At 43.2% G+C, this 288358-nt stretch overlaps 1 protein-coding gene across 4 annotated transcripts; it reads left to right on the forward strand.

Annotated features, from left to right (window-relative positions):
• Nucleotides 1-16335: 16335 nt before the first annotated feature.
• GBF1 (golgi brefeldin A resistant guanine nucleotide exchange factor 1) lies at nt 16336-226070 on the forward strand. 4 transcript variants are annotated; one of them, XM_063133220.1, is made up of 42 exons: nt 16336-16410; nt 19516-19621; nt 22300-22366; nt 93588-93719; nt 96725-96843; nt 97332-97440; nt 97864-97924; nt 107255-107309; nt 114574-114672; nt 125980-126106; nt 128583-128800; nt 130678-130846; nt 136669-136880; nt 137920-138018; nt 139904-140098; nt 141145-141331; nt 143882-144019; nt 145075-145163; nt 148282-148484; nt 151803-151926; nt 152278-152403; nt 152817-152899; nt 154377-154613; nt 155347-155440; nt 159476-159652; nt 165856-165920; nt 166181-166304; nt 168860-168931; nt 169681-169775; nt 190487-190640; nt 191478-191700; nt 192463-192617; nt 194840-195086; nt 204479-204681; nt 206285-206435; nt 207342-207472; nt 210678-210779; nt 211922-212035; nt 212340-212517; nt 222433-222570; nt 224678-224838; nt 225926-226070. In XM_063133220.1, the coding sequence occupies exons 1-42, from the start codon at nt 16337-16339 to the stop codon at nt 225941-225943; spliced, it is 5631 nt and encodes a 1876-aa protein (XP_062989290.1). In that variant the 5' UTR covers nt 16336; the 3' UTR covers nt 225944-226070. The 4 variants fall into 4 exon arrangements, with proteins under 4 accessions (XP_062989290.1, XP_062989288.1, XP_062989289.1 ...); XM_063133218.1 differs by having other exon boundaries at nt 145078-145163; nt 224678-226070; XM_063133219.1 differs by lacking the exon at nt 114574-114672 and having other exon boundaries at nt 224678-226070.
• Nucleotides 226071-288358: the final 62288 nt, after the last annotated feature.

Genomic DNA, 288358 nt, shown 5'->3' on the forward strand with positions numbered 1-288358 from the left:
TGTGGATATGAGTCATTTTACTTCACTAGGGGTTACATCTGGACATAAATCTGTCTCCTGCATATTTAAATAAGGCAATTGTATGTTACCAAATAATCCCTTTGGGTTAAATTTTTTTATATAATATTCCTCCCATTGCCTGCTCGGTATTGGGACTGCCGGGACATATATTGGTTCCTGTGATTTACATGCTACCAATTGCCAAAACTTAGATAAATTTCGTTCTTTGGCAGCTTGTTCAATATCGACCCATAACTTAGTTATAAATGCTGTTTGCTTGCTTTTAAGAAGTTTTCTATAACTACGTCATTTCGTAACCATATCTATTAGGATCTGCGGCTGTTCCCCACGTTTGTATTGTCTACTCATAGCATTAAGCTCTCATCTGCTGTGTCTGCACTCTGCATCAAACCATTGTTCCGGGTGGGGTCTATGCTTGATTGGTGCAGAGGTTGAACACATTAAACCTATTTTTTCAATCATAGTTTGAAAGTTTGCTATGATGTTTTGTGGCGATAATTTAAGATAATCTGATCTTGCGGAAATCCATTCCCAACTATGGAGTGTATCCCTGACCTTTTCTTGTATAGTAACGTCCCATCTTATTCTACGTTTGCCCTGTTGAATATAGGACCCTTGTTGCTTGTCTTCACGTTTCAGGTCCATAAGGCCTGATATTTCTGTTATTACTGGTTGGTGATCACTTGCCAGCTGGTTCCCTATTGCAAATTTCTTTACATGAGGGGCAAGCTGAATATTCGCCATCAGGTAATCTATAACACTTCCTCCATTCTTATTTGCAAAGGTATAATTAGCCGTAGTATCATCTGCCCCGTACCGTTTAAGATATACAAATTGAATTTATACATTATTTTGAACAGTGTTGCTCCCTCATTATTGAACTTCAAATCCCTTGATTTCCTTAATGGTAAATGATTGATTTCCGCATTTGATAATGCAAATTTCTGTTGTGGACCAGTGTATCCATCTCCTATTCTTGCATTAAAGTCCCCCATTACTACCATCACACATTTAGGCATTGATTGGATAACTGAGTCCATCAGAGACTCCAGCATATCCCAACTGTCAGAATCGTACATTGCAGAACCTTTAGGTGTTATATAGACATTAATACATACTAGGGTCAGATCTTTATGTTTAGTTATTTGGACTGCCTGCAAATTCTGTGCTGGTGTATATATTTCTTTAACTTCAGTATTTAAACTTGCTGATATACACATGGCTAGGCCTCCTGAACACCTCCCTTTCTTAGACATCCATCTAGCGGGTTTAATAAACATTTGGTATCCCTGGAGTTCGATCTCATCTTGTGCCCATGTTTCCTGTAGGGCTATGATATCAAACTTATATAAATATTCTTTAAATCCTATGTCCATCATCTTGTTGTTCCAGCCAGAGATGTTCCAGGATACAAGTCTTATTGGAGATTGCGATCGAGCTTTAAGTAGTTCCCCAGTCTGTTGAGTGTGGCAGTGTCTATCTTCCCGATTATATGCTTTAATTGTCTGGTCACTCTATATTGGCCTTTAACTTTCTTGTGGTGGGGTGGTTTCTCTTTTCCTTGATTACTGGAGATTCAGTTATTGAGCAGAGTGTTAATTTCCCTGCAAAGACTGCTGGGTTATTAAGAGACTTATTGAGTATTTCTTCATCATCATCATCAGCAGTGTGTATCCTCGTATAACTAATCTGTCCTGTTTCTGAAGTAAACTTCTCTAATGGGCGGCCATCCAATGCCCTCTTAACCACACTTATATTTGGATATAGCGTATCAGTTTTGCCTCTATTCGCTGTTGTAATCAAGTCGTCTTTCTTAGATGAACCAATTGTGTCATCAATCACTCTCTGTGTGTTGTAAACATTTAGATTCCCTTTATCTTCTCCCTCTACGTCAGTTATTTGGTATTGACCTTCTTGGATAATACGACTTTTTCCCTCTCTTTCCATTTCATCTTTCTTACGTAGATTTTGCTCCTTACTTCTCTCTGTGTATTGTTCTTGTATTATTGGAATTTTTTGTTTGAGCAAGTCCAATAGAATTGTCAATCTGTCTGTTATCCAATATTGTTGTTTGTGATCTAAAATCACAAAATTTTCTATAAGTGATTTTTCCTCAGGGCAGAATAGCTCCATCTGAGCATTAATGTCCTCGGGACCTGGGCTCTTACCCAATTGCGTAATCAATGATTCAGAGAGGTCCTCTGACAGCAGATATTGCTTGTCTCTCCTGACATCACTTCCTATATAACTTTCATAAGATGTTTCCAGAGCCATTGGTTGTTGGGCTGAGGTAGCTATCAGGTCACTCTCTTGTAGATTAATAAGGTTCCCCACCTTCACATTCCCTTGCGCTGTATGCTTTATATGATCTTTTCATCTACTCCTGGGTGTCAGTAAAGGGCCGATAGAAATGTTTTTAAAATGTCTGTTTACTACCAGCCCCTTTCTCAAAAGAGTGCCCTTCAATTTGTATATCTTTGCTGCCTCATTAGGGTCATTAAAATTAACCACGGCTCGTGCCTTCCTGTAATTGTAAAACAGATATTCTATGCTTTGAATTATTTCATCATTGTTTCCAAATGAATGCCCTGTCCATGATTTCAGTAAGATAAAGAGATCATAGAATCATAGAATCATAGAATAGCAGAGTTGGAAGGGGCCTACAAGGCCATCGAGTCCAACCCCCTGCTCAATGCAGGAATCATAGAATCATAGAATCATAGAATAGCAGAGTTGGAAGGGGCCTACAAGGCCATCGAGTCCAACCCCCTGCTCAATGCAGGAATCCACCCTAAAGCATCCCTGACAGATGGTTGTCCAGCTGCCTCTTGAATGCCTCTAGTGTGGGAGAGCCCACAACCTCCCTAGGTAGCTGATTCCACTGTCGCACTGCTCTAATAGTCAGGAAGTTTTTCCTGATGTCCAGCCGGAATCTGGCTTCCTTTAACTTGAGCCCGTTATTCCGTGTCCTGCACTCTGGGAGAATCGAGAAGAGATCCTGGCCCTCCTCTGTGTGACAACCTTTTAAGTATTTGAAGAGTGCTATCATGTCTCCCCTCAATCTTCTCTTCTCCAGGCTAAACATGCCCAGTTCTTTCAGTCTCTCTTCATAGGGCTTTGTTTCTAGACCTCTGATCATCCTGGTTGCCCTCTTCTGAACACGCTCCAGCTTGTCTGCATCCTTCTTGAATTGTGGAGCCCAGAACTGGATGCAATACTCTAGATGAGGCCTAACCAGGGCCGAATAGAGAGGAACCAGTACCTCACGTGATTTGGAAGCTATACTTCTATTAATGCAGCCCAAAATAGCATTTGCCTTTCTTGCAGCCATATCGCACTGTTGGCTCATATTCAGCTTGTGATCTACAACAATTCCAAGATCTTTCTCGTTTGTAGTATTGCTGAGCCAAGTGTCCCCCATCTTGTAACTGTGCAATTGGTTTCTATTCCCTAAATGTAGAACTTGGCATTTATCCCTATTAAATTTCATTCTGTTGTTTTCAGCCCAGCACTCCAGCCTATCAAGATCACTTTGAAGTTTGTTTCTGTCTTCCAGGGTATTAGCTATCCCACCCAATTTGGTGTCATCTGCAAATTTGATCAGCGTTCCCTGCACCTCCTCGTCCAAATCATTAATAAAAATGTTGAAGAGCACTGGGCCCAGGACTGAGCCCTGCGGCACCCCACTCGTTGCCTCTCCCCAGTTTGAGAAGGTTCCATTGATAAGTACTCTTTGAGTCCGATTCTGTAGCCAACTGTGGATCCACCTAATAGTTGTTCCATCTAGCCCACTTTTAGCTAGTTTGTTAATCAGAATGTCATGTGGTACTTTGTCAAAAGCTTTGCTGAAGTCAAGATATATGACGTCCACAGCATTCCCACAGTCCACAAGGGAGGTTATCCTATCAAAAAATGAGATCAAATTAGTCTGAGAGGATTTGTTTGCTTTGCTGAAGTCAAGATATATGACGTCCAGAGTCTTGCTATTTACTGTTTTACTCTGTACAGCACCATGTACATTGATGGTGCTATATAAATAAATAAATAATAATAATAATAATAATAATAATAATAATAATAATAATTCCCACGGTCCACAAGGGAGGTTACCTTATCAAAAAATGAGATCAAATTTGTCTGACAGGACTTGTTCTTGACAAATCCATGTTGGCTTCTAGTGATCACCGCATTGATTTCAAGGTGTTTACAGATTGACTTCTTTATAATCTGCTCCAGAATTTTCCCAGGGATGGATGTCAGACTGACTGGTCTGTAGTTCCCAGGTTCCTCCTTTTTGCCCTTTTTGAAGATAGGGACAACGTTAGCCCTCCTCCAGTCGTCCGGCACCTCACCCGTCTTCCATGATTTTGCAAAGATAATAAACAAAGGTTCTGAGAGTTCTTCCGCTAGCTCCTTCATTACTCTAGGATGCAGTTCATCAGGCCCTGGAGATTTGAACTCATTCAAGGAAATTAGGTGTTCTTTGACCATTTGTTTATCAATCTCAAGCTGTAATCCTGCCCCCTCAACTTCTGCTTCACTTTTTCCAGGGGGGTCATAGACCCACTTTTGGGAGAAGACCGAGGCAAAGTAGGAATTGAGCACTTCAGCCTTTTCTTTGTCATCTGTTATCAATTTGCCATCCTCATTAAGCAGCTGAACCACCATTTCTTTCCTCTGTCTTTTACTACTCACGTATCTGAAGAAAGCCTTTTTATTGCTTTTAGCATCCCTCGCTAATCTCAGCTCATTCACAGCTTTAGCCTTCCTGACGCCATTTCGGCACTTCTGCGCCACTTGTCTGTACTCTTCTTTTGTAGCCTGGCCTTCCTTCCACTTCCTATATGTATCCCTTTTTGTTTTCAGTTCATCAATAAGCTTTTTGTGGAGCCACATTGGTTTCCTCTGTTGTCTTCTATCTTTTCTCCTTGTTGGAATTGTTTGTAACTGTGCCTTTAAAATTTCATTTTTTAGATACTCCCACCCATCCTGCACTCCTTTTCTCTTTAGGCTCCCTTGCCACGGGACCTTACTTATTATAGTTCTGAGTTTATTAAAATCAGCTTTCCTAAAATCCAGAGTACGTGTATGGCTACGCTCGACTTTTGTCTCCTTCATAATCAAGAATTCAAGTATGACGTGGTCACTTTCCCCCAGAGTTCCCGTAACTGCCACTTTATCCACTAAGTCATCCCTATTGGTCAATAACAAGTCAAGGATTGCCGATCCTCTAGTTCCTTCCACCACTTTCTGTAGGAGAAAGTTATCACCCATACATGTCAGGAATTTCTTGGAAGGGCCGCTTTTGGCAGTAATGGTCTCCCAACAGATATCAGGGTAATTGAAGTCCCTCATCACTACTACATCACACTTCCTTGAAACACTGGTAATTTGTTTCTCAAAAGTTTCGTCCTCGTCTTCTCCTTGATTGGGTGGTCGGTAGTAGACTCCGATTATCATATTCTTTTTATTCCTAGCCCCATTTATTTTAATCCAGACGCTCTCGACGGGGCTCCCAATCTCATCCGCCTGTATTTCTGTGCAGGGATAGGTATTTTAACATATAGTGCATGTTACCTTTCTCTCTTTTTGTGTTAGAATACCTCTGGGTTTTGGGTAATTGGATAGGACAAGTGAGCATTGATTTAGTTGGAGGTTCCATGGGACCTTGCCCCCCTTCGTCAGTTTAGATGTCTCCATAATGTCCTTGTCTTGTTTTATTTCAACAGGCCTAGCTAACAGATCCCATGGATCCTGTATTTCTAGTATTTTAGGAGGATTGGAACGGATCTCACTTTTCCCCCAATGTCAGACGAGTCTCATCTGAAGGGGATTTCTTATCGTTATTCCGTCTCATCTGGGTCAATTCCTGTTTTAAATTCCCCTTATCTTGGGTGTCCAGTATTTGGAACAACTTCTTAAAATTTATGTTTGAGTTTGTTTTGTTTTTTGACGGACATTTCATATTTTTAGTTTTCTTTCCCCTTGTTGTATTTGCTATATTCGTCTGCTTCTTCTGACTCGTCCATTTTTGCTTCTTACTATTTACAGATTTTTTTTGTTATTGTCACCATTATCATTATTAAGTTTTTTCTTCCTGTTTGAGGTATCATTTTCTATGCTGGAGTCTGTTTTTTCCCTTGCATCTAAAGCCTTTTTGTTTATCTCTGTAGTTTTTACCCTGGTACTTCGTTTTTCTTCCTGCATACATGTATTATCCTGATTTGTCCTAACTAAATTGGTGAGTGTAATTAATAGATCCTTACTTTCGAGTAAGTAATTCTTCATCAAAGCAATGTCCTCCTTCCAACATCCAAATAAGGCTTTAATCATTACGTGTTGTGTTGTTATCAAAGTATTTAATGTCTGAGACTCTTTATCTATGATTGTATTTGATGGTATGTTATTACAATCCTCCCGATATAAATTTGACATATTATAGTCCTGCTTAGATGGATTACTGTTCTTTAATTTGTGATCACTCACCGGGGATTTCGGAGATATAGATGATATCACCAAGTTGCCAATGCCTGTTGATGTATCCAAGTTACCAATGCCTGTTGATGTATCATTAGGATAGATTAATCTTTTTAGGTCTTCTTCCACTAAGAGAAGTTCATCAGCCAAGCAGATATTTACTAAAGGTTCCTTTCTCGTTGGTTTCATTATCAGATGTGGTCCCAAGGACCAGTCTAGAAGCTCTGTTGGTGCTTCTTTTGCTGCAAAGGAAAGGTTACTTTTATCCATTCCTATATCCACATCTGTGTCTATGTTTGTTATCTGTTTTGTCCTTGTTATTATTTTCGGTGAGTTCACTTGAAAAAAAACGTGTTATTTTCGGTTGGCTTTGTTTATTTTGCTTGTTTGTTTTTTTATAAGAAATCTGTTCTGTTACCAGGGGAATCCCCTGTTTCTTATACTCTTTCCTAGTTAGAACCATTATTCCTTCTATGCAATATTTATAGTATACTACTTAATTATCTTTCGAGTCTTTGGATCTTTTACAGACAACGGCAGGTGTTTATGCTATAATTCTACTTCTTTCAGTCTTTCAATCCCTCCTGCTTTTTGGCCTATCCAGCTTTAAGGAACCCACTCAGTTTCTCTTCTTTACATTCTTTTCAGTTATCTATGCAGTTAGTTAATTCTTTCACAGCTTTAACAGTCAGTGGTGATTAATAGTGGTTGATGGCAGTTAAAGGTGATTATTTCTTCTTTTATTTCACTGTGTCAGGTGTTTCCAATTACATCATAGTTTGTCTTTGGCTTATCTCTATTGCTTCTGTGCTGTTAATGCTGCTGCACTTAACTCTTAAAACTCTTAAAATTCCAAACCGCACCCTTAGTTACGAATTGAAGTTAAAATTGTATTTAAAAAATTGTATTAAAATTGTATTAAAATTGCATCAATTACTTATCACAACTTGCAATACTTATCAGGTTCTCGTCCGGTTACGTTTACGTTAGCTCTTCCACTCCTGTCCTCTTCACAGCTTTTATCTGTGTGTATTTTGTGCTTTATTCTTTGTTTATCCTGTTTTCTTCTCCACACTGCTTCTCTCACCACTTTATCTCAAGTTTTCTTTGTTTCCTTTACTTTGCTTTGCTTTGCCTTACTTATCTTTGCTTTGCTTTGTTTTGCTTTACTGGAGCTGGAGCAGAACACGTCCGTCCACCTTCTCCTTCCCAGTAAACTTTCTCTACCAAAATTAATAAGATTAATTGATACCTTTTGTCAAGGTTCCTCCTTTACCTGGACCCCTGGATCAGCTCTATTAAAGATGTTTGCCTCTTTAAGAGCCCTTCTTCTCATCCAATATCAAAGTTTTACTTTCCCCTCTTAGTAACGTGGGGTTTAGGCCTTAGGCATGGTGTCAATGACACTCCTGAACACCAGATTTTAACAACTATTTACTAGGTTGTATGATATAAGGCAAAGATACATAAACTTAAGGCATTTACTCAAATAGAGCTGTAAGTCTTTAAAAGGCATTTAAAATAGAAATAAAAGAAATAAAACAGTTTCCTCTAGCCTAGCTAGACTCTAGCCTTCGGCCTAGAGTCCCTTCCAGCCTTCTCTTGGCTGTTCTTCCTCAGAATCTCTCTCCTTGGCTCTCTCTGTAGTTCTTCCCCTCTCCCCTGTACTTCACCCCTTTTTATACCCTCCCCCAGAACTGAAACCATACAATCAGGTAACCTAAAACTGGGGAAATGAAACTTAGCTCCTTTAGGAGGGAAATGAAACTCAAGGACTGCCCCCTCCCATCAGGAGATTTTTGGGCCTTCAGGCTTAAACCCAACCCAAGCCTGTGTGGGCCTCAAACCTTCACCCCTTTGATAAACTTTCAGGTTATACATCAATTGGCTAAAATCTGAACAAATACCTGTAGGTAATATTAAGTCACCCAAAGTAATATCAAGTCCCATTTAGTAATGGCAATTCCATTAGTTTCCAGAAGGTATAATGGTGCCTAGAAGATTTCTCAAATGTTTAAGTTGAATTTCAGTATATTGCTAGCGGAAATATCTTTTGATTTGGAAAGATGGGCCAACATATTTAAGTTGAATGGGTGGCCACATGTAATTTAATTATTGTGTAATATTCCTTTGTATATTCCACAAATGTATTTTCAGATATTTCATGCAGCATTTTTGAAGTGCATTTGGGGGATGGGATTCTCTTCCCTGCTTTTCACTTAAGAGGAGGCAGTTGTCCATCAGGGAGGGAAGGTTTAATTTTCCAAACTTAGTTTATATCATAAGGTGTATCTGTAACTTATATAAATACCTGGAAGGTACCTTTTATGTTAATACTGCCCTGTGGGTTGTTCTGGAGTCAATGTATTTGATACTTCTTTCTAGCTGAATGGCATTTAATTGCTATTTCAACGGCGAGAGAATTACGTTGGATAATGTCTCATCAGCTGAAATTTTAATCATATTCTCATGCTTAATTAACTTTATGAGGGAATACCTTTTTTGTGTAGGTATCATATTGGTAGTGGAATTTATACTTTAGATCAATTAATAGGATTGAAAGAAGAGTTTTTATCATTTTCAGTATTGCAGATTAGATATCACTTTTCATCTAGCCCTTTGTGGCAATATATTCAACTACAGCGCCTTTTGATGTTTATATAGGGGCAATTGGCAATGAGTGCTTCAGCACCTCCTATATTGTTGAAGGAATTAACTGATTCTTTACAGAAAGCTAAGCCTACAATAGTTGTTTATAAATGTCTTTTGGAATGTAACAAAGTGGATGTTCAGAATGTTAGAGAGGAATAGAATAGGGAATTAAAGTGATCCACACAGCTTAATTAGTGGAAAGTCACCCTAGCGTCTACATGTACTAATTCTGTAAAATTGAGGCTGCTTCAACAAAAAATGATATATTGAACACTGAAGCAACCTGAAGCTGGCTAACTCCACTAGATGTTGGCAATCCAATGCAGACAAATCGTCTTATGGCATATGATGTGGGCTAGGGTGACCATATTTTAGAAACCAAAAAGGACAACATGGCTGCCCCCAAGGGGGTGTGCCCACCACATGTCCAGCCCCCAAAGGGGCATGCTTACCAACATGACCAGCCCCCAAGGGGGCATGCCCACCCAAGCATGGCCTTGGTCACCTGTTTGATTTCACAGCACACAATTAAGACAAATCTGTTCTACATAATATCTTAATGTTAAAATCACTGGAATAAAGAACAAGTGAGACATTCAATGTATCTGAAATTATCTTCACTCATTCCTACTTTTGTAGCTTTTGCTGTACTTTGAAGCTTTTGCTATACTCTCTCCCCTTCCCTCAAATGTATTTTCTGACTGCAAGTCCTTTACTGGATGGCTATAGTCTCACCTTTCCTAAAATTTAACACTCTTTCCCCATCACCTTTCTCATATCCATACTCACACATTCAGCAGAGTGCTACCACTGAACAAATGAAGCAGTTGACAAGTACAGAAAAATCTAGTACAACAAACAAGCAATCAAGCATTCAGAAAGAGTATAAACTACTATTACCCTGCAAACATTAGCCATGGAACAAAATGGAGTAAAAGCTAGCAACTCTTAGCTTGTTTCAACTTCAATCAAACATAACAGTCAAAAACAACCAAGAAAAACACACCTACCTCGTTGACATAGCAATACCTACTGATAAAAATCTTGCAAAAAGGAAGAGGACAAGAGAGAAAAATATACACCACTGGCTATGGAAGTTAAAGAACTATGGCAACAGGAAAAAGTTACAATTATTCGTTAGTCACATCAGTCACCAGCATCACATCATATTTTTTTATACAGAAAACCTTCAGAAATTAGGCCTCCCAAAATACATGCACGCCAACATCCAGAAAGCAGTCATACTTAAAACATGTTCAATACTCAGTAAATTTCTGAATCAGTAAAAGACAGCATGACTTGGCAAAGCCCATCATGTTCATCTAGAAAAAACACCACAAGCAAGAAAAGAGAGATAGATAATGATGATGAAAATAATAATTAAAAAATGGCAACCCTGTTAATTTTTTAAAGGTTTTTAAGAAGGATGAACAATTATCAGCCATTGTTACAAAATATACGTCATGCCAATTATATCAAACAAATTGGAAAGGAAAGTCTATGGGTCTAAATGCATTATTTAATAGGAATATCACCTCCAAATCATCCCCCAACTCACACACAGAAAACTACAGCCCTCCCCTCCCCCCACACACTGCAAACATGCACATGCATCCATTCATAATTAAACAACTGGGCATCCCATTCAGACATCAACACACACACACACACACACACACACTCAGGATCACCCAGTCCAAAACACACACACACACACATCCATTCACTCAACCACCCAATACACTCTCTCTCACACACCTCCCTCAGTCTTACCTCCTACTTGCTTCCTCTTCTTCTTCTTCCCTCCTCCTCCTCCTGGGCACTGGGGGGGGGAGCTGGAGGATGGAACGCATCCTCTACCCCCCCCCCCAGCCGATGCCTTTTTTAATGGTGTACTGCTTTTAATGATGCACTGGTTTTAAACGTTTGAATTAGTTGTATGTATTTTATGGTGTTTTTATTTGTATTGTACGACGCCTCGATCCAGAGGGAGAGGCGGGTAACAAATAAATATATTATATTATTATTATTATTATTTTCCTGGGCCGGTGCAATCACCACAACGCAGGAGAAGAGCAGCTAGATCGGCAGCGGGGGCTGGTGCACGCGTTCCTGGAAGTGCGGGAACACGTGCACCAGCCCCTGCCCCCCGTGATGCTCTAGCCTTCATGGAGGCTTCTTTTTGGTTGGAAAATAATGCTTGTATAAATTTTGTTCTTGGAAAATCCATGACAATTGCAGCTGTTCATATACTTTTAAATTATATTCCTGTGATATAGGGATCAACAGGCAGACAACAAAGTGGATTTACAGTTGCAAAGAGCCCTTTTAGTTGCAAAGAGCAACTCAAGAGCAAATAATACAGTCAGTGGGAAGCCAACATTCTTCCGAGGGGGACAGCATGCAGATGTTAGAGTACTCTGCAGACTAAAATAGGTGGAGGTAAAGGAAGGCGAGAGAAAGTTGGCCCAGCTGGCATCCCGTCAGAAGCTGCCTCAGAACTAGACTCTCTGAAGTTAACATATCTTGGGAAAGAGCTTTCCATTCTTCTTGAAAGGACAATTGTCTCACCTAGTTTGCATAGTTTTGCCTAGGCGAAAAGTTCCTAGAGATTAGACTCTCTTCAGGTGGGAAGAGAAGTTTATTGCTTGAATAAAGCTTTGTAGATTACTTAGCAGGCCTCGCTATTGTCTCCCAAGAAGGCAGGAGGTTTTGTGAAACACAACAACTATATAATTAACGACCATACACCAATAATATTTGACTCGTTACATTAAATTACATTTATGATGCTTTAACTCCTAAACATTAGAGAAGATGTGAAGAGATGAGAACTTACATTTACCTGTAGTGGAATTCACAGTGATGGAGAAATTATGGAGTAAGATATAGTAAATGTATTTATTTCTTTATGATATTTATATACTGTTCCACATGTAAATAAAGTAGTGAACTAACATATTTCAAGCAATGCAAAAATAGCCTTATAGCCTATTTTCAATGCACCAAGTGAAACACAACTCCATAAAGAATTGTTAACCATTATGTTTGTAGTTGTTAGGAAGGTAATTGCGAAATACTGGAAAATAAAGAAAGTTCTTTCAATAGATTCATGGTATAGTCATGAATGGACATCAACACACACACACACTCTCATGGTATAGTCATGAATGGACTGGCAGACAGATTAACTAAGCCATTAAGAATGACAAGAACACAAAATGACATAGATAACTTTTTTGAACAATGGTATAGGTTTTTTTAGTTATGTTAATAAAAAGGACAGCACAATAGCACCATCAAGCTTCCACAGTTCACTACAGAAAGACATGTGCAGATAATATGTCAACACTCACCCCAACAAACTCTCTGGATGTCATGCCAGGCCAGGATGACTCTTCAGATGAAGGCCCTGGCATTACAGAGCCTAAAGACCTTGTGGGAACCCCTGGTCCTAGTGATATCTCAGGCTTCTCTAGCATCAGCGGGAAAGCTATACTGGGCCCTTCAACAGCAATGGATCCTGAGAAACCCCCAAACAAGACCCCAAGGGCCATAGGTTCAGAGGAGTCCAAGCATCTGCCTTGCCTTAGAATGCATCAGCTCCAGAAGACAGAGGCACAGGTCACTACTTGGAGCCAAAGCGCATGCCTCAAGAATTGCAGCAACTGGGCTGCTCAGGAGTAAAGGATTCCTCATGAGAACACCTTCCAGAAGCCTCTGGTGTGTGACAGCTCAGTCCTGCATGGGGTTCTGGAACCTTCATTCCAGCTTCCAGTACCTTGAAACCTTGCTTCCTTCACCTTGCTATTCTTTGGACTGATTTTTCATGGTGCTGACTGATAAGACACTGCTTTTGAATTACCCTTTTGCTGGACTGATAAAACTGTCCCTTGAGCTTTTCTTTGCTAATTCTGCTACAAAGATTTGTCTTAGTTTGCCGTACGAGTGAACCCCTAAGCCAGCGATAGCAGATGTTGGTCTTCATTATTACATCACTCAGTGAATGCATTTGATTTAATATTGCATGAAATCTGTGTATTTTTTAATGTTCTGAAGTCTTATGGTCTCATTAGTTTATGAATATAAATCCACTCAACATGCAAATCATCAGAACTTTGGGTGTCCAGCATCCCCTCATGCCCCAGCTATGCTTCTGTACAATATTAAAAAGGTGGCATTTGAAATGTGTCATGTTGCATTTCATAAAAAGGGTTTGATACCAGTGTTGCACATTTATATCTATTGACAACCAGTTATCCAGCAATTTTACTAGCAAACAGAAAGTGCATTATTTAAGTTAAATGTAGCACATTAAGCATACCATTAAAGCTGTTAGCTGGATTTTGAGGTAAATGCCATATTTATTTATGTAACGTTAGTATATAGGCATTAATATATCTTAGACAGCAATCCTATGCTCTCTGAACAGAACCTCTGATACCAGATGCTCCACTCGTCTTATGTCCTGTCAGTAATAGCTTCAGAGGGGGACACCCACAGCATTCTATGGCCCCTAGGACACCCTCCATAGGACTGCAGCATTAGTTTTACCTTTATTATATACATTATTTATACTGCTGCTATTCATTATCATGTGATCTATATTGTGATTGGACAAGAAATACATTTAAAAATTTCCTGCTATAAACTTACTAAACATTTTATTTTTATTTTATTTTATTTATTTAAAACATTTTTGGCTGCCTTTCAGGGAGGAAGCCCTCACAAGGTGGCTTACTACAATAAAATACATAAAAACAGTTTAAAACATTAAAAGCAATAAAAAAACATACACAAGAAAATAGTAGTTAAAACAATAAAAGCTAACAAAAAAACCATAAAGAAACAATGGCAGTAGCAGCAAAACAGTACTCATCATGACAAGGCCACAGTAAAATAAAACATTTTAAAGGCCTTTTAGAAAGCCTGCAAGGATGGTGCACGGTGGACCTCTGATGAATGTTTGTTCCAGAGGTTTGGGGCCACTGCAGAGAAGGCCCTCTCTCATGTGGACACCCACCTAATTTCTCTCACAGGTGAGTAAATGAGAAGGGCCTCTCTTTCTGATCTTAAAGTGCAGGCAGGGTGATATGGGTGAAGGCAGACTTTCAAGTAACTTGGTCCTAAACCGTTTAGGGTTTTAAAGGTTAAAACCAGCACTTTCAGACTAACTGGTCTGTATTTTTTGAAGATAGGGACAACATCATCCATCATCCAGAACTTCACTACTCTTCCATGATTTTGCAAAGATAATAGATAGCGGTTCTGAGAGTTCTTCTGCCAGCACCTTTATTACTCTAGGTTGCAGTTCATCAGGCCCTGGAGATTTCAACTCATTCAAAGAAACTAGGTGTTCCTCGTCCATTGGTTTATCAATCTCAAACTGCAATCCTTCCCCTTCAGCTTGTACTTCACTTTTGCTAGGGGAGTCATAGACCTGCTTTTGGGAGAAGACTGAGGCAAAGTAAGAATTGAGCACTTGGCCTTTTCTTTGTCATCTGTTATCAATTTGCCATCCTCATTAATCAGTTGAACCACCATTTCTTTCCTTTGTGTTTTACTATGCACATAGCTGAAGAAAGCTTTTTTGTTGCTAGCTTCAGCTCATTCTCAGCTTTAGCCTTCTTGATGCCATTCCTGCACTTCTGTGCTACCTGTCTGTACTCTTCTTTTGTAGCTTGGCCTTCCTTCCTCTATGCATCCTTTTTTTGTTTTCAGGTCATCTCTAAGCATTTTGTGGAGCCACATTGGTTTCTTCTGTTGTCTTCTACCTTTTTTCCTTGTTGGAATTGATTGTAATTGTGGCTTTAAAATTTTGTTTTTTAAAAAAACTGCCACCCATCTTCGAATCCTTCTTAATAGGGTCACTTGCCATGGGACCTTACTTATTATAGTTCTGAGTTTATTAAAATTAGCTTTCCTAAAATCCAGAGTACGTGTATGCCTACACTCCACTTTTGCTTCCTTTATAATCAGGAAATCAAGTTACTAGGCTACTAGGAGGAGGGCTTTCTCTGTTGTGGCACCCAGGCTGTGGAAAAAGCTCCCCAGAGAGATCTGCCTGGCACCTACAATGTATTTTTTTCATCGCCAGCTGAAGACCTTTTTATTTTCTCAGTATTTTAACACCTACATTTAAACTTTGCCATTTTAATTATGTATTTTAATCCTATATCAATTTCTGCTGTGTGGTTTTATCCTGGTTGTGCTTTTTATATTGTATTTTGTATTTGGGTTGCTAGATTGTTGGATATTTTATTATGTTCTTAATGGTTTTAATTGTTGTGAACCACCCAGAGAGCTTTGGCTACTGGGCGGTATAAAAACAAAACAAATAAATAAATATGACGTGGTCACTTTCCCCCAGAGTTCCCCTAACTTCTACTTTATCCACTAAGTCCTCCCTATTGGCCAGGATCAAGTCAAGGATAGTGAATCCTCTAGTTCCTTCCTCTACCTTCTGTAGGAGAAAGTTATCACCCACAGGTCAGGAATTTCTTGCAAGGGTCGCTTTTGGCAGCGTTTGTCTCCCAACAGATATCGGGATAATTGAAGTCCCCCATCACTACTACATCAGACTTCCTTGAAACACTGGCGATTTGCTTCTCAAAATCCCGTCTTCTTCACAACCCTTAAAGCTGCAGGAGCCTTGCCCTCCTCTTCATAGGGTCACCCCGGCAAGAATGCGTCCCTTCCCTTTTCCCCTGCGGGAGGAGGGGCACTTAAAAACAGGAGCTACGGCGTTGGAGCATTGCTCGCACACGGGCTGCCGCGGCCAAACGGAGCCCCACAGTGCACAGCAGCCTGAGCTTTGCGGGTCAACCTCTCTTGACTCTCCGTTTCCGCCGCCTATCCGGAGGCGTTTGCCTATCTATCTATCTATTGGCCATTGGTGGTGCCAATTCATTAGCCTTTCGTTTTATTGGCTCTCTTGTTACACTTCCTTTAGAATCCCTAGTCTAGGGTCCGGCCTGGAGCGCGATGAACTTAATTCCATTGGATGACTGGGATTCTGTCATTTCAGAGGTGGGGCTTGATTGGCTGGCGTGCTTCTTCCTAGCAGCACGGTAGGGTGTGTTTTGTTTCCACGTCAGTGAGAGGAGAGAAGCCGGTTTCTGCCGTCCCCAAGACAGATCGGGTGGGCCTGCGGGGGTCGCCGCTGCCGCCGGTTCGGCTCCCCGGTATGCCGAGACGCCCGTCGACTCCGCAGCAGCTGCCCGCGAACGCCGGCGTTTCGGATGCCGGGTGGATGGAGGGGTGAGTGAGTGAGCGAGCGAGCGAGCGAGCGAGCGGGCGGGCGGACGGTCGCCCGCCCACCCGCCCGGCGTCGTCGAATGGGGTCTTTGCGGCGTTTCCCCCCGGGATGGGGGAGTCATTTCCTCTTCGCTGCGAGGAGGCTTGGGGTGGGCCTGGGTCTGGGCCTGGCGCACGCGCGCACGGCGGCGGCTCTTGAGGCAATGTTGTCGTAGGGCTCGGGAAGGTCCAAAGGTGGCGGCGGCGGAAGGCAGAGAAGGGCCGGACTAGGCAGGCAAGGCACGGAGGGAAGGCGAACCGCCATCCCCTGTGGCCAGCGTGGCACCGGGCCGTCTCTGGTGGCGCCACCTTCGTTGGGCGCTGCCAGGCTCCTCCGGTTCGCTCGGGCCGGACAAGCGCCGGTGTGGGCCTGCCCAAGTGGAACCGGGCCATGGCGTTGAAGCCCGCCTGGGTCTTAGTGCCCCGGCGGCAGCTGAGCGGTTCCCTGTGCCTCACAACGGGTTGTGTGTTCAGCGTGGTATAGAACGGGGGGAGCCTTGGCATGACAGGGCTTGCGGGAGGGAGAGTCGCGCGCTTTGCACGGTTCCAGCCCCTGGCTTCTCCGGTTAAAAGTGTCTCCGGTAGTTGGGCAGCGAAGATTTCGGCCTGAGAACCCAGGCCATTGGCTTGACGTTGGGACAGGCTCCAGGATTGGGAGGGAGTGGTTGAATCTGGATCACTCACCCGATGAGAGTCCCATGAGAGGTAGCCTAGATTTCTTTGAGCATTGCACAGGGTTTGGGGGGAGGGGGGAAGCAAAACCTTTCCATTTGTGCTGGGTGCCTGAAAAGGCCCAACATCCTGGGGCATTTTGTCTGAAATGAAAGAAACCAGACCTGTGAAGTACAGAGAATTTGGAGCAAGAAAGAGAATCACAATTTTTCTGATTTGCACTGGGGGCTGAAGCATTAGAGATTCAAATCTATCTCCAGTGTTCTCAGTAATTTGGCATGAGAGATGTCTTGGAATCTTCTAAGTATTCCAGAATTTTGGGTGTTGTTGTCTTGCAGGGGAGGGATGCCATCTGTCTCTATCAAAGCATTGCTTTGAGGCAGGCGGACCCTGCAGCACCCCCACCCCCATTCCCACTGGTGTGGAATATTTATTTATTTCTATAGCACCATCAATGTACATGGTGCTGTACATAGTAAAACAATAAACGGCAACACTCTGCCACATAGGCTTACATTTTGACTTGTTGATCTCAGTTTTTCCAGGTTTTGGTTCTGGGCTGATTCATATAAGACAGTTATATCTATTTACACACATTCAGGTATGGTTATAAATGCTGTCAAATCATAGGGCAAGAACAAATTCCTAAAGTGTCTGCTAGAGATCAAAGAAGTGAATTTGAGAATGCACTCTTGAGAGGAGGTTTGTTTAAATACCCTGTGCCCAGTGTTCACTGTTGTTGGCCATCTACCACCAGCTGCTCAGAAACTTCATGGCAAGATGCCAGCTGTCTATAAGGACTGAACACAATTTGTCGTTATTACTTTTTGTAGAAAGTCACAGGATACTGTAACCTGGAACAGAGTTTCCACAAACATGGTTTCTTGGGGGCTGTTGTATTTCTGAGTTTGGTAGGAGGAGGGATAACTTGGAGGAAATTGCAGCTTCGTGTTCCACACACATATGATTGTTGAATGCTGCATGGGGATGAATGCCTCAGTACCTATTTAGGTAAACTTCAAAAATATAGTGCACCATATCTGACCCCCTAAAGGTCATTACACAGTAGTAATGTGTGCTTTCCAGAAAATTTTGAATTAGGTAAATTGCATAAGGAAACTTGCATTGGAAAGAATTGTTGTCTTTTAAAATATTTCTGATGCCCTAACTGAATTTAGTGTGTTTATTTTACTTGTATTTAGTAAACACAACTATGTTTATCTTGTATTTAATAAACACAGCTAAAAAAAGTGCTCCATTGAAATACTGGATGAATCAAGTGGAGTTTTTGCATCTATCAATTTTGTACAAACCTGTTGATCTCCAATATTGGAAATATCCTTCAGACAGAAAGAAAACTTGGAATTGGGCCTGTTGTCTGTTTGACTTTCTGAAGGCAAATATACAGTGTGAGGGCCCAATCCCTGCTGTTCCTTTCTGTGTGGTAGGAAAAAGACATGCAAGGATTGTGTCTCATGCTAGGGGTATTTACGTGTTACACTGAACATGCATTCACGTTTTTTGTATGCTTATTAGGATGGACTGGAGAATGTTACTCTGTTAGGAGTGGGACAGGCTTACTAGCTCTGCTCCCTCCGTCATTGTTCTCACCACAGTTTACATGCGGAGGGTGAATATCTAAAGAGAACTGCCTCTATCTATGGAAGTTCTCCCTAAGATTATAGAATGTGCATGATGGCACAACCACATATTAAAATACATTATTCAATTTTATATATATAGTTTAATCTTTGTTTAAGTTGCCTGCTTATGTTAAGGCTATTTCATATTAGCTCAAGCTCCACAAAGACAGGAGATAGGAAGCTAAGGCTGATGGCTTAACAGGCATGACCCATGACAATGTCACAAATTGTGCTTGTTTACAACTTCACGTCCATGTGTCCACACTTTTCCATGATGTTTCAGGCCCAAATCCAGATGGGAAGAATGGGGTATCAGGGATCAGCAAAGATGTCCCATATTGTTCTGGCCTTGTATTCCCTTATGAAGCATTTGAGCCTTACTATATTGTTTGAGGAATCTTCTGGTCTTTAACTAGCAGGGGGTTTGGATAATTGAATACTGTATTTTAATCTGTAGTGGTTAGCTCTCTTAGGGACTGTTTTTGGAGGCTGCAGTGTGTGGTAGGAATGTTTATTTATTTATTTATTGCATTTCTATATTGCTTTATAGCCGAAGCTCTCTGGGCGGTTTACCAAAATTTGGCCTGTTTATATATTGTTCAATGTTTATATAAGAACATATAAAACAGACTTCCATCTTTATTATCCAAAATGAAGAATCTTGCGCATTCTTCCTAATTTATTTCCCTACTGTAGAATAATTAAAATGGTGTGTCTTTTTGTATGGAATGCTAATTTAGTTTCTCGATTCTAGGGCTATCAGGATTGTGGATAAGAACATTTACATTGTACAAGGTGAAATTAATACAGTAGTGGGAGCCATAAAACGTAGTGCAAGATGGAGTACTCATACACATTTGGTAAGTTATTGGAGAGTTGCCTGCAGTGAAAGTGAATCTCTAATAAAATTAATCTATCCTCTCAACATCAGGCATGCTAGAAGAACTGGATAACAAATTGCTTATTATACCATAGGCAACTTTTGTCTTTGAGCTGTGTAGGCACTTGTCTAAATATGGCTAACGAAATTATTTGAAGTGTGACATCTACTGCATAATGGACTGAAAAGTGACAAACTTGGAAATATGACTAAATTACCTGTTTTATCTTATCTGGAATATCTCCTGGTCACATCATGAATATATAGTTGAATTAATTAAATTAAATTGTTCATCCACCCTTCCACAAAGGAGCTCAGGGTGGTGTACATGGTTATCCTTTTTCATTTATTGAATTAGTGTGGACTTAGTCTTGGACGTAAGACTGGAAAGATGCAGGTTCAATTTCCCACTCAAGCCACAAGTTTACTGAGTGGCCCTGGGTCAGTCATTCTCTGTGAGCCTAGTTTAGCCTTTGTTAGGCTCAAATAGGAGTAAACTATTTACGTTACCCTGAGATCTATGGAGGAATACTTTGGTCTTGTGTGTGCTTGCTTAGTTTTAAGCAGGGTGGATAAAAATCAATGATTGTTAAAAATAAAAATAAAAAAAGATTTTTTAAAATTTAAATTGGATTTTTTTAAAATAAAATGCTTTTGAGGGAAAATATAGTTCTACCATTTTTCATCTTACATTTCTTTAAATTTAAAGAACGAAAAAATGAAAAATCTAGGCTGTTATACATGTGAATACACAGTCAGAATCATAGAATAGCAGAATTGGAAGGGGCCTCTAAGGCAATTGAGTCCAACCCCCTGCTAAGTGCAGGAATCCTCAATGCAGGAATCCTGTCCAGCAGCATCTTGAATGCCTCTATTGTTGGAGTACTGCTCTAACAGTCAGGAAGTTTTTCCTGATGTCCAGCCGGAATCCAGCTTCCCTTAACTTGAGCCCGTTATTCCGTGTCCTGCACTCTGGGATGATCGAAAAGAGATCCTGGCCCTCCTCTGTGTGACAACCTTTCAAGTACTTGAAGGGTGTGTTTGTGTCCACTGGAAAAAATGGAACTCTTCTAGTTCAAAAGCAGAAGCTGAAGTGGAAAATGACAAAAATGCATTAGTAAAAAGGTGTACCTGTAGTTGAATATTTGTGCAATGAACAGTAGGTAGTTGCAACATACTATGAATTAAAAAGACACTCTTAGGATCAAACTGTTTGGTTGCCTGCTATGAATAGGAATGCTCGGGAAAGAGCAGAATCCAGCAAGCCCTGTTGCATTTGCCCATTGAGGCTTGATAACTGTCTTGTTTTCTTTTTCTATGTCTGTCTTCCCCCCGCCCCCGTGTCTCCATTTATTTATTACATGGGGTTAACATGTCATATTTATTTATTTATTTATTTATTTATTACATTTTTATACCGCCCAATAGCCGAAGCTCTCTGGGCGGTTCACAAAAATTAAAACCATAATAAAACAACCAACAGGTTAAAAGCACAAATACAAAATACAATATAAAAAGCACAACCAGGATAAAACTATGCAGCAAAATTGATATAAGATTAAAATACAGAGTTAAAACAGTAAGATTTAAATTTAAGTTAAAATTAAGTGTTAAAATACTGAGAGAATAAAAAGGTCTTCAGCTGGCGACGGAAGGAGTACAGTGTAGGCGCCAGGCGGACCTCTCTGGGAAGCTCATTCCACAACCGGGGTGCCACAGCGGAGAAAGCCCTCCTCCTAGTAGCCACCTGCCTCACTTTGGCAGGGGCTCACGGAGAAGGGCCCCTGTAGATGATCTTAAGGTCAGGGCAGGTACATATGGGAGGAGGCGTTCCTTCAAATAACCTGGCCCCAAACCATTTAGGGCTTTAAATGTCAATACCAGCACTTTGAATTGGGCCTGGGCCCAGACAACTGTGTGAAATAGGTTATGCAGAGAATGAGAGGCCTATGGCCCATTGAGCTTCATGACTAAGCAGGGGTGTTTGACATTGAGCTGCCAACCATCTGTCCGATATACTACATTGGTTCACCAAAATGTTGACATTAATATTGTCGAAACATATTCTATCACTAACAACAGCTGCCCATCCTTATTCTCATTTATTCTTATTAGACAGTGTAAGGTGGGAAGATGGTGCTGAAGATACTGAAGCCTTATACTGAATGGCATTAGTACCTCTAGTTTAATATGTTTACTTCTGAGTAGCATTAGCTCTGCAAGATATTAAGTATAGGTCATTCCCATCCCTGTTACATAAGATCTTTAACAGAGGGTTCCAGGGTTTGAACCTGATATCTAATCAGTCTAACCCACATAGAGTTTAGCTTATAACTGTGAAGATAACCAGCAGTTCATGTGCATGCTAACAAAGTACAGAACGTACTTTGAGCTTTTAAAATGAAGTCAAAATAAGGTAACTTTTGTGTGATTGCACATGATTAGAAAAAAAATAGAAATCATGTAATAAATTTTTAATCAGAGAAAGGTGTTATCTAATTCTGTAAATTGCCAATAGGAAGAACTAATCCTGGAAAAACTTACCTAGTGGTCATGTCTTTGAATAATGTTCTGTTGATGAATATATATCTAAAAAAGGTTTTAAAAATCTTCTGAGGATCCTGTTTTGACTCAGCAATGACCTGTTCATTTGTTTAGGATGAAGAACGTGATCCCCTATTGCACAGCTTCGGTGTCTTGAAAGAAGTGCTGAATAACATAACTGGTAAGTTTAATTAATATTGGGTGTTAAGTGAATATTACATATATATATAATTCTTTTGCCTTTGACATATTGGGATATATGGTGTGCTAGTAGTAGAATAACAATGAATAATAACTGATGTCCAAATTGTAAAATAGTTTGTGTAATGGTCATAGTCTTGAGATGGAGTGGAGGAAGAGGTTCAGTTTTAAATGGATCAGGCTCTGCTAATGTCATGCAGTTTTTTTATGTTACACGTTGTTGGACAAACAAACACAAGTAATGGCTTATTCTTGATTTTTGGAAATATAAAATCCTATCTGGAGATTTTGAAAGCTTGCCTACAATTTTGTGCATTTTTGGTTGGCTGTACTAAAAGCATTACCCGATTGTGGATTTTAGTTCAGTGTTTCTTGAAATATATTCTGCTCAGATGTTTTGGATTTGTCTACGCAAAGGTCTGAAGAGGAGCCCACATGCACATGGATGTTGGGGCAGGGCTTGTCCTGTATGCAAAACATCAGAACTTCCTTTCCTACTTGCCATACTTTCTTTCAACAATATAGTGTCTGATAGCATATTACCACTTTTGATATTTCTTATTCTCGATTAATATATAATATGCTTCTAAATAGCTAAGATCTTGTCTATTACCCCCACCCCTTTGTGGTACTCAGAGATCCACCTGAGCTCTGCTCACTCATCCAAGTGCTTGCTACCTCCCTTGATCCTAGCTATGTATGCCGTTCCCTGTGAGGTTATCTGCATATATAAGAATCAATCCCCAGAGTGTAGCAAAGAGCTTTATCAAAGAACAGAGAATCCAAATGATATCCACACCCTATAAATGTATCAAGAGCTGACAAAAGACACTGGCACTGGACAGAGATTAGTGTAGGATATGTAAACTGATCAGTGGTAACTAATTAATGTCACCAAACAACCTGCTCTCTTCAGCTTCAGCTTTTGCCTACATTACTACCTTGCAGGCAGGAAACTGAAGTGCTTGCCTGTGATCACACAAGGACTGGGTTCACACAATTGGGGAAGGAAAACAAGCCGTCATAGCTTATTTTCCTGCCCCGCATGTATTTGTTTATTTTTATTTATTACATTTCTGTACCACCCAATAGCTGACGCCTATTGGCCAAGGTCACACGTCACACCATGTCATTGTTGTAATTACCCTCACAAACCTAGAACAAGTCATGGGCTTTGGCGTGGTTTACAACCCACCCTGCTGCCAAGGTGGATTTGATTAAAATCATGATTTAAATCACGATTTAAATCACTACTCAGAATGACTTGATTTATTCATGTGACTCAACCCCCCCCCCAAAAAAGTGCACTCTTCCTCGCTATATTTTACACAACTCAGAGTTAACAAAGACTAATTCTTGCTGGTATAATCTTAATATTTACAACCAGATGAAGGTTTCATTTTTAGAATAGCAACTTTTCATATTAGTTTTACAGTTATATCAAAAATACTGATTTGGTTATACTATTAGTATAACGTCATAGATAGATAATTATGAAATTATTGCGAGGTGAACTATCTCCAGTTTAATAGGTTAATCATTCATATTTGGACAACTTTTCTGCTGTACTTTGTTGGAAGGAGAAAAATAATCTTACAGAAACCTCTGGAAGAACATGACATCGTGAATGGATTAATGGAATTCATTTACCCAAAAATTTAAACAGCCTCATGCTACATAATTAAAAACTAATCCTTATTTCATGATGAATAACCTTTGGATTATAATGTATCTTAAATAGAAAACTATCTTTAGATAGATTTTTCCTCAAAAAGCATTTTATTAAAAAAATCTGATTTAAATAAAAAATATCCAATTTTTTTTATTTTTATTTTAAAAAATCATTGATTTTTATCTACCCTACCTGCTGCACACATTAGCCAGGTTCAGGCATTAGTATGCTTTTAGGATGTTTTTAGGATGTTTTAACAATGTATACTATGTTTTTAATCAGTATTTTATGTATTTTATACTTACTGTTGTGCCCTGCCTCTATCCAAATGGAGAGGCGGGTAAGAAATAAATTTATTATTATTATTACATGACAAACTATGCCCGGCAAGGGTAATTATGGTAATGATCTGGGGCATGATTGGCACCCACGAGGGGGTGGGGTGGGGAAAGTTACAATGGCTTATTTTTCTTCCCCAGTCATGCGATCCTGGTCATTGAGTCCATGACAGAGATGAACCACCAAAAAGCAAGTTTGGCATTCCTCACTAAATGGCACTGTAAGTGTAATAGCACTTTCAAAAGGGCCTCTCCTGCAAGTCTTAATACTCAGGCTTGTTCATAGCGAGACAGGTAGTCCCTTAGATATTTGCTAACTTTGAGTCCAAGAGAGGTAGAAAAGCGCAGAGCTTTGAGGAGCAGTTAGCTTTTGGGAATTTCAAAAAGATCCCCTTTTTCCAAGGCTTTCCATCCAGATTCTACTTTTTAACCAAATTGCAGTAGCTCCATGGTCCATAATAATGGCAATGCACAAAATTAGAGCAGGCAGTAGTTGATATGAATAACAGCAACCAACAAGTGCCAAAGGCACACAACTACTATAATATACAATATTCTAAATACTGTATTTCTTCGATTCTAAGATGCCATCGATTATAAGATGCACACTGATTTCATTACCACCAACAGAAAAAAAGCTTTGATTCTAAGAAATAATAAACGCACTCGCAATTCTAAGACGCACCCCGTTTTTAGAGATGTTTATATGGGGAAAAAATGCGTCTTAGAATCGAAGAAACATGGTACTAAATAATACTAAAAAATGGGTGATAGAAAATCTCAATAGTGTTTTTTTTTAAATTGACATAAACTTCTTTCAACCCCCTGCTCAATGCAGGAATCCACCCTAAAGGATCCCCGACAGATGCTTGTCCAGCTGCCTCTTGAAGGCTTCTAGTGTGGGAGAGCCCACAACCTCCTTAGGTAACTGATTCCATTGTCGCACTGCTCTAACAGTCAGGAAGTTTTTCCTGATGTCCAGCTGGAATCTGGCTTACTTTAACTTGAGCCCGTTATTCCGTGTCCTGCACTCTGGGAGGATCGAGAAGAGATCCTGGCCCTCCTCTGTGTGACAACCTTTTAAGTATTTGAAGAGTGCTATCATGTCTTCCCTCCATCTTCTCTTCTCCAGGCTAAACATGCCCAGTTCTTTCAGTCTCTCTTCGTAGGGCTTTGTTTCCAGACCCCTGATCATCCTAGTTGCCCTCCTCTGAACACGCTCCAGCTTGTCTGCGTCCTTCTTGAATTGTGGAGCCCAGAACTGGATGCAATACTCTAGATGAGGCCTAACCAGGGCTGAATAGAGAGGAACCAGAACCTCACATGATTAGGAAGCTATACTTCTATTAATGCAGCCCAAAATAGCATTTGTTTCTTGCAGCCATATCGCACTGTTGGCTCATATTCAGCTTGCAATCTACAACAATTCCAAGATCCTTCTTGTTTGTAGTATTGCTGAGCCAAGTATCCCCCATCTTGTAACTGTGCATTTGGTTTCTATTTCCTAAATGTAGAATTTATCCCTATTAAATTTCCTGCTGTTGTTTTCAGCCCAGCACTCCAGCCTGTAAAGATCACTTTGAAGTTTGTTTCTGTCTTCCAGGGTACTAGCTATCCCACCCAATTTTGTGTCATCTGCAAATTTGATAAGCGTTCCCTGCACCTCCTCGTCCAAATCATTAATAAAAATGTTGAAGAGCACTGGGCCAAGGACTGATCCCTGCGGTACCCCACTCGTTGCCTCTCCCCAGTTTGAGAAGGTTCCATTGATAAGTACTCTTTGAGTCCGATTCTGTAGCCAACTGTGAATCCACCTAATAGTTGTTCCATCTAGCCCACTTTTAGCTAGTTTGTTAATCAGAATATCATGTGGTACTTTGTCAAAAGCTTTGCTGAAGTCAAGATATATGACGTCCAGAGTCTTGCTATTTACTGTTTTACTCTGTACAGCACCATGTACATTGATGGTGCTATATAAATAAATAAATAATAATAATAATAATAATAATAATAATAATAATAATAATTCCCACGGTCCACAAGGGAGGTTACCTTATCAAAAAATGAGATCAAATTTGTCTGACAGGACTTGTTCTTGACAAATCCATGTTGGCTTCTAGTGATCACCGCATTGATTTCAAGGTGTTTACAGATTGACTTCTTTATAATCTGCTCCAGAATTTTCCCAGGGATGGATGTCAGACTGACTGGTCTGTAGTTCCCAGGTTCCTCCTTTTTGCCCTTTTTGAAGATAGGGACAACGTTAGCCCTCCTCCAGTCGTCCGGCACCTCACCCGTCTTCCATGATTTTGCAAAGATAATAAACAAAGGTTCTGAGAGTTCTTCCGCTAGCTCCTTCATTACTCTAGGATGCAGTTCATCAGGCCCTGGAGATTTGAACTCATTCAAGGAAATTAGGTGTTCTTTGACCATTTGTTTATCAATCTCAAGCTGTAATCCTGCCCCCTCAACTTCTGCTTCACTTTTTCCAGGGGGGTCATAGACCCACTTTTGGGAGAAGACCGAGGCAAAGTAGGAATTGAGCACTTCAGCCTTTTCTTTGTCATCTGTTATCAATTTGTCATCCTCATTAAGCAGTTGAACCACCATTTCTTTCCTCTGTCTTTTACTACTCACGTATCTGAAGAAAGCCTTTTTATTGCTTTTAGCATCCCTCGCTAATCTCAGCTCATTCTCAGCTTTAGTCTTCCTGACGCCATTTCGGCACTTCTGCGCCACTTGTCTGTACTCTTCTTTTGTAGCCTGGCCTTCCTTCCACTTCCTATATGTATCCCTTTTTGTTTTCAGGTCATCTCTAAGCTTTTTGTGGAGCCACATTGGTTTCCTCTGTTGTCTTCTATCTTTTCTCCTTGTTGGAATTGTCTGTAACTGTGCCTTTAAAATTTCCTTTTTTAAATACTCCCACCCATCCTGCACCCCTTTTCTCATTAGGCGGTCGGTAGTAGACTCCGATTATCATGTTCTTTTTATTCCTTGCCCCATTTATTTTAATCCAGATGCTCTCGATGGGGCTCCCAGTCTGATCCGCTTCTACAACCCGTTTCTACAATTGTAGAAACACAAAATTACAAAATCTCAACAATATTTTTTTTAATTAATATAAACTTTTTTCAGTAGGCTTTTAAACACGCTAGGTGTGAATTAATCCTATTTTCGCTGATTTGCTTCTTCAGAATTACACCAACCATAGGGATAATGCTGTAGCCAAAAAGGCAGGGATTCCAGACATCATTCTTGAATGCTCAAACAGATTTTTTCTTCTAACCATAATAATGGCTACATCTCCATTTGGTTTCCTTATTGCCACAAATTCTACTTGTCACAGAACCACTGCTGAATATATCAGCCTTTGGTTCTTTCTGGACAGCATAGTACTTAAGAGTGTACTAGGGTGACCATATGAAAAGGAGGACAGGGCTCCTGTATCTTTAACAGTTTCATAGAAAAGGGAATTTCAGCAGTTGTCATTTGTATATATGGAGAACCTGGTGAAATTCCTTCTTCATCACAACAGTTAAAGGTGCAGGAGCTATGCTAGAGTGATCAGATTTAAAAGAGGGCAGGGCACCTGCAGCTTTAACTGGTTTGATGAAGAGGAAATTTCACCAGGTTCTCCATATATACAAATGACACCTCCTGAAATTCCCTTTTCAATACAACTGTTAAAGATACAGGAGCCCTGTCCTCCTTTTCATATGGTCACCCTAGAGTGTACCCATGTTTGAATTTGGAATTAAAACTGAGAATCATGGAGGTGGTCTGTGCAGCCTACCAGGAAGTGGAAGTCATTTGAGTTCCTCCTTTTTCTGAAGCTAAATATTTATAGCCACTTACCCTATATTTCTCCCCCACCCCCAAATCACATGTGGGAAACCTCAGGCCTGGGGGGCAAATCCCTAGATGGCCCCACTGCCTCCTCTGGCCCTACTCCTTTCCTCTGACCTCCAATCATTTGGAGGTTTCCTGGATTTTGTGCCATTTCCCCCTCATCCTAAAAGGTTAAAATACCTTCTCCTAAAGTTTAGTTACTGCCAGTAAGCTCCAATGTGTTGGTGTTTTTTGTATTTTTGACCCCCACCCCTTTGGTCTTTGGCCCTGCCTACCACTGGAATACAGCCCCCAAGCAGCACTTCCCAGAAACTGAATTCAGCCCCCAGGCTGCAAGACCTCCCCAACTGTATCTTTAGTCTTTCAATTTCCACTCCTGTGGCACACCTTTATCACCATCACCCAAGGTCCTTTGATCCCATAGCCTCCCAATCCATTGTCTTGCCATTTCCATAGTGTCACCTTCTGCTCCTTATTTGGCAAATGTGAATTTCCCCAAACTTCCATCTTCTCTATCTCTTGGACCTATTAGCTCTAGTATACTGGTCCATGTGCTAGGGGGTTGGTATACTAACCAAGCTGTTTTTCTCTTTCTTCTTTTCCCTGAGTGCATGTGTTAAGAACAAAATCTATTAAAGATTCCATTGTTTTTTAATGAGCGTTTTTGCTTAGAGTGTTAAGAAGTAGGCACTCCCCATTTGGTTCAATCAATCAAGTTTATTACGGTAAATAACCAGCATCCCCATTTGGTTAGACTTGGCTTAGTGCATAAATGTGCAGTGTGAACACCGCACCTCCCTTAGACCTGTGTTGATTGTTGTACATCTATACACGGAGGTTCAAGTGAGTGTTTGAATGTGGATATATGGAAACACATCATGTCATCCTTGTTGTTTTTTATGTGTGGGTTAATACTGTCATATAGCATTGATTGAACATATTCCCTAGATGATCTTGAAGATAGAGATCAGAAGTGATTCTAGGCAGAGTATTGGTGAGCTCTGCTTGACAGTGTCCAGTTCTGTTCTCCGAGACCTCAAGTTTCAAGAGGCAACTTTGGGGCAGTGTTCAGCTCTTGCCTGTATTTCGCTTAAGCACTTCTTCAATTAAGTTATGGAAGCAATGACTTTCATATTCAAATTTATTCAAGCAGTAATCTTTGACATTTGCGTTAGCTTTTAGAACAGTTTTGCATTTATAGTAATATATATTCTGTATTTCCTCAGTCCCTACTGAATTTGTTTTAATCTGTTCTGGATGCAAATTTACAACTGCTTTGTCTCACTTCTCCTCTTGCTCCTCTTTCCCTCTCCCCTCTGTGGTCTCTGTTTGATCAGGTGTGGCAGGAATATCCTTTCTCAAGCTGCGCCCTTTATATTAGTCAATATTACTCTTCTCTCCCTCCCATTCTCTTCCATCTCCTCTGAGCTTTATCAGTTGACTTATAATTTTGGAATTCTCATTGGAGTCTGTAATACAGTTTGTTCATTATTTAAACAAAATCTGTTTAATGAGCAGAGAGGGGCAATGTAAATGTTAGGCATGTTGCAGTAGGATACCTTTTTCTCCTTGGAGTCTTTGCTTATTTAACTGGATAGGAATGATGTATGGGATGCCCAGTTTTGGGATAGAAAGGTGTATACCATAGGGCCAACCTGGGCTCTGAGAACAGGAGTGAGTATCCTTACTTACCCGTGGATTTATCACCTGGGGGCTTTGGAATTTTTTATCTCAGCTTTAGTTTCTCTATGTATAAATTAAGGGTGTAGGAAGATTTTTTTTTATGATACTGTTGGTCATGGGCTGTAGCTGTACCCCAACGCCTGTCATCAAAAAGCAAGGATGACAGTATTGGTTCATGGATTAAAAATTCTAAATTCCATGGCAGGAAAACCCAAAATCTTCTACTAGGCAATACCTTTGTTAGGACCAATAAAAAATGCCACAAAAGAGTATATAAATGTTCAAGTTATCCAGAATTCTTCATCCAGACCAGTTGGTATAAGAAGCAGGAGATGGCCGAATTTCCTGGCCGAAGACCTGGCCGAATTTTTGACTTTTTCTCCCATTTGGGGCACAGGATGACCACTAAAAATATTCAGGTGTGGTCTCTGAGTGGTTACTTAGTTAGCCTTGCAAATCATTTTGCTGGCCTACTGATACATAACATAAATGTAAAAACAAATAACTTCATTCCAATTCTAGGAAACATGGGATTAAAAAACTGGCTGTTAGGGGAGTTGCTTGAGGAGGAAGCTATAGCTTCATGGCTGTATACATGTTTTGCATGCAGAAGGTCCCTGGTTCGATCCCTGCCATCTCCAGATAGGGTTAAGAAAGGATTCTGCCTGAAACAGTATTGGCGTGATTCAGTATAAGACAGCTTCCTATGTTCAATACATTTTTTAAAAAAAATCAACACTTTAATGTAATGTCAAAAGAGCAAAAGGGAACATATTATAAAATCATGACCATGTTTACCTTAGAATCTTTTATTGCTAGTTCCCTTTCACAAATTTTAACTGACAAACAAAATTCCTGTTATCCAGACTGGCACCTATTTACAAGAAAACCTTGCAGGGCTTTGCAGATGATATGTTCTCTTTCCTTCTTTCCCTTTTAATTTTATTTAATTATTTATTTATTGCATTTTTATACCGCCCAATAGCCGAGGCTCTCTGGGCGGTTTACAAAAATTTGATCAGGTTTTGCTTCGATTGTTGGGGCAAGTACACGTAACTGAATAGACAATCTCTGAGAATTTGTAAAAAGTCTTGCTTATTCCTCAAATCCAGTTCAAAAGCCGCTGTAGCTTCTTCATAGAATTATAGAATAGCAGAGTTGGAAGGGGCCTACAAGGCCATCGAGTCCAACCCCCTGCCCAATGCAGGAATCCACTCTAAAGCATCCCTGACAGATCGTTGCCTTCAGCGAATGCGAACAGCTAATTAGACCTATTTTCACAGCTTCCCCTATGGCTGGGAATGAAGGTGACAAGAGCTCCTTCTAAGGTCCAACCCCACTGTCATAGCATAGACAGTCTACTGACAGGGCCAAAGGTATCACTCAGACATATGTAGATCTGTTCCCCCCTTTTATTTTACAAGTTTGTAATCTATAGAGGAAGACCAGTGAGGGAGGGGGGAGGAAGAACTATTCTTAACCCTTTCCCCTCTAATAAAATTGCCTTAAGTGTAGTAACGATTTGTAGTAAAGGTGTGCTTCAGATTTGGCTGAGTCCCAAATCAAATCTGTCTGATTCAAAAGATTTGGGAAATGTCCAAATTGTAGTCTGGCCCCTCAAAAGCGGACCAAATCTGAACTTGAACCAAATGTCCAAATTGTAGTCTGGCCCCTCAAAAGCGGACCAAATCTGAACTTGAACTCTCTCAATTCAAAGGTACCCCAAAATGATGCATTTCTCATTAAGCTTATCTCTATTAGGAAAATGCTAGGGAAGGAGAGGAGGATGTGTGTGTATTTTTGTGATGGTCAACTTTAACTTTTCATCCTAGTGAATGGTTTTACCAGAGAATTCCAATTCCAGTGCTTTGGGTCAGGGATGTTGGCAGAATATACCAATGTACAGTGCCTGCAGCAGGAATAAATCTGTTAAATATTTTGGTATTTATTTGCATATTTGTCATAAACTATTTAGCTTCTTTTATCATATCTAATGCTACAAATTAGGGGTGTGTGTGTACTGACCACAAAGTTTAGTTCAGACTCTGATATGGCAATTTGGAAAGCAGCCCTTTTAGTCTCAGACCAATTCTGAGGTTGATCGATTCAACTTACCGTATTTCTTCGATTGTAAGACGCCATCGATTGTAAGATGCACACTAATTTCAGTACCACCAACCGAAAAAAAAACCCTGAGACACACCCGCGATTCTAAGACGCACCCCATTTTTAGAGATGTTTATATGGGGGGAAAAGTGCGTCTTAGAATCGAAGAAATAGGGTAGTATCAAATTTGAATCTCAATTCAGAAATCCAAGGCTTCATGCCTTCCATTCACTATAAGTGGAAATCAACAAGTGACTATAACCCTTCTGCTATAGCCTCTTGTGCTCACTCTGAACTTCAGGTCACTATGAACAAGTTAAAAACCACTAGTCCCAATACATACCCTTGGGGGAACCAATGTTTACATCTCTCCATTAGAAGTTCTGTCCATTTATTCCTACTCTCTGCTTTCTGTTCTTTAATCAGTTACCAATCTGTAAGTGGACCTCAACCCTTATCCCATGACTGCTAAGTTTGCTCAGAAGTGGCTTTGTTGAAAGCATTTTGAAAGTCAAAGTAAACAATCACCCTATAAATAAATTCTTACAGAGGGAGAGAATTCATATAAAATAACCAAACTGAGAGAAAAGGCTGAGATTTACACTGGTGAAAAAATGATACAGACCCCAGTAGCAATGATAATAGGAAATTATAGCAGCAGGTGGTCCCCTTTGCAATCTATGCCTGATTTCTTTAGAAAACTTTGCTGGATTTTTTGAGCTGCTGCAGCCAAAGTTTCAAACTTGATTGTAATAGCTTTACTATAATCTGCTAACAGGTCACAGATAATATCAGCAGTAGGCCAACCAGCTCTTGCTCTCAGAAGATCTCCCAGAAAATCAATCCTTAATAACTTTGTACAAAGAGCAGTGCAACAAGCAGTGCACTACATCTTCCACCTCCCCCGCACCACAAATGCATGTCCTCTGAGCGCAGGGAATCCCTTTATACTTCTTCAGATAAGCTGGAGTTATTGATTGGAAACGGAGGGCAGTAAAGGCCTTTTTGAGAGCAAGGAAAGTCAGGTCTTGAAAATACTGTGGTAAGTATTGTTCTCTCTTAACATGGCTAAACCATGGGGGAAAGATCTGCAGCTGGCTAGTAAGTACATTGTCATAAAAATCTGCCTGAAAAGTTCTATTTCTGATTAAAAAAAAAATCCCTGTGGGCCAGAAGAATCTGAACATCCTCTAAACAAGAATGTCACAATGCCAATCAGTTGCAAGCCCATCCACCTTTTGGGAGCTGTTCTGTGAAACATTGTTTCGCCAAATTGCTTTCCTCAAAATGCATCAGTCTTTTTCCATAAAGTATGATTGCCTTGTGAATTCTTGCCTTAATAGAAGGCAAATCAACTTCCAGTCTTAGTAGAGGGGATGGTACTTCAGGGGGGAATGCCAGGAGTTCCTTCAAGTACTTATTTGGTATGATCTCAACTGTTGGGGCAAATCCCTGGCCCCATAACTCTATCACGGAGGGGAGTATTTTAGCTGTATATAGCTTCAGAATGGGGACTACTCTTTAGTAACACTTTGTAATTTACCTACAACAGATGTTAAGGTAACTTGTCTACAATTTCAGGATCTCCCCACACTATGGAACACAATAGGTCACAGCCCAAAGGGAGGAGCAGTAGTTCTGAATCTTATCTCTCAGGAGTGAGCAGAACCAGATCAGTACAATACTACTAATCCCCATCTCCTCAAGACAGCCCAGAAGCACACAATGGTTGGTAGTATCAAATGTACAGAGAGGCCTAGGAGAATCAGTAGGGTTTCACTCCTCCAGTCTATCTCCTGGAGCAAGTCATCCACTAGGGTGACCAAGGCAGTTTTGTGTTTTAAATTATTTTATTATTTCAAACATCATAGATATACATACCACAAAGTCATTACATAAATACAAACAAATACGAACATAAAATACACACAGAAATACAATAAAAACATCTAAGGTTAAGGTGTACTTTCGGCTTTCTTCATATCAGAAATGCTAACTGTGTTTTCTCACAACTTAATTACACTTAACACAGAATCAAATTCATTTCTTCTTTCTGTCTTAACTATATCTCATACATTGAATCCACAGCCAAATACATCATTTCTCTCTGTTTCTTACCAAAATTTTAAAAATAACATTTAACACAACAATCAGACTCATTTCTTTCTTCTATCTTAACTATATCTCATACATCAAATATATCATTTCCTCTCTGTTTCTTGCAAAAATTCTGTCAGAGGTTTCCATTCAGATATAAACATGGATATAGACCTTTCTCTCATTATCGATGTAAGTTTTGCCATCTCTGCCAATTCTCGCATCTTCAACATCCATTCGTCCATTGTTGGTGTTATTTCATTCTTTTTGTGCATACAACAGTCTCACTGCCATTGTCATATATAGAAATAAAGTCCCCCCTTCTCTTTTAACTGTTTATCCATTAGTTCCAGTAGGAAAGCTTGCAGTTTCATTTGTATATTAGTCTTTAGTATTTTTTGAATTAAAGAATGTATTTGAGTCCAAAATGCTTTGGCTTTTTTTACATTTCCAATAGTTTCCCAAGACACCCTTATACATTTTAGCTAACTTTACAGGAGACATATACCATCCGTACATCATCTTATAGAAATTCTCTTTAAGTCGCGAACATAATGTAAATTTTAAACCCTTCCCCCACATATTCTCCCACTGTTCCATTAAGATGTTGTATCCAAAGTTTTGAGCCCATTTTATCATACAATCTTTTACCTGCTCATCCTCCATCTTGTACTTTAATAAAAGTTTATACATCTTTGCGATAACATGTTCATCATTTGTATATAATGCCATTTCAAATTCAGATTTCAGTTGCTCAAACCCACAATTCTTTTTGCCTATTTTAAACCTTTCCATGATGTATGCATAAGAAAAGCATTGACATGTATAATTTATTTATTTATTTATTTATTTATTACATTTCTATACCGGCCAATAGCCGGAGCTCTCTGGGTGGTTCACAAAAATTAAAAACATTCGAAGTATAAAACAACAGTATAAAACCATAGTACAAAATACAATATGAAAGCTGTATAACCTTCTTCTACAGTTCCTCTCTTGATTTTAACTTACATTTATCTTGTGACATTTCTAATACATCATTATACGTCAACCATATATGCATATTTGTAAATTCTGTTCTATGAATAGTCTCCTGTGCCGATACCCAAAGCGGTATTTTCTGACAAAACCTTGGTTTATATTTATTCCATATTCTTAAGACAGCACGTCTCACATAATGATTATTAAATTCTGTCATCTTGGCCCTGTGGGGAAGAAGAAAGAACAAGGGGACAGGAGCAGGCAGAAGAAACATCATGGCCTGCTCCTGTTGGACTCTTCCCCCACCCCCACAGGGCAAACTGTCATCTTGGCCCTGGTCTGCTTCTGTTGGACACTCTCTCTCTCTCTCTCTCTCTCTCTCTCTCTCCTCCCCCCTCCCTCCTGAACTCCTGTTCCTTATGTGTCATGTTTTTATTAGACTGTAAGCCTGAGGGCAGGGACTGTCTTTTTTGCTAAGTGTAAGCCGCTCTGAGAGCCTTTTTTGGCTGAGGAGCGGGGTATAAATATGATAAATAAAATAAATAATAAATTAAATTCTATGTTAACCTTAGCTTTATCGTACCACTCCTGGAGCAAGTCATCCACTAGGGTGACCAAGGTAGTTTCCATTCCAAAAGCAATATGAAAAGGAGGCTGGAAAGAATCTAGTTAATCAGTTTCACCCAGGATCTGTGCCTTCTCTACTCATCCACATACTTTGCCCAGGAAAGGGGTATTTGCATGTGGATGATAGATATTCAGGTCTGAAGAATCCAAAGATTTATTTTTCAGCAGGGGCTGAACCACCACCTCTTTCAGAACCCTAAGTATGTGTTCACAATTCATGAGGGACAAAGGTTGAGTTCATAAGTGGTTGGCTCCACTTCTCCAAGGAGACAAAAGAGGAAAACTATCCAATAAAGCAGGACAAATTGAGTGCCTAGGCAGAACTGCCTCAGAACCATTATAAACTGGAGCTCAAGTCTTTGTGGATCTGGCTGAAAAAATTAATTAGGAAGCGATCTATCTATGACAAAGGGGGAGCACTTCTATGCCCTCAATCTCCAGATTACTTTTTCCTTGCCAAGAACAAAACATAAGGTCAAATGCATGTACTGCAACATGAATGGGTTCAATTACCAACTGGGACAGTTGCATGGATGTCATGGTAACCATGTAATTGTGATCCACACTTGACAAGCCTCTGTAGATGTTGACAATAAGTCCAGAGCCACCCCAGAGACCATCTCTGTCATATCAGGCAGGGACATGGATATGCAGTGGAGTGAATGATACACCAACAGAGTCTCCTATCTTGTCCTATATTTTTGAGTGCCAAAGTGACACCTAAGAACTATTCACAGCGAGGCTTTGCCGTTGATGTAGATTAGAATATTTCCCTTCTCCCCTCACTCTAGGACTGCAGATTTGCTTTTTAGTGCCAGTGCTAAGCTGGCAAATGATTAAAATAGCAAGACCATTGAGTATGGGGAAAGGGCCTTCCCTTGGACTATTGGACACTGTAGAAAAGTAATGAATAAATAAAATAAATACCAGTATGCTAAATAACTATAACCATCCTGTGCACTCTTGAACGGTGGTTCCCAAACCTTTTCAGGTCACCGCCCCCTTGGTTCCACAAACTCATGCCCAGTGCCCCCCTACCGTACCCTATAAAAATTATTATTCAGAATAGCGGTTTTCGACGACCCACTAAGGAAGATAATAACAATAAAATTCAAAACAGTAACAATTAATTGAATATTTATTCAAAATCTAATTACATTTTTTAGTTTATTTATTCAATTGAACATAATTGATGAACTTTATCCAGTGATATCATCTTTTCAAAGTCTGATAGTCATTTAGCAAGGATATTAGATACCACTTTTAGTAACTAGGGTAGAATACCTCACTATTCTGTAAATTCTTAATGTGATGGATGGGCTTGATGAAGTGATACCAGTTTCCCAATGTCTGGTTTGAAGTCACTTAACATGAGTCTTAAATCACCACGTTTAGTAATCTGGAGTCGATTTCTTTGCTTGGAAAGAAGTAGGCAGACCACGCTAAAACCGCGTTCCACCAAATAGGATGTTGGAAATGCAACCAGGAGCTTCTGAACCACTCTCCATAGTGCAGGATAGCGATCAGAAATGTCCTTCTGTAACCAAAACTCCTGGTACGATTTCTTAAACTTTGACTTCAGCTCAATGTCATTTTGTAGCTCAATTAGTTCTTCCTCCACTACTCCAACTTCCTCAATATCTGAAAATGGATTTATCACCCAGTCTGGAATTTCCATCATAAGAAGATCCTTGAATCGCTCAGACATATCTTCATGCAGCATATTTAAATGGTCACAATAAACATGCAGATCATCATCTTATATCCCGCCTTTCTGTTCTAGCTCAGACAAGCTTGGAAATTGGTATAGCTCACGACGGCCTATATTGCGCTTGAATAGAGTTAACTTTGCAATAAACGTAGATACGACGGATTTGGCCTTAATAAGATTGGTGTCATTTCCTTGCAACTGCAAATTCCTTGCATTGAACTTTGCAAATAGTTCAGACAAATAAGCAATGTCATGCCTGATTTCTTTGAGGTCATTACTGAGCAAAGCATTCATGCCTTCAAAAAACTCCACAACAGTGTCAAAAAGGTTGTAAAAGCGTTTCAAACAGTTTCCTTTTGATAGCCAACGAACTTCAGTATGAAGCACCAAACGTTCAAAGTCTTCATCATTCTCAGCACAGAGCACCCGGAATAGTCGATCATTGAGAGCATGGGCTTTAATTTTAGTCACTGCAGTAATGACAGTGTGTAATGAATTGTGTAGGCGACCACTGAGGTTTTTTGCAACCAGATGTTGGCGATGAATGACACAGTGAATAGTAAAGATATTTGGCACTGATTTTTTCAAGTAAGCAACACACCCACAGTAGTGACCAGTCATTGATGGTGCTCCATCAGTTGCCCAAGCAAGTATGTTATTAAGTGGAATTTCCTTTTCATTGAAGAACTCCTCAACCACACGAAATATTGACTCCCCTTTAGTATCGGTTTTTAGTTGCCTTGCAAATAACTCTTGAGCCAAACTCCCGTCTTTTATAAAACGCACATAAGCGAGAAGCAAAGATTCATTGCCTGGTAAAGTTGACTCATCCAGCTGTAATGCAAATTCTGTTGTCCTTAGTGTGTTGCACAGTGTATCTTCCACATTCTCAGCCATTTCATCGATGTGTCTTTGCACTGAATTGTTGCTGAGAGGAATCGTTTTAATTATATCATGTGGTGACTTCTGCAAAACAGTACTCAGAACCTCACTAACTGTTGGTAGGATGAGTTCTTCACAAATTGTATGTGGCTTTCCTGACTTAGCAATCAACAATGAGATGTTGTATGATGCACGCAAACCATCAGTTTGTTGTTGTGAAGCATTGTGAATCATGTTTAACAGTGTTGGCCGCTTTTGAAATTTGTCACGAAGTGATTGAAAAAAAGTTAAGTTCTTATCTGCCTTGTCAGGATGTGCCTTCTTTAAATGTTCTTGCAGTCTGGAAGGCTTCATTGCCTCATTAGAAAACACCTTTTCACACAACAGGCACGTTGGCAGCTGCTGGTTTGTTGGTGCTGGTATAAATCCATACTTAAGATATCCCAAGCTATATTGTCTACATTTCTTTTTTGATTTTCCTGCTTCTGTCATTTTTATTCTACTCTAAAACAAAGAATTTAATCATTAAATATTATTGGAATAATGTCAAAATAAGTGCATATGCTTAATTAAAATCACCAAAGTGTAAATAAAATGGGCAGAGCAGCTGAATTTCCTGCTCTTTCCTGCTCGGTCCCTGGGTTTTAGGTAGGGTGACCATATTTTGGAAACCAAAAAGGAGGACAACATAGCCGCCTCCAAGGAGGCACCCCCACCAACATGTCCAGCCCCCAAAGCTCACCAACGTGCCCACACAAACATAGCCTTGGTCACATGTCTGATTTCATAGTACACAATTAAGACAAACCTGTTCTACATAACATCTTAATGCCCATACTGAATTATCCATACAAATCCAATATACTCCAGAAAGCTTGGGCCAGCTTAATTGTTTGAGAGGTGGCATCCCAAAAATGGAACACCTACTCTAAAAGTACTACAGCTCCCAGGGGGATTAGAATACAGAATGCTGCAGACCTATCTATAATGTCATCAGTCAGCATTTGAATTCACTTTCAAGATCAGCTTTGCAGCTTTAAGAGCTATATTTATTTTATTTATAGTTTGTTTGTTTATTGTACTGATGCCCCATCTTTATCCCAGGGAGCTCAAGGCAACAGCTTTGAGGTTAACTGAAATGGGACGGAGGAGAACCACAACAACCCTGTGATGTAGGTTAGGCTGAGACATAGTCACTGCCCCAATGAGCTTTATGGCTGAGATGGAGGTTTGAACCTGGGTTCCTCCAGTCCTAGTTTGATACTCTAACCTAGACTCCACACTGTTTCTGTCTTTTGAGATGCTGCAAGCTAATTTCTGTGCTTGGGTGATGCAGTCACCAAATACACTTGACCCTTTTATTAAGAGCCATTTCCCCTGTTTTAAGTCCGTTATAGTAGGACATCTGCTGTATCTGGTATTTACACCTCAAACTGCTCCTAGAAAAGTTGTAGTGTGAGATATGCTCTCACAACAGCAAATAGGTGGTTTAGAACAGAGAGTACAAAATTAAAGAAGGCAGTAGTTGATAAGTTAATGACAACCAATGAGTGCAATGTTTTTTGAACTAACATAAATTTCTTTCAATAGGCTTCTTTAACATAAATTTCTTTCAATAGGCTTTTTTAACATAAAGAAGCCTATTGAAAAAAACCTATGCCTATTGAAAGTATGTTAGTGTATTGAAAGAAAATTATGTTTAAAAAGTCTAAGCTTATCGAAAGAAATCTATGTTAAAAAGCCTCTTGAAAGAAATCTATGTTAAAGAAGCCTATTGAAAAATATTTAGCCTATTGAAAGAAATGCATGTTAGCCTACTGAAAGAAAATTAGGTTTAAAAAAACTTTAAAAGCTTATCAAAAGAAATCTATGTAAAAAGCCTACTGAAAGAACTTTATGTTAAAAAAAGCCTACTGAAAGAACTTTATGTTAAAAAAAAGCCTATTGAAAGAACTTTATGTTTAAAAAAAAGCCTAGAAAGAACATTTGTTTTTTTAAAAAAAGCCTTCTGAAAGAACATTTCTGTTTAAAAAGCCTATTGAAATAAATTTATGTCAGTTCAAAAAACATTGTGACATTTTGTTATTCTGTGGAAAGAATTTTATGGCAAATTAAGAAACAAAAAGAAATTTTTTTATTGAGATTTCTCTCTCTCTCTCTCTCTCTCACACACACACACACACACTGTTGTTAATATTATTCAGTATATTGTACCTCATTGTAGTTGTGTGCCCTCAGCACCCATTGGTTGTCATTAGAACAGAGGGTAAACACTAATGTAAGTCTTAGAGTAGACCCATTTAAGTGACGGGGATTTAAGTTAATCCTGACTACTTTAAGTCACAAGAATTTCTTATCACTCACATTAAAAGCTCTTCCAATGCAAAGCTCCTCCTGCAGCAGCTTCAAAGCAGCCTTGCTTGCTGCAGCCCCCACCACCTCTCTGAAGCAACTTCCCAGTCACCGCCTCTTTGAAGCTGCCCTTTTTGAAGGTGCCTTCTCCTCTGTGACGCACGTGGCATAGGCTGGTCTGGTGCGAAAGCGCTCCCCCACCGCCTATCTCATAGACTCAAATCGCGCGAGACTTCATACTTCCTGGGGAAAACAAGCTTGAGCGAGGAACTAGGCTTCTGAGTTGGAAAAGCTGCAGGGGGTGTCCATTTCCTGGTAAGATTTAGAGAAGGTTTAGACGGACTTGAACAGGTTTAGAGATTTTCCCTGTGGGTCTCTAGTTACTCTATTTTAGTACCTTCTGGAGAGACCACCTCGAGCGCCCCCCTGCTGCCCCTTTGCCTGCCAGCGCCCCCCTGCCGTCCCTTTTCCTCTTAACGCCCCCCTATGCAATCCCACCGCCCCCAGGGGGGCGGTACCACCCCCTTTGGGAACCACTGCTCTAGAATAAGGAAACCAGAGAGATGCTGGGAATAAAGTATATACAGAAGCAATGATTTTTCTTTAAACAGAAATACCTGTGATTCCTTCTTCAAACACAAACAGCTTAAGATTCACTAACCTTTGCATTTCACTTCTCACCAAATCTTAATTATTTAGCCTTTGGGCAGGAAAAGTAAACAGGGGAAGATAATGCTAATGTTGACTCTGAGTCACTGTGGCAATTAGTAAGCCTCAATTAGTCACAAACAACCATACAAATGCTGCAATGTACTGTTACTGTATACAGTGGGACTGAAGGGTGGGATATAAATACTGTTTTAATAAATAAGTGAATAAACAGAGTGTGTGGTTTCTAATGTGAGTTGAAAGTACTAGCCACTGTATGCAGCATGTGCGATAGATATTTTTTAATCTTTAAATGACCAGTCTTACTGGGGCACAATTTCTACTTGACAAGGGTGATCAGGCAAACCTGAGCATCCAGATCTAGTTTGTTTAATGAAGGTTCATTCTTACCAGTGGTGAGAATATGGTCATTAAAAATACTTACAGCATGATTTCCTTACCTGCTGTATTTTTAATAGCTGTATTTGACATTTATTTATTTATTTATTTATTTATTACATTTTTATACCGCCCAATAGCCGAAGCTCTCTGGGCGGTTCACAAAAATTAAAACCATAATAAAACAACCAACAGGTTAAAAGCACAAATACAAAATACAGTACAAAAAACACAACCAGGATAAAACTATGCAGCAAAATTGATATAAGATTAAAATACATAGAACAGTAAGATTTAAATTTAAGTTAAAATTAAGTGTTAAAATACTGAGAGAATAAAAAGGTTTTCAGCTGGCGATGAAAGGAGTACAGTGTAGGCGCCAGGCGGACCTCTCTGGGAAGCTCATTCCACAACCGGGGTGCCACAGCGGAGAAAGCCCTCCTCCTAGTAGCCACCTGCCTCACTTTGGCAGGGGCTCACGGAGAAGGGCCCCTGAAGATGATCTTAAGGTCCAGACAGGTACATATGGGAGGAGGCGTTCCTTCAAATAACCTGGCCCCAAACCGTTTAGGGCTTTAAATGTCAATACCAGCACTTTGAATGGACATTGGGTGGAGATTCCTCTTTGGTGTGGCAGTTTGGGTCAGTTTGTGGATATAATATGCCTCAGGCACCTCAAGCTCTGTCCAGGCTACTCTGCTACGTTTTGAGAAGACCAAAGGCTTTCTCAGTTGGCATTAGACCGGCAGTTGTTTCTCTTTTTATCCCTTGCCAATTTAAATAATGACTTAAATCAATCCATCATGTAAGAAGTTGAGTCTAAGGATCTGAGACAAATTCCAAATCACATATTTGCCTCCAGAAAGCATAACAAAATACCCATTTCATGGAAGGCAAACTGGTGATGCTCAGAGAAATACACACAGGCGGAACTGGCAGCCACCCTCCCCTATGCCAAACACCACCCCCAACACAGCCAAAATCCATACCACCCTAAACTACACATACAACCCTCCAGACAAAACACGCTCAAGGAAAGCACATACCACACAGATAAAACCAGATGAAACACACTCCATACCAATACAAACTAGCTAATATATGCAAATGACACACACAAAAAGCAACAACCCCACCTTATCCCCACCTCTAGCCACCTGGGATGCTCCATACCACCTCCCAGCTTATCTTTCTTTCTTGCAATAAAGACTGATCTATCCAGTGCAATTTTAGAATGTTTTAAGGATCATGTATGCTATGTTTTTAATCAGTTTTTAATGTGTTTTATATTCATTGTTGTTCCCCACCTTGATCCAAGTGGAGAGGCGGGTAAGAAATAAATTATTATTATTATTAGTGGATGGGCATGCTTCAAAACAAAGCATTGGGCTGTAGCCGCACAACATTTTTATTTCCTAAGAATTTATCTGGGGCCTACGTGAGGCCCAGAGGCATTCTTAGGGGAAAAAAGATGCTGCTGGAGACTGGCACTTTGTTTTGCAGAATGCCAACTCCTTTTTTAAGTTGTTTTAATCATAAACCCTTTTAAAATCAAGAGGGGCAGGGATCCTTGTAGGTGTCACACTGGGGACAACAGTCATAGAGGCCCCAAAAGTGGGGTGTAAATTGAAAATGAATAAATAAATAGAGAACAAGCCTTTAAAACCACAATTTCTGAAACTGTTAGTGTGTGAATGAGGGGTGAGGGATGGATGAAGAGTGGTTATTGGAAGGTAGAAAGGATGGTCTCCCCTGCTTCCTATTAGAGTACGCACAGTGTGTGTTTGGAGGCTTTGTGTCCAAGTGTTCTGCTGAAACAGGAGTGGGCAACCTCTGGTCCTCCAGCTGTTTTGGTCTACAATTCTCCATCAGCTTTAGCTTGCATAAACAGTGGTGAGCGATAATGGGAGTTGTAGGCCAAAACATCTGGAGGGACACAAGTTGCTCACCCCTGTACTAAAACCTTTAGTATGCATAGCTATGCTTGGAAAGGGAAAGCCCGTGGTTGGCCTGCCCTGCTCCCTTGAAAAGTGTGGTGGCTTTTGCCAGAACAGAAATGCTTGTTGCTGCCCTGTGCTGTAAACACCCCATGGGCATTTCTGCCCCAACCCTGTTCCAGTAGTCGTTTTGGTGCAGCAGCTTTTCAAGCACCATCACATTTCAAATATAATTGCTCCATTGGGTCTGGGACTGTATAATAAATGATGATGATGAAATGTAATTGCTCCCCCCCTTTTCTATGTATGTGAAAAAAGGGGCTCACTTTGATACCCTGTTCTTTTATTTCTGCATGTACAAATGGATTCAACAATCCAAAATTGAAAGCTTTATGGCAAGAGATATAGGGCAAGGTCAAAGGGCTGAATAATAAAGACAAAAGTGATTTTTAAGGGAAATATTTGGGTTTAATTCAAAAGAAGTGTTGTAATATTACCATATATCTGTTTGTCCATAGAAAGAACTGAGTGCAGATTCAAGGATGGGCAATGCTCCATTGTGGCCAGTAGGAAGCAGAGTATTCCAAAGATATTTATTATATTTTTATTATTATTTATTATTATTATTATTATTTATTTATATAGCACCATCAATGTACATGGTGCTGTACAGATTACACAGTAAATAGCAAGACCCTGCCGCATAGGCTTACAATCTAATAAAGTTGTAGTAAACAATAAGGAGGGAAAGAGAATGCAAACAGGCACAGGATAGGGTAAACAGGCACCGGGTAGGGTGAAGCTACAGTATAGAGTCAGAACAAACTCAATATTTAAAAGCTATAGCGAAAAGAAAAGTTTTTAGCTGAGTTTTAAAAGCTGTGATTGAGTTTGTAGTTCTCAAGTGTTCTGGAAGAGCGTTCCAGGCGTAAGGGGCAGCAGAAGAAAAAGGACGAAGCCGAGTAAGGGAAGTGGAGGTCCTTGGGCAGGCGAGAAGCATGGCATCAGAGGAGCGGAGAGCACGAGCGCGGCAATAGTGTGAGATGAGAGAGGAGAGATAGGCAGGAGCTAGACTGTGAAAAGCTTTGAAGGTCAACAGGAGAAGTTTATATTGGATTCTGGAGTGAATTGGAAGCCAATGAAGAGATTTCAGAAGTGGAGTGACATGGTCAGAGCGGCAGGCCAAGAAGATGATCTTAGCGGCAGAGTGGTGGACAGAGACCAGCAGACTGATGTGAGATGAAGGAAGGCCAGAGAGAAGAAGGTTGCAGTAGTCCAACCGAGAGATAACCAGTGCGTGAACGAGAGTCTTGTTACACTTATTCTTATTGTTACACTTAGTCTTATTACACTTATATACCACCCCCATAGTCAGAGCTCTCTGGGCGGTTTACACCTCCCTTTATAGAGGTGTAAAAATTTTGGAAATTTTGAAGCCATGGGGGGAAAAAAACAGTTTTTTTCTGTGTGTTTTTCAGGGGAAAACGGAAATTTTTGGAAAAATTGAAAAAAAATGCAACGTTAGCAATTTTTACAGATTGAAAGTGACTTCGTTACTTTAGGATCATAAAATGTAATTATGTACAAGTTGGTTTGGAATAAAATTATTACATTTGGTATATTAAAAGTACAGTGTATTCAAACAATGTTTACAAATTGAATTTATTTTTTACTTTTTTTTTACTTTTTTGAGCTATAAGCTCCTGAACTGTAATGAACACCTGAACTGTATGGAACCTCTTTGATTTTGCCAGTTTATGAGGAGCAGGCAAAAAATAATTTAAAAAACTCAGAAGAAACCATCAACATTAGTAACAAAGAAAATTATTTATGTCTCCGCTAGTCCTCCACAGTGTCAAGCAGACATAAAGCACCCATTCCCATAAAAAGAAATGAGAAAAAGGTGGGGACCAAGATTCAATGAATATGCAAGAAATTTAATCAGACTCATTTTCTGAGCAAAAGCTCTCATTATGAGTTTCAGTCTCTGCTCCAATTGCAGTGCATTTGAGAGTTTTATTTATTTATGTATTTATTTATTACATTTATATACAGCCCCACAGCCGAAGCTCTCTGGGCGGTTTACAACAGTTATAGTCTCAGTTTGCAACCTATCACTTGCTTGTCCTCGGTGCACAAAAATAGTAATAATCTGATACTGTGCATAGTTTTTAGAAATCCTTTGGAGAAGTAAACATCTGAACACCTTATCTTAACCATTTTATTCATCCTGCTAAAATAAAACATTCCATAATCCATTTTTTCTTCATTTTTTCCAGTTTTTCCAATTTTTTGGAAAACCAAAAAAGGATTCGGAAAAAATGGGGAAAAAAATAGTTTCCCCTCAAATTCTTCCAGGGTTTTTTCCCAGGCCTTCACATTTCTATCCCTTTGGCAGTGCCACTCATTTATTTTGTTGCCTGCTTAGATATATAGTTTTTTAAACCCTCAGTGGAAGAGCATAGAGGCTGAACTTCTTGTCTTGCTCTTAGATGTGTCTCAGCCAGCGTTTCAGGCCTGAGGCAATGCAGAGAGTCCTGAGTGAGTGCTTGCTTTGTGATTTGCCCGGCAGCTACCATTTCCACCTAGGTAATGCAGGAGCTCAGCCACATTTTCATAGAACCATAGAGCTGGATGCTGGCATTTAGGCCGTCGACTTCAAAGCCCTGCTCAGTGTACGAATCCAGTTTAAAGCATCTCTGACAGATGACTGTCTGGTATCTGCTTGAATACCTACAGTGATGGAGAGCAAGGGAGTTGGCTCCACTGGCTTCTTGAGGGTTATATATTATTTATAAACCCTTTTGTTCACTATACCAGTGAACTAGCAGAATAGCAGCGGGTCTTAACTATGAAAGTCAGCAAAGACCAAATTAACTTCAAGACAGAGTCTGTTTTGTTTGGTACAAAAATAAAGTATTTTACTGATAGAAAATAACACAGTTTATGGCAATACAAATTTACACCAACATACTCACACACTTGGTCATACAGATTACAGCAGGGCTCACATCAGCAGAGAGGGAATATTTTAATCTGGTTACAAAGCTCCAAAACTCTCTTTATATACACTTCCCTGAACAAATGATGAAACCACTAATTGGCAATGGCAAGACAATTAGACTTTTGCATCATCCCAATAATTCAATAAAGTCCACTTGCAAACTTGACCTTTAAGCTGATTGACTGATGCTGAGTCTTCAGTTTCTTCCAGGTTTTGCAGGCTTGTACAAAGATATGGAAATCACAAAAAACCAGTCCTAATTCAGGACTCCCAACACCCCTTCTTTTTTGGGTTTTCTACTATTTCACCACGTTACAACATTTGTACAGTTAATCACATTTTTAGCTTTCTCTGAAACCTAACGTTTCACAAATCTCTCAATGTTTGATGGCTCCTAACGGTTTTGTAAAGACGTCTGCCAAATTATTCTGGGACTCACAGTAGACTATGTGTTTTAAACTTTAACAGTCACTGGCTTCACCACTGGGACCTTAAAGTCTTTTATTGCTGGATCAGTCAAGTAATTTTATTACTCACCAGCACCATACTTAGCCTTTTTGTAAATCGCCACACAACTCTTGCTTCTTGGAACTTCTATGATTTTGGCTTACTTCTAAACATCAACATTCTAACGTTGCTTTTTTATCATTTGCACAGCTAATGCCAATTTGAATCACAATAGCACAAAAATTCTCATCTGACCTCTGCAGAAAAATTTCTCTAGTGCTCTAAGGTTTGAGATACTTTAAGATTCCCTTAGACACTCCAGGCTGAATTTGTTTTACTACATAGAATAAGCACAAAGAGTAAAGCATATGATTTCACAGTAGAGAAAATGACGTTAAAGTCCCTCCCTATCCTGACTAAATTCTTTGGCGACTAGTTTCTAAGAAACTCTGTTTACAAGCAGCTTGCTGTTAAAAACTTCTCTTCAGTGGCAAGTTAAATACTTCTGTCCCGGAGGCAAAAAAACTTCTTCTCTAAAAACCTTGTTGACTCGAAGACTAAGAATTAGGCTCACATCTCACATTACAAGCGTGTATTCCAAGCTTATTGTCTTTGAGACCTGCGGGGGATATGCACCTCCTCCTCCTGTTGCTCTCTGTCTTCTGGCTCGGTCTGAGTTGCTACAGGCGTTTGCCTGCTAGAAGAATCTAAATCTAGTAAAACTGAGGGATTATCTCTTGAAGAAATATCTTCCTCTCCACCTTGGCTCTTGTCCAGGATAAACAAACCGTTTTTTAAACTGGCAGTCCCCTTCAGTTCTCCATGCCTGGAAATAAAACATTTCCCCTCCTCAAAGGAGACAGAGAACTTTTTCTCCATTAGATTTGACACACCTAAAAGAGAATGACTTAAGTTGGGAACAAAAATAGCATTAGCAAAGCTTTCGTTAAGGACAGGAATATGGCAAATTCCTTCTCCTTTCACTTCCTGCTTTGAGCCGTCAGCAAGGAAAATAAATCTGTTAGACGTGACTCTGAAGTCCAGGAAGCTTTCCATTCTAGTAGAAATAACGGAATTACAAGCTGAGTCTATCAGCCAGATAGCTGAGCTTCTGTTTCCTTCCTCCTTCGACATCTTGCTCACTCTGGCTGTAACGAGCTGTGCTGACTTCTTTGAACAAGAAGCATTTTTCCAGCGATGCTCAGAAACTTTCTCAGGTTGTAATCTCACTTTACAGTCAATCTTCTTATGTCCAATTTTGCCACACTGCCAGCAAACAATTGTTTTTTGTGGCTTGTGCTTTTTAGAAACTGAATAAGCAGATTCAGTCTCCTCCTTTTTCACAGTCCTGGTCTTAACCCCTTCAGAACCAGACCATTGTTGAAATGAGTCTGTCTTGCCGTTTGAGCTCACGGCTTCTCTCTTGGAATGTCTTTTCTGTTGTTCTTCTAATAATTTTCCGCACACATAATTCAGGGTTAAATTACGGACAGTCACTCCCTCTAGGGTAGTCACCAACACGTCCCAAGACGTTGGTAAGCTAGACAAAATAATATAAGACTTCATTTCCTCTGAAAGAGTCAAGCCAGCCGATGCTAAACTTTGGAATATTTCTCTCAGCTCCTGCAAATGTTTGCCAATATCTCCAGATTCTTTTAGCATCGTCCTATACATTCTGCGTGTTAAATTTATTCGAGAACCTGCTGTATCTCTTACATATACTTCACGCAATTTTGTCCAGATCACATGAACAGCATCCTCTCTATTAACATAGAATAGCTGATCATTCCTCATACAGAGGATTATATAGGTTTTAGCTTTCTCTGCATTTCGATTCCACTCTCTCAAATCAGCTGCACTTAAATCTTCACCGGGTGGGTCTGTAACTACTTCATACAGCCCTTGGTTCCTTAAACTCATTTCAATCTTAAATGACCAAGTAATATAATTTGTGTCTGTGAGTTGTTCCATTTGTGTATTCATTCCTATTTGAAGTGCCATAACTGCTAATTGGTTGTTTTTTCAATCCTTTTGTTATTTGAATTTCCTTTTTGGGAACTGACCGGCTTAACAACTTCAGAATCCCTTTTCAAATTCAAAAATAGCCTTCTATCAGACAGCGTGTGACTTTGCAAGACAAAAAGCTTTACAAAAAAGCCTCTTCCTTTGTCTAAATCCCAAAGTTCTTTTGAAAAAGCAACGCTCCAGGGCAATTAGTCAACGCACGGCTTCTCTGTCTTATCAGGTCCTACTGTTTCTCTGTTAAGAACTAAAATTATGTCCAGACTGTTACTGGGCCCATAACCTCTTGAGGGTTATATATTATTTATAAACCCTTTTGTTCACTATACCAGTGAACTAGCAGAATAGCAGCGGGTCTTAACTATGAAAGTCAGCAAAGACCAAATTAACTTCAAGACAGAGTCTGTTTTGTTTGGTACAAAAATAAAGTATTTTACTGATAGAAAATAACACAGTTTATGGCAATACAAATTTACACCAACATACTCACACACTTGGTCATACAGATTACAGCAGGGCTCACATCAGCAGAGAGGGAATATTTTAATCTGGTTACAAAGCTCCAAAACTCTCTTTATATACACTTCCCTGAACAAATGATGAAACCACTAATTGGCAATGGCAAGACAATTAGACTTTTGCATCATCCCAATAATTCAATAAAGTCCACTTGCAAACTTGACCTTTAAGCTGATTGACTGATGCTGAGTCTTCAGTTTCTTCCAGGTTTTGCAGGCTTGTACAAAGATATGGAAATCACAAAAAACCAGTCCTAATTCAGGACTCCCAACATGGCTGACTACTTCTTGATGTGCGACGGAAATCTGCCTTCCTGTAACTTAAGCATATTATTTCGTTTCCTACAGGTAGCAGCTCTTTTCTGTGTGACAGCCCTTTAGGTACTTGAAAAGTGCTACTGAATTTCACTTACAACATTTTTCAAGCTAGACTTTTTGTTTTCCAGGTTAAATTGTTGGTTGGCTTTAATTAAACCTATGGTAATAAATTTATTAATCTATAATTTCTAGAAGTTTTGAAGCATAAAGAGGCTTTTCTGGGAAGAAATTACATGTTGGAGAAAATTTGAAACATTGCAGTACTTTCTAAACCCAAATTTATACTTATTACTTTAAGAACATGAGCATATTGTGTTTAGTATGACAAATACAGTATATATATTGTAAGAGACGAAGCTGCAAGCTGCTATATCATCATTTCTCAAAGCATTGCTAAGGGTGCTGTATTGCCTGCAGAGATGTTCCATTGCACTTGCCAGGCTCTTTGCTGCCTTCTGCTTTGCACTAACAAATAAACAAATTTTAGTGTTGTAAAGAGGAGCACTGGGTGAAACATCAGCTGTTGCTGTTCATTCATCTTCAGTGCCTCTTTATTGGGGATAAAGAAGAGGATGCCGGCGGCAGCAAATTGGTGAATCTGAAATGCAGGTAGCACCAAGAACAGCTCAACTTGTGGCCTCTTTCAAGGTGGGCAAAGGCCACCTTTCTTTTCCCCACTTGTTCACTGAGGTAGTCAGATATGGCTGGGTGGGATGTCTCAACTTTGATCTGGGCAGGGGAAAATATCCTAGCTGGGTGGCTGGCAAGGTAGATGCGCTGCATCTGTGACCTTGTGGGTGACCTTAATGCTATGGAATTTTACTAAAGGAACAAAGCACGATCCCATGTGTCCAAATGTAGGAACATAGGAAGCTGTCTTATATGGAGTCAGACTATTGATCCATTTAGCCAGTCTTATTGATACTGACTGGCATTGGCAGCGGTTCTCCAGGGTTTCAGGCAGGAGCTTTTCCACCCCTAAGTTTAGATGCCAAGGTTGAACCTGGGACCTTCCTCATGCAAAGCATGCACCCTACCACTGACCTATGGCCACTCACATGATGTGAGAAGGGATGTCTTGGAAATTAGGTCTTACTATTTTTGATCAGCTCAGGATGCAAGCTGAGGCCATAACAAAGGGAGATCCAAACTTTCCAGAAGTTGGTTTGCCAAGAAGAAAAGAGTACAACTAGGAGTCTAGACTTGTGATTATTCTTTTGAGTCTATTTGTTTCTCTTTTCCTTACCATGGTTGTTTTCAGTAAAATCTGTTTTAGAGATTTAGAGATATAGCAATCTTCATATCCAACTTAAACATGATGTTGCATGGACATTAATAATTTCTGGTGCCTGGGGAGGTCTGGGGATCTTGAAACCTTGCACAAATTTTTGGTAAACTTTTGGTCGGCCTGATAGAGGTTATTACAGCAACATGGATTTTGAAGGGGAAAAACCCTTTAAATGTGATCTACACCTTAAAAGCCTCCTTCCCCTCACTCTAGGGTGCCAATCCAGCTTGGGGTTCTGCACCTACAATAGATTAAAAATGAAAAAAGACATAGCTGCTACACTCACATTTAAAGCAAGTTCTGTTTTCGCACCCAGGCTTTTTCAGTCAGTAAAATACCTGTGGGAGGGGAAATGTGAGGGGAATTGTTAAAACAGGAAGCCTTTTTAGTTAAAATGTTTTCTCTAGTTTTTTTCTAAGCTACCTTTAAACGTATGTTTCACCTGCAGTTGCTAAGCTTGTACTTCTGAGTGTACATTTCAACTTGGGAACATTCATTTGCAATGAAAGACAGACAGGGGACCATCTTTAGAGTATTTGCCATCTTAAAACCAGTAACTCGTTCTATTTTCATTTTCAGTGTTAATAATTGTTTTCATAATGGGTATGAAACATGCCCATCATAAACATGCCCATCAAATAAACCTTTTCCGTTTAAAAGTTTTATTATGAACTGAGAGGCCAGAATAAGTCTTATGCAGCACAATCCTATGCATATTTATTTGGAAGTAAGTCCCACTGTGTCCATTTGGGACTGTGTTTAGGATTGCAGCCTTGAACATTAAAAAGCGTGAAGCTGCAAGTCTTCTGTGGTAGCTTTACAGCTAGGGGAAGGAGAGAGCAAAGGAAAGGTTTTATTACAGGAAAGATTTTCTAGAAGCACATAGAGCATGGTGAGGAGGAAGAGCTTTCTATCTTGTTCTTGGACTGCTTTCTTCCCAAGCAGCTTGTGCCAAAATGGCTTAAGTAGGCCTGCTAAAATATGAAAATGGGTGGGTATATTTAATGCAATTTCAGACTAAGGGCTTGCATATTTTATATTAACATTGAAATGTTAGGGTAAAGGGCTACATGGATTATTTTTGGTAAGTGAAGTATCTGGATGTAGATGCTCTGTCTTGTATGTTGTAATTTGTTAAATGAGTAATAAAATTGTGTGTCATGTATTTGCATCTTTTATACTATTTGCTGCTTGTAGCAAGTTCTCCTGTTATAGTACTGTTGCCTAACTATAAAGCTTTGGCTATTGGGCAGTATAGAAATGCAATAAATAAATAAATTACCTGCAATGATACATAGAGCTGATGGAGTATTTGGATCTCAGATAGAAGCAGGGAAATGAAGAGAGCTGTATAGCTATAGCTGGATACATTTTTAAAAAATAAACAACAACCTTGGGTTTCAATCCTTACTTAAATGGGAGTAAATATCATTGAACTCAATAGAGCTTGCTTCTGAGTAGACCTGTATAGGAATGTGCTGTTTATGTTGTGGATGCTTCATCATGCTACTAACTTTTTTCCCAGAGTTGATCAACATTTGAAAGGATAATGAGGCTTGATGTAGAGACTCTTGAAACCCATAGGCCACAATGGATTAGTATTAGCAGAAGGAGCCAGTTTGGCATATTTCATGTATTTCATTCTTCAGCGTCTTGGTATTTGGCTGCCAACACAAACAGGTGTATCAGGTGAAAGGCTTCTAGAATCACACAACTGCTTCCCAAATAAATGGGAAGCTTCGCTCTCTCTTTGCCCACTCTTCTAAAGGTGAGCAAAGCAGGAAGCCTGAATGAAAAATACACCACCACCACCACCCCGGTTTTGTTACGCTTCAGTGTGTTGATGTTGATTGGCAGGAACATGTGTCTTAAGTACAGCTGGAAACATGCAACTGACCAAGTTTTGTTGGGTCAGTATAACAGGAGTGGGTGGCTGTCAGTGCAAGAGACAAATTGTTCTGGGAAAGGAAGCTTTGTCTTTTAACCGAGAAACAATTTCTTACCCTTCTGGGACTCTGAATATAGAAAACGATTGGCAAGAGGCTGTTGCATTTGCTGCAATCTATCTTTTCAATATTCTTTGTGTATGTGAGTAGGAAGTATAAACAATAGGATCACTATCGGCGTAGTAGAAATGTTTCCAAAGGAGGATAAGATTCCTAGTTCACTGCACACAGGCTATTTTGTTAGAAACTGATTCTGATTTGAATATCTTAATAACAGCTTGATGGAAAACCTAAGGAGAAGTAGGTATCTTGCTGGTTTTGCCTATGAAAACTGGAACATATCCAAAATCTTCCATGTTTGCTGATAATTCTTTTTAGTCCATGCTTTGAGGAGACTTTTTTAGTTTTTGCATCCTTTCTTTTTAATTGTTCTGGATCCTACTTTGTTACACTAAAATCCTCTTAAAATATAATTGTAAAATTCCCCTTTTGGCATCTTACTTACAAATGAGCTAAGGATGATTTATTTGCCAGATAATTATTTACTACCATTTCTCCAGTGGATGGAGTTTGAAATAGCAACTCTTCAGGCATATGAAAAAACACTTAAGTATTCCTAGTGGTAGAATATAAGGAGATAAAATTGAAGTGTGGAAGCACTTAGTACTTTTTTCTTTTCTTTTTTTAAAAAACAATTCTCAGCCTGGCTATGGGAGGCCCTGTGGTTGCCAGGCTCTTTGTGAGAGTTTCAAGTCCCTTCTCACTGTGGGGCGCAGATACATTATGAAACTCTGTAAAGTAACATGTATTAAAATAATAGCCTAATTATATGTTATTAACTATCCTGTAAACAAGGAGAATTTTTAAAAAAAACCTCTTAACACTTAATGACTGTTATCTAGTCTGTATAGGAAAAGCTTCTGAACATAATCTTGTGATTAAGTGAACAACAAAAATATCTAATGTTAGTGCGTATGTGAATTATACTTTTGTAGTGCAAGCCTAGCTGATAAGCAGGTCCCTCCCTTCTAGCTTCCCAAGTATATAGTTTACAGTCATCTTAAGCTTGATCAAAGGAGCAGAAATAATCCATCTAACCTGTTCCTTACCAGACTGTATGCATTAGAATGTAAGCCTATGTGGCAGGGTGTTGCTGTTTTATTCTTTTACTGTGTACATTGTACATTGATGGTGCTATATAATAATAATATCAGTGCTTTAAACATTGCATTGTCCGAATATGCTCATTGTTGCAAATGCTTTTTTATAACATAACAAGGAATCTCACGTTAGTTAATAAAAATATAAAAAATGAACCTTGGATGATTGGAGTTGTGAACGCTATCTTAGAGATTTGTTTAGTCAACTAGTATATGTATGGAAGGCTGACTGTAAGCAAAATGGATGCACTTTGTTCATATCCAAATAGGATTTTCTTATGTTGTTGTGGCCTGGAGGTTCATAATTTTCAAAGGTGACTTGTACATAAGGTACCTGCCACTTTAAAGCTTTAAATCCACCTCTTTACCCATTTTCTGTTGTAAAGGTCACTTTTTAACACCTGTGTGCAATAACAAGATTTAGTTAAATCCTTTCATTTTTATTCATACAAATACTGGTGTTTAGTGAGTGCAAATCACCTAGGTATTCAGAGGGAGGCAGAGCTCATTGCAAACCATGTAAAGCTAAATGCTCATTTTCACATTTGATATTCTTCAGAATTTTAATTTAAGTCAAGAGATAAGAACTTAAGAACACAGGAAGTTGCCTTATACTGAATCAGGCCATTGGTACATCTAGCCCAGTATTGTCGACACTGACTTACAGCAGCTCTCCAGGGTTTCAGTCAGGATTCTTCCTAGCCCTACCTAGAGATGCCAAGGTTTGAAACTGGGACTTTCTGCATGCACAGCATATGCTCTAAAACTGAGCTGCAGTCCTCCATTATGTTCTAGGGAATCCTAAAATGAACCAGCCTGATCAGTTACTCTAAAGTCAGAGTAAAATTAAGAACACAAGAAGTGCCCTGCAGGATGAGACCAAGGGTACATCTAGTCCAGCACTCTGTTCACGCAGTGGCCAACCAGCCAATGGCCAGGGACCAACAAGGCAGGTGCAACAGCACCCTTTTAAGCTTCAGATACTGTTTCTCTTGTGTTCTCACCAAGTGGGTCTTGCCAATGGAGGAATCTAAACAGAGGCAAGTCCTGGTTCATTAGCTGGGTTGCCTTTATCCTCTATATGTCAAATTTTGTGTTGAAAGTGCTAACTGTGAAGCATAAACTAAATCATGTATGTATGTTTACTAACTGGTATACAATAGCTCTGTTAATAGGCGTTCTTTGGAGACTGTTTTTAGTCTTGAAACAGTTTTCTTGACAAGAGAGCCGGTGCATAGTGGTTAGAGGGTTGGACATGGAGTGAATCCCAACCCAGATATGAAGCTCACTAGGTGATCACTCAGCTTAACGTACCTCACAGATTGGTTGTGAGTCTAAAAGCAGGAGAGAAATCATGTACGCTGCCTTGGGCTCCTTGGAAGAAAGGCAGGATATGAATGCAATAAATAAATAAAAATATTGTGGCCAGAGATAAATGAGGTTGGACATTTGAAAATGGAAGAATGGCCCATACATTATAGCTTTTACATTTAAATTTTACATTTTCTGCATTTTTAAAAAAGCTGCTAATGAGCAGTTTAATAGATGGCTAAACATGGGACCATCATCTTCAAGGGAATCGTTTGGCTTTATCTTCTCTGTAATTTATCATTCTCCTTTGTGGTCTCTGTGCATCACACATATGGGCTCTGTGCTTGTGCGGAGCCTCGTTTGGGAATTTTCCATGACAGAGGAAAACGTTTGGCGGGAATCCTCCCCCACCATGCTACTGAGCATGCCCAGTGGGTTTCCCACCTTCTCCTCAGTTCTCTTTCGACCGCCGCCTCAGTAGCTTCATCGGGAGTGTGTTCTGTGAGGGAAAAAAATAGAATCACGTTAGCTGAGGTTTTCGCTTTCCTTTATACTTTTTTCATTTATTTTACTGGGTTTTTTTTAAAAAAAGTATACTTAGCAATTTCTGTTAAACATCTGCCCATTCAGGGATTTTCAGTGTTTACTCACCCGTTGGTGAAAAGTTTTTTGAAGGGCCTTAAGACTTTGGCACCTCTACTTCGTTCTATTGTTCCTACTTGGAGCCTATCTGTTGTTTTAAAGGCTTTGACGTCCAAGCCTTTTGAACCACTGGCCTCTGCGGATGACAGGTTATTGACACTTAAAGTTGTGTTTTTAATGGCCATTGTGATAGCTTGGAGAGCTTCTGAATTGTGTGTACTGCGAGTTGACCTTTCACAAGGATAAAGCTATCTTACGTCCAGACTCATCATTCCTTCCTAATGTCGTGTCAAAGTTCCATCTTAATCAAGAAATTGTCTTGCCTAGTTTTTTTCAATCCACTTCCTCTGAAGTGGAATGCACACTCAATACCCAGAATATATGAAGGGTGCTTGCCTTTTACATCTCCAGGACTGAATAATTCAGGCAATCCCCACAATTCTTTGTTTGCTGTCCACATGTATCTCCCATTATCTTGATGTCAAGGCTCGAGAGGACTGTGCCTTTGGTCGTGCAGTCCTATCCGCGATCCTTCAGTGATTTTGGAGCGATATGGCCCACCTCCGGCAAGTGAGCTTGTTATTCACTCATATGTGTGATGCACAGAGACCACGAAGGAGAAATGCGTGTTGCTTACCTGTAACTGTTGTTCTCCAAGTGGTCACCTGTGCATTCACACAACCCACCCTCCGTCCCCTCTCAGTATCACTTTTTCATTGGTACTGAGGGAGTTGGGTGCAACTATATTTTCCCCTTAGTTCTGAGGCCGATTGCAGTCTCAAGGAACTGAGGGGAAGGTGGGAACCCCACTGGGCTTGCTCAGCAGCATTATGGGGGGAGGGTTCCTGCGAAAAACATTCCTCAGCTATGGCAAATTCCTGAACGAGGCTCCACGCAGGTGCAGAGCTCATATGTGTGAATGCACACCTGATGACCACTTGGAGAACTACAGTTGCAGGTAAGCAACCTGCATTTATCCCAGTCTTTCTAATGTATGTTAACTTCTTCCTGAGTTTTATTTTCTCTTTCTAATAGCTTCACGGACACTAATCTAATGTACTGATGTGATAAGTTAATATCTTATCATTAGTTTTTTTCTTGAACGTTCCTTGATAGAATCTTACTGTTGCTGCTGAGGTCTCATTGGAATTGGTCAGAAAGAGGTTCTGATGTTGCTTGAGGGGGTGGTATTAGGAATTTCTACCATGTATGTCATGATCATAGGTGCATGTAAACTATGCTTACAATCAGTCAATCAGTATAAATTCTGTGCTGTGAAAAGCTAAATTAGGCAAACTAATTTAAAATGAGGTAATGTCTATTTTTTTTGCTTGTTTTGCACAATTCTGCTTCTTTATAGTGTCTCTAAAACCTTGACTTATAAATCTGCCATTTTAGATCTGAGACATTACCATGCACCATCCACACTTTTTTAGAATAAGTTATCAGTTATTGCACTTAAGCAGAATTCTAGTTTACACACAGCCCTGGTAATGGACAGGATGACAACACATAGGGCTCTTTTCAATGGAGGAACCTGTTTTTCCTTTTGAACCTTAACTAAGGAATCTTAAATGTATGGGGAGACATGGGCTTCTTTGTATATTCATGTATATTGAGAGCCTGATTCCTATAATCCTTCTACCTTTTTTCAAAGCAGAACGATCATGAGAAGAAGCCACGCTGTGTGTTAATCCCCTTCTTTTAGTATATACTGTTTTAATACATTGGGGATTATGTGGTGGCCCTCAGCACATAGAGAGCAGGCTCAGTTTTCACCTTGGTTGACTGTATATCATAGCTAGTAGGAGGGGAAAAGCATGACTTGTGTGTGTAAAATAAAGTTGTAATGGATACCTTTCTATTTATGATAGATTTCCAAGGCGGTTTCAAAACTGCATGTTCATATCTCTCTTTGGGAGTGTTCGCGGGCTCCCCATTTTATCTAAATGTAACTTATTACCAATTCCCCTCCCTCCCCAATGTACAGTGTTGGTTCTAATTCCTCCTCTTTATTCTCTGGCTGTCAAACGTTCCTCCCCAAAATGAGGACTCTTCTAAGTAATAAAAACATTTAATTTACATTTAATCCTGAGGTTTGAGGAGGAAGTTCAGCAGTTTTACAGTTCTTCCCCACTTCCAAGCCCATGAAGCTTCTTTGAGCTTCTTATAAATCACTTTCAGCTGTGGTTAGACTTGGACCCAAAATAGACTTAAAAGTAAAAGTGCTTTCTGTACATGTGCAGAAGTTTTATTTTGCATTTATTCAGTGTATTTTGAATCCACCCACTAACTCAAGTTCTTTTGGTGATGTACAATACATTAAAAACATAAATACAAACATTAAAACAAGGAATAAAATCAGCACAGAATAAAACCAAGATAAAACCACCAGCAAAAGTAAAGCAAATAAAACAAATTAAAATTAGCAGCAGAATAAAGTGCGAAAAGCCCTAGAAAACAGTCCTTAATCTTAAAAAACAAACATTCAGAGCTGGAGAAGACCTTCTCAATGAAATGATGTTCAGTTTGTAAAACATGGACAAATACCATATTTTGAGCCAGGTAATTACAAAGTTTAAGAACACCCCTAATCTCATGCTTTGCTGAGAGCCAATACAATTTTTTATCATACGGAAAAGGATATGTAGTGTATTGCAAAAGCAACACTATGTGTGGACCAGTGCTGATTTAATTCCAGACTCTTTCATACCCCAAGATCCCCTGGTAGCCTGGGTATAAAAGGGCTGTTTCATTTGGAATGAAATCTAACCAGCATATCAAGAGTAAACTCAGAGCAGTTCTTAAAATTACAAGTGTTTATAGGAGCACTGAGAATGGTTTCGATATGCTTAAAACTCTTTAAATAATGTGTTATTTAAGAAAGGCAGAATCAATTTAAGAAAGGCAGTATCATAAAAAAGCCTGTTGAAAAAGAGGTGTCTTAAAAATCTGCTTAAAAGCAGACAGTACAAAGGGCAGACATACATCTTTTGGGAGGCAATTCCTGAAAGGTGTCATAGCCAAGACCTTATTTTTAGTACCCACTTGCCACATATCTGTCAGCAGGATAACAAGGAGAAGTTTGAGCAAAGTTCTTGGGTATGTTTTTATGGAAGGAGGTGGTTCCTGAAATACCATGGTCCCAGGCCATTTAGAGCTTTAAAGGTAAAAAAAAACAGCAGTTGAGTCTTCTAGCAGTTGAGTCTTCTAACATCACCTTCTAACCTGGTGAAGGAGTGGTAAAATGTGATGAAATGCTGACTCTAGACAAAACTCCAGGACAGCATTTTGAACCAATTTCCTGGATTGTCTTCAATGGGAGTGCCACATAAAGTACATTACAATAGTCCAACTTAGAAGTGATGACCAACCAGAGCATGACTGAGGCAAGTCAGATTTCTTCAGGAAAGAACACAGCTGGCATACTGGATGAAGTTGGTAAAAGACAATCCTGACTGCTGCTACCACCTCAGAAGGGGCTGGACACAACTCAGGAGTTAACCACAAGCAGTGAACCTGCTCCTTCCAAAGGAGTGTGAAACCATCAGGTATACCTCCACCTAGTTCTTCTTCGTGGTCTCTATGCATCACACATATGGGCTTTGCGCCTGCGCAGAGACCAGACCGGAACCTTCTATAGCTGAGTGGAACGTTTTTGGCGGGAACCCCTCCCCCCATGCTACCGCGCATGTCCATGGGGTTCCCGCCCTTACCTCAGTTCTTCATCGTCCGCCATTGTGCACAGACCTGTTACCAAACCTCTAGCGTTTTTTTCGTATAACTTCTCCCCCTTTACGATCTTTTTCTCTATTCAATCTTCTCTAATACTCCTTTACTACTCTTACTTCTTTCTTATATCTAAAAAAAAATAAAAATATTGTAGATAGTTTTCCTCAGCGACTTCAGTCGCGTGAGGCCTTTATGGCAGTTAAAGCCCCGTTTAGGAAGTGCGTTAAGTGTGGGGCTAAGCTCCCACCGACTGACGGACACTCCCTTTGTGTCGTGTGTTTGGGAGAGGGACACGTTGTTCAGGCCTGCCATCACTGCATGTCGTTTACAAAGCAGACTAGAAAAAACAGAGCAGACCGACTCCATTCTTTACTGTGGGAAAAGGCTCTCAGGGCCACGGAGGCCCCAACGATGGATAAAATGGCAGTTGATAAGTCCGTTACGGACAAAACGGCAGTCCGTAAGCCCGTTACCGAGAAACCAACAGACCACAGCACTGGAGTGCAGGCCAGAGCAACAAATAGGGCTCAGATACCCCTGACGCCTGGCCGGTCTTTATCGAGTTCTATGGCAAAGAAGATCTCTAAAAAAGCCAGAACTCCAAAACCTTCTTCCGAATTAGAGAAGAAGAAGAAGAAGAAGAAGAGGGACGCGGAGAGAACCTCCGTAGCGTCATGTCCGGGAAAGCTGCCAAATGGCTTGACAAAGACAGATTAGACCAGCGGGTAACTAAGCAACAGATGAGTTTATTGCAGTATGCAAACAGTTCAGGGAAGGCAGTGCAAACGGAGCTTTGAACGTAAAGGCAAAAGGACGTTGCAGATCAGGATTCAAGCTTACAGAGAAGTCAATGTCCAGTCCAAAGTCTAGGGAATTGGCAAAGCAGGTAGTCGAGAGTCCAGTCCAGGGTCAGCGCAGCCAGCATTCAGCAAAGTCCAAACAACAGTCCAAAAGTCCAGGGGGCAATAACAGGCAAGCGTAGTCACTAACCAGTCCGCGGTCAACCAGGAGTCCAGAGAAGCAAGGCGTGGTCACGGGGTCCAGGAGTCAATGCCGGAATCAGGAACCAGGAGTCAGGGAGCAAGGCACGAGGTCACGAGATGCAGGAACCGAGGCTTTCGCCAGAAAGCTCAGATAATCTCTGACAATTTGGCAGGGCTCCCGGCTGCTCTTTTATCCTCAGTCAGAGTGCTGAGTCAGCGTTCCGCAGCTGGTCTCTGATTGCTTGGCGTTTCTGTTGGAGACGGCTAGACCTGCGTCGGGTGGCCTTCTCCGCCCGGAACTGGCTGAAACCGGGCTTCTCCGTCTCCTCCTCAGATCCCTGCTGCTCTTCCAGAGTCTTTGCTGGCATCAGGCCCTCAGAGCTGGCAGAGGTTCCTGCTGGCCGTGGCTCCTCTCCCTGAGGCTCTGCCACAGCCTCTGCCAGTCCATTCTCCTCTCCTGAGCCAGGCCCCACTGTACTGGGTCCAGCCTCTGCCAACTCCCCCTCATCTCCCGACTCCGGTTCCATGCAGGGCATGACACGTCACCTCGTCCATTGGAGAAGGTCAGGAGCCAATCCACTCCTCCCGCCGCACCGACCGCTTCGATACCGAGACCACCCTCGGTATCGAGATCCCAGTCGGTACCGATGGCCACGGTACCGACATGCCCGCCTAGTCTATCCGAAGGCGAACTGAGGGATTCGGCTTCAGCGGCGTCTTTTCGGCAGCCTTCTCAGCCTCAGGAGCTTCAGTTACAACCATCTCCAAGGCTAACACCGCGCCGTGATTGGGATGGAGTTTCCAGATATTCTGAACCCCAGACAAGGTTCGATGACTACGAATGGGACAGATATCGCCCCCAACGATACTTTCAGGAACAACAGTATCCACAGGAAGGCTATTATGCACTCCCTCCACCTACAACAAGGGTGTGCCGCTTACCACCGCCTTCACCAGCTATCCAAAGGTCTACGGTGTCGACCCCTCAGCGGCTTCAGCAACCATCGGTGTCGGCCGTGCAAGTTCCCACGGTACCGACTGAGCAACTTCAGCTGCAGGTGGTTACCGTATCTTCACCTGAAGATAACTATCCGTCAGATTCAGAGTCGGGGGTGTCGGCTACTCCATCAATGCCGTCACCGGAAGATGAGGTCCATGATAGGGACCCTTCTTCCCCTTCTGACGATATGGTCAGATTTTCAGACCATATGTTACGGATGGCCCAAGCGCTAGGATTAGATATTCAGCAAACTGATGAGTCGGTGTTGGATCCAATTTATGATGTATTCCAGACCACGACCAACCAGCGGCTAGCCATTCCTCTTCCGCATGCGTTGAAGCAGACAGCCCAACTGTCATGGAAGGCACCGACTACGACTCAAGGAACATCTAAAAGATTAGAAACCCTTTATCGGATACAGGGGGAAGATGTGCAGTTTTTGGTGCAGCATCCTAAACCGAACTCAATAGTAGTGGAGTCGGCACAGGGCCAGTCCCAAAAGGCTCATTCTGCACCGGTGGATAGAGAGGGCAGGAAACTAGACCATACTGGTAGGAGGATCTACTCTTCGTCCTCTTTAGGTATCAGAGCTTCAGCTTATGAAGCTACTATGGCCCGTTACCAGCTCTTCCTCTGGGAGAAGATAGGTTCACTGTGTGAGCATCTCCCAGAGGACAAAAAAGAGCTGGCAAGAGTATTCCAAAATGAAGCATCAGCCATAGCAAGACAACAATTGTCCACCGCTCGACACCAGGTGGACTGCCACTCAAAGTCCATGATGGGGGCCATATCTTTGAGAAGGCATGCTTGGCTCAGATCCGCTAACTTGACGTATGAAACCAAGTCAAGAATAGAGAATATGCCATTCGATGGCGAAGGTCTATTTAATTCAAGGACCGATGAGACTCTAGACTCCATCTATAAGGCAAGAACAACAGCCAAAAAGATGGGGTTTACTGCTCCTCAGACTCAGTACAGACTAAAAAGATGGACAGGACCTCCGATGCAACAACAGCATCGACCCCAATACCAGCTTCAACCTCGACAGCGACAACACCAGCTTCAGAGGAAGAGGCCTTACCAAGGCAGATACCAACAGGATAAGCGGCAGCCCGCCTTCAGCAAGAAGCAGCGGGTTTGACTCTTCGGTCCCAGATCCACCTCCCTTTGCGAACCGCCTAGCACCCCATTACCATCAATGGGAGTCAATAACAACAGACTCCTGGGTGCTCACTATCATCAACTCGGGCTATGCCATCGAGCTCGATGTCCTTCCTCCTTTTTTGGGTGTGAAAGTAACGGCGTCATCCCCTCCTCTGCTGCTCGAGGTACAGACCTTGCTGTCGAAGGGAGCCATCTCTCCCGTACCTGCAGAGGAACTCAACCAGGGGTTTTTCTCCCGATACTTCACGGTCCCGAAGAAAGATGGAGGTCTTCGACCGATCATGGACTTAAGGCAATTGAACAAATTCATCACCCCGAGAAAGTTCCGTATGACAACGGTTACTTCGATTTTGCAACTCCTACACAAGGGGGTTTGGTTCGCAGTGGTGGATCTGAAGGATGCGTACTTCCATATCTCCATCAGGAAGTCGCATCAAGCTTACCTTCAGTTTTCGATCGGTGCATCCCAGTACCAATTCACCGTTCTTCCGTTTGGATTGGCCACGGCATCGAGAGTCTTCACCAAGGTCATGGCGGTGGTATGCGCCCACCTAAGACAGAAAAGCATTTACGTTTATCCATACCTGGACGATTGGCTTCTGGTAGCGGACAACAGTGACACGCTCCGGACAGATATTCTAACTACCCTCAACCTGTTGGACTCGTTGGGTCTGTGGGTCAACGAAGAAAAATCCATCTTGACCCCACAGCAGAGGTTGGACTTCATAGGGATAACCCTATCATCTCGAGACGGGAGAGCGTACTTACCCTCGGCCAGGGCGAGCACCCTTCAGCCATCGATACCGAGAGCCGCCGAAAAGTTTCGGCATGGACAATTCAGAGACTATTAGGTTTGATGGCAGCTACAACTGCAGTCATCAGATTTGCAAGACTCAGGATGAGGATATTGCAGGCATGGCTTTTGAGGACTTTCGATCTTCGGCACGATGCTTGACGAACTTACCTCTCGATACCGAAGCAAGTGAGGGCATCCCTGAAATGGTTCTCGATGTCGACACTCCTCCACTGCGTTCCATTCCAACAAGAGGCGCCCTCGGTAACGATCACAACAGATGCATCCCTAGAGGGATGGGGAGCCCATTGCAACTCCCTTGCCGCTCAAGGACGCTGGCCTCTATATCAAAGAGAACAACACATCAACCATCTGGAGCTCTTAGCTGTGGAAAATGCAATAAGGACCTTTTCACAAATGATCGAGGGTCGAAATGTCCTGATCGCAACAGACAACACCACTGTTGTGGCTTACATCAACAGGCAGGGTGGAACACGATCGCACCCTCTGAACCGCTCTGCACTCAGAATCTAGAACTGGTGCATAAAGAGAAATACTTACCTGACTGCCATCCATGTAGCAGGAAAGGAAAACATCATTGCAGACTCCCTCAGCAGGTCCTTCCATGTCGACCACGAGTGGGAGCTCGACGCCGATGTTCGAGACGATCTCTTTCAGTGCTGGGGCCTCCCTGCTGTCGACGTCTTCGCTACCGAAGAAAACGCAGCTTGTTCCAGGTTCTGCAGCAGAGCAGGAAGAGGAAAGCACTCTTTAGGAGATGCTTTCACCAGGACTTGGAAAGGAAATCTCCTTTACATCTTTCCACCCTTCCCGCTATTGACGAAGGTGTTAGCCAAGATCCAGATGGACAACTCCAATTGCATCTTGATCACACCATGGTGGCCTCGACAGACGTGGTTCTCACACGCCCTTCGACTATCGAACAGGGATTACATCAGGCTCCCGTCGATACCGAAGCTACTGTCTCGACACCAGGGCAGGGTTCGACACGCAGACCTGTCGACCCTCAAGATGACGGCGTGGAGGATAACAGCCAATTCTCCTCTCCTACCACAAATTTAACTGTAGACCATATTATTCTAGCAGCATTAAAGCCTTCAACTAGAAAGTCTTATGCAGCAAAGTGGCAAAGATTTCAGAACTTTGCATCAGAAAATGACCAAACACCAGAATTTTGCCACTTATTGTTGGTTCTCAATTATTTATTGACACTTTTCCAGCAGGGACTCAAACTCACTTCCATCAGAGTTCACTTAGCTGCTATTACATCATTTCACCGAGGTGTAGATGGTTTTACACCTTTTACTCATCCAACAACCAAAATTTTTTTAAAGGGTCTTAAGAATACGGTGCCGACTGTGAAGTGTATCGTGCCACCATGGAGCCTGTCAGTTGTGCTACAAGCACTGACGCGTAAACCCTTTGAGCCCATGGCTTCAACAGACCTTAGGCTTCTAACATTCAAGACTGTCTTTTTAGTAGCCATTACATCAGCAAGACGTGCAAGTGAGCTCAAAGCTCTCAAGATAGATGTACCATACACTATCTTCCATAAGGATAAGGTTGTGCTACGCACAGACCCGGCCTTCCTGCCTAAGGTAGTGTCATCTTTTCATCTGTCCCAGCATATTACTCTTCCTGCTTTCTTTCCTAATCCAACTACACCTCTTGAGTCTTCTTTGCATACTCTCGATGTAAGAAGAGCTCTTGCTTTTTACAAAGCCAGGACAGAGAATTTTAGGAAAGCAAAACAACTATTCATTTGTTATGGTGAGCGTTCTAAGGGACTCCCTGTCTCTTCTCAGCGACTGTCACGCTGGATAGAGGAGACGATTGAATTGGCCTACTCTATTTCTAAATTAGAGTTAGTAAAACCTGTGACAGCTCATTCTACTAGAGCCGTCTCAACGTCGGTGGCCTTCACCAGAGGTGTTCCATTGGCAGAAGTCTGTAGAGCAGCGACGTGGTCCACTCCGTCCACGTTTGTCAAGCACTACAGTTTGGACACACGTGCGAGGCAGGACTGCTCGTTTGGAAGGACAGTGCTCTCGGAGATCTTCAGATGATGCACCAACCCACCTCCAAAGGTATGTCAGCTTGCTACTCGCCCATATGTGTGATGCATAGAGACCACGAAGAAGAAATGCAGGTTGCTTACCTGTAACTGTAGTTCTTTGAGTGGTCATCTATGCATTCACACAACCCACCCACCATCCCCACTTGATGGTGTGAGACTTATAAATGACACTGTTATATTGTGGAATGTACTTTATTTTATTTACACTCATGTTTATGGGGGCACAATGTCGGACTCCTGTAAACTGAGGTAAGGGCGGGAACCCCATGGACATGCGCGGTAGCATGGGGGGAGGGGTTCCCGCCAAAAACGTTCCACTCAGCTATGGAAGGTTCCGGTCTGGTCTCTGCGCAGGCGCAAAGCCCATATGTGTGAATGCATAGATGACCACTCGAAGAACTACAGTTACAGGTAAGCAACCTGCATATCTTTGTACCCCCTGTTTATTCACACTCATCCAGTTCAAAACTGCCCCAATACATTGAATTTGATCTTCCACTATTCTCCATTATCAGATGGTGAAAAGAGAGCTAGGTGTCATCCACATACTGATTATATTTAATTATGTATGTATTTATTTTATTTAAAATATTTATATACTGCTCTCCATCCGAAGACCTCAGAGCGATGAACAATCAGGATAAAAGAGTAAAAATGGAATAAAAACATTAAAATTACATATTAAAAAGCAAGGTTCAGATAAAACCATGGCTAGTCATTCAGGGAAAGCTTCTTGGAACAAGAATGTTTTCAGGATGTACCGAAAGCAATGCGACATTTGCACCTGCCTGACATACAAAGGCAGGGAGTTCCATAGGAAGGGGGCCACCATACTGAAGGATCTTCTGGTGGACTCCAATTGGACCATACATCCATGTGGAACCACCAGGATTATGCCCTAAAATGACCTTAGTGACCGGGCAGGTTTATAGGGAAGAAGGCGTTCTCTCAGGTATCCTGGTCCCACTAGTAGTACAAGAACCTTAAACCTGGCTCGGTATCGAATAGGCAGCCAGTGCAGTTCCCTCAGCGAAGGAGTTGCATGCTGAAAAGGGGCAGCTCCCGACAACAGCTCAGCTGCTGCATTCTGCACTAACTCTAGCTTCCAGAGGAGCTTTAAGGGCAGCCCCATATAGAGCACATTGCAGTAATCCATCCTTGAAGTTACTAATGCCTGTACCACAGAGGCCAAGTTATCCCTGTCCAGGAGAGGCCATAGCTGTTGAACCAGGCGAAGCTGGTAAAAGGCATTCAGAGCTGCTGCACCCACTTGGGCCTCCAGCAATAGTGATGGATCTAAGAGTACCCCCCAAACTACAAACCTGATCTTTCAGAGGGAGTGCAGCCCCTCCAGAAGAGGTGATGAGCCTATACCCCGGGCTTGAGAACCACTCACCCACAGGGCTTCCTTTTTGCCATTACTCAATTTGTTTACTGGCCTTCATCCAGCCCATTACTGAGTCTAGGCACTGGTCCAGGACTTGCACAGGCTCACCTGATTCAGATGTCACAAGCAGAACAAGCTGTGTGTCATCAGCATACTGATGGCATTTGGCTCCAAATCCTGTAATGACTGCTTCCAGTGGTTACATATAGATGTTAAACAAAATTGGGGACAATGTGGTACCCTGCAGAACCCCTTAGCTCAATTGCCAGGGGGGTGTTACTCTCTGAAATTGGTCCTGTAGTTCAATTTTAATCTCCAGATGTTCTCACCCTATGGTTTCATGTAGGTATTTGAAGTGGATCAGCATGTTTCTATTACTGATGTGCCTAAAATGATCATAAAATTGCAGAAGCAGAAATGCTTTGGCTTTTTTCTATACATCTGACGTCCCATTGCATCTGATTAAATAAAATTGCTTTATCTCTTCCTCCATTTCAGTTTCTAAAGTTGGGAACAAAGCTACTTTGAATAAAGTTATCTCTTGTTAAGTTTAGTAAATTCCTAATGTATATGTATATTTATCTTTTTGTAAATGTCAGACAAGATCTCACTAATAGTGTTAATGTAAGTTAGCAGTAACATCCAACTTAAACCTTTTTTGCCCAGAAAATAGCTGTACATTATAAATGCTGATTAAACTAACCTTCAGGAACTGTTAGTAATCCAGTCATGTGATGTGTTGAATGGAATGTGGCAAATAACTAATGAGTTTATGTGAGGAGCCCTGAGCCTCCCAAAGTTAAACAAGCACGCGGTACCAGGCCTCTTTGTGTTTCTTTATTCTGATCAGGTGTCGGAAATGGTTAGGATCAACTATTTTCTTTTTTGTTTCATTTCATTGGCTGATATCCCATGGTGTACTTGAAGAGAGAGGAAAGGGGGCTAGGCTCAGCAGTTCTGCAGTGGTGTGGAGTGCATTAACTACTGTCTAACTGCAGATGGACAAAACTGCAACAAAACACTGATAGAAAATGTTTCTGGGTTTGGTGCCACGCTATTGGCACCCGTCATTTTGAAGCAGCTGAAAGTCCTTTGCAGAAACTAGCACCACACTGTTCAGTTTGTCTCTGCAACATATAGGGTATGTAAGTGCTTTTCCAACCCCTCACCTTGAGATACTTGGATTTCTGTTAGTGCTGAATTCTTGGGTTTCCCCAAGAACCTGGGCATTCTCAGTAATAATTCATGAAATAACAATCCAGGAGAATGTTGGACATAGCATATCTTTGCAGGTGTTCAGGAAGAGCTTTACAGTAACTATTTAGGAGGGCTTTGGTATAATCTGTACCTGATTTTATGCTCTTGTTCTCTTTTGGTATATTTGTTTTTGTTAGGGATCACACCCAACTGAAGATCTCTTACTTGATGGATTTTATGGTTTCAAATGGATTAAATATGCATAAGAAAAACAATAATTTTAAAGAAAAAGTGTCTTTTGCATTTTGGTGGTGCATGCATGCTGCAGCCAGCATCATTTTAGGAGAGACATTCCCCCCTTTCCTCTCACTCTCAGGTGCAAATGCTTCTTCTAAGATTGCATTTGGCATGTGAAATTTTAATAAGTACTTGTATTGGAAATAATGTTAAACACTAAAAATCCACCGCCTAATTAATTGAGGCATATTTTTATTTGATAAAAATGCTTTTAGTAGCTTAATTGAACCAATTAGCTGACTAGCGGAGCAATCCTATGGTCCCTGGGAGAGTATCCCTGAAATCATAGGATATATCAGAATTTCCCTCCTGAAGCTGTATTAACTTCTTTGTCTTCAGCAGGGGAATTCTGCATTCAGAACACTCCCCTCTCCATCTCCCACCCCAGTTCACCAATTTGTTGGTGAAAATGATATATTCAAGATGGTGTTCACCATACCTACCAAAACAGAAAAATAACCTAATATGTTCCTACAAGAGCCAGGACAGTATTTTCCCCCATACGAATGTAGGATTTGGAGTCTAGGGAGGCTGTTCTTGTAGCTTCTTAACATGCGTGAGAGAAAATAGGTCATCTAAGTAGATACATTGCTTTTTTATTGGTGGTAGAGTTCTAATATTTGATGTAGGCTATCATTCTCTGAGACCAGAGTTTTTCCCTGCTCAGCACTGAGAAAGGGAGCCTTTATGAAAAAAATGTCCGTCATCAGATCTGCATGGACACATTCACACAATGCATACATACACTCACATCATCCACACCATTCATTGACTCATACACACCCATTCGTACACATATATACACATACCCTTCGTAGACCTCTCCTCTTCATCTTATCTGCAAATGGTGTAGGAAATGGTGTACGTGTATGAATGAGTATATGTAAGTGAATAAATGGTGTGGATGGGATGAGTGTGCGTATGGATGAATGGGGTATGAGAGCGTGAGGTGGCTGTGTTTACTTTGGGTTTTGGCCACATCCATTGCTGGCATGCAGACCCTGGGAAGTTTCCCGTGTACCAGTCCTGCCCTTGGGTTGAAAAAGTTTCCCACCATTGGCTTAGGTGATCAGGAATCAGCCATGGTGAGTCTCTGGTTCATATAATACCTCTCCTCTCCTCTCCTGTCATTGCTTGTGAGAGGAAGAGAGTGAAAGTTTCTGATTTTAGTTTAGAAAAAAAAAGCAGTTCTGAATTGGATTGATTCACTTTTAATGCTAATCTCTGGCTTAGTACTATATAGAAGAGCCTGCCATGAGCCTAAGCGAAGCGTTGGGCTTGTATGCACCCCTCCTCTCCCCTCTCATGGAGCCAGTAGAAAGGACTTTGGGAGAGTTTAGTTTCACTTTTAAGGAATCTTAGTGTTGTGGTTGAACTAGGGATCCTGATTTTAAAACAAACTCATGGTTTAAAGTTGGTTTAAACCAAATCCCTGGTTCAAATGTAATGCTAAACTGGGATTCTTTAAAAGTATAATTACATCCTTCTCCCAGCCACACTGGAGTGTGAGGGAATGTGGGTGTCTCTGCTCCATTACTCAGGCTGATGCAAGCTTGTCCACGTAGTGCTAAACTATGGTAGAGCACCATAATTTATCAACTTGGGAAACTGTGATTGCTTCTAATCAGAATTCATTAACAAATCAGGATCTGAAAACACGGTTTGATCTTGATTTGTTAACTAATGCTGCTTAGGGCAAACCACAGTTCCCCAAGTTCTACAAAATGCAGAACTGTAGTTTATTGTAACAGGTGTGGGGAACTTCTTTCAGCCCCTCTGTAGAATTCTGTTTTGGAGAAGGTCTTGGAGGCTACATTCCAGTGGTGGGCAGGACTGAAGGTAAAAGGAGTGTAGCTAAAATACCAAAAAAGGACAAAACCTCGCAGCATATTATAGCATAAAGTTCTTACAGCCAGTAACTAGGGTTAGGGTTAAAGTTTAGGATAGGCATCTCAACTGCACAAAAGCCAGGAAACCACCAAATGATTGATGATTGGGAGAAAGGGGGTGGGAGAGGACCTAATCGGACATTGAGATCATTGTCTGAGACCATCCTGTGGGTGCCCCTGCCAAATGAGATGAAACAGGTGACTAAAAGAGAGAGGGCCTTTTCAGTGGTTTCACCCTGTTTGTGGAATGCTCTCTTCAGAGAGGCTTGCTTGGCAGCTACGCTTTGGTCTTTTTGGCATTTTAAGGATTGCTTTTAATGCTTTTAGTGCTCTAGCTGCTAGTTTTAATCTGGTTTTATGATATTGAAATGAGTTTATTCTTTGCTGGTATTTATCTTTGTTTTATGCTGTGCTGTTTTTATTTTTTGTTTAATTTTTTAAGTTTCACATACTTATATGAAGAAAATTGAAAACCAGTGCAGAGTACTCAGAGTTTTGTGAACCGCTCAGAGAGCTTCGGCTATTGGGCGGTATAAAAATGTAATAAATAAAATAGTTGTGGCCTCGTATAGCCACCGGTTTTCAATAGCGTATATTCTAGTAGTGCTAGTGTTATTTGTACCTGAGAATTGAAGTTTGGAGGGTTTCATATAGGTGCTATCATATAAGCAAAGTTATCATTTACTAGAAATAAGGACCTCTTTGCTCATAGCCATCCCCCTGGTTGTGGAATCCTTTCTCATATGAAACTTGCCAGATCCATGAATTTGCCAAGTCTTTGAGATTTGACTTCTAAGCTGTTGCCTTTTATGAATTGTGTCTTATCCTGTTGATAATATTATAACTGATTATTACTGAACTGTATTATGTTATATTAATGTTAATCACTTGGAGGACTGATGGTTGAAAAGTGGAACATAAATGGAATAATTTGGATAAAAGGCTACATTTCCAGATGTGTAATTAACTTCTGCTTCTAAGAGCTTGGATTCATGAAACCTGAAGGATTCATGGCAATATCTGTTATCAGATTGCTGACTGAAATAAAGGAAGATTTCAATATTAAGAAAACTGTATTTATAAATAATGAAATTTATATCCCACTCTTCTTAACATAAGTCAACTGAAGGTGGCTTACAACAATTCAAATTAAAAACAGCAACAGAAAAACATATAATTGAACAACAAGGCAAATAATATGAGAATTTGGGTGTGTGGCAAGATTTTAATCATGACACTTCTTAAACATGGAAATAAAATTCCATGTGGCTAAAATATGTTTTTTTGTCTCCTTATATTTCAGTACTGTTCTCTTCCACCATCCTTCTTTTGGAAGAGGGTAAGGGTGTATTTTTCCTTTGTCCTTCCTGAATTCACCCATGTCAGGTGGACTGTTACACTCACATTGGAAATGTTCCCTTCCAAGCTTCTGATCTTTCACTTCTTTTGATAAAATATGCAATTGAGTTTAATATTTTTTATGTGATTTCAGTTTGAGGTTTTTTTCTGTCTGCTATTCTGTGATTCCTGCATTCCTTGAAATGAACCTGTGGCAGAATGTCTGCAGTGAAGGGAGGCATTTTATGAAACATCTGCTTAATCTCTGAATGCTTCTACTGAATGAAAACAATTTTTCAAACAAGAGTGGACTCTACAGAGAGAACCTTGAAATGCAGATAGTTTTATAAATAGGAATTATTTTTAGGCATGTGAATTTGGGAAGTGTGTGAGGCCTGAAGGTTTTCCTCCTTGTTCTTGGGATTACACATACAAAATACAGAATTAGGCATACTCTTCATCAGCTTTGAAGTATTGTCTGTAAACAACTGTCAAAAGTCAAGTGTCTTTTGCTGGGTGGGTTATATGTTTCTGTTTATTGGAGGTGACATTAGCAGTGGAGCAATGGCAAAAAGGCCATGTTGCCATTGCTAAATATACATCTCTGGCAGCCTGATAATAGGTTCCAGGAAGTTCAGTGGAAAATTAAAACAAAGCAACATTTATAGCTGATTGAACTCGAAAAGCAGTTTTCATGCTGAATGGCAAATATGTGGACTTCAGCATTCCAGGAGTCTGATGCAATCCTGCTGGATGTGACTGACCTTGTGTGTACAGAATGGTTTGTGGACACAGCAGCATGCAAAACTGCTTCATCTCTAAAGTGCTTTATGGGAAGGCAATTTTTGCTCCATATACAGAAACAGTTCTATACATATCCTATATTATGCAGTACACAGGGTCTAAACTTTTCTTACTACCTCAGAAGGTAACATTCCTATGACTATCTGTTTTTCCTCCTGAAAATTAAAATTTACTTTCCCGTTATGCTTGTATGTTATGATAATGCAGTGACATCCAATCGTATACATATACATACCACTATGTTTTATTTTTTGTGAACCGCCCAGAGAGCTCCGGCTATTGGGCAGTATAGAAATGTAATAAAATAAATAAATAAATAAATAAATATGTTCAATAGGATTTACTCACAGTTGAATTTGAATTGGATTGCAGACTCAACTTGAGAAACTCATGTGCTAAAAGCATGCACAGCATTTTAAAAAATCAGATGTAAAAATGCTTATATATAGCTTGATATACTGATACATTGAGGAAGATATCAGTTCCTAATTCACATATTATTTTAATCATATTAACAATCTGTTTGCATATGAGCTGGACAAAAATATCAACAGAATGTAATTTGTGAGTTGACCCTTAAATTTGGGGAAATTAAAGTTATTCCTTATTAAGGAGAGTCTCAAATTACTAAACTTTGTGAACTATGTCATAGAAAATCTGAATCGTTTTTGTGATGGGGTTATGTTCTTAGGCTGACATGATGGTTTGGGGAAAAAATGAAGATAGAGTCCTCAAAGTTGCACAGAGGATGATAAATGCTTCTTACATGGGGCTTCCCTTGCAAACAATCTGGAAATTATAGTTTGTACAAAATGTGGCTGCTGGCATGCTGTAAAGAGCTGTAGTACTTGCCTTTCTGTTCCAAGACAAATTCAAGGTGCTGGAGTTGATCTACAAAGCCCTAAAGGATTTGGGAACCAGGTATCTGAAGAAACTTCTCTCCCTGGACCAACCTTGCCCATGATTGAAAATCTGTGGGAGAGACTTGTCTTGTTGTCTCATCGTTGGGGGAAGTACATCAAGTGGTGCCATGAGATAGGGCCTTCTTCATAGTTTTTTTACACAGGATATAAAAGTTTACTCTAGGATCGCTCTCAAAACATATTCTGAGATGGTGTGGAAGACAGTTTAGTGTTCATCTTTGATTGAACTATGCACACTTACATAGAAATAAATCCCACTGAATACAGTGTTACTTGCTTTCAAGTAAACATGCATAGGATTACACTATTAACCACGTAAACCTAACCTAAATCCAATACAAGGATAGATTTTAGTAAACTTGTATGAAGTATTTTGTAAGGGTGATTCAGCACTGAAGAGATTTTAGCTGTTCAGAGTTAATGAGTATTTGTTATATTGTGGTTCATGAAAGTTATACACACACAAGCAGAAATAATTCTGAGGGTAAAGTCTATGACTTGTAACTACAAGTTGTTGACTTGACTATTTGCAGACTTTATTCGACAGAATCCCACACACCATTACAATGGTACTGAAGAGAAGCAAGGAGAAACAATGGTGGGCTGTGCAATCGGCCATCACTGAGCAGTGGTGCGGTTTCATGTCTGAAGTGCTGGAGGTTTGCAGGATTAGGATAAAACTTAACACATATTCTCCCCCAATCAGGAGGCACCCAGTGCACCATCAAACCCTTGTTTATTTACATCCGAGGAGCAAAAATCCCAAGTGCCCCCAAAACGGGGAGATGCCTAGAAAACCTGGATTTTTTTTTGCAGAATTGGGGCCAAATCTCATAGCAAGCCCCCTCTTCTCTTCCCCTTCTTACGGTGACAAGCGCAGATGGTAGCGTCTCTCAACACAGTGCTTGACTTCATGGGTTGTAAAGGCAATTGAGCTAGCATATTAGCTGACTGGTCTCGAACTATCTGCTGCATTCCAAGCTTATTCTACTCGTGCAGTAGCGATGTAAGTTGCATTCGACAGGGGATTGCTATCCCTGAGCTGTGCCATGCTGATCCTGGTCTAAACTGTCTACCTTTGTTCAACACTATAAGCTTGATGTTGGGGCTAGAGCTGACTGTTCCTTCATTCCTTTCCCGTGTTTTGCAATTGAGCACACACACCCCTCCACAGTAAGTCAGCTTTTTACTCACCCATATGTGATGCACAGAGACCATGAGGAAGAAAGACAGGTTGCTACCTCTAACTATAGTTTTGCAAGTGGTCATCTATGCATTTACATAATCCACCCGCTGTCCCCTGTTTGGTGTCATGCTTGAGTTCAATGTTGGTACAGAAGGCTCTTCTCAGTTCTGAGGCTACAGCGTCGGTCTCAGTGAACTGAGGGAATAAGTGGAAACCCACTAGGAACTTGTGCACTGGGACAATTGGGGAGGGTTCCTGTCAAAAGCTCCTCAGCTATAGAAGTTTCTGAATCGAGGCTCTGTGCAGGCGCAGAGCCCGTATGTGTGAATACACAGATGACCACTTGAAGAACTAAAGTTAGAGGTAGTAACCTGCTTTTTCCCAGCAGTTCAGCTGGGCTCTGGGGAAATGATTGTTGTTCGGGTGTTGTTTTTAGCAGCACTTGGAGAACAGTTCCAGTTGGGATTGTTGGATGGTGATGGAGGCTTTAGTGACCCTCAGTGATCTTGAAGCGCCCAGTGTTGCTGCTTTGCCGCTGCTAATTGTAATGGGGAATCAGCAAACATGATTGGGTTTGCTTGCTTGTTTCATTATCACTTTATTTTTGGAACAGAAATAGTCTGTAATAACTTTTACTTTCGTTGTCTGTAATCCTTGAGACATTTCACTTCCTTTCCAGATAATTTTCACTGCCTCTTGCTATCAGGTTTGCATTTTAGAGGCTTTTTCAGGCATCTCGGTGTGGAGCCCTCGGATTAGATGTCCGCCATTGTCCGGTGTAGCTCCGGATAATGTAGAAGGCCAAGAGAGGAGAGAAAGACAGAGAGCTCCGGCTATTGGGCGGTATAGAAATGTAATAAATAAATAAAAATAAATAAAAGAGAGAATCGGTGGCATGCTCCAGGAGTTTGGAGGGGTGGGGGGAAGAGGCAAAGAGTAAAAGGAAAATAGTAGTTGGAGAGACAACATCCATCAAAGGACCTCTTATAAAGTGTAGATGATGTGTTTAAATGTGTTAAGGGGAGGAGCCAAATTACAAAGGACTGTGATGTACTGGAGAGGAGAGATAATGGCTGAAGACTTGGCAGCTAGTTGCTGGGAGATATAGAGTCAAAGGGGTGCTAAATGAGGAATAGCTTGTCAAGTGAGATGTCTAGAATGAGGAAAGGATTGAAGAAGACTATCTAGGAAGATGGAGCAAGCAATAACTATAATTGAATTCCCACCTTCTTTTCACATCTCACTGAAGAACTCTAGAGTTTTGGAGTGTCACAGGCAACTCCCTTTGTTTCTCTTATATTGTGCTAATGGAGCTTAGTAGAACAGTTTTTAGCAAAACCAGAAAAGCAAAAGGTGCACACACTTGGTGATATTTAATATAATGAGGCTGAAGGAAATTGTTCCTTCAAACCATTTGGTAGCTTTGAAAACAGTGATCTCCTGACATCTTAAATGACTTTTCTCAGCTTTACCAAATGAATGATGACAGCAAGTGTCTCCTGTTGTATTAACATTTTCTTCTGTTGACACAAAGAACTATAGCTTTCTATGAGTAGAAAATTCATTATAGCAGTTATTTGTGCAAGCAAGTCCATTAAAATGGCCATAATTTATGAGGTTTATTCTCTCTTGGGAAACTGAACAAACCAGCTGGCCTGTCTTGGTCTTTGGGGTTCTCCGTACCACTGGTTATTGGCAAAAACAATAGTGAATGGGCATTAGCTATGCTAACCTCAGCTGCCCAAAATATTTGTAATGGAGTGGTGGTATATGAGCTATCTGCTGAGATTCACCGCCGCATGTGCCTGGGGGGCAAATACTTACAGGATTCATGAAAAACTCCTCATCAATCTTCTTGCTCTTCTTTAGACTTTTCCATGCTGCCCTCTGGCTTGTGCTGGATGAACAGAAACTGTTCTTTGACCTGAACTAGCCAAGATTAATATTAATCTGTTTAATTCTGCAGTCAGTATTATACTTAAATGATTTTGATGTAACCCTGCTAACTTAACTAGTGTGATTTATTAAATGTACATGTAGGATTTAGACTGAGTTCAACTCAATTTTTTTTGTTTTTGTTTTCTTTATACCATCTTGCAGTTTGGGTAACTTTTCTGTGTGTAGAGTTAATCTTTGGTAGTCAAGATATTGTTACTAAAGATCGAAGTTTCTTCAGTGTGTGTGGAGGGGAAACTAGCCTTACTGTTTGACAGTGATAAAAAAGAAATGGAGACAAACACGTGATAAAGAAACAAAGATAAATCTCTTCTAGACAAAAACAAAAAAGTCATTTGCAAATGTACAAAAATAATATAATAATTGAAAATAGCTCAAAATTTACTTGCATTATTGCATTTAATGCAATGACCATGTTCGGACGACGCGCTAAGCCACGGTAGTTAAGCATTTTGAGTTAAACATTATGGCTTAGTGTGTCATGTGAACCATGACTTAGCGTGTGGTGTGAAATATTCCTAATTATGCTGGGTACATAACCATAGTTTAAATGAACTCACTAACTATTTGATGCAAAAGACTTAGCAGCCTAACAATGGCTTAGTGTGTTGTCTGAACAGGCCCAATATTTGATTTCCCCCCATTAATGATATTCACCGATTTATTTCAATGACATACACATAGCTAGGCGTAGTGCTGCAGTGATATTTCCTGTTAGATGAAATACAGATTTTCACTGTTTTTATAATACATGGATGATTTATGATTCAGCCTTTAATCAAAACAGATCCTATCAAATTGCAATAATTATGAATATTTTATATTTGTTGACTAGTTTGTTTGTCTTACTGTATGGTACATCAGTTTGTATCAGCACATCGTGCATGTGCTATCAATTTTTGCATTATTTGTGACCTATTTCAATCCTATATTACTTTTGCTTATTTGCAGCTGACCTTTTCTTTTCTTTTCTTTTGGTTTTCTGTGTTTAGTGGATAAAAGCTACCACAAAACATAATATAGAATATATCCCGTATATGTATTTCAAGTTAATACGCATGGCCTCAGTTGCTAAATGGACTCCACTTCCTTGCTACACCATTCTGCAATTCCATGCTGAAGGTAGCAGCCACCAGTCCTGTAGCAGCCACCAACCCTGCTTTCATAGAATCATAGAAGAGTAGAGTTGAAAGGGTCCTATAAGGCCATCTAGTCCAACCTCCTGCTCAATGCAGGAATCCACCTTAAAGCATACCTGACAGATGGCTGTCCAGCTGCCTCTTGAATGCCTCGAGGGTGAGAGAGCCCACAACCTCCCTTAAGTAACTGTCGTAACATTGTCGTACTGCTCTATTACTCAGGAAGGTTTTCCTGATGTCCAGCCGGAATCTGGCTTCCTGTAACTTAAGCCCATTATTCCGTGTCCTGCACTCTGGGAGGATCGAGAAGAGTTCTTTGCCCTCCTCTGTGTGACAACCTTTCAAGTATTTGAAGAGTGCTATCACGTCTCCCCTCAGTCTTCTCTTCTCAAAGATAAACATGCCCAGCTCTTTCAGTCTCTCCTTATAGGGTTTTATTTCCAGACCTCTGATCATCCTCACCCTTCTTTGAACTCCTCCAGCTTGTCTGCATCCTTTTTGAAGTGTGGTGCCTAGAACTGGACACAATACTGAAGATGAGGCCTTTGGTTTCTATTTCCTAGGTGTAGAACTTGGCATTTATCCCTATTACATTTAATTCTGTTGTTTTCAGCCCAGCGCTCCAGCCTATCAAGATCACTTTGAAGTTTGTTTCTGTCTTCCAGGGTATTAGCTGTCCCACCCGATTTTGTGTCATCTGCAAATTGGATAAGCATTCCCTGCACCTCATCCAAGTCATTAATAAAAATATTGAGGATCACTGGACCCAGGACTGAGCCCTGCGGTACCCCACTCATTACATCCCCCCAGTTTGAGAAGGTTCCGTTGATAAGCACTCTTTGAGTCCGATTCTATAGCCAACTGTGAATCTACCTAATAGTTGTTCCATCTAGCCCACTTTTAGCTAGTTTGTTAATCAGAATATCATGGGGCACTTTGTCAAAAGCTTTGCTGAAGTCAAGATATATGACGTCCACAGCATTCCCACAGTCCACAAGGGAGGTCACCCGATCAAAAAATGAGTTCAAATTAGTCTGGCAGGATTTGTTCCTGACAAATCCATGTTGGCTTCTAGTAATCACTGTTTTCAAGGTGCATTTTTTGTTGTTGGTAGAAATAACTCATAATACCATCCAGATCTGAAGACTTGGCTTCTAGTAATCACTGAATTGTTATCAAGGTGCTTACAGATTGACTTCTTTATAATCTGCTACAGAATTTTCCCAGGCATGGATGTCAGACTGACTGGTCTGTAGTTCCCAGGTTCCTCCTTTTTGCCCTTTTTGAAGATAGGAACAATGTTAGCCCTCCTCCAGTCGTCCGGCACCTCACCCATCATCCATGATTTTGCAAAGATAATAGACAAAGGTTCTGAGAGTTCTTCTGCTAGCTCCTTCATTACTCTAGGATGCAGTTCATCGGGCCCTGGAGATTTAAACTCATTCAAGGAAATTAGGTGTTCTTTGACCATTTGTTTATCAATCTCAAACTGCAGTCCTGTCCCCTCAACTTCTGCTTCACTTTTTCCAGGGGGGTCATAGACCCGCTTTTGGGAGAAGACCGAGGCAAAGTAGGAATTGAGCACTTCAGCCTTTTGTTTGTCGTCTGTTATCAATTTGCCATCCTCATTAAGCAGTTGAACCACCATTTCTTTCCTCTGTCTTTTACTACTCACGTATCTGAAGAAAGCCTTTTTATTGCTTTTAGCATCCCTCGCTAATCTCAGCTCATTCACAGCTTTAGCCTTCCTGACACCATTTCGGCACTTCTGAGCCACATGTCTGTACTCTTCTTTTGTAGCCTGGCCTTCCTTCCACTTCCTATATGTATCCTTTTTTGTTTTCAGGTCATCTCTAAGCTTTTTGTGGAGCCACATTGGTTTCCTCTGTTGTCTTCTATCTTTTCTCCTGGTTGGAATTGTTTGTAACTGTGCCTTTAAAATTTCCTTTTTTAAATACTCCCACCCATCCTGCACTCCTTTTCTCATTAGGCTCACTTGCCACGGGACCTTACTTATTATAGTTCTGAGTTTATTAAAATCAGCTTTCCAACAGCAGCTCTGAGAGTTCTTCCACTAGTTCTTTCATTACTCTAGGATGCAGCTCATCGGGCCCTGGAGATTTGAACTCATTCAAAGAAATTAGGTGTTCCTTGTCAATTGGTTTATCAATCTCAAACTGCAATCCTTCCCCTTCAGCTTGTACTTCACTTTTGCTAGGAGAGTCATAGACCCGCTTTTGGGAGAATACTGAGGCAAAGTAAGAATTGAGCACTTTGGCCTCTTCTTTGTCATCTGTTATCAATTTGCCATCCTCATTAATCAGTTGAACCACCATTTCTTTCCTTTGTGTTTTACTATGCACATAGCTGAAGAAAGCTTTTTTGTTGCTGAACCGCTGAGAGAGCTTCGGCTATTGGGCGGAACAAAAATGTAATAAATAAATAAATATGATGTGGTCACTTTCCCCCAGAGTTCCCGTAACTGCCACTTTATCCACTAAGTCATCCCTATGGGTCAGTATCTAGTCAAAGGTAGTCGAGCCTCTAGTTCTTTCCTCCACTTTCTGTACTAAAAAGTTATCAGCCACATATGTCAAGAATTTCTTGGAAGGGCCACTTTTTAGCAGAATTTGTCTCCCATCAGATATCAGGGTAATTAAAGTCCCCCATTACTACTACATCACACTTCTTTGAAACACTGGCAATTTGCTTTTCAAAAGTTTCATCCTCGTCAGTAGTAGACTTTGACTATCATGCTCCTTTTATTTCTTGTCCCATTTATTTTAATCCAGATGCTCTCGATGGGACTCCCAGGCTCATCCTCCTGTATTTCTGGCATAAGTATTTTTAACATATAGTGCAACTCTTCCTCCCTTTCTATTTCTTCTGTTCTTTTTGAAAAAGTTATACCCTTCAATTGCTGTATTCCAGTCATGAGAGTCATCCCACCGAGTTTCAGTTATACCGATCAAATCGTATTTGCCTTCATGTATTAAAAGATCAAGTTCGTTTTATTTGTTTCCCATATTCTGGGCAATCATATATAGACATCTAAGACCATATTCTTTAGGGTCTGGCTTCTTCCCTACATTATCGTGAGGACTGTTTGGGGGAGTTACTAGAGCTGTTCTCTCTGTTATGGTGCATAAGCCTTCATCCGTTGTTGTCTCCCTCCCCCATAAGATTCATTCAGTTAGTCAATTTATTGTGTTACAAGCAGTTAGCCATTGTACACAAGTTATAAAAGAGAACAGTTTACAATAAAAAATAATTGAGCATCATAAAAGGGGTCACTACCCAAACCCTTCAGGCATTGTGTAGAACGTATCTGCATAGACTTAGCTAAAAAATTTGCCACTCTAAAAGAAACATTTTTTTTTTGCATCTGATAACAAATGACAAACTTTATCATGTGATGAGGAGCCCTTCAGCGATTTTAGCAAAGGAGAAATGTATGTATTTCTAAGATCATTATACATAGGACATTCAAGCAAAACATGAATTAAGTCTTTGATAGAGACTGCGTTACATCCACATACTCTATCTTTAATTGGTAATCTCTTATATCGTTCTAGCTGAACTGCTTAAGAGAGAACATTTAGTCTTGCCTGTGTAAAGATTATCCTCAATTTAATGTTGGGTATATCCACCAGATAACTTGGTAGAGATAAATAAAATGGCGTGAAAGAATTATAGAAAGGGTTAGTTTTACAGGACTTAAGCTCTTCTGACTGAGACTGCATCTCTGACTGAGACTGCATCCTTTAATCTTTGCAATAGCAGGGTTTTAGCTTTATCATGGCCCTGGGATAAGAGAAAGGGTACTGAAAATCCCAGATTCATTACAACCCCTTGCATTCTATTCACCCATGAGTCTGAGCCCTCCTCGGCCAATGTCATCAGAAGGATCTCTGACAATTGTTGGAAGATGGATTTTAACCAAAAGAGCAGGGCTAATCTAAGAGCTTCTGCTCTAATTGGCATAACTCCTGCTTCTGCACGCAAGAGTGCCAACTTTGTAGATCTGGGCGCTGCCAAGAGTCTGCGCAAAAATTTGTTTTGCACTTTTTCAAGTTGATCTAAATTTGTAAGTGCCCAAAAGGGGGCTCCATATAACAACATGGGCAAAATCCTAAGCTTATAAAGTTCTATCGTGGGCTGAATCAAATCTCCCCCTTTTGTCCGGTAAAATCTTATAAGCCCATTCAAAGTTCTTTCCGCAAGCAACGTACTTGCTTGAACCTGAAAGGACCAGTTTCTCGTCCAATGAAACACCACACCAAGATATTTATAAAAGGAGACTTGCTCTAGTTTGTTCCCATCAAGTTGCCAATTGCAGATTTTTTTGGGTTTACCAAATATCATAGTTTTTGTCTTTTCGTAATTAATGGCGAGAAGTTCATAAGATTCAGTTTAAAGCCCTACTGATGAAGTTCTTCATTCTTCCCAGGCCTTGTGAGGTACAACCCACCCTTTGCCAGCAGTCCATCTTCCAAGTTGCGTAGCCTGTGGTCCCAGAATCTGAATCTCTCACATTGGCACCACTTTCGTAGCCAGTCGTTCACCCAGAGTATTTTTCTTTCCCTTTCTATTCCTCTTCCAAGAACTGGGAGGATGAATGAGAAAACTATCTGGGCCCCAAAGTTCTTGAATTTCCTTCCCAAAGCTTCAAAGTCTGATGTGATTTCTTTGTGGCTCCACTTGGCTGTATCATTTGTTCCCACATGGATGAGAAGAAAAGGATATGTGTCAGTGGGCTTTATGAGCTTTGGCTACCCTTCAGTCACGTCTCTAACGTGTCCTCCAGGGAGACAGCATACCTGGCGAGTCCATTGGGTGTTCATGACATACTCGAGTTATACTTTCCTCAACATAATTTCCTGAACTGCTAGGGTCTTGCTTCCTGAAACAAAAAATACATATTTGATGTTGCAGAGGTGTATCCCCAAAATAGCAACCACTTTCTTAAACGTTATCACAGATCCATGTTCTTAAATACATATGTATAAAAACACGTCTAAATGTATCTCTCCCATTGCTGGAACAGACTGATTTTTCTTCCATCATTGGAAGGAAGCAAAATACAGGAAACTCCTACCCAATCCTGGGGCTTGTCTACATGAAGGGTTTGCCCCGGGGTGGCTTTGCAGTAGCGGCACGTCATCTACATGGCACACCTGTCATTGTGAAGCCATCCGGGGGAAACCCTGGAAACTCCACTCCAAAAAAGTTGGGCATGTACCTCGACTTTTTTGGCAGCAGAGCCCATGGCACCCCCTGATTGGCCTGTAAAAGAAAAAAAAGGGGGGGAGGAGAAGAATGGGGCTGTTCCTCCCCCCGTTTTTTTTAAAATTATCTGTATCTCCGCAGCTGCACAGATACACATAATAAAAATAAAAATAAATGGGAGGGGGAGGAACGGGCAGCCAGAAGGAGTAGAGGTGGTTCGCCCTGAGTCCGTGCCCCCTCTTCTCATCCTCTTCTAGCTGCCTCGTTCCTCCCGCCTTTTTTCTATATTATCTGGAGATACAGATAATTAAAAAAAATTAAAAGAGGGAGGAGGAACAGGGCTGTTCCTCCCCCCCCCATTTTTTAAAAAAAACTTTTAAAGAGGTACTTTTAAACTTTGCACTTGCGTTCCTTCCTGTGCAGATGCCGGGAAGGAACGCAGGTGCGGGATCAAGGTGCCTCGTGCCACCAAAGCACTGCCATAAAGACGGGGGCCTGGAATGGAGCCTCTAATATTGGAGGCTTCACTTTGAGAGCATAGGATTGCTTTCTTAAGCTTGATCTTTTGAGCAATATCCTGGCACCCTGCATAGCACAATAATAAGCTGATAAAAAACATAGAGATTCAACAGCACTTCTACTGTAATTAAGCACTTCTCCTCTACTCCCAGGTTTTATAAAAATGGCAGTGTGATTTAGCTACTTCATATATCATAATCCTGATGCATTTCCAAAGTGAAAAAGAGGCTTATGCTGCCATGCATGCCTTTCAATATGAAGATGTAAGAGAAAGTATTGTATGAAATACTTTTGCCTTTATGTCCCTAATTTTGAAGGGTATATCCAGCAGTGGAGTAGATGTAAAGTTTCAGCGAGATTTCCTGGTTACAAATTTAAATGCTTAGCATTATTTCAGCCATAAAAAGGGATCACTTAGAGAATGATGAAGCTGTTTTTACAGCAAAGTGGGTTTTTTTTAAGGGGAGCAAGCTGCAAATAAATTTATTTCCATATAAAATTGAGAATTAGTTGCTATGCATTGTTTTTAAAGAAGCACCAATGCTCAGCTTTCCTTATGCTGCAGGAATAAAGCAATGATGATTCATAGAAACAATTTCCTCAGATTTGTAGAAATCTCTCTTCAAGAGCAGAAGCTTATTGTAGCATGTTGAACACACATTAGATGGAAAACTAGATGAGTCTTCTATGTCTTCTTGCTTCTGGATTTGAGATGTTATTTGAACATGCAACGAGAGAATAAAATGATGGCCTGGGGACTCTGTTGACTGAGGCTGTGATTAGAATCATAGAATCGTAGAGTTGGAAGGGGCCTAAAAGGCCATTGAGTCCTGCTCAATGCTCAATGCAGTTATCCACCCTAAATCATCCCTCACAGATGGTTGTCCAGCTGCCTCTTAAATGCCTCTAGTGTGGGAGAGCCCACCACCTCCCTAGGTAACTGGTTCCATTGTCATACTGTTCTAACATTCAGGAAGTTTTTCCTGATGTCCAGCCGGAATCTGACTTCCTGTAACTTGAGCCCGTTATTCTGTGTCTTGCACTCTGAGCTGTCCAACATGGCCACGCTGGGTCCTCTTGCCCAAGGATTTCACGGAGTCACCAGACAACAGCAGAATCTACCAGGTGGCAGTTTCATTCGCATTTCTAAATTGCAGCTGCTACCTGGGTTCTTATGCTCATCAGGTCCATCCGGAAGCTGAGTCTGAGGAGCCTAATTGCATTCCCTCTAGTCAAGCTGGGTGCTTTCTGGGTTGCTCCTATCTGAGAAGCACAGATGGGATTAAAAAGGGAGGCAAAAAGGGCATTTTGCCATGCCCCCCTTCTCCCACTCTATGAACATTCTTCCCCCTCTTCCCCCAAAGATTTGTTCTTGTAAATGCAGTATTGCTGACTTTTGTTTCTGATTTCAGCCCTCGTACCATGATCTCCTACAGTGATTAAATCAGTATTGTTGATTTAGCTCAACTTTTAAAATAGGATGCAGACTTTCTCACATGCCAGTTGCATGGGTGTATTTTGTGTTATTTTAAATGTGTGGAGTGCTTTTGAAAGGCTTTGTGATTCCATGGAATGTGTCATTGCTTTACCGATAGACTCCAGCAGGTGAAGTAACTGTGTAAGACGGCTGCTTTTTCTCTGTGCCTCTGTCAATCAATTATGTTTTCTGCTGAACTGAACCAGTGTGAAATTAAGTCACGGTTGCAGCATGTGTTTAAACTGTTAGGGAAAGGCACATATTATGTGAGATTAACTCTTTCCTTTCTTCTGCTCTCTTAATTTGCTCTTTAACACTTTAGGGCTTGAGGGACAGTACCCAGATTTTCATATTCTTCTTAAATAGAAAGGTCCATGAATAGCTGTCCTTCACCTGTGTGTTTAAAGATTTCTATCATCAGAGCCCAAACATTTTGGTTGGCTAACAGCAAAACATTAGGTGTTGTCTGGTTGATGGCAACCCTTACGTGGCTCGGGAGCTGTGCTGTATTCCCTGATTTTGTGCTTGGCTATGAAGTTGTGTTCAGAGTGCCTCTGAAGCCAAGTGCAAGGTGGAAGTTCTTATACTTCTTCAGCTCAAAGGAGCAGCAGACCAAGATTCCAACTACCAGAACACACCCACATATTATTTCAGCTAATAGGGCAAGGCCTCCCTTCTTAGTAGTCATTTCAGCAAGGAAGGAAAAGCTCACGTATTTGTGACTTTAGCCAATAAGAATTACAGTGCTTTCTCTGTTGCAGACCTTTCTCTGTTGCAAAGATTAGCAAATCCCCATAACTCAGCTCTTACATGCACTGCAGCAACAAGCGGTAAGAATAACCAGACAGTTTTAAATTTTCATTAACTTAAAGAAAAAAGTGATTCCTAGTATCACTTTCCTTCGCTGACAAGATATGTCCCAATGCTCCTAGCACCACTTGTCATCAGGGTGACCCAGTACTCAGACTCTTACTGAAGGTGGCTGGGAGTGGGGAGAAGCTGCCAGCGCCCCAAACATCAATTTGTTTCTGTTACAGTATTGTAGCAGATAAGCATATATTGCAGCTCTACTCAACATACGAATCAGAGTCTTTCACATTGATGTCTGTTGTGTTATCATATAATAGTGCAATACCAGTATTCACTATTTGGTGGCTTATGTTTGTTCTCACTAGTGCTTTACATAAAAGTGAGCCTGTGCTCTTCCTTCGAGATCATGGCTCAGGATCATGGCATGGGTTTGACTTTGCAGTATTCTGCCCCCTTGCACTTGCTGGGGATCATTTGCTGGAGGACAAGAAGTGACAATATTTTCTTCTTCCTCTTTTGCTTTTCTCTTATTTATTTATTTATTTATTACATTTCTATACTGCCCAATAGCCGGAGCTCTCTACCTGTCAAGTTCATAACTGAATTTTTATAGTATTTATAGTAATTTGTTTATAGTATTTATATCCTGCTCCTCAGCAAAAAAAGAAAGTTAAAGAAACAAAAGAGAAAAAAGGCTACCACAGCAGCTTACAAACTGTAAGTTAAAGTCAGTCCCTGTCTTCAGGCTTACTGTCCAAAAAGACATGACACACAAGGAAAAAGGAATGGTGAGGGAAGATAAAAATGAAGTCTTTCAGCAGGACTAGTGGAATGGGCCCTGGTTCCCTCCTCCTCACCCTCTGTTAGAGCCTGTCAGGATGGCTGCTAGTGGTGACCGTTGAGGGAGGAAGAGCCTTCATGGGGGGGGGGGGGGGCTTTCAGCAGAGCTGGTGGAATGGCCCTGTTTTCCCTCTCACTTTGTAGCTTTTGTGTGGGAAGTGTAGAGAAAAGGCAAGTAATTGGAGACATGGTAAAAGTGTGTATAATTATGCATAGAATAACGTAAATGAACAGGGAGATTTTTTCTCTCTCCCTCTGAATGGAGGGAGATGCAGGGTAGATTAAAGTACTACTTCATGCTATACATAGTTAAACTACAGAATTTGCTGCCACCAACTTTTCAAAAGTGTTTTAAAAAAGGGTCTAGTGATGATGGCAATATGTGATCTCTATGGTCTGAAACAGCATGTTTCTAAAGATCATTTGCTGGGAGACAAGAGGGGGGCAATATTTTCTTTTAGAACATAGAACAAAATGTTTAAGATGAGGTGTTCATTTATTGCTACTGCCCTTTAACACACACCCCTCCCCAAGATTTCTAAAAGTTACAAATTAGGAAGACTTATATATGAAGACTACAGATATAAAATTTCTGGAAATTTTGAAGCCGTATGGAAAATTGGCTTTTTAATCCTCTCTGCAAGATTCCCAGCAGAGTTAGATCTTCCATTTCTTATTAAAATTATTGATCTATTGTATGTTTTACTGATAGATATTTTAGAAATTCTACAAGTCATGCTCAATTTTGTAACATGATACATCCTTGGCAGTTCAGTTTTGTTCTATAGAGTTCTGTGTTTCTGAGCTTTTTGCTGCTGTTGTTGTTATGTGGAGTAGTAGTGATTATTCTAAAACTCACATATGAGGGTTATTCCACCACTGTCACCACGTGGAGTGGAACAACATGTGAGATATCTCTCCTATGTTTCTTTCACAAAATAAAGTATAAATAAAAATTGAGGTCTGAGTCTATGGAACTCACTGCCACAGTTTTTCATGCAGTTCCCAGTAAGACTTTACCATTAGGGAATGCTGCCTCAGCCCTCAGTTTTAAACCTTTAACTGCTGCCACCCAAATAAATCCTCTATAAATAGCCTGGTTCCTATGATGTAGGCATAGTATTGACTAGAGACAACCTTTTAAAATGAACAAAAATTAAGATGTTAAGGGGAATTCTTGATTATGAAGGAGACAAAAGTTTGGTGTAGGCATACACGTACTCTGGATTTTAGGAAAGCTGATTTTAATAAACTCAGAACTATGATAAGTAAGGTCCCATGGCAAATGAGCCTAATGAGAAAAGGAGTGCAGGATGGGTGGGAGTATTGCTAAAAGCAATAAAAAGGCTTTCTTCAGATATGTGAGTAGTAAAAGACAGAGGGAAAAAATGGTGGTTCAATTGCTTAATGAGGATGGCAAATTGATAACAGATGACAAAGAAAAGGCTGAAGTGCTCAATTCCTACTTTGCCTCAGTCTTCTCCCAAAAGCGGCTGGAAAAAGTGAAGCAGAAGTTGAGGGGGCAGGATTACAGTTTGAGATTGATAAACAAATGGTCAAAGAACACCTAATTTCCTTGAATGAGTTCAAATCTCCAGGGCCCGATGAACTGCATCCTAGAGTAATGAAGGAGCTAGCGGAAGAACTCTCAGAACCTTTGTCTATTATCTTTGCAAAATCATGGAGACGGGTGAGGTGCCGGACGACTGGAGGAGGGCTAACAATGTCCCTATCTTCAAAAAGGGCAAAAAAGAGGAACCTGGGAACTACAGACCAGTCAGTCTGACATCCATCCCTGGGAAAATTCTGGAGCCAACATGGATTTGTCAAGAACAAGTTCTGTCAGACAAATTTGATCTAATTTTTTTATAAGGTAACCTCCCTTGTGGACCATGGGAATGCTGTAGACATCATATATCTTGACTTCAGATATATGACAAAGTACCACATGATATTCTGATTAATAAACTAGCTAAAAGTGGGCTAGATGGAACAACTATTAGGTGGATTCACAGTTGGCTACAGAATCGGACTCAAAGAGTACTTATCAATGGAACCTTCTCAAACTGGGGAGAGGCAACGAGTGGGGTACCGCAGGGCTCAGTCCTGGACCCAGTGCTCTTCAACATTTTTATTAATGATTTGGACGAGGAGGTGCAGGGAACACTGATCAAATTTGCAGATGACACCAAATTGGGTGGGATAGCTAATACCCTGGAAGACAGAAACAAACTTCAAAGTGATCTTGATAGGCTGGAGTTCTGGGCTGAAAACAACAGGATGAAATTGAATAGGGATAAATGCCAAGTTCTACATCTAGGAAATAGAAACCAAATGCACAGTTACAAGATGGGGGATACTTGGCTCAGCAGTACTACAAACGAGAAGGATCTTGGAATTGTTGTAGACTGCAAGCTGAATATGAGCCAACAGTGCGATATGGCTGCAAGAAAGGCAAATGCTATTTTGGGCTACATTAATAGAAGTATAGCTTCCAAATCACGTGAGGTACTGGTTCCTCTCTATTGGGCCCTGGTTAGGCCTCATCTTGAGTATTGCGTCCAGTTCTGAGCTCCACAATTCAAGAAGGAAGCAGACAAGCTGGAGCGTGTTCAGAGGAGGGCAACCAGGATGATCAGGGGTCTGGAAACAAAGCCCTATGAAGAGAGACTGAAGGAACTGGGCATGTTTAGCCTGGAGAAGAGAAGATTGAGGGGAGACATGATAACACTCTTCAAATACTTAAAAGGTTGTCACACAGAGGAGGGCCAGGATCTCTTCTCGATCCTCCCAGAGTGCAGGACACGGAATAACTGGCTTAAAGGAAGCCAGATTCCAGCTGGACATCAGGAAAAACTTCCTGACTGTTAGAGCAGTACAACAATGGAATCAGTGACCTAGGGAGGTTGTGGGCTCTCCCACACTAGAGGCATTCAAGAGGCAGCTGGACAAGCATCTGTCAGGGATGCTTTAGGGTGGATTCCTGCATTGAGCAGGGGTTTGGACTTGATGGCCTTGTAGGCCCCTTCCAACTCTGCTATTCTATGATTCTATGAATAGTTTACAAAATGGAATCAAACTATGATTTTATTAGATTGTAAGCCTATGCGGCAGGGTCTTGCTATTTACTGTTTTACTCTGTACAGCACCATGTACATTGATGGTGCTATATAAATAAATAAATAATAATAATAATAATAGTTTTGAGATTGCTTAAAGGTTTTTAAATGCTTGCTTACCATTCCTAATTGGTAGGACAGTCTTCCCAGCACTTGGTAGCTTTTCCTTCAGACCAGATTTCCCAAAACTCTACCCTAACCAGTTCCTCACAAACAGGAACAGATGCTATTTACCACTTTTCCTCTACCTCCAGCTCTTCCTCCTCCTTCTAGCTTCTAGGATGATTCAGAAGTTTCAGGGACTATTCGCTGGTCAGACATAAAATAGGAACCGAAAATGTATTTTATATATAACTTTGTTTTCTCATAAAATTATTATGTTTTCAAATAAAATTTTAACGTATAGTTTATTCAGACAATAATTACAATTTTACTGAGTTTACTTTTAAATGTTTGTAATTATAATTTTATGAACAAATGAAGTTATATATAATACATTTTATGTTCCTAAAGTAACAATGTGACATTAGATATATGAAGAGCAGTACAAAAATAAGTAATGCATATTTTTCAATTTCCCCCCAATGTCCCCTTCCTGAAGAAAATGTTTCCCCCCCTCATGGATTCAAAATGTCAGGAAATTTTACATCTCTAGAATCTAATAATAACCCCACCACATGGACAATCATATAAAAGAAGAATACATACACAACAGTGATGTAGTTTTCTAGAAAATTTTGAACTTAGGCTAATATGCATTCTGACACAAAATTGCAGGAAATCTTGCAGACAACTTTCAGTCCAAGGCCAGTAATGTTATTATTAACTATAGTGAGAATAGGTCTCCTGCAGTGCCATTTTCTTGGCAAAAAGGCAGGGTACAATTCAAATAAATAAATAAAATAAGTAGTTATTGGATGGTGGGATGAAACAAGTCTTACCTGGTGTTGTGTGGCCTGAACTCGCTGGTCTGCTGTGTCCTTCTCCATGCTTACTTCTGTGCTGCCTTCTGAGTCTCCATAGTCCTGGTCTTTCAGGAACCTGATACAGTTTTGTGGCTTGATAAACATAAAGCTATTTCTTCATTTGAGATGCCAATCCTCCTCCTACCCCTTTCAGAATCTCTTCCCTCTTGCTCTAATATTCTTATACTTTTCCCTCCCATTTAATGGAGGGGACTGTAAGACATAGCAGCCTGCCACAACTCTTTGAATCTGCAGCATGTTTTGCTGTGTTCTTGGAGAAGAAAGTACTGAAAAAGGGGGAAAATGCGACAGCAGTAAGTGTAGGAAAGGGGGTGCAAAATGTCTCACTTGGGCAATGCTCCCACTTTTATGTGTTGAACTGACACTTGTCAGTGCCCCTGCCCATTCAACACTAACCCAAGTCCTCAGCGACCTGCTGGTACCACTTTGTATATCCAACTCCCACTCCAGAATTATGTGGGGATTGTTTAGCCCTTGCATGATCCACACATGCTGGGGTTGCATGACACAACAGCCCTGAGCAGTGGTTGGATATGCAAAATGGCAGCAACATGCCTGCCGCAGATGAACTGTCATGTTGGGTGAACCGTCTCATAGTGTCTGGATTTAGATGTCGTGCTAGCAACCCCCAATTGGTGCTGAGTGCAATTTGCTGCACCCGGCAGGAACTGCAGCAAATCATGATTAATTAACCCATGATTTGCCAACATTATGTGTAAACATCTCCCGCAGCTTATGTATGCTGTTGTTTGGAGAGAATCATGTTTTTTTTAATATAAAAAGTGGGTTATTATATGTGAACTGCACCACTATATCTTTGAGTCCAGTTTTAGTGCTGCCATCAAACTGAAAAAGAAGAAGAGAATTCATTCTGAAAGACTAAGGCAATGTGTTGCTGTAGTTGGAAGCAAGCACAATATGAGAGACTGTAGATAGAATAGATATATAGAATAGGAGCAGTAGTTTATTTATGGGCAGAAAATATTTCCTTGCGAGATCTTGACAGTGATGAGCTCAGCCTCCAAATCTCAGCTGTTCCAGCCAGCCCTGTTTGGCAAGATGGACATCATCCATTCCATTCAACGTCAGCCAGTGTTTGAAATGCAACAGGTTGATCCTAGCAGCAAATAGATAACCCTAATTCTGTCCTAAGAAGGGTATATTGCCTGTAGAAAGAATATGTTAATTGCTTAGATGATATGGAAGTTAAAGCAGGAATCTTAACATAATGCTTTTCAGTGAACAAGTAAGTTTATAAGTGTCTTAACGCTTTCTCTTAAACTGATCTCAGAATTTGCTTCTTGGGGAAAAAAAATCAGCCGTTTTCATCATGAGCCCCCTCAGAGTAGTTCAGTGTCGGCAGCACAAAATTTAGCTTTAGTGCAGTTCTACAGTTAGCATTTTATTGTATTTCAAGGTCTTGAAAGCAATTTGCATATATCTTTGCATATATCTTAGTAAACTTTACATCAACCCTGTAAGGGCAGGTCGTTTTGATAGCTCTGTATTATCCCTTTATCTCCATAATTTGTCAAGGGGTTTAAAAATATGCTAGGCTCCAATATAGTCCATTGTTATCTCAATATTGCTTTGTATGTGCGCACATGTGTGTGTGTGTGTGTGCGTGTCAAGCCCAGATAGAGGGAAGGGGATTGGGACATTCTCGAAAGTAGTTAAAACAGACTGCAAATCAAACTAAGCCATGATAGATCTCAAAATACATGCAGAGCAAATCACTTGACAAATTGAGCAGAGCAGAAACTACAAATACAGCTTTTATATTGTATTTTATATTATGGTTTTATACTGTTGTTTTATACTTTGAATAGTTTAATTTTTGTGAACCGCCCAGAGAGCTCCGGCTATTGGGCGGTATAGAAATGTAATAAATAAATAAAGTTTGTCTCACACATATGTAGCCCTCCTTTCCTCCTCCTTTCTCTCCTGTGCAGCAACTACTCCCCCATCTCTCTATCTCTCTCTGCCCTCCCCTGCATGTATTAAGTTGTAAATGAGTGCAGTATGTAAGACTGTAGAATATGTTAACTTATTTCAACCAAAACACTTCATCCCAGTGTGCCATAGCAGTGTGATGATATGTTTAGGCAGTGTTTTTACAATTAAAACTCATCAGAATATTAAGTTTTATAAACTTTTTGTGTTTTATTCCATTCTTCCCTTCCATCTTCAATTGTATTAAAATATAGGTCAAGGACTTATCTATTTAAATTTTTCTACAAAATGTTTAGTTTATTTGAACTGTTTAAATAAATAAATAGCTGATGGTACAGCATGTATCTATCAGACATGAATCTCCTTCACAGGAGAAGCTGTTTTCTTTGGTCTTGTGGTAATAATAGATTTTTCATTATGCTATGGTTTTGTCTTTTACTCCAGAGCTTTCAGCAATTGAGCCTATTGTCTTCCTTCGACCCTTTTTGGAAGTTATCCGTTCAGAAGACACCACCGGCCCCATCACTGGATTGGCTCTGACCTCAGTAAATAAGTTCCTTTCATATGCATTAATAGGTATGGATCTAGAACAATTGTTTTCTCTTCTAATAACACCTAAAATCCATGCTTCAGAAAGCCATTGGCTCAGTAATGGATAGCTATATACCTTGAAATATTGTAACTAAACTGTGAAGTAACTATGCTGTGGATATTTCAAAAGAAGCAGTGGGGAGGTTCTGAAGGTCCTACTGCTTTCCAGCTAAATGCTGCCAGACTCAATTGCCTTGTAATGGTCATCTGTGTACAGCCATAGTTGGGCAGATGATCTGGAGGCGGACTAAACGTCATCTTTGCCCTGCGGTGGCTCCAAATTGGTGCTGCATCGGATATATGACGCAGCCGCTAATTTGGAGTCATTACGGTGCAAAAAGGCAAAGATGCACAGTAAAAAAAGTTGATACTTCTGCTGTTGGTCCTCGCTAAGTCAAAGTCCTGAGATACCTTGTTATTCTGATCCTTTGACATTAAATACAATGGGTCAGGCATCTGCCTAGTGTTCTAAAAAGCTTAGAATGAAACCCATTTGATTGGAAATAGGTGACTGAGTTTTTATCCAAAGAGATCCAGAAAAAGCTTCCTAATAATTTTTTGGAGTCATTCTGGATTGTGAGAATATGTCCCTATATTTTTTTACATTGGCTGCTCCACCAGAATACATATCCTCTACTTAGAATTTGCATAAAGGTCCTAAGGATTTAGTAGTTCATCCTCCTGAGAAGGATTCCTCTTGGTTGAGGTAATTCTGAAGGCATTTTCTTCATAATAATCACATCAGCCAGAAAGGATTCTGGAGATAACCCTTTTTGTGCTTTTTTTTTTTTTTGCAATAAATAGTTTGGCAGCTCAATCCATTATTTATCGTAAGGTTACATTTCTTTACAACTTTTAGCAGAAATTGATACTCCCTTAAGTTTTTCTGTCTGTTGAATGGGTGTGGCACAAAGGAGTTCTCAGGTTTTAGCTAGATTGGACTCTTCTTTTTGTTTGTGTTTGTAGTTGTTGGAGGGAGAGTTACCCAGGACTACCCTATTTCATTTTAGAATTTGCATACCAGAAGCAAGTTCAGGAATGGGAATCAAAGTATATTCCCTACCTAAGACTATGGCCACAGCTATCTGAGGGAGGTCACAATTAGAGGCAGGACCTGGGAGAAAGTTTTTTAAAAGGGCTTATTATCTACTTGAACAGATCTCCTCAAAGAGTGTGGTATGTATGGTGAGCCAATATCACTAACTGATAGCAGACATCGCTATCATGTTTTCAAACATATACTACATGAACTAGGGTTAAAATGCATGATAATTTAAATGAAGGTAGAGATCCTAAAAATCTTTAAAGATTAGAGCAGCTGTACTTTTAACAACTCACCTGGTCACCATAGCTGACTAGGAAGTTAACCAGGCAAGCTCAACCCCTACTACAGTAGTTTATTGTGTTTCCATACTGGGGATTGGGTCCAGATTTAGGCATGTGTAGAGATGTGAAGGCCTAGAAAAATTAGGGGGGAAACAGTTTTTCCATTTTTGCCAAAGCCTTTTTTTGTTTTTTGTTTTAGAAAAATTGAAAAAAAATGAAGAAAAAAAAGATTATGGATTTTTTTTAGCATGATGAATGAAATGTTTAAGACAAGGTGTTCATATATTTACTTCTCCAAATGATTTCTAAAAACTATGTACAGTATCAGATTATTACAATTTTTGTGCACCGAGTACAAGCAAGTCCTAGATTGCAAATTGAGACTACAACTCTCAAATGCAAGAGCAAGATGCATTTCTGCCTCTAGGGGGGCACTGCCACTGAAGCAGAGACTGAAACTGATAGTGATAGCTACAGCTCAGAAAATGTCTGATTAAATTTCATGCATATTCATTGAATCTTGGTCCCCCTTTTTCTCAGTTCTTTTTATGGGAATGGGTGTTTAATGTCCGCTTGACACTGTGCAGAACTAGTGGAGACATAAATAATTTTCTTTGTTACCAATGTTGATTGTTTCTTCTGGTTTTTTTAAATTGTTTTTTGCCTGCTCCTCATAAACTGGCAAAACCAAAGGGGTTCCTTACAGAGCAGGAGCTTGTAGCTCCATTTGTTACAAAAAAGTAAAAATTTAAAAAAGCAAATTGAATTTGTAATAATTGTTTGAATACCAAATGTTTTAGTATACCAAATGTGATAATTTTATGCCAAATCAGCTTGTACATAATTACATTTTATGTTCCTAAAGTAACAAAGTGACTTTCAGTCTGTAAAAATTGCTAATATTGCATTATTTAAATTTTTCCAAAAAATTCCATTTCCCTCCAAAAAAAGAGGAAAAAATCCCCCACCCACCCCCATGGCTTCAAAATTTCCAGACATTTTACATCTCTAGGCATGTGCAATTAGGCTGGCGTAATCAAATTTCTCCAGCCCTTCCTCCCCATGGCAACCCTTCCAGCCTCCTGGAAAGTTTATAGAGAATTGGGTGACCCTGCTGAAGGGGTGAGCTGTGGTGTGTGGTGCAAAATCAGGTGAAGACCTTCTGCCCATGGAAAGCAGATCTAATGCTGGAGGCACAGCTCCCTCCAATGTGTCCAGAATAGAAACTAAGAGGGGGGCTGGCTATACCCCTGCTGTAGTTCTGTCCTAGATGTGCAGTAGCCAAATCTCTTGCACATCTAGCATAGAAACAGGGCGAGCTGGTGGTGAAAGGACAGAGTGAGTCATATCTCTGCCACCAGTTCGCTTGGTTTCTATGGTGGATGAACAGAATGGGGCTTTGCCTCCTGTACGTCTAGCATAGGAACACAGTGAGCTGGTAGAGAAGGGGCAGGACGATTCATGTCTTCACCACCAGGCTACTTGGCTTCTATGCTGGGTGTGCAGAGGGTGAAGACTTTGTTCATAATTTGAACAAGTGCTTGAGTTTGATTGATGCATAGGGAAGGGAAATGAAAGCCCTGGAAATAAGAATGGTGGGTTTTGGTCTGGACGCAGGTTTTCTCTGGTCAGGGAAAATGCCAAAATTTGTCTTCTTTGTACAGATACTAACCATGAGGGCACAGCTGAGGGAATGGAGAACATGGCAGATGCTGTCACACATGCCCGATTTGTGGGCACAGACCCTGCAAGTGATGAGGTTGTTCTGATGAAGATCTTACAGGTATGTGGAGCAAGGCAGTTATTACTGTAATTCTTTGTACCTGATGTCTTACATATTCCAGTCCATGGAAGCTGGTTTTGGGAAGAGGGCTGTTTTGATTTCACTGCAACTTCATTTTTAAGCATATTTATTATTTATTAATTACATTTCTATACCGCCCAATAGCCGGAGCTCTCTCGTGTATCTGCATTAAAAGCTTTTCCAATGCAAATAATCCTTAATTGGTCTCAAGTGGGAGTTTCTTTTAATCTGCTGTGGCCAAAGCTAGGCTTTCTTGATGCAGGAGAGACAAGCGTGTGGAACCCAATCATCTTATGCAACAATGTATTGTTTGCACTCATTCACTGAAGATTGATCAGTTGTATTGATGGCATGCATCAGTTGAAGTTCATTTTCCTCTGTTTTCCACATGAGTTTTACACTGCCTGACATTGGTGTTGAAATGTCATTAGGATATAACATGTCGTATTGATTTGCTTTTCTTTCAGGTCCTGCGGACTCTCCTCCTCACTCCAGTTGGAGCTCATCTCACCAATGAGTCAGTGTGTGAAATCATGCAGTCGTGCTTCCGTATATGCTTTGAGATGAGGCTTAGTGGTAGGTTTTCAATGCAAGCAAGTATATCCCAAACTTTCACAAATGGGGAATCGTTTCCAGGAAATAGTAGGGATCCTATCTGCAATATGTCTGGATGCTGGGACATTAGCGAGCAAATAATATGCTGAATTTGTACCATTGAGTTTCCACAGCTTACTCAAGAAATTAGGGTTTTGTGTACCACTTTCTGCTCAGTTGCTTCTCTCTCTCTCTCTCTCTCTCTCCACCCACCACTCCCTATCAGCTCTGTAGCGCCACTTAGTGTATCGTTAACATTTTGCTGCACTTTTGAATCTGGAGATGGTTTTAATAAATTTTCAGTAATCCTTTGTAAACAACACTTGGAGGGAAGTCTACATAGAGAAGCCTCTAGATAATATCACACCGTGTAATGACACCTGTGTTATTTGTTTTTGTCTTCAGAGTTATTGAGAAAATCTGCAGAGCACACTCTGGTCGACATGGTGCAGCTGCTCTTCACAAGGTAAACCTCCTTGTGTTTGTCTCAGCACTGCTCAGATGGCCCTTCAAGGACAGAAAGATCCCACTCTTCCAAGTGTGTGTGTGTGCGCGTGCGCGCATGTGAATGTGTGTGTCTGCATGGCCTGAAAAGTTACCCAGCCCAAGCATTACCAGATCTTTGCATAACTTGATCGTTCACCAAAATGGATGTTCTCCGTGGATAGGTTATGGTGTCTCATTATTTATATCACCTATCCCGAACAAGCAAAAACATTATATTAAACTACTCTGAACAATATCAAGCAACATGAAACCCGATACAGATTAACGAAAATTAGAAGCTTTAATCAGTCAAAAAGGCTTTTACTAGGGGTGTACAGAGTGGGTCTGCTCCTCCCTGAAATTCAAGGTGGAGCTCCGATGAGGCGATTCCTTGCCCTGATTTTCAGGGTGGCTCTGTCTCCCTGCACCATCGGATTACTCGGCGGAAAACCGCTTTTTTTGGAGAACTGCTCTATTATCATCAATGGGAATTAACAAAAATGCTTACATCTCTGTCATTTGTAAAGATAAAGAGATGAAACTTGGCACCTTAGTAGGTCTTAAGTAGGGCTTTAGCCATGCCAAATTGGATGCAGATCCCTTCATCCCTTGACTGTTAGGAATTAAAAAAACACCTCCAACCATTCCTCACCCCATACACACACACACACACACACACACACACACACACACACACACTTCAGACGCACTTCATCTTCTCCCAAGAAAGCTTGCAGAAGTTTGAGAAACTAGAAACCTCCTACAAAAACTGAAGTCCTCTATCTCCATGTGTAACAAGAACACACTCACACTCACTCATTCAATAACACACAAAGGGGAGCGTGGGGTGGTACTACAAGAAGCAAATAAAAGCAGACAGACACACAGAGAGAAAATAAAACCAAGCAAAGAAAGCTGGCTCTGGCTGTGTTGGGAGAGGGCGGTTCCTTCTAGTTCCCCCCTGCCCAAAATTAGGCACACCCTTTTCTCTCTTGCTGCTGGTCCTTCTGAAGTGCAAGAGAAGAAGCCAGGTGTGGGTGGTCTTGAGGCTCCACCCGCACCGTCTCCTTCAAAATGCAAGTCTAGCGCCTGGGATCATTTTTGTTTAGTGGCGGAAGATCCCAAGTATGCTAGATCTTAAGAGGCTGCACCCCTTCAAACCAGTGGTCAGTCTCAAGCTGGCAGCAGCAGAAGTGCTATGGGTAAGACTCCTGCCCCCCACGCCTACAGGCAGGCCACTGGCCCCGCTGGATCAGTGGGGCAAGGGCAGAGGGGGCTTCAAAATTCCCCCAGATGGGAAGGTGCTAGGGAAAGCTGATGGAACTTTCCCAATTCCAGGATGTTCAGCCAGACTCAGCGGCATTGTGAAAGAGCAGTGCTACGGGCTCTTCCTTTTATAATTTGCAAACTCTCCCCCTAAGCAATGTGATTGGGGGGGGGGGGTAACAGGGATGAGATTGTGGCTATTGGTTAGCCACAGATGTCAATCTCAAAACTACCCCCCCTCACCCTTCAGCATCTTCCTAATATGGAAGTGTTCAGTTAGCCATCCATCAACATGAAATGAGCCCTCAAATCGCCTAAGAAATCTTCAGATACCTATTGATCCATTTGGGATTCCGAAGATCTTCTAACCGCACCTTGGGTTTCCAATGATTTTGAAACCGCCCCCTAACCGCACTGCGATTTCAGAAGTCTGTTGGACCCCTGGATTTTCGGTGCGGAGAGCACACCCCTAGCTTTTACATCCTCCTCAAAATGGATAGTCTTGGGCTCAGAGAGCTTACAAGGGACTAATGATCCCACCATGAATGCCTCTTTATGAACCTAATACTTTGACCTGGCTCAAATCCAAGAGCCTTGAACCCCAAAAGATCTCAAGGGCCACAGATGGACATATAGGAGTAGGTGGTGGTCTTTCAGTATGAGAAGTATGCAATGCACAGATTTTATTGTGTCATTGTCTACTTCTTATACTGAAGGACCACCACCTCCTCTGATTCTTTGCCCAAACAGAGGTGCTAATTTATCACTTTTTTCACATAACTATTGTTAACTTGCATGTTAGCCAGAGTTAGTCATGTGTGGATAGTTTAAACTGCAGTAAACAAAATCTCAGCAAGCATTAGGGAAGAGTATGCATTCTTTGCTTTTGACCCCAAGCCCTGTCTAAACTACACACCTCTCCAGAGGACTCTGATCCTGCAAGGAAGTACCAAAAAAGTGATGGAAACAGTGAAGAGAGATGTACTGGGTCAGTACTAAGAAAATTTGTCTATACAATATTGTGCTTCTGTTGGTGAAGCTTTTGGCAGCAGCTAGTTGAACTGATTTCCCAGAGTAGGATGTTCATGAACATGCCAACTGCTCAATGAGCGAAGCCATCAAAATGTTTACAGTCCAACTTCTGTTTGCAAAGGGAAAAAAGTCAGTTGGGCAAGAATGAAAACCTCACACAAACCCGGGTAGCATCTTACCAGATCAAAGGATCACTCCTAATTGAAGTTTGTGACACCATAAGCCCTGGGGAGATGAATGATCTAATAGATCCTTTTTACCTTTGTGACAATATTATCAGTATTTTCCCCACCTCTATCTCTTTTGTCCTGCCTGTCCCCACTTTGGTTAGGAGCACAGGTTATGGGGAATTTTTTTGACCAAGAAGATCTGGGGAGAAGAATGATCCTTTTTACCTGTTTCTATGGTCTGCCAGTCCCCCCCCCCTTGCTGTGGAAAAAGGCAATCAGCATTTAATCTGGGGGCATACACACTGAGTGCTATTGGCCAATAGACACGCTCAGATCCCTCCCCTCACTTCAGGCCGGGAAGAATGTTTGTGGCTGTTTTGCCATAGTGATAAAATGATCATCTAATTGCCAGTATCCTTGACTGCAAAAGGGCACCTCTCCAAGCCCCGTCACTTGGAAGAATCCCTGCTATTACTTTCACAGATTGGAGATAATAGTGGGGGAAGTGGGTGGGCGGGGGGAGTTGCATCTGGGTCTGAGTTAGCAGCTGGGGGAGTTCTCAGACTGCTGGCTCAGTCCAGTACATTTTCCCCATGGAAAGTCCATGGAGGGCTAGGTGAGAGTCAACCAGCCACCTCACCAAACCTGCATTGTCTTCTCTTGCCGTAGGAAAATCAACTATTCTGTCCATTTATGTTGGTGAGTGATTACATAGAGTGTCATCAGACAGGGGAAAAAATCATGTTTCCCTACTGTTGCTTTGCCTCCTGCTTCTGTCCCACAATAGAGTCAAACAGCTTCCTCTTTCTTCACACAGGGAAGAAAGAGGAAGCAAGCAACAACCAAGTTGCCCATTCAGTGAGCGTTTTTATTGTGTTGCTTCTCCTACACACAGCAGGAAATGACAGCAAGTTTCATTACAGCCCCCTAAAATTGGAATTTCTGGGTCTTTTTTTGTAACGGAAAAATGAGCAGAAGGAGCGGGAGATGCACAAGAGGTGGACAGCGTCATGAAAAGGACCCACGAAAATCCATGAGTGGCCAGTAACGAACCTGCTATAAAACACTTGTCTAACGACGCTCATAGATTGCTCATAGAGTTTTGATGTGAAATGATCCATCAGTAAGAAGCGTTGCACTTTGGGGAGAGGGAAGTGGTTCTTCTTCGTGGTCTCTATGCATCACACATATGGGCTTTGCGCCTGCGCAGAGACCAGACCGGAACCTTCTATAGCTGAGTGGAACGTTTTTGGCGGGAACCCCTCCCCCCACGCTACCGCGCATGTCCATGGGGTTCCCGCCCTTACCTCAGTTCTTCGTCGTCCGCCATTGTGCACAGACCTGTTCAACCGAACCTCTAGCGTTTCGTATAGTTCTTCTTTTTACTATCTTCTTCATTCTTCAATCTTTTCTAAACTCCTTCTAAACCTTTTTTCAAACTTTCTTATATCTAAAAAAATAAAATAAAATAAAATTATTGTAGATAAGTTTTCCTCAGCGACTTCGGTCGCGTGAGGCCTTTATGGCAGTTAAAGCCCCGTTTAGAAAGTGCGTCAAGTGTGGGGCCAAACTTCCACCGACTGACGGACACTCTCTTTGTGTCGTGTGTTTGGGTGAAGGACACGTTGTTGAGACCTGCCACCACTGTATGTCTTTTACAAAACAGACAAGAAAAAACCGAGCCGACCGACTCCGTTCGATACTGTGGGAAAAGGCTCTCAGGGCCACGGAGGCCCCTACAATGGAGAGAACGGCGGTTGATAAGTCCGTTACTCACAAAACGGCAGTTCGTAAGACCGTTACAGGAAAACCAGCAGACCACAGCACTGAAGTGCAGGCCAGAGCAAATAGGGCTCAGATACCCCTCACGCCTGGCCGGTCTCTAATGAGTTCAATGGCAAGGAAGATTGCAAAGAAAGCCAGAACTCCAACATCTTCTGCCGAATTGGAGAAGAAGAAAAAGAAGAAGAAAAGGAGGGACGCGGAGAAAACTGCTTTAGCGTCACCTCGTCCGCTGGAATCTGTTAGGAGCCAATCCACTCCTCCCGCCGACTGCTTCGATACCGAGACCTCCCTCGGTATCGAGATCTCTGTTGGTACCGATGGCCACGGTACTGACACGCCCTCCTAGTTTATCCGAGGGCGAGATCCGAGATTCGGCATCGATAGTCTCTGCTCGACAACCTGTAAGGCCTCAGGAGCTCCAGGGTTTAATCCCCTTGCAGCCCTCGCCAAGGCAGACTCCGAGACATGAATGGGACAGAGTGTCTCAGTACTCTGATCCCCAATCTAGATATGGTTACTATGAGTGGGATCGTTACTGACCACAACAATATTTTCAAGGGAGCCAGGAGCATTACCAGCCTGAGGGCTATTATGCACATCCTCCACCAACATCGAGGGTATGCCAGTTACCTTTGCCTCCTCCATCCGTACATCAAATCTCGACGGTATCGACTCCTCGACACCGTGAACAACAAACGATACCAGTCGCTGCATCCACTGCAATACCGAGGCAGGAAGAACAACTTGGTTTGCAAGTGGTGACGCTATCTTCACCAGAAGAGAACTACCCATCCGACTCCGAGTCGGCACAATCGTTAATTCCGACTGCACCCTCACCGGACGATGCAGTTGATGATGCGGATCCTTCTTCGCCGTCTGATGATATGGTCCGATTCTCTGATCATATGCTCAGAATGGCCAACGCATTAGGTCTCGACATCCAGCAGGCAGACGAATCGGTCGTCGACCCAATTTATGATGTTTTTCAAACAACAACAAATCAACGTCTGGCCATCCCTATACCTCACGCCCTGAAACAAACGGCGCAACTGTCTTGGAAAACTCCAGCAGTTTCACAAGCAACATCAAAAAGACTAGAAACATTATATCGTGTTAAAGAGGATGATGCACAATTTTTGGCTCAACACCCTAAACCAAATTCAATAGTGGTGGAGTCTGCACAGGGCCAGTCACAGAGAACCCATTCTGCGCCCGTAGATAGGGAGGGGAGAAAGTTAGATCAGACTGGGAGGAGAGTCTATTCATCCTCCTCTTTAGGAATCAAAGCTCCCTGTCTCATCTCAGCGACTGTCACGATGGATAGTCGAGACAATTGAATTGGCCTACTCTATTTCCAAATTAGAGCTAGTAAAACCTGTGACAGCTCATTCTACCAGAGCCATCTCAACATCGGTGGCCTTCACCAGGGGTGTTCCACTGGCAGAAGTCTGTAGAGCCGCAACGTGGTCCACTCCATCCACGTTTGTTAAGCACTACAGTTTGGACACCCGTGCGAGGCAGGACTGCTCTTTTGGGAGGACAGTGCTTTCAGAAATCTTCAGATGATGCACCAACCCACCTCCAAAGGTATATCAGCTTTCTACTCGCCCATATGTGTGATGCATAGAGACCACGAAGAAGAAATGCAGGTTGCTTACCTGTAACTGTAGTTCTTCGAGTGGTCATCTATGCATTCACACAACCCACCCACCATCCCCACTTGGTGGTGTGAAGCTTACAAATGACAATGTTATATTGTGGAATGTACTTTATTTTATTTACTCTCATGTTTATGGGGGCACAATATCGGACTCCTGTAAACTGAGGTAAGGGCGGGAACCCCATGGACATGCGCGGTAGCGTGGGGGGAGGGGATCCTGCCAAAAACGTTCCACTCAGCTATAGAAGGTTCCGGTCTGGTCTCTGCGCAGGCGCAAAGCCCATATGTGTGAATGCATAGATGACCACTCGAAGAACTACAGTTACAGGTAAGCAACCTGCATTTTTTAGGACAAAATCTCCATTTCCAGAGTTGAATTCACTTTTTCATAGATCCAAAGAGATTACACTGTCCTCTCTTCATAGAATCATAGATTTGGAGGAGGCCATCAAGTCCAACTTCCTGCTTATTTCAGGAATCTAGTTTAAAGCATCCCTGACAGATGGCTGCCTGGTTTCTGCTTATATACCTCCAGCAATGGTGACCCTACCCCCTCCCTAGGCAGTTGGTTCCATTGTTTGAGTTCTCTAATGGTTAGGATTTTCCCCCTTGATGTTCACCAAAAATTGCCTTTATGTAACTTAAACCTATTATTTCATGTTCTACACTCTTGGATGACAAAGAACAGGCTGCAGCCCATGTGACATCCCTCTAGGTACTTGAAAAGTGCCATCATACCCCCTTAGTCTTCTCTTCTCAAGGCTGAACATACCCAGTTCCTTCAATCCTTCCTCATATAACTTAGTTTCTACTCCTCTGATCATCTTTGCTGTCCTTCCCTCAAGGTGAGGTCTAACTAGTGCAGAATAGAATAGAACTATTTTTCCCCATGGTTTAAAAATTATTCTTCTGTTGATACAATCTAAATTGCATTTGCTTTTTTGTAGCACATCATACTGCTGACTCATATTTAGCTTGTGATTGACTAGCTAAATACTCCAAGATTCTTTTCACATGTACTATTGTTAAGCCAGGTATCACCTAGCTTATACCTTTGCATTTGATTTCTCTTTCCTAAACAATGAACCTTGCATGTCTCTTTTCAATGTCATTCTGTTATTTTCAGCTGTTTTCTAACCTATCGATCATTTTGTTTCTGCCTCCTAAGTGAGGAGTGGGCAGACTTTTGGCTTGCGGGATCTACTTCTATCTTTTTAGCCAGTCACAAAATGGTGCTTGGGAGGGTGGAGCCCATAACAAAAGAGTGGCTTGGGGGCAGAGCCAGTTACAAAATGGCAGCGTGGGGTGCAGCCAGTCAAAAATGGCAGCTTCATCCCATGATAAGTCATACTCTGAGTAGCCTGCCTCAATTGATACATAATTTGCTAGAGATCAGAGATTCTAACAGCAACCTAAAGATCAGGTTAGAATGTTGCAATGTATATTGTCTGTGCAAAAACATTACATGTGTATAATTCCAAAATCCGCTGTACTGATTTCCACTCTCACCACACTTAGTCCAAGCAAAGGGATATATATTTTTAGCAGCAGAAAAGAACCAAAGAAATATCTCAACTTGAAGAAAGCAAACAAAGATAATGTAGAAGTAGATGCAAAACTCTTGCACTTAATTTTTTTTGCAAGTTTGTGATATTTCCAGGTCCACATATTGCACAAATCACTGTCTTACCACAAATATTGGAGTTCAGAAAATCTGCACAACTTTCACACTTGTTTCCAGCTTTAACTTTCTTTTGCCCCCTATCTTTATTGTCCCTATTTTTACTGGGATCCATAAATCAGAATAAACTCCCTGTTTGTATGCTGCTGCTTTCCCACTGCATATCTCAGAAGCACAGGGCATTTCTCTCTCTTTTATTGAACCCCTCAAGACTCCTACCTCCTAAGAAAAAGCAAGGATTTTCAGAGGGGAGATAACATAAATAAAGGAAGGTGGTGCTCAGTGCACTGCCAAGTTGTTCCAAGGAATTCAGAGGATCCATTGTTCCCTCCCCAGGGTTCCTACTACCTCCATCCCTACCTGACTCATGCCACTGGAAGTGTTGAACTTTGCACAGGTAGATAGGTCTGAGCTTACACCTCCTGTAAAAAGGGGGTTGGACTCAATGGCCTTATAGGCCTCTTCCAATTCTACTATTCTATGATTCTATGACCATGCTTGGCAAAGTTTGTCTCACAACAGTATCAGGGTAATTAAATCCTTCCATTGCTATTATGTCAAGCTTCCTTGACAAATCTGCAGTTTGCTTTTGGAAAACATCATCTACATCATCTACATCCACCATATTGTCTTCCTCCATTTATTTTAACCGAGATGATTTCAGCAGGGCCATTATGTTCATTCTTTTGGATTTTTCTGCAGTGTGTACATTTCTAACATATAGTGCAACTCTCTCTCTCTCCCCCCCCCCATTTCTATACCTTCTGTTCTTTTTTAACAATTTGTATCTGTAATAGTTGGAGAGCAAATTCCAGTTTTGTTTGTTTTTAGCAATCATAGCTGAGCTTCCTGGTATTTCCAGTGTCCAGGCATGGTCTAGGAACTGAAAAGGGGCTATTGTGAATACTTAAGAGAAACAAGACAGTTTTAATCTGTTTTGTTGTTGTTGTTATTGCTAAAAATTTGAATCCTGCAGCATCTTCAGTAACTAAATGAATATGGATTTGTCTGGGTTTTTTATTTTAATAGTATAAGAGGTAAATATTAATGAACTCTAGACACCCATTGTTGTTTTTTCCACCCATGCCAAAAAGTTGTGTAACCAAATTAATTTATCCATGTGGCGAGGGGTTTCTTTTCTTCAGCACTGTTTTCTTCAGCACTGAAGCTTCACAAGATACACTTGTGAAGCTTCAGTTATATTTATTTCATGCTGGGAATAGCAGCACTCAAAGCTAAGGAACAGATATTTCTCTCAGTCTCTGTCTCTCTTAAGGGACAAAATGACCAGTCAAATGATCTGGCCTTGACCAATCATTTTCTGAAAAGGCTGATTCCAGTCAAATCTCTGAATTTCAGTCACTACACATGGATTGGCAAGATTCATGGTTTTTATGACAATTCATAGAATCAGAATAGCAGAGTTGGAAGGGGCCTACAAGGCCATCGAGTCCAACCCCCTGCTCAATGCAGGAATCCATCCTAAAGCATCCCTGACAGATGGTTGTCCAGCTGCCTCTTGAATGCCTCTAGTGTGGGAGAGCCCACAACCTCCCTAGGTAGCTGATTCCACCGTCATACAATTGCTATGTAGTGTAAACTTTGATCAGAAGAGGGCACTGAAACTGTTGCAATTATAACTGCTTGCTGCCAGATAAGAAGGGTTTTCTCAGTTATTCCCTGTCCTTAATAATTTGTCTGCTCATATTGTTCCAGATTACCTCAGTTTAAAGAGGAGCCTAAAAGTTATGTGGGCACTAACATAAAGAAGGTAAGACCCAAACTACTGTTTGCTCCTCTGTGGGCTCCTTTGCTTTGAAGTGTTTACATGTAGCTACAGTATTGGAATTAAAAATAGTTAACCAAATGAATGTGTTTGATTAGCAGTGATGCAATTCCACAAATATGTCAATGGCACAGTACAAAATATCATGCAAGTTTATCTAGTGAATGAATCTGGATTCTGAATCTAGATCCCTGCATGAATTAATAATCAGCTGCTCCATTTAGTCCAAACATTGTAGGGAAGTGACTCCTGCCAACCACTGCTGTTGCCTCCTTCCAGTCATGGTTTTGTGTGTGTGTGGTTTCTGTGCAATCACATATTTTGGGTCTGTACCTGTACTGTTGCCAGCTTCAGAAATTTCAGAATTTTAAGGTAGGAACTGGCTCTCCCATCTCCCTCTCAGAAAGGAGAGTTGCCCGTACCTTAAGAGTGTGGTCTCCAGTGCGATGACTACAGGCACAAAAGCACCTGTGAAGAACTCCCTCAGTGTCTATAAAGCCTCTCCCCACCCCACCCCTGCCCTGGAAATAGGAAGGGAACAATCTCATAAAGTACACACGGGTGAAAGAGAAGTTGGAAAGAGTGTTAGTATTTCTCAATTCTTCTTCGTGGTCTGTATGCATCACACATTATGGGCTTTGCATCTGCATGGAGCCTTCATTTGGGAAACTTACAAAGCTGAGGATCTGTTTTGATGGGAACTCTTCCCCACCATCTGTGGCGCATGCCTAAATCGGGTTCCCGCCCAGTCCTTCAGTTCTCTTTTGACCAAACACTGAACAACTACAGCTTTCTCCATACAGAGGCTACTAGGCCTTTCTGCTCTAGTATTGTGGAATCTTCCTATTTGATCAATCTGATTGCTGAGGCCTGCTACTCTGGATGCACTGACTTGTAAGACTGCAGCATTGTCATTGTCATTAGCCCTAATCTACCATCTCCTGTCCTTGATGCTATTCACTCTGGCTCCTGTCTTTGGCACAGTGATTCTATCTGTTCCTGTAGTGTCTATATCAGTGGTTCCAACTTCTCTGGTGATCCCATCTTTTCCTGCGATACCCATGACAGCACTTCCAACTCAACCAGTGATTCCTATCTCCACTGATCGTGGTCCTTTTCTGACAGTCTTCTGCATAACTTGGGATCTCTCCCATGATCCCCAGTGGAGTCGGAGCCCCCGAAATCAGATCGAGTCATCCATTTCAGATAGGGCTTTAGAGGTCTTGCCACACCATACAGTCAAGAAGCAGCCACTCTATCCAAGTAAATATCTTTTGTTCGTAAGGTAACCATTTGCTTGGTCTTGAGGTTTCAGCAGCCCAAACCAGCAATTGTAGACCATGTTTTCAAGCTGGTGCAGGCATTAGTCAAACATGTCAATGTTGCTAGTTGTGCTCTCAATTCTCTTAGTAGCTGTCAGGATATCTTGGACTAAATTCTTCTTTGCTGCACCCCTGTCTTGCAGACTGGAAAACATCTCCAACAATCCTTTCTTTTCAACCATTTGCTGCTGAATTCTATACTGATAAAAGGCTACTTGGTTCCTTGCGCCTCACATGAACAAGGAGGGCCACAAGCCTGAACATCATGGACAGGAAAAGATATTCCTTGGCTGTCTCCTCAAATGGCATCTGCAGTTACAGGATCGTAGAATCATAGAATAGTAGAATTGGAAGGGGCCTATAAGGCCATCGAGTCCAACCCCCCCCGCTCCATACAGGTCTATATTAGTTAGTTATATTGATACTGCTTTTAGATTGTCTCTCTGTAGATCAGAAATTTGTCATTTATACCTGAGTTGACATTCTCCTCCTGGCCAAGCAGTGAATCAATATGGCCTGCCATAATGGGCATTGTGCTATGAAGGTACAGTATTACTCATCTTTACACTTTTGCTTGTGGACTTTGTTTCCCAACAGCAGAGTGCACATTGAAGTCTTTCATTCTGAGAACAGGGATTTTTAGCACTGAACAGTTGATAGCGTGGAGCGTCTTCTAATTTGAAGAAGATGGCTGCCTTAGAGTCAGTGCCCTGCCAACCTATCCGGAAAGATAGTTCAGGGGAACTGTTAATGGTAACCGAACACTGGGTCTTAAATACAATTGTCCTTCCACAAATCCAAAGTTTTTCCAGCAGTAGGGACACTTGGAAATCTCATTTAGTGGGGCCGCAGCTTAGTGGCAGAGGACATACTTTGCATACAGAAAGTCCCAGGTTCAATCCTTGGCTTCTCCAGTTAGGGAGAAAAAGAATCCTACCTCAAACTGGAGAGTTGCTGCCAATCAGTGTTGAAAATACTGGGCTAGATGGACCAGTGGTCTGACTCAGTATAAGGCAGCTTCCTCTGTTCTAAATTCACACCCTTGTATTTCAAGGCTGCTGTCACCTCCTCCTCCTCCTCCTCCTCCATTCAAGCAGGGATTTTTATTCAGACTCAGTCAGGTGTCCTCATTCTTTGGTTCTTGCTTTCATTATTTTCTTGATGCTTCAGATGCCAACATGAATGACTGAATGTTAGGTATGTTTTAGGGTGGATTCCTGCACTGAGCGGGGTGGGGTGGGGATCGAACTTGATGGCCTTATAGGCCCCTTCCAACTCTACTATTCTATGATTCTAAACACTGTTTTCATAGGTACATCATCAAGTTCAATTCTCTGTGTCTGTGTCAGGCAACTCTCCTACGTATGCTCTCTCTCTTTTATTGAAGATGTTTGGACTTGCTTCCCAAGGGAGCCGTTAAACATGCACCACCTTTGCAGTTCTATTAAAGCTTCTACTCATGATACTTTGAGATGCCAAAGCTGCTTGGCACCCTGGGGGCCATTCTCAACTGAAATAGAAACAGTTAATCACACTGGAGAAATTGCAAATGGTCTTGCTTTCTACTGTTCTTCACCTGCTCAGCTCAGCAGTCTGGCCGGCCTGTATATACTTCATACTTCCACGCCTTTTTAATTAGAGTTTGTCTAACTTGCACAATTGTTGGAGATGTAATGCATCTAATGCTTGTTTAACTCATGTGTTTTGGCAATGCCCCATAGTTGCCGCTTTTTGGGAGGAGGTAACAATAAGGATGAACTTTGTACTGAAACAATCTATAATATGGAACAATGTCCATGTCCTCCTAAATTACCTACTGGCTTCTTGGAAGTAAATACATGGTCAACGCAGATGGATCTTCAGAGCCTTTATGGCAGCCAAAAGACTTATACTATCATCTGGAAGGATAAATTCATACCTCCCATAATGCAATGGATTGAGGACTTAATAACATTATCAACTTTTGAACGGGTGTTATATAGATGCAACTTGCAAGTGGATAAATACATGGATATCTGGTCTGCTTTTCTTGAAACCTTTGTATAACTCACTCCCTTTTTTATTTATTTAATGAACGGTATACACGATGGAAATCGATGATAATCCTATATACGTAATGTATTTTTTTCTGTTTTCACAATGTATTTTCTTATCTATTTTGTTAATATTCACAATAAATAAAAAGGGGAAAAAACCTTCATCATCTCTATTCAGACTCAGCATATCTGATTTGATGGTAGATCCAAGTGTTATTACAGAGTCCTCTTGCTTAGACTGTCTGTAGCACCTCATGATTCCGCTAAGTGCATGGTTTGTGGGTTGCCCACATTTGCTTTTGTCAAATGTGATTCTATACATAAACTGGCCCTTTCAGGGACACTCCTTTTTCCCAGTTGAACTTCATTTTGACATGAAATTCCAGGAACCGAAGTAGGTCTAATCCTGAAAAATCTAATCTCACAGCCACCCAGACCTTAAGGAACTGTCCTCAATGCTTTCTATGCCCATGCCTTCATTCTTGACAACAGGGCCTGGCCTTTCTGGTTCTTGGTGTTGTGCATATGCTAAGACCCTGTGATGTGAGCCAGGCCCATCCAACAGCTTCTTGGACATATGATGATAAACATTTTGTTCACATCAATTAGATGGAGCTTGTAGCTGGCTCCTGAGCCTTCAAATCTTTCCTTTCTTTCCTCCAGGGCCCTACATTATATCTGAGCCAATAAGGAAGTAGAGGTAGTATTTTCAGTTCTTTGCCAGCTAACTGCCACAGTCTGGGACTGGTACATCAGAATTTTCTAATAGCCATATACCTTGCAGGATGTTGGAATTCTGTGGTGGACACATGGAGTTATACAGGCAGAACTGGATTTCTACTCTGACATTCTGGACCTAGTATTATGGTGGAAGGGTCAATCTTTAGTGGAACGTTTTGCCACAAGTTCCAGTGTGAAGTACCCTGATATCCTGCAGCTATCTGTGGCTGATTTGCAGCCACTCAGGGATGCATTCCTATAGACTTGGAAGAGGATCCTTTCCTATCCTTCCTGTTTCCACGATTCCACTGATCCTACACAATAATAATAAATAATAAGAATAAATTTATTTCTTACCCACCTCTCCTTTTAGATCGAGGCGGGGAACAACATTAGAACAGGAATCAATACATCTTAAAAATTCATGATTTAACATTGATCTGGATAGGCCTGCCGGAAAAGGCTAGTCTTTAAAGCTGCCTTAAAATCACATATAGAGTTAATTTTACGAATCTCCTCCGGCAGGCCATTCCACAATCTGGGGGCGACAGAAGAAAAGGTCCTCTGGGAAACTGATGTCAGCCTAGTTTTAGCTGACTGAAATAAGTTCACCCCAGAGGACCTGAGTGTGCGGGGCGGACTATATGGGAGAAGGCGATCCCGCAAGTAACCTGGACCCAAACCATTTAGGGCTTTAAAGGTAATGACCAACACTTTGTACTTTGCCCGGAAACTAATTGGCAGCCAGTGGAGTGATTTTAATGTTGGTGTAATGTGGTCACCTCTAGGTGTATCGGTGACCAACCTGGCTGCCATATTTTGAACTAGTTGAAGTTTCCGAACTAGGTACAATGGTAGCCCTATGTAGAGCGCATTGCAGAAGTCAAGCCTTGAGGTTACCAGCGTGTGCACTACTTTATTTAGGTCTTCTGACTCTAAGAAGGGGCGCCGCTGGCGTATCAGCCGAAGCTGATAGTAGGCACTCCTGGCCGTCACATCTATCTGGGCTGTCATTTGGAGTGACGGATGCAGGAGCACCCCCAAACTGCGAACACAGTCTTTCAGGGGGAGTGTAGCCCCATCCAGAACTGGCTGACACACCTCCAAACCTAGGTCAGAGCCCTTGACAGCAAGCACCTCTGTTTTGTCCGGATTCAGCTTCAGTTTGTTTTTCCTCATCCAGCCCATTACTGCCTCCAAGCATTCATTCAGAGGAGACACACTATCCTTAGCTGATGCTGTTATTGAAGGCATAGAGAAATATATTTGGGTGTCATCAGCATACTGATAGCACCCCGCCCCATGCCTCCGGATGATCTCTCCCAGCGGTTTCATGTAGATGTTAAACAGCATTGGGGATAGGATGACACCTTGTGCTACGCCATACAACAGCTCCTTTTTTGAGGAGCAACTATCCCCAAGCATCACCATTTGGAATCTACCTGAGAGGTAGGACCGGAACCACTGGAGCACAGTGCCCCCGATTCCCAAACCCATTAGGCGTTCCAGAAGGATACCATGGTCGATGGTATCGAAAGCTGCTGAAAGGTCCAAAAGTACCAGCAGGGACACACTCCCCCTGTCAATGCTCATGCGGAGATCATCCACTAAGGCGACCATAGCTGTCTCAACTCCATATCCTGCCGTAAAGCCAGTTTGAAATGGGTCTAGAAAATCTGTATCATCCAAGACTGCTTGGAGTTGGAAGGCAACTGCCCTCTCAATCACCTTGCCCAAAAATGGAAGATTTGATACTGGTCTGTAATTATTAAGGTCCAGGGGATCCAGGGAGGGCTTTTTGAGAAGCGGCCATACCACTGCTTCTTTTAAACATGGTGGAAAACTCCCCTCCCTGAGAGATGCATTAATAATATGTTGTAGTTGTAGTCTAACTGCATCTCCTCCCTGGGCGACCAGCGAAGAAGGACAGGGATTGAGAGGACAAGTTGTCCTCCTTACTCGTCCAAGCAGCTTGTCCACATCATCAGTACTCACCAACTGAAACTGATCCAGTGTAATCCTACTCACAGAGGATTACAAGACTGAAGGAAAAGAACTAGTTGCATCTTGATTACACTACACTGGCCATGTCAATTGTGTTCTTTGCTCCTCCTATTCCTGGTAGGCCCATCGTCTCTTTTGATCCCTATCAGACCAGACTTGAATGAGGCAAAATTCTTCACCTTGAGCTTCAGTCACTTAATCTGACAGCTTGGAGGATTTGCTCCTAAGACTGGCCCAGCCTCCCCACACAATTGAACCAGTTCCTCCCACATGTGCTCCACTAGGGCGTCCTACAAACATTAAAAGACACATTTCTCTCACTTTGTGATTTTGAAATAGGTTGACCCTGTGTCATTTCTTGTTCCCCTTTTTATTGGAACACTCTCAATTTGTAAGGCTCAGAGTTCCCTTAAAGGTTTATTTAGCCAAGGGGTTCCCATTGCTGGTTTGGAATCTGTTGATTGTGCTCTTTCAGCTGGTGCAGTAGTCTGTTTAGCCTATATGTAATCGTGAGTATTTAGGACTGCTATTTTTCTATTGATTAATACATTTTATCTGTACAAGAGAGTGCATTCTGCAACTAATTTCTTCACTTTTCTCTAAGTGATGTAAAGGCCAAGGGCCATAGAGTGAATAGCTCCGTAGACTAGCTTTTGTCAATATGGGTCCTTCAAGAAGTTTTGGACTATAGCTCCCATCAGCCCCAGCTAGCTTGACTAGTGGTCAGAATGATGGGAATTGAGTCCAAAACATCTTGGTGAAGGCTGCCCTAACCTGACGTCTTGGAAAATGTTGCGGGCTCAGGGTTTGCATCAGCTGGGTCAGTATTGTGAGTTCAGGATTTGCACCAGAAGGAGGAACTTGTGGTGGCTTATGCTTGCAAAAATGTTATCTATGTACTATGGCCAGGAGATAGGTGTATCACTTAAAGCAGCCATTCGTCACAAAAGGCTGGATGATTTTCCGAAAGCAAATATTGTGTGACAGCTTTCATTAATCATCCAATGGCTACTTACAGCTCGCAGAGGCCATGATTTTCAGTCTTATTGTCCTGCTTGTCTTGCATTTTGTGCTTTAACTTCATTCCTTGCATTGTTACAGTAATTCTCTCTTTGGGTTTAGTTTTCTTTTACTTTTTCAACCCATACATGTGACTGTCTTTCACAGATTTCTCCATATCTCCTCAACAGCCTGGATCTATGTAGTGGGGAACAGTCCAAAGCCCTGAACCAGTTAGAGAGAGTACTACTCTTTCAGAAACTGAAGGTCTCTTTCTCTCCTTCCCTTCTGCAAGCATATATGGGTGGTAGCTATGTGTGGTGCAGCAAAAGCTTTCATTCCTGTTTCTTATGCAGCATGGCTTTGGGGAAGAATGCATGTAGCAAACTGTACATCAATCTGGGATAGGAGAGATTTACATAGCGAGGAAGAGAACCATCCTACGTGGTATTGTAAATATTAGAAATGCTGTTGTCAGTATATTCTGAGAATTAGTAGAGGACGTAAACTGGGGCTGCTGCTGTCTGTGTCCATTGCCCATTTTTAACTATGATAATTTAGAAAGTTCTACCTAGAGCCTCCTGACAAACACCATTTTATTTTCATAGAAGACTTTTGACGAAAGAGCATAGTATAGTATAGGTTATTGTCAAATCCATTATAAAGCTACTGTTATCCAACCTGGGTGACTTGAGCTCATCTGATCTGTGCTCACCTGAGGTTTTGATGTAGCACCAGCTTAGGCTTGGTGGGTAGGGAGTGGTGTTGCTGCAGTCTACAGGGATCCAATCTCCTTCTCCAGTGTTCCTGTCCAGCTGAGCCCCACTGTTCAAGTGTTTGTACCTGGTTTGTTCAGCAAAAAAAGAAGCAGCTGCTGGACATTGCCAAAACATATGTTCAAAAGTACCATTAGCTGCATTGCGATGCCAGGGATTAGCTGAATTAAAAGAGACGGTACAGTGTCCAATCGACCTGAAACAAACGGTTTTGCTGAGTAAGATGCAGCTGAAGATCCAAAGACATGACAAATATAGATCCACTGATTAGGCAGGATGAGACAATTCAATTCCCTATTTCATTCCCTATTCCACTCCTATATCATATTTATTTTTTATCTAACCAGCCTCAGTAAGTGCTTCCAGCAATGATGGAGGCTCTAAAGCTGTAAAAGCTGCCAGGTCAAACCTGCTTCTTCTTAAGTTGCTTGCTCCTATTGGAGGTTAGCTGTCATTACAGCTATTTTTATTTTTTACACTGCTGCTCTAAATAATTGTATAGAACTACAGCTTTATACTAACAGAAGTTGCAGTTGCAAATATTGCCCTTCAGCCATAGCTGGCAAGTCATATTTGGCATGCAGGATAGAAAAGGACACTCATCTTTGGCACCCACCAGTTGATCCAAAGTAAAAAACATTTTATCTGTCCGTATCCACCACAAAACATTTTCTTACCAATTTTTAGATCTGGACTGCCCCATAAAGGGACAGCACTGTGCCTGTAGCTCTGTCAATGTCAATGAATGTGTCCAGTGAAACATCTAGTCAGAATTTGTTAAATGAATATCAATTTTTGAGACCTAGGATGTGGAAAAAATTCTTGGAGTATTTTTAGCAGTACCCTGCTAACTGATTGCTCAACTCTTGCCCTTTCTGTCTTATAATATCTGATTACTAGCTAGTTCCAGGAGAACTAGCCTCATCATGAAATAAGGTGGTCCTGGCTGTCTTGAAGGCTGTCATGAGACTACTCCTGAAGAAGCTCTCATAGAATCATAGAATATTAGAGTTGGAAGGGGCCTATAAGGCCATCGAGTCCTACCCCCTGCTCAATGCAGGAATCCACCCTAAAGCATCCCTGACAGGTGGTTGTCCAGCTGCCTCTTGAATGCCTCTAGTGTGGGAGAGCCCACAACCTCCCTAGGTCATGGTTTCCATTGTCGTACTGCTCTCCTTGGATCTTAAAGATTGTTCCAACTATTGGCTGGTCATAAATACTCCCTTCCTGGGCAAAATGCTTGAGTGTTTAGGGGCCATAAAACTCAACAATTCCGACCCAAATTATCTAGATTTGTTTTAGTCTGATTTTCAGTTTGAGTTTGGCCTTGAAATTACCTTGGCCACTCTGTAGATTATCCGTGTCAAGAGAAGGACAGGGATATTACTAACCTGTTAATTATTTTGGACCTCTTTTGATAACCATTAACCATGGTAACTTTTTGGATTGTTTTTCTGGGATGGGACTTGGATGCACCATGTTCCAGTGAGTGCTAAGAGACTATTGCTCCTTTCTGTGTCACTTCTCTTATGGGGTTCTGCAAAAACACTGTCTCCCATACTGTTTAACATTTACATGAAACTATTGAGTGAGGTCATCTAAGTGATTTAGAGTGAGATATTGCCAGTAATCTGATGACACATAACTTTGTTTCTCTTTAGATCAGATTCAAGGCAGGCAGTCAATGTTCTTGACTGATATCTCAGATCAGTATTGATCTGGATGAATGCCAATAAACTGGAGCTCTCTTAAGATAAAAATAGAAATCCTGTTGGTAGGTAGTGTTCAACCTGTTTGAGATGGAATAGCAGTCTTCTTAAAGAATCAAGTTTGTATCCTGGGGACGCTGTTAGATTTGCCCCTGTCTTTGAGTGCCCAAATGGCATCAGTGGCACAAAGCATTTTTTACCAGCTGAGATTGGATTGGATTGTACATCCAGATTGGATTGTACTCTATGTTGGCTACCTTTGTGCAGAACACAGGAAGCACTTCTGAAAGGACAAAAGGTAGGGGCAATTTCATAGGAAGAAAAAGAAAACCATTTGCAGGAGATGGGGACATGGAAGTATGTCATAGACATGAGCAAGATAATCAGTTAGCATTCTGCTTCATTGGAGTTGTGCAATGAATTTCAGGATCTACTCATGGACAATGATTCTAGACCACTGGAACAAAGATAGCGGCTCTATGCTCCACAGAGCATGAAGAAGCCTCAGAAGTTCCTGAACTCAGCTCCAAGTCTAGTTCCTGACTTGGAGCTGAGCAGAAGCAGGGAAGAGCAGCTGGCCCAGCTCAAGTAGAAGCTATAAAAGTAAGCCAGTTCCCAGGGAGCGAGCGAACAGGAAGAGCAAACAGGAGTTTGACAGGGGGAGTTCGGCAGGGGAGGTCAAGGGGGAGGCCTCTAAGAAAAAAAGAGGTGGGAAAAACAAAGAAAAACATAAAGAGAAAAAAAACCCACAAAACCACCACCACCCCAAAAAAAAAAAAAAAAAAAAAAAAACCCAACAACCAAAAGATCTTACTTTCCCTTAAGACATACTCATATAGTTGTGTACCTTCAGAGAGGACAGGACAAAGCAAAGGCAATTTCACTATAATCAAAAAGGAAAAAACCAAAGCAGAAATCGACAATATGGATGGAAAGGAGTCCCTAGAGGTGGTGACCTGCAAAGGGTGTGCAATGTTCGTGTTTCTGCCTGAGCTCAACATGGCATATACCTGCAACAAGTGCAAGCTGGTGGCACTTTTGGAAGAAAAAGTGAGAGGACTTGAGCGGCGATTGTCCACCCTCCAAGGAATAAGAGAAGTCGAGGAGTTCTTAGACCGAACGGTGGAACTGCAACAGCAACAAGAAGCACATGAGATTGAAGAGCAACAGCCAGCTGAAGCAGAAGTGGAGTATGCTGAGGGGAGGAAAGCCAATGAAGAGGAAACTCCCTGGAAAAGAGTGACAGTTAGGAGCAGAAGAATTAGAAGGCATTCTGCACCGGTGGAACCATTAGAGTTAAGCAACCGCTTTCAGCTTCTGGAGAATGAGACTGAAGGACAGTTTGCAGAGGAAGAAGTGCAGGAGACACCATGCAACAGTGACCAAGAGGCAGAAGGTAGGTCAACCAAGAAGAAGAGAAGAGTAGTCGTTGTGGGAGACTCCCTGCTGCGTGGGATTGAAACCCAAGGATGTTGTGAAGACCCATGGACTCGCCAGGTGTGCTGTCTCCCTGGAGCACAGATTAGAGATGTGACTGAAGGGTTACCGAAGCTCATAAAGCCCACGGACACATACCCCTTTCTTCTCATCCAAATGATGTTGCCAAGCAGAGCTACGAAGAAATCATTTCAGACTTTGAAGCTCTGGGAAGGAAACTGAAGAACTTTGGGGCCCAGGTAGTTTTCTCATCCATCCTCCCGGTTCTTGGAAGAGGATTAGAAAGGGAAAGAAAAATACTCCGAATGAACGACTGGTTTTGAAGGTGGTGCTGTCGTGAGAGTTTTGGATTCTGGGACCACGGGCTACGCTACTTGGAACATGGACTGCTGGCAAGGGATGGGTTGCACCTCACAAGGGCTGGAAAGAATGAGTTCGGCCACAGCATGAAGAACTTGATCAGGAGGACTTTAAACTGAATCTTACGGAGGCGGGAGACGTAAATTTCGAGGCAACAATGGATGAAGGCCAAGGCACCACAGTACAGAGAACAGCTCCAATAGTGCCCCAAAATAGTGTCTGCAACAATGTAGGAACAAAGCCACACTATAAAACACACGGTCTTAGATGTCCATATACTAATGCCTAGAGCATGGGAAACAAACAGAATGAACTTGAACTCTTATTACATGAAGGCAAATACGACTTGATAGGTATAACTGAAACTTGGTGGGATGACTCCCATGACTGGAATATAGCAATTGAAGGATATAACTTGTTCAAAAAGAACAGAAGAAATAGAAAGGGAGGTGGAGTTGCACTATATGTTAAAAATACCTATCCCTGCACAGAAATACAGGCGGATGAGACTGGGAGCCCCGTCGAGAGCGTCTGGATTAAAATAAATGGGGCAAGGAATAAAAAGAATATGATAATCGGAGTCTACTACCGACCACCCAATCAAGGAGAAGATGAGGATGAAACTTTTGAGAAACAAATTGCCAGTGTTTCAAGGAAGTGTGATGTAGTAGTGATGGGGGACTTCAATTACTCTGATATCTGTTGGGAGACCATTACTGCCAAAAGCGGCTCTTCCAAGAAATTCCTGACATGTATGGGTGATAAGTTTCTCCTACAGAAAGTGGAGGAAGGAACTAGAGGGTCGGCAATCCTTGACTTGTTATTGACCAATAGGGATGACTTAGTGGATAAAGTGGCAGTTACGGGAACTCTGGGGGAAAGTGAGCATGTCATACTTGAATTCTTGATTATGAAGGAGACAAAAGTCGAGCGTAGCCATACACGTACTCTGGATTTTAGCAAAGCTGATTTTAATAAACTCAGAACTATAATAAGTAAGGTCCCGTGGCAAGTGAGCCTAATGAGAAAAGGAGTGCAGGATGGGTGGGAGTATTTAAAAAATGAAATTTTAAAGGCACAGTTACAAACAATTCCAACCAGGAGAAAAGATAGAAGACAACAGAGGAAACCAATGTGGCTCCACAAAAAGCTTAGAGATGACCTGAAAACAAAAAAGGATACATATAGGAAGTGGAAGGAAGGCCAGGCTACAAAAGAAGAGTACAGACATGTGGCTCAGAAGTGCCGAAATGGTGTCAGGAAGGCTAAAGCTGTGAATGAGCTGAGATTAGCGAGGGATGCTAAAAGCAATAAAAAGGCTTTCTTCAGATACGTGAGTAGTAAAAGACAGAGGAAAGAAATGGTGGTTCAACTGCTTAATGAGGATGGCAAATTGATAACAGACGACAAACAAAAGGCTAAAGTGCTCAATTCCTACTTTGCCTCAGTCTTCTCCCAAAAGTGGGTCTATGACCCCCCTGGAAAAAGTGAAGCAGAAGTTGAGGGGACAGGATTGCAGTTTGAGATTGATAAACAAATGGTCAAAGAACACCTAATTTCCTTGAATGAGTTTAAATCTCCAGGGCCCGATGAACTGCATCCTAGAGTAATGAAGGAGCTAGCAGAAGAACTCTCAGAACCTTTGTCTATTATCTTTGCAAAATCATGGATGATGGGTGAGGTGCCGGACGACTGGAGGAGGGCTAACATTGTCCCTATCTTCAAAACGGGCAAAAAGGAGGAACCTGGGAACTACAGACCAGTCAGTCTGACATCCATCCCTGGGAAAATTCTGGAGCAGATTATAAAGAAGTCAATCTGTAAACACCTTGAAATCAATGCAGTGATTACTAGAAGCCAACATGGATTTGTCAGGAACAAATCCTGTCAGACTAATTTGATTTAATTTTTGATAGGATAACCTCCCTTGAGGACTGTGGGAATGCTGTGGACATCATATATCTTGATTTGAGAAAAGCTTTTGACAAAGTACCACATGATATTCTGATTAACAAACTAGCTAAAAGTGGGCTAGATGGAACAACTATTAGGTGGATTCACAGTTGGCTACAGAATCAGACTCAAAGAGTACTTATCAATGGAACCTTCTCAAACTGGGGAGAGGCAACGAGTGGGGTACCGCAGGGCTCAGTCCTGGGCCCAGTGCTCTTCAACATTTTTATTAATGATTTGGACGAGGAGGTGCAGGGAACGCTTATCAAATTTGCAGATGACACCAAATTGGGTGGGATAGCTAATACCCTGGAAGACAGAAACAAACTTCAAAGTGATCTTGATAGGCTGGAGTGCTGGGCTGAAAACAACAGAATGAAATTGAATAGGGATAAATGCCAAGTTCTACATTTAGGGAATAGAAACCAAATACACAGTTACAAGATGGGGGAATCTTGGCTCAGCAATACTACAAACGAGAAAGATCTTGGAATTGTTGTAGATTGCAAGCTGAATATGAGCCAACAGTGCGATGTGGCTGCAAGAAAGGCAAATGCTATTTTGGGCTACATTAATAGAAGTATAGCTTCCAAATCACGTGAGGTACTGGTTCCTCTCTATTCGGCCCTGGTTAGGCCTCATCTAGAGTATTGTGTCCAGTTCTGGGCTCTACAATTCAAGAAGGACGCAGACAAGCTGGAGCGTGTTCAGAAGAGGGCAACCAGGATGATCAGAGGTCTAGAAACAAAGCCCTATGAAGAGAGACTGAAAGAACTGGGCATGGTTAGCCTGGAGAAGAGAAGATTGAGGGGAGACATGATAGCACTCTTCACATACTTAAAAGGTTGTCACTCAGAGGAGGGCCAGGATCTCTTCTCGATCCTCCCAGAGTGCAGGACACGGAATAACGGGCTCAAGTTAAAGGAAGCCAGATTCCAGCTGGACATCAGGAAAAACTTCCTGACTGTTAGAGCAGTGCGACGGTGGAATCAGTTACCTAGGGAGGTTGTGGGCTGTCACACACTAGAGGCATTCAAGAGGCATCTGGACAGCCATCTGTCAGGGATGCTTTAGGGTGGATTCCTGCATTGAGCAGGGGGTTGGACTAGATGGCCTTGTAGGCCCCTTCCAACTCTGCTATTCTATGATTCTATGATTCTAAGTCACTGTGAATGGAAGGAATCCCTCTGCTGCCCCAAGGAGTGGTAGTGTAGTGGTAGTAGGTGACTCCCTATTAAGAGGGACAGAGGTAGAAGTGTGACAACCAGACAAGTAATCATGGGAGCTGTGTGTATGATGTGCGTATGATGTGACAAAAAACTTTTCAAGATTTATCACGTCCACTGATCGTTATCTCTTCCTGCTGACCCCTGTGGAAACAAATGATACTGCAGAAATAGCTTTGGATGTATTGAGAGTGACTGTGGGGCTTCGGATAGGAAAGTGAAGGATTTTCAGGCACCAGGTGGTGGTCTCGTCTCTCCTTCCTGTTGAAGGCCATGGCCTAGGAAAAGAGAGAAGAATACTGGAAGTGATTAACTGGCTTACAGAGATAGCATCATCCAAGAAGATTTGGATTCCTTGACCATGATCAGCACTTCCATTATGAAGCACCTCTGAAAGGAGATGGGTTCCATCTCACAAGAAATTAGAAGAACATGTTTTACAGGAGCCTTGCAAACCTGATCAGGAGGGCTTTAAAACTAAATTCTGCAAGGGAGGACAATGAAATCCAAGAAGACGGGTTTATGCCATGTACTTTGGACAGAATACTGAGTAAAACCCAGATGGCAATAATACACAAGAAAAAACAGGGAGTGGCAGGGCCATACAACCCATACTTTCTGAAGTCTCTCCACCCATAGAGTATGGGAAATAAACAGGACAGACTTGAAATCTTAATATAGGTAACAAAATATGATTTAATAGGCATTACTGAAACCTTGTGGGATGAAGTTCATGATTGGAATGTAGAGATTAAAGGTTTTTTTTATTCTGGTTGTGCTTTTTATATTGTATTGTGTATTTGTGCTTTTAACCTGTTGGTTGTCTTACTATGATTTTAATTTTTGTGAATTGCCCAGAGTACTTTGGCTATTGGGCGGTATAGAAATGTAATAAATAAATAAATAAATACAAGTTTTGTCAAAAGAAATAGACTAAACAGGAAGGGAGTAGTAATAGCATTATATGTAAAAGATGTATATACATGCAAGGAAATCCATAAAGCTGAATAGGGAATGTCTGTTGAGAACATTTGGTTACAAATGAAAAAAGAGGGAAATAACAGTGATTGGGGGGATCTGTTGCAGAAAACCAAGCCAGGCAGAAGATTTTGATGATGCCTTCCTAGATCAGGTTGCCACATTTTTAAAGAGAAGAGAGAGAGAAGTAATGGCTCGTTTCAGTTACTCTGATACCTGTTCAAAGAAACTTTGCTAGGAATGGAAGGTCATCGGAACATAAGAAGCTGTCTTATACTGAGTCAGACCATTGGTCCATCTAGCCTAGTACTTATGACACTGGTTGGCAGTGAGTCTCCAGGGTTTTAGGCAGGATTCTTTTCCTTGCCCTACCTGGGGAAGGCAGAGACTGAACCTGTGCTCTATCACACTGTGCTGTTGCCCCCTTGTTGCTGACAATTTCTTCTTCTAGAAGATGTAAGAAGAGACAAGAGGTTGACTTTCCTAGACATGCTCTTCACAAATAGGGGAAATGGGTTGATAAGGTGAAAGTAGTGGGAACCTTGGGTGTAAGTGACCACGTCTTCTTGGGATTTATGATACTAAGGAAAGGGAAAGCTGAGCATAGTCAAAGATGAACCTTGGGCCTCAGGAAAGCTTGTTTCAACAAGTTTAAGGAAATAACCCCCATGGATAACAAAGCTCAAGGAGAAGTGGATTCTAGATGTGGGAGTTTCTTAAAAATTAGACACTGAAGGCACAATTTCAAACAATTCTAATGAGGAAATTTTTTTGAGACATCTTAAGAGACTAGGGTTGCTACGTAAGTTTTTTTATGATCTTACATGGGGGACAATGACAAACTAGTAGCCAAAGTTTGTAGAGAGAAAATCAGGAGTGATAAAGTTTAAAATGAGTTTAGGCTTGCAAGAGAGGTTGAAAATAACAAAAAGGTGGGGTTGACTATGTTAAGAGCAAGAGGAAGAACAAGGAAGTACTAATTCTCCATATGGAGGAGATATTAATTGGTGACAGATTGAAGACATATGTTCTCAACTACATTGCCCACAGAGGAAACTGTGCTTGAACTGGCAAATATATATAAAATGATGAAGGGAAGGAATTGAAGCCCAAGGTAAATAAAGAGGTGGAGTTGAAGTCTTCAGGGCTAAATGAATTGCATTTTAGGGTACTAAAAGAACTTGTGTATATACATATCAGAGCCTTTGTCTGGTTGTTGTTGTTGTTGTTATTGTTATTAATTGTAGGACAGGTGATGTACTGCTAGACTAGAGACAGGCAAATGTTCAAATCTTTAGAGGGGGAGGCTCCAGGAAACCACTGATCAGAACAGATGGTTAAAGAGTCAGTGTCAGTATCTAGGAAAAAAACCCAAAATGCCAGGAGAGCTTCTCAAAAGCAAGTTATGTCAGATTAACCTTATGTCCTTTATTCATAGTTGCTAGCCTGGTAGATCAGGGGATGTTGTGTATGTTGTATGTTGATTTTAGTAAGGCTTTTGACAAGGTCCCCCATGTTATTCTCATTGGCAAGCTTGTAAAATGTGGGCAAGACAATGTGGGCTACTGTTAGGTGGATTTGGAAGGATGATCTTCCCTGCTCCCGGGATTTACATCACTGGATGCACAGGGATGATCCAGGGATGATCCCTGGAAAAACGGACGGTGTAGAAAGGGCACAAGCATTATGAGGAAAGATTGGAGGAGTTGGGTATGTTTACTGTGGAAACAAGAAGTATTTTGACTAAACATTAGGAAGAGGTTCCTATGGTCCTGTTTTTAACCTTTACATTTCTGTATAACTTGGGCCCTGGATATCTAAATGACTGCCTGCTCCCAGGTAAATCTTTTTACTTTGAGTTCACCAACTGAGGCCCTTCTCTGGATGCTCCCACTGTCAGAGGCTATGTGGGCAAGGACCTGTCACCTTGAAGTACCTCTCCTAGGGAGGTCCGCCCGATGGTAGATTAATAAATTTTAGAGGCTGGGCGAAGGGCTTCTAGTTTTTTAATTCTTTGATCATGCTGCTGTTTACTGAATTTATTGTTTTTACTGTTGCTGTGCTATTTTAGTATTATTCTAATGCTTTGGTATTTAAATTTTTTATTTTTGTTCATTGCAAACCACCCTAGACATTCATAGAATTGAAAGGCAGGGTAATAATTAAAAATAAATAAATAATGAGCAGTAATTTGTGTTTTCTTTAGATTCATGACAAAAATACTCCAGTTATTGGTTGGATTAGAAAGGTGTTCATCGATATAACTATGATTAAAAAGCAACAAATTTGCTTTGTAATTTATGTAGTGATTTCCAAATTTAAAATTAAAATTCTATCTGGTTCATAAGTCTGAAAGCCTGCTAATAGGAGTGTGTGCAATTGGGTGAAAGGTCTACAATTCATTTTGCATAGTAATAAAAGTTAGACAATACTAAAAGAATTGTGTGGGATTGAAAATTCCATGTTCTTAATATTCCCATCAGGCAAACCTTGACAGATGCTGTAAGGAGATACGCCTAGGCTAGACAACTTACATTCTTCTCTGGGTGGATAATATATAGTGGTAGTCTAAAACTTGCTAGCAAAAGACGAACACTGAGGGGAGAGGAAGGTTGCATACAGAAACATCATTGCCTGCTTTTTAAAACTATAACTCCATGCCGCTCCTGTTTGCAGCTCATTTATTTTGCCCTATAGAACTTGATGAGAGCAACTGAGAATTAATCGAACCAGCATAACACTGCTTTTTATTCTGTTTCTTGGTTATACTAGAGCACCTTTCCCCAATGTATTAGATGACAACTTTGACAATCCTCAGTCAGCATGACCAATGTGCCTTTTGGCTAGAAATGATGGGAGTTGTAGTCCAGCATCTGGAGGTCATTATGTTGGGGAAGCTGTATTAGATGTCGGAAGAATGTGACCAGTTTGGGATCTGATTTGTTTATAGATACAATCATAAACACACATACCTGTGAGAGTCATACTCTGCTCTAAAAAATCTGTTTAACTAGCTTTTTATCTATTATAAATTGAATTAACATACAAGGTCATTAATTGGCATGATTGTAGGATTCTATATTTGACCTGATGGAATGCAGCTGTCATTCCATTCTGTGTGTTTGCTATTCACAGTTGAAAATGAGAGCAGGGGGAATGAGTGACTCATCAAAGTGGAAAAAGCAGAAGAGATCGCCAAGGAACTCTTGCCATGTCACCAAAGTATCTCAAGGAACAGAACATACTGCTGCCAATGGTACAGGTATGGCAAGTGATATTCATTCATTCATTTATTAAAATGAATATACAGCCCTTCAGTGGCGTTTCCAGGGTAGTTTACAAAAACAAGATAAATTATGCAAATAAAATGACTGCATCATCTTAAAAAAAAAATACATTGAAATGCATTTAAAAGCCTGGGTGAAAGGCCTGGCACCAAAAACATAACAATGTTTGCAACAGGTGGGCCCCTCTGAGGACGAAATACCCAAATAGGCTGTCATTGCTGAGAAGGCTCTCACTCTCTCAGGTGGCTACTCCTGTTCCTCAGATGGCTGGGGCACCTGGAGGAGAGCCTTAAGGAATGGGCAGGTTGATATGAGAACAGGCATTCTTTTAGGTACCTGGGTTTAAGCTATGTAGGGCTGAGGTGAACATAACAGGTGAATAGAACACGAACTCCAATTATAACCTTGGGCATGTGGTCTATACTTCTGACAGGTTACATTATTTTTGATAAAACATAAAATGTACTCCCAAAGATACTACAACTTAAAAAGCCACAAGGAAATGAATATCAGTGAATGAACTATGCTGTGTTGTTGGAAACCACATACCTGTCAACTACCTTGCTATGACTTATCAGAGCTGTACAGAGAGACTCTGACAATGTAGAAACCTGTGTGGCAGCCCCCTGACTCTGCACCATTCTCCTGTGGAGGGGAATAGGAAGAGATTGGGGGTGGGGGTGGGGGCAGGAGGAAACACCAATGAACCCTGAGAGGGAGGAGTCAGCAGAGGATATTATGAGGGAAATGCAGGAGGTAGGGACAGAGGAAGAGGAAAAGTCAGCACCTACCTGGCTATCTAAGGGACCACCTGTCTCACTATGAACTTGTCTGGGTATTAGAATCTGGAGAAGAGGCCTTTGAGGGCACCATTGCCCACAGCAGCCTGTTTGTCAGGCATGTGTGAAATGGCTTTCTCTTGTATTGCTACCAAACTATAGAAAGTGCTCCCTCACGAGCTGTGATTGGCCCTGACTCTGTAAATCTCTTCAATTTAGCCTTTTAAAACGTGTAGTTTAAATGTTTTACCATGTTTAATGTTTTTATGTTTTACAGTTTTTATTGTTGTACAGTTTGATTGTTTTTAGTTGTTGTATACTGCCTTGATTGCCTTTTGGCAGATAAGATGGTATATAGATGATGATGATGATGATGGAGGTTCAGCCTTTCCTTTTAGTAACCAAACCCAGCTAGTTTGTAGAAACTTCAACAGGACCAACCAGTGATGGGGTGAGCTGTAGGGCTGGAGATATTCCAGGTATCTGACTGGCTAACTCCAAAAGGTTGTGGTTGTGTCCTTCGAGTCCACATTCTGTTATTGAAACAGTCCCATTGGAAAATGTTTGCATGGAATAAGCCTGGAATGTTAGAATGGTGAGAATTGTCCCTCTCCTTCCCAAGTAACCATTCTGGCTTGGATTCTGGCAGCTTTGTTCAGACTGATCTTTTTCTTTTTCCTGCTTTTGTAAATGTTATCTTTTGTCCCAGGTGATCCAATTCTCTTATTGAATAAAATTTCAATCAAATTCCTTTGGAAAAAGATCTAATAATGAAAAGACATGGAAAATTGTCCAATAGAAAGATCCTGTAAGAAGTAGAAACTATGCATAGATCAACAAGATGGCTTAGAGTTTAATTACAAGTGATATTCTTCTTTCTAATCATAACGCACAATTGGCTGTGCATTGCAGAAAATCAACCTTTCTCATATTGTATTCTTGCTACAGTGTGAACAGATTCAGAGATTCCTTTATTTGAGGGATTGACACTGGTATGCATACACATCTGTGGGATCATGGCCTCTATCCAACAGTCACCAGCCAGACACTTTATATCAGTGGGTAGCCCTGGGCCTCGGTCTGCCCCCAGGCACCTTTTTTGGTACCTGGTGAGGTGCCCTACCACTCCCTCTTTTTTCCAAACACAAAACAAAACAACGCATTTTCTTACTGACAGATGGGATTGCTTCAAAGCAAATTTAGGTCACTGAAAACTTCAGGTTCAAAGGAGTTGTTTAGTGGGGTTCAGACCCATCTCTGCCTTGTACTCAGACAGACTTTTGGGCAGATTACTTCTCTGTTGTGACTAGCCATATCTCCCATGGCAGCCATTTTGAGGTAGAGCTCAGGACAGTTTTTCAAATTGCCAAATGCGCCTACGGTCCAAAAAGGGCTGCCTACCCAGCTTTATAAATAAGAGATGTCAAAAAGAATTATTGAAAAGAATGACTCAAATGCTGTGTTGGGACATAATATTCCACTAGCTTCTCCATTATTTTTTATAGAAGCAGTGATAATGACATTGAGTGATTGTAACTGCAATGTTTGAAACAGCTGTAAAAGCTTGAAGAATGTGTTCATAAATAGTGGGACCAGCACTAATGTCAAAATATGACTGATCTTCTTGTAATTTATACATGGCTAACTTATTGCTTCTATTTCTTATTAATAGGTGGAGTTAATTTCATTGATGTACCTTCTCCCATCTCATCTGGAAGTTCAGAAAATGCATCTTCTACAGTCAGCCCTGCTACTGACAGTGGTTTAGATCTTTTATCCCAGATGCGCTCAAAAGAAGTCCTTACAAACTTGCAGCTGGTTGACCCTTTGGGAATCAGTTCAGCAGTGCCTTTATCTGAGCCTAGGGTGAGAGAGCAGCTAGAGCCCCAGGTTTGAGCTTATTCTACTGCTTATTTTACCCAGCAGACAGATGTGCTAGCTACAAAAGTGACCTGCAATAATATGTGGTGGTGTAGAGAGCTCTTGTTCAGAGTTTCAGCAAGTCAACCATGCCTTCTTTTCACATTATTCAATTTTATTCCCCCTCCTTCCTGGTTTAGACCATGAGCATGCTCAGTCCTCATTGAGGAAATCCACCCCCCACTCACCCAAGACCCCAAGTTTTGCAGCTTTGTCATTGACTTCTACATTAAGCCACTCCAGATGTCACTCTGGATTGGCACTTCTGAATGTCGTTAATAGTATGTACAATCGATTTTGTCTCACTTTGCATCACAGCTCTATAGTTCTACTACATTCCTGTTCTGTAAAAATCACAGATTGTGGAAGCGCATGCATTCTCTTTTCTGCTCGGTTTCCTTTTAATATGATAATAAATGCTTTGAATGAAGAGGAGGAATTTAAATACACAAACTGAAAACTTATTAGTAGACAAAAGTTAGTAATGGTTATAGAACCTCTTCCCAAGTGGAGTAGGCTGTAATCCTATACCTCCTTACCTGGGAGTAAGTCCCATTGAACATCTGTGTAGGACTGAAATGTTATACACAGAGACTCTGTTCAAATGACCTGTTAAGCCACAGTGGTTAAGCATTTTGAGCTAAACATTATGGCTTAGCATGTTGTGTGAACCATTTCTAACCATAGTGCTGTATAACTACAGTTTAAACACGCTCAATAAGACTTTGCTGCAAAAGGGTTAGTGGCCTAACCATGGCTTAGTGTATTGTCTGAACAGGCCCACAGTTTCTTATACCAATATATCTGTAGGTATAGATGTAGGGTTGGATCCATACTAGGTTATTCATGCTTTACTTCCACTGAAATCAGTAGGATAAATTAGTTATGACTTACTTAAGACACATTGATTTTTCTGGATTAAAGTGTGTCTAACGTAGTTGGATCTGATCTAGTGATCATAACAAAACAGTGAAGTATGTTAGATGCTAATCCAGCAATGACTATGGGAAATAGACAACACGTAGGAGAATTTCCCGCCATTAGCCTTTTGCAACTTCTTATAAGGTAGATGGCAAGTTTTAAGTGACATGACTGAGAAATATTTCAGGGCTAGAAAGAGCTGAAATATTGACTAATAGTTGTACAGGATAGATTTTTTTTTATTTGACAATTGGATTTTGAATTTAAATTTGATTTGTTTTGTTTAAATCAGTATTTTATATATTTTGTTAAAAAGTTTGTCTTCTTTTAGAAACAATCTGTTTAAAACATATTAAAGTTTACAGTTATATTTTCTTAGAACTGATTTCACAATCCTTTATGAAATATGATTTCACAAAAGGCTTCTTTTCTATGTAAAGAAACAAGCAAAAATATTAGCTTTCTGAGATCATGCATTGTTGAATAGTTTATGGACCATGTTTGTTGTTGGAAAATGAGTACAAGTTATCTCAAACATCGGAATCCAGCCTTTTGGTTCCAGAAGATAAAGTCCTGTATCTCACTCATCAGGATAACTTACTGAACCTGTCCGAGTGGTTCCTTATTTATTTTTTGTACCCCCAAAACTATAGGAGATGATGAAGGGTTTGGCAAGCAAGTAGTATATGAAAATCATATGATGAATCTGAAGACTGAAATAGGAAATAAGTTGGCAGCTTCATTATATTTAAATGTGTCATTGTTCCCCCGAGTAGCTACACAGCTAAGCATTGGGCTACATATTTGGGATATATTCTCTGAAGATTAGTATTCTTTTGAGTGGATGGGATTGTTATTTCAGTGAGCTGTTCATACAACATGTTAACTCGTACTAATTTCCTTTGCTATTATCTTTATGGCTAAAGAATTACTGCCCCCAGGAGGAAAAGACCCCATCTGCCTCAATGGAGTCCATCCCAGAGGTTCTTGAGGAGTGCACGTCTGTAGCTGAACACTCAGACTCTGCTTCTGTTCATGACATGGACTATGTCAATCCCCGGGGAGTGCGATTTACTCAGTGCTCTCAAAAGGAAGGTGAGTGCTTTGGAACAAGATCAGTGTCCTTTGGTTCTATCCATCCTACTACTGGAAAGAAGGAAGAAAGCACCTGGCATTTCTTCTTCGTGGTCTCTGTGCATCACACCCATGGGCTCTGCGCCTGCACGAGCTCGACTCTGGGAAATTTCAAAGCTTATGATAATTTTAGGCGGGAACCCTCCCCCGTGCTGTACTGCGCATGTCTACTGGGTTCCCGCCTACTCTTTCAGTTTCTTTTTGACCGCCATTGTGGCTGCTCGTTCTTCGGGACTTCTCGTCAAAAGAAGCGTTTTTCTTCTTAGCTTATCCAAAAAAAAAAAAAAAAAAGTGTTATTAGAGTTAGTTTTTTGTGTAAATAGTTTTTCCTGTACATAGTTCGGTAGCGCATAAAACTGCGCGATCTCCGCGCCGCTTTTGGGCGCGTATGGCCCTTAAGGCCCCTTTCAGAAAATGTGTAAAGTGTGGAGCCAAACTGCCCCCTACTGATGGCCACTCCCTATGTTTAATTTGCCTGGGAGAACAACATATTCCAGAATCCTGCCATCATTGCATAGCCTTCACCAGGCAAACTAGAAAACATCGTGCCGATCGTCTTCGTGCTGTTCTTTGGGAGAAAACCTTACTCGCAGTGGACGAACCTCCCTTCTCCGCGACCACAATGCAAGCAGAGACAAGGCTCCACAGAACGCCTTGATTCTCCAACACCAGGCCCCTCCCTATCTGTAGCAACAGCAAAGAAGATCTCAAAGAAGGCCTGTACGCCAAAGCATACAGAATCCCATAAAAAGAAAAAGAGACACTCTGTGCAGGAGACACCCGTGTCCGAACCTTTGAGGCTAAGTGCAATGCCGCCACCTCCTCCACCACCAGTATTGGATTCGCCGGCTCCCTCACGTACCGAACCTCTACCTCCAAGTGAGGCCTCGGTACCGACATCGACATCGAGACACACTCTATCGATGTCGGAGGGCGAGATACGGGACCCTACTCCGCCAACGCACTTGGAACCGAGACACAACCCACCATCTGAGGGCACAGACCATAGATCCCCTCGATCTCGTCTGCAGACCCTGTCCCCGAGACACGCCTCACGGTCTCATGGACGCCAATACTCAAGGGACAGATCACGCTCCCCATGATCGTGCCGCTTAGGCTCAGACAGAGAGTCTAACTGGTCAGCCCCAAGACCGTATTACGGTTGGGGCGACTGGAATTATTTCAGACCACCGGACTACCACTATTATTATGACTGGCATGGTTACCCCCCTCAGTACCAACAGGAGGAACATCTTATTCCACCACCACCACCAGGCCCTCGGTACCAACAGGAGGATCATTTCATTCCACCACCACCAGTCTCCCGGTCGATACCAAACCTGACATCGGTACCTGCCCCCACTCAGACAGCCCCAATAACAAATCTGGCTTCAGCCTCGGAACATCACAGGCCTGAATTACAACTACCTCCAGCTCATGCACTGGGCGCAGGCAACTGAGAATCCTCCTGCTCCCCAGAGGAGGATTACCAATCCGATTCGGCATCGGTCTCGTCGGTAACCCCCTCCACCCCATCTCCAGAGGGAGCGGTTGCGACGGGCGAATCCACTTCCCCGCCAGAGGATAAGGGCCACTTCACCGAAAACGTCCTAAGAATGGCTCAGTCTCTGGGCTTAGAGACACACCAGACTATAGAGCATGTCAAAGACTTTGATGCAGTCCATTCGGAAATGCTAACCTCGGTAGCTATACCCTTTTTACCTACCCTTCTTCAAACGGCTAAACTATCGTGGAAAAACCCATCTTCTATGCCACCAACAGCTAGAAGACTAGAAAACATGTATAGAGTTCAGGAACCTGGCGCAGAGTTTCTTTTTTCTTACCCCCCACCTAACTCAGTGATTGTGGAAGCCTCACAAGGGAGATCGCAGAAAGTCCATTCCTCCCCTTGTAGATAAGGAGGGACGTAGACTAGACCTGCTAGGGAGACGTTTATATTCCTCTACTGCTCTGGGACTTAGAGTCGCGAATTATCAAACTGTTATGGCAAGATATCAGCTCTTCCTTTGGGAGAAGATGGGATCCTTATCCGACTACCTCCCAGAGGAACAAAGAGAACTTGCCCAAGTATTTCAGGCGGAAGCACAGAAAATGGCACGACAACAAATAAATACTGCCCGTCACCAGACGGATTGCAATTCAAAGGCGATGGTGGGGGCAATTGCCCTGCGCCGCCACGCCTGGTTACGCTCTGCCGGGCTAACACAGGAAGCCCGTAAAAGAATTGAGGACCTCCCGTTTGACGGGGAAGGTCTCTTTAATAGCAAAACTGACGACACCATGGATGCTACACAAAAAGCTAAAAACACAGCACGTAAAATGGGGATATCGCAACTGCAAACCGGTTTCAGGCAACGCAAGTGGTACAGGAGCTCACCCTCTCAGCAGTTTCGCCGCCCTGCAGAGTGCACCAATAGGCAGCAACCCAACTGGCAACAACACCATTATACACAGACCTTTCCTAGGTACCAAACTCCGAGAAAAAGAGGGGACTCCAACAAAAAGCAGCGCCTTTGACTCCCATACGATACCCCCCGTTTTAGGCATCGAAGGACAAATTTCCTGCCCCCTCCTATCCCCACACTACCTTACCTGGGAATCCATCACTACGGACAACTGGGTACTTTCCATTGTCAAACAAGGCTACCGTATCGAATTCGAAGACCTCCCTCCTTTTTCGGGACTGAAAACCACAACTCCCTCACCAACCCTATGCGAGGAAGTATGGACTCTACTTCAAAAGGGCGCTATCTACCCTGTCACCTCGCAAGAAACACACAGGGGCTTCTACTCCCGATATTTCACAGTCCCGAAAAAGGACGGAGGTCTTCGCCCGATATTGGACCTAAACCTTTACGTAACACCACGAAAGTTCAGGATGACAACGTTGGCATCAATTCTGCCTCTGATCCAGCAAGGAGACTGGTTCGCAGCGATAGATCTCCGCGATGCTTATTTTCATATCGCAATTCATCCCTCAAGCCAAAAATTCCTCCGTTTCGCAATTGGCAACCGATGCTTCGAATTCTGCGTCCTCCCCTTCGGCTTGGCATCGGCCCCGAGGGTATTTACAAAGGTAATGGCAGTCGTTTGCGCCAACCTGAGACTCCAGGGAATTCAGGTACATTCCTATCTGGACGATTGGCTCTTGGTAGCCAAATCCAAAAACCAACTCCTCTCGGACATATCGCGAACTCTATACCTCCTGCAACAACTGGGACTTCGTGTCAATGCCGAGAAGTCGGTACTGTACCCTACCAGGACAATCCAGTTCATAGGCGCAAAACTGGATTCTGTGGCGGCCAAAGCCTTCCTACCATCGAACCGAACCACCATAATTACCACACTCGCGTCACAAGTCGCATCACACCCCAAGGTGCGAGCTCTAACCATCCAGAGGCTTCTGGGTTTGATGGCATCCACCACAGCTGTAGTCAAACTAGCCCGCCTCAAGATGAGAGCACTACAAAACTGGTTCATCCACCACTTCGACTTCAACACAGACCCGAAACGCACTTGGTTACACCTTCCCTCGCCAATAACCAGATCACTCCTCTGTTGGAAAACCGGCGAGAATATCTCGAAGGGTATACCTTTCAGCCCACCGAATCCGTCCAGAGCACTTACCACGGACGCATCATACGTATCGCTGGCACAGACAACATTTTAGCCGACGACCTCAGTTGCACACACGTCCCCTCTCACAAGTGGGAACTAAAGGACTCTATAATACAAGATCTGTTCGAGAGGTGGGGCACCCTAGAAGTAGATATATTTGCCACCCAGAACAATGCGAAATGTCGACAATTTTGCAGTCGGGCAGGAAGGGGAGCAAGATCCCTCGGCGATGCCTTTGTTTTCACATGGACAGAACCGATGCTCTACCTGTTTCCCCCGTTCCCCCTACTAACGAAAGTCGTGGCGAAGACCCTAACAGACAGGACGAACGGAATCATCATAACCCCTTGGTGGCCGAGGCAACCCTGGTTTACGATTCTCATGCGACAGTCACAGGGGGAATACCGTCGTCTTCCAACGACACCAGACCTATTGATGTGGGAAAAGGGAGCAATCCACCACCCAGACCTCCACACGCTGAAACTGACCATGTGGAGGGTAACCGGGATAGGCGACCGACCATATCATCACCCGTACGAGCGATAATCGAGGCGGCTTGTAAACCAGCCACTCGAAAATCCTACGCTGCTAAGTGGAACCGATTTGAATCCTTCGCGAAGGACCAACTATTTGACCCACATAAACCATCAATACCACAGATCCTCTATTTTCTTCTCTCATTACACCTCAAAGGACTTAAGGCTACGTCAATCAAAGTTTATTTTTGTGAACCGCCCAGAGAGCTTCGGCTATTGGGCGGTATAAAAATGTAATAAATAAATAAATAAATAAAAATAAATTATTTAGCTGCTATCTCAGCAGCCATTACTAAAGACAATGAGTACTCTAGGGACAATATCTGTCCTCTTTTTTCACACACGTTAGTTAAAAGTTTTTTTAGGGGACTAAAGAACATCGCACCTCCTGTTCGCAATCTGTTACCCCAGTGGAGTTTGTCTCTCGTGTTACAAGCATTAACCAAGACACCGTTTGAGCCCTTAGCCACAGTTGACCTACGGCTCCTCACGTTTAAAGTTGTATTCTTGGTAGCAATTACCTCTGCTCGCAGAGCAGGAGAACTGTGTGCCCTCCGGGTAGACCATCCCTACTTAAAATTTCACAGGGACAAAGTTGTGTTACATACTGATCCTACCTTTCTACCAAAGGTAGTTTCAGATTTCCATGTTAATCAATCCATTATCCTCCCAGCCTTTTTTCCAGCTCCCACCTCTACAATTGAAAGATCTCTTCACTCACTGGACGCCCGTAGAGCATTGGCTTTTTATAAAGCCAGGACAGAATCCTTTGGGCCAACTGAACGCCTCTTTGTATGCTATGGAGGACCTAGACGAAGGCAGGCTGTATCATCCCAGAGGCTAGCGTCCTGGGTGGTTCAGACCATTCGACTGGCATATGAAGCATCTCATGAGAATCCACCAGGAAGGATAACGGCCCACTCAACCAGAGCAGTGGCCACATCAGTTGCCTTTTCCAGAGGAGCGTCTCTACCCGACCTCTGCAAGGCGGCAACATGGTCGACACCATCGACCTTCGTTCGTCACTACAGATTGGACGTCAGAGCCAGACAGGACTGCTCGTTCGGCCGCCTCATCCTCTCTGAAGTGCTACAATAGAACACCGACTCTCCACCTGGTGAGTAAGCTTGTCATTCACCCATGGATGTGATGCACAGAGACCACGAAGAAGAAAGGCAGGTTGCTTACCTGTAACTGGAGTTCTTCGAGTGGTCATCTGTGCATTCACACAACCCACCCACCATCCCCACTTGGTGTTATTCCTTCTGTTGTTTATCCATTTAAAGGGCCACAATGTGGTCAAGTAGGTTTAAAACTGAAAGAGTAGGTGGGAACCCAGTAGACATGCGCAGTACAGCGCGGAGGAGGGTTCCCGCCTAAAATTATCATAAGCTTTGAAAGTTCCCGGAGTTGAGCTCACGCAGGCGCAGAGCCCATGGATGTAATGCACAGATGACCACTCGAAGAACTCCAGTTACAGGTAAGCAACCTGCCTTTCCCATTAGCAAGAATAATTTTGTTTCTCTTGGGCTAATTGAAAAGAGGCTGGAGTAGAAATGCAATGGTTATAAATGTTCTACTTATTCTCTCCCCCGACCTCCCCACAAGGAACAGCATTAGTCCCGTATGGGCTGCCTTGTATCCGAGAACTACTCCGCTTCCTCATCTCCCTCACGAACCCACATGACCGCCACAACTCCGAGGTGATGATCCACATGGGACTACAGCTGCTTACTGTTGCTCTGGAGTTGGCTTCTGTTGCAAACTGTCCGTCTCTCCTAGGTCTTGTGAAAGAAGAATTATGTCGATATCTCTTTCAAGTGAGTTTGGTTTACTCAATGCTGATCAAATTTGCAGTTGACACAAAATTGGGTGGGATAGCTATTATCTGGAAGACAGAAACAAAGTTCAAAGTAATGAAAGGCTGGAGTGCTGGGCTGAAAACAACAGCATGATATTTAATAGGGATAAATACCAAGTTCTACACCTAGGAAAAAGAAACCAAATGCCCAGTTACAAGATGGGGGATACTTGGCTCAGCATTACTACAAACAAGAAGGATCTTGGAATTGTTGTAGATCACAAGCTGAATATGATATGGCTGCAAGAAAGGCAAATGCTATTTTGGGATGCATTAATAGAAGTATAGCTTCCAAATCATGTGAAGTACTGCTTCCCCTCTATTCGGCACTGGTTAGGCTTGATCTTGAGTATTGTGTCCAGTTCTGGGAACCACACTTCAAGAAGGATGCAGACAAGCTGGAGGGGGTTCAGAGGAGGGTAACGTGAATGATCAAGGGTCTGTAAACAAAGCTGTATTTTTTTATTATTGCATTTCTATTTTCGATCCTCCCAGAGTGCAGGACACGGAATATTATGCTCAAGTTACAGGAAGCCAGATTCCGGCTGGGCATCAGGAAAAACTTCCTGACTGTTACAGCAGTATGACAATGGGCCCAATTACCTAGGGAGGTTGTGGGTTGGACAGCCATCTGCCATCTTTCAGGGATACTTTAATGTGGATTCCTGCATTGAGCAGGGGGTTGGACTCAATGGCCTTATAGGCCCCTTCCAACTCTACTATTCTGTGATAGAATAGTAGAGTTGGGAGGGGCCTATAAGGCCATCGAGTCCACCCTCCTGCTCAATGCAGGAACCTACCTTTAAAGCATACCTGACTGATGGCTCAGATTCTTGCTAAGTTTGAATACCCGTTAGGCAGTACCTTCAGAATGATAGCCCTTGTGTTATTGCATCTTGGAAGAAATATTTTTTGCTATGGTTTTGGTTTTCCTTCCTGATGGGAGGAAAAAGATTATATCTACATTAACTGTCCTTCATCTTTTATTTCTTTCCCAGTTGTTGAGTGTGGAGCGGCTTAATTTGTATTCAGCTTCCCTTAGGGTTTGCTTCCTCCTCTTTGAGAGCATGAGAGAACATCTGAAATTCCAACTGGAGGTGAGTCCTTTGAAGTGCACCTACTAGTCTTCCAAAGAGATCATTTAAACAGCTTTGTGGCTTGGTGCATGGATGTGCATAGAATCCTGTATAAGAATTTAGGAGACTATTTTGGAAACTAGAGGTGACTCCAAGATTCTCAAGCTTCCTTCTTGGTCTTCTTAAAGTTGGTGTTCATATGGTAGACAATCCATTCAGTTATACTTCACTGATGCAACCTGGGAAGGGAAGGCCCAATGGCAGAAATGGTGGTTGTCAAGTCTCTCTGCATGTCTTCTCCATGGAGGCAGCACATAGATCCCAAGTTGTCCTGGTTGGGATGTTGGAAGTCTAAGCAGTATTGGCTCTGGCCAAGTAGAAAAGGGAGGAAACCGAATGAGGTGAGGAGATTCTCTTTCCCACACCTCAATATAATGCTTGTCTTTCTTGTGTCATTGGATTGCAGAATGTCTTTTTCTGTCTGATGGTTAGCATTTTGTGCTTTTACAAACTAATCATAGTAGTATTTTATTTTCTCATGCAGAAGAACACTAACGCTTGGGGTCTGCATGACCCTGTCCCCAAACCAAACGTATAGCAACTATTAATGCACATTTTAAAGGCATTGTCCATGTTTGCAAGTCACTTTAAGCCATGATGGGTTAATAAGCTACTCACAGTAGCTTATTTTGAAAATAAGCGACTGTTCTCCATCACACAATCAGACAAACTACTGGGCATAATCTGAGTCATCCTCCTGCCTCATGTCATCCTGCAGTCCTCCCGCCCCAGCAGTGGCGCTGTTTCACCCACTGATAGCATCGCAGCAGCCTGTTTTAACCTTCCACAATTTCCCAATGAGAGGAGAGAGTACAGGGACTTAATTCAGTGCTTCCACCATCATTCTGACAAGAGGGTGGTGGCTCTAAAGTGCTAGAAGTTTGCAGGGTTGGGACAAAATTTCATACACAGCCTCCCCTAATCAGTAGACATTCAATGTACCATCAAAACCCTGCATGATTACAAACACAGGTGCGAAAACCCCAGGTGCACCAAAAAAGGGATGGCGCAAATAAACTCTTGGAAGTTTGCAGAACTGGGACCAAACTTCGTACACAGCTTCCCTTAGCAGGGATACACATGAGACCCATTGAAAATCCTGCGCATTGACAAAGCCACGTGATCTAAAGCGCTTTTTCGCAAATAAACCCTTGGAAGTTTGCAAGAGCAGGACAAAACTTCATATACTGAATCCCCTGGCAGGGATGCACACAAGGCAAAATGACAATCCTACGCAGCTGCCACCACCTGACCGAGACAGTGCTTGACACTTGGAGAGGTTGCAGTGTGAACTGCCAGGGGAATGGTTAGGGTTGGGTCGGGCTGTAAATGCAATCAATTATTAGGCAGATCATGGAAACAAATCTGCTGGTTGGAGGAGAGTGGCAGCCGCGGTTTTGACTGCTCTTGCTGTAGGCGACCAAAATAAGCCACTTTAACCACCATATGACGTGATAACCCATGATGTGTTAAATAACTCATTGTACAGATCATGGGTTATCAGAGTGGGGTATTTTGGTGAAATAAGCCATCATGGGTTAAAAAAAACCCCAATAGTCAATACGATAACCCACAATGGATTATTGTGATGTCCAAACCCAGTCTGCATCTCTTTCACTTGCTAGACAGTTCTAGTGGCAAAACCATGTATCTAGGACTGTTTCGTTTATATCTAAATCTGAAATAGAAAAATATGTGTGTGTGCTGTATTCATACATTTTTAAGTGCTGGAGACCAAGACAAGGGAAACAGTGTGAGTTATAATCATCCTCTGTGTTGCATATGGACTTAAAAACTGTCTTTTCTTGCCCGCTTATATCCCCAACTAATCTTTTTTTTTTACCAGATGTACATAAAGAAGCTGATGGATATTATCACTGTGGAAAACCCCAAGATGCCCTATGAGATGAAGGAGATGGCCCTGGAGGCCATAGTTCAGCTCTGGAGGATTCCTAGCTTTGTCACTGAGCTCTACATCAACTATGACTGTGACTATTACTGTGCTAACCTATTTGAAGATCTCACCAAACTGCTCTCCAAGGTCCTGAAAGTAGAGATACACATATTTCAACACAGCAGAAAATAAGAGTGTAACTAGATGTGGCTGTTTTTGAACAATAATAGCAATGTAGATCCTGCATTGAGTCGGGTTGGACTAGATGACCACCAGATCCATTCCAAATTTGTGATTCTATGAAAACAAATTGTCCCTTTATACTTTCCCATGCCAGGGCTCTCCAAACTGATTCTATGGTGCTTGCTAAGGTGTGGGTAATCTGGATGTAAAACAGGTTTTATTTATTTATTTATTTATTACATTTTTATACCGCCCAATAGCCGGAGCTCTCTGGGCGGTTGAGGAATCAGAAATGGGGCAGAGGAAAGTTTTAAGTACAGTGATCCCAATTGGATCCCCTTAATCCAGCTGCAGTTTATCTGTAAAAACCATGGGGAATTTGATGATGGCTCTCCTTTTGTCACATATATTTTGGTTGTAAGAGTAAATTCTTACTTTATGACAACAGATGTGTTTGCTAGTACTGTTTGTGATGAACACTAAGCATGAACAAACTGGGAAACATCCACTAGAAATCTAGAAAGAATGGGCACATCTCAGAATGGTAGCAGAGAACAATGGAAGAGACGTCTCATACATTCAATAACTGGCTGGCTAACCTCATTGTGGATTGTGAGGATTACAAAGAGTATATAGGAGAAACTCACATTTCCAAACATTTGGGATTGTGATGACCTATCCCCATAGAGATGCAATTTACTGTGGCTGACTGGCGTGTGTATATTTGGGAATGAGTATCTCCCCTCAGACTTCAAATGTTCTCTACAGGGAATATTGGTGTCAATGTGGCAACCTTCCTGCCGCAAAGAATGATTCAGCATCAGTGTTTTGAGTGATGTTGTGCATTCTAAGCCAGCAGTGAGTGACATGAATTGAACAAACTTAGTTTATTTGGAGGAGGTGACTTTTGAGGGATGGGCTGTTGTTATGGAGCTTTGTATGGCTGTGTGTAGTTTTCCTCACTCAAATCGAGATATAGTATAATGCTTAGCTATGCTTGATTTTCCCAGAATGCCTTTCCTGTTTCTGGACAACTGTACACTACTCACTTACTGTCCCTTGAAGCATTGCTGACAGTGATCGATAGAACTGAAGCACAATGCCAAGCCAAAGTGCTCAGCAGCATCTATCAGCAGGAGAAAGAAGCACTGAAACCAAGCACAGAAATTGCCTGTAGCATCAAAGAAACAAGCCCTAGTGAGAATCTTTTATTTTATATCTTCACCTTAAATTTGCAGTAATATCTGTCCTTCCTGACTGTGTTCTAAAAAAGACTGCTACCCTGTTCCGTAAATGCTCAATCCCACCTTGATACTGTTATGCCCAAACCTCTTAAACTTACCTGCTTGCTTTTTATGGAATTCTTCACAACAAGGTTTCAGTCCATCACCTCCAGTTTTAATTTTGCACATGAACTTGACTAATGTTTCTTTGCTAATAGTTAAGATTCTTCAAATGAAGGGATATCATACCATATTTCTTTATTGCGATCCATAAAAAAAAAACAAGAATCAAACATGAAATCATATAGTTAAAGCTATTATCAACTTTCGTCTAATACACAAAGAGCTCTAATCCTGGCTGCCACTGTAAGAAATTTAGCAACAGCCAAAGTTACTCTTGAGGACTTCTCTTCCAACAGAAACTTAACATAAAATTTGTCTGAACTTCTGGACAGTTTGCTCAACAATGGGGTGATCATAAGACGGCGGGCCTGATTATAAAAGCTACAGGACAGAAGGATATGCTCCATCATCTCCCCTTCCATATTCCTACAGGGGCATCATCGTTCCTGATAAGGGACACCAGCATATCTGCCCTGAAGTAATTCAATAGAATAAACATTGCATCTGGCCTTGGAGAAGGCAATACGATATTTAGCGACCGACAGGTTCTTTAGATAGTCAGCCAGCTGAAGAGGCCCAACGTAATGAACGTGCAATGCACTGGGAGAGCAAAAAACATGAGTGCGAGTGCGTAAGTCGCAGAAGGCTATATCCCACAGTCTTTGTTTAACAGATTTAAAAGCAAAATTCAAGCCCAGATTAAGGAGGAGGGAAGAGGAGAGACCTATTGAAGCTGCCTTCTTGGCAAGAAGCTTGGACCAGCTGTTCACATAGTTGTCCTGAGCCAGACAGGGAAGCAGACCTGAGCCCCTACCAAAAAGACTAACTTCCAACCAAAATTTTAAGGCAGACCACCAAGCCCTAAGCGAAAGAGAGCTTTCCCCGGTTTCCAACAAAAGTACAGAATTAGGGACACACTTTGGGAGTTGAAGAAGGGTCCTCAAAAACCTTGTCTGTAGCCTATGTATCTCAGATGTTAATCCCCCTATCCAGATATTGGAGGCATATAAAAGCTGGGCTGCAGACTTGGCATTAAACACTTTGATGGCAGACGGTACTATAAACATTCCCCCTGCAGTAAAGAAAAAGCGTGTTATTGCGGCTGAACTGACTGAAGCTTTATTAAGGGTGGCTGATCTATGGGCACTCCAGGATGGAATAACAGCCCCAGGTAAGAGAAATTTTTCACCTGTTCCAGGATATGCCGATCAAGGGACCACCGACGTTGAGAAAATCTATTTTGAAAGACCATGACTTTAGATTTCTCAAAATTAATTTTCAGATCGTTGGTCAAACAAAAGTTGGAGAATTTCATTAAAAGATGTTTCAAACCAGGTCTAGAGCGGGAGAGAATAACAGCATCGTCTGCATAAAGTAAAATAGGAATTTTCCTTGCACCAAGTTTGGGCAAGTGTCCTTCGGGGTCAGACAGGGCCTCCTCAATATCGTTTATGTATAAGTTAAATAGCGTAGGTGTGAGGATACAGCCCTGTCTTACTCCTCTAGACATAAGAATTTCATTTGAAAGCTGTCCCTGTGTGCCACATCTAACTTGCATCCTGCTGTCTCTGTATAGAACCATTATAAGATTAATAAGTCTTTTGTCCACCAGGATCTTATCTAATTTCTCCCATAGTTTAGTTCTAGGGATGGAGTCGAAAGCGGACTTCAGATCCATGAAGGCGACAAACAGTTTGCTACGTAGAAACTTAAGATGTTTCTCCGCTAAGTGAAAAAGAATCAGACCATGATCAGAGGTGGAGTGATTCTTTCTAAAGGCAGCTTGGGCCTCCATGACAACATTATTGGCCTCGAGGATGTCAGCTTGCCTATTATTGAGAGGAGGCTGATAGGTCTAAAATTCCCAGGGTCCTTTGGATGTCCCTTTTTGTATATCGGAACCACAATTGCGTGTCTCCAACTGTCAGGGATTTTGCCAGATTGATTTATAACGGTAAAAAGGGCGACTAACAAAGGGGCCCACCAATCCTGATTGATTTTAATAAATTCAGCAAGGATAAAATCTATGCCGGGTGCCTTACCCCCTTTAAGTTGTTGGATTAATTCAATCACTTCCTCCTTAGAGACCGAATTCCGGGGGCGGGGGGAGGGAGGAGAAAGTGACATCCTGCATATCAGCCTGAGCTGATTGTATAGTGTCTGGGTCGGTAAAAATGGCTCTGAAATGATCCTCCCAGACCTGAGCTGGAATTGTGCAACTAGGTGCTTGGCAGTTGGATCGTAAGGCGCCCGACACAATCTGCCAAAACATTTTTGAATCATTATTCAAGGAGGCATTTAACAGCAGGGACCAGGAGTTTCATTCAGCTTGGCATTTATAAAATAACATGGTGTATTTAAAACTGTTCTAGATTATTTTAATTGTCTTCTTTGCTTGTAGTTGTTGAAGGACTGCTGACAGAGGGCAAGTTACCCACTGCTGAATTAGCAGAGGCATGTCCACCCACGAATGGCTGCTTGATGATCAGCCATATGAAGCAGCAAGACTGTCTGAATTTGGAGGTGGGAAATGATGCAGGTAAACCTGATTCTTGATGGTCATTTGTGTGCAATGGACATATCAAATGTTTCCTTTCTTTTTTTTTACCCCTCCGAAATTGTACTATAGCTGGAGGTATAAATGATTCACTTTTGCCTTTGATGGTCTTTACATTGTTGGGTACAATGATTTGTAGAGATGGCTTTGAATGAAGGTGGTTAAGAATATAAGAAGAACCATGCTGGATCAAACCAAAGTCCATCTAGTCAAGCATTTTGTTCACATTGTGGCCAACCAGCTGCCCACAAGAAACCCACAAGCAGGACTTGAGTGCAAAAGCACCCTCCTACCCATGTTTCCCAGCAACTGGTGTATATATGCATACTGCCTCATACTGGAGGTAGCACATAGTCATCAGGGCTAGTAGCCATTGGTAGTCTTCTCCAGGAATTTATCCAACCCCCCTTTAAAGCCATCCAAGGGTTTTTTGTTCTTTTCTTTTTATTTTATTTAAAATTATTTTTAGGCCGCTTTTAAGGCTAGAACGTTCTCATGTGGATCAACTAACACTCTCCTGTGGGAGTTGGGCTAATAAAGAAAAACACTGTTGCAGAGTAGCCTCATATGTATTGGACTGGAAACCTTTTACTGAGCATATACAGGAACAGCAAAAGGATGATTTATTTGTTTGTGGGTTTTATATATAACCTGTACCTTTGCCTTTGATATATATATATACATTAGCTTGTTGTTATGAAATTCATACCTGGTAATATAGAAACAACGGATGTTTGCCGTCTGACATGAAGATCGCTTTAAATGAAATATAGCCTTATGTATTGTGTTTATTTTACTAGATGTATGTGTGGTGTAGTAGTTTGTATAGTTTGTAGTGTCTCTTTTTTGTTCGTTTTTTGTACCTTCCTTATGTGTCTGTTTTTTGTGGAAAATAAATAAAAGTATTAATTGGAAAAAAAACCCACTGTTGCAGGGTTGGGGTGGGTAAGGAAAAAGAAGTTGTTTAACTGAATATAATAAGTAATGCTAACTGTTACAAAGTATCCATTGTGAAAACCCTTTGCTTTTGTTTTTAGCAGAAAGAACTGTCCCAAGGAAGCCCACTCGCTTTTCCTGTTTCCTACCCACAACACAAGAATTGATCATGATTAAGAGTAAAAAGAAGGTATGACCTATTATTGTTTTGAAAGTTATTAGGTGTAATAATAATATTATTAGGTGTACTCTATCGTCATCCTTAAAATCAAAAAGACTAGATACATGATGAGAGTAGGAAGATTAAATCTGAGTATGCCAGAGGAAGAGGTAAATTTTAATTAGTTTGAAAGCAGAGTAACAGAAGGAGCCAGGCAAATGTCAGGAGGTAAGGAGTACCAATGAGTAGAAGCAGCAAGAAAGAACAGAAGAAGTTGGGAAGTGAATGATGTAATTTTGGGCTGATGAGAGCAAAGAGCTAGAAGTGGCATGAAGCAGGAAAGGTGGGTTGCATCAATGAAAATGAGAGAATGGAGACATTTGGAAGTTGTCTAATATGTTTATTATTTAAAACATGTAAGGCTACTTTTCTAGAGTGCTCAAAGCATTTTAACATTTAAAAAACAGTTAAATGAAGGCAACAAAAAACTGCATGACAATAGCTAAAACAGCCAATAAAACCTATCAAGAGGAATCAGCCAAACCTAGATTAAATATTTTGGAAGGTTTTACATATTTTAGAGCTTTTACATACCTTAAAAGAGATATATAAAGAAGATTGTCCTGATTTCAGAACTCATTTATCCCATATTCCTAGTGATGCCTTTACACATACATTAGTTTTTCTTAAAATCATAGTGTGAGTTACTTTCTTGAATAATACCAAGTAGCAAAGAGGGATTTATTGTTTAGCGTGTGCGTGCGAGTTTTAATATGTTTGGGGAACAGAGCAAGCTGGGCACTCTGTGAAGGGTAGAATAGGCCTGCAGTGTGTGGGACAGGATGGGTGGGGGTACAACAGCAGTAGGATAATAATGTGCCACAGCAGGGGAAGAAAGATTCAACATTTCTGCTATCCTCCAGTCCGATACCCTGCTTAACATGTCAGTTATTATTAATTCCTTACCTTTTCTGTGTTTGAGAAATGCTCAAACAGGCCTTCATAGCAAAAACAAAACAAAAACCCATACTCAAAGATGAAAATATAAAGCTTTAACAAAAGCCATAAAATTGTCACAGCTTGACAGCAATCTTTAAACAGCAGATAATCAAACAGGGAAAGCTAACCTAAACAGCAAACACCTAAAAGCGAATAACAAAGAAGCTTAAAAGATTTCCACAAGGAGGGCTGGGAGCTGTAAGACTGTTTTTCTGTCTAAACATGCATAGGATTGTGGCCTAATTGTCTCTCATTGCCTTTCCATTGCTTTGTAAGCATATTCCACATCAATGTAATCTTCCAAAGCAGCCCAAGTATTTCAACTCCTTTGGCTTTCTAGTCAATGTGAAGTATTCTTTGTCTTTCTCATCAGGCTAGATGCCAAGGTCACGCTTTGGCTCTCCTTAGGATTCAGCAAAAATTCAAAGCAACTTGGACAGAGTTGAGTTTTTTTCACAGCTTTCATCTGTCTTAGTCTATCATGGCTGCTCCAGAATTTTCAGGATCCAAGCCTTAGGCCCAGCAGACCAGATCAACGTTACCTAGAAGTATTGTTTCCAGTGGTGAGGTTCCTGTTGCATTCTGGTTCTCAGGAGGAATCATAAAGTTGGAAGGGGCTTCATTGGCCCTCTACTTCAGCCCTCTACTTGATGCAGGAAATCTGAAACCACAGGATCTCCAGCAGATGTCTGTCCAGGCTCTGCTTGAAGACCTCCAGTGAGGAGGGAGGGCCAACCCACCCTCAGATAATTTGTTCCATTGTTGAACTGCTTTCACCATTAAAAACTTTGTCCTAATGTTCAACTGAAATCTAACATCCTGTAGTATAATCCCATTAGATCTAGTCCTGCCCTTTGAGGCAGCAAAGAATAAGTCCTTGCCCCTTCTATTTGAGAGCTCTTTGGGTTTTTTAAATGTTCTATGATGTCCTCAATGTCATATAGCCAGTTCCTTCAGTCTTTCTTCACAGGACTCATTTTCTATATCAATGACCTTCTTTGTTGCTTTCCAATTTGTCTACATCCTTCTTAAAGTGTAGTGCCCAGAACTGGACACATTACTGAAGATGAGGTCTGAGTAGTGCAGAATGAAGGAGAATTATTGCTTCTCATGATTTAGAAATTGGTCCTGTAAATGCAGCCTAAAATCATATTGGCCGTTATTGCAGCTGCAAGACACTATGACTCATGTTCAGCTTGTGATCGACTATAATTGAGTTAGAACTTTTGCTGCTCACTGTGACCAATCTGTTAAGTACATTGTAGATAAAATTGCTCATTTTTATTCTAACTTGGATACTGCATTAATTACAGATTAAAAGCTTTAAGTTCCTGTGATTTTCACTTGTTACATATGTTTGGATACATTTCAGTTTGTGCAATGAGTTTGTAATGTGCTCTTGACCCTTGCCATTCCTGCTTGTTTAGAATTGTTGTTCATTTGATGGAGAAGGTAATACAAGCTTCTTGAAGGGAGAGGGTGATCAAAGTGGTCTTAAGATACTGTAGTGAGGCAGATCTCATGTATTTAAGTAATCTTAGGTCAGTGTTGAGTGTGTCATACATGGGTAAAATGCTTGATCATGTGATGGCCCAAATCCAGGAATTCTTGGATGGTACTGATTTATCTAGATCCCTTTGACTCGCTTCCATTCAGGTTTTAGAAGATTATTGAATTCATTTCCAACGAAGATCCATTTGGTCCCATCAAAGGTGGATTTAGGCAATAACTCAAAATACTGATTTCATTGGGCATTTGGGTTATCAATAGCTAGTTGCTGTGCTGTGTAATGCTGCTACTTATTTTGTGTTTAATACATTTTTCTTGTGTTATTGCTGTTTATTTTTTATCTACTTTGTGGATTCTTCTTGTATGAGAGACAGGGTATAAATATTTTTAAAACATAATGAAATACATTTGAAATTGTAACACTTTAAATATAATTGTTTTATTTTATGAGTATATTGTGCTACCTTTGCTCTAGTTAAAAAGTGGGATGCAAATCTAAACACTAAAATAAATACATATTGTTGAATTCTCTTAATGTGTACATGGTAAGAAAGATATGGCACTAATTTACTATTAAGATAGCCTCAACTGTGTAGGATGTCTTGATTAATTATCTTGTTTTGATGGGGGTTTTTTTTAGCTCTTGATAAGTGGTTCTGAGCAGTTCAATCAAAAGCCAAAAAAAGGGATACAGTTTCTTCAGGAGAAAAACCTCTTGGCTACCCCCATGGATAATAATGAAGTGGCAAAGTGGCTGCGGGAAAATCCTAGGCTGGACAAGAAAATGATTGGAGAATTTGTGGGTGACCGGAAGAATGTAGATCTCCTGGACAGTTTCGTGGGGTGAGTAGAAATGCTTAGGGCTTTATATTGGATTTGGTCATAAACAAGGAATCAGTTTGGAGAGCCCTGGCATGGGAAAGTATAAAGGGACAATTTGTTTTCATAGAATCACAAATTTGGAATGGACCTGATGGTCATCTAGTCCAACCCCCGACTCAATGCAGGATGCAATTACAGTATCCTTGACAGATGGGCTAATAGCTTCGACTTAAATACTTCTAGTCAAGGAGAGCTCAGCATCTCTTGAAACATTTGTGTGTGTGCTTTTTTTCTCTAAAAGTTGATGGGGGATGGGGAAGAAGGAGGGATGGAGTGGCTGGCAGGTCCACCTTCTAATCACAGGGCACACTTTTCCAGGGGCTTCCCAATCACTGTACTTTGGGAGAAAGCAAGGATGGGATGTGAGATAAGCCTTCTTATGTCACAAACCTTCACTATGAAAAAAACCTTAAGCTGGTTTTCTGTTATCATCCTTCTGTAGCTCCTGCACCTATCCTTTTTAAACTTTTCAGGTTTCTTGCCTGGAGACACTTCTATGACATGCATCATTTTCATACAAATCATCAAAATAAAAAAAATAAGAGAGGGAAAGGGGAAGCAAATCTCTCCCCCGCTCCCTTCCTATTCATCTGAAACTTGGCTGGCTTGATTCCCTCAGAAGGAGCAACTACCCTCGCAAATTTCATTCAATTCTGCAAATAAATTAAAATGTTATCAACAGTTTCCTTTAAAAACAAAAATCAAAATATAAAAAACACACAAAAAAACCCACCAGAGCACCTGCTTTCTGAGATTTAGCAGGTGTAACCCCCTCCTAAATGGCTACTTTGCCTGCAGTTTTCATCCACTTCTGTTTTTTTATTTCCTATGATAGTCAATGAGAGGCATGAAGTTACAAGTTTCTGAGTTTTTACTCTGGTTCAGTCCCTGACTCAAAGTGGACAGCCTCCAAAATGATCTGAGTAAAATCAGGCCATTCTTTGTAGCACCACATCAGGGTCCAAGTCTAATCTTGTGTTCGGTGCATACTTCTAGTCTGCTCCATTTTCTGTATCTTCTGCCCTTTTAGAATCACTATCATGTGTCCCCTGATCTTCTGTTCTAAATATATCCAGCCCTTTCAGCAGTTCTTCATAGGACTTGCTTTCCATACCTCTGGCAAACTCCAGCTTGTTTACATTCTTATTAAAATGTGGCATCCAGAACTGAATACTGTACTCTATATGTGGCCTGATCAACACAGAATAGAGTGAAGCTATTCTCATTATCTGGATTCCAAGCTTTTATTAGGCAACTTAAGATTGCACAACTTCTTTAAACAGTTGCATCACACTGCTGGCTTATGTTCAACTTGTGATCAATTAAGGCTGTGATCCTATACCCACTTACCTGGGAGTAAGCCCCATTTGAGCTCAGTGGGACTTACTTCTGAGTAGACATTCATAGGATTGCACTGTAAAAATCTAGAGCCTTCTACATGTACAGCTGCCAAGCGAGCTCTCCCCCATCCTATACTTGTGCCTTTGGGTTTTTGTACCTAAATGCAGAACTTTCTCTGTTATATTTCATCTTGTAGGTATTCTAGACTAGTATTCTAGTCTATCAGGATCTTTAGGAATGTTGATTCTGTCTTCCATGTTATTAGCTATCCCTTCCAGGTTCATTCATCTCAATGTACCAAAAATTGATAAGGAATGCAGTGTGTATACTCCAAACTAAGTTTTGGGTCATCCCAAATCATTTGCCCAGACTTCAGGGAGAGTGGCCTTTGAGATGACACAGCATTGTATTTGGTCCAATGCTTGGTTCTTTATTTAGCAATATTTATGAAGTGCTGGTATTAAACAGACATTTGTAAGTGATATTCAAAAAATGTATGTATTATTGCATTTAAATCCCACCTTTTTTCCTCCAAGGAACCCGAGGCAGCGTACATAATCCTCCTCCTCCTCTCCATTTTATCCTCACAACAACAATCCTGTGAGGTGGGTTGGACTGAGAGTCTGTGACTGGCCCAAAGTCACCCAGTGGCTTTCCATGGCTGAGTGGGGCCTAGAACCCGGATCTCCCGACTCCCAGTCCGACACTTTAGACACTACATCACACTGGCACTCATATATAGAAAAAATAAATCAGGGGGTTAGATTTTGTGAATTCAACTCAGCAGGATTTCACAGAGGGCCATACTCCTTTCCTCCAAACACTGATTATTTGGTGATTTCCTGGCTTTTGTGCACTTTTTCTCTATTCTAAAAGGTTGAAATGCCTCTCCCAAGACTGGCAGTAAAATATGCTTATGTTTTTGGCATTTGGGGGCCCTTTGCTTCAGGCTCCGCCCGCCCCTGGAATGCAGCCCCCAAGAGCTTCTCTGAAATAGAATCCAGCTCTTGGGCTGAAAGAGGCTCTGTATTCCTGCAGTAGAGTATAAACCCATAATGAAATACTGAATAAAACTCAGAAGAGACAATAGCAGGACAGCAAGAAAAAAGACAAGAGCACTGCTTTGGGAAAGCTTATTGGAATAAGTAAGTTTTCAACAGGTGCCAAAAACTCAGAAGCATCAGTGCCTGTCTGATTTGTACTGGTAGGGAGTTCCAGAGAGTGGGGCATAAACTACTGGCACCTCCATCCCAATGCATGTAGAAGTGAATATGGAAGTGGAGAGGCAATATCACTGCACGTCCATGGCAAATGTTATGTTTTTAAACCAAAACACATAATTTCATTAAAAAAAATCCTGCCTTAGCTGCTTCAGTTTACCACCTAAGCTGTCAGATTTACCTGCTCTAGTCTTCTGGATCTACCTGTTTCAGAGCCTCAGCACTAGAAGGGATCTGCATGGACCCTGCAGATCTGGCTACCACAGAGCTAGCTTGTTTAGAAGGGAACTTGATTTTAATAAACTAATTTATTTGTTTACAATATTTATATATCGCTCCCCATTGAAAATTTCAGAGCGGTATACCAGATAAAATAAAATAAAAACAGAATAAAACATTAAAAAGATGCAAATTATAATATAGGCTGACCCTTAGACTGCAGATGAGAGGGAATAGGTTTTGATGAGAGCTGCAGAGATTGGCTGAGCCCTGCAGCATGGATGAGGCACTCCATATTGCAAAGCAATGGTGTCCTCTTCCTCTACTAGACTGTTTACCTTCATTACAACAGAAGGTACAGTACCAAAGCCTAGATAAACCCAACTCTTTTTGTAAATAATCTCTTCTGTATTTTGACCCTTAAAGATTTTGTGGTGTGTGTGTCTGCCTGCTAGCCACTTTCTTCTCCCCAGCTGCCTTGATAATGCTTTTGTTTCAGGACTTTCATTTTCCAAGGCTTACGATTGGATGAAGCCCTGAGACTCTACCTTGAAGCCTTCCGGTTGTCAGGAGAGGCTCCTGTGATTCAAAGGCTGTTGGAAGTCTTTACAGAACATTGGCGTGTAAGCTTTGAAATTCTTATGCAGTTTTCTTTTGCTCTCCTCTACCCACTGTTGATATAGCTAGACTTGAAGTGAAGCAGGCTTAACTTACTTTAGAGGCAATTGGTCGGTGTGTGGAAAATAAATTGTTGATTTCAGTCAAGAAATATCTGCCCAACTCATAGCACTATGAGCTAGAATACTTATATGAAAAACATCCAATAACTAGCAATAGGAGAACAAATCACAAACTAAAATTAAAGTAATGAAACAAGGGACACGGGGACAATAGTAATGGCATAAATAGGACTCAGGTGTTATATATAGATGGACTATCATGGATCTGACTTGCATTGTCTTTTTACTTTTCAGAAATCAAATGGGTCTCCATTTGCTAATAGTGATGCTTGTTTTGCCCTGGCCTATGCAGTTATTATGCTGAATACTGACCAACACAACCATAATGTTCGCAAGCAGAATGTACCTATGACTCTGGAGGTGAGATATGACTTCTTCAGTGAGTTTGCTACCCTCCATGTTTAGACCTTTCTATTGGCTCTGACATAACTACCTGCTTTTCTACCTCCACCTCTCTTGCCCTTCTTCCTGCTATATCCTAAAACATAGTAGTAGCATAGCCCTCCAAAAGTTGTGTTGTTACTGCATTTCATAATAAAATTCATGGCAGCACATGGTGAAATTGTGATGCCTATTTTATTTATTTTTTATTTATTTAAGCATTTTTATCCCGCCATTCAGCCAAAAAAGGCTCTCGCGGCAGCTTCCAAAAATATTTCTTGACAGTCCCTGCCCCACAGGCTTACAATCTAAAAGACTGGGAGATCGTTCAGAATGCAGTTCAAAGAAACATCACAATGAAATATTCTACTTTATCTCATTGCTCCTTACAGGAATTCCGAAAAAATCTGAAAGGGGTAAATGGAGGCAAAGACTTTGAGCAGGACATGCTGGAGGACGTGTACCATGCTATCAAGTAAGTATTTTAGTGTTTGCACTTGGAAGGAGGGAGTTAACAGGGAGACTTCTAACTGATGCTATATCAGTCTCTTTGGTCCTTCGTCAGCACATTCTGAGATTCTTGAAAAATAGCCACTCACAATTTATTTAATTGTTTTTGGATACCTACTGTGATGTGTTGATGCATGATAACCCATCATGGTTAATTCAGATAAATAAACCATCATATCTTAATGACCCTGTTCAGAAGACACTTAGAACCATGGCTTTAACCACAGCGAATAAGGCTTTTTGCCTTATTCACCATGGTTAAAGCTGTGTTTTATGGTTCTTCTGAACAGGGTCATTAAGATATGATGGTTTATTTATCTGAATTAACCATGATGGGTTATCATGTCGTCTCCACATTGCTTTTCCTAACCACGATCATTTACTTAGCCAAAACAGGCTACTCTGGTAAGCCATGGTCTGCAGTGAGGTTTACTCAAGCCATCATGGCTTATCATGACATCTGGCACTCCAGAGTGGTTTAAGCATGTATCCTACAGAATTGCCTGGCAAGAGTGAACAAAATCACTGCCACCACTCTGCTCTTTTCAGATGATCTCTGTTTCTGAGACCTGCCTAGCAACAGATTGTGCTCTCTGCCCTCACCTCTCATTTAGGGGTGCGCTCTGCAAACTTCCAAAGTGTCAACCCTCCTCCCTCCTGTTTTCCATGGAGAGGCATAGCCAAGCAGGGTTGTAGTTCTGCCTTGGGTGCCTCCCCATGATGAGAACCTGTGTGTGAAATTTTGTCGCAGTCCTGAAAACTTTCAAGGGTTTAGAGCTGCCACCCCCTTTTTGGTGTGGAGGCATAGCAGCATAGGATTTTCATCCCCATGAGGGGCACTTGTGTATGAAATTTGGCTCCAATACTTTAAAGAGTTTAGAGACACCAACGCTGTATTAAGGAAGTCCAGTTTTATTTCTGTGTTTGCTGGCGACAGGGGAAAGGCTTGGACATTGGGGCTGCGGGATAGGAATGAGAAGTGGGGAAAGGGGGAAGGAGAGCAAACGGTTTGTTTCAACTCACTTTTCTGTGAAAAAGCAAAGTCGGGGTGAGATTGGTGGAGTTAAGGCAAAGACAGAGGACATAAGAAGGTGCCCCCTAGCGCTCAGCCAACCAGTCACAGAGAGGAACATGATGAAGCTTCTGTGTGTTGGTCGACGGGATATGGCATCCAGTGCAAAGGAAGCTGGGCCGAGCGGGAGGACTATAAAGGGGGACTATAAAGGACTATAAAGGGGGAGCGGAATAAACAATGCTGTGTAGCTTAATTGTCCAATCAGGAAAGGGATCACAGTAATTTATTTTCAAAATAACCTACTGTGAGTAGGTTATAAACGACCATGGCTTAATTGGATGTGAGAACCCTCCGTGTAATATAACCCAAACGCGTAATATTTGAGTATAACCCAAACGCGTAATATTTCTGCAATCATCTCTGTTAGAAATGAAGAGATTGTGATGCCAGAGGAGCAGACGGGCCTTGTAAAGGAGAACTATGTGTGGAGTGTGCTGCTGCATCGTGGGGCCACTGATGAAGGCATTTTCCTGCATGTCCCACCTGGAAGCTATGACCATGACCTCTTCGCCATGACCTGGGGCCCCACTGTTGCAGCCCTGTCTTATGTTTTTGATAAGAGCCTGGATGAAACAATAATCCAGAAGGCTGTCTTTGGTTTTAGGTAACTTTTCTTTATATCATTCAACAGTGCTGTATATGCAGACTATCTTCACTTTGACCAAAGCTCTTTTTCTATCTCTGACACATTCAAGTAATTGAAGCATACAGCGTTTGAGCCCAGTGAAAACTTGTAATAGGTAAACAAGACTAATACATAAACAAGGAAAACTAATAGATAAAGAAGAATTTCAGTGCAGACAGGGTGTTTTTTTTAAAGTGTGACCTGAAAGACAGAAGTGTTTCACCTAAATGTCATTGAGCTGTGTTCTCACTGTGTTCAGTGCCACATTTAATCCATGATTACATTCCATCATGTCTTGGCCTTCTGAAATGTAGTTGTCATTTTGACACACATTTTGTAACTTGAATGTTGTCAGCTAGATTTGAATGATCAAACTTGATGCAAGATCCTCCCACCTTCCCCATTGCATCACTGTCGGAGATGGGATTGGGAGGAGCGATTCCAGATGGTGGTGCCTGTTCCTGTTCAACACCATGGCTGTTGGCCTGTGGTGTCCCTCACAGTTCCATCTTATCCCCCGTACTCTTTAGCATATTGTTTTAATCAAGTTTTATTTACGATTGTAAGCAGCCTTGAGTGGCATTTTAGAACGGCAGAGTGCAAATCAAATCAAATAAATAAATAAATAGATAGATAGAATATGAGGGACTTGGAGAACCTACAGAAAATTCACTGTGTAGTTCCTCTTACATTTTTGTGGTTTGTCTTTCAGAAAATGTGCCATGATTTCTGCCCATTATGGTCTCAGTGATGTTTTTGACAACCTCATAATTTCTCTCTGCAAATTTACAGCCCTCAGCAGTGAGGTGAGTCTACAATGGAGTAAGATGGTGTGAGGCTGATTTCAAACTCTGATTTAAACCTAACTAGGGCTAGTGGCTGCTAATCGTTTTGCAACAAATGGTTAGTGAGCATGTTTAAACCTTGGTTATGTAGCCACCATGGTTAGGAATGGTTCCCACAACATGATAAGTCATGGATCACATGACCTGCTAAGCCATATTATTTAGCTCAAAATGCTTAACTGCCATGGCTTAGCATGTCATCTGAATAGGGTCACTGTGTCATTGTAGATTCATAAAAGAGAAGGGGAGATACTTTAAACAGAGATGGTGGAGAGAGGGAAAGGGAGAGCATGATCCTATGGAACACTCTGACTCTTTTTAATCATGGTTAGAAAATCAGGAATATTACATCTGCACCAGGTTTCAAAGGGCTGATTCATACATCAATGAACATCACTTGATTACTCAACACTTGACTGCCATTTAAATGTGTGAGCAGATGCCAATGAAAGTCTTTGTAGTTTAAATTGTATGAAATATGTGTGTGATGTTTTATCAGTATGTCAAATTGAAAAGGTAGGAGTTGAGTTAGAGGTAAAGGCAGGTTTCTTATAGGGATCTGCAGTTGCTGCAGCAGAATCCCCTGGCTGGTCAGACCGATTAGCAAGTCTTACCTTGATGTTTTTATAGGAGTCAGGCACTACAGTAGGATCCACCTTGGACTATTAGAGGGTTCCTTGGTGGTATGGCTGCTCCCCTTGCTTGGCTAGAGCTTGGGGAGGTGTACAGAATGGAATTCTGCCAGACTCCTCTCAGGTCCTAAATTAACGATCTTGAATTCTGACCACTGTCGTGGCTCTTTCATGCAAATGCCAACACTGGATCCTCAGTCACTGAATGATGTAGCATACTATGTAGACCAGTTCAACTTGATACCAAACATGTTTGGATGAGTCAGAAATGATTTAATACAGCATCAAGTGAGTTGTTGAAACTAATAATTTTTAAGTCCTTAATTTACATGTTATACCATACCCAAAGGAGTTTAAAATAAAAACCAAACAGCCAAGGAGCAATCCTACAAAGATTAGCAGGCAAATTATGCTCCAAACCAGCAATCAGATCAGTAGAAGACTGAGATATAAACTATTATTGATGATGATGATGACACCATTGTGCACATGACGCTTTATAGCAGCCTTCTCCAATCTGGTGCCCTCTAGATGTTTTAGACTTTAACTCCCATTAACTTCAGCCAGCATAGCCTGTGGCCAGGAATCCTGGGAGCTGTATTTCAAAAGATCTGGAGGGTTGGGGAAGACTGTCTTACAGAGTAACATAAGATAAAGGTAGGAACTAAATTTAGACAGGGAAGGAATGAGAGGGGCCCAAGGTAACAAGAGAGTAATATGGAGAGCAAAGGAGAGGGATGTCCAAGAAAAACTCAAAGCTTTGAATATGGTTGATAGGGTGATTGACAAGATTGTCATTGGATGTAGAAAACAGTAAAAGTGAGGAAGGGAAGGTGAAATAAGAAGCTGGAGAGGGAAGGGTTCTGGAATGGAGAGAAAAGGGTGTCAGCTCCGTATCGTGCCACTGAAAGCCCTGGGATTTGACCAGGTAACCCAAGGACTATGAGTAAAAGAGAGACTATCTGAGGACCCCAATATTCCTCAAAGCCCTAATGAGAAAAGAGTTTCTTACCTAATATATACAGTATGCAGTATACAATTATGGTGCCTAATGAGCCACTCTGTAGAGAGAGGGTTGCACAATTGTGGTGCACCTATTGAAAAAATCCTTTTTCACACACCAGCATATATAATCTTATGCAAGATCTGAACCTTCTTCTGCGACAATCATAGGGAGGAGGCTTATGACGGTGAAGGGTCTCCTTAAAATACAATGGGTCCAGATCATTTAGAGTTGTATAAGTGAAGACAATCTGTGAAATTGCCAAAGCGTAGAGCAGAGCTTTCCAAACTGTGTGTCGCGACACGTTAGTGTGTCAGGTGCAGTGTGTAGGTGTGTCGCGTGAACGTAACGAGAAACCTCTGAGCCTATGTGAAATAAGCAATACCAACTTGCATGCATTTTTACGCAGCAAAGGTGCTGATTAGTATGGTGCAGTAGTATATTCCCCTTCCGTCGTATCCGTGTATGCACACCACGATCGAGGGATCATACAGGTACTGCGCATGTGCAGTAGGCGTAATCGGGTCGAAACAGCTGATTTCCAGTGACGCGGCTGCACCTGAGGTGACGCATTCAAGAAATTTCATGGGTCCAGTTTTTTGATAGAACACTGTCTCAACTGCCGCTCGATCGCAGCTCGACAAAATTGGTTCAATGAGAAAAGTCTTGGAAATGTATGTTATTATCTTGCAAATCATATATTTTTAAAAATATAAATGAAAGGTTTTCATGAGATCATAGAATCATAGAGTAGCAGAGTTGGAAGGGGCCTACAAGGCCATCAAGTCCAACCCCCTGCTCAATGCAGGAATCCACCCTAAAGCATCCCTGACAGATGCTTGTCCAGCTGCCTCTTGAAGGCCTCTAGTGTGGGAGAGCCCACAACCTCCCTAGGTAACTGGTTCCATTGTCGTATTGCTCTAACAGTCAGGAAGTTTTTCCTGATGTCCAGCTGGAATCTGGCTTCCTTTAACTTGAGCCCGTTATTCCGTGTCCTGCACTCTGGGAGGATCGAGAAGAGATCCTGGCCCTCCTCTGTGTGACAACCTTTTAAGTATTTGAAGAGTGCTATCATGTCTCCCCTCAGTCTTCTCTTCTCCAGGCTAAACATGCCCAGTTCTTTCAGTCTCTCTTCGTAGGGCTTTGTTTCCAGACCCCTGATCATCCTGGTTGCCCTCCTCTGAACACGCTCCAGCTTGTCTGCGTCCTTCTTGAATTGTGGAGCCCAGAACTGGATGCAATACTCTAGATGAGGCCTAACCAGGGCCGAATAGAGAGGAACCAGTACCTCACGTGATTTGGAAGCTATACTTTTATTAATGCAGCCCAAAATAGCATTTGCCTTTCTTGCAGCCATATCGCACTGTTGGCTCATATTCAGCTTGCGATGTACAACAGTTCCAAGATCCTTTTCGTTTGTAGTATTGCTGAGCCAAGTATCCCCCATCTTGTAACTGTGCCTTTGGTTTCTATTTCCTAAATGTAGAACTTGGCATTTATCCCTATTAAATTTCATTCTGTTGTTTTCAGCCCAGCACTCCAGCCTATCAAGATCACTTTGAAGTTTGTTTCTGTCTTCCAGGGTATTAGCTATCCCACCCAATTTGTTGTCATCTGCAAATTTGATCAGATATGTTGTATCCCCATACACTTCGTTATTACAATTTATGTATGTGTCCGTATCTCTTATAAGGGGTTAGTTTAACCTTCGGTTTGCTAGTAAAACTGAATTACTGTGTCGCGAAATGATGCATGTCTAAAAAGTGTGTCACCAACATGAAAAGTTTGGAAAGCTCTGGTGTAGAGGAAGCTCGGCAGCAAGCTGTCCTGGCCTTGGATAGGTGTGATTCCCTCATACAGCCTTATGGCTACATTCTGTTCAAGCTTAAGATTCCCATTGTTCTAAAGGCAGACACACACACACACACACCATTGCAATAGACAATGGGCCTGTTCAGATGACACTTCAGGCTCTGTGGTTAGTGAAACGGTGTTTCTCTAGGGTTAGCACTAACCACAAACTGTGCAGTCACACACAACACCTTAAGCCACGGTTAGAGCTGCTAACCCTGCTGCAGACGGTCCAAGTATGATTAATAAGTGAGCAGGGTTTAGCAAAGCACATCACACAAGACACCTTAATCCTGCTGCTTAACCAAAAGCCTTAACCAGCAGGGTTTAAGGTGTCTTCTGAAGAGGTCCAATGTGTGAAATTGCCAACACTTGGCAAAGATCTCCAGGACGGTCTAACCTCAAACCTTCTTTAAGTTGCTGTTTACTCCCTAACAGGCTCATGTCTGGCTTTTATTTTTATTTTCTAAATGAAGACTCACTGACTTCCCTTTTCCTTTTCTCCTGCAGTCCATTGAGAATCTGCCTACCGTTTTTGGAAGTAATCCCAAAGCCCATCTTGCAGCGAAGACCGTGTTTCATTTGGCTCATCGCCATGGTGACATTTTGCGGGAGGGCTGGAAAAACATCATGGAGGCCATGCTGCAGCTTTTCAGAGCAGAGCTGTTGCCAAAAACCATGGTGGAGGTAAGGAAATGGGTGTGCTTGGCACGGGCCATCTGAGGCACACTTAACCTGAAGTGCTGCTGCTGCTGGGCAGTACTGTACAAGGTGGAGCGATGGCTTGACACAGGACTGGACTGTTCCACGGATTCACTAACATCCATTCATAAGTTCTGCAGCATTGACATTTAACCACTGCAGGTTCTTCACCATGGTCTCTGTGCATCACACACATGGGCTCTGTGCCTGCTTGGAGCCTCGCTCCAGGGAACTTCCAAAGCTGAGGAAAGCTCTTTCTTTTTGGCAGGAGCCTTTCTCACCACCTTACTGCGCATGCTTGGCAGGTTCCCACACATCTCCTCCGTTCCTTTCTGACCGCTGCTACAGTTGCCTTGCTGGGAACTTCGTTTGTGTATAGTGAATTTGTGCTGGGGGAAATCGTTTTGCTATTTTTCTTCTTTGGTTGTTTCTTCTGCTTTTTCTTGATTCTTAAAAAAAATGTCTTTGTTTCACTCTTTTGCCTCTTAAATTCCTTTCTTCATCAGAGAGACTCAACATGCTGGAGTGCATGGCCTTAAAGGTCCCGTTTACAAAGTGTGTTAAGCGTGACAGTAAGTTGCCTCCCTCTGACAGCCATGCTTTGTGTCTTATATGCCTTGGAGAGGCTCATGTTGTTGAGACTTGCACACACTGCATGTCATTTTCCAAACAAGCCTGTTGGACTAAAGCTGACAGACTCAAAGCTAATTTGTCTCAAGCCACAAAGTCCTCTCAAGTACCATCAATTGTGCAAGGAAAGACCTTCTCTTTACATCCCTGAGCTTCCGGGCCCCTCCATGGAGGGTGTTAGCTGAGAACTCCTGGGAGATCCTTGGCATTGTCAGCAGCTAAGAAGCTCTCAAAGAAGGCAAAGAAAGCCTTCAGCAGAGCCCTTACCAAAGAAGAAAAAGGCTAAAGATGCCCAAAAGGCTGTGCATAAAGTGCCAGAGAAACAAATTCCGCCAGTGCCTCCATTATTGGATTCTCCTGTCCAAAGGGCAATAGAGGCACTGATCTCAACTATAGTGATAGATCCACTTTCCACTGCCTCCAAAGGAGAGATTAGAGACACATTCCCCCATTGTCTCTCTGCATCTGACTAACGAGACAGACTACCGGTCTCTTCTGTCCTGAGTCACAGAAATGAGAGACTACAATCTCCTTGATACCAACGGCAGCAATCCCTGTCGGGAGACAGGGATCCTCTGTCTTGGTACCTATCTCCAGAATTGAGCCATTCGTTTAGTAGGGATTGTGAAGGAGACCACCATTATTAAAGAGAGTATCAGGACCATTCCTGATCACCTCACCAAGATTGGGGTTGTTTTTCTGACTGATCTCTTCTCCAAGAGAATCACTCTGACGACTGGAGGTTCTGTTGGGATCATGAATTGCATTATGTCAGAACATGGTATCTCAGAGGCACTTCTCAGCACTCATAGAATCATAGAATAGTAGAGTTGGGAAGGGCCTATAAGGCCATCGAGTCCAACCCCCTGCTCAATGCAGGAATCCACCTTAAAGCATCCCTGACAGATGGTTGTCCAGCTGCCCACAACCTCCCTAGGTAATTGGTTCCATTGTCGTACTGCTCTAACAGTCAGGAAATTTTTCCTGATGTCCAGCTGGAATGTGGCTATCTGTGGTTCGATACCTGAAACCAAGACAGAGGATCCCTGTCTTGCTGCCATTGGTATCAATGAGATTGTGGTCTCTCATTTCTGTGACTCAGGACAGAAGAGACCTGTAATCTGTCTTGTTGATCAAATGCAGAGAGACAATGGGGAGATGTGTCTCTAATCTCTCCTTTGGTTTGAGACGCGTCTCCCCATCGTCTCTCTTCATCATACTATCCTTTGGCATTGCTTTCACATCCAGTTCAACAAGACATGTAAAAACATCCATTGGTTCCACCACATTCTTCATCTCTACTTCAGGGTAAGCAACCTCTTGCTAAAGTTCCTCATGTGCAACCAGAAACAAGTGTGGAAGATTGACTTCTGCCATCTCCCCCGGCATCTCCCTGGGGTTCTGCAGTGGCGATACTGGAGGAGTCACCTAATTCAGCTGAGGATTATCAAGCCAAGTCTTCTTCATACTCCGTGGTACCTCCATCTATTTCTTCACCAGATGATGTAGTGGGAAATCATAAGCTTTGCCTTCAGAAGACCTGGATGTCTTCTCAGACCAGGTTCTCAGAATGGCACAATCTTTGGGTATCAATGCCCAACAACATGTTGAGCAAGTTAAAGACCCGGACTTTGATGCTGTCTACACCAAGGTATCTGCTTTAGTGGTAATTTCTTTTCTGCCTACATTTTTACAGACAGTGCATCAGTCAATGGTTCCTCCCTCTTCAATGACCCCTACGTCGAAGAGACGAGTCAATGTATAGGATTCAGGAAAAAGACACTGCCTTTCCTTTTTCTCATCCTAGACCCAACTCTGTAATTGTGGAGTCTGCCCACGGTCTATCACAAAACTCGCACTTGTCTCCAGTGGATAAAGAGGGACACAGGGTGGATGTTTCGGTCATAGATCGTACTCTTCTGCGGCATTGGGCATCTGTGTAGCAAACTATGAAGCTACCATGTCATGCTATCAACTTTTCCTATGGGAAAAAAAATATTTCCTCATATGATTATTTACCTGAGGAGAAAAGGGAGCCTGCCATGTGTTTCAGTTGGTAGCTGTCAAGTTATCTCACCTTCAGATAAATAACGCTTGCCATCAAGTGGATTGCATTGCAAAATCAATGGTAGAGGCCTTTGCACTGAAGCGCCATGCATGGCTGACATCAGCAGGCTTAACTCCGGAGGCTCGTTCAAGAGTAGAGGACCTTCCCTTTGATGGGGAAGGTCTCTTCAATGCAAAGACGGATGAATAGGTGGATTTGGTCCAAAAAGCAAATTCCACTGCAAAAAAGATGGGGTTGGGGCAGCAGCCACAACAATCCTCTTACAACCCTTCTACTGTTACTTTCTACTGTTAGTTTTTCCCTACCCTGTGCCTGCTTACCCTTCCCTGTACCTGTTGGCATTCTCTTCCCCTCCTTATTGTTTTACTATGATTTTATTAGATTGTAAGCCTATGCGGCAGAGTCTTGCTATTTACTGTTTTACTCTGTACAGCACCATGTACATTGATGGTGCTATATAAATAAATAATAATAATAATAATAATAATAATAATAATAATAATAACCCCCGCAGGTGGTTTCAGGTATCAAAGTCCTTATCTTCCAAGACATTATTCTGATTGTTCAACTCAGTATCAACTGCGCCAGCATCAGCAGAGGAAGCAATTCCAAGAGGTGAAACCCCATACGAGCAGGGGATGATGTGATACTTTGACTTACCTCTACTAAGGACCAATTTACCTTCTCCTATTAGTCCTATGTTTGACTACCGTCTCTTGCACTTTGTTCCAACTTGGACCATGATAATGCCAAATACCAGTATGGATACTGAATAGAATTCGAAGTCCTCTCTCCTATGGGCACTGTAAAGTAACACCCCCATCAGACCTTCTGTTCCTGGAGACAGAATCCCTTCTTCAGAAGGGTGCTATCCAAACAGTTCTACCTGACACAGATGTTCAGTTTTTTTCTCCCATTACTTTATGGTGCCCAAACAGGATTGGAGGGACTGCAACCTATTTTGAACAAGAACTCTCAACAACTTCATCGTTCAGAAATTCAGAATGACTATGTTGAACACAATTCTTCCACATCTTCGGCAAGGGGCATGGTTTGCCTCAATAGATCTCAGAGATGCATACTTCTACATTGCCACTGAGCCATCTTATCGGAAGTTTCTTTGGTTTGCCATAGGAAAGGATGTTTTCCAGTTTTGCGTCCTTCCTTTTGGGCTATCAACGGCTCCAAGATGCATGTTCGTCTCAGAGCTATCGAGATATACGCCTATCTTGAAAACTGGCTCATTGTGTTGACAAAACATTCATTGAATCACACACTTATAAAAAATTCTGAATCTCCTAGGAGCTCTCGGCCTTTGTAACAACTTTGAGAAATCCAATCTTGTCCCTACACAATCAATACAGTTCATAAGTGACCTACTGGATGTGCAGAAAGGATGAGCCTATCTCCCCGACTCATGGGTTCAACAGCTAACTGTTGGCACGCACTATGTTCCAGAAGGACCAGTGCACATGCAGTTCAGTGCCTACATGGCGGCCACAGTATTGGTGGTGGAGTGGGCTCGGTTGTGCATGAGGCTGTTGCGGAATTGGCTGATTATAATTTACGACTTCAAAGCCAATGCTCAGTGATTCAACTTACAATATCAAAGGACAACGCCCAGTCACTGATCTGACACTGCATTTGTCCAACCTACCCCAATCAAAGTAGTAACTACAGACACTTCTCTTCTGGGTTGGGGAGCATATTGTGGCCCACTTCAAATTCAAGGCCTGTGGTCAGACGAAGAGAGCCAGTACCACATAAATGTGTTAGAACCTCTAGCGGTATGCTCTTCATGCTTTCAAGATGGACATTCGAGGCAGATTCATTCAGATGCTGATGGGCAACACTTTGGTCCTGTGGTATCTCAACAAACAGGGAAGGACACATTCTCCTATGTTAACAGTTTTGACATTGAGGATATTTTATTGGACTTTTCCCAGGGACATTCGACTCACAGCCCTGCACATTGCAGGGATGGACAATATGTTGGTAGATTCTCTGAGTCGAGCCCTCAAGACCTACCATGAGTGGGAACTGTCTCAGACTGTGCTAAAATCCCTGTTTCTAAATCCCTATAGGAACTTCGACTATAGATCTGTTCACAATATTGACAAACAAATTGTGTTAAAGGCTTTGCTTGAGAGGAGGAGCAGGCAGACTGTCCTTAGGCGACACATTCGTACTTCAATGGTCTGGGACTCTTTTTCCTCTCTTACCCCTCTTAATGAAGGTAGTTACAAAAATCAAGACGGATCTCTCAGACTGTATTCTAATTGCCCCATGGTGGCCAAGACAGCCATGGTTCTCAACCCTCTCCACTTGGCGAAAGGAGAGTTTTCTTTCTGTCTTCCTTCATACCCGGACCTCATCTCCCGCTTACAAGGATCTTGTTTGACATCTAGACCTGCTGACACAGCATCTTACAGCATGGAGGATTCAGTAATTGCTCAACAGTCCTCGATACTGAAGGATGTACAGGCTGTTTTGAATACTGCAAGAAAGCCTGCTACCAAAAAGTCTTATGCTAGCAAGTGGACAATTCTTTACTAAATTTGCAGTAATGAGCTGTTTGTTCCCGTTGACATGTTCTATTACCAATATTCTTCACTTTCTGATTTTCCTGTTCAAAAGGGGACTAAAGTGTGAAAGGCTGCTACATGGGTTAGTCCATTGACCTTTGTAAGGCACTACACTTTGAGACACTTTGCCCACCTCTGGTAAGTGAGATTGTTAATTCCCCATATGTGGGATGCACAGAGACCACAGCAAAGGAAGACAGGTTGCTTACTTGTAACTGGAGTTCTTCGAGTGGTCGTCTGTGCATTCACACAATTCTCCCACCATCTCCACTCACGTGTCAGTGCCGAGGATGTCGGTACCAATAGTTGGACTATGCTCAGCTCCATGATTGTTTTGACAGGCTTAAGGAACTGAGGTGATGGTCTGGAACCTGCCGACAGTAAGACAGTGGGGGAGGGTTCCCACCCAAAAAATAACTTTCCTCAGCTTTGGAAGTTTCCTGAAGCGAGGCTCCGCACAGGCACAGAGCCCGTATGTGTGAATGCACAGATGACCACTCGAAGAACTCCAGAGTTACAGGTAAGTAACCTGACTGGTTTTTTTCGGTCAGCCAAACCCCCGTATATCAGCCTGTCTATATTTTAAGATCTGTTTGGGAAGCTCTTCTTACAATACCTGTTATGTGCTGATGAAGGAAAGAGCCTTGTGGAACAGGCACAGAGTCGGTTATCCTTTTTGTGCTAGCTGAAAACTTTCTTGTTCGCCTGGGCATTTTAATTTGTCAGTCTGTCCAGCATTTTACTGCCTTAAAAAAATGCAATTGTGTTTTTATATTTGTATTATTTTATGATATGTAACCATGTTGGTCTTCTTTCTATACTGCCCTGATATCTACTTGATAAAGGGTGATTTAAAATATTATAATAAAACATTTTAAACAATTATTAATATATTTGTCTTATAGGTTGAAGATTTTGTAGATCCCAATGGCAAAATCTCTCTTCAGCGTGAGGAGACACCTTCGAACCGGTAAGTAGCCTAGCTAGTGAGGCAGACTAGAAGGCAAATAATGTTCATTTGTTGCTAGCTACAAACCTATTAGATGACAGAATACAAATAGAAAAATGCAGTGTGGATTTTTATATTTCTACAAGGCTTGGGCCTCCCTCTTGGAAGTGAATAATGTTGTTTTGGCTACATAAGGATTGGAACTGTGAGAATTAATTTTCTATTAGTGTATATAATACTTTTGCATCCCTCAATATAACAGAGTGTGTTTTCTTTTGTAGTGGGGAATCTACAGTGCTAAGTTTTGTTAGTTGGCTGACACTCAGTGGCACAGAACAATCTGGAATGAGAGGACCATCTACAGAGAACCAGGAGGCAAAGAGAATGGCCCTGGAGTGTATAAAGGTAATTTAGGGCCAGCAAGGAAGGCATATATACTAGAAAGGGGAGAGTGGGCTTTGTATGTTTTTCAGAATTACACTACAACTCTTCTCAGAAAAAATGGTGTGAAATTGGAGCTTAATGTTCACTTTCTGTCCACATAAAATGTTTGTATCATGTATGTTTATCTCAGATATGTGCTACTTTCCAAAGCAACATTTATTGTGCACTGTTTCAGACGGTGGGTTCTGCTAATACCCTCTACTGCTTCAGTTGTGGCAAGGATTTCACATTGCTAGGTATTGCTGTAGTTTGGTTTGCAAGGTTCTTTTAGAGCAGTGGTCTTCAATTGGTGGGTCGCAACCCAAAAGTGTGTTGTGAGGTCAGTCCAGATGGGTTGTAGCAAAGCTGTTGGGCATGGAGAAAATTGTGGAAGTGGGTCCCATGTGCAAGTTGGGAGTTTGAGGTGGGTCTCGGGTCTGGAGGGCAACCAGGATGATCAGGGGTCTGGAAACAAAGCCCTATGAAGAGAGACTGAAAGAACTAGGCATGTTTAGCCTGGAGAAGATAAGATAATACTCTTCAAATACTTAAAAGGTTGTCACACAGAGGAGGGCCAGGATCTCTTCTCGATCATCCCAGAGTGCAGGACACGGAATAACGGGCTCAAGTTAAAGGAAGACAGATTCCAGCTGGACATCAGGAAAACTTCCTGACTATTAGAGCAGTACGACAATGGAACCAGTTACCTAGGGAGGTTGTGGGCTTTCCCACACTAGAGGCATTCAAGAGGCAGCTGGACAACCATCTGTCAAGTATGCTGTAGGGTGGATTCCTGCATTGAGCAGGGGGTTGGACTTGATGGCCTTTTAGGCCCCTTCCAACTCTACTATTCTATGATTCTATGAAGACCATGGTTTTAGAGAATCAGGTCTTTAGCAAGGATCTGAGTAGATCATATTTCACAGGGAACCCAGATGGGAATTAATCAGTGTCGTGGAAAACTCTGAGTAGTGTCAGGGCTAGAAGCCAGACACATTTGTCTGCATGTTGCTCCAATAAGGAACGGATCAAGACAGAGCATTAAATAAGAGTTTGGCTTTCTTTAGGCTGGTTAGCTCTGCCTCCACACTGACTGAGGCTTTGTCTTTAAAGCGACCTGGCCTGTTTTAGCAACCTTAAACTGCAACTGATGTAGGAGTGGCTGCAGCATGCTAGTGTCCTCATGGCCAGGGTCCTCAGTGTCTGAAGACAGCAAGGCAACCTCTTCTAGATGCATAGGAGCCCACACACACACAATCTTTTGCATCTTAGGGATGTGGAAGCCTTGTGATGCCTTTCCAGGACTGAATCCTCTCCGTGAACTGTTAATTCATGAGCCTTTTCATCAGAGGACAAGGGATCGGGGTCCTGTGAGGATGAGAGTTCAGTGTCCATGACAATTTCTTATAGTCTGTGTTCTGCTTTCCCTCCAAGGTGCTCAAAGCTGAGCTTCACCTTGACAACTATGTGAGGGTTAGGCTGAGAGAGAATAGCTTACTCAAGGATAACCTTTGAACTCCATAGCTGAGTTGCATTTCCATACCAAACCCTGGTTTTTGAACTGACCTGGTCCATGACCATTTCTTATAGTCTGGGTCTGGATAAAGTATTTTAAATTAATAATAAAACTGCATAGCAGTAGCAAGATGTCAGTGCTGATATTCTCTTGACTTAGGAGAAGCTATTCAGAGGACTAGAGGGAGTGATGTTTCTTCCCATTGACAATGGATGTAGTGCTTCTGGTTACCACAGAAATACTCTTCAAGGCTCTCAGCATCCTTAGGAGAGGCTTTTACATTTATGCTTTCCATGGCAAAGAAGTCATTCTGCCATTAGGCATACAATATAGTCAACTTTTAGGTGCCCTTTGGCAGTGAGTCATGCATATTTTCCTCCTCTTTCTGACCCAGTTGTCACTGTTCAAATTTATGGAAGACAGGAAAACCTGATCAGGGTGATTTCCTCAGGGAAAATGCTGTTTTAACACTAGATTTGACAGTTCCCCATCAGATTGGGGAAGAGGATCTCACAGTGAATTTAGTTGTTGGCAAATAATCAAAGGAATGACAACAAAATGGGAAGTGGGGAGAACCAGGCACTGGATTTTAGGTGTGTATTCCCCGCTGCCTCTATTTCAGAATGGATCCATATGAGGATCCCTAGAGGCCTCCAGGGCCTGGAGCAATGAGCATTGCTATAAGCCTTAATACTGATTTGGGGTAATGCGTCATCCCCCCACTTTCCATGGGTAAATCCCAGTTTATTTCATTGAGCCCTGCTTTTTTGTTGTATACGTATGTTTGGTCCATCTCATCTTGATGTTTTTAAGTGTCTACGTTTCTTAATTTCTAGAAAAAGTGGTGCTGGGATTAAAATCTAGAAGTCATTCCCCCTAATAACTGGTTTGGGGGTACTCGTTAGTAGGCAATATATTATGGATCTGCTCAAGGGCATTCGTTACTTCCAGGAGAATGCGCTGACATGGTTAGCATTGTTTTCCTTCTAATGCAAATCCCGTTTAACTATCTGCTTTACAGCAATGTGATCCAGAGAAGTTGATCACCGAAAGCAAGTTTCTGCAACTGGAATCTCTGCAGGAACTAATGAAGGTGAGGAATGAATAAGCCTTCCAGGCAGGTTGGACTTTGTGGCCATGACCATGAGTGATGTGCTCAAGTGAACAGGGATTCATCATGCCCTGAACTCTAGGAAGTATTTGGCATGCAACTTCCCCAAGATACTTGGTCACTTCTTTTCCTGGGTTGGGGATTTCTATGTGAGAACAATGAGCCATGGGCTTAAACAATTGTAGAGTTTTGAGGACAAAGTTCTTACTTTTCTCCCTTCTCCAGGTTGTTTACAGTGCATCTCCAAACAATAGTATTTCACTCCACTATTTGATAGCCAAAGTAAGATAAGAGTACCACTATTTTTAGAGTTCTGCCTTCTCCTGCAGTCTCACAGTTCTCTGTCTCTGCAATAAAGAGCAGGCTTTTCTGCAAACAGGCGCTTTTTGAGCTTTGAGCTATCAAATTGAGCCCTCTCTTGGTATACTTGTCAACGTAGTAGAATTGGTGAGTGCAAGGAAGAGGGTCTTTTCAGTACTCTGGAATAAGCTTCTATGGGGGTTCATCTGGCAGTTCCTTTGCAGGTCTTGAGGAAAGCTCTGAAAACCATCTGTTTTTGTTGGCCTTTTTAATTTTTCTTTGAGGAGCTGATTTTAGGCATAGTCACTACTTTTATTGAACTTTATTGTTTTATCTTGTACGCCACCTTGAGAGTGTTATATCCTTAAAGGCAACCTAATCTTAATATAAAATCAATGAATATGTCTTTGAATATTCTCTAACCCTTTCAGGCTCTCATCTCCGTGAGTCCAGATGAGGAAACCTATGATGAGGAAGACTGTGCTTTCTGTTTGGAGATGCTTCTGAGGATTGTGCTGGAGAACAGGTGAGCCGTACAGATGCACCACCACAGGAATTCCAGCTCAGACCGTGAACATGGAATCTTCTGTTCCTTTTGGACTGCCTCCATAATTTGTTGAATGTATTCTTTATCTTATAGGCAGGTAGTGGGAAGAAAACACAATGAGAAATTGGCCGGGTTCGGACAATCATGAGCAATTTTATGAACCTGGATGTGCCACTCACACGCCCATCATTTGCCTAATTACCCCCAATGCGATGTGGTTTATCATTTCATCCAAACCCAGCAAGGTGTGCAGCAGCAGGGTGGCTTCTAAACCACCCCTCAACCCATGGCTTGATGTAGGGGTTGTGGAGTGGTTTAGAAGCTACCCTCTCCCTGGATTCACATGATCACCGCAGCCTACCATGGCTTATTTAAGCTACAAAGGGTTGTAGCACAAGCCTTGGTCACAGTTTGAATATTCAAGTCACCTGGCATGTTCTTCTTCATGGTCTCTGTGCATCACACATGTGATGCACTCTGTGCATCACACCTGGCCCTGTGCATCACGCAGGGCCAGGTTCGGAAACTTCTCAAGCTGAAAATCTTTTAGGCGGGAACCCCTCCCCCACCGTCCACTGAGCATGCTCATGGGTTCCCGCCTAATCCCCTCAGTTCTCTTCAACCGCCTGTGGGTCAACAGCTCTTGGTATAGTGCGTTTTTGTTATACCATAGCTGAAAAATCTATCAATTTTTCCTTCTTTCTCTTGTTTCTCCAGTTTTCTATCTTTCCTGTTTAAAATAAAAATAATAAAAAACGAATATTTGTTTGTTCGTCGGTGTCTTGGTGCCTATGGCACATCAAGGCCTCTTCAAGAAGTGTTCCAGTTGTGGACAGAAAATAGCACTAACCGATGGACATTCTTTGTGCTTGCTCTGCTTGGGGGAGACTCATGTTGTAGAGTTGTGTGCCTTTTGCTTGAAGTTTTCAAGGCAGGCACGAAAAAATCGCGCAGAGCGCCTTTGGGCCACTCTCTGGGAAAAGGCTTTGGAGGCAGTAGATAAACCGAGAGCGGCTCGCGTTTCTACATCTCCACACAAGATGGAGTCTATGCCCCAAAATCCTCCGACAAGGAGTGAAGCCTTAGCGGTTCCCCCCTCCTCCTCTCAGTCCGCAAAAAAGGCGGCAAAGAAGATCTCTAAGAGAGCGAGAGAGCACTCTGAGGCCAAAAACCCTCAGAGAAAAAAGAGCAAATCCATGACAAAAAATGGAAAGAAAAAGTCATCGAAACCGATTCCATCGGTACCGAGGAGCCCGGTACCGAGTACTTCGGTACCGAGCCGCGACACAGGGCATAGAAGCCCGATATCGAGTCTCTCACTACAGAGACCTCCCTCGCATGCGATAAGCCCTATACCGAGGCTATCGCTACTGACACCTTTTTTGATACCGAGACGGGCGACCCCATCTTTGCCATCAGTACCGAACCCACCGCCGCGTGAGGAGCCAGTTGCTAACTCGCCGGTCCCGTCGCCGCTGCATATTGTCACGGTCCCGACTGACGAGCCCAGTATAAGGGCATTGATTTTGGAAGGTGAAATCAGGGGCTCCTCGCTGGATAATACCATTGCAGATCGGAGACCTTTTTTCCCTCGGTACCGAGAAGACATCGATACCGACGGACGTCGGTACTGACAGCAACCACAGGTCGATACCGAGAAACACCTCCTTATGGATATGGCCATGATCGTTCACCAGCTTCAATTCATTCCAGTCGGCAATATGCTGCTTACAGCGAAAGATCCAGGTCCCCACAGAGGGGTACGGGCTACTATGCCAATTGGCAACCTCCACATTTGAGGACTGGAGGCACAGAGGGCACCAAGAATATTACTACCCTCAAGAACGCACGTATGATCCATACCCGCGTTTTTGTCAGCCACCCTCTGAGACGGTCTCACAGCGGTACCAAGGCGCTTGCCGCAACCAACGCGAGCTACGGTACCGACCACCACGGTACTGACTCAAGCGTTACAACCATGTCCAAACTCAGGGATGATGCCACGCATTTTGGATGTCTTATCGGAGGAGGACTACCAGTCTGACTCCTCCCAAGAGGCTTCACCAGTACCATCCATTCCCTCCCCTGATGACCTTGTAGGGACTTCGGATGTGGTCTCCCCTTCAGAAGACCTATCGCACTTTGCCGATCAAGTGCAAAGGATGGCGAGATCATTGGGGATTGAAATGTCTCAACCCAATGAAAAATTAAACGATCCAGTGTACGACGATGCATACTGTGAATCAGCTACTCCAGCAGCCATCCCATACCTGCCCGTGCTGTTACGCACTGCACAGCAGTCGTGGAAGCTGCCCTCCTCTATGCCACCAACGTCCAGGAGGTTAGACAATATATACAAAATACAAGAAAAGACTGCTCCTTTTCTTTTCAGCCCAACTCCATAATTGTAGAGGCATCTCATAAGAGACACAATGCGCCTGTAGATAAAGAAGGCCGTCAGCTGGACGGTATAGGCTGAAGAATCTATTCTTCAACTGCATTGTCATTACGTGTGCATAATTACCAAGGCGCCATGGCAAAATACCAACTCTTCTTGTGGGAGAAGATGGCATCCCTGTCTGGTTATCTGCCAGATGACCAAAGGGAACTGGCAAACGTTTTTTACACTGAGGCTATGGCACTATCAAGGCAACAGCTTAACACAGCTCGTCAAGCGACAGAATGCGCCTCAAAAGCCATTGTAAGGTCCATAGCCCTGCAAAGACATGCATGGTTGAGGTCTGCAGGATTATCCCAAGAGGCATGCACCCGTATTGAGGACCTGCCTTTTGATGGAGACGGCCTATTCCATTCTTCCACCGATGAATTGATGGAGAACATCCAAAAGGCCAAGAATACGGCCAAAAAGATGGGAATTGGGCAGCAGCAACAACAGATTCAAAGAGCATTCTGCCCAAGACGCTGGCCTAGGGCTCAACAACAGTTCCAGCCCAGACAGCAGCAACAGTTGCAAGATAGACCCCCTCTGTACCAACCCCAAGGTCAGTACAGGAGGCAACAATTTTCAGGACGCTTCAAACAAAACATAAGCAAACCAGACCAAGGTCAAAGACGGCGTCTTTGACTGCCCCATAACTATAATTTCTGCACCTAAATTTGGTGACATCCTTGCCCCCTTTTATAATAGTTGGACCACCATTACCACCGACAGGTGGGTCCTCAAAATTGAGTTTACCACCCTCCTTCCCCTAGGAACCGCAAGGTTCTCTCCACCTACAGACGCTCTATTGCAAGAGACCAAGTCTCTTTTGGAGAAGGGCGCCATAGAGCGATTACCAACTCATGCCCTAATGTGCGGGTTCTACTCCCGCTACTTTACGGTTCCTAAACGGGATGGGGGGCTAAGACCTATTTTGGACCTTAGAGACCTGAGCAAGTTCATCAATCCTAAAAAATTCCGGATGAACTCCTTAGCAAGCATCTTACCTTTTCTCTCGACTGGTTTACTTCCATTGACCTCAAAGGTGCTTACTTTCATGTCTCAATTTACCCTGACCATCGCCAATTCCTCCAGTTCATAGTAGGGGAAGACATTTTCCAATTTAAAGTGCTTCCGTTTGGTCTTTCTACTGCTCCCCGAGTCTTCACTAAGTGTATGGCACCAGTTTGCGCCTTTCTGAGAACTCGAGGGGTAGAGATTTACCCCTACTTGGACAATTGGTTGATAGTGGCTAGTACGGAGCAGGAAGCCACCCGTAACACCCACCTTACCATCAACCTCCTTAGTGAATTAGGCCTTTGCATCAACAAAGAAAAATCAAATTTTCAACCAACTCAAAAAATTAAATTCCTTGGAGCAATTCTGGACTCAACCCGCTCCAGGGCTTTCCTTCCGGAGAATAGAGCTGCAACATTAATTCGACTTGCACTCACATTTTTTCACTCCAAGACCATATCTGCTTTCCAGGTGCAAAGACTACTAGGTCTCATGGCAGCTACTGTCAGCGTTGTCCCTTGGGCACGCTTATACATGGGACCTCTACAGTTGTGGTTTCTGCGGGAGTACGACAATACAATGGACGCTCATCGAGTGAAATTGTCGCCTCCTGCCAAAGTAAAGGACACTCTTCTTTGGTGGACAGATCTGTCCAACATTATGCAGGGCCTGGACTTCAGACCTCCACTGCCATCTCAACATCTGATGACAGACGCGTCCCTTCTGGGCTGGGGAGCTCACTGCGGAGATCTTACAATTCAGGAGCGTTGGAGCCTTTCCAACAGGAAAAGGCATATAAATGTCCTAGAACTGATGGCCATCCAAAAGGCACTGTGTGCCTTTCAGCAGACCTTGTCAGGACATGTCATCCAAATCCATATAGACAACATGGCTGCTGTTTGGCATATAAACGAACAGAGTGGAACATGGTCTATGGACCTGATTACCCTAACGTTGGACATTTGGCACTGGGCTATCGCCCACGACATGGCCATTCATATCACAGGCCAGGACAATATCCTGGCAGACAACCTCAGCCGCACCTTCGTGGACACGCACGAGTGGCAGATGAAAGACTCTGTTCTCGAACTGATCTTTCAGGCATGGGGACAGCCTGCAATAGATTTATTCGCGTCACTGGAGAATGCCATCTGCAAGCAATTCTGCACATGGGCGGGTCACGGGACAGGAACCCTAGGAGACGCCTTCGAGAGGACGTGGACAGGACAGCTGCTGTACCTGTTCCCCCCCATACCACTCCTATCCAAGGTGATCCTGAAGTTGCGCACAGACAACGCCATATTAGTAGCACCTTGGTGGCCAAGGCAGCCGTGGTTCACTCCGCTACTCAAACTGTCCTCAGCGGAGTTTATCAAACTGCCCCAATGTCACAACTTAATCTCCAAGGAGAAAGGACTCATTCTCCACCCAGATGTCCGGTCCCTGAGCCTGACAGCGTGGAGAATCAGGCAACGATAGATAATCTATCCCTGCCTGCTGATGTATGGGACATTATTCTGGCAGCCAGAAAACCGGCCACCAGAAAATCATACGCTAAAAAGTGTGAAAAATACCATCCCACCAGTTCGTTCCTTTGTTCCTCAATGGAGCCTTTCCGTGGTGCTCAAGGCACTGTCTGCCAAGCCCTTTGAGCCATTAGCAAAATTGGACTTGCGATTGCTAACTTTCAAGGTGGCATTCCTCGTTGCCATCACGTCTGCTAGACATGCATCAGAGTTAGCGGCACTCCATATGGACGCACCCTATATGTTTCATGCTGGCAAAGTGGTCCTTAGACCAGACCCAGCCTTTCTTCCAAAGGTTGTGTCTTCCTTTCACCTTGGACAGGATATTACTCTGCCAAGTTTTTTCCCATCACCGACATCCCCCCTTGAGGCGACATTACACACCCTGGACGTGAGACGTGCTCTTGCTTTCTACCAGTCCAGAACAGCAACTCTCCGGAGATCCCAAAGACTTTTTGTTTGTTATGGGGGTAAACAAAAGGGACTCCAAGCTTCTCCGCAGAGAATATCTGCTTGGGTTGTTCAGACTATCAAATTAGCCTATGAACTCGCTGGCCTCCCGTTGGAGGGGAAAGTGCGCTCTCACTCCACCAGAGGAGTGGCCACTTCTACAGCTTTTGAAAAAGGGATCGCTCTACCAGACCTCTGCAAAGCAGCTACCTGGTCGACACCTTTGACTTTGCCAGTCACTACTGCCTGGACATCAGGGCGCGCAATCCTATGACTACTCATATACCAACTGACACCACCCACCTCCGGTAAATCAGCTTGTTAATCACCCATATGTGTGATGCACAGAGACCACGAAGAAGAAAGACAGGTTGCTTACCTGTAACTGTAGTTCTTCGAGTGGTCATCTGTGCAGTCACACAACCCTCCAACCGTCCCCACTATGGTGTCATTATTTTTGATCACCTGGTGGTTCTCCTCAGTGAGACTGTTTAAGCAGTTTCAGGAACTGAGGGGATTTGGCGGGAACCCCTGAGCATGCTCAGTGGACGGTGGGGGAGGGGTTCCCGCCTAAAAGATTTTCAGCTTGAGAAGTTTCTGAACCTGGCCCTGCGCAGGCACAGAGCCCATATGTGTGACTGCACAGATGACCACTCGAAGAACTACAGTTACAGGTAAGCAACCTGTCTTTAGGTCATCTGATCCTGTCAAGGGTGGGTTGTTGGTGTGGTTTACAAACCACTCACAAACCCTAATGGTTTCTGGGTAGTTTGTTAACCATGCCAACAACCCACTGTCGTGAGGTTCAGATGATGCAACAAGCCACAATTATGGCTTGAATATGGCCACCAGCACATGTCGCAGCCACCATGGCTGAAATAAACCATGATGGGCTGCTTGATCATATGGATGCAAAAAGGTAAAGGCTATTTAGGGCTGCATTAATAGAAGTATAGCTTCCAAATTGCATGAAGTACTGGTTCTTCTTCATGGTCTTTGTGCATCACACATATGGGCTCTGCGCCTGTTCAGGGCCAGCTTCGGAAACTTCTCTAGCTGAAAGTCTTTTAGGCGGGAACCCCCTCCCCCACCGTCCACTGAGCATGCTCAGGGGTTCCCGCCTAATCCCCTCAGTTCTCTTCAACCGCCTGTGGGTCAACAGCTTGTGGAGACTTCTCGTGTGTGGTATACTTTACCTCAGCTGAAAATATTCTATTTTCCTTTTTGTCTTTTCTCTCCAGTTTTCTAACCTTTTCTATTTAGTTATTTTAAATTTTTTAAAAAGAAGGATTTGTTTGTTGTTACTTAGCCTTGTGGCTTATGGCACATCAAGGCCTCTTCAAGAAGTGCCCAATTTGCGGGCTGAAGATCACGCAAACCGACGGACACTCTCTTTGTTTGCTCTGCTTGGGGTAAACACACATTGTGGAATCTTGTGTGTTTGTTTAAGTAGTCGAGGCAAATGAGAAAGAACCGCTTAGACCGCCTTTGGGCGATACTCTGGGATAAGGCGTTGGAGGCAGTGGAGAAACTGAGACCATCTCGACGCTTCAAATCTCCTATCCTAATGGAGTCTATGCCCCAACTTCCTCCAGCACGGAGTTGAGCCTTACCGGTTCCCCCCTCCTCCTCCTCTCAGTCTGCATCCGCAAGGGCAGCAAAAGATTTCTAAGAGAGCGAGAGAGTGCTCTGAATAAGAGCAAAACTCAAGAATATAAATGCGAGGAAAAAGTCGTCGATACCGATTCGTCGATACCGAGGAGCCCGGTACCGAACACATCGGTACCGAAGCATGCGGCAGGGCATAGGAGCCCTATGTCGAGCCTTTCACTGCAAAGGTCTCCGCCACTACCGATAAGCCCGATACCGAGGCTATTGCTTTCGCTACCAATAAGCCGATACCAAGGCTATCGCTTTCCCTACCTATAAGCCTTGTACCGAGGCTATTGCTTCCGAGACCATACTTGATACCGAGACGGGCGACTCCATCCTTGCCAGCGGTACTGAACCCTCTGCAGCAAACAGAGCATATTGCTGACTCGCCGGCACCGTCTCCATTACGGATCATCACGGTACCGGCTGACAACCCTACCATAAGGGCATCAGTCTCGGAAGGCGAAATTAGAGGTTCATCCATGGATAATACCTCGGCTGATCGGGGCCCTTTTTCCCCTCGATACCGAGAAGAGCCAGAACCCATCGATACCAACGGATGTCGGTACCGATAAATGCCACAGCAACCATCAGTCGATACCGAAGGTTATCAATACCGACATGCGTCTCCTTATGGTTAAGCCCGGGACCATTCACCGGCTTTAACTCATTCAGGTCGCCAGTATGCCACCCATGGCAAACGACCTATGTCCCCTCCAAGAATGCGGGACTATTACGCTGATTGGCAACCTCCCCAGTATCCTCTGTATTATTACGAGGATTGGAGACACAGAAGGCACCTAGATTACTATTATCAGTACCCACAACCACCCTCCGACAATCTCCCATCCACCTCTCCCAGAAGATGTCATGGCCATGCCACCGCCGCCTCTACCATCGGTACCGAGGCGCGCTCCGCAACCGATGCAAACCGCAGTACCAACCGCTCAGTACCGTCGCATTGCAGACGTTGCCTACATCAGACATGGGACTGGATGTTCCATCGGAGGAGGATTACCAATACATCACCACCAGATGACCTCGTGGTCACTGCAGACGTGGTGTCCCCTTCAGAGGACTTAGCAAACTTTACTGATCAGGTACAAAGAATGGCAACGTCCCTAGGGACTCAAATATCCCAACCTATAGAGAAATTTAATGACCCAGTTTACGATGATGTATACTGTGGGTCATCAACCCCAGTGGCTATTCTATATTTGCCTGTGCTGCTGCGCACAGCGCAACAATCATGGAAGCTGCCCTCCTCTATGCCACAATGTCAAGGAGGCTAGGCAACATATATTTATAAGATGCAGGACTAAATTGTCCCGTTCCTATTTACACACCCAAAACCTAACTCAATAATACTCAAATAATGCACCAGTGCACAAAAAAAGCCGTAGGTTGCATAGCCTGGGGAGAAGAGTATACTCTGCTACAGCTTTATCCCTTCGTGTGCATAATTACCAAGCCGCAATGGCAAAACAGAAGCTCTTTTTATGGGAGATTACATCTCTCTCCGGATTCTTGCAGATGACCAAAGGGAACTGGTAGTTGTTTTTGTACTGAGGCTATGAGACTTTCTCGACAATAGCTTAATACAGCACGCCATGCTACAGACTGCGCCCCAAAGCCATGGTAGTTTCCGTTGCGCTACGAAGGCATGCGTAGCTAAGGTCCGCAGGGCTGTGCCAGCAGGCATGCACCCGCATAGAGGACCTGCCGTTCGATGGAAGCCAGATCTAACCACTACTGTTAGAGTCCTCATGGCTGGCCTCCTCGGTAGCAATAATAACTAGGTTCTTCAGTACACTGAAACTCTCGATACTGAGACTTGCAACAACATAACTAGCTTCTTCAGTACCGAGCCTGAAACCTCTCGGTACTGAGACTGCTCTCAATACCGAGACTGGTAACAATATAACTAGCTTCTTCAGTGCCGAGCCTGAAACCTCTTGGTACCGAGACTGCTCTCAATACCGAGACTGGCAACAATATAACTAGCTTCTTCGGTACCGAGAATGAATCTCTCAATGCCAAGACTGGCAACAATATAGCTTCTTCGGTACAGACTGGAACCCTCGATACCAAGAGTGGCAATTACATAACTAGCATCTTCAATACAGACGCTGGAATTCTTAATGCTGAGACTGGCAATAACATAACTGGCTTTTTTGGTACCAAGGTTGGAACTTTTGGTACTGAGACTAACAATAACATAACTGGCTTCTTCAGTACCAAGACTGGAATTTTTGGTACTGAAAATGACAATAACATAACTGGTTTCTTCGGTACCAAGGCTGGAACCCTTGATACCGAGATTGGCAATAACATTAATAGCTTCTTTGGTACAAACGCTGAGACTCTTGATACCAAGAGGGCATCTCGCATGCAGCTTCAATGTCAGAGGGTGAAATGTAATATCTCTCCCCTCCAAAGCCAATGGACATCTGTCCACCACATCAGGCAGTGTATACCTTGCAGGCTAACCACCAATTTCAAGGTCCCCATTCCAGAGTCTCTAAGCTCTGAGTGCTTTGCTTTCAATGGAGAGTGTTTTATTACCATGATGTCTGATGTCATCATTTTTGCCCCCCCCCCCTTGGAAGAGGAGGAGACACAATGTTAAATGGTCCACATCTCCTGAGAATACCATACAAGCATGGATACTGGCTTCAGTACCGTGATGGGGATACGTACAACTGAGATTACTGTCATTGCGACCGATACACAGGGCTCAGCTGTTACAGCCACAATGCGTCAGCACAATTACTTAGCTCTTCCCCATTCCACCCCCATTCCATGGGACATCAGGAGATCAACTTGAGGAAGATGAGTTAGAGCATAAGAATAGACCTGATTCCCTTCAATCCTTTGAGGACTATCAGTCGGTCTCAACATTGCTCTCTTCTGCATCACCTACACAGGGCAGAACCTCCTTTGGAGGACTTATACCACTTCCCGGTCATTGAGGATGACCAGGCTTGGTATTGAGACACATAACTAGGAAAATAAAGTGCAGGATTTTGTATCTCATGCTGTATGTACTGAGAAGCCAACTCCAGTGTCGATATTTTTCCTCCCTACACTGTTTCTGACAGTTAAAAATTCCTGGAAGGGCCCTTCTTTGATGGCTCTGACATTGGAAAGTGCAGAATCTTTAAAGTGCAGTAATGGACATGGGGTTTTTTCTTTATGCACCCGTGTTCCAATTCTACATTAGTTCAGTTAGCCCCAAGGGGAGTTTTCAGAACATATTCATCTGCTTTGGGCCCCAGAGTCATACACTATCTAGTTATGATGTCCAGATACAACTTTTCCTCTTGTCAGCAACTTTACTTGATGCGTCACTTCACTGTGAGTTGAGAGCGATGGTGCGCGCTCTGGCGCTTCGCATGCATATCTATGATTAGCAGGTCTCACTCTGTGAACTAGATTGAGGACCTACCATTCGATGGTGAAGGATTGTTCAATCTCATTGCTCATCTCGTTTCCTGCATCAGAACCAGCAAATTACAGATGACACACTGTCCTTCTTAATGCTGCTTCTCAGAAGGGAGTAGGTTTTGCCCCATACACATAAGTATGCATACTTCCATATAGCCATTCAGAACACTCGCCAGAGGTACTTTGGGGTTATCATAGGTACCGATATGTCCCAGTTTGGGTGTGTCTATTGGACCTAAGCACAGCCCACCGAATGTTTGTAAAATATATGGCAGTTCATTTGCCTACACAGGATGAAAGTCTACCTATATTTAGACAACTGGCTTCTAGTAGCATCTTAGAAGAGGATGCTATCGAAGGCAGTTGGAGTAATCCTCAATTTATTGAGCTCTCTGGACCTCATAGTAGAAACCACAATGTTAGACTGTCAATCCTTACCCCCTGATATATGGGACATAATTCTAGCAGCTAAGAAACAAGCGACTAGAAAGTCATATGCTATCAAATGGGTTTATCTGGCAGCGATTTCTGCCTCACATTTATGGATTCAGGGCTGTTCTGTCTTCACTCATCCACTGGTTAAGCGCTTTATGAAAGAGATGAAAGATACAGTTCCACCCCTTCGTTCCTTTGTTCCGCAATGGATCCTTTCCGTGGTGCTAAAAGCACTGTCTGCCAAACATTTCGAACCGTTGGCAAAGACAGATTTGCATTTACCGACTTTAAGGTGGTATTCCTCGTTGCCATAACGTCTGCTAGACGTGCATCAGAGTTAGCAGCACTCCATATGGATTCACCTTATCCGGTTTTCCATGCCGACAAAGTGGTCCTTAGACCGGACCCAGCTTTCTTCCAAAGGTTGTTTCTCCTTTCACCTTGGGCAGGATTTTACTCTGCCAAGCTTTTTCCTTGCGCTGACAACTCTTCTTGAGTCAACACTACATATGCTGGACAGAACAGTGACTCTCCAGAGATCCCTAAGTTGTTTTTTTGTTGTTGTTGTTATGGGTCAAACAAAAGGGACTCCAAGCATCTCCGCAGACAATATCTGCTTGGGTTTTTCAGACTATTAAATTAGCCTATGAACTTGCTGGCCCCCCGCTGAAGGGGAAAGTGCGCTCTCACTCCACCAGAGGAGGGGCCACTGCTACAGCTTTTGAAAGAGGTATTGGACCTCTGCAAAGCGGATACCTGGTCGACACCTCTGACTTTTGCCAGTCACTACCATCTGGACATCGGAGCGCATAGAGACTGTGCCTTTGGGCGTGCCGTCTTATCGGCAATCCGTTGAATTTACATCCATCACCTGACACCACCCACCTCCAGGTAGTCAGCTTGTTATTCGCCCATATGTGTGATGCACAGAGACCACGAAGAAGAAAGACAGGTTGCTTATCTGTAACTGTAGTTCTTCAAGTGGTCATCTGTGCAGTCACACAACCCTCCCACCATCCCCGCTATGGTGTCATTTTTTTTAATTTTTTTTTATTACCTGGTGGTTCACCTCAGTTTGACTGTTTAGGCGGTTTCAGGAACTGAGGGGATTTGGCGGGAACCCCTGAGCATGCTCAGTGGACGGTGGGGGAGGGGTTCCCGCCTAAAAGACTTTCAGCTAGAGAAGTTTCCGAAGCTGGCCCTGCGCAGGCACAGAGCCCATAAGTGTGACTGCGCAGATGACCACTCGAAGAACTACAGTTACAGGTAAGCAACCTGTCTTTCCCCTCTATTTGGCACTGCTTAGGCCTCATCTTGAGTATCGCGTCCAGTTCTGGGAAGCACACTTCAAGAAGGACGCAGGCAAGCTGGAGGGGTTTCAGAGGAGGGCAACCAGGATGATCAGGGGTCTGGAAACAAAGCCCTATGAGGAGAGATTGAAAGAACTGGGCATGTTTAGCCTTGAGAAGAGAAGATTGAGGGAATACAGGATAGCACACTTCAAATACTTAAAATGTTGTCAGACAGAGAAGGGCCAGGATCTCGTCTCGATCCTCCCAGAGTGCAGGACACGGAATAACGGGCTCAAGTTAAAGGAAGCCAGATTCCGGCTGGACATCAGGAAAAACTTCCTGACTGTTAGAGCAGTACGACAATGGAATCAGTTACCTAGGGAGGTTGTGGGCTTATAGGCCCTATAGGCCTTATAGGCCCTTTCCAACTCTACTATTCTATATTTCTATGAATTGGCCAATAGATGTCTTGCAGATTCAAGGACATTTCCATATTGAAAATAATTATTCAGCCAGAACCATCTTTTAAGTCAGATTTTGATTTGCTATTGGTGTCAGGTTATTCCCTCTTTCTGTCGTAGCTTGATACCCAAACAGGAGAAGCAGTGACATAGAGTGGATTTCTGGAGGGCCTTCATTTCCTTCCAAAAGGAGTCCTTGAGTAAGAAGGTCTCTCTTTCAAGCCAATTCAGCTGTCTTAGGGATTGCATTGAATAGATCTATGCAGTTAGGAAGTTATGGGACCATGGCCCACTTCTTTCTGTGGAAGGGCTCCTTTAGAAGAGATTTGCATATGTTCATGAGACAAAAATGGATCTTTTCTCTGAGGCATTTAATTAGAAAGTCCTGCAAAAGGTTCTTGTCCAGTAAGAACTCAGTCTTCCCATGTAAGTCAGATCTAAAAGAATATTGCTTTACTAATCCCAAAGGATCTAGAATGTTCTCCTGTATCTCTTGTAGAAAAAGGGAATTCCTTAAAGTAACGTCCAGTTCTTAGAAGAAGGAGAGCATTCTTCTTCTTGTTCTGTGTACAGGTGGTATTACAGACTTGTCTGTCTGTCTGAAGTATTTTTTTTTAAAATATTTTTTTATTTTCTACAATACTTAAACATTACAATTAAAGAAACAACATACTACATAAATGTTGAATAACATCAATATCATATCTATATAACATAGTCAAACTTAACATATAAGTGTACCCCCCACCTCGGGATCTCATTCCTGATTCCAAAATCTCATACTTTCTTCTGCTGGTGGTTTCCCACTTCCCTTAGAAAACACAAATATTAGGAACTGTTTCCAAATTCCTTCAAAATCATTTGTTTTAGCTATACCTCTTCTCCATTTAATATTACAAGTCAATTTATCATTAATAGCTATATCCCATACTTCTTTATACCATTCTTCAATACAATATTCCCCTTGAATCTTCCAGTTCCTAGCTACAATCAATCTTGCTGCAGTCAGCAAATTCGTTATCAATTCCTTAATTTCTTTTTTACATTTTAAATCTTCAAATAGTGACAGTAATGCTACTTTAGGTGTTCGCTCTATCTTCATTCCCACAATTTCTTCAATCTCCAAAAACACCATCTTCCACAATTTTTGTACATATTTGCATTCCCATCACATATGTAAATATGTTCCTTTCCCTCCACATCCTCTCCAGCAATTTGCTGAATGCTGATTATTTATCTTGTTTAATCTAACTGGGGTTAGGTACCACCTCCATATAATTTTAAAATAATTCTCTTTTATTCTCACTGACATATTTCTCAACGCTCTTTGTTTCCATAGTCCCTCCCAGCTCTGTTGTCCTATTTGTACATTCAAGTCTGTCTCCCAAACCATTTTACCTGAACTATCCATCGACCCTTTCTCCAACAGTATTTTATATATTTCACTCATTAATCCTTTTGACACTGTTCTTTTTCCCTTATCATTTTCTTTCTTAACTATTAATTCCTCAAACTTCGTCAATTCTCTACAATCTCCATTTTCTCTTACCCACTTTTTAGTCCACTGTTCTAATTGCCAATAATTCAACCAAGTTAATTTTATATCTTTTAAAACCTCTTCCAAATCCTCTCTTGTATTCATTTCTCTTAACCATTCCCCTAATTTCATTTTATTTTTTTCCATTAATACTTTACTTAATCTACTCTTTAATTCCTCCGGGAAATTCTTTAGCATTATTACCGGTGCTATGGGTGAGTTGCTCGGAAGCAACTCCTCTTTGTATTTACTCCAAATTTCCCAGTGAAACCTCAAGAGCGGATTACCTATACTTTCAACCCATTTTTTTCCCCTTCCCTAAAAAATACATTTTCCAAATTAATCTCTATATTACTTGTAGTTTTATCATCCATCCAGTCTAATTCTCTTATTCCTATAATTGCCTCCACAATGTGTCTTAACCTATTAGCTACGTAATATAGTTTAATATTTGGGAGACCCTATCCTCCTTTTTTTGACATAAATACCATTTATTCTTATTTACCCTCGCTTTCTTACCTCCATTACAGTAATTATTTATGATATTTTGCCAACTTTTTATCTCTGATAAATCTCTTTTTATCTCTGATAAGATATCTCTGAAATTTTTATTGGTAACATCCTAAACACAAAATTAATCTTTGCTAATATCTTCATTTTTATTAATGCTATTCTTCCAAACCAGGATAAATTTAATCTTTTATATTTTTCCAATTTTGCTAAAATCTCTTTTTTTTTTAAGTATTTAGATTCTTTTTCTCTAAACTCTCTAAATTTTGTGTAATTTTAATTCCCAAATATCTAATCTGTTCCTTAACTCTAATTTCTCTTCCCTTTTCTTCCAAATCTTTCTCTTCCTTTTTAGTATAATTAAATAACATCATCTCTGATTTGGACCAGTTTATTCTTAACCCAGTAATTTCCTCAAATTCTCTCAATTGTTGTTTAATTCTTCCCATCTTTCCTATTGAATTTTTAATAGTTAGCAGGGTATCATCTGCAAACATATTCAATTTTATTCTTTTAATACCACCTATTCCTTCTATCTCCCCATCATCTCTTATTGCATTCGCCAATAATTCCATAACCATTACAAACAGGACCGGCCAGAGTGGACAGCCTTGTCTTGTCCCTCTGGCTAGTCGTATCTTATCCGTAACTCCATCATTCACTACCACTATGGCTGTATTTTGAGAGTACAACTGTTCTATTATAGCTTTAAATTTATTTCCAAATCCCATTTTATTTAGAACCATCTTTAAAGCTTGCCAGCTCACACAATCGAAAGCCTTAAAAATATCCAGAGCCAAACTTCCTGCCTTTATCTTAAATTTTTTTATCACCTGTATTACATTTAAAACTCTTCCCACTAAATTATGCATCTGTCTGCATGCTACAAATCCGCATTGATCTTCCCCTATATATTCAGCTATAAATTTATTTAACCGTTTTGCTAAAATAGTTGAAAATTTTTTAGCATCTTGATTTATTAATGAAATAGGTCTATATGAATCAGGGACAGTCAAGTCTTTATCTGGTTTTGGAATTAAGATTATCAATGAATGTTCCCATGATTCTGGTGTCTTCTCTCCTTCCAATATAGCATTATACAGCTTCAATAATTTTGGTACTAAGAAGGTTTTAAAAACCTTATAATATTCAGGTCCTAAACCATCTACCCCCGGTGATTTTCCCACTTTCAGATTATCAATTACCTCTTCAACTTCTCTTTGAGTTATTACCTTCTCCATTAACTCTTTATGTTCTATCTTAATTCCCTTCTTTATATACTTTTCTATGTAATCTTCCAACTTCTTTTTTTGGATATCTTTTCCCTTATACAATTCTGGATAGAATTCTTGAAAGATTTTTATTTTACCCTTCATTATATGACAATAATTCCCTTGTTTATCCTTCAATATTCCTATTCCATTCCTCGCTTTTTCCTTTTGTGTGAGCCTGGCAAGCAATCTAGAATTTCTATTGCTGTTTTCAAAATACTCCCTTTTCATATAAATTATATTTTTCTGAACTTGCTCAATATTTATATTCTCTAATTCTTTTTTCTTTGCTTGTATTTCTATTAATTTATGTTTATTTTTACACTGCCAATAATCTTTCTCCAGCTTCCTAATCTCTACCTCCAACTTCTCATGCGCTGCAAGCTGTTGCCTCCTTAAATTACACGTTTCCCTAATACAAATCCCTCTTGCTACCGCCTTCATAGTATCCCAAACAACTGCCCTTATCGTTCCACCCTTTTCATTAATTTCCCAAGTCTCTGACAGTTCTCTCTGCATTTTTTCTACCACTTTATTATATTTCAATATTTTTGTATTCATTTTCCACCTATACGCTTCTTTGTAATTCTTCCTAACTGTGAACTTAGCAATGCGTGATCTGTTACCTTTATTACCCCCGTTTCCATTTTACATACCTTAGTTGCAAACTCTTTTGAAACAAATATATAATCTATCCTAGAGTATGTATGATGAACTGGAGAGTAATAAGAAAAGCCAGGATTCGCCCCACTAAGTAAACGCCAGCAATCCACATAATCTTTTTTTTACTAATTTATTCAATATAGTAATATTATTTCTCTTTTCTGCATTAGTGGGGTTTGACCTGTCCAATCTATTATCCATTACCATATTAAAATCCCCAGCTAAAATAACATACCCCTCCTTAAACTCTTCTATTTCTTTAAATAATTCCATATAAAACTCTCTATGTCTCTCATTGGGGGCATAAACATTAACTAATGTGTATACTTTGCCTTCAATTTGTCCCTTTATCATAAGATATCTACCATTATCATCCTTTTTTATAGTTTCTAATATAAATCCGCTTTTTTTAAAAATCAAAATAGCCACTCCATTTTTTTTTGTCCCCAGTGACTTTTCATAATAAACTGACCATTTTGTGCGTATTTCGTTTACTCCATCAAACCCCTGATGTGTTTCTTGCAGCATAATAATATCAGATCTTTCTCTGTTTAACATTTGTTCAATTCTCCTCCTTTTCACGACTGCCCCCAGACCTTTGACATTGAGCGTTGATACTTTAATTTTCTTATCCATATTTAACCTTTTGATACTCCTTCTGATCCCGTGTGTTCTGCAACTCATAATCACATACATCAAAACACAAAAACCATAAACCCCCTTCAAATCCCTCCTTCCCACCCAATTAAACCCCCCCATCCCACCCCCCACCTCTTCCCACCCCCCCAAATCCCCGTAAGTCTGCCACTCTGGCCATTATCTACCTTTAAGGGAGGGGGGGAGGCAGTGCTCCGCCTGACCGGCAAGACCTCTATAGAATAATAGAATCATAGAATAGCAGAGTTGGAAGGGGTCTAAAAGGCCATCTAGTCCAACCCCCTGCTCAATGCAGGAATCCACCCTAAAGCATCCCTGACAGATGGTTGTCCAGCTGCCTCTTGAAGGCCTCTAGTGTGGGAGAGCCCACAACCTCCCTAGGTAGCTGATTCCACCGTCACACTGCTCTAACAGTCAGGACGTTTTTCCTGATGTCCAGCCGGAATCTGGCTTCCTTTAACTTGAGCCCGTTATTCCGTGTCCTGCACTCTGGGAGGATTGAGAAGAGATCCTGGCCCTCCTCTGTGTGACAACCTTTTAAGTATTTGAAGAGTGCTATCATGTCTCCCCTCAATCGTCTCTTCTCCAGGCTAAACATGCCCAGTTCTTTCAGTCTCTCTTCATAGGGCTTTGTTTCTAGACCTCTGATCATCCTGGTTGCCCTCTTCTGAACACAATATTTTAACAACTTTTATGTATTATTATCTCATAGTTAATTTATCTAATTTATTGCATCCCAGACGCCCCAGCTTCACTTCCATTCCCAACTGCAGCTTCCAGACTTGCATCATTAAACAAACCCAAACTCTTCAGCAACTCCTTGCCCTGATCCAAAGAGGTTACTCTGTGCTGCCTCCCACCATGTGAAAATCTTAAGAAAACAGGGTAACCCCAGGCATACTTTATTGTATTCTTTGTTAATGTTTCAGTTATTTGCTTAACGCTGCATCTCCATTGGAGTGTTTGCTGACAGAGATCGTTATAAATTTGCACTGCTCTGCCTTTGTATTTTATCAGAGCCATAGATCTCAATTTCTTCATAACTTGCTCTTTTTTGTAGTAACTGCCAAATTTCACTAGGATGTCTTTAATTGCTCCTCTGTAGTTTGCTCCTCCCAGTCTATGAATCCTATCCAGCTCACAGTCTTTTAATTCCAGATCAGGCATCATGACTTTAAACCACTTCAAAATTATTTTTCTCAAATTCTCTCCTGGTTCTTCAATAAAGTTTTTAATTCGTAAATTAGATCTTCGATCTTGATCTTGTAATTGGATCAGCTTTAATTCTTGGTCCTGGAGCTTTACATTGCAGCTTTTTTCAAAGACATCCTGCCTTTTCTCCAATGATTTTACTCCAACTTCTAACATCTTTATAGCTCTGTCATTCTGGGCAATCTTGTCAGCCAACACCCCCATCCTCTTATCTGCCTTCTTCGAATGTTCATCCATCTTTTTAATCAGGGTTGCATTGCTATCCAATATCAAGCTCTTAAGTTCCTCCATGGAAGTTGGCGTCATGCCAGCTTTCTCCGCCATCTTGTCAGTCCCGTTTTCACTCTCACTCCCACTACATTGTATAACTTCTTCTGTTGGCACCTTTTCAACACGGGCAAGATTATGATTAGAGGGGCGTTTTCGCTGCCAGATAACTTTTTCAGGTTTTTTTTATTTTCTAATGTTCGGCATAGATCTTATTATATCTATTGCTTAATGTCCCGAATAACAATCAACACCGTCTCTCTTTCCATGCATATAAACCACTTTCCTCTTTCAATGCTTTCTGATGGGTGAATTTATTGCCAATTACTCGTTCTTCCCAGATAAGGAGTGATATTTCACAGTAGTTTAACAGAATAGGCGATGGAAGAGCTCCAACAATAACAAATCTTCACTTTCTATTTTCAGTCACTCCGCTCTCCACTCCGCCAGTCTGATTTACAAGCCCGAACACCGGACTAATTTCCTCACTCGTTATACCGATTTATGCTTTCAGAAATAACATCTTCACCCTCAGTTAGAATTCATAAGCATTTCCATTAATTTTCATTAAAAACCCATGCCTTTTTAGATGAGATAATTGGATTCTTGGATGTCCCGTCCGGGAGCCTCCCAAGAAAGTCTTGCACTTTCATGGCGTCCAGCTCCGCCCTCCTGTCTGAAGTATTTTTATGCCTCTCCTCAGAAAAAGAAAGGCTCCCAGAGCAGTGTACATATAATCAAATAAACGAGACAGTCCCTGCTTGCAGGCTTACAATCTGAAAAGACGACACACAAGGGAAAAGAACTGGGAGAGGAATGGATTCTTTTAGCAAGCCTGGTAGAATGTTCCTGCTCTGTCACTCATCTCCTAGTAAGCCTGCTGGAATGGCTGCTGGTGGTGACAGTTGTGGGAGGAGGATCCTTCATGAGAGAGATCTTCAGCAGAGCAGGTGGAATGGCTTGTCCTTCTGGAGAATAGATAAGGCCTCCCTTTCTCTATATTGACAGGTGGGATTTTTTGTCTTGTTTTCATGGTTAATTTGCTTTTACAGTTTGCCCTTGTTGGCATTTGCTTTAGATTTTTCTGGTTGTTGGAGGCATGATTCATTCCCCTTCCAGTCTGCTCTGAGAGGGAGATTTGCCTCAGCGGAGGACACAGTTCTTTATATGGAAAGGGGAAACCCAAAGGAGCAAGAATGCCCTCCAGCTGTCTCAGAGCAGGATTTTTGGGGGGAACAGGAATGAATGGTAACAAATTCCCTTTAGTATAAGACAGAATTATAGTATAGGACTGAATTATAGTCCCCTATAGAGATAAGTTAAGAATTGTATACTGCCATGTTACATTGTAGCTTTACCTAGCATTTCTTAAACTTTTGAATGGCCGTTCTATATTTACTTCACTTTGAAGGACCACCAATTGGCTGTTTGGTGGGTGAGTTATGGGTGAGTTACTAATGTGCAAAAGAATCTATTCAGGATTCTTTTAGTTAGAGTGTGTATGTGCTCCTGTCATTCCCACTCTCTTGTCTGGCTGCACTAACGTAAGCGTTGAACTGAAAGGCAGGTACTGCGAAACCCCAAGAGCTGATGCTTGCATAATTTGCTGTTATTCCCAGAGTCCCAGTATTCATGGTCTCTCCACAGATTGTGGGCATATGTGTGTCCATGTGGACATGAATGGGGCCAGTGGACTCTCCTCTTGCTCCCTGTGTTTCATGCAGGAGTGAGAGAAAGTATATAAACCTAAGAGTGTGTGCACATTCCAACTGGGTTGTGGGCCATCTGAAACTCTGCTGGTAGGTATCTTTTTATCACAAAGCCCTTCCTCCTTCCTTCCTCCTTTCTCCAGGGACCGTGTGGCCTTTGTGTGGCAGGCAGTGCGAGACCACCTCTACCACTTGTGCGTGAATGCCATGGAATATTGCTTCCTAGTGGAGAGGGCAGTGGTGGGGCTGTTGCGGTTGGCAATCCGTCTCTTGCGCAGGGAAGAGATCAGTGCCCAGGTAAACGTGGTTGCAGAATCTTGGCCCTTGTTGGAAGGGCTGCTGTCATGGTGTCTCCAGAACGTTGGCTCTCTTCTTCTAGTTCACATTAGAGCACAGAGTACCCATCATTCTCTCTGTTTCTGGAGTTCAGAGGCTCATGACAGTCCTTTTGTAGCCCTAATAGTGCCCTCTATTCACAGGAGGGAGGTATCAGTAGCCTTGGGGGACGCACAGTGTCATGTTTGCCATGGTGAGTGTAATTGTTGAAGGAGGGTTTGGCTGACTGATTGGAACACCCCACACTGCATCATTTTGTTGCAGTCATCTTGTATTACGAAGACTGGAAAAGTGCCAGGGTGGGAGCAAGTAAGAAAATAGATAAAAAGGGGAAGCTGCCACTCTCCAAATAAAAGAAGTAAAGTGTAAGGTAGGGTGAGGGGAGAAGCCAACTGACTGGATCCTGTGCTATAATAGTGTAAGAGCAGAAGATTTAGCTTGTAACATAATAGTAGAGTTGGTAAGCTTCTGGGAGGATTGCATAAGCAATCTGATATTTAATTTGTTTTTAAAAACAAGAGTCTTGTGTTTGGCCTGTTTTCTCTTCTGAATTTGAAACTATTGTATGAGATTTAAGCTCTTTATATTGCATTGTCTTTGAGGCACACAAGACTTCCTTACGATTATCACTGAATGGGCTTGGGAGCAAGTGTGCAACTCATACAACTTAGTGCAGCGTTGTCAGGAAGTACAAAATGTTTGAAGCAGCTATCACATATTGCAAGCAGAGAGCAAGAATGAGGCTGATGTGGAAGTAGTGTGTCCCTCCGGTATTCACTATTGCTTCTTTCTGAGCAGGTCCTGCTTTCCTTGCGCATCTTGCTCATGATGAAGCCCAGCATGCTGAACAGAGCCAGTCACCAGATTGCATATGGCCTCCATGAGCTTCTCAAGACCAATGCTGCTAACATCCACTCTGGAGACGACTGGTACACTCTCTTTACCCTCCTGGAATGCATTGGTTCAGGGGTGAAACCACCCCCAGCGCTGCAGGCTACAGCAAGAGCAGAGAATGACACAGGTATAGTCTGCTAACCTATTTGGAGGCTATGACTGTCATTAGCCAAATCTAATGACATATGTCAGTTTGCTATTTCCCAAATTTAGTTTGATTAGTAGTGAAACTGGAAGAGTGCTTTCTTTTCCCAGTTTTATACTACAAGCAATTTTGTTTTTTATTAAAAGGTTAGAAGTTAACTTCGTATTTTCTTTCAACATGATCTCTCCAGCCAACCTACTAATACTACCATAGAGTCTAGTGGTACTGACCATGCTTCAGTAAGGATAGAAATGATTCTAATGCTGACAGCATATACCAGTTTTTTTGGGATGGAAGAGGTCTGTCCTCTCTTCCTCCCCTGAACTTGTCTCATGGATTGCTGGAACATATTTTACAGAATATTTATGTTGTGTTCAGTTTTACGTGAAGTTGGGTTAGCCTACAGCTTAGCTTACAAAACTGTGTGAGCCAGCTTTTTCCCCTTGCTTGGCTTATTTGAAAATAGTATTTATGCTGAGAACAAGCACAATGAGCACCCATTTTTGTAATATTACAAAGTCACAGTCTTCACAATAAAGTAGTTGGGATTTCTTTTTTCTAAAGTACTTGGGATTTCTTTTTTCTACTTTTGCTGTCATGGCTATTTTTTATGGAAGGTGAAAGGTTGGAAGTGTAACTTTCCCTTGCTTCCTACACAGTTTTCACTGTCACAGCTGTCTGCTGGGATAAAAATAGGTTTGCCCTTGTATCTTTGTCTCACTCCATTATGTTTGTTTGTTTAAGGGGCTCAGTCAGACAGTGAGATCTATCACCCAAATGAAGCAAGCCTTGATCGTGGCTACACTTCTGATTCAGAGGTGTATGCAGATCACAGCAAGCAAAGCAAAATGCATCGTTCTATCACTGATGTGGATGTGGTAAACAGTGGCTGGCTTGTGGTAAGTTATACTAAAGGCTTCCACCTGCTTTATGGGTGTCCAGGTTGAAATAATAGGCTGCAGAGATATTTCCCCCCTACTGTGAAGAAGCAGCAGGGACTATTTTTGTCTCCCAATTCACAACTAGCCCAGCTATTCTACATGCCTGAAGTTCTTGTAATTTGTTTTAAGTCAAGAGAAACTGTTCTTCAGCCTCAAGATACAGCAGAAGTAACCACTAGTTGGATGTGAACGGTATCAACTTACCATATACTTTGATTAACGTCTGAGGTCATCCTCTGAGTACCTCCTCTAAGGGAGGTTTGGAGGATGGCAGCAAGGGAGAGGGCCTTCTTGATAGCAGCCCGCTGATTGCAGAATGCTCTCACCAGTAAGGTCTGCTTGATGGCAACATTGTCATCTTTTTGGTGCCACATTAAGACTTTCCTCTACTCCCAGGCATTTGATTCATAAGATGGGGTTTTAATGTCAGTTCTCTTATTGGGTCCTATAATTGTATTCTTAATTGTTTTAGCTGTTTATAATTGTTTTTAGCTCTGTCGTTTTTAAAGATCGTGAGATGAAACTTGGCACAATGATAGCTCTTAAGTATTATTATTATTATTTATTTATTTATTTATTTATATAGCACCATCAATGTACATGGTGCTGTACAGAGTAAAACAGTAAATAGCGAGACCCTGCCGCACAGGCTTACATTCTAATAAAACCATAATAAAACAATAAGGAGGGGAAGAGAATGCAAACAGGCACAGGGTAGGGTAAACAGGCACTGGGTAGGGTAAAACTAACAGTAGGGCTTTATATATGCCCAGTTTGAATCAGATCCCTTCATCCCTTGATTTAGTTTGACAGTCAGCTGAGCTGCTCCGCTATGTCTATGGAAAACAAAAATGCTTACATTTCCGTCATTTTTACAGATAAAGAGATGAAACTTAGCATGATGATAGCTCTTAAGTAGGGCTTTTGACATGCCCAATTTGAAACAGATTCCTTCATCCATTTAATTTTTTAGGATTTTTTTTAAATTTCCCACCCTCAAACCATTCATCCCTTCATACACACACACACACACACACACACCTGATTCTGTGTTAATTCACCCCTGCACATTATTATCAAAGTTAAGGATAAAATCTCCCTCCAATAAATGTGCAGGGGTGAATTAACGCAGAATCAGAGGTGTATGTGTGTGTAGGTTTGAGGGTGGGAAATTAAACAAAATTCCTAAAAAAATTCAACGGATGAAGGAATCTGTTTCAAACTTTGCATGTCTAAAGGCCTACTTAGGAACTATCATCATGCCAAGTTTCATCTTTAAAAATGATGGCGCTGTATGATAATAGTGCAGTTCTCTGAAAATGGAGCAGTTTTCCAATGAATAATCCGGTGGTGTGGAGAGATGGCCCCCCTCTGAAAATCGGAGCGGAGAACCTGCTCAATGGAACTCCACCCCAAATTTTGGGGCAGAGAAGACCCACTCTGTACACTGCTACTGGGTAAGTATATGTAGAAAGGAGTGATTCTTCAGGTAACCTGGCCCCAAACCTGGCCCCAAACACCCAGACTGCTAGGGTGTTTGGAAGATCAGACTGACAAGTACTGATATAATATATTCAAATTGCCCAGTCCAGTTAAGAGAAGACACTACTTGCAGCCTTGCATGATGCATTAAACACCAGCTGCCAGAGAGGGAGAGAGCTCACTTCCTTGACTTGCGGCTGTTTGCAGCTGCCAGTAAGCATGGTAAACTGGGCTGGAGGGAAGTAGCTAGGGTGTGTGGAAGATCAGTGATTGGAATGTGGGATAGGAGGAGAATTTCTGTCAGCTCAAAATCCGCAACAGATCTGAGGCCAACGTTACAAATTCTTGAAGCTCGTATCTCTAAGCCTGGAAATAATGAGTCTCAGCTACATCACTAGTCTCTAGCAGCACTTACTCCCTCAGGTCCTGAGGAAGGGAAGTGGACCTGTAGGATTGTGCCTGAAAACTGCAAAAAAAAAAGCGGGGGGAAAGGAAGGTCTCCCATCACTGGCATCCTGTCAATTGAACTGAGTAAAGTGGCTATATATGAAAAGACAATGTGTTAGAAGTAGGAACCCAGAGCCCTAGAATAGCATACAAAGTGGTAATTTGAAGTTGCTGTGAGCATAACCCCTTCTCTTGGCTATAGTTAGAACTGAAGGATGCCCTATGAGACTCAAATGTTTTCTGTTTCACAGGTTGGGAAGGATGACCTTGACAACCCAAAGAGCATGGTCGGACTCTCCAAGCTGGGCAGTTCTCCCCTGGTGAATCAGTACAGTCTGACTGTGGGGATGGACCTGGGACCACACAATACCAAATCCCTTATGAAGTGTGTGGAGTCCTTGTCTTTCATTGTGCGAGATGCTGCCCATGTCACACCTGAGAACTTTGAGCTCTGTGTGAAAACTATTCGCATCTTTGTGGAAGCCAGTTTAAATGGAGGTGAGGCCTGACCTTGTCTGTTACTTAGCTTGGATATTTGGCTGTGGATGTCCAGGTTCATTCATTCATTCATTCAAAAATTTCCTTGGCCACTTTTCAGGGCAGGAGCCCTCCTAAGGCAGCATTCAACAATAAAACACATAACAAAAACCAATACGAAAACAGCAATAAAAGCAATGATAAAAAAGCAACAGCAGCAAACATGCAGGTTATGTTCCTAAGGACAGCAAGGAAGAAACCTACACCCATTGGGTGACTTTTTAAACTCAGATTGTCCAAGCCAGCCTTCTAGGCAAATCTTGCTGCACAAAGAACTGCCTCCCCTCCTCCCCTGCCTACTGAATTCAGTGAATGGAACTCTCCATGGGCAGTTTTTGAGCCCCTTATTAAAGTTTCATATCAGTTTCCTATAGTGGTACAATCCTTTACAGAACAGTGAGCAGCATACTCTCTCACACACATTTTTGCAGAACAGAACACCAGCATCAGTGTTTTGCATTGTGCATGCTCGAAAGCAAGGGTGGGGAACTACTTTATTCTTCTTCGTGGTCTCTGTACATCACACATATGGGCTCTGCGCCTGCGCAGGGCCAGGTTCGGAAACTTCTCAAGCTGAAAATCTTTTAGGCGGGAACCCCTCCCCCACCGTCCACTGAGCATGCTCAGGGGTTCCCGCCTAATCCCCTCAGTTCTCTTCAACCGCCTGTGGGTCAACAGTGTTTGGAGACTTCTCTTGGTATAGTGCGCTTTTGTTATACTATAGCTGAAAAATCTATCAATTTTTCCTTCTTTCTCTTGTTTCTCCAGTTTTCTATCTTTCCTATTTTTTTTAAAAAAAAGAATATTTTTTTGTTCGTCGGTGTCTTGGTGCCTATGGCACATCAAGGCCTCTTCAAGAAGTGTTCCAGTTGTGGACAGAAAATAGCACAAACCGATGGACATTCTTTGTCCTTGCTCTGCTTGGGGGAGACTCATGTTGTAGAGTCGTGTGCCTTTTGCTTGAAGTTTTCAAGGCAGCCACGAAAAAACGCGCAGAGCGCCTTCAGGCTACTCTCTGGGAAAAGGCTTTGGAGGCAGTAGACAAACCGAGAGCGGCTCGCGTTTCTACATCTCCACACAAGATGGAGTCTATGCCCCAAAATCCTCCGACAAGGAGTGAAGCCTTAGCGGTTCCCCCCTCCTCCTCTCAGTTCGCAAAAAAGGCGGCAAAGAAGATCTCTAAGAGAGCGAGAGAGCACTCTGAGGCCGAAAACCCTCAGAGAAAAAAGAGCAAATCCATGACAAAAAAATGGAAAGAAAAAGTAATCAAAACCGATTCCGTAGGTACCGAGGAGCCCGGTACCGAGTACAGGGCATAGAAGCCCGATATCGAGTCTCTCACTACAGAGACCTCCCTCGCATGCGATAAGCCCTATACCGAGGCTATCGCTACCGACACCTTTTTCGATACTGAGACGGGCGACCCCATCTTCGCCATCAGTACCGAACCCACCACCGCGTGAGGAGCCGGTTGCTAACTCGCCGGTCCCGTCGCCGCTGCATATTGTCACGGTCCCGACTGACCAGCCCAGTATAAGGGCAGCGATTTCGGAAGATGAAATCGGGCTCCTCGCTGGATAATACCATTGCAGATCGGAGACCTTTTTCCCCTCGGTACCGAGAAGACATCGATACCGACGAACATCAGTACCGACAGCAACCACAGCTCGATACCGAAGGCTATCGATACCGAGAAACACCTCCTTATGGATATGGCCGTGATCGTTCACTGGCTTCAATTCATTCCAGTCAGCAATATGCTGCTTACAGCGAAAGACCTAAGTCCCCACAGAGGGGTACGGGCTACTATGCCAATTGGCAACCCCCACATTTTCCTCCATATTACTATGAGGACTGGAGGCACAGAGGGCACCAAGAATATTGCTACCCTCAAGAACGCCCGTATGACACATACCCGCGTTTTCGTCAGCCACCCTCCGAGACGGTCTCCCGTCCACCGCCCCCGGAGGTTGCTGCAGCCATGCCGCCTCTGCCTCAACCAGCGGTACTGAGGCGCTTGCCGCAACCAACGTGAGCTACGGTACCGACCACCACGGTACTGACTCAAGCTTTACAACCACATCCAAACTCAGGGATGTTGCCACGCGTTTTGGACGTCTTATCGGAGGAGGACTACCAGTCTGACTCCTCCCAAGAGGCTTCACCAGTACCATCTATTCCCTCCCCTGATGACCTTGTAGGGACTTCGGATGTGGTCTCCCATTCAGAAGACTTATCACACTTTGCCAATCTAGTGCAAAGGATGGCGAGATCATTGGGGATTGAAATGTCTCAACCCATTGAAAAATTAAACGATCCAGTGTACGACGATGCATACTGTGAATCAGCTACTCCAGCAGCCATCCCATACCTGCCCATGCTGTTATGCACTGCACAGCAGTCGTGGAAGCTGCCCTCCTCTATGCCACCAACGTCCAGGAGGTTAGACAATATATACAAAATACAAGAAAAGACTGCTCCTTTTCTTTTCAGCCCAACTCCATAATTGTAGAGGCATCTCATAAGAGACACAATACACCTGTAGATAAAGAAGGCCGTCAGCTGGATGGTATAGGCCGAAGAATCTATTCTTCAACTGCATTGTCATTACGTGTGCATAATTACCAAGGCACCATGGCAAAATACCAACTCTTCTTGTGGGAGAAGATGGCATCCCTGTCTGGTTATCTGCCAGATGACCAAAGGGAACTGGCAAACGTTTTTTACACTGAGGCCATGACACTATCAAGGCAACAGTTTAACACAGCTCGCCACGTGACAGACTGCGCCTCAAAAGCCATGGTAGGGTCCATAGCCCTACAAAGACATGCATGGTTGAGGTCAGCAGGTTTGTCTCAAGAGGCACGCTCCTGCATTGAGGACCTGCCTTTTGATGGAGATGGCCTATTCCATTCTTCCACGGATGAATTGATGGAGAACATCCAAAAGGCCAAGAATATGGCCAAAAAGATGGGAATTGGGCAGCAGCAACAACAGATTCAAAGAGCATTCTGCCCAAGACGCTGGCCTAGGGCTCAACAACAGTTCCAGCCCAGACAGCAGCAACAGTTGCAAGATAGACCCCCTCTGTACCAACCCCAAGGTCAGTACAGGAGGCAACAATTTTCAGGACGCTTCAAACAAAACATAAGCAAACCAGACCAAGGTCAAAGACGGCGTCTTTGACTGCCCCATAACTATAATTTCTGCACCTAAATTTGGTGACATCCTTGCCCCCTTTTATAATAGTTGGACCACCATTACCACCGACAGGTGGGTCCTCAACATCATTTCTCGGGGCTACAAAATTGAGTTTACCACCCTCCTTCCCCTAGGAACCGCAAGGTTCTCTCCACCTACAGATGCTCTATTGCAAGAGACCAAGTCTCTTTTGGAGAAGGGCGCCATAGAGCGATTACCAACTCATACCCTAATGTGCGGGTTCTACTTCCGCTACTTTACAGTTCCTAAACGGGATGGGGGCTAAGACCTATTTTGGACCTTAGAGTCCTGAACAAGTTCATCAATCCTAAAAAATTCCGGATGAACTCCTTAGCAAGCATCTTACCTTTCCTCTCCCAAGGGGACTGGTTTACTTCCATTGACTTCAAAGGTGCTTACTTTCATGTCTCAATTTACCCTGACCATCGCCAATTCCTCCGGTTCATAGTAGGGGAAGACATTTTTATTTATTTATTTATTTAATTACATTTATATACCGCCCCACAGCCGAAGCTCTCTGGGCGGTTTACAACATTTAAAAATAGTAAACATTAAAAGTATACAATTTAAAAACACACACACACACATAAAAACAGTATAAAAACAACAGTATCCATTTAAAAACAACAATTGTGGGGTCCATTAAAAACAAACTTAACGTTGTTAAATGCTGTTAAAATGCTGTTAAAAATGCCTGGGAGAAGAGAAAAGTCTTGACCTGGCGCCGAAAAGATAACAATGTTGGCGCCAGGCGAGCCTCATTTTCCAATTTAAAGTGCTTCCGTTTGGTCTTTCTACTGCTCCCTGAGTCTTCACTAAGTGTATGGCACCAGTTTGCGCCTTTCTGAGAACTCGAGGGGTAGAGATTTACCCCTACTTGGACGATTGGTTGATAGTGGCTAGTACGGAGCAGGAAGTCACCCGTAACACCCACCTTACCATCAACCTCCTTAGCGAATTAGGCCTTTGCATCAACAAAGAAAAATCAAATTTTCAACCAACTCAAAAAATTAAATTCCTTGGAGCAATTCTGGACTCAACCCGCTCCAGGGCTTTCCTTCCGGAGAATAGAGCTGCAACATTAATTCGACTTGCACTCAAATTTTTTCACTCCAAGACCATATCTGCTTTCCAGGTGCAAAGACTACTAGGTCTCATGGCAGCAACTGTCAGCGTTGTCCCTTGGGCACGCCTACACATGAGACCTCTACAATTGTGGCTTCTGTGGGAGTACGACAATACAATGGATGCTCATCTAGTGAAATTGTCACCCCCTACCAAAGTAAAGGACACTCTTCTTTGGTGGACAGATCTGTCCAACATTATGCAGGGCCTGGACTTCAGACCTCCACTGCCATTTCAACATCTGATGACAGACACGTCCCTTCTGGGCTGGGGAGCCCACTGCGGAGATCTTACAATTCAGGAGCATTGGAGCCTTTCCGACAGGAAAAGGCATATAAATGTCCTAGAACTGATGGCCATCCAAAAGGCACTGTATGCCTTTCAGCAGAACTTGTCAGGACATGTCATCCAAATCCATATAGACAACATGGCTGCTGTTTGGCATATAAACAAACAGGATGGAACACGGTCTATGGACCTGATTACCCTAACGGACATTTGGCACTGGGCTATCGCCCACGACATGACCTTATCGGCCATATCCCGGCAGACAACCTCAGCCGCACCTTCGTGGACACGCACGAGTGGCAGATGAAAGACTCTGTTCTCGAACTGATCTTTCAGGCATGGGGACAGCCTGCAATAGATTTATTCGTGTCACCGGAGAACACCATCTGCAACCAATTCTGCACATGGGCGGGTCACGGGACAGGATCCCTAGGAGACGCCTTCGAGAGGACGTGGACAGGACAGCTGCTGTACCTGTTCCCCCCATACCACTCCTATCCAAGGTGATCCTGAAGTTGCGCACAGACAACGCCAACGCCATATTAGTAGCACCTTGGTGGCCAAGGCAGCCGTGGTTCACTCCGCTACTCAAACTGTCCTCAGCGGAGTTTATCAAACTGCCCCAATGTCACAACTTAATCTCCAAGGAGAAAGGACTCATTCTCCACCCAGAATGAGGCTGTCCGGTCCCTGAGCCTGACAACGTGGAGAATCAGGCAACGATAGATAATCTATCCCTGCCTGCTATCCCATTATTCTGGCAAAAACCGGCCACCAGAAAATCATACACTAAAAAGTGGGAAGTTTTTTCTGCTTTTGCCTCCAGCAGAAATGAAAACCCATTTACAGCACCTTTACCCATTGTGCTTTCTTTTCTTTTTTCTTTATTTAAAAAAGGACTCAAGTTCTCGTCACTTAGAGTTTATTTGGCAGCTATTTCTGCCTCTCACCGTTGGGTTCAGGGATATTCAGTCTTCACCCACCCTTTAACCAAACGTTTCATGAAAGGTATGAAAAATACCATCCCACTAGTTCGTTCCTTTGTTCCACAATGGAGCCTTTCCGTGGTGCTCAAGGCACTGTCTGCCAAGCCCTTTGAGCCATTAGCAAAATTGGACTTGCGATTGCTAACTTTCAAGGTGGCATTCCTCGTTGCCATCACGTCTGCTAGACGTGCATCAGAGTTAGCAGCACTCCATATGGACGCACCCTATACGGTGTTTCATGCTGGCAAAGTGGTCCTTAGACCAGACCCAGCCTTTCTTCCAAAGGTTGTGTCTTCTTTTCACCTTGGACAGGATATTACTCTGCCAAGTTTTTTCCCATCACCGACATCCCCCCTTGAGGCGACATTACACACCCTGGACGTGAGACGTGCTCTTGCTTTCTACCAGTCCAGAACAGCAACTCTCCGGAGATCCCAAAGACTTTTTGTTTGTTATGGGGGTAAACAAAAGGGACTCCAAGCATCTCCGCAGAGAATATCTGCTTGGGTTGTTCAGACTATCAAATTAGCCTATGAACTCGCTGGCCTCCCATTGGAGGGGAAAGTGCGCTCTCACTCCACCAGAGGAGTGGCCACTTCTACAGCTTTTGAAAAAGGGATCGCTCTACCAGACCTCTGCAAAGCAGCTACCTGGTCGACACCTTTGACTTTTGCCAGTCACTACCGCCTGGACATCAGGGCGCGCAGAGACTGTGCCGTCTTATCGGCAATCCTATGACTACTCATATACCAACTGACACCACCCACCTCCGGTAAATCAGCTTGTTAATCACCCATATGTGTGATGCACAGAGACCACAAAGAAGAAAGACAGGTTGCTTACCTGTAACTGTAGTTCTTCGAGTGGTCATCTGTGCAGTCACACAGCCCTCCCACCGTCCCCACTATGGTGTCAATATTTTTGGTCACCTGGTGGTTCTCCTCAGTGAGACTGTCTAGGCGGTTTCAGGAACTGAGGGGATTTGGCGGGAACCCCTGAGCATGCTCAGTGGACGGTGGGGGAGGGGTTCCCGCCTAAAAAAGATTTCAGCTATAGAAGTTTCCGAAGCTGGCCCTGCGCAGGCGCAGAGCCCATATGTGTGACTGCACAGATGACCACTCGAAGAACTACAGTTACAGGTACGCAACCTGTCTATTTCTTTCCACTGCAGGCCACATGATGTCAGTAGCCAGGGCCATGTCCACTAATGCCATCCCCCCCCACACATTTTGACCATGCTGTTCAGTGCCTCTCAGAACAAAGAAAGGGACTTAGATGAAGCTGGGAGGCTTTGTTTGCTGCAATTTGCATAACTTGCCATTTTTAGTGTGTGTGTGTGTGGGGGGGGAATAAACGGAAACCTGCAAGTTCTGGGGAAAAGCCCAGGGCTTTGCTTAAAAATGCAAACCTAGCCATAGGCTTTGGAAAAAACCATTGAGCCCCACAAGGGACAGATTTCCCCGTGACAAACATTCCTACCTCATTGTTCTTCTTGCTCTAAATATAATGTAAGAAGCTCTTTTCATTGTGTTTAGCATCCCTTGCATGTGTAGCTGATTCTGAGCCTTAGCCTTCATCCTTTGGTTAGTAGGCAGGATATAAATATTCCAAATATTCCAACTTTTGCAGACAATAGCATATTATTATTATTATTATTATTATTATTATTATTATTAATTTATATAGCACCATCAATGTACATGGTGCTGTACAGATTACACAGTAAATAGCAAGACCCTGCCGCATAGGCTTACAATCTAATAAAGTTGTAGTAAACAATAAGGAGGGAAAGAGAATGCAAACAGGCACAGGGAAGTGTAAACAGGCACCGGGTAGGGTGAGGCTAACAGTATAGAGTCAGAACAATCTCAACATTTAAAAGCTATAGGGAAAAGAAAAGTTTTTAGCTGAGTTTTAAAAGCTGTGATTGAGTTGGTAGTTCTCAAGTGTTCTGGAAGAGCGTTCCAGGCGTAAGGGGCAGCAGAAGAAAAAGGACGAAGCCGAGTAAGGGAAGTGGAGGTCCTTGGGCAGGCGAGAAGCATGGCATCAGAGGAGCGGAGAACACGAGCGGGGCAATAGTGTGAGATGAGAGAGGAGAGATAGACAGGAGCTAGACCGTGAAAAGCTTTGAAGGTCAGCAGGAGAAGTTTATATTGGATTCTGGAGTGAATTGGAAGCCAATGAAGAGATTTCAGAAGTGGAGTGACATGGTCAGAGCGGCGGGCCAAGAAGATGATCTTAGCGGCAGAGTGGTGGACAGAGACCAGCGGACTGATGTGAGACGAGGGAAGGCCAGAGAGAAGAAGGTTGCAGTAGTCCAACCGAGAGATAACCAGTGCGTGAACGAGAGTCTTGGCAGAAGAGACAGACAAAAATGGTCGAATCCTGGCAATATTATACAGGAAGAAACGACAGGATTTAGCTACTGCCTCGATATGAGGAATAAAGGAGAGCGAGGAATCAAATATCCCCCTTTCTAGCCAGTACTCAGATTGAGTCAGCTGCACCAACATTTACACATGAGTACCATCCTTACCACCTAGGCATAGGTTTCCATAAATACAAACTTGTGTGTGTGTGTGTGTACTGTCTTTCATTATTGAAAGTTATTTAAAAATGTGCCACTGAGCTCTGTATAAGCTCCACCTGACGAGCGTTTTATTGCACGCTGGTTACTGGGCACTCACGGATTCTTTGGAGGTAGCTCACATGACATCGTCTGCCTCTCACACGCCTTCCGCCCCTTCTGGTCTTCCTTGCGCCACAAGAAAAACCAGAAAATATTTTTTAAACCAAAGTTGCTGTGTTCTCCTGCTGTGTGGGGGAGAAGCAGCGTGTTCACAATGAGGGAATGGATGAGTGTCCACAGAGAAGCGACAGTAGCCGGCGTTAGCCAGCGTTTCTTCCAAGATGCTGTCACTGCTGTCAAGCTATAGCATTTTGTTGGGGAGGAGGGACTGTACAATTAATTATACAATCAGTTATATTTTGCTGACATGCTTCTACCTCTTACTTGTCTGAGGCTATTTTATTTTTAAGAGATTGTCTTTTGTTTCTGTTTGTTTGTGTTTGAGATAACCTTTGCCCTCTTCTCCCTACTTTACTATGCTTTAAAGGATTTTCTGTCAGTAATGATCAGTCTTGGAACATGTGAAAATATAGACACAATCTCTGGGCAAGGATCTCACAACCCTTGACACAATCAAATCTCTTACACTGTATTTATATCTCTGCACACTTACACAGGGCCAAATTAGAGTTGGTGTGGGAGATCCATGATTAGGATCACGTGTCCTTTTAAAATAATAATTAGGATCACATATGGTGTTGTTGAAGATTGATGAAATTGCAGGGGGTGGATTTTGCCATTTCCCCAATTTAAATCCACCACATCCACTGTTCAAAACCACCTTGTGGGGCTACTGTTTATTTATTTATTTATTTATTACATTTTTATACCACCCAATAGCCGAAGCTCTCTGGGCGGTTCGCAAAAGTTAAAAGTTCTTATAGAACTCCCATATTAGCTTTGTCAAGCACCACACAAGGCTAGAGATGGCTTCTGTTATTTTAAGAATGGCATAGAAATTAAAATCACATGTTTGAGCTTTCCTCCTTTTCTGCTTTACTTGTGGAATTGTCTGTTCCTAGAACTGAGAGTTTCATGCATTCAAATTAGGCAGGAGATGTACATAGATAAACTACAGCCTAAGATGTATGCTGTGTCTATAGGGTGTAAGTCCCAGGAGAAGCGGGGGAAGACCCATAAATATGACCCCAAATCAACACGTTTCAAAAAGAAAGCCAAGGAGAGCTCTCTGAGGCACTTAAGGGCCTCCAGCCAGCACCAGCACCGCTCACCAAGTGAGGACGAGGATGACGATGAGAGTGTCCCTGCCAGTTACCACACTGTGTCTTTACAGGTTAGTCAGGACGTAAGTATAGCCAGGATTTCTTCATTGTCTTTCCCTGCTGTTGTTTTTCTGGTTGCAATAGCTTTGAATCATAGAATAGTAGAGTTGGAAGGGGCCTCTAAGGCCATCGTGTCCAACCCCCTGCTCAATGCAGGTATCCACCTGAAAGCATACCTGACAGAGGGTTGTCCAGCTGCCTCTTGAAGGCCTCTAGTGTGGGAAAAAGTAGATGTGCTGTGGTTCATGTTGTTTGGCCTTGCATGGCTGCTTTTTAAAAAATAAATAGCTGGCGCAGGGTGAGTCAGATCCAGACCATGGGCCAATGGGAACTTTCCTCCCATTGTGAATAGTAGGTGTCTGGGCCACCCAATTTAGAGTGGATGAGTGGATAATTTAGAGTGGATAACAGGAGAGGTTAAGGTAGCCTTCTCCAAATGCCATGGTCTCATTCAAGCTCAGGGCCTGCAATGCTGGCTATTTGTAAAATAAATAAATAGCCATTTGGCCAAATGTTGTGAATAACGTCATGTATTTGCAGGTATCTTCCCTGATTTCATTTGATACTATAGAGTATTTTAGTGGAAATGAACCTTCACCAGACAAAGAACAATCTTGTGCAGGAAGATCTCCTGTCAAGTATACGCATAGGCCTGCGGACAGTTGGTACCTCAGTCATTGCTGATATAGAAGATGTGATGGAAAGAAGCGTGTGATGACTGCCTTGAGTGGATCAGTTAAATGCTGTAGATATATCTGGTTCCTTTCGCAAAAGCTGTTGTGGGTTTAAGCAGAGGACCATGTCAATCTGTGCTTAGGGTGACTGAGGCGTAAAAGTAATGGAAAGGGAGCTGAAGACATGCTGTGAAATGTTACTCAATGAAGGACAAAAGGAGTAATGAAAGTTGACCAAGGATTTGTCCTTTTTATTTGGAGGGCAAAACTGATGAGGAATTAGAGGTTTGAGTCATGTGATGTGAAGAATTCTGGATCTATTAGATTAGAGCAGGATTAGGCCAAATGTAGATCTGCATTTCTTTTGCTCTTAAGCAATAGTACATACTCAGGATCTCTTAACACAGATATCTTAACTATTAAAGAGAACCTGAGTTTGCACTCTTGCCTTATACATTTCAAAGCATTAGTAAAGCATGGGGGTCCTAGAAAAAAGGTAGCCTACCCTGGGTCAGGGGGATGCAGATATCGGGGTGAAGGGGGTGATGGGAAAGATTTGTGGAAAGATGCTAGAGACTTAGTGGAGGTCACACATTTCTTTCTGTGGAGATTGAAGAGTGTCGTATTTCTGCCCTACATATTTTTTGTGCTTTGTTTTAATATTTTGGTATTTCAGTAATGAGCAACCCATTGAATCCTCTTCCATGATTGAATGCATGACTCTCTTAACCAGAGCAAGAATCTCAATTGGGACTTTGAAATGTATTCTGAAATGTTTGGGCTTATTACCACAAACCTGCAAGATTGCCCCGTTCCTTCCTGTTCTGAGGCTTCCTTTTGTTTTGACCCATCTGAAGTGACCAGGGTGTTGCTTTCCACTCGTCCAGAGCATTGTCAAGGTTTTTGTTGTGCTTGCAAAGGCAAATTACCTCCCTTGCCTTTACCATTGCAGCTGCTCGACCTGATGCACACCCTCCACACACGAGCTGCTGCCATCTACAGCTCTTGGGCAGAGGAGCAGCACCATCTGCAGGCTGCAGGAAAGAAAATTGAAGCAGACTCTCAAACGTTGTGGGCCAATTGTTGGTGTCCATTGCTGCAAGGTAAAACCGACACATCCCAGGATATTAGAAGACAGCAGCCGTTTAAGTCAGGATGGGACCTGAGGTGGCTGAAGTTAGCTATGTCGTAGGATATCACGGAAAGTTGGCATTAAACAAAAATGTAGTTAGGCACCCTAAAACTTGGTAAGAACAAGGAGCAAGATGCTGTGTGTTCAAAACACATCAAGGTCAGCTTCTGATGTGTTCACCAAAGCAGAGTCTGGTAACTCTGTGCCAATGGCATACATGCACTTCTGAGGGGAGTTTCCAGTCAATTTCTGTAGTGTGATTAAACTTCCACCTGTTGCTAGTAAACATCTTGCTCTTGTCTCTGCTCTTTCCCTTTCCTTTTATGTCAGGACAAGTGTGACATGGTTTCTTGGTTATACTTTAAGAAATTCAAAACAGTATTTTCCTTTCTCTTAGGGAAGTTTTTTGTATCAAAATAAGCCTTTCTAGCAACTAAAAGTCCAGAACATAAGATGACTCCCCACCCCACAATGACTCTTGTGATTGGTTACATTTGTAAACATGTGATATGAATTGCTGATGCAAACAATTCTCTGGTCTGCAACCCTCCAGAATCTTGGTCACAGTTCAGATTGTAATGGAATAAATCATATCTCCACATGATTGGCTGAGTTGCCACCATCGGTTGCTGTGAGAGTCATTGCTCAGACATACTGTTGCTGAAGTACGTCTGAGCAATGACTTTGTTTTGCAATGGAATTGTGCTACTCCATTCTTTGGGTCAGTACCTTTGGCTTTACTACATTTAATAAGCATACAACAATTCCATATGCTTTTTGGGAAGGTGTGTAAAAGTATGACCCCTTGTAAGGAATGGTGAAGTTCCTTGTCAAGAATGAAGTTTCTCATATATTTTTTGACTTGTACTCTGAACAGGCATTGCCTGCTTGTGTTGTGATGCACGGCGACAAGTGCGGATGCAGGCTCTGACCTACCTGCAGCGGGCTCTACTTGTGCATGATCTGCAGGCTCTTGATGCCCTGGAGTGGGAATCCTGTTTCAACAAGGTAGTGCTGTGTGCCTGCATCTGCAGGAAATGGGGGTGGGGGCAGAGTTTGTCTTTTCAGAGGGAGCTTGTGGAAGATGATTATCCTCACCCTGGTCCATGTTCTTACCCAATCCAGACAGACTTTTACTAGAATAGTTTACCACCACCTTGTATTCCTTTTGTTCCCTGGTCAGAAAATGCCTTTTGGGGAGTGTAGAATACTTGGGAGATTTCTTGAAGGCAAGATAATAGACCTTCATAGTACTGCTGGTCAGGGCTCTGCAACATTCCCCTGTCTTCCACCCTGACAACAAGCAATGTGGAAGAATGGTCAGGCATGAGAGAGCATTTTCTGGGCTGCAAATTCACAAGTCAGAGCAAGCCTTACCTATACACTTGAAAATGTTGTCAAAGCATAAGTATACATCCAATATGAGTGACTACAGCTCTTTCAAGCAGAAACAATCCTTTTTTTTCAATCCTCCATGCTTGGAACAGGAGGGGCTTATCAGCTCCTAGAAGGCAGAGATGAGTTTTCCCACCTCAAATTAGAAAAATCCAATAGAAAAATATTTTCTTATAGCCAGATCACCTTTGAGTGAGGTTTCTCTATGAGTGGGGTGAATTATGGGCTTAGTTTTAGTCTCCCAATTATTTAATTATGGCTTGTGTTTATTTTCTGTATAGTAAGTATTAATCTTACTATATTAATCTTATTTGTATAATATTAATGTTACTATATTTATTATTTTGTTTATCATATTATACAGTGCCTTCAGCATTTTACAGAAAGTTTGGATAGAAATATTTTTAATAATTAACTTCAGGAAAAGCACGTTGTTTGGGGAATCATGTAGCCATGACCTTACACTAGCAAGTGATAGATTAGGGTAGTTAACAGATCAAAAAGGTAAAGGATATATGAAGCTCTTCTGTTGCTCAGGAGGAAATTTTATCTGTTCCAGATGTGAAATTTCCTGTTTATTGGTATAGTTCACACATTAATGTACACACGGTGAATGACAGGGTTAAATTGGAGCTTTATACAGTCAGAGACTGTGTTCAGAGGAGGACAACCAGGATGATCAGGGGTCTGGAAACAAAGCCCTATGAAGAGAGACTGAAAGAACTGGGCATGGTTAGCCTGGAGAAGAGAAGATTGAGGGGAGACATGATAGCACTCTTCAAATACTTAAAAGGTTGTCACACAGAGGAGGGCCAGGATCTCTTCTCGATCCTCCCAGAGTGCAGGACACGGAATAACGGGCTCAAGTTAAAGGAAGCCAGATTCCGGCTGGACATCAGGAAAAACTTCCTGACTGTTAGAGCAGTACGACAATGGAATCAGTTACCTAGGGAGGTTGTGGGCTCTCCCACACTAGAGGCCTTCAAGAGGCAGCTGGACAACCATCTGTCAGGGATGGTTTAGGGTGGATTCCTGCATTGAGCAGGGGGTTGGACTCGATGGCCTTGTAGGCCCCTTCCAACTCTGCTATTCTATGATTCTATGAGACGCTTCATAATTTCAGCCAAAATTGGCTGCTACAGATGGGACTTTTGTATGAAAGAAAATGCCTTTGCTGCAGATATATTGAAGTCCATTCAAACTTTAATGTGCTTAGTAAGGACATAAAAGGGCACTGGGTTGTCATGTATTGTTGCCTTACACCTGTGCCTAAAGATATGAATTTCCAAGTTACCATTGTCCATGGATCTCCACACTAGCTTTGGATCTCCATACTAGTTTTGGAGAACATATACATAATACAGTGCAAAGAGCTCTGTCATGTGCAGATGCCATGAGATGTTGAAGCTGTATAGTGTGTCTGATGATGATGATGATGATGATGATGTTCAAAGCATTTAAATCTTTAGCCAAAAAGGCTCCCAGGGCAGCTCAGCATGATCAGTAATACAGCAGTCCTTGCCCTCAGACTTACAATCTAAAAGAATGACACACAAGGGGAAGGGATGGGGAGGGAGGGGAAAGGAGCCTCAAGCACCAGTGCTAGATTTGTGATCAGCTGAGATGGAAATAGTTCAGGTAGCCTGATGATGAAAAGCATCCTCTAAGGTGACAGTTGGGGGAGGTCCAAGGACAGCTGGTCTTTCAACAAGGCAATGAAATAACCTTGCTGCTCTGCTCACCAGCCTATTGGAACAGCTGCCACCAGTTGAGGAGTTGATATTCCTTCCCACATTCTGAATTGCGGCCATAAGATGGATGTTTTTATATCAGGGTCAGGGAACCTTTTCTGGTCCAATGATAGATTTTAAAAGCTTGATTGCAGCACAGGAGGGAGGAGGGGAAATCCCTTATCTCCTGTCTCTGACAGGCCTGAAGTTGGAAGGATGGATGGAATCTCCTGTGGGCTGGGCTGCATGTTCCCCATCCCTATTTTATATTAATTTTTTTTTGGGAACCTCAGAGGAAGTGCTCTTTGGGGCTACTGAGAGAAGCACTGGAGCAAAACCAACAAATGGACCCTTTGCCACATAGCTATAAGTAGGCAGCGAATTTCCATTAGCACTGCAGTGAACCCCTGCATCTGGTCTTTCTCAGTGGTAACTTATTAATTGAAGGATGTGTTCATAGAATCATAGAATTGTAGAGTTGGAAGGGGCCTATAAGGCCATCGAGTCCAACCCCCCACTCAGTGCAGGAATCCACCCTAAAGCATCCCTGACAGATGGCTGTCCAGCTGCCTCTTGAAGGCCTCTAGTGTGGGAGAGCCCACAACCTCCCCTAGGTAACTGGTTCCATTGTCATACTGCTCTAACAGTCAGGACATTTTTCCTGATGTCCAGCTGGAATCTGGCTTCCTGTAACTTGAGCCCGTTATTCCGTGTCCTGCACTCTGGGAGGATCGAGAAGAGATCCTGGCCCTCCTCTGTGTGACAACCTTTCAGGTATTTGAAGAGTGCTACCATGTTGTCTGTATAGGCCAATAAAAAACTTGTTCATGTGGAGGAGTTTGGCAAAAATTGGTGTAGCCTTCTGCACTGTAGAAGACTTACTTTCATAATACAACCTTATTTTCCCTTTTTGTTCCCCCCTCCCAAGTAATGCTTCATCTGTTGGTGAGTCAGTATGCTTCCTCCTTCATTGTGTTTTGACCTGTGCCAAACGTTAGGCTGCAAAGAGGCTTCCTGCTCGTAATACATGCTTTAGATACTGTCTTTTGTTCTTACCTATTAGCATTTTGGTATCTTGAATCACATAGGTGCTGTTTCCTTTACTGACCAAACTCCTGGAAAATATCAGCCCAGCAGACGTTGGTGGGATGGAAGAGACCAGAATGAGAGCCTCGACTCTACTCTCCAAGGTGCAAGGCCTCTTACTTGCCTTTTCAGAGGGTGAAGCTTTCTTACCTTATATTAAGCAGATCACTTTGCAGGTCCTATGATTGTTCCCATTATGCAAAGTGAAATGAAGGCTGGAGCCTTGGCTTGCAGGAGGCACTTGATGCCCACATTTTGGACAGGGATCTTAGTTTTGAACTGGTAGCCCTGGGTTATAATGCAGTCCTGCTCCACATATGTACTGTCATTAAACAAAGGCAAAACTTAATGTAGCTTCATCAAAGCAGTTCTTGGACTTGACAGATGTCTCGCATCTTTCCTTCTTGGGGCAACTTGACTTAATAAGGATTCTGTCCAGTTTCTGCAGCTGAAACTCTCCCCACAGCCTGAGTTCGATCCCAGCGGAAGCTGGTTCTCAGGCAGCCGCTCGGGTCGACTCAGCCTTCCATCCTCCCGAGGTCAGTAAAATGAGTACCCAGTTAGCTGGGGGAAAGGTAATAATGGCTGGGGAAGGCAACGGCAAACCACCCCGCTATAAGGCCTGCCAAGAAAACGCCAGCGAAAGCTGGCGTCCCTCCAAGAGTCAGTAATGACTCAGTGCTTGCACGAGAGGTTCCTTTCCTTTTTCCTGTCATTTCAGCAGTACAGGAGGAACTCATTTCAGCTCTCTGTGCATACCAAGAACCTTTAGAGAACTACTGGAGAGGCTTTATTTCCATTAGCAAAGTTTACTTCACAGTTAAAATGTATGGGGAAGTTGCAGGAAACGAACAAACACAGGATGCTGATTCCCCAAATTTCTACATAAAAATAACATTTTTAGTCATCCCTAACCATGTCATCTGTTCTGTCTTAATTTTGGCAATGTTTGGTAAGATTAAGTTAGTATGTAATATTTTGTCCAATTAATAACATTGATATATGTCACAGTTTGGGATTTTTAAGTGCAGAAGAGGGCTTATAAAAGATTAAAAGCCTAAAAACAGAGAGGGCTCAGATATGGTGCAACGTTTCTGAAGATTTCTGGTTCCAAGGATTTGGAATCCCGTAGGGAAGAGCCATCTAGGACAAGGCGCCTGGGGCATGTCCTTTTAAGTAAGGGCAGCAGTTCTGGGCCCTTCTTCCTCTCTTGCTGCAATTCTTACTGAGTTCTATGTTGTTCTAGGTCTTCCTGCAGCACTTGTCTCCATTACTCTCCCTCCCAACATTTGCTGCTTTGTGGCTGACAATTCTGGATTTCATGGACAAATATATGCATTCCGGCTCCAGTGACTTGTTGGTATGTGACTTGCTGCGGTTTCATTTTTTTAGTAGTTGTCTTTGTCAGACTCAGCTTTCAAACAAATGTAAACATCTCTTTTGGCAATATCCTCATTTTACTCTACATCCTTCCACTTCTTTATCTGTAATGACATATTTGTCTGTCACTCCTCTTCACCTGTCCTGGTCTCCCAGTGGCCCACTGATCCTGTGATGATCTCTGAAGTAATCCGAAAAGAGGACTTAAGAGAACAGTTGGCCATGCAGGGAAAAAGCATACCAGGATCTCAGATTTCAGCTCTTTGATATGTCTTGCCTTCCAGCCAGAGGCCATCCCTGAATCACTGAAGAATATGCTGCTAGTAATGGACACAGCTGGAATATTCCACAGTGCTGACTCACGAACAGGCTACTCAGATCTCTGGGAGATCACCTGGGAACGTATAGTTTGCTTTTTGCCAAAACTGCGGGATGAGCTCTTCAAACAGACAGTCATCCAAGGTATGTATGCAAACAGTAGGGAGTTCCTTTTGTATTATGTAAAGCTGGTGAACAACCTTTATCTTCTGAGAGAGGCATTCAGAGAATAAGACAAGAGCCAGAACTTTAAGGTTTGGGTTTTACTCTAGAGTGCAGCAAATCAGAGGTTCTGCTCTGTTGGCTAGGCAAGGATAGAAGCCATGCTCCTAGATGATCCAGAAGCTGACGTTGCCCAACTCCATTGCTTTCTTTGCCTGAAAAGGACTCTGGGGCCTCAGCACACATGGTCCTGATAGCTTACTAGGTTAACTCCCAGATTCAGAGCATCATCAGACGAGCGTTTTATCGCACACTTGTTCTCCGAAGCTGGCCCTGCGCAGGCGCAGAGCCCATATGTGTGATGCACAGAGACCGTGCATCACACATATGGGCTCTGTGCCTGCGCAGGGCCAGCTTTGGAAACTTCTATAGCTGAAATCTTTTTTAGGCGGGAACCCCTCCCCCACCGTCCACTGAGCATGCTCAGGGGTTCCCGCCTAATCCCCTCAGTTCTCTTCAACTGCCTGTAGGGTCAACAGCTTGTGGAGACTTCTCGTGTGTGGTATACTTTACCTCAGCTGAAAATATTCTATTTTCCTTCTTGTCTTTTCTCTCTAGTTTTCTAATCTTTTCTATTTAGTTATTATATATATATATATATATTAAAAAAAAGAAAGAATTTGTTTGTTGTTAGTTAGCCTTGTGGCTTATGGCACATCAAGGCCTCTTCAAGAAGTGCCCCGTTTGCGGGCTGAAGATCACGCTAACCGACGGACATTCCCTTTGTTTGCTTTGCTTGGGGGACACACATTGTGGAATCTTGTGTGTTTTGTCTAAAATTCTCGAGGCAAGCAAGAAAAAACCGATCAGACCGCCTTCGGGCGTTGTTCTGAAAAAAGGCAGTGGAGGCAGTGGAGGTACCGAGAGGTTCTTCTTCGTGGTCTCTATGCATCACACATATGGGCTTTGCGCCTGCGCAGAGACCAGACCGGAACCTTCTATAGCTGAGTGGAACGTTTTTGGCGGGAACCCCTCCCCCACGCTACCGCGTATGTCCATGGGGTTCCCGCCCTTACCTCAGTTCTTCGTCGTCCGCCATTGTTCTTAGACCATAGAACCAAACCTCTTAGCGTTTTCTCTTTAAAATCCTTTTTTACTTCAAATCTTTCCTCTTTTCGCTTATTTCTCACTTCTTAACGTTTTTTCTTCTATTCTATCTAAAAAAAATTAAATTTTTTTTTAGTAGTTAGATTTTCCTCAGCGATTTCGATCGCGGCGCTTAGCCGTATGGCAGTTAAGGCCCCATTTCGCAAGTGTGTAAAATGTGGAGCTAAGCTCCCTCCAACTGACGGGCACTCCCTGTGCATCCTGTGCCTAGGTGAAGGCCATAAAGTTGAGTCTTGGCTGAATCTTCGAGGATGCACAAAACGGCAGCCAGTAAGTCCGTTGATGACCGTTGCACTGAGGTGCCTGAACATTCCAGAGCGGCTAATAGGGCTCAGATACCCCTAACGCCTGGACAAACGGCAGCCAGTAAGTCCGTTGATGACCGTTGCACTGAGGTGCCTGAACATTCCAGAGCGGCTAATAGGGCTCAGATACCCCTAACGCCTGGACAAACGGCAGCCAGTAAGTCCGTTGATGACCGTTGCACTGAGGTGCCTGAACATTCCAGAGCGGCTAATAGGGCTCAGATACCCCTAACGCCTGGACGGTCACTGGCGAGTTCCGCGGCCAGGAAAATCTCCAAAAAGGCCCGGACTCCCAAATCTTCTTCTGAAATGGAGAAAAAGAAGAAGAAGAAGCGAGACGCGAAAAAAACCCTCGTTAGGGTCATCCCGCATGGCGGAATTGGCTAGGAGTCACTCTACTCCTCCTGCCATACCGACCGCTTCGATACCGAGGCCTCCCTCGGTATCGAGATCCCAGTCGGTACCAATGGCTACAGTACCGACACATCCTCGCAGTCTATCGAAGGGCAAGTTGCGGGATTCGGCTTCAGCGGCCTCTTTCTGAGAGCCTGCCAAGTTCAGGGACTAATCCCTCTACCGCCTTCACCAAGGCACACTCTAAGGCGTCAATGGGAAGGAGCTTTTCAATACTCTTATCCCCAATCAGTATGTGGTGACTATGTATGGGATCGATATCGCCCACAACGATACTTCCAGGGTGACCACCAGTACCCTCAAGAAGAATATTATGCGCACTCTCCGCCTATGAGGATGTGTCATCTACCGCTGCCTCCACCGCCCGCCCATCAAACGTCCATGGTGTCGACGCCTCGACACCGAACGCAGCCATCGGCATCGACTGCTGCGGTTACCACGGTACCGACGGAGCATGTAGACCTCCAGGTGGTTACAGTATCCTTGCCTGAGGATAATTACCCATTGGATTCTGAGTCGGGGTTGTCGGCTACTCCATCAATGCCTTCACTAGAAGATGAGGTTCATGACAAGGACCCTTCTTCCCCTTCTGACGATATGGTCAGATTTTTTGACCATATGCTTAGAATGGCTCAGGCATTAGGACTGGAGATCCAGCAAATGGATGAATCGGTCGTCGATCCAATCTACGACGTTTTCCAGTCCACAACCAACCAACGACTTGCCATCCCTATTCCACATGCTTTAAAGCAAACGGCTCAATTATCTTGGAAAACACCGGCTATGACTCAAGCCACATCGAAAAGGCTAGAGACCCTCTATCGAGTCCAAGAGGAAGATGTACAGTTTCTGGTCCAACATCCCAAACCTAATTCGATCGTAGTGGAGTCGGCTCAAGGCCACTCACAGAAGGCACATTCTGCACCCGTGGACAGAGAAGGCAGAAAGTTGGACCATACGGGCAGGAGGATTTACTCCTCTGCCTCTTTGGGCATCAGGGCATCAGCCTACGAGGCTACCATGGCACGATACCAGCTCTTCCTCTGGGAGAAAATAGGATCCCTATGTGAACATCTCCCAGAGGACAAAAAAGAGCTGGCACGAGTTTTTCAGAACGAGGCCTCAGCCATAGCCAGGCAACAATTGTCGACAGCGAAAGGTCAGCAGAGGCAGCAGCAACAACAGCTCCAAAGCAAACGTCAGCCCAACTTCTCTAAGAAGCAGCGGGTTTGACTTCTTTATCCCAGATCCACCTCCCTTTGCGAACCGCCTAGCACCACATTACCATCAATGGGAGTCAATAACATCAGACTCCTGGGTGCTCACTATCATCAACTCGGGGTATGCCATCGAGCTCGATGTCCTTCCTCCTTCTTCGGGGGTGAAAGTAACGGCGCCATCCCCTCCTCTGCTTCTCGAGGTACAGACCCTCCTAGCGAAAGGAGCCATCTCTCCAGTACCCGCAGAGGAACTCAACCAGGGGTTTTTCTCCCGATACTTCACGGTCCCGAAAAAAGATCTGGTAAGCGGGCATTTCAATCACTCTCAACCTGTTGGTCTTGTTGGGTCTATGGGTCAACGAGGAGAAATCCATCTTGACCCCACAGCAGAAGCTGGACTTCATAGGGGTAACCCTATCATCTCGGGACGGGAGAGCATACCTGCCCTCGACCAGAGCAAGCACCCTTCAAGAGTTAGCCATCGCTACCGAGAGCCGCCGAAAGGTCTCGGCATGGACAATTCAGAGGCTATTAGGCTTGATGGCAGCTACAACTGCAGTCATCAGGTTTGCAAGACTCAGAATGAGAATATTGCAGGCCTGGTTTTTAAGAACTTTCTATCTTCGACACGATGCCCGGCGAACTTACCTGTCGATCCCGACGCAAGTAAGGGCATCTCTGAAATGGTGGTTTTCGATGTCGACGCTCCTAGAAGGAGTTCCCTTCCAGCAAGAAACTCCTTCGGTAACGATCACGATGGATGCATCATTGATCGGATGGGGAGCACACTGCAACTCCCTCACAGCTCAGGGCCGTTGGCCTCCTTCCCAGAGGGAACATCATATCAACCACCTAGAACTACTAGCGGTGGAGAATGCAATAAAAACTTTTTCACAAATGATCGAGGGCCGAAACGTCCTGATCGCGATGGACAACACCACTGTAGATGTACACTTGTCTGTACATCAACAGACAAGGTGGGACAAGGTCTCATCCTCTGAATCGATCGGCACTCAGGATTTGGAACTGGTGCATAAAGAGAAATACTCACCTGACGGCGATCCATGTAGCGGGCAAGGAAAACATCATCGCGGACGCCCTCAGCAGGTCTTTCCACGTCGACCACGAATGGGAGCTCGATACCGAAGTAAGAGACGTTCTCTTTCGGTACTGGAGCCTCCCTGCTGTCGATGTCTTCGCTACCGAAGAAAACGCAGCTTGTTCCAGGTTCTGCAGCAGAGCAAGAAGAGGAAAGCACTCGCTAGGAGATGCTTTCACCAGAACCTGGAAAGGAAATCTTCTTTACATCTTTCCTTTGTTTCTACTGTTGACGAAGGTGCTGGCCAAAATCCAGTCAGACAGGTCGGACTGCATCCTTATCACACCATGGTGGCCTCGACAGACGTGGTTCTCCCACGCCCTTCGACTGTCGGACGGGAATTACATCAGACTCCCGTCGATACCGACACTGTTGTCTCAACACCAGGGCAGGGTTCGACAAGCAAACCTCTCGACCCTCAAGATGACGGCATGGAGAATATCATCCATTCCTCCTCTCGTACCAAGGATTTAACTGTAGACCATATATTGTTGGCATCACTAAAGCCTTCAACAAGAAAATCTTACGCGGCAAAGTGGCAGAGATTTCAAACTTTTGCCTTGGGAAATGATCAAGCACCTGAATCTTGCCCTTTGTCATTGATTCTCAAATACCTATTGGCACTTTATCAGCAGGTCCTCAATATATGACCTATGACGAGCGACATCTGTCCCCTCCAAGAATGTGGGACTATTACGCTGATTGGCAACCTCCCTAGTATCATCCGTATTATTACGAGGATTTGAGACACAGAAGGCACCAAGATTACTATTATCAGTATCCGTAGGAACGGCAACACGAGCCGTACCCGCGTTTCCGCCAACCACCCTCCAAAGCGATCTTCCCTCCATCCCTCCCAGAGGATGTCTTGGCCATGCCACCGCCGCCTCTACCATCGGTACCGAGGCGCGCTCCGCAACCAACGCAAACCGCAGTACCAACCGCTTCGGTACCATCGGAAGCATTGCAAACGTTGCCTACATCAGACATGGGACTGGATGTTCCATCGGAGGAGGATTACCAATTGGACTCCTCACAAGATACATCACCACCAGATGACCTCGTGGTCACTGCAGACGTGGTGTCCCCTTCAGAGGACTTAGCACAGTTTACTGATAAGGTACAAAGAATGGCAAGGTCCCTAGGGGCTCAAATATCCCAACCTATAGAGAAATTTAATGACCCAGTTTACGATGATGTATACTGTGGGTCATCAACCCCAGTGGCTATTCCATATCTGCCTGTGCTGCTGCGCACAGCACAACAATCATGGAAGCTGCCTTCCTCTATGCCACAACGTCGAGGAGGCTAGACAACATATATTTATAAGATGCAGGACTAAATTGTCCCGTTCCTATTTACATACAAATAATGCACCAGTGGACAAAGAAGGCTGTAGGTTGCACGGCCTGGAGAGAAGAGTATACTCTTCTGCAGCTTTATCCCTTCGTGTGCATAATTACCAAGCCACAATGGCAAAACGTAAGCTCTTTTTATGGGGGAATATTACATCTCTCTCCGGATTCTTGCCAGATGACCAAAGGGAACTGGCAGATGTTTTTGTATTGAGGCTATGAGACTTTCTCGACAATAGCTTAATACAGCACAGCACGCTACTGACTGCACCTCAAAGCCATGGTAGTTTCCATTGCGCTATGACGGCATGCGGAGCTGAGGTCCGCAGGGCTGTCCCAGCAGGCACGCACCCGCATAGAGGATCTGCCGTTCGATGGAAGCCAGATCTAACCACTACTGTTAGAGTCCCCATGGCTTGCCTCCTCGGTAGCAATAATAACTAGGTTCTTCAGTACACTGAAGCCTCTCGATACCGAGACTTGCAACAATATAACTAGCTTCTTCAGTGCCTAGCCTGTGACCTCTCGGTACCTAGATTGAAGCCTCTCGGTACCCTGACTTGCAACAATATAACTAGCTTCTTCAGTGCCTAGATGTGACCTCTCGGTACCTAGACTGCTCTCAATACCGAGAAACAATATAACTAGCTTCTTCAGTGCGGAGCCTGAAGCCTCTCGGTACTGAGTCTGGCAACAATATAACTAGTTTCTTCGGTACCGAGAATGAATCCCTCAATGCCGAGACTGGCAACAATGTAGCTTCTTCGGTACAGACTGGAGCCCTCGATACCAACAGTGGCAATTACATAACTAGCATCTACAATGCAGACGCTGGAGTTCTCTATGCTGACACTGGCAATGAACATAACTGGCTTTTTTGGTACCAAGGTTGAAATTTTTGGTACTGAAAATGACAATAACATAACTGGTTTCTTCGGTACCAAGGCTGGAACCCTTGATACCGAGATTGGCAATAACGTTAATAGCTCTTTGGTACAAACGCTGAGACTCTTGATACCAAGAGGGCATCTCGCATGCAGCTTCAATGTCAGAGGATGAGATGTAATATCTCTCCCCTCCAAAGCCAATGGACATCTGTCCACCACATCAGGCAGTGTATACCTTGCAAGCTAACCACCTATTTCAAGGTCCGCTTTCCAGAGTCTCTACACTCTGAGTGCTTTGCTTTCAATGGAGAACGTTTTATTACCATGATGTCTGATGTCATCATTCTTGGGGTTCTCCCCCTCCTTGGAAGAGGAGGGCATACAATGTTAAACGGGCCACGTCTCCTGAGAATACCATACAAGCATGGGTTTAGTACCGTGATGGGGATACGTACAACCGTGATCACTGTCATTGCGACCGATACACAGGGCTCAGCTGTTACAGCCACAGTGCATCAGCACAATTACTTAGCTCTTCCCCATTCCACCCCCATTCCATGGGACATCAGGAGATCAACTTGGGGAAGATGAGTTAGAGCATAAGAACAGACCTGATTCCCTTCAATCCTTTGAGGACTATCAGTCGGTCTCAACATTGCTCTCTTCTGCATCACCTACACAGGGCAGAACCTCCTTTGGAGGACTTATACCACTTCCCGGTCATTGAGGATGACCAGGCTTGGTATTGAGACACATAACTAGGAAAATAAAGTGCAGGATTTTGTATCTCATGCTGTATGTACTGAGAAGCCAACTCCAGTGTCAATATTTTTCCTCCCAGCACTGCTTCTGACAGTTAAAAATTCCTGGTAGGGCCCTTCTTTGATGGCTCTGACATTAGAAAGTGCGGAATCTTTACATAAGGTCCAGTAATGGACATGGGGTTTTTTCTTTATGCACCCGTGTTCCAATTCTACATTAGTTCAGTTAGCCCCAAGGGGAGTTTTCAGAACATATTCATCTGCTTTGGGCCCCAGAGTCATACACTATCTAGTTATGATGTCCAGATACAACTTTTCCTCTTGTCAGCAACTTTACATGACCCGTCACTTCACTGTGAGTTGAGAGCGATGGTGCGCGCTCTGGCGCTTTGCATGCATACCTATGATTAGCAGGTTTCACTCTGTGAACTAGATTGAGGACCTACCATCCGATGGTGAAAGATTGTTCAATCTCATTGCTCATCTCGTTTCCTGCATCAGAACCAGCAAATTACAGATGACACACTGTCTTTCTTAATGCTGCTCCTCAACAAGGGAGTAGGTTTTGCCCCATACACATAAGTATGCATACTTCCATATAGCCATTCAGAACACTCGCCAGAGGTACCTTGGGGTTATCATAGGTACCGATATGTCCCAGTTTGGGTGCATCTGTTGGACCTAAGCACAGCCCACCGAATGTTTGCAAAATATATGGAAGTTCATTTGCCTACACAGGGTGAAAGTCTACCTATATTTAGACAACTGGCTTCTAGTGGCATCTTAGAAGAGGATGCTATTGAAGACAGTGGGAGTAATCCTCAATTTATTGAGCTCTCTGGACCTCATAGTAGAAACCACAATGTTAGACTGTCAATCCTTACCCCCTGAAATATGGGACATAATTCTAGCAGCTAAGAAACTAGCGACTAGAAAATCATATGCTACCAAATGGGAAGCTTACTCCTCCTTTGCACTAAGTAGGAATGAGAAACCCCTTTCAGAGCCTATTTCCACCATCCTCACTTTCCTTTTTTCCTTGTTAAAAGAGGCCTTAAGTTTCCTCACTTAGAGTTTATCTGGCAGCGATTCTGCCTCACATTTATGGATTCAGGGCTGTTCTGTCTTCACTCATCCACTGGTTAAGCGCTTTATGAAAGGGATGAAAGATACAGTTCCACCCCTTCATTCCTTTGTTCCGCAATAGAGCCTTTCCGTGGTGCTCAAAGCACTGTCTGCCAAGCCTTTCGAACCGTTGGCAAAGACAGATTTGCGTTTACCGACTTTTAAGGTGGCATTCCTTGTTGCCATAACATCTGCTAGACGTGCATCAGAGTTAGCGGCACTCTGTATGGATTCACCTTATCTGGTTTTCCATGCCGACAAAGTGGTCCTTAGACCGGACCCAGCTTTTTTTCCAAAGGTTGTTTCTCCTTTCACCTTGGGCAGGATTTTACTCTGCCAAGCTTTTTCCTTGCGCCGACAACTCTTCTTGAGTCGACACTACATACGCTGGACAGAACAGTGACTCTCCGGAGATCCCTAAGATTTTTTGTTTGTTATGGGTCAAACAAAAGGGACTCAAAGAATATCTGCTGGGGTTTTTCAGTCTATCAAATTAGCCTATGAACTTGCTGGCCCCCCGCTGAAGGGGAAAGTGCGCTCTCACTCCACCAGAGGAGTGGCCACTTCTACAGCTTTTGAAAAAGGGATCGCTCTACCAGACCTCTGCAAAGCAGCTACCTGGTCGACACCTTTGACTTTTGCCAGTCACTACCGCCTGGACATCAGGGCGCGCAGAGACTGTGCCTTTGGGCGTGCCGTCTTATCGGCAATCCTATGACTACTCATATACCAACTGACACCACCCACCTCCGGTAAGTCAGCTTGTTAATCACCCATATGTGTGATGCACAGAGACCACGGAGAAGAAAGACAGGTTGCTTACCTGTAAACTGTAGTTCTTCGAGTGGTCATCTGTGCAGTCACACAGCCCTCCCACCGTCCCCACTATGGTGTCAATATTTTTGGTCACCTGGTGGTTCTCCTCAGTGAGACTGTCTAGGCGGTTTCAGGAACTGAGGGGATTTGGCGGGAACCCCTGAGCATGCTGAAAAAGATTTCAGCTATAGAAGTTTCCGAAGCTGGCCCTGCGCAGGCGCAGAGCCCATATGTGTGACTGCACAGATGACCACTCGAAGAACTACAGTTACAGGTACGCAACCTGTCTTTACTGCCCACTCACGACTTTTTGTGGTCCTTTTGATGCTGCCGTCTGCCTCCCGCTCCTTCTGGTCTTCTTTCCACAACAAATAAGACCTCGGTAAATCTGTTTGTGTTTTTTTTGGAAGCGAAACGTGCCACCATTTCCTTCTGCGTGCAGGAAAAGCAGCGTGATAAAAACGCCCACTGAATGGGCCACGTGGTCATTGTTTGCTTCCTCTTTCTTCCCCTGTGTGAAGAAAGAGGAAGTATCGTGGGGCAGAAGCAGGGGTGGGGGGAAGCAATGGGACGGAAATGCGATTCTCCCCCTCCCAGACAATGGGTCAAGACTTTGCTTCCCTGATAAAGGGTCCTATGGGAGGCTTCTGCTCAAACGTGTTCAAATAGACTTCTGACATATTGTCTGACTTCACAAAGCCATTTTCCCCAAGTGGTATAAAGTTTTCTGCTTGCTGCTTCTATTTAGACCCAGTTTCTACATTACCAGTAGAGATGCATCCTCCAAAACCAACAGTATCTGCTGTGCCACATTCCTCTGGAGGGGATGCAAGGCCATCCATCCATTCTGGACCCTCTGAGAAGTCTCCTGAGCTGGCAACCAGTGGTAGGTCCTACCTATACTTCCGAAAGAATGGACCACTTTAAGCAGTATTCTTTCTTTCTTTCTTTCTTTCTTTCTTTCTTATATGTATATGAGGCTTTATAGACGAATGCAAGCAAAAAAACACCCAACAACAATCAGATCCTTGTCCCAAGTTGCTTTTAGTCTAACAGTGTGGAGAATACAGCAAAGTAGAGTGGAGGGAGTACTTTATTTTATTCATTTCTAAAATTTATATCCTGTCTTTTCACCACAACAAGTGGTGCTCAGAGTAGCTAATAGTAAAATACAAAGTAAAAATTTAAACCATAAAAAGTAAAACATCAATAAAATACAGCCAGTTAAACAGATTGAACATTTACTGGGGCCATAACAAGGCAGCTAATGAGGCCAAAGGCCTGTATGAATAAAGACACTTTGCCTTCCAGCAGAAGGTCATCAGAGAAGGGGCTACCCTTGCTTTTGGAGAAAGGCAAGGATGACATGGAATGAATGAAAGCAGATGCAATTGCACATACTGGGGCTTCGGTTAGGGTAGAGGTGGGCAACTCGAGGCCCTCCAGATGTGTTGGCCTACAATTCCCATGATCCCTCACCATTAGCTATGCTGGCTAGTACTGATGGGAATGATAGGACAAATCAACTGTAAGGCCACAGGTTGCACACTCCTGAGTTAGAGGTTAAGCCAAAGAAGTCGTGTAGAAATTGGGTTTTTAGGATAGGCTTAAATGGGGGGAGAGAGCCCTGTGTGTTCTGGGAGGAAGTACTGGTATAGGGGGAAAGGAAGAATGGACAGAGCCATTTAAGAGAGCAGCTGATGGTGATAGAGTTACAGGAGTATAGACATGGGCAAGGAGGAACTTGCTGAGGGAGAAGCCAGTACAGGATTTGATGCAGCACATCACATGATCTAATTGAAGAGAGGAGTGACTCACTTGGCAGTAGGTTTAAACTAATCAAAAGAAATGCAGCTTAAGCTAAAAAACGCTAAAGCTAGACAAGTTTATAAAGTGCCTTTAAAACTTAAAGAGGATACACAATAGAAAAGGAGAACCTCAGAAGTAAAAAATCATGATTGAGACAGGGAATAGATCAGACAGGGGAAGAAAAGAAAGTAATCAGGTGATGGTCAGAGGAAGAAAAAGGAGAAATTGTTTGTGCACATGTCTGCCTAGTCAAGAGTTCAGGCATTACTGGACTGAACAGTGATACAGATAAAGGGGCTGTAGAACCCCATATTCATCCCCATCCCTGAAGTCGTGCAGCTCCTCCTCAGTTGTTGACGGATCATTTCTGCTGTGAAGAGGGTTCTGAAGATCAAGGTTCTTTAGAATCAGGGTTCTAAATCTTGCAGGGAATGTCCACAAGTAGAGGAGGCTCAGTGCTGCAGAAGTTACCTCTCATCATGTGAGGGATTAGGAAAAGCCACATGAACGTGGAGACAGGGCTAAACTTATGGCCCCACAGGCCCTTTGTATGTTGCCAATCACATGAGTTAATCCCCTGAACAAGGATAACAGTGAATTGTGTGAAACTGCAGAAGTCGCGGCAGTTATAGGACTTATTATCTGGAGATTAATGTGTCTTATGAAGAACTGGAGAGACTGATAGAACTGGGCATGTTTAGCGTGGAGAAGAGAAGATTGAGGGGAGACATGATAGCACTCTTCAAATACTTGAAAGGTTGTCACACAGAGGAGGGACAGGATCTCTTCTCGATCACCTCAGAGTGCAGGACACGGAATAATGGGCTGAAGTTACGGGAAGCCCAATTCCAGCTGGACATCAGGAAAAACTTCTGGTTAGAGCAGTACAACAATGGAACCAATGACCTAGGGAGGTTGTGGGCCTTCAAGAGGCTTTCAAGAGGCAACTAGAGGCCTTCAAGAGGCAACTGGACAGCCATCTGTCAGGTATGCTTTAAGGTGGATTCCTGCATTGAGCAGGGGGTTGGACTCAATGGCCTTGTAGGCCCCTTCCAACTCTATTTTTGTGAACCACCCAGAGAGCTTCGGCTATTGGGCGGTATAAAAATGTAATAAATAAATATAAATAAATAAATACTATTCTATGATTCTAAGTGTAAAATCTATTATTTTATTCTCCGCAGACTCTGAGGGTGCCTTGATGCCTGGCCCAAGTACTTCTGGTCTCTCCGGACCTCAGTTTCTGTCTTCAGCAGCCCCTGTGAAAGTGAGCTCGGCAAAAGATGTACCTCCATCGATGGCACAGCAACCTCTTATTCTTCAGCCTTTGGCCTCCCCGTTACAGGTGGGAGTGCCACCTATGACTCTGCCTATTATCCTGAACCCGGCCCTCATAGAAGCCACTTCCCCTGTGCCTCTTCTGGCCTCGCAGCGGCCGAATGACCCCATGGCGACCTCTGAAGTCAATTGAGGAGAGGAATAAAGAGGACAGCTGGCTGCAGGGGTGATGACAGTACAGGATACTGGCCATCCTCTGTATGGTAGAAGCCATGATTGCTATAGGGAAGGGAAGGTTATTACAGAAGAGTAGCAGCCCAATTTCCCAGTGGCCAAAATCCTCATCCCAGATCTCCTGGCCTGGCTCCCTTTAGGCAGAAGGAATCTGTCTGGTTGATGGCCAGTTCCCCTTCTTCTTAGAGTTCGAGAGCAACAGCCAGTCCTTCACCACAGACCTTCTGCCGTCTGTGATCCCAAGAATGGCAAGAGCTCCTTACAGAGGGAACTAAAAGAGCCATATTCCACCAGAAGTCGAGTAAAGAAGCTCCCAGTATGCATATGCCCCTTTGCTTTGGTGTCAGTATTCCTTGGCACTGGACTCCCAGAACATGGCTTTTCCTAGTGCCACTCTTTGGGTCTTGACTCTTCAGGGTGTTTGACTGGTTAGCTTTGCCAATGTCATGCTGGACCTTTAGGGAGGAGCTGGAAAAGATCTCTGCCCACTGAACAAGACCAGAGGATGAGAGGCCTGGAGCAGAAGGAAATTCTCTCTGAGACCACTAAGTGAGCAGTAGCATTTTGACCCATGTTCTACACTAGAGGCTGTCTCCTTTCATTTTAAACCAGCTGTGCACCTTCCAGGACTTCTGAACTTGTGCTCGCTGCCTCCTAGTGAGATAGAGGGTGAATTGTGCCCGATGAGGTGAGAGGCTTCTGGGAGTGGGCACGAAGTGGCCTCTACTGTTCATGCTATAGCTCCTTCAGGAATGGGCTGCTAAATTTCCCTTCCAATCCTTGCTAGCAGTGTTTCATTTTAGAGGGATGCCATTGCTCTCCTGCACCACTGGCCTTAGCACGAAACAGAGTGAAATGTGTCTCATCTAGTGCTTCCTTCCTCTTCTGCATTAGGCTAAAATTCTCCACATTTATTGCAGAATCCCATTGGGAACTGAAGCCAGTGTCTACTGTGTGGAACAGCAGGTGACTGTGTGTGCGTGCGCGTGTATATATATATATGTGTATATATATATGGAGTCAACTGACTTTTTACAGTGGAATAAATATGACCTGTAAATGAAATATTTGGCTTAAAGTTCCTTCTCCCCAACTTGGACCAACTGCCTTTTGATTCTAGATCCTGTGGGGCCAGTTATGGGGTGGGAGCAGGTTATCCTTGGCTCATTTGTCACGCACAGCACAACTAACCAAAGGCTGATCTCTGCTTCTCTTGAAGCAAAGAGGTCTCTTAAATAGTTCAAGGTGGGGATGCTCAGCAAGAAGTACTGGGAGGGGACAGATCACTAACTGGGAATTTCTATTCATTCATTTCATGAAACTTCCATAGTTGAAGCAAATGTTTTTGGGAGGAAGCAGACGTTATTGAGACTTGCTGCTATTGCATGGGGTTCACAAAACAGATGAAGAGGAACAGAGCAGATCATTTGAAAGCTGTTTTGTGGGGAAAAGTGCTAGAGGCAGTGAATCCTCGTCACAAAAACTGATTGGCTGAATTCCCTCAGCAGTTGTCTCCACAGCGGTCTCGGACACCAACTCTAACTATGGGCCGGTCCGATCTGCCAACACCTGGGAGTTTTCTAACTGTGACCTTGGCCAAAATGGCTATAATTGCACAAAAAGAAAATTAAAGAAAAAACCTCACCCAGAGGCGTCAGTAGTAACCTGGGTTCCAACTCCACCCCCACCTCTGCTGTTGAACTCACCGATCCCTCAGGCTTTATCCTCAATACTGACAACACAAACATCCTCAATACTGATGGTTCAATTAGTTCCTTTGATACCGAGATTGGAGCATGCATGTATGGGACCTTTCTCCACCGAGGCTGTGATTTCTCACCAGAATCGGTACGTTCTGAGTGCTCTGACTTTCGTTGTAGAGATTTTTATGAAAGAGATATTTGGAGACACCGCTCTAGATCTCCCGCTAGAGAATGGGATAGATATTCAAATTGGTCGCTCCCTCCCCCGATGTCGTACCAATATTACTGATTGGCAGCCGCATGGAGATAGGGATGCCTGTTATGAGCGACTTCAATATTTGGGAGCAGCTTCACCTCAACATCAGCCACCTCCATTGATGTTGAGACCACTTTTAGATTATACTGTTTTACCAATCATTGTATAAGGTTCAGGAAAGGGATTCTGGTTTCTTATTTACATACCCTCGTCCTACCTATAATAGTTGAGTCTTCACAGGGAAAATCCCAGAAAGTTCATGCCTCCACTGCTGACAAAGAGGGCCGTTGGATGAATCTCCTCAGCCATAGAATATATTCAGCAGCAGCTCTAGGCTTTAGAGTTGGAAATTACCTTGCTATGATGTCCTGGTACCAGCTTTTTCTGTGGGAAAAGATGGATTCCCTTTGCAACCGTCTTCTTGTGGAGTAACAGGAAACAGCAAGAGTATTCCAATCTGAAGGAATGTGATTGTCTCGCCAACAACACAGCACATCATTTGACCAAAACTGTGAGGCAAAGGCTATGGTGGGTACAGTGGCCTTTTGGTGGTATGCATGGCTTTGATTGACAGGATTCATCCCATAGGCTAGGTCAAGAATCCAAGACCTTCCCTTTGATGGAGAGGGGCTGTTTAATGCCAAAACAGATGATGCCATGAATGTCATCCAGAAGGCAAGAGCTACAGCTAAAAAGATGTGAATGTCAACACAATTCCAACCATAAACATATAAGCAGAAGTGCTGGTTCCGTCAGCAGCCTTACTACAACCCTTGACAGTACTCTGACAGGTCTTCTTGTTTTCCGCAACAGCACCAACTGAGGAAACAACAACCCTTTAATTGTTTCAGACAAAGCTGCCAGAAATTGGACCACGAGTCAAAGCGTTGACTTTGACTCAATTCAACTGCCTTTTCCTCTACTTACTCACCCTCAAGTATTTGAATCTCTTCTTTCCAAATTCCTGTGAAATTGGACAATTATAAATACCATCTCATGGGTTCTTGACATTGTCCAGTTCGGTTACCAAATAGAATTCAAAGTACTTCCTCCCCTTGGGACTGTGAAGGTGACTCCACCATCAGATGTTCTGACTTTGGAAATGGATACTTTCTTGGGGAAAGGTGCCATTCAGAAAGTAATTCTGACTCATTCCATCACAGACTATTCCTTTTATCAGCGCTGTTCCCGACTCCAATGTGGAAAGAGGACAGAGTGGTTGTCCTTTCTGGCTTTGCAAACAAACTTCTACAGAATGGCAATACTTCTACAGAATGGCGATACGCCTTTCAGGTGCAGAGACTGCTAGGACTCATGGCCTCCACTGTAGCTCAATTATTTTCATTGCCTCTCCGTTCTTTCAGGAGTAGTGTAGATGACCAGAACAGGTCAGTGACCATACAACAATATCCATAATGGAAAACAATAGGTCTGGAGGGCTGCAATGGAAGTTCATTCAACTTGGACAACCTAGATTAGCACATTGTGTAATAGCCAATGTTGTTTATATCTGAAGTATCGTGGGTGAGGAATTCTATGTCCTTTTACATGGTCTCTGTGCAGGCATATATTGAAAAGCCTGTAGAGCATAGAAACGGGTGAATGGGATAAGAGGATGGTGGATTGAATAGGAGGAAAATGAGAGAGCAGAAGTGCAATCTATCCTAAAGCACTGGTCTTCAACTGGTGGGTCACAAGAGCAGTCCAAATGGGTCGCAGCAAAGCTGTTACTGCCATGTTGGGCACGGAGAAAATTGTGAAAGTGGGTCCCATGTTGCAGGTTGGGAGTCCGAGGTGGCTCTCAGGTCTGGAACAGTTGAAGACCACTGCATTATAGGACAGTCCAAGCAATCTTGAGACCTGCTTTGGAACTGCTGCAAGGTACGCTACATGTTCTTACAATCAACATATTCCCTTATGCCCAAAACAAACCTTCATTGTTGGTCTTGTGTGGAGTAATTCTGGAGCTCAAGCAAGCCTGGCTGGAAGCCAAATCCTGGGTTTGGTCAAGAAAACTGAAACCTTTTCCCCATGCTCTTCAGTGTGGTTGTTGGGGTGCCCTTTATGCTAGTCATTTGACAAATGGCTGGTCGGCCACTGTGTGAACAGAGTGCTGGACTACATGGACCCATGGTCTGATCCAGGCTCAGGGCCATGTTCTCATGTTCTTAAATGCCTTAACTGTTCCTCCCGATCCCTGCTGCAGATTATCAGTCCAGATGGCTGTCCACTTTCCTAGATATATATATTTTTCATAACCATGGACAGACTTTGCTCCCTCTTCACTGTAGATGTTCCTGGAATACAGAGTTGGTGGTTAAGGAAAGGAGTTAAGGAACAGATCAAGATATGGAAGAAGAGAGAATTTCACAGAGCCAGAATTGAAGTTAGAGCACTGTTGCAGGGGAAAAGTCAGTATGGGGTTTTTCAGTGGATGTAGTTGAGCTTACTCATAGAGTGTAGCAGGAAACCAGTCCTCATAGATTCTAAGAATATTAAGGCACCATGAGACTTGAGACTATCATTCCAAATCCTGAACTAATCAGGATTTGCTCTCTCTGGTGTACATTGTCTTTTAAAATGAGGGGTGGGGAATCCAGAAGCCATGACACTAAAGATCACCAAAAACTGTGCAAACTTTTGAGATCACCAGATTTCTTCTTCATGCAAGATATTTAACAAAGCAGATTGGCATGAGGTAGAGAACTGTAAATCCTCCATTTAAAAACATAAAAACTCTAGCTGCTACCTCAAAACTGTCTCCATCCAGGGCAAGCCAGATATATTCCTTGGTTGTTGGAAAATAGAAGCACCCTTTATATTAATAAAGCTATATTAAGAACTCTGCTTCCCTGGATTTTTATCAGCAGAATGGTCTGATACTCTTCGTCCATGCTGTAGTGGAGGGTGGGAGAGTCCTGGAAGGGGCGCTTCCGGAGGCTGCCCGCCCGCCTGCCCCCCCCCCCGAGTGCTTGAATTCACAGATCTCTGCCCTGCCTGCTGTAAAAGGAAGGACGAAGTGGGGACGGCATTTATGGTTTTAAGTTTTGGGCATTATTGGGGTGGGGGGTGGGTGGGTGGCGGCACTAGGAGTCTGGACGGGGCGCTCGGGAGTCACAGACACGCGGAGCGAAGGCGCTGCACCTTTCAGCTTGTCAGCTGTTATGGATGGGGGCGGCGATAGCGGTGTGCTAAGGAGAGCGAATTGCTGTCCGAGGCGGAAACTCCCCCAAGGGCTCTCTCCCGCCCACAATCTTTCAGAGCCTCCATCCGAGGCCTCTTCGCTGAGCGGCCGCGGCACAGGGCGGCAGAATGGCCAGCAGCCAGCACGGGGCCACGCTCCTCATTTCGAAGGCTGGCGCCTGTCCGCCTGACCGGCTTCTGTCCGCCTCCGCCTCGAATCGCAGCGGCGGAAAGGGCGCACGGGGCAGAGGCGCCCGTCCCGGCCTTCTCCGACCGCAGGGCTTTCGCCGGGGCCTCTTGGTTCTGAGCGGGCTCAAGCCTGCTTCCCTCCCCAAAGAGCGCCGCGGACCTCTCCCGGCTGGCTGAGGGGGGCGGGGGGCGGGCAGAGGGCTGGGTGCAGCCCCTGGGGCGGGCTCCCGCCTCCTCCGCCTCCACTTCTCCGAGGGGAGAGCTGCACTTGGGCCGCTCCTGGTTCGCACTCGCCGCCAAGCCGAGTGTTGCTGAGCCTTGGGGCTCCGGACCGCCGAGGCAGACCAGCAAGCCGGGCCTCGTCGGGGCGCGCCCTCGCGGACCCCCTCCGGATGCGGGCGGGCGCGCCTCGGGCCCAGGATGCCGACCTGGGGGATCCTGCCCATCGCCCTCCCGTCCTTCAGCATCAGCGGCATGTGGATCGTGTGAGTAGCGCAGCGGCGGTGCTCGCTGCAGCCAGCCGAGCGCACCGAACTTCCCGGCCGCGGCTCTGCCCGGCTCTTTGCAGAAGCCCTCGGGGCCCGCGCCTGGGAGGATCGCGGAGACGCCGCCGCCGCCGGGGAGAGGCGACGCGCCGTCTCCGCTCCTCCGTCCCCACCGCGGCCTGGGCGCTGGGCGCCGCCTGGGCCGCCCTGCGGAGGAGCCCGGAGTCTGCGCCGCCTCTCCCGAGTCCTGGCTGCGCCGAGTTCTGCGCGAGCTTTTCTCCCCTTCCCCCGGGAGCGGAGGCCATTGGACAGACAGGGCTTGAGACAACGGGACGTTCCGGGCGGACGGCGGGAGCTAAACTAGTCCGGCCCCCGCGTGTCCATGTGTTGACTTGTGCTCTTGGTTCAGGACCGGGGCTGCGCAGTGATGGACATGAGAGATGTTGCGGGGGAGCGCTGCCAGGTTGGCTGCACTGACTTGGAAGTCATTCGCGTTAACTTGGTGGGACTCCTTCTGAGTAGCAATGCAGAGAACCGGGCTCCGGGTCCCCCATTCGTAGGCGGGGCGGGCAAGCGAGCGACCTGGCTGACTCTGGCGAGGATCGGGGCTGCCCGTCAGATGCTGGTGTTCAGCCAGCAAATTGTTAGAAGACGAATTACGGCGAATTACCTCAGGCGCAACTGAGTAACGATGGGCGAGTGGCTGCAGTTTCCTGGGGCTTGTCGACACGAAGGGTTTGCCCCGGGGTGGCTTCGCAGTAGCGGCACATCGTCTCCATGACGCAGCCGCCATTGCGAAGACACCCGAGGGCAAACTCTGGAAACTCCGCTCCAAAGAAGTCCGGCGTTTACCCCAAGTACCTCTAAAAAAGTAAAAGGAATAAAAATGGGGGGGGGGAGGAGAGGAACAATGCCGTTCCTCCCCCCTCTTTTTTTTTTTTTTAATATGATCTCTATCTGCAGAGCTCCACAGAAACAAACAAGAAAAATAAATGCAAGTGGGTGGGGAGGAATGGGCAGCCAGAGGAAGGAGACGTGTTCAGTCCCTCTCCTTTGCTGCCTTGTTCCTTTCCCCCCGTTTTTTACTTATATGAATCTGTGGAGCTCCACAAATAGAACTCATAAAAACAATTTAAAAGGGGGGGAGAGGAATGGCCCTGTTCCTTTCCTTCCCCCCCCCCATTTTTTTGTTTTTTGTTTTTACTTTTCAAGAGGCACCAGGCAGGAAAAATCGCACTTGCCTTCCTTCCCATGCAGATGCCAGGAAGGAAGGCAAGTGCGGGTGCAAAGCGCCTCTGTAAAGGTGGGGGCCTGGGATTCTGAAATTCGCCGCTTGAAGCAGTTGCCTCTCACCCTGCCCGAGGGGGCCGCTGTCAGAACTTGTTTGAAGGGGCGCTGCTGGTTGTCAGTTGCAACTAGGCAAAGGTATTGGACTTGTCAGGGGAGAGAGGGAGCAAAATCTGCTAGCAATCCAAAAGCTGAATCACTTTAGCTGATACAGACTAGATCTACACTAGTGCTTTTTATTGTTCTTGGTGCACTGATAGCTGTTGGGGCACATTATGCCTTCCACACAGCACTTTTCTAACATTCTTTCCTGCTTTTTATTCCATATTATCCAAAATACCGCAACAGATGTCATTGTGTGTGCAATATGTAAGAGGGATTTAGCGTCACCATGATGGGATCTATCGATATGACATAAGGTGTAGAAGCCCTGCCCCCTAGCATCACAGTGGCCTTTTAGCTACAGGTGCCTCTGAAATGCATAGTTCCAGCAGAGCTGGGATACAGGGCTTCGTGGGCTCCTGACGTTCGCCCTGGAGAAGAAGGCAGCCCCTGAATTGAAATCCAAACTGGAGGAGAATTTCTCCCCTGTCACTCTTCCCTCGGGCCCCCAACCTCCCAGTCCACCTTTCTTCCTTCCCTCTCCCCATGGCTGGAGTGCTGCTGCTGCTGCTGCTTCCTCCTCCATCCCCAGTTGGCGAATAAAGCAACAATGGAGATGGGAAGGAGAGGAGGTGTTGGGGCTTCAAAGGGCATTGGACCGCCGCTGCGCTACTCACACGATCCACATGCCGCTGATGCTGAAGGACGGGAGGGCGATGGGCAGGATCCCCCAGGTCGGCTTCAGCTTCCTGACTTTTCCAGGAAGTAACTTGGTTGATTCCTGAGTCAATTCTGATGCAAGCCGTGGGTGACTTGCCCATCAGTACCTCAGAAGTATTGAGTGGCAGGTGCATATATACATGACCACGTGCTAGAGTGGCACCATGCCATACTTTGAACTGGACCTGCAGAAGAAGATGCTCCACCGAGATTGCTTTTGAGGATTAGATTAGAAGCCACACGGCATTTTATTTATTTATTTATTTATTACATTTTTATACCGCCCAATAGCCGAAGCTCTCTGGGCGGTTCACAAAAATTAAAACCACAAAAAACATCCAACAGGTTAAAAACACAATTACAAAATACAGTATAAAAAGCGCAACCAGAATAAAACCACACAGCAAAGTTGATTATAAGATTAAAATACAGAGTTAAAACAGTAAAATTTAAATTTAAGTTAAAATTAAGTGTTAAAATACTGAGCGAATAAAAAGGTATTCAACTGGCGACGAAAGCAGTACAGTGTAGGTGCCAGGCGGACCATCTTTTCCAACTCTGACAACTATAGAGCTCCCTTCCCCCACCTGGTGCCCTCCAGATGTTTTGGACTACAACTCCCAGGCCATTCCTAATCATTGGCCAGGCTTGCTGGGGCTGAGGAGACTGAGTCCACAAGGAGGAGCTACATCCCCCCCCCAGCCATGCTCCACAGCAGACTTCTCCAATCTGGTGTATTCCAGATGTTTTGGACTCCCCATCTCTGCTATAGAGCACCACAGTCTCCTTAAATGTAACGGTGAGGAGACCTTGTTCAAAAATAGCAAAACAAACATTGTAGGGTGGGGGGAACCACCTTGTTGACACCAGGTTGCATTTTCGCCGAGTTCTGTGTCACCCCTTCTCTCGCCCATGTGTTTCTTTCAGACAGGCATTCTGCTCACCCACCCCCACAGTTCACTTCTGTTGATCATTAGCTGTTGTTTATTGTCGGCCAGTCCATGTGACAGCACTTGTATCTAAGCCAGTTTGCATTAATTTTGAGAACAGCGTTTCATGAGCTGGTGCTTCAAATCTCATAGGCAACCCAAAGGAGGTACAACAATGTCTGAACAGTTAGCAGCAGGATTCAGCAGACTTTACACAGTCATGTCGTTAGCTGCTAGTCTTGGGTTTGGTTTCCACCCCAGCTTGGCTGTCTGCAAAATGGGGATAGCGGCAGCTTGCTAAGGTGGCTTTAGTTTTAAGGAGGTGTGTGAAATGGAAATTCCCACTGATCTATAAAGATCAGCTGATAGTCTCAATTAAATCACTCTCAGTCTAAGCTACCTCCCTGGGATGCTGCACAACTGATAGATCAGGACAATCTCTTCCACTGCTTGAGAGAACATCTGTTTTCCAACACTGGTATTGGCTTCTTCCAGGATTGCTTGGGTTGCTAGAGTTCTACCTAAACAAAGCACTATCTCTGGTGTGGTCTGTATTCAGTGGCTACCCACCCATTCTTGTCAATATTTTCACCTGTCCCAACTAGGCCACTCACAATCATAGTTTGTGTTATAGGTAGAGATGTGAAGGCTTGGAAGAAAACAAGAACAATTCAGGGGGGAAAAACATTCCCCCCACCCCGGTTTTCCCCTTGAAGCCCTTTTTGGTTTCTTTCTGAAAAATTGAAAAAATGGATTATGGGGTTTTATTTTAGCATGATGAATAAAATGTTTAAGACAAGGTGTTCAGATATTTACTTCTCCAAATGATTTCTAAAAACTATGTACAGTTTCAGATTATCACAATTTCTGTGCACTGAGGACAAGCAAAGACCTGGGTTGCAAACTGAGACTACAACTCTCAAATGCAAGAGCAAGATACATTTCTGCCTCTAGGGGGCAGCACTGCCACTGAAGCAGAGACTGAAACTGATAGTGATGGCTACAGCTCAGGAAATGAGTCTGATTAAATTTCATGCATATTCATTGAATCTTGGTCCCCCCTTTTTCTCAGTTCCTTTTATGGGAATGGGTGTTTTATGTCCACTTGACACTGGAGGAGTAGCGGAGACATAAATAATTTTCTTTGTTACTAATGGTGGTGGTTTCTTCTGTAGTTGTTCTTTTTTTAATTATTTTTTGCCTGCTCCTCATAAACTGGCAAAACCAAAGAGGTTCCCTACGGTTCAAGTGTTCCTAACAGTTCAGGAGTTTGTAGCTCCATTTATTACCAAAAAAAGTAAAAATTAAAAAAAGTAAATTCAATTTGTAATAATTGTTTGAATACACTGTACTTTTAATATACCAAATGTAATAATTTTATGCCAAACCAACTTGGACATAATTACATTTTATGTTCCTAAAGTAATACAGTGACTTTCAATCTGTAAAAAGTGCTAATATTGCATTATTTCAATTTTTCTGAAATTTTCCATTTTCCCTCAAACCCCGCCCCCCCGGGAAAAAAACCAGTTTTTCCCCATGGCTTAAAAATTTATGGAAACTTTACATCTCTAGTTACAGGGCTTTGCTGTGTACAGAGCATGACAAGAGTGTGCTGTAGATAAAAGCTTGAGGTACGGCAACTAAGGGGTGCAATCCCATGCATAATTATATAGAAAAAAGAACCTACAACAGCCAGCATGCCCCAGTCAGCAATGCTGGCTGAGGGATAATGGGAGCTGTAGAACTTTTTTCTGTCCAAACGTTCATGGGATTGTGCTCTGAGTAAAGCAATCAGTGGGTTTCTGGTGCATGGGTTGCTTTTCTATTTACACATGTGTGCATTTGAAAGCAGATTCTTAAGGTGCCACAGAGGAGAAATATTCTGGCACCTCTGACTAAGCTTCTAGTTCTCCTCAGTCACCCTGGCACCAGTCATAGGCGGGCAGATCCCACCTGTTTCTTTTTCTGTGTTATGTAAGTGTCTTGCCATAACAGTGAAATGGTAGCTCACATTGGTTCCAAACTCCGCAGTCAGGCAATGCCTTTATGAGGACACACCAAATATACCCCAAATGGCGGGCAAGCTTATGAGACCTTCAGCTTTTTTCATCAGGCAAGAAGTTACAAGACACAGGTTCCTGAGTTGTGGGGAAGAGGAGACAGAGACAACATATGACAATGTTGAAGTCATGCGGTCTGCATGGTCAGAGTTTTAAGAAGGGATGGGGAAAGACTTGCAGATTTAAGTAGAGTAGGTGTCATGCAGTTTTCAGGTTACACCTAGGACTGTTGAGACAGACAAACACATAATGGGATGCACCCAGCACTGCCCTTGCACCAGCAGGACTCACCTAAAGCAACCCCCAGAAATGAGCCCAAACAGAGCATTTCTGCTCATTTCCAGGGGTTGTTTTAAGGACCAAACCGTTACCACAAGGGCTTCACAGTACCTCGCCGCTGTCCTACTACAATTAGTAGCATAGCAAAGAGTCCTGGATGAGTCGCAGGAACCCAAATATAGACATAAAACTACACAAGCTGGGTTTGTCATTAAAATGAGCGAAAAGTTAGGAAATGCTTCTATTAAAATGACACAGTAAGCCTAGGCCACAGCTCGACCTAAGGTTTATCCTGGGATCATCCAGGGTTCACCCCTGCCTGAGCACTGGATCCCCTGTGTGTCACCTAGATGAACAGGTTTGACCCCTGGACGATCCTGGAATAAACCTTAGGTCTAGCTATGGCCACAGTTTCCTGTCTCACAAGATTGTTAGCAACCCTAACTGTCGGTTTGCAACTGAGCAGAGCCTTTTGACTACCTAGAAGCATAATCCAAAACTTTTCGTTACGCCTTTTGCAATAAAAAATTTATAACTTCTTGGGAGAGGAGAGTTATGTAATGAACGGAGGCTCTTTGTATCTGGACACATACAAGGACACAGGGCAAGATCACGCTTTTGAAAACGGATGCCAGCCAGGTCCAAAAGAGCCGTGAAATTGGTTCCATGAGCCCAAGCAGGCTTTTGGACTTGGCTTTCCCATGCAACATGGTGAACGGCTTTTGAAACTGAGGGGAGTTTCAAAAGAAATTTTGGATGTGCCGTGAGGGTATTACCTGTTCAGTGAAAAAAGTCAAACATTCTTTTGCAAGCATCTTGTGTGACTCTGAGCACTCCTTGGAACCCCAAACGAAGGGCTAATTGTTGTTGAGCAAAGTAGCTCTTTTCCAGGAGATGGGAAGGAAACAACCATGTGCTTTGGTTGAGAGTCACAAGGAATCATAATTTGCCCTAAAGTTAGACCTGTGTGATGTGTTGTGACATTTATAATATTTGACTGCTTAACTTCAAAACAAACATTTCACACACGCGTTGTTTTTTTTTTTTTTTAACCAAAGCAGTCTTTAATTAATAGAATTTGACAAGAGGGTCATGGATTCATTTTTAAATGGTTATGAGTAGTTTTGAACATGCTCATATTTAAATTCAGATTTCAGACTATGGAACGATCTCCCTGACAAGGCTCGCCTGGCGCCAGCGCTGCTATCTTTCTGGCGCCAGGTTAAGACTTTCCTCTTTGCCCAGGCATATGGCGGCACATCTTAATCACCCACATGTTTAATTTTAACAGGTTTTAATGCTTTATGTATGTATGTTCTGCGTTTTAGAATTGTAAGTTTTGTATACTAGTTTCTATCTCAATTTTAGAATTTCTGTAAACCGCTCAGAGAGCTCTAGCTATGGGGGCGGTATATAAATGTAATAAATAAATAAATAAAATAAATTTTAAACTATATTATAAAAAAGAATGGTGGGTAGAGCAGTCCTATGGCCCACTACATCAGAGGGGCCCTTTAGGGTTGCACCAGGTTAAATTTGATGTGCTCCCAGCAGCGAAATGGGTGGCAAAATGCAGTAATGTTAAAGATAAAAATAACCCAGCAGAAGTCGCCACCGCCATACCCCCAGCATCCATGGTAATACGGGCAGCACTCCCCAATCACAATGTAGCGTTGCTGTCAACACGCTTACGTTAGACACACAGTGAATGGACCAAGCCGTGCATGGTGACAGCGAAACTTCTCCATATGGCACTGCCTAAGCCCTACAACTGACAAACTGCAGGGATCCCTGCTGATGGTAGATGGGGCATCTTTATGCCACACACGGCTCACAAACAACTACCTTGTTGTGAGGGAAATGTAGAGGTAAGGAGGGAAGGAAGGAAGTCTGAGCATCTCAGCCAATGCCCTGAGAAGAGCCCTGCTGGATCAGCCCACCTAGTCCATCACCCTTTTCTCCAACACAAGAGGGCTCTGGGAAGTCCACAAGCAGGACATGAAGGCAATGGAAACTTCCTGCTGTTGTTCTCCAGCAACGGGTAATTTAGAGGCTTGCTGCCTCTGAACCTGGCATAGCAGATGAGGCATGAGAAAGTGGTCTCCCAACCCTGCCGACAAGGGTTCTAGTCCTACAGGCAGAACAATGTGAGGGGAAGGAGCACTGTGGCGAGGGGGCAAGGGAAGAAGATACAAATAGGGATAAACCCTGATGGAAGGCCCAGCTACAACCCTGTGCCCTTTCCCTTACAGGAGCAACTGAAAGGACACAATATGGGCAAGCTGCCACACATCTGCTCGCCATCTATTCGGGAGCGGGAGCCCCCAGACCTCTGGTGAGCAGGACAGCTGGCTTCACACAATTCCTTACTCTGGGGTGTGGGGGTGTCTCATTTCCAGTGCAGTTTTTTGAGCAGGTAAGACGCAGTGGGAGTCCCATTCACACAACAGGAGTCCCATTCACACAACTGTTTCTTACTTTCTTCCTATCCCACACAAATGAGAGAAGACGTTGCTTCTCCCAAGCCACCCTTGCATGCCAGAGGACATGAGGAATGGGGTTGGTGGCCACCACAAATGATGGCTGGCTAGTAGGCTAAGTCAACATTTGTGGACCCTTGATTATGGGGTATTATGGGGCATTCTAATCCCAAGAACAACCACATACACCAACCATTGTTCAAAATCACAGGTGATTTTCTGCAACACATACAGAGCGGCTGAAATAGCACAACTTTTACTGAACAGCATCAGTGATGATGTGTGGGTTGAAAGCAAGGGCATGTCTACACCTCTTGGCGATCCGGGATGGAGGGGGGAGGATCTCACGATATGTTGATCGCAAGATCCTCCCCCTGCGTTCACACTGTTGAGTTATGGCTTTAGAAGCTGTTTAGTTATTGCACAGACTGGGTTTCTGGCACATAACCTTTTCCGTTAAGTCTCTGTCTGGGCCCTCCAGAGACTAGCAGAGATTACAGCGGTTCTCAGCCAAGTCAGCAAAGACGTGAATTAAGACAGAGATTTATGTAGGTTAAAATAAACCTTTTTACTGGCAAATAAATATATAATTTAGTTATGGCAGTACAGATACAAATACTTACAAACGGTCAGTCAATACAGCTCACATGAGGGACATGGAAGTGATACCTTTTACTTTCACATGAAAATACATTTACTTTTATAGACAACCTGTACAATGATGCAACTCCTTGCAACCCTTAATTGAAGACAATCAGTTAGACAATTATTCAATTATGACACTTTAGACTCTTTAGACTCACAATAAACTAGCTTCAAAACTCCACTTGCTATGTGTTCCTTCACGTTTTGATACTTGATTGCAATATGTTTGGACTTAGATTTAAAAATCTCTGTGTTGGCCAAACCTATGCATGCTTGTGAATCACAGTAAACTGTCACTGACTTCTCCACCGAGACCTTAAAGTCTTTTATTAACTGGATCAGCCAAGTAACTTGTGGAGACACAATTCAGATAGAGCACCATACTCAGCCTCGCAGGATGATATTGAGACAAACACTTGCTTCCTGGACTTCCAGCATATTGGTGCCTTTTCAAATGTCAATACATATCCAGACGTGGATTTGCAGTCCTCGACACAGCCACCCCAGTCTGAATCCACATAGCACAACAGCTTCTTATCTGCATCAGCTATGCATGCAGATAATTATCTACTTCAGGCTATGATTTAAGGTTTCTTTCAAGTACCTTAAAATCCTTTTCACTGCTTGCCAAGCAGGCGCAGTTGGATTAGCAACAAACCTGCTTAAAATGTTGACAGAAGCAGACAAATCTGGCCTTGACCAGTTCACTAGGTACATTAACATTCCCACCACCGAATGATACAAGCCTGGATCACTAAAGTCCTCTCCTTGTAAGTTCTTTAGGGCATCCAACTCCATGGGGCTTTTTGCTGGTTTGCATTGAGACATTCCAGACTGTTCCAGCAGACTCAGAATTTTTTGCTTTTGACTCAGCAAAAAACTTCCATCTTCTGCCCAGTTGATTTCTACTCCTAAATAATTCTTTACAACACCTAGGGATTTCAGATTGTACCTGCTACTCAGTTGCTCAGCTACTTTGTTGATTTCAGCGTCACTGGAACAAGATATCAAATCATCAACATAAATCAAAATAGCCTTGTAGGCTTTACCTTTTCCCTTTGTATAAAGACAAGGGTCAGCTAGGCTTCTTACAAATCCCATTTCACTCACCAGAGTATGGTTTAGTAAAGAATTCCAACACCTAGCACTCTGCTTTAACCCATAAATCGCCTTCTTTAGAAACCACACGGTGTTGTCATCTGTTTCTAAACCTTCAGGGTTCCTTAAATATATTTTCTCAACGATTGGCGCATTGAGATAAGCAGTCTGAAAATCATATTGCCTCACTTTAAGGTTTTCTTTGGCTGCAATTGTCAAAAACAAACGTAAAGTCTCTGATTTTGCTGTTGGGGCGAAAGTTTGGTCATAATCGACCTCCTTAACCTGGTTGAACCCTCGGGCGACCAGTCGAGCCTTGAATCTCTGCTCCCCCGTCTCTAACTGCTTGCATTTAAACACCCATCTGCAGGTTAGAGATTTTGCCCTGCTGGCAAAACTGTCTCCTCAAAAACTCCGTTTTCTTTGAGACTATCTAGCTCCCTTTGCATGGCACGTTCCCACTGTTGTCTCTCTAAAGAATTCAATTTCTTCACATCGGAATAGGAATTAGGCTCATAATTTACATAACAAGCATCAAAGCCGTTCCTTTTAGGAGGTATGCCTTTATTTGCTCTTTGAGAACGTCTAGGAACTTCTTCCTGCTTCTCCTGCTCTGCTAACTCTTGAGCCTCTATACTCGGACTGGTCACGAGCAACTCAGGCTCTTGCCTGCTATCTAGTTCCACCAGGACTTCCGGGTTGTCATGCACCTCTCCAGTTTTGCTCACTGAATCTAGCTGATCTGGAGACCACTATCCTACCCCCTTCGCACAGGAACCGCCAGCTATTATACTCATAACCAACAAATCTCATTCTGATCCCCTTTGGAGAACTTTGCCGTCTCTGTGAAAGTGGAACATTTACAATTGCAAAACTCCCCCAAGTTCTTAAGTGCTTGAGGTTTGGTCTTTTGCTGTAAAGAAAAAGGAATGTTATTAATGGATTTAGACCAAGTCCTGTTGCAAAGGTAATTAGCTGCCACAAACCCTTCTCCCCATAATTGTGGCTCTGCCTTTGTGTCTTTTATCAGGCATTCCATCTTCTCCTTTAAAACGCCAATCCTCCTTTCTATATTTCCATTTTGCCACGGGCTCTTCGGATTACAATATTTATGATTTATGCTAGTCTTTTTACAAAACTGCTTGAAATCCAACGACTGGAACTCTCCTCCTTGATCCGTCAAAAATTCCCGGACTTGCTTCTGCAGATTTCGCTCTATAAATTTAACCCATTCTTTCACCATGCTTAAACATTCTGATTTGTGCTTTAACAAATACACCCATGAGAAACGGGTCTTATCATCTAAAATGATTAATGCATATCTGGCTTTTCCATAGCTCTTGGGAAACGGGCCAGCCAAGTCCATATGAATCAATCCCAGAACATTTTTATGCCACCAGTCTCTGACACGTGGAATATTCATAACCTTAGACTTAGCAATTTTGCATATAGAACAATCAAGATATTTCTTGCACCCCTGAACTTTTACTCCCTCTGAAAAATGTTCAGAACCTTAAAACTTGAATGTCCAAGTCTTCTATGAAATAAATGGATGCAATTGTCATGATAATGAACATTTTCATTAGTTTCCATACAACCTGCTTGTATCTCTGAAACTTCTTCCTCATTAGGATTGCCATCTATGAAATACAATCCATTTTTCAGCTTTCCCATTCCTCTTAGGAGTCCATGCTTACGAATAAAGCATTTGTCTTTTTCAAAAGACACACAAATCCTTTTCTGTCACATTGGAAACTTCTAGAAGGGAAAAATTCAAACTGGGAACAAACAATGCATTCTCAAAGCACTCTTTCAAAAAAGGTAAGAAGCACATTCCTTCCCCAGACGCTTGGATCTTCGTCCCATCAGCCAGCGCTATAGACTTTTCAGAGGAGTCCCTGAAGTTCCAGAAAAAAACACGTCTATTAGAAATCATGGTAGAACAAGCCGAGTCTATGAGCCAATTGTTGCTCTTTCCTTCTGCTTGCCTGCAGAGCTGACTTCTCACTTCTGCCATGACTAGCTGCGCTGATTTACTCTTCCCTCTGGGTTTTTCTTCTTTGTTGGGCTCTGATTGTAATCTGACTCTACAATCCTTTTGAATATGCCCCAATTTCTGACATCTGAAGCACCGAAGAAACTTTTTAGGCTTGGACTTTTTCGAAGTTGAAAATGCTGACTCATCCTCCTCCTTCTTCACCGAAGCCTTAACCCCTTCATACCCAGACCATTTTGAAAATGCATCTGGTTTGTCGCCTGAACTGCTTTGGGCTTGCTTTCTTAAACTTTTCTTTTGATGTTCTTCTATCAATCTGCCAGATATTGTATTTAATGTCATGTCCTGGACTCGCAATGCTTCTAACGTTGTCACGAGCACGTCCCAAGACGGTGGTAAACTGGACAAAACCACGTACACTTTCATTTCATCTGTTAAGGGTAAGCCCGCTGCACTTAAACTTTCAAAGCAGTCTCTTAATTTCTGCAAATGAGCTTTTATGTCTTCTCCCTCTTTCATTAGTGTACGGTAAAGCTTTCTTGTTAAGCTTATTCTAGCTCCTGCGGTCTCTCTGAGATATACAAGTCTGAGTTTAGTCCAGATAACATCAACAGTGTCTTCTCTGCTTATATAAGACAGTTGATCATTCCTCATAGACAAAACAATGTGAGCTTTTGCCCTCTCAGCGCGACGTCCCCACTCGTGTAACTCTGCTGCATTCAAATCTTCTTCTGGGGCATTTATTACAACTTCCCACAGATCAAGATTTCTTAGGCTCATTTCTATCTTAAATGACCATGACATATAATTTTCGTCTGTAAGTAACTCAATAGGGACAGTGTTCCCAACATTTACTGCCATAATTTCAATTTTAACAGGTTGTTTCTGGTTTACAACCCCTTCAGTGGTTTAATTTCTTTTAGGGCCTGACCGGCTATCCAGATTCAAATTCCTCAGTGCCCTCTTAAATTCAAACCACTCTTGCCAGTCCTTTTCCGTGTGATTTTCCAGACACCGCTATCCGAAATAGCGTCTGGTTGTCTGTTCCAACGACTTTTACAAAGACGCTCAGGAATTTAATCAACCACGGCTTAATACTTCAGTCCTACTGCACTTGCTGAGAAAAACTCATGCGTTATGGCTCAGCTTGGGGTACTGGGCCCATAACCTGTTGAGTTATGGCTTTAGAAGCTGTTTAGTTATTGCACAGACTGGGTTTCTGGCACATAACCTTTTCCGTTAAGTCTCTGTCTGGGCCCTCCAGAGACTAGCAGAGATTACAGCGGTTCTCAGCCAAGTCAGCAAAGACGTGAATTAAGACAGAGATTTATGTAGGTTAAAATAAACCTTTTTACTGGCAAATAAATATATAATTTAGTTATGGCAGTACAGATACAAATACTTACAAACGGTCAGTCAATACAGCTCACATGAGGGACATGGAAGTGATACCTTTTACTTGCACATGAAAATACATTTACTTTTATAGACAACCTGTACAATGATGCAACTCCTTGCAACCCTTAATTGGACAATCAGTTAGACAATTATTCAATTATGACACTCAATGTCCAGGTGTAGACTTGATCTTTAAGTTTCTGCTGAGTCTTCTGTTCCTCCAGATCCTCAGCAATTAACAAATCAATGGAAAACATAACCAGGATCCATTCCAGGATCCAACACACACATGGCGCACGACATCCAGGGAGGAAGGAGGACGTCGCACCCGCCATTTTTAAAAAAAGAATATAGGAGCTGGAGCGCTCCAGTGAAAAAGTAAGTAAAAGGGGGGGAGCCCCGAGCCCTCTCCCCACCCCACCCCCGATGGCCCTGGACTCTTCCCGTCCCGGCTCCTTCACTCAGATGACCCCAGCTACTTGCAGGGAAGATGGAAGAAGCCGGGACAGCCGGGCACCCCACCCACAGTCCTCGGGATTGTCCTGGGACCGCAGGAAAAACCAAGAAAAAAGGGTATGATGATATCCCGGGGAAATGGAGGGATCATCCCTCCCTGCTCCCAGGATCCCCTGTGCGTCATGTGGACACACAGGGACGATACTGGGATGATCCCCAGGATATCGCCTGGTGTAGACATGCCCCAAGACAGATAAATATGGTTGTCAACCTTCCTGTTTTTAATAATGTGCTCCTTTTAATAATGTGTTAGTTTAAAATGTTTTAATTAGTTATATGTATTTTATGGTGTTTGCATTTGTGTTGTACCTCGCCTCCATCCAGAGGGAGAGGCGGGTAACAAATAAATATTATTATTATTATTATTATTATTATTATTATTATTATGACACACATTGATATAAATAATAACAACACGCGTGATGTGTGTATGATGTGGACTCTGGGAATTTGCCTGCTGAGGCTTTAAAAAATATCTGTGAGTTTTGCATTGGCAGGAAAGCTGATCTGACTTGCACCAACTCTCAAAACTGCCGTGCTGGTTCCATCTGCTTATTTTTGCCAGAAGGTGAAGGGTGTGGCAGGAGAAGTATGGGTTTTGTGTACAGCTGTGTGCTGGTGGTTTCAGTGGGAGGGACAACCCACCATTAGAATTGGCCCAGTTCTTTCTCATGTGAAGAACAGCTAGGATAGAGGGAAAACACTGGAAAGGTCAAGCCACCGATCACTCTGCTTCTACCTGCTCCTGTTCCACACCTTTCTAAAAATGGCCCAACACAGAGCTCCCACTTGCATCTGATTGAACTTGAAGCTTGGCATGCACTCTCAAGGGAACCCGTTCTAACCACTGAGGAACCTACACCAACCCACTAGATCTTCCTTTATCTCCTGGGTTACTTGAATGAAGTGAGAGTTTGTGATCCCTTGAGTAACTGCACAAAATGCTCTGCCTGGTATGAGCAAGCAAAGTTTAGATGGCCTGTCAACATTTGGAAGTCATTTAGCATTTCTAACTTCCTCTCTCTCTCTCTCTCTCTTTTTTCCCCCTACCCCTCCCTCCCTCTGTCTGTCTTTCTTTCCTCCCTCCCTTCCTTTCATTTCTCTGGCTCCCCTTCCTTCCTCTCTCTATTTCCTCTTCCTTTCTCTCTGCTCCCTCTCCCTCCCTCCCTCTCTGTGGTCCCTCTTCCCCCTTTCTTTCTTTCTTTCTTTCTTTCTTTCTCCCTATTTCCATGTAAGTGAATGGAAAGCCACCCTGCAAATCTCACCCACTGCCAAGGACTCTGATGCCCCAGGAGTCCTTGGTAGAGGGTGCACTTTGCCTCCCCTCCAGCCATTTCTCAGCAGGGAAGACTCCCCCTCCCAATATGCGATGAATTGAGGAATCATTTCCATTCACTTGTGGAGGTGGAAAATAATTTGTGGGCATCTCAGCCTGGCCTTGTGGGCACACTGGTACCCACAAGCATCATGTTGGAGACCCCTAGTCTAAAATTTCTGAAACATTCAAAGGCAGAACAAGAGATGGAGCAACCCATAGGTTGTCATCGTATTATCATAAGAAAAGACCCCCATCAAACATGAATCCTAGCATGGTAGAGCAATGGAAGCTTGGAGGCATAGGGCGCTGGAAATCATGCGAGTGCGCCAGAATTCCCGCTTTTCAATTGTCTGTCACATGGCAGCTGGGTTCCTACGGCCATTGTGAGACATTAATCAAAGGAGGCCAAGAAGTTCAGGGCTAGCTCTCTGAGCTGCTCCAACCCTTGGCTGTAGAGTGAGACCTGGTTACTGACAGAAGATGTTGTTTTGCATAAGCTCAATAGAAACCTGTTGATAGCAGTGTGTGTTGTGCAATCTGATCCAGCTGTTGCTCCGCTGTAAAGTCTCTACCTTCATACTTTACAGATGGAGAATTGAGGCGAAGAGAATTGATTTGCTGAAGGCTACATATTAGATCCATAGTTGAGCATTAATTTAAACCGTCTCCCAGCTTTCATTGTAACTTCTTTCTACTGTTCACCGTTAATGGAGGCTTGAGCATGGGGCTTGATTCGGTGAGAACAAGGAGGCGGATGTTGGAACTCCAAACACGACTACTTTTTGTCTTTTTATTCCATACAGATATGCCATGGCACTCTCCAACAATCACATCTGTCCAGTCCACAATTGGTAAGCTTTTCTTTTACCTTTTCTGTGTAGTGACTTCTTTTGGTGGCTGTGCCTATGTGTGCTAGTTCTCCTGGAATGTGAATGGGCTGTTTCCCATATCTTAGTTCGATTGCCTGTATTTCCCTTCTATACAGCGCTGGGGAGAAGACCTTCATCTGGCATTAAAATACAAAACAGGGAAGTTTATGTAGAGTCTGTGCTTGTTTAGTCTTTTTCAACAGAGAGTTGGCTGCTCAGATGAGACAAGTAGCTAAAGAACTCTAACCCATGATAGTCTGAAGGGGCTGAAAGTTTGCAATTACCCCAATTATAGCAGTTTGTGCAGTCTGCCATTTACGGTACACAATCTTTTCCTTTTTTAGAATTGCTCAGCCAGAGTCATTGGCCCCGTTCAGACAACACATTAAACCATGCTGCATAACAACAAAATGGTTAATGGAATGCACTAAGGTTAATGCATTCCCTTAACCATTTTGTGTTTAAGCAGCATGGTTTAGCATGTTGTCTGAACAGGGCCATTGAGATACTGGTGATGCTGGGGTTGCAGGGTCCATCGATGACTAGGAATGGTTCAGCACCACAGAAAGCTCGGTGTGGTGCTTGGACTGGTAGCTAGGCATGCTTAACTAGATGTTGCACCAACAAAGCTCAGAGCAAGATGGAGGCTTGAGCAGGAAGTTCTTCTTTGCTCTGCGCCTGCACAGAGCTTCAGATTGGGGAAACTACCATCGCTGAGGAGCGTGCTTTGGCAAGAGCCCCTCCTGTCCCTCACTGCCTACTGTGCATGTATGGGGGAGGGGTTTCCCGCCTGGTCCCTCAGTTCTCTTTCGACCACCATACCCGTTGCCTTGAGGAGAAACTTCTCTTGACAAGTTATTGTCTGCTGAGGAAATTTTCTTTCTTTTACCTCTCTTCTTCTGTCTTCTTCTTATTCCTGTTCGATATGCAATCTTTTTTTACTTTTCATCTTCGCAAACTCCGATTGCTGCACGGCCTTAAGGGGGCCCTTCAGAAAGCGCGTCCATTGTTGCAGCTCTCCCTGGCAGAAGGCCCCTCCTCCTTTGCATCTCACATTATGAAAACCTGCCACCACTACCAAGGCTTCTCCGAACAAACACAAAAGAGTAGCGCAGACAGATGAAAGCCGCCCTATAGAGAAAAACATTGGAAGCGGCAGATGCCCCAAGGCTGGCTCCACTCGCCATGACGACCCGGGCTGGCCAGGCCTCGCCCGGAGCGACTTTCCACCACCAACACTCACCAGTAGTGGGCAGACCCGATGCACCAACTCCAGGGCGCTCACTGTCTATCTCCATGGCCCGAAAACTGACCAAATGAGCCAAGGCTCAAAGGTCTTCTACTGAAGAGCAACCTAAAAAGGCATCAACGTCTGAGGGTAAAATCAGGGACTCCCTGATGCCTAGGTCTTGACAGAACTCCATACCGAGGTCAGTATCGATCCCTGCAGTTCCACTGGGGCAGACTTCTCCACTCCAGCCCCCTCGTTGGGACCAAAACTACTCTCCGATATCTATCTGCTCTGAGTGGTCACATTCCTCTTAAGATGGGGGATTTCTCCTGTCAAGGGACAGATCACATTCTCCACCAAGAGCCCCTAGGGGATAAGATCGCTAGTTATCCCTGCCACATCGCCCCTGTCAGTGGGATGACTGGCGATATGAACATTATTATTATTATTATTATTATTATTATTTATTTATATAGCACCATCAATGTACATGGTGCTGTACAGAGTAAAACAGTAAATAGCAAGACCCTGCCGCATAGGCTTACAATCTAATAAAATCATAGTAAAACAATAAGGAGGGGAAGAGAATGCCAACAGGTACAGGGAAGGGTAAGCAGGCACAGGGTAGGGAAAAACTAACAGTAGAAAGTAACAGTAGAAGTCTGCACAACATCAAGTTTTAAAAGCTTTAGGAAAAAGAAAAGTTTTTAGTTGAGCTTTAAAAGCTGTGGTTGAACTTGTAGTTCTCAAATGTTCTGGAAGAGCGTTCCAGGCGTAAGGGGCAGCAGACGAAAATGGACGAAGCCGAGCAAGGGAAGTAGAGGCCCTTGGGCAGGCGAGAAACATGGCATCAGAGGAGCGAAGAGCACGAGCGGGGCAATAGTGTGAGATGAGAGAGGAGAGATAGGAAGGAGCTAGACCGTGAAAAGCTTTGAAGGTTAACAGGAGAAGTTTATATTGGATTCTGAAGTGAATTGGAAGCCAATGAAGAGATTTCAGAAGCGGAGTAACATGGTCGGAGCGGCGTGCTAAGAAGATGATCTTTGCGGCAGAGTGGTGAACAGAAACCAACGGGCTGATGTGAGAAGAAGGAAGGCCAGAGAGAAGAAGGTTGCAGTAGTCCAACCGTGAAATAACCAGTGCATGAACAAGCGTCTTGGCAGAAGAGACAGACAAAAATGATCGAATCCTGGCAATATTATACAGGAAAAATCGAGAAGATTTAGCTACTGCCTCAATATGAGGAATAAAGGAGAGCGAGGAGTCGAAGATAAAGCCAAGGCTACGAGCTTCCTTGACCGGAGTAAGCGTAACATCATTGACAGTAAGAGAGAATGAGAGATGAGGAGAAGGTTTAGGAGGAAAAACAAGCAATTCAGTCTTTGCCATGTTAAGCTTCAAGCGACGATGAAGCAGCCAAGCTGAGATATCTGAAAGACATGCCGAGATACGATCGTGAACATCAGGAGAAAGTTCCGGAGATGACAGATATAGTTGTGTATCATCGGCGTACAGATGATATTGGAGACCATGAGATTGAATAAGCTTGCCCAAGGGCAACATGTATAAGGAAAACAACAACGGGCCAAGCACCGAGCCTTGCGGAACCCCTACTGAAAGGGGAAAGGAGGAAGACGAGCTGCCATTAGTCAACACGCTGAAAGAGCGACCCGCTAGATAGGAGGCAAACCAGTTATAGACAGAGCCACAAAATCCAAGGTCATGAAGGGAATCTAAGAGAAGATCATGATCAACCGTGTCAAAGGCTGCAGTTAGATCAAGGAGAATAAGAACGGAATAATGGCCTTTAGACTTGGCAGTAAGGAGATCATTGGTGATCTTAGTAAGGGCTGTTTCGGTGGAATGCAGAGGACGGAATCCAGATTGAAATGGATCCAAAGCAGAGTTACTAGAAAGAAAGTCAAGACAGCGAGAGTAGACCGCACGCTCCAGGATCTTTGAAACAAACGGCAACAAAGAGACAGGTCGGTAGTTAGACAGAGATAGCCTATCAAGAGTAGGTTTCTTGAGAATGGGAGAGACTGTAGCATGTTTAAAAGCAGAAGGAAATGAACCAGAGGACAGAGAAAGATTAATAATATGTAGCAAGGAAGGGAGGATAGCAGGAATAAGATTAATAAAGACGCGAGAAGGAATCGGATCACGAGAACAAGTGGAAGGCTTCGAAGAGCGCAGTATTGTAGACAGTTCATCCGCAGAGACCGAAGGAAACGCAGAGAAATTTGCAGGAGGAGCTGACAGATGAGGAACAGGAACTGGAAGAGGAGCAGAGCTGGCCAGATCAGAGCGGATAGTTTGGATTTTAGCATTGAAAAAAGAGGCAAAGTTATTAGCAGACAGAGAGGCGGGGAGAGATGGCGGATTAGGTTTCAGAAGAGAATTGAAGGACGCAAAGAGCCGCTGAGGATGCCTAGCATTTGACTGGATCAGCGTTGAGTAGTACTGCTGTTTGGCCAGTGAGATGGCAGAAGAGAAAGAGGAAAGTACAAATTTGTAATGGACAAAGTCTGCCCGGTCCCTGGTCTTACGCCAAAGGCGTTCAGCTGCCCGGGAACAAGAGCGAAGGTAGCAGAGGGAAGAGGTGAGCCACGGTTGGGGTTGAGAAGGGCGAACTCTCCGAGTTGTAGATGGAGCAAGATTATCAAGAGTTGAAGATAAGGAGGAATTAAAGAAGGAGACAGCTGAGTCCAAGGAGACAGCCGAACAGACAGAAGGAAGGGAGGAGGCTAGAGACTGGGAAAAAGCCTCGTAATTGATAGATTGCAAGTCACGACAAGAGCGAGAAGCGGGACGTGAAGGAGGAGGATTATGAGTAATATTGAAAGAAACTAGGTGATGATCTGACAGCGGAAAGTGAGCAGTGGAAAAGTCCAACACAGAGCAATTCCGAGTGAGAACAAGATCCAGACAGTGTCCAAGGGAATGTGTGGGTGCATCAGACCAAAGCTTAAGATCATAAGAGGAAGATAATGAGCGAAATCGTAGAGCTGCAGCATCTTGAGGGTCATCCACATGAATGTTGAAATCACCCAGGATAAGAGTAGGACAGTTGTCAGAGAGGAAAAAGGACAGCCACGAATCAAAATCAGAGATAAATTTTGAGGACGAGCCTGGGGGGCGGTACAGAACTGCAACCCGCAGTCGCAGTGGAGCGAAGAGCCTCACCACATGTACCTCAAAAGAGGAGAAGCAATGTGAAGGTGGAATGGAAAGAGGCTGGAACTGGCACAAACTAGATAATAAAAGACCCACACCACCACCCCGACCCTCTGGGCGACTAGTGTGAGAGAAAGAGAGTCCTCCAAGAGAGAGGGCAGCAGAGATGGCAGTATCATGGGCAGGAAGCCAGGTTTCAGTAAGAGCAAGGAGGTGGAGAGACCTAGAGATAAACATTATGATGAGCGTTCCTGTGACCATTGACATGAGGAAGTACCTTTTCGATATCAACCAAGACCATTACCACAGTCTCCGGTCACCTCGACCAGAGAGGATGCCCCATTGCCCCGGTGCCTTCACCACCGATACCACCTTGATTGACCTTGCTACAGTAAATCACTACCAGGCCCAGGGACAGAAGCCAGAAAGCCTACAGAGAGGCCACCGCCACCACTTATTATTATTATTATTATTATTATTATTATTATTATTATTATTATTATTTATTACATTTCTATACTGCCCCACAGCCGGAGCTCTCTGGGCAGTTTACAAAAGTTTAAAACAGTGAATATTAAAAAGAAATATACAAGAGGACTGTACCAACTTCCTTGCTGGACTAGGATTTGGACGCCAAGGGCAAGATGGATGGATGATATTCTGGAGGTGACAGACTTGACCTTGGGGGAGCTGGGGGTGGCGACAGCCGACAGAAAGCTCTGGCGTAGGCTGGTCCGTAAAGTCACAAAGAATCGGAAGCGACTGAACGAATAAACAACAACAACATCTTACTCTTCCGTCCCGCCATCTATTTCTTCCCTGGAAGATGAGGTAGGCTTGCAAGCGAGAGCCTCTCCATCCAAGGACATGGGCCACTTCTGCATGGCCCAGTCCTTAGGGTTAGAAACACAACAGTCCGTAGAGTGCCTCAGAGATCCAGTCTTCGATGTGGTTTACTCCGAGGCCACGGCACTGGTCACAGTACCCTTCTTACCCACAGTACTCCAAACTATCCAACTTTCCTGAGGCTCCACCTCAAAGAGATTAGAATCTATGTACCGTGTCCCGGGGAAGGATGCCGACTTTCTCTTCTCACAACCCAAACCCAACTCCATAGAATCATAGAATCATAGAATAGCAGAGTTGGAAGGGGCTACAAGGCCATCGAGTCCAACCCCCTGCTCAATGCAGGAATCCACCCTAAAGCATCCCTGACAGATGGTTGTCCAGCTGCCTCTTAAAGGCCTCTAGTGTGGGAGAGCCCACAACCTCACCAGGCAACTGATTCCATTGTTGTACTGCTCTAACAGTCAGGAAGTTTTTCCTGATGTCCAGCTGGAATCTGGCTTCCTTTAACTTGAGCCCGTTATTCCGTGTCCTGCACTCTGGGAGGATCGAGAAGAGATCCTGTCCCTCCTCTGTGTGACAACCTTTTAAGTATTTGAAGAGTGCTATCATGTCTCTCCTCAATCTTCTCTTCTCCAGGCTAAACATGCCCAGTTCTTTCAGTCTCTCTTCATAGGGCTTTGTTTCCAGACCCCTGATCATCCTGGTTGCCCTCCTCTGAACACGCTCCAGCTTGTCTGTGTCCTTCTTGAATTGTGGAGCCCAGAACTGGATGAGGCCTAACCAGGGCCGAATAGAGAGGAACCAGTACCTCACGTGATTTGGAAGCTATACTTCTATTAATTCAGCCCAAAATAGCATTTGCCTTTCTTGCAGCCATATTGCTCTGTTGGCTCATATTCAGCTTGCGATCTACAACAATTCCAAATCCTTCTCATTTGTAGTATTGCTGAGCCAAGTATCCCCCATCTTGTAACTGTGCATTTGGTTTCTATTTCCTAGATGTAGAACTTGGCATTTATCCCTATTAAATTTCATTCTGTTGTTTTCAGCCCAGCACTCCAGCCTATCAAGATCACTTTGAAGTTTGTTTCTGTCTTCCAGCTATCCCACCCAATTTTGTGTCATCTGCAAATTTGATAAGCGTTCCCTGCACCTCCTCGTCCAAATCATTAATAAAAATGTTGAAGAGTACTGGGCCCAGGACTGAGCCCTGCGGTACCCCACTCGTTGCCTCTCCCCAGTTTGAGAAGGTTCTATTGAACTGCAGAGGCCACCAGTGAGGGAGGAAGCAGCAGCCAGGCACCTCTCCACCGTGCCTGGGTCCAGCTCCAGCTGAGAGCCCCCTCCCTCCTGCTGCCAACTGTCACTGCTGAACTTTGTAGTGCCTGAATTTGCTTTCCTTTCCCCCCTCCTCCTCCTCCCTCCCAATCCCCTTTCCTTTTGTGTCATGTCCTTTAGATTGTAAGCCTGTGGGCAGGGACTGTCAAGAAATACTTTTGTAAGCCGCCGTGAGAGCCTTTTTTGGCTGAATGGCAGCATAAAAATCCATAAATAAAATAAATAAAATAAAAAATAAATACTCTTTGAGTCCGATTCTGTAGCCAACTGTGAATCCACCTAATAGTTGTTCCATCTAGCCCACTTTTAGCTAGTTTGTTAATCAGAATATCATGGGGCACTTTGTCAAAAGCTTTGCTGAAGTCAAGATATATGATGTCCACAGCATTCCCACAGTCCACAAGGGAGGTTACCTTATCAAAAAATGAGATCAAATTTGTCTGACAGGATTTGTTCTTGACAAATCCATGTTGGCTTCTAGTGATCACCGCATTGATTTCTTTTTTTTCCCTTTTTTAATTTTCTACAATACTTAAACATACACAATAACAATTTAAAAAACAACAACACACTACATAAATGTTGAATAAATGTTGAATACATAATATCTTATCTGAGTAACATAATCAAACTTAACATACAAGTGCACCCCCCACCTCGGGATCTCATTCCTGATTCCAAAATCTCATACTTTCTTCTGCTGGTGGTTTCCCACTTCCCTTAGAAAACACAAATATTAGGAACTGTTTCCAAATTCCTTCAAAATCATTTGTTTTGGCTATACCTCTTCTCCATTTAATATTACATGTCAATTTATCATTAATAGCTATATCCCATACTTCTTTATACCATTCTTCAATAGAATCTTCCCCTTGAATCTTCCAGTTCCTAGCTACAATCAATCTTGCTGCAGTCAGCAAATTCGTTATCAGTTCCTTAATTTCTTTTTTACATTTTAAATCTTCAAATAGTGACAGTAATGCAACTTTTGGTGTTTGTTCTATCTTCATTCCCACAATTTCTTCAATCTCCAAAAACACCATCTTCCAAAATTTTTGTACATAGTTGCATTTCCACCAAATATGTAAATATGTTCCTTTTCCCCCACATCCTCTCCAACAGTTTGCTGATTGCTGATTATTTATCTTGTTTAATCTAACCGGAGTTAGGTACCACCTCCATATAATTTTAAAATAATTCTCTTTTATTCTTACTGACATATTTCTCAACGCCCTTTGTTTCCATAGTCCCTCCCAGCCCTGTTGTCCTATTTGTACATTCAAATCTGTCTCCCAAACCATTTTACCTGAAGGGTTTAACCCATCAACCCTTTCTCCACCAATATTCTATATATTTCACTCATCAACCCTTTTGACGCTGTTCTTTTCCCCCTATCGTTTTCTTTCTTAACTATTAATTCCTCAAACTTTGTCAATTCTCTACAATCTCCGTTGTCTCTTACCCACTTTTTAGTCCACTGTTCTAATTGCCAATAATTTAACCAAGTTAATTTTTTATCTTTAAGGACCTCTTCCATATCCTCTCTTGTATTCATTCCTCTTAACCATTCCCTTAATTTCATTTTATTTTTTTCTATTAAAACTTTACTTAATCTACTCTTTAATTCCTCCAGGAATTTTTTTAACATTATTACCGGTGACAAAGGGGAGCTGCTCGGAAGCAGCTCCCCTTTATATTTGCTCCAAATTTCCCTGTGAAACCTTAAGAGCGGGTTACCTATGCTTTCTACCCATTTTTTTTCCTTCCCTGAAAAATACATTTTCCAGATTGATCTCTGTATTACTTGTAGTTTTATCCTCCATCCAATCTAATTCTCCTATTCCTATAATTGCCTCCACAATGTGTCTTAATCTGTTAGCTACATAATATAGTTTAATATTTGGGAGACCCAATCCTCCCTTTTTTTGACTTAAATACCATTTACTTTTATTTACCCTCGCTTTCTTATCTCCATTATAATAATTATTTATAATACTTTGCCAACTTTTTATCTCTAATTCTGAAATTTTTATTGGTAGCATCCTAAACTCAAAATTGATCTTTGCTAAAATCTTCATTTTTATTAATGAATAGTAGATGTGGTAAATAACTGGCAAGGAGTCCAACTGCATGAAGATGAGGCATCCCAAACCAGGATAAATTTAATCTTTTATATTTTTCCAATTTTACTAAAATCTCTTTTTTTAAAGTATTTAAATTCTCTTTCTCTAAGCTCTCTAAATTCTGTGTAATTTTTATTCCCAAATATCTAATCTGTTCCTTAACTCTCATTTCTCTTCCCTTTTCTTCCCAGTCCTTCTCTTCCTTTTTAGTATAATTAAATAACATCATTTCTGATTTGGACCAATTTATTCTTAACCCAGTAATATCCTCAAATTCTCTCAATTGCTGTTTAATTCTCCCCATCTTTTCTATTGGATTCTTAATGGTTAGCAGAGTATCATCTGCAAACATATTCAGTTTTATTTTTTTCATACTACCTATTCCTTCGATCTCCTCATCTTCTCTTATTGCATTCGCCAATAATTCCATTACCATTACAAACAGGACCGGCGCGAGTGGACATCCTTGCCTTGTCCCTCTGGCTAGTCATATCTTATCCGTCACACCATCATTCACTACCACTACGGCTGTATTTTGAGAGTACAACTGTTCTATTATAGCTTTAAATTTATTTCCAAATCCCATTTTATTTAGAACCATCTTTAGAGCTTGCCAGCTCACACAGTCAAAAGCCTTGAAGATGTCCAATGCCAGAATTCCCGCTTTAACCTTAGACTTTTTTATCACCTGTATTGCATTTAAAACTCTTCCCACTAAATTGTGCATTTGTCTACCTGCTACAAATCCACATTGATATATTCACCTATAAATTTATTCAACCGCCTTGCTAAAATAGTTGAGAAAATTTTAGCATCTTGATTTATTAATGAAATAGGTCTGTATGAATCTGGGACAGTCAAATCTTTATCTGGTTTTGGTATTAAAATTATTAATGAATGTTCCCATGATTCTGGTGTCCTTTCTCCTTCCAATATGGAGTTGTACAGATTCAATAATTTCGGTACTAAGAAAGTTTTAAAAACCTTATAATATTCTGATCCTAAACCATCTACCCCAGGTGATTTACCCACTTTCAAATTCTCAATTACTTCTTCTATTTCTCTTTGAGTTATTACCTTCTCCATTAACTCTTTATGTTCTATTTTTATTCCCTTCTTTATATACTTTTCTATATAAGCTTCCAGCTTCTTTTTTTGAGTGTCCTTCCCCTTATACAATTCTTGATAAAATTCTTGAATTTTTTTTATCTTACCCTTCATTATATGACAATAATTCCCTTGTTTATCTTTCAATATTCCTATCCTGTTCCTGGCTTTTTCCTTTTGTGTGAGTCTGGCAAGCAATCTAGAATTTCTATTGCTATTTTCAAAATACTCCCTTTTCATATATATTAATTTTTTCTGAACTTCCTCTAAATTTAAATTTTCTAATTGCTTTTTCTTCGCTTGTATTTCTATTAATTTATATTTATTTTTAAATTGCCAATAATCTTTCTCCAATTTCTTAATCTCTTCCTCCAACTTTTCCTGCTCTACTATTTGTTGCCTCCTTAAATTACACATTTCTCTAATACATATCCCTCTTGCTACTGCCTTCATGGTATCCCAAACTACTGCCCTTGTCGTTCCTCCCTTCTCATTAATTTCCCAAGTCTCTGACATTTCTCTTTGCATTTTTTCTACCACTTTATTGTACTTCAAAAGTTTTGTATTTAATTTCCACCTAAACGCTTCTTTATAATTCTTTCTAACTGTGAACTCTAAACTTAGCAATGCATGGTCTGTTACCTTTATTACCCCCGTTTCCATTTTACATACCTTACTTGCAAACTCTTTTGAAACACATATATAATCTATCCTAGAGTATGTATGATGAACTGAGGACTAGTAAGAAAAGCCAGGGTTCGCCCCACTGAGTAAACGCCAACAATCCACATAATCTTTTTCTTTTACTAATTTATTTAATATAGTAATATTATTTCTTTTTTCTGCATTAGTGGGGTTTGACCTATCCAATCTATTATCCATTACCATGTTAAAATCCCCAGCTAAAATAAGATACCCCTCCCTAAACTCCTCTATTTCTTTAAATAATTCCATATAAAACTCTCTATGTCTCTCATTGGGGGCATAGACATTAACTAATGTATATGCTTCACTTTCAATTTGTCCCTTTATCATAAGATATCTACCATTATCATCCTTTTTTATAGTTTTTAATAAAAATCCACTTTTTTTTAAATCAAAATAGCCACTCCATTTTTTGTTGTTGTCCCCAGTGACTTTTCATAGTAAACTGACCATTTTGTGCGTATTTCATTTACGCCATCAAATTTTTGGTGTGTTTCTTGCAACATAATGATGTCAGATCTTTCTCTATTTAACATTTGTTCTATTCTACTCCTTTTCACGACTGCCCCCAGACCTTTAACACTGAGCGTTGATACTTTAATTTTTTTATCTATATTTACTCTTTTGATACTCCCTCCGATCCCGTGTGTTCCCAACTTCAGCTTCAAGACCTGCTTCCTTAGATAAACCCAGACTCTTCAGCAACTCCTTGCCCTGATCCAAAGAGGTTACTTTGTATTGCCTCCCACCGTGTGAAAACCTTAAAAAAAAGGATAGCCCCACGCATATTTTATTGCGCTCCTTGTTAACGTTTCAGTTATTTGCTTAACGCTGCGTCTCCATTGGAGTGTTTGCTGACAAAGATCGTTGAATATTTGCACTGCTTTGCCTTTATATTTTATCATAGCCATAGACCTCAGTTTCTTCATCACTTGCTCCTTTTTGTAGTAACTGCCAAATTTCACAAGGATGTCTTTGATTGCTCCTCTGTAATTTGCTCCTCCCACTCTATGGATCCTTTCCAGGTCACAGTCTTTTATATCCAGATCAGGCATCATATCATTAAACCACTTCAGAATTATTTTTCTCAAATCCTCTGCTGGTTCTTCAATAAAGTGTTTAATTCGTACGTTGGATCTTTGGTCCTGATCCTGCAACTGGATCAGCTTTAATTCTTTATCTTGGAACTTCACATCACAACTTTTTTCAAAGACATCCTGCCTTTTCTCCAATGATTTTACTTCAACATCCAGCATCTTTATTGCTCTGTCATTTTAGGCAATCTTGTCAGCTAGCACCCCCATCTGCTTATCTGCCTTCTTGGAATGTTCATCCATCTTCTTTATCAGGGTTGCATTACTATCCAGTATCTTAAGTTCTTCCATTGAAGTTGGCTCTGTGCCAGCTTTCTCAGCCATCTTGACAAATCCGTTTTCGCTCTCGGTTCCACTCTCACTCCCACTACTTTGTGTAACTTCTTCTGTGGTTATTTTCTCAGGACGGGCCAGATTATGATTAGAGGGACGTAATCGCTGCCAAGTCACTTTTCCAGGAGGTTTTTTTGATTTTCTAACGTTCGGCATAGATCTATTTTTAACTATTGCTTAATGTCCCGATTAGCATTCAACACCATCTCTTTTTCTATGCATATAAAACACTTCCTCCTTCGATGCTTTTTAAAGGGTGAATTTACTGCCAATTAGTCCTTCTTTCCAGATAAGGAGTGCAGTTCAAAATGATTTATCAGACTAGGAGACGAGAGAGCTCCAGCATTCACAAAACCAGTTTCGTTTTCACGTTCTCCCCTCCGTTCCGTCTGACTGATTTACAGCCCGAACACCGGGCTAATTTCCTCACTCCTTATACTGATTGTACTTCTAAAAAATAACATTTTCACCCTCTCTTAAAAGTCATAGTCACTTCCATTCATTTTCATTAGAGACCCATGCCTTTTTAAATGAGATAATTAAATTCTCAGATCCCCCCGTACGGGAGTCTCTCACAGAGAAGTCTTACCCATCATGGCGTCCAGCTCCGCCCCCATCACCGCATTGATTTCAAGGTGTTTACAGATTGACTTCTTTATAATCTGCTCCAGAATTTTCCCAGGCATGGATGTCAGACTGACTGGTCTGTAGTTCCCAGGTTCCTCCTTTTTGCCCTTTTTGAAGATAGGGACAACGTTAGCCCTCCTCCAGTCGTCCGGCACCTCACCCGTCTTCTATGATTTTGCAAAGATAATAGACAAAGGTTCTGAGAGTTCTTCTGCTAGCTCCTTCATTACTCTAGGATGCAGTTCATCGGGCCCTGGAGATTTAAACTCATTCAAGGAAATTAGGTGTTCTTTGACCATTTGTTTATCAATCTCAAATTGCAATCCTGCCCCCTCAACTTCTGCTTCACTTTCTCCAGGGGGGTCATAGACCCGCTTTTGGGAAAAGCCTGAGGCAAAGTAGGAATTGAGCACTTCAGCCTTTTCTTTGTCATCTGTTATCAATTTGCCATCCTCATTAAGCAGTTGAACCACCATTTCTTTCCTGTCTTTTACTACTCACGTATCTGAAGAAAGCCTTTTTATTGCTTTTAGCATCCCTCGCTAATCTCAGCTCATTCTGAGCTTTAGCCTTCCTGATGCTGTTTCTGTACTTCTGCGCCACCTATCTGTACTCTTCTTTTGTAGCCTGGCCTTCCTTCCACTTCCTATATGTATCCCTTTTTGTTTTCAGGTCATCTCTAAGCTTTTTGTGGAGCCACATTGGTTTCCTCTGTTGTCTTCTATCTTTTCTCTTTGTTGGAATTGTTTGTAACTGTGCCTTTAAAATTTCTTAAATACTCCCACCCATCCTGCACTCCTTTTCTCATTAGGCTCATTTGCCATGGGACCTTACTTATCATAGTTCTGAGTTTATTAAAATCAGCTTTTCTAAAATCCAGAGTACATGTATGGCTGCACTCAACTTTTGTCTCCTTCATAATCAAGAACTCAAGTATGACGTGGTCTCTTTCCCCCAGAGTTCCCGTAAATGCCACTTTATCCACTAAGTCATCCCTATTGGTCAATATCAAGTCAAGGATATTATTGTGAAGTCTTCACAGAGCAAGTCGCAAAAGGTCCACGCTTCACCCATAGATAAATTTGTCCTTTTGTCTGTTCAGATTATCTAAAGAAAATAAGAGATACTGCAAGGATGTGCCTTTAGGTGGGCTGGGGAAAATCTGCTACGTATTCATTCCCATAATTATTGAAAGAACAAGCAGAGTATCGCATATCACTTCTGCAGTTTGAACATCCTTAGTGACTCTAGAGGAAGCAGGCTATAGCCGTCTATATTTGTGTGGGGAGAAACTGCTGCTGTGTGTGTTTGTGTAAGAGAACAGGGAGGGGTGATTTCACTTGACCTGCAGTCTCTGGCTTGACTCACTTCCTCTAGTGATCTGATCAACATCTCTTTTGATACCTCTGTTGTGTTCGCTTGATTTACAAGCTGTGACAGCAACCCTTCCCCCTACATCAGTGGACTACATAGTATGCCTAGAAGATTTTTGAACTATTCGACAAACAATGACCAAAATAAAACCATAAATAATAATAATAATAATAACAACAACAATAATAATAAATAAAAATAAATAAAAATATTGCACTAAAGGTCATTGAGATAATATGTGTAAAGCACTTTCCGTATCTTGAAGTACAGTATAAATGCTGAGTATTATAGATCTATAGTGATGTTAAATTTCATCCTCTCTAGGGGTTCATCTAATACAGAGAATTTTCTTTACAAAACCTCAGGGAATTCTAATATTTTTTTAAAAAATCTTTAGTATAATAGACACGGTGAGGCATTTTCACATTTGCCTGTGCACCAAAAAAGCACGGAAATTATAAGCTAAGTAGGGTGACCCTATGGAACGGAGTACAAGGCTCCTGTATCTTTAACTAGGGGTGTGCACGGACCCCCCGCTCCGCTTCACTTGCAGATCCGCCATTTTCCGGAGTGGATCACTCCGCTCCGCCCCCGCTCCACCCACTTCCGCTCCGCTCCGCTCGGAGCTCCGGATCCGGATCCGGAGCTCCATTTTTCCCCCCCATAGGGTTGCATTGAAAGCTAAAAAAGTAAACAACTTTTTTTCCGTTGAAGTTAGAAACCTCACGTTTGGCACCATGACACCTCATGGGCGTATACACACACACGCCAAGTTTCAAGGCAATCCCATCATCCCCTGATTTTTGGCGAATTTTTGAAAATCGGGCACCCCATTCACACCCCTTGGGATAGCTCCGTCAATTTGCATGTTAGAAACCTCAAACTCGGCACCAGGGTAGCTTATCCATGTGTCCACATGAACGCCCAGACTCAAGGCAGTCCCATCATCCCCTGATTTTTGGCGCGGCTCTACCCTCTAACGCACCATCCATAACCCTAATTCACACCCCTTTAGATAACTCCGTCAATTTGCACGTTAGAAACCTCAAACTCAGCACCATGATAGCTTATCCACGTGTCCACATGCACGCCAAGTTTCAAGGCAATCCCATCATCCCCTGATTTTTGGCGAATTTTTGAAAATCGGGCACCCCATTCACACCCCTTGGGATAGCTCCGTCAATTTGCATGTTAGAAACCTCAAACTCGGCACCATGATAGCTTATCCATGTGTCCACATGCACGCCAAGTTGCAAGCAAATCCCATCATCCCCTGATTTTTGGCATGGCTTAACTCACCCCAAATTGTCCCATTCTACAACTACGTCAATTTGCATGTTAGAAACCTCAAAGTCAGCACCATGATAGCTTATCCACGTGTCCACATGGACGCCAAGTTTCAAGGCAATCCCATCATCCCCTGATTTTTGGGGAATTTATGAAAATCGGGCACCCCATTCACACCCCTTGGGATAGCTCCGTCAATTTGCATGTTAGAAACCTCAAACTCGGCACCATGATAGCTTATCCATGTGTCCACATGGACGCCCAGACTCAAGGCAATCCCATCATCCCCTGATTTTTGGCGCGGCTTAAACTTTTTAATTCACCCCAAATCAAGTCCCATTCTACAACTACGTCAATTTGCACGTTAGAAACCTATCCTTTGGTCCCATGACAGCTTACCCATGTGTCCCCATGGACACCAAGTTTCAAGGCAATCCCATCATCCCCTGATGTTAGGGGAACTTTTGAAATTCGGACACTCCAGTATGTCAGGGATTTAAAGTTGCAATTGCAGACAGCTCAATGGGGCCAGTTCCAAGGCAATCCCAACATGCCACGAGATAACCCTAAATCTTCTTGCACATTTGAAAAAGGGATTATTGAACTTGATAAAGTCTAAGTGAGCGCAGGAAGGACTTCTCCCCTGAGTCAAAGCAAGACACATCCACCATCCCTGCAAGGCGGGAAGGGGAGAAGGGAGGGAAAGCAGGCAGGCAGGCAGGCAGGCAGCATGCATTGTAGTGCCGCAAGGATGGCTTGAGCACTAACGCATAGCAAACCAACCCGTAAGCGGGCGCAAGGAGCAAGTGAGGCAAAGATGGCTGGTTGTTTCTTTCTAAGCCAGCAGTTACGCCTTGAGGGGCACAGAGGAGGACGACTGGGAGCAAGCGTGCCGGAGGGTGCTGGGCACGAACCGCAAAGCCCATCTCCCAGGCACCAGGCGGGCAGAGCAGGCGAGGAGTCAGTCCTGGCAGATGCCCCACCACAGCAGCACCCCGGGGGAGGCGGGCAGACAGGCAGGCAGGCATGGGTTGGCGGGCCCAGAAAAGCTGGTACCTTGCACAAGTAAGCCATAGATCTGCGGGGGAGTCAGTCCCAGCAGATCCAGCTACCTCACAAGGACGGCTCCCAGGCAGGCGGGCAGGTGCCTCCACTGTAGTGGCTGTGCTCAACTCGGCGGGCGCACTACAAGACGAGTTGAAGTGAGAGCTCACTTCTCAGGAAACGTAGTGGCTGTGCTACGGGAGATCGGTGGACTGCTGGAGCTTAGCTTTTTCTCTGAGGGGAAGTCCATGAGTTGAAGTGACAGCTTGCTTCTCAAAGACAGGGTTACAGCGGAAGAGGGGTGGGACGAGACCGGGGAGAGAAGCTGGACCAGCTTCTGCTACTAATCCTCACCCACATCCTGGAGGACCACAGCATCCCACACAAAGTGGCTGTGGTGAAGTCAATGGCTGTCATGAGTTGAAGTGAGTGCTCACTTCTCAGGAGGAAACTTAAACTGTCCCTATGCACTAAGTGGTTGGGGAGAGAGGCACGGCCAGCTGTGCCTCCACTGTAGGGGCTGTGCTCAAGTGTCTGAACTTGAAGTTGAAGTGAGAGCTCACTTCTCAGATACCTTTAATTGCTCCATATGAGACTGGGGAGAGAAGCTCGACCAGCGACTGCTACTAATCCCCACATCCTGGAGGACCACAGCATCCCACACAAAGTGGCTGGTAAAGTCAACGGCTGTCATGAGTCGAAGTGAAAGCTCACTTCTCAGGAGGAAACGTAAACTGTCCCAGCTGCGCCTCGACCGTAGGGGCTGTGCTCAAGTGTCTTGGAGTCGAAGCGAGAGCTCACTTCTCAGATAACTTTAATTGCGAGACTGGGGAGAGACGCTCGACCAGCTGCTGCAACTAATCCTCCTCACCCACATCCTGGAGGACCAGAGCATCCACCGGAGTGGCTGTGCTCAACTCGGCACACTACAAAACGAGAAGTGGCTGTGGTGAAGTCAATGGCTGTCATGAGTCGAAGTGAAAGCTCACTTCTCAGATAACTTTAATTGCGAGACTGGGGAGAGACGCTCGACCAGCTGCTGCAACTAATCCTCCTCACCCACATCCTGGTGGAACAAAGCATCCACCGAGAAGTGGCTGTGGTGAAGTCATTGGCTGTCATGAGTCGAAGTGAAAGCTCACTTCTCAGATAACTTTAATTGCGAGACTGGGGAGAGACGCTCGACCAGCTGCTGCAACTAATCCTCCTCACCCACATCCTGGTGGAACAAAGCATCCACCGAGAAGTGGCTGTGGTGAAGTCAATGGCTGTCATGAGTCGAAGTGAAAGCTCACTTCTCAGATAACTTTAATTGCGAGACTGGGGAGAGACGCTCGACCAGCTGCTGCAACTAATCCTCCTCACCCACATCCTGGTGGAACAAAGCATCCACCAAGAAGTGGCTGTGGTGAAGTCAATGGCTGTCATGAGTCGAAGTGAAAGCTCACTTCTCAGGAGGAAACTTAAACTGTCCCTATGCAGTCAGTGGTTGGGGAGAGAGGCATGGCCAGCTGTGCCTCCACCGTAGGGGTTCCTCACCCACATCCTGGAGGAACACAGCATCCAACACGAAGTGGCTGTGGTGAAGTCAATGGCTGTCATGAGTCGAAGTGAGAGCTCGCTTCTCAGGAAACTTAAACTGTCCCTATGCACTAAGTGGCTGTGCTATGGGAGTTCGGTGGACTACTGGAGTACCTCCCTCAATTGGGGAAGTCAATGGCTGTCATGAGTCGAAGTGAGAGCTCACTTCTCAGGAAACTTAAACTGTCCCTATGCACTAAGTGGCTGTGCTATGGGAGTTCGGTGGACTACTGGAGTACCTCCCTCAATTGGGGAAGTCAATGGCTGTCATGAGTCGAAGTGAGAGCTCACTTCTCAGGAAACTTAAACTGTCCCTATGCACTAAGTGGCTGTGCTATGGGAGTTCGGTGGACTACTGGAGTACCTCCCTCAATTGGGGAAGTCAATAGCTGTCATGAGTCGAAGTGAGAGCTCACTTCTCAGGAAACTTAAACTGTCCCTATGCACTAAGTGGCTGTGCTATGGGAGTTCGGTGGACTGTTGGAGTACCAGCCGCAATTGGGGAAGTCCATGAGTTGAAGTGACAGCTTGCTTCTCAAAAAATCACCAGACTGGATCACAAATAGTGCATCTGATCCCTGAGCTCTCCAAAGGCCGACCCGTGGACTGCTGGAGTTAACCTCCCTCAATTGGGGAGTGACGGGCAGGCGGGCATGGGCAGGCAGGCAGGCAGGCAGGCCCAAAGGAGCTGGTACCTTGCGCAGGTATGCCATAGATTTCTGGGGGAGTGAGTCCCAGCAGATCCAGCTACCTCACAAGGACGGCTCCCGGGCAGGCGGGCAAAAAGGAGCTACTAGTTATTGAAGCAGTTACTTTGAGTATGGAAGATTTTTGTGCATGCTTGGAGGATTAATGTTGCTGCTGAGCGCTCCAAAGGGCAACCCTTGGACTGCTGGCCTTTACCTCCCTCAGTTGGGGAAGTGAATGATGAGTTTAAGTGAAAGCTTGCTTCTCAAAGAGGGGTTACAGCAGAAGGGGAAGAGGAAGAGGATGAGACTGAGGAGAGAGAGAGAAGAGAGCATCCACTGTAGTGGCTTTGCTAGTGGCTGTGCTACGGGCGATCGGTGGACTGCTGGAGTACCTCCCACACATAGGGGAAGTGAATGAGTTTCAGTGAAAGGTTGCTTCTCAAAATCAGCACACAGATCAAGGACTCCATTTGATCCCCGAGCTATCTAAAGGGCGACCCGTGGACTGCTGGAGTTTTCCTCCGGTTCCCAGTGGCTGGGATGGGTCTCGGCTTCTCAAAGCCATGGCACTGCTGCATATGCAGTGCAGCTTCTCGTAAGAGAGCTGTCCCACGGACAAACGGTGCATTACTGGAGCTTAGCTTTTTCTCAAAGGGGAAGTCAATGAGTTGAAGTGAAAGGTTGCTTCAGAAGTCTGGCTTTCATGAGTTTCAGTGACAGCTTGCTTCTCAAAGAGGGCGTTACAGCGGAAGAGGGGTGGGACGAGACCAGGGAGAGAAGCTGGACCAGCTTCTGCGACTAATCCTCACCCACATCCTGGAGGACCACAGCATCCACAGTAGTGGCTGTGGTGAAGTCAATGGCTGTCATGAGTTGAAGTGAGTGCTCACTTCTCAGGAAAATTAAACTGTCCGTACACACTAAGTGGCTGTGCTATGGGCGATCGGTCGACTGCTGGAGCTTGGCTCGCGCACATAGGGGAAGTCCATGAGTTGAAGTGACAGCTTGCTTCTCAAAGACAGGGTTACAGCGGAAGAGGGGTGGGACGAGACCGGGGAGAGAAGCTGGACCAGCTTCTGCTACTAATCCTCACCCACATCCTGGAGGACCACAGCATCCCACACAAAGTGGCTGTGGTGAAGTCAATGGCTGTCATGAGTTGAAGTGAGTGCTCACTTCTCAGGAGGAAACTTAAACTGTCCCTATGCACTAAGTGGCTGTGCTGTGGGAGTTCGGTGGACTGTTGGAGTACCAGCCGCAATTGGGGAAGTGAATGAGTTTCAGTGAAAGGTTGCTTCTCAAAATCAGCACACTGATCGGGTCACCCAGAGGACCACAGCCTCTACGTAGTGGCTGTGCTGAAGTCAATGACTTCCATGAGTTCAAGTGAAAGGTTGCTTCTCAAAGGCGAGGACTTGCCTGTTTCATTTTCGCAGCGAGACAGGCAGCTGCAGTAACACTCACAACCACACACACAATGACAGCTTTTGCACAGAGGCTCATGAGTTCAAGTGACAGCTTACTTCTCAAAACCATACTTCTGGATCAGGGAGTACGTCTTCCACTCCCAGGGCACTCCAAAGGGCGACCCGTGGACTGCTGGAGAGAGGCAGCCTGGCTAGTGGTGGTGGTGCCAGGCATTGCCTTGCCCCCTGCTTGCACCTCACCTAAACACGTGCAGTCAATCATGGACAAATGGTTGTAAACCGCCCAGAGAGCTTCGGCTGTGGGGCGGTATATAAATGTAATTAAATAAATAAATAAATGGAGTCTTTTGGAACTGGGTGGAAAACTATCCGGATGAGTTGACTAAGCTGTACCGGATGCCACAGAAATGAAATGAACTTAAGTGCGGTGCTTTGCCCTCACAGTCAGTCACACACACGCACGGTGACAAACTCTGCCTAGTGCCTACAGAGAAAAAACCAGCCTGCCTGAACTGTAGTGTGCCTGCCAACCCAAGGAGGGGTGGAATTAAAGGGAGCCTGCCTGTCACTCCCACGAGGGCTTGAGGGTGGGGTATCCCAGCAGGGGTAGATTGCCCTTCAGAAAGACCAGCTGCTCCACCAAGTCCGGCTCCAAGCGAGAGCGGTGAGGGGTCACTATGTCGCCCGCCATAGAGAACACCCTCTCGCTTGGAACACTGGTGGGTGGGCAGCTGAGTCGATCCATGGCCACCCGCGACAGGTCCGGCCAAATCTGAAAACGGGATGACCAGTAGGCCAGGGGGTCCATGGAGGAGTCCTCGATGGGCTCTGACAGGTAACGCTGCACGGTGGTTGCAGCGTCATCCTGGCTGGTGGCTGGGGAGGGTCTCTGCCCAAACACGGTGTGCAGAGCCTCTTCCCAATACCCCTCGCCTGTGCTGCTGCTGGGAGGGATGCACGTGAGGCTGCTGCTGGTGCTGCTGGTGCTGCTGCGGGGAGGGGTGGCCTGCTCCTCTGCCTCACTCTGCCCCACCCTCTTGGCCCATGCCGCCCGCACTTCGCCCACCAGCGTTTCCACCCAGTGCTGCCTGCTATTTGGCCCACGAAGCCCATCCTTCACACGAGGGTCGCACATGGCTGCCAACATGTGGACCCTGTCGGTTTGGATGGGCTCCAGCCTCCGTGTCACGCCGTCCCTCAGCCTAGTCACCGCTTCGCGAACCTCGGGCTCGAAGCGCCTGCCGGTGACGGGATCCCTGTACTCCAGAAAGTCGCCCATCTGTTTCTGGAGATGCCTGCATACAGGGATCACCTGGCTGAGGAGGGCAGAGCTTTTGCTCAGGGTCTCGGTGGCGTTCAGGAACGGCTTGAGGACCGCCACCAGCTGGGACATGGCGTCCCACTGCTGCTTGCCCATGTGGTGGACGCCCATGTCCCTGACCCTGAACAAGTCGTGGATGGCACGCTGTTGCTCCACCATCCGCTCCAGCATCAGGTAGGTGGAGTTCCAGCGTGTCACCACATCCTGCACTAGCCTGTGCTGTGGGAGATTCAACTCCTCCTGCTTCTCCCGCAGCAAGCGACTGCCCTTGACGCTGTGGTGGAAATGGCCTGCCACCTTTCTGCAGCTCTCCAGGAGGTTACGGATCCTGGACAGGGGACCGAGGTTGGGCTTGCTGCTGCCCATCCCAAGGCCATCCCTCACCACCAGGTTCAAGACGTGCGCGATGCAGCGGACGCCCTCGAATCCGCCGTCGCGCACCGCCTTCACCATGTTGGCTCCCCCGTCCGTGACCATGTAACCGCGGGTGACCTTCTGCCCAGCTAGCCACCCATCCACCATGCGGTTCATGGCCTCCGTAATCTCCGCTGCCGTGTGGGACTGGTCCATCACTTGCGTGTGGAGGAGGGCCCAGCAGTAGCCCTCCTTGCCAGTCCCTGTAGTGCTGGATCCTTCCTGCCCCACGGCTGCCCACCAGTGTGCCGTCAGGGACAGGTAAGCGTGCACTCCGCCCTCGCTGGACCAAATGTCCGAGGTGAAGTGCACCATCCGTGCCTCTGCCTGGCACAGACGACCCAGCACTAACTCCCTGCAGGAACGGTACAGGGAAGGCACCACCCGCCTGCTCAGGGTGGTGCGACACGGCAGCTTATAGTATGGCACCACAAGCGCCATCAGCCTCTTGAAGCCTGCGTTGTCGACGAGGCTGAATGGCTGGTCGTCCAACGCCACCATCTCACCGATTGACGTGGTGATCTGGGTGGGCGTTGGAAAACGCCATATTGTGGTTCCAGACTTCCCCCACCCCATTTCCGGCAGGGTTGCCTGCCTAACCCTTGTGGGGATGGGAGATGGAGAGCTGAGACTGGAAGTGCCAGCAGCAGCAGCAGCCGCCTTCGGCTTTCCCCTGGAACCAGTCGCCTTGCCCGCCTCTTTCCCCATCAAGACCGACTGGTGCTGCCTCTTAAGATGCATCTTCATGCTGCTGGTTCCATAATGCCCTGTCGATGAACCCCTGCTTAGGCTGAGTTTGCAGTGGCGACAGACAGCAAAGCGGGGATCCGCTCCCAACTCAAAGTGGTCCCACACGATGCTTGTCTTTCGTTTCCGTGGTGACACCACCAATTGCCCGCCTGAGCTCTCTGGTGTTGCCACAGAAACAGGGGTGTGGGATGAGACTGGGGAGAGAGCCTCGGCCTGCTGCTGCTCCTCCTCAGCACCCACATCCTGGAGGCCCACCGCCTCCTCCTCCTCCCCCCCCTCCACTGTGCTGAGGACCTCATCTAGGTCCATCAGCGGGCTCGTGGGCTGAAAGGAGAATGAAGGAGTTGGGGATACTCCTCCTCCTCTAATGGCACTGCTGCCACGTGCCTCTTGCAAACGGGCACTTTTCCCATTCCCACCCTCAAAAAGAGAACGCCGGGCACAAGTTGCAGAAGAGAGTGGCTCTGCCTGCTGCTTGTCCTGCTTCTGTTTTGGAGCAGTCAGCCAAGGAGTTGCCCGTTTGATTTTCACAGGAGGAGAGGCAGCCTGCTTACTGCTGCCAGCCTGAGCCTTGCTGCTTTCAGCACGCCTGCTTCCTCTTTTCATGATGACTAATAAAATATTAATACTACTAATACTATGTATAAGGTACTACTAAGAATATGTATAAGAAGAATATAATATGTTTAAATGTAGGGAAATGGGACAAGAAGAATAAAATATTATACTACTACTAATATGTATGAGAATATACTAATATATATATACTACTAAGAATATCTAAAAGAATATAATAATTAGTTTAAGAATATTACTAATAAATGTAGGGAAATGGGACAAGAAGTGTGTGTATGCTTTCCCCAAAATGCTCAATCTGTGGCTGCCTGTTGAACTTCACAAAAGCAGCACACTCTGTCCAAGTTACACAGAGAAGAAAAAGAGAATCAATTTTTTTTGGTATATTTTGGTATATAGAAGATAGAAGGAAACACAATCAGGATTTAAGAGAGGGGAGGGGGGAAAAGAACCAACCACTACTATAAGAAGAACAAAATATGATTACTACTAATAATATGTATGAGAATATATACTAATAGACTACTAAGACTATGTAAAAGAATATAATAATAATATGTTTAAGAATAGGGAAATGGTGTGTGTATGCTTTCCCCAAAATGCTCAATCTGTGGCTGCCTGTTGACCTTCACAAAAGCAGCACACTCCGTCCAAGTTACACAGAGAAGAAAAAGAGAATCAATTTTTTTGGTATATTTTGGTATATAGAAGATAGAAGGAAACACAATCAGGATTTAAGAGAGGGGAGGGGGGAAAAGAACCAACCACTACTATAAGAAGAACAAAATATGAATACTACTAATAATATGTATGAGAATATATACTAATAGACTACTAAGACTATGTAAAAGAATATAATAATAATATGTTTAAGAATAGGGAAATGGTGTGTGTATGCTTTCCCCAAAATGCTCAATCTGTGGCTGCCTGTTGACCTTCACAAAAGCAGCACACTCCGTCCAAGTTACACAGAGAAGAAAAAGAGAATCAATTTTTTTTGGTATATTTTGGTATATAGAAGATAGAAGGAAACACAATCAGGATTTAAGAGAGGGGAGGGGGGAAAAGAACCAACCACTACTATAAGAAGAACAAAATATGAATACTACTAATAATATGTATGAGAATATATACTAATAGACTACTAAGACTATGTAAAAGAATATAATAATAATATGTTTAAGAATAGGGAAATGGTGTGTGTATGCTTTCCCCAAAATGCTCAATCTGTGGCTGCCTGTTGACCTTCACAAAAGCAGCACACTCCGTCCAAGTTACACAGAGAAGAAAAAGAGAATCAAATTTTTTTGGTATATTTTGGTATATAGAAGATAGAAGGAAACACAATCAGGATTTAAGAGAGGAGAGGGGGGAAAAGAACCAACCACTACTATAAGAAGAACAAAATATGAATACTACTAATATAATATGTATGAGAATATATACTAATAGACTATGTAAAAGAATATAATAAAATATGTTTAAGAATATAAATGTAGGGAAATGGGACAAAAAGTGTGTGTATGCTTTCAAAAGAAAGCTTTCACAAAAGCAGAACAGTCAGGCTTTAATACAGGGAAGGGGGGGGCAACCAACCCAACCAACCCAAACACACACTCCAAAATTTACAAACTAAGGGCAAACTAAGCTATAAGTCAGAAAGAAGCAAACAAACACACACACACGCCAAACTAAACCTATCCTAATCTATCTCCAAAGTCCAAAGCAGGAGCACTAACTAACTAAGTGTTCCCTCCACGAACGACAACCCACAAAGAGACACAAAACAGAAAGTTCTGAGGGTGGGTCTGCCTTAGTCCCCCCTCCAACGCTGGGATTGGAGGAGGATGCTTTCTCAGGAGATCAATTCTCATCAGGATTGGGAGTTGAATGTGCCTGTCATCGCTTCCAAAAAAATAAAAAATAAATAAAAAAAAACACAAACCCCGATTTTTAACAAAATATTGCACGTGAACCACAGCACGCAGAAAGTTGAGAGTAGTCTCAAAATTACCCCCATCCACGACTCTCTGTGCACAAGAATTTTCAGAACGATAGCTTAAACCCCCCCCAGTTATCCCCGATTCTTTCCCTCAATGCAATCCTATGGGCGAAAAGCCGAAAACGCCGTTTGAGCCGCGCGGTTGACCCGATTTTCACAAAAATATAGCACGCGACACGGACAACGCAGAGAGGTGAGAGTGGTCTCAAAATGACCCCCATCCAAGACTCTCTGAGCACAAGAATTTCTAGAACGATAGCTTCAAAAACAACCTAGTTATGCGCGATTATTTGCCGCAATGCAATCCTATGGTGAAATGTTTTCAAGATGGCGACTGGAGCGCTCCGCCTGAACTCGGAGCTCCGAAAAATGGCCGCTTCTCTTCGCCTTGCTTCTAGGGGGTCCGCGGTCCGCTCCTACTCCGCCTCTGGGTAAGGCGGAGCAGGCCAATCCGCTACTGCTTCTACGCTCCTAATCGGAGCGGATCACACCCCTAGTAGAGATTCCAATAGAGTGCCTTATTACAGAGTGTAAATAGAATTGGCAACAAAACACAAAACTTTCCTCATGTACATAAAGAAACAAGAAAATAGTCCTACTCAGAGTAGACCCATGGAAGTGCATTGGAAACCAGGCCGTGAGAAAGGGTTTCAATGTAAATCTGTAGATTGGCATGCGTTTCTCTTAAAAAGGACTTTTTGTGATATGTTATCAAAAACTCTCAGACTACTGCAATATAAAGACTCCTTTGGAACATTTTATTGAAGGGTTTAACTAGAATTGGCAACAAAACACAAAACTTACGTTAAAGAAACACGAAAATAGTCCTACTCAGAGTAGACCCATGGAAGCGCATTGGAAACCAGACCTGGAGAACATGTTTCAATGTATACGCGTATTGGCCTGTTTTGATGGTGATGGACAGATAATGCTTTTCTCTTAAAAAGGGCTTATTAATGAGATGTTACCAGTGACTTCAGAAACGCTCAATCTCCTGCAGTATAGTAGAGATTCCAATAGAGTGCCTTATTACAGAGTGTCAATAGAATCGGCAACAAAACAAAAACTTTCCACATGTTTATAAAGAAACACGAAAATAGTCCTACTCAGAGTAGACCCATGGAAATGCATTGGAAACCAGGCTGTGAGAACGGGTTTCAATGTAAATCAGTAGATTGGCATGCGTTTCTCTTAAAAAGGACTTTTTGTGATATGTTACCAAAAACGCTCAGACTACTGCAATATATAGTAAAGACTCCTGTGGAACGTTTTATTGAAGGGTTTAACTAGAATTGGCAACAAAACACAAAACTTACATTATGTATATAAAGAAACAAGAAAATAGTCCTACTCAGAGTAGACCCATGGAAGCGCATTGGAAACCAGGCCTGGAGAACATGTTTCAATGTATACGCGTATTGGCCTGTTTCGATGGGGATGGACAGATAGTGCTTTTCTCTTAAAAAGGGCTTATTAATGAAATGTTACCAGTGACTTCAGAAACGCTCAATCTCCTGCAGTATAGTAGAGATTCCAATAGAGTGCCTTATTACAGAGTGTCAATAGAATCGGCAACAAAACAAAAACTTTCCTCATGTTTATAAAGAAACAAGAAAATAGTCCTACTCAGAGTAGACCCATGGAAATGCATTGGAAACCAGGCCGTGAGAACGGGTTTCAATGTAAATCAGTAGATTGGCATGCGTTTCTCTTAAAAAGGACTTTTTGTGATATGTTACCAAAAACGCTCAGACTACTGCAATATATAGTAAAGACTCCTGTGGAACGTTTTATTGAAGGGTTTAACTAGAATTGGCAACAAAACACAAAACTTACATTATGTATATAAAGAAACAAGAAAATAGTCCTACTCAGAGTAGACCCATGGAAGCGCATTGGAAACCAGGCCTGGAGAACATGTTTCAATGTATACGCGTATTGGCCTGTTTCGATGGGGATGGACAGATAGTGCTTTTCTCTTAAAAAGGGCTTATTAATGAAATGTTACCAGTGACTTCAGAAACGCTCAATCTCCTGCAGTATAGTAGAGATTCCAATAGAGTGCCTTATTACAGAGTGTCAATAGAATCGGCAACAAAACAAAAACTTTCCTCATGTTTATAAAGAAACAAGAAAATAGTCCTACTCAGAGTAGACCCATGGAAATGCATTGGAAACCAGGCCGTGAGAACGGGTTTCAATGTAAATCAGTAGATTGGCATGCGTTTCTCTTAAAAAGGACTTTTTGTGATATGTTACCAAAAACGCTCAGACTACTGCAATATATAGTAAAGACTCCTGTGGAACGTTTTATTGAAGGGTTTAACTAGAATTGGCAACAAAACACAAAACTTACATTATGTATATAAAGAAACAAGAAAATAGTCCTACTCAGAGTAGACCCATGGAAGCGCATTGGAAACCAGGCCTGGAGAACATGTTTCAATGTATACGCGTATTGGCCTGTTTCGATGGGGATGGACAGATAGTGCTTTTCTCTTAAAAAGGGCTTATTAATGAGATGTTACCAGTGACTTCAGAAACGCTCAATCTCCTGCAGTATAGTCGAGATTCCAATAGAGTGCCTTATTACAGAGTGTCAATAGAATCGGCAACAAAACAAAAACTTTCCTCATGTTTATAAAGAAACAAGAAAATAGTCCTACTCAGAGTAGACCCATGGAAATGCATTGGAAACCAGGCCGTGAGAACGGGTTTCAATGTAAATCAGTAGATTGGCATGCGTTTCTCTTAAAAAGGACTTTTTGTGATAAGTTACCAAAAACGCTCAGACTACTGCAATATATAGTAAAGACTCCTGTGGAACGTTTTATTGAAGGGTTTAACTAGAATTCGTAACAAAACACAAAACTTACATTATGTATATAAAGAAACAAGAAAATAGTCCTACTCAGAGTAGACCCATGGAAGCGCATTGGAAACCAGGCCTGGAGAACATGTTTCAATGTATACGCGTATTGGCCTGTTTCGATGGGGATGGACAGATAGTGCTTTTCTCTTAAAAAGGGCTTATTAATGAGATGTTACCAGTGACTTCAGAAACGCTCAATCTCCTGCAGTATAGTAGAGATTCCAATAGAGTGCCTTATTACAGAGTGTCAATAGAATTGGCAACAAAACACAAAACTTACGTTATGTAAATAAAGAAACACGAAAATAGTCCTACTCAGAGTAGACCCATGGAAATGCATTGGAAACCAGGCCGTGAGAACGGGTTTCAATGTAAATCAGCAGATTGGCATGCGTTTCTCTTAAAAAGGACTTTTTGTGATATGTTACCAAAAACGCTCAGACTACTGCTATATATACTAAAGACTCCTGTGGAACGTTTTATTGAAGGGTTTAACTAGAATTGGCAACAAAACACAAAACTTACGTTATGTATATAAAGAAACAAGAAAATAGTCCTACTCAGAGTAGACCCATGGAAGCGCATTGGAAACCAGGCCTGGAGAACATGTTTCAATGTATACGCGTATTGGCCTGTTTTGATGGGGATGGACAGATAGTGCTTTTCTCTTAAAAAGGGCTTATTAATGAGATGTTACCAGTGACTTCAGAAACGCTCAATCTCCTGCAGTATAGTAGAGATTCCAATGGAGTGCCTTATTACAGAGTGTCAATAGAATCGGCAACAAAACAAAAACTTTCCTCATGTTTATAAAGAAACAAGAAAATAGTCCTACTCAGAGTAGACCCATGGAAATGCATTGGAAACCAGGCCGTGAGAACGGGTTTCAATGTAAATCAGTAGATTGGCATGCGTTTCTCTTAAAAAGGACTTTTTGTGATATGTTACCAAAAACGCTCAGACTACTGCAATATATACTAAAGACTCCTGTGGAACGTTTTATTGAAGGGTTTAACTAGAATTGGCAACAAAACACAAAACTTACGTTATGTATATAAAGAAACAAGAAAATAGTCCTACTCAGAGTAGACCCATGGAAGCGCATTGGAAACCAGACCTGGAGAACATGTTTCAATGTATATGCGTATTGGCCTGTTTTGATGGGGATGGACAGATAATGCTTTTCTCTTAAAAAGGGCTTATTAATGAGATGTTACCAGTGACTTCAGAAACGCTCAATCTCCTGCAGTATAGTAGAGATTCCAATAGAGTGCCTTATTACAGAGTGTCAATAGAATCGGCAACAAAACAAAAACTTTCCTCATGTTTATAAAGAAACAAGAAAATAGTCCTACTCAGAGTAGACCCATGGAAATGCATTGGAAACCAGGCCGTGAGAACGGGTTTCAATGTAAATCAGTAGATTGGCATGCGTTTCTCTTAAAAAGGACTTTTTGTGATATGTTACCAAAAACGCTCAGACTACTGCAATAAATAGTAAAGACTCCTGTGGAACGTTTTATTGAAGGATTTAACTAGAATTGGCAACAAAACACAAAACTTACGTTATGTATATAAAGAAACACAAAAATAGTCCTACTCAGAGTAGGACTATTACTCTGTCCTGAATTAGGACTGGTTTTTGTGATTTCCATATTTTTGTACAAGCCTGCAAAACCTGGAAGAAACTGAAGACTCAGCATAAATCAATCAGCTTAAAGGTCAAGTTTGCAGGTGGACTTTATTGAATTATTGGGATGATGCAAAAGTCTAATTGTCTTGCCATTGCCAATTAGTGGTTTCATCATTTGTTCAGGGAAGTGTATATAAAGAGAGTTTTGGAGCTTTGTAACCAGATTAAAATATTCTCTCTCTGCTGCTGTGAGCCCTGCTATAACGTGTATGACCAAGTGTGTGAGTATGTTGGTGTAAATTTGTATTGCCATAAACTGTGTTATTTTCTATCAGTAAAATACTTTATTTTTGTACCAAACAAAACAGACTCTGTCTTGAAGTTAATTTGGTCTTTGCTGACTTTCATAGTTAAGAACCGCTGCTATTCTGCTAATTCACTGGTATAGTGAATAAAGGGTTCATAAATATAATATACCCCTCAAGAGGTTATGAGCCCAGTAACCCAGTAACCCAGTCTGGACATAATTCTAGTTCTTAACAGAGAAACAGTAGGACCTGATAAGACAGAGAGCCGTGCGTTGACTAATTGCCCTGGAGCGTTGCTTTTTCTAAAGAACGTTGGGATTTAGACAAAGGAAGAGGCTTTTTCGTAAAGCTTTTTGTCTTGCAAAGTCACACGGTGCCTGATAGAAGGCTATTTTTGAATTTGAAAAGGGATTCTGAGGTTGTTAAGCCGGTCAGTTCCCAAAAAGGAAATTCAAATAACAAAAGGGTTGAAAAAACAACCAATTAGCAGTTATGGCACTTCAAATAGGAATGAATACACAAATGGAACAACTCACAGACACAAATTATATTACTTGGTCATTTAAGATTGAAATGAGTTTAAGAAACCAAGGGCTGTGGGAAGTGGTTACAGACCCACCCGATGAAGATTTAAGTGCAGCTGATTTGAGAGAGTGGAATAGAAATGCAGAGAAAGCTAAAACCCACGTAATCCTCTGTATGAGGAATGATCAGCTATTCTATGTTAATAGAGAGGATACTGTTCATGTGATCTGGACAAAATTGCGTGAAGTATATGTAAGAGATACAGCAGGTTCTCGAATAAATTTAACACGCAGAATGTATAGGACGATGCTAAAAGAATCTGGAGATATTGGCAAACATTTACAGGAACTGAAAGAAATATTCCAAAGTTTAGCATCGGCTGGCTTGACTCTTTCAGAGGAAATGAGGTCTTATATTATTTTGTCTAGCTTACCAAAGTCTTGGGACGTGTTGGTGACTACCCTAGAGGGAGTGACCGTCCGTGATTTAACCCTGAATTATGTGTGCGGAAAATTATTAGAAGACCAACAGAAAAGACATTCCAATAGAGAAGCCGTGAGCTCAAACGGCAAGGCAGACTCATTTCAAGTTTTGGTTCTGAAGGGGTTAAGACCGGGACTGTGAAAAAGGAGGAGACTGAATCTGCTTATTCAGTTTCTAAAAAGCACAAGCCACAAAAAACAATTGTTTGCTGGAAATGTGGCAAAATTGGACATAAGAAGATGAACTGTAGAGTGAGATTACAACCTGAGAAAGTTTCTGAGCATCGCTGGAAAAATGCTTCTTGTTCAAAGAAGTCAGCACAGCTCGTTACAGCCGGAGTGAGCAAGATGTCGAAGGAGGAAGGAAACAGAAGCTCAGCTATCTGGCTGATAGACTCAGCTTGTAATTCCGTTATTTCTACTAGAAAGGAAAGCTTCCTAGACTTCAGAGTCACATCTAACAGATTTATTTTCCTTGCTGACGGCTCAAAGCAGGAAGTGAAGGGAGAAGGCATTTGCCATATTCCTGTCCTTAACGAAAGCTTTGCTAATGCTATTTTTGTTCCCAACTTAAGTCATTCTCTTTTAGGTGTGTCAAACCTAATGGAGAAAAAGTTCTCTGTCTCGTTTGAGGAGGGGAAATGTTTTATTTCCAGGCATGGAGAACTGAAGGGGACTGCCAGTTTAAAAAACGGTTTGTTTTTTCTGGACAAGAGCCAAGGTGGAGAGGAAGATATTTCTTCAAGTTCTATGACTTACAAAAACATTTCTCCCCATGACAATTGCCTACATTGATTTCATAGGAGATTTGGACATCCTTGTTTTAGATCTCTGGGCAAAACTCTCAAGATTGCTGAAGATGTGAGAGTAAAAAATTGCCAGAATTACCTTGACTGTTCCGTTTGTAAGTTGGCAAAATCACGTGTAGCCAATATTCCACGTGTAAGAGACTGGAGACATAAGGACATTCTTGGTCTAATACATTTAGATCTGACTGGTCCTTTCCCAGAGAGTTATGGGAAAGCTAAATATGCCCTGGTCATTTTAGATGACAAAACACGTTATTCATGGGTATATTTGTTAAAGCAAAAGTCTCAGTGTCTAGCCAAAGTAAAGGAATGGGTTAAAAAGGTGGAGAGATCTTTGCAAAGGCAAATACAGAACTTCTGTTCGGATCGGGGGGGGGGCGAGTTTAGAAGTCTAGAGTTTGCTGATTTTTGCAGAAAGCATGGGATTTCTCATAAGTTTACAGATCCCATGGCGTCTTGGCAAGCTGGGAATGTGGAGCGGCGGATTGGCGTGCTGAAAACGAAAATGGAATGCTTAATGAAGGATGCCAAAGCAGAACCCAAGCTTTGGGGTGAAGCTTTTATGGCTGCAAATTATCTGTGCAACAGAACGTGGTCTTCAGCCATTAACAATATTCCTTTTTTCTTAATTTTTGGCAAAAAATCCTAGTTTAAAACACATCAGAATCTGGGGATCCTATGCAATTGTGAATATTCCTTTAGCTCAAAGGAGACAGCTAGGACCCAGGGGAGTCAAAATGATGTTTGTTGGTTATGAAAATGGTAGTTGGAGGTTTTTGCACAAAGGAGGAAGAATTGTTGTCTCAAAATCTGCTTCCTTTGCTGAGCAGAATTGGGAATCGGTACATGATAATCCGTCAGTTTTACTAGATTTAGATTCTTCTAGCAGGCAAACGCCTGTAGCAACTCAGACCGAGCCAGAAGACAGAGAGCAGCAGGAGGAGGAGGAGGAGGTGCAAATCCCCCGCAGGTCTCAAAGACAAAACAAAGGCGTGCCTCCCCATAGGCTTGGAATACATGCTTGTAATATGAGCTGTGAGCCTAATTCTTAGTCTTCGAGTCAACGAGGTTTTTGGAGAAGAAGTTTTGCCTCCGGGACAGAAGTATTTAACTTGCCACTGAGGAGAAGTTTTTAACAGCAAGCCGCTTGTAAACAGAGTTTCTTAGAAACTAGTCGCCAAGGAATTTAGTCAGGATAGGGAGGGACTTTAACGTCATTTTCTCTACTGTGAAATCATATGCTTTACTCTTTGTGCTTATTCTATGTAGTAAAACAAATTCAGCCTGGAGTGTCTAAGGGAATCTTAAGGTATCTCGAACCTTGGAGCACTGGAGAAATTTTTCTGCAGAGGTCAGATGAGAATTTTTGTGCTATTTTGATTCAAATTGACATTGGCTGTGCAAATGATAGAAAAGCAACGTTGGAATGTTGATGTTTGGAAGTAAGCCAAAATCATGGAAGTTCCAAGAAGCAAGAGTTGTGTGGCGAATTTACAAAAAGGCTAAGTATGGTGCTGGTGAGTGGTAAAGTTACTTGACTGATCCAGCAATAAAGGACTTTAAGGTCCCAGTGGTGAAGCCAGTGACTGTTAAAGTTTAAAACACATAGTCTACTGTGAGTCCCAGAATAATTTGGCAGACGTCTTTACAAAACCGTTAGGAGCCATCAAACATTGGGAGATTTGTGAAACGTTAAGTTTCAGGCAGGGCTAAAAATGTGATTAACTGTACAAATGTTGTAACGTGGTGAAATAGTGGAAAACCCAAAAAGAAGGGGTGTTGGAGTCCTGAATTAGGACTGGTTTTTGTGATTTCCATATTTTTGTACAAGCCTGCAAAACCTGGAAGAAACTGAAGACTCAGCATCAGTCAATCAGCTTAAAGGTCAAGTTTGCAGGTGGACTTTATTGAATTATTGGGATGATGCAAAAGTCTAATTGTCTTGCCATTGCCAATTAGTGGTTTCATCATTTGTTCAGGGAAGTGTATATAAAGAGAGTTTTGGAGCTTTGTAACCAGATTAAAATATTCTCTCTCTGCTGCTGTGAGCCCTGCTATAACGTGTATGACCAAGTGTGTGAGTATGTTGGTATAAATTTGTATTGCCATAAACTGTGTTATTTTCTATCAGTAAAATACTTTATTTTTGTACCAAACAAAACAGACTCTGTCTTGAAGTTAATTTGGTCTTTGCTGACTTTCATAGTTAAGAACCGCTGCTGTTCTGCTAATTCACGGGTATAGTGAATAAAGGGTTTATAAATATAATATACCCCTCAAGAATGTATATAAAGAAACATGAAAATAGTCCTACTCAGAGTAGGCCCATGGAAGCGCATTGGAAACCAGGCCTGGAGAACATGTTTCAATGTATACACGTATTGGCCTGTTTTGATGGGGATGGACAGATAATGCTTTTCTCTTAAAAAGGGCTTATTAATGAGATGTTACCAGTGACTTCAGAAACGCTCAATCTCCTGCAGTATAGTAGAGATTCCAATAGAGTGCCTTATTACAGAGTGTCAATAGAATTGGCAACAAAACAAAAATTTTCTCATGTTTATAAAGAAACACGAAAATAGTCCTACTCAGAGTAGACCCATGGAAATGCATTGGAAACCAGGCTGTGAGAACGGGTTTCAATGTAAATCAGTAGATTAGCATGCGTTTCTCTTAAAAAGGACTTTTTGTGATATGTTACCAAAAAACGCTCAGACTCCTGCAATATATAGTAAAGACTCCTGTGGAACGTTTTATTGAAGGGTTTAACTAGAATTGGCAACAAAACACAAAACTTACGTTATGTATATAAAGAAACACGAAAATAGTCCTACTCAGAGTAGACCCATGGAAGCGCATTGGAAACCAGGCCTGGAGAACATGTTTCAATGTATACGCGTATTGGCCTGTTTTGATGGGGATGGACAGATAATGCTTTTCTCTTAAAAAGGGCTTATTAATGAGATGTTACCAGTGACTTCAGAAACGCTCAATCTCCTGCAGTATAGTAGAGATTCCAATAGAGTGCCTTATTACAGAGTGTAAACAGAATTGGCAACAAAACACAAAACTTACGTTATGTATATAAAGACACACGAAAATAGTCCTACTCAGAGTAGACCCATGGAAGCGCATTGGAAACCAGGCCTGGAGAACATGTTTCAATGTATACGCGTATTGGCCTGTTTTGATGGGGATGGACAGATAATGCTTTTCTCTTAAAAAGGGCTTATTAATGAGAAGTTACCAGTGACTTCAGAAACGCTCAAATCTCCTGCAGTATAGTAGAGATTCCAATAGAGTGCCTTATTACAGAGTGTAAACAGAATTGGCAACAAAACACAAAACTTACGTTATGTATATAAAGAAACAAGAAAATAGTCCTACTCAGAGTAGACCCATGGAAATGCATTGGAAACCAGGCCGTGAGAACGGGTTTCAATGTAAATCAGTAGATTGGCATGCGTTTCTCTTAAAAAGGACTTTTTGTGATATGTTACCAAAAACGCTCAAACTACTGCAATATATAGTAAAGACTCCTGTGGAACGTTTTATTGAAGGGTTTAACTAGAATTGGCAACAAAACACAAAACTTACATTATGTATATAAAGAAACACAAAAATAGTCCTACTCAGAGTAGACCCATGGAAGCGCATTGGAAACCAGGCCTGGAGAACATGTTTCAATGTATACGCGTATTGGCCTGTTTTGATGGGGATGGACAGATAATGCTTTTCTCTTAAAAAGGGCTTATTAATGAGATGTTACCAGTGACTTCAGAAACGCTCAATCTCCTGCAGTATAGTAGAGATTCCAATAGAGTGCCTTATTACAGAGTGTAAACAGAATTGGCAACAAAACACAAAACTTATGTTATGTATATAAAAAAAAAGGAAAATTGTCCTACTCAGAGTATACCCATGGAAGCGCATTGGAAACCAGGCCTGGAGAACATGTTTCAATGTATACGCGTATTGGCCTGTTTTGATGGGGATGGACAGATAATGCTTTTCTCTTAAAAAGGGCTTATTAATGAGATGTTACCAGTGACTTCAGAAACGCTCAATCTCCTGCAGTATAGTAGAGATTCCAATAGAGTGCCTTATTACAGAGTGTAAATAGAATTGGCAACAAAACACAAAACTTACGTCACGTTTATAAAAAAAGACTAAAATAGTCCTACTCAGAGTAGACCCATGGAAATGCATTGGAAACCAGGCCGTGAGAACGGGTTTCAATGTAAATCAGTAGATTGGCATGCGTTTCTCTTAAAAAGGACTTTTTGTGATATGTTACCAAAAACGCTCAGACTACTGCATTATATAGTAAAGACTCCAGTGGAACGTTTTATTGAAGGGTTTAACTAGAATTGGCAACAAAACACAAAACTTACATTACGTATATAAAGAAACACGAAAATAGTCCTACTCAGAGTAGATCAATGGAAATGTATTGGATACCCGTCCGTGAGAACGCTTTTAAATGTAAAGCAACATATTGGCCTATTTTGAGGGGAATGGACAAATATTGCGTTTCTCCTGTGGACATTTTGTGTAATGTTATCAATGACGTCAGAAACTCTCAATCTCCTTCAGTATATTAGAGATTCCAATAGAGTGCCTTATTACAGAGTTTAAATAAAATTGGCAACAAAACACAAATCTTTCGTCATGTTTATAAAGAAACATGTAAATAGTCCTACTCAGAGTAGACCCATTGGCAACAAAACACAAAAACTACGTTATGTGTGTAAAGAAACACGAAAATAGTCCTACCCTGAGTAGACCCATCGAAATGCATTGGAAACCAGGCCATGAGAACGCGTTTCAAAGTAAATCAGTATATTGGGTGGGTTTTGATGCAGCTGGAAAGATAATGCGTTTCTCTTAAAAAGTACTTTTTATGAGACGTTACCAATGAAGTCAAAAATGCTCATTCTCCTGCAGTATAGTGGAGATTCCAATGGAGTGCTTTATTACAGAGTTTAAGTAGAATTGGCAACAAAACACAAAACCTACGTCTTCTATCTAAAGAAACACAAAAATAGTCCTACTCAGAGTAGGCCCATGGAAATGCATTGGAAACCTGTCCGTGTGACTGCTTTTCAATGTAAATCAGTTCATTTGCATGTTTTGATGGGGATGGACAGATATTGTGTTTCTATTGAAAAGGACTATTTGTGATACGTTACCAGTGAAGTGATCAACGCTCAAACTACTGCAATGTAGTAAAGACTCCTGTGGAACTTTTTATTGCAGAATTTAAATAGAATTGGCAACAAAGTGCAAAACTCACGTCACGTTTATAAAAAAAGACTAAAATAGTCCTACTCAGAGTAGACCCATGGAGGGTTAGGATTAGGGTTAGGGTTAGGGTTAGGGTTTAGGGTTAGGGTTAGGGATTAGGGTTAGGGATTAGGGTTAGGGTTAGGGTTAGGGTTAGGGTTAGGGTTAGGATTAGGGTTAGGGTTAGGTTTGAGAATTTTTTTTTTTTTTTTTTTAGGTTTGAGAAATTTTTATTGGTGCAAGCACCTCTTTCACCTGGCAATGAAAATACAAACCCGACCGCGAAAACGCGTCACAAACACAAACGGCCCAAACCCTCCCCTCTGGGAGTTCCCCAAACTAATACAAGAATTGGCTAACTTGCCTATACACTAATACATACTTAGTGCCTACGCTTAGTTAGGTGATGGGCGTATGCAGGTGTCCTCCCTTCCACGGCCATCGTCGTCTCCACTGCTGCGTGGGCAGGCGCACTCTGTCACGCTGATATTGTTCATCGAGCTGCCTGCAAACGATGCCGGCCGAGCGTGCCGCATCACACTCTGCGCCATGCTTCAGTTCCCATCTCCTCTGAAATGCCAGGGCCAGCAGGACATACAAATTGAGGAGCCGGACCGTGGGCCAGGGCACCACCCAGTAATCATCCTCAGATTGGGCCCGTATAGCCCCCCTTGCACCTGCTCCCTTTGCACCCGCTCCCTCCACCCGTTGGCTAGACAGTCCCGGCCCCCTGTCTTCTAGCCCTTTGCTACCCTCCGCTCTTCCCCTTTCCGCTTGCTGGTCGAGCCCCCCGCTCCCCGAGTCCCCACCCACTGCTTGAGGTGGCCCTGGTGCTCCTCCAGCCCCCCCGTGTGCCCTGCCATTCCTCCCATCGTGCTGCCCCCGATTATCCCGTGTTTCTCCCTGTGATGCCCCCCGCTTTCCCCTCTTTTCCCCCTCCCCCAGCGGCTTTGGCGGCTTTGGCAGTGGTCCTGGCGGCGGCGGCGGCGGCGGCATCCTCCTCCTCCCCTCTTCCTCCCCCTCCGGTTCTGGCCTCGGCACTGCCCCCTGCCTTCCCCGCTCCTTCTTCTTCCTTGGCCCGCGCAAACCTCCCGGCGGCTCCTGCCCTGATACAATACTCTCCCAAGGCTGCGCGAGCAGATCCGGCCAATCCAGCTGCTTTGCAACTGCTTGCCACAAGAGATGGGCCGCAACGCACGTGTGCACCGCGTGCTCGACCGTCTCCTGCTCTGTGGCCTGCCCAAAGCCCACGTTTTCCTGCTGGCAACGTATGCGCACGCAGGCCTGGCCACCCTCGCCCTTGTCGCGAAGCCACGGCTTACACCCCTGGACATTGAGCACCAGGTGGAAGGCCCGCCAGCGCGTCTCCCACAAGCGGTAGGGCACCCGGCGGTCCTGGAAAGTCTCAATGGGGAAGCTCAGCTCCCGCAGGTACCGCGGACGACCCTGCCTTGCACGCTCTTTCTCGGCATGCGGCCTCCAGAGGCGTGCCTGCAACATCTCCCAGCACAGGCGGTGCTTTAGCTGGACGATGTCCGCCTTGTCCCCGTCCCCTGTTTTTTGCACCTTTGGTGGCGTCAGCGTCAGCCGCAGGGCCGTCGCCGGCACCTTCCACTCCCGCACAGCCCCGTAGATGTCAGCGAGGTAGTCCGGCCCCCTCACCTTGTCAGCGGCCGTGACGGCGACATTCCCCCCTCGACCCTCTTCCTCCCACCAGCGCTGGGCCCAACGCATCCCCCGCCATCCCCTGTGGAAGCCCTCCATCCAGAAGGGCCTCAGGACCTGCTCGTCTTCCTGCCCTCCGTCCTGCTGCTGCTGCCCTCCCCTCCCCCTTTGCCACAGCCGCTCGCTCTGCTCCCGCCTCGCCCACCTGCCGAAATTGTGCGCCAGAAAGGCCGCCAGCAACGTCGCGGCCACAGCTGGGAAGGCCAGCCCGCCGTGTGACACGGGCCGGTAGGCGACGGCTCGGGCCAACGGGAAGGTCTTGGCCCCCCACAAGAACTGGAAGAGGGTGCCCTCCACGTCGCGCACGAGCCTCTCAGGCGCGGGATAGACGGCGGCCAACTGGCCCGCCTGCGGCATGAGGTACGTACGCACGTACACCGCCTGCTGGTAGAGGCTCAGCCCGCCACGCCAGTGCTTCCAGCACGTCACCTTATCGCGCACCCTGTCAGCCCAGTCCCACCAGTTCTTTTGATAGCCGTCACGGCGCACGGAAAAGTAGACGCCGAGCAACTTGAGCCCTGCCTCAGGCGCCCCGCCCTCCTCCTCCTCCTCATCCCCCTCCTCCTCCTCTCCCTCCTCCTCCACCCCTCTCCTTTTCCATTTCCCGCCACCCCTTTTGCGTATTAGGCTGCTCTCCCTTCCCATCGGCGCCCTCATCCTCCGTAGTCGCTGAGCCAGCGGCTCCGTCCGGAGCGTAGCCTCGTTGTCACCCCGGAGGCGGAGGTCGAATGTTACGACGCAGCTCTTGTCGGGGTTGATGCGCGCGCCCGACGCCGCCTCGAACGCGTCGAGCTGGTGTCGCACCCACGCCAGCTCGCCCTCATCGCGCACCAGCAGCACGACGTCATCAGCGTGCGCCACCAGCTTCAGCGCCTGGTGCTGAGCACATACGCTGGCTGCCCCGCTACACCCCGTCTCCCCCATGCCGTCGTCGCCAAAATGGGCGCCCTCGAGGCCGCGCTCCAAACGACTGAGCAGCGTGTCCAAGTAGAGGACGTAGAGGAGCGGACTCATGGGGCAGCCCTGTCGCACCCCCGAACGCACCGGGATCTTGCCCGTGCCGCGGCGCCCGTCGCCCAGCTGCGCCACCACTCCCGCGTTTCGATAGAGGAGACGCACGTACCTCACAAACTGAGGCGGCACCCCCTTTCGATTTAACACCTCCCACAGGAAGGCGTGGTGCACATTATCGAAGGCCTTCCGCTGGTCCAGGAGCAACAGCATGCCCCCTTGGCCTCCGTGCCATCCCGTTCCCTGGCCGCCTTCGCCACCGCCTTGCCACCCCCCTTCTCTGCTGGAGCCTCTGAAAAACCTCCCGCAGCGCGCACAAAGAGTCCAACATGCGCCGGCCCGGCACCGCGCTCGTCTGCGTGCGCACCACCAGGCGTCCGGCCACGCGCGCCAGCCGCGCGTTCAGCACCTTCGCCAGCACACGGTAGTCCACGTTCGTCATGACTATGGGCCGCCAGTTCTGGGGCAACGTGCGGTCGCCCGTGGGCTTGGGCAGGAAGATGAGCGTGCCCTCGCCGAACGCTTCGCTCGTGCGGTCGCGGGCCAGGCACTCGCTGAAGACGCTCGCCAGCGGCGCGGCCAGCCAGCAGCGGAAGCGCTTGTAAAACGCCCAGCCGAGCCCGTCGGGCCCCGGCGCCGAGCGACTCTTCCCGCTCGCGATGGCTTCCGCAACCTCCGCCTCGGTGACGGGCCCCTGCAGGCTGCGTGCGTCTTCGGCGCTGAGCCGCGGAGGGACGGCGACCCTGTCCAAGAAGGCCCTGCTGCAGCTCGCACCGATGCCCGCCTTCTCCACAAAGAGCTCCTCGTAATAGCGCTCCATGATGCGCAGCATGTCCTCGGGCCGCCCGCTCACTGGGTCGTCCTCCGAGCGCCGCAAGCCCCGCATCGTTGCCGCAGATGCACCGCACCCTTCCCTCGCCCTAGCCCACTCGTCCCGGGCCACCACAGGCCCCGCGGTGCGATAGGTTTTCTCCGCCCGGCGTGCCCGCCCACGCTGCCGCTGATGGCACGCGATCGTCTCCCGAGCCTGCTGCAGCACCATGGGATCACACGGCAGACCGCGCGCCACTCGGGCGTGGCACTGCACAAAGCGGTCCACGGCCTGGTGGTAGCGGCGCGTGTCACGGTCGTACGCCGCCCGCTCCTGCCTCCGGCAACGCCGCCGTACCTCCCGCTTCACCCGCTCCCACCACGCCAGGGCGCCGCTCCCTTCCCGATCCACCTCGTACAGCCCCGCCCGCCGGAGCGTCAGCAGGCACGCCAGCGTTGTCTCGATGAGGCTCCGGCACGCGTCCTTCTCCATAGCCTCCGGCCGCAGGCGCCACAACCGCGGCGGTCCCCGCGGCGTCACCTCCCCCACACCCAGCATGACCCGTAACATGCCGTGATCCGACCACGGGGCGCCCGCAGGCGGTCGAGGCGACTCGCAAACCGCGCGTGATAATAGGTAAACGGGGCTTGCTTCAAAGGGGCCCCCTCCTCCCCACGCTCCCCCTCGGATGTCGGTGCGTTAAGCCCCCCTTTTTGGTACTTGCGATAAACGCCCCCGTACGCCCTCCGACACGACACCGGGAAGAACTCGAGGCCGTCCTCTGGGCCTCCCTCTTCGCCCACCTGCCTTTCGAGCGCCACATCCCGCAAGCCCAGCCCTTTGGCCAAAAACCCCTCCAGTTCACGCTCGTCCGGCAGCAGGGGCGGCGGCTTTTGCGGGGCCTGACTTGGCCTCCCCCCCTCCTTTCCCGGGAGTCCCTCCGGGAGCCCCACGTAAGCACTGCGGTCAGCCATCCGCGAGCGGTTGTTAAAGTCGCCCAAGACCACCAGGCACCGCCTGTTCCCTGTGCCCAGCCCCCCCTTGCCAGTCGTTCCAGTTGCCGACGTAGCCCGTGGACACACCTCCCGCAAGCGGTCCCAGAACAGCCGCCGCCGCGCGGCTGCCACCGGAGCGTACAGGCCACACAGCCGGAAAGCCCGTGCCTCCTCTCGGCCTTCCGCCCAGCCTTTTAAGGTCACATCGACCACCAGGAGCCGTCCCGGCACGGCCTCCACCACCGCGTCGACGATCAAGTCGTCCCGCGAGCGGAAGAGCACCGCCACCCCCCGCTCCGGCGTCCTCCGGGTCGTAAGACCAGATCGAAGG

The sequence above is a fragment of the Elgaria multicarinata genome, chromosome 8 (genome assembly GCF_023053635.1).
Source record: "Elgaria multicarinata webbii isolate HBS135686 ecotype San Diego chromosome 8, rElgMul1.1.pri, whole genome shotgun sequence".
Classification (NCBI taxonomy): domain Eukaryota; kingdom Metazoa; phylum Chordata; class Lepidosauria; order Squamata; family Anguidae; genus Elgaria; species Elgaria multicarinata.

Coding starts and splice junctions, on each gene's coding strand:
- GBF1 (XM_063133218.1), top strand. CDS start 16,337: ATGCCGAGACGCCCGTCGACTCCGCAGCAGCTGCCCGCGAACGCCGGC. Junction 128,801..130,677: donor GAGAGCAGCTAGAGCCCCAG/GTTTGAGCTTAT, acceptor TTATGGCTAAAG/AATTACTGCCCCCAGGAGGA. Junction 148,485..151,802: donor CTCCTGGACAGTTTCGTGGG/GTGAGTAGAAAT, acceptor CTTTTGTTTCAG/GACTTTCATTTTCCAAGGCT.